General features: G+C 53.0%; 4 protein-coding genes and 1 long non-coding RNA gene across 9 annotated transcripts; 1 reads left to right on the top strand and 4 right to left on the bottom strand.

The window, feature by feature from the left end:
- Window positions 1–1763: 1763 nt before the first annotated feature.
- Window positions 1764–9898, bottom strand: ASPHD2 (aspartate beta-hydroxylase domain containing 2). Of its 2 annotated transcripts, none has more exons than XM_021544715.3 (4): window positions 9760–9898; window positions 6337–7408; window positions 4013–4126; window positions 1764–3225 (listed from the first exon to the last, which is right to left on the bottom strand). In XM_021544715.3, the coding sequence occupies exons 2-4, from the start codon at window positions 7214–7216 to the stop codon at window positions 3116–3118; spliced, it is 1104 nt and encodes a 367-aa protein (XP_021400390.2). In that variant the 5' UTR covers window positions 7217–7408; window positions 9760–9898; the 3' UTR covers window positions 1764–3115. The 2 variants fall into 2 exon arrangements, with proteins under 2 accessions (XP_021400390.2, XP_021400392.2); XM_021544717.3 differs by lacking the exon at window positions 9760–9898 and adding an exon at window positions 9481–9641.
- A 3733-nt stretch (window positions 9899–13631) lies between these two features.
- SEZ6L (seizure related 6 homolog like) lies at window positions 13632–52887 on the bottom strand. Of its 2 annotated transcripts, none has more exons than XM_021544713.4 (17): window positions 52665–52887; window positions 28336–29037; window positions 27650–27783; window positions 24086–24278; window positions 23393–23578; window positions 22887–23052; window positions 22064–22230; window positions 21094–21288; window positions 20207–20345; window positions 18444–18640; window positions 17231–17425; window positions 16756–16947; window positions 16339–16533; window positions 15973–16005; window positions 15744–15858; window positions 15452–15554; window positions 13632–15189 (listed from the first exon to the last, which is right to left on the bottom strand). In XM_021544713.4, exons 1-17 carry the CDS (start codon window positions 52732–52734, stop codon window positions 15160–15162), a joined length of 3012 nt encoding a protein of 1003 aa, XP_021400388.3. In that variant the 5' UTR covers window positions 52735–52887; the 3' UTR covers window positions 13632–15159. The 2 variants fall into 2 exon arrangements, with proteins under 2 accessions (XP_021400388.3, XP_021400389.3); XM_021544714.4 differs by having other exon boundaries at window positions 15744–15855; window positions 52665–52886.
- Window positions 52888–64061: 11174 nt separating this feature from the next.
- LOC116184195 (uncharacterized) lies at window positions 64062–71882 on the top strand. The gene is made up of 2 exons (XR_004148951.3): window positions 64062–71073; window positions 71390–71882. It is a non-coding gene; the product is annotated as an uncharacterized LOC116184195 (long non-coding RNA).
- An 8659-nt stretch (window positions 71883–80541) lies between these two features.
- On the bottom strand, window positions 80542–143175 carry MYO18B (myosin XVIIIB). 3 transcript variants are annotated; one of them, XM_085593190.1, is made up of 43 exons: window positions 143060–143175; window positions 142082–142143; window positions 141326–141481; window positions 140211–141236; window positions 139930–139996; window positions 139683–139795; window positions 139381–139557; window positions 138208–138406; window positions 137132–137274; window positions 136076–136176; window positions 134703–134766; window positions 133016–133160; window positions 129090–129248; window positions 126974–127064; window positions 125953–126145; window positions 125277–125357; window positions 124825–124972; window positions 124539–124698; window positions 123682–123865; window positions 122477–122657; window positions 121811–121920; window positions 120134–120199; window positions 118182–118310; window positions 117804–117947; window positions 116590–116679; window positions 115282–115401; window positions 115066–115174; window positions 114445–114569; window positions 112928–113082; window positions 112130–112253; window positions 111376–111570; window positions 111183–111293; window positions 110436–110540; window positions 108239–108385; window positions 104991–105104; window positions 104492–104608; window positions 103182–103265; window positions 102011–102148; window positions 101609–101794; window positions 93312–93442; window positions 91057–91218; window positions 84609–85873; window positions 80542–83864 (listed from the first exon to the last, which is right to left on the bottom strand). In XM_085593190.1, the coding sequence occupies exons 2-42, from the start codon at window positions 142118–142120 to the stop codon at window positions 84610–84612; spliced, it is 7353 nt and encodes a 2450-aa protein (XP_085449316.1). In that variant the 5' UTR covers window positions 142121–142143; window positions 143060–143175; the 3' UTR covers window positions 80542–83864; window position 84609. The 3 variants fall into 3 exon arrangements, with proteins under 3 accessions (XP_085449316.1, XP_021400266.1, XP_085449315.1); XM_021544591.4 differs by lacking the exon at window positions 143060–143175 and adding an exon at window positions 142265–142498; XM_085593189.1 differs by lacking the exon at window positions 143060–143175 and adding an exon at window positions 142265–142498 and having other exon boundaries at window positions 80542–83903.
- A 969-nt stretch (window positions 143176–144144) lies between these two features.
- On the bottom strand, window positions 144145–205252 carry GRK3 (G protein-coupled receptor kinase 3). The gene is made up of 21 exons (XM_021544712.4): window positions 204960–205252; window positions 191305–191381; window positions 176727–176800; window positions 174209–174310; window positions 173314–173388; window positions 172309–172370; window positions 171256–171307; window positions 170547–170638; window positions 167505–167604; window positions 161491–161569; window positions 160949–161079; window positions 160104–160198; window positions 159168–159275; window positions 157115–157181; window positions 156826–156926; window positions 155432–155498; window positions 154888–154983; window positions 152597–152759; window positions 151762–151898; window positions 150743–150856; window positions 144145–150253 (listed from the first exon to the last, which is right to left on the bottom strand). Exons 1-21 carry the CDS (start codon window positions 205070–205072, stop codon window positions 150092–150094), a joined length of 2067 nt encoding a protein of 688 aa, XP_021400387.2. The 5' UTR covers window positions 205073–205252; the 3' UTR covers window positions 144145–150091.
- Window positions 205253–217805: the final 12553 nt, after the last annotated feature.

Below are 217805 nucleotides of genomic sequence, written 5' to 3' on the forward strand. Positions count from 1 at the left end.
CTCCTGTGGCACCACACCAGCACAGACAGTTCCCAGAGTTGCTCTGTCATCCCAGGGCTGCTCCACAGACATTGCTGGGAATTTCAGAGGACTCCAGAGGACGAGCCAGCTGCTTGCTCAGGGGTGGCTGGGCACAGATGCCACCCGGCTGCCAGCCCTGGCAGCTGAGGAGGTGTTTCAGCAGGAGCTGCTCCCATCCTGGGCATGGAAGGACTGTCAGGATCCTGTTGGCAGTGTAGGAGGGGAAACTCCATGGGAATCCTGAGCTGGAGCCACCCTGGTGACTTCCTGTTTCAGTGGCATCCATGTGGAAGGTGGCACAAGGTAAGGTGCTGCTTCCCTGCTGACTTCCCTGCACAAATCCACTGGGTGATGGACAAACTGCTCTGCTTCTGCAGGGAGCACAGGGAACATCGTGAGGAAGAACATCAGGGAGGCTTCGTGGGGTGGGAGAAGGCAGAAGGGATGAGGGTTGTGTGCTCTGGGATCCCTGCTCAGCTGAGCCAAGTGACCCCTCTGGGAGATGCTGCTCTGCCTGTTCCTTCTGTGCCCTCAGCAGATCTGGGTTCCCTCTGCAATTCCCAGGAAAGGAAGCCTTGGAGCACCAGGAGCAGCTCCAGCCTGCTCTGCTCCTCAGGGAGATCCACTTAGATCGTGCCTGGGTGCTTGGGAAGCCGTTGTTTGCTCTAGCAGGAAACACAGAGAAGTGGAAGGAAAAGCCTGAGAGGGACAGGAGGGAGATTTGGCACAGCAGCAAAGCACAAACCGGATGGATGCTCCTGCCTGCTGCCGTCAGGGATGCTGCTCTGCAATCTGCTGAGCCTTCTGCCAGCCAGGAACAGCTGGGCTGGCTCTGCTCCTTCAGCTGCTGGGGCTGAATCTGCCCCCCCAGCCCATGTCTGCCCACCCAGCCCACGCCTGTCCTGTGCTGCTCGGGAGGGAACAGCACACAGAGAGCTCCCGGCCTGTGCTGGAGAGGATGCTTAAAAATGGGGCATTTTAGCATCAGGGGATGAGGAGCAGCTGGGCCTGTCTGAGTGCTGCCAGGGGGGCTCATGGGGAGCAATTCCTGCCCTGCCAAGCTGGCTTTGTGCTTAAGGGGGTGAGGCATTGGTTTGCAGGCAGGTGGGTGGGGTTTGAGCAGCACCCTCTGCCCTGGAGCCGCTCCTGGGAAGCTGCTGCCTTTGATGAATCAGTGCAGGCAGCTGGAAGCAATTCCTGAAATGGTTTATGGATGCTCTGGCAAGGCTGATGGCTTCTGTGAGGAGCTTTGGGCATGCAGCTGCTCCTGGGGATGGCTGGGGACAGTGTCTGCTGCTCTGGGCCAGGCAGCAGGGCTGGAACCCACAGCTGTCCCCTACCAGCAGGCTGTGGGAGATGCTCCCTGTGCTCCTTGGCAGCCTGGGCTCCACTGACATCACAATCCCAGGATGGTTTGGGTTGGAAAGAACCTCAAATATCCATTTCCAAGTCCCTGCCATGGCCAAGGATTCACCCACTAGACCAGGTTGCTCAGGGGCCCATCTAACTGGCCAAATGCAGGCCTGGGAGGCTGTAACTGGTCAGGACAGTTTCCATGGGCTGGGTGTTTTTGAACAATAGCCACGCTCACTGTATCCCTGGCAAACAGGCCCGTGCCCCCTCCCACCCTGCAGCTCCTGCTCTTTCCAGGCCACTTCTCACCATCAGCAGCCAGATAAGCAGGACCCAACCCCTCGGTGTTTGCTTCACCCTGGACTTATTAGAGCAGCAGGCAAAGCCCATTCTGTTTTCAGCACAACAGTTTATTGATAATCTTTGCTTATCCACTGTATGAATGTTACCAACCTTTGGACAGAGCCAGCCTGCTTCCCCAGGGCCTGTGTCCAGGTAGCCAATGCGTGTAGAAATCATGCACTTCAGGTAGTCTGTAACAAGGCGGGTGTAAAAAATATCTCAGATGTATTTGAAATCTCTGCCTTCTCTTGCAATCGACTCACTGAAAAGTCTGTAAAGAAGTTGTTGGGGGACAGGGCTGGTCCCTCCCGGGCAGGACACAGAGGCAAAGGGTCCTCAGCCAGAGCTGTGAGCATCCACCACACACTGTGCTTTGGGGGGTGTTATAAACCAGCCCCCAGCCCCCAAACAGACCCTGGTGCTGGGGGGCTTCAGGAAAAGCATGGTGGTCCCTGGCTGGGCAGGACCTCAGGGTGGGGCCTCGTTGCTCAGGCTGCAGAATTAACCCCCCTTGAGAACCTGTCCTGTGGCCTCAGGTCCATGGGAGCTGCTGCTGTGTGTGCCTGCCCTGGCTTGAGGAAAGGAGAAGATGGAGCAGCAGAAGGAATGGTAACCTCCTTTCTTCCTACAGACAGACAAAACCCCCATTTCTCTGTTTCTAAACAGCATTAGTGCCCCTGCAGGGCCTCCCAGCTGGGAGCTGGAAAAACTGAGGGTTGCAGATAGAGCTAGGAAGGGATTTGGGCAATTGCTAATGCCCTTGGCCAGACTGAAGAGCACGACTGTGTGTGCTGTCCCCTCAGTAGGGTGGAGGTCGGGGCTCCTGCCTTGCTGGGCTGGCGATGGACTCTGCTCCCTGCCTGGGTGACAAAAGTGGTTTCTGAGGGCAGGAGGGCTGGGGAGCCCTGGCTGGCACATGGAGGAGGAAGCAGGAGCCCCAGGAGGGCTCTTTCTGCCCATCAGACCCAGCCTGGGGGGAGCACGGCGCCCATGGCAGCCCCCAGTGTCCATCTGTCCATCCATCCAGGACCGCAGCCGGGCAGGACAGGCCGGTTGGCTGTTATGGCGTGTGTGTGTGTGTGTGTTGTTCCTTTGATGACCACGAGAAAAATTTTACATTACATTCAAACGAGCACCCTTGGGTTTGTTACTCTACTTCTGAACACTGCAAAACACAGTAGCAACAGAACACGAAGGAGCAGGGGGGCGGCGAGCCCCGGCGGGGCCGAGGCGCCGGCGCTTGGAAAAGAATCCCTGAAGCCAACGATGGAGGAAGGAGATGGGCGCGGATACACGTCACAGTTTCCATTTACAAGACCCCCGGGAGGGAGCACCAAGGCCGTGCGCCGGGAGAGGCCCCGGCCGAGCTGCCCTGAAGCCACCGGGCCGGGCAGTGCCATCATCGTCCCGGCGCGAAGATGAAGTCGAGGGCTTGGCGCTCGGCCGCAGCCACGTTGGGGTGCCACAGGTCCACCATGAACACCACGCGGGGACCTTCCTCCGGGGCACCTGCGGGGATGGAAGCGCGCCGTGAGGGCGGGGAGGCACCTCCCCAGTGCAGCCCCAGTGAACGGCTGCTCACTGGGATGTGGGGCAGGCTCAGGATGCTCTGGGAGGATTCCCGAGGCAGGGCCACTGCGGCCTGCATGGAGCTGTGCTTCCCAATCCCACAGCAGGTTTGATGTGGAAGCAGCAGCTTTTGTTCTCCCACTCTCTCCGCACGCTCCCCTGTGTGGAACAGCTCTGCCTGATGCTTTTATGCCACGGGGCGATTAATGCCGGGTAATCCAGGAGAGCTGGAGCGGAACAGCCTCCGTCAGCTGAGGAGGGAGGAACAATCCCTCAGCACTGAGGAGGGAGGAACAATCCCTCAGCACCGAGCTGCAACAGGGCCAGGGGAGCCGAGGCCGCGGCACCGCAGCCGGAGCTGCCCTGCAGATCTCGGTGATGGAGGAAGATCTGAGCTGCTGTGGCAGGAGGGGATCAAGCAGGCCCTGTGCTGGGCTGGCACGGCTGCAACAGCACCGCCAGCAAGTCAGGATCCAGCGAGCCGTGGGCTGGCTGGGGGCTCCAGGGGTGTGCCAGGATCCCCCAGCACCCTGAGGCAGAGGGAGCGAGTTATGGGGAGCCTGCCATGCCAGGGACAGCGCTGCTCCCACCGGGGCCAGGCCAGCCCCTGAGCCCCACAGAGGCTCCAGCCCTGCTGGGGCAGGAGAAGGACTGGGTGTGGGTGCCTCCCTGACTCGTCCCCAGCACCAGAGGGGACACCATGAGGCCCCCCACACGCTGAACTCACCTTCGTGGAACGCCGTGTGCAGGAAGGAGTCGTCAAAGAGCAGGCACCGGCCCTCAGCCCAGCACTGGGGCTCACCCCCCACCACCAGTTCACAGTTGCTGGGCGTCTTCAGACCTTCAGGCACAAAGAGAGAGGACAGGGAGGGTCAGGCCGTGCCAAGTTCCCTGTGGTGGGGCAGCAGGGAGCAAACAATGAGCTCTGTGTGAGCCCCACGCTGCTGCTGAGGGGCTGCTCCCCTGCAGGGAGTGACCTGAGCCCCAAGCCTGGAGCAGCTCAGCCCCTGCCCCACTCCCTGCCTGCTCCCTCCTGCCTTTTCTCAGTCCCCAGCAAGCTCAGCACCACAGGCACGACTTTCATATCTGGAACAGCTTCCCAGTCCCCAGAGTCCATGGCCCTGAGGTGTGCACAGGGAGCCAGGCTCCTGGGAGAGTTTCCAACTTCAGGACCAAAGGCAGATCCTGCCTGCTCCTTCCTCCAGCCCTGCAGCGATGACCCTGCCCCAGGCAAGGCTGGGGGAGCAGGAATTGTGCTGGGGCTGGAAAATGGGCTCAGCTGTGGCTTTGCCACGATCTCCTCAGGGACCTGCCCCATCCCTCGGTCCCCAGCCAAGGTGCTGCCTCAGGGTGACCCATGGAGCTGCAAGGACAGAAATCTGGGGGAGTCACAAAATGCTCATAGGCAAGCAACTCTGTGAGGGCCACATGAAGGACATTCTTAGAGATAAAATGGGTCTTTTCTTAAAATATCAGCACAAACCAAGGCAGTTTGACAGGGGTTGATCCCATCACCACCATCACCAGGACTGTCACCCCACACAGTGCTGGGGACACTGGAGCTGCTGCAGAGCCATCCTGCCCTGAAGATGCGGCCGTGCTGGAGAAAGGGGTCAGGGCTCACATGGCTCCCGAAGGTAACGATGCAGCAAACGAGCAGGACAGATCCAAGAGCGATGCTAAACCCAGCAAGCACAGCAGGGACTCCCAGCTGCCCGGCAAAGCTGGGACTACAAAGCTGCTGTTTCAAAGGCTGCAAAACCCAAAGCCATTTCCCTGCACAACAGCCTCAGCTGGAGATGCTGGAACGGGGAAGCTGAGCTGCTAGGAGGATGCAGGGAGGGAGCAGCCTGCAGCCCTTCCATCCCACCCACACCCTCAGGATGCTGCCCTGGCCCATGGAAGCTGCCTGTGCCTGGAGTAAATCCTCAGGAGTGATTTGCTCCACTGATGGTTGTGCTGGCTTTGCAGATCCAGCTGCCTGAAAGGGCAGGATGTGTCTTAAACACATCCATGCCCTGGGCACAGCAAGAGCTGCGTTCCCAGCACCAAGGTGGGGGTGCCAGTGTACCCCCGGCCCAGTGCAGAGTCCCAGCACAAGGACAAACAAATGACCCATGTCATTCCTCTGCCCAGGGCATGTGTGCTCCAGGTGAGCCCACCTGAGCCCACTCAGACATCACTGGTTCCTCCCAGGAACCTCTCCCAGCCCCTCATGAGGGGAGCACATCCCCCAGTGCCCCAGAGAGAGGGCTCAGGGACAGGCTTCCTCCTGGCACCAGCAAGGGCAGGTCCCAACTGCACAGCAGCTCCTGGGATCAGCTCTGAAAACAATTGCCATTCCAAACAAATGGCCAGCACTGCCTGGGTGTGTTTACCCGAGCTGTTGGCTGAACAGGCGCGGTTGGTGTTTGCCAGCCGGGCCCGTGCGGTGCCTCCCCCGGCACGGTCGGTGCTGTGCCAGCCCAGCCATCTGTGCCGTGTGGGCTCTCCCCGTCCCTGCCCGCCGAGCAGGGAGCACTGTGCCACCAACCCAGCGCCTGACCCACCACAGGGGACACCCCAGGACCCCCCTGCCCTTGCTTACAGCTTTGCAAACCCCAGAGCAGCATTTCTGCTCCCATCCACCCATGTTCCATGCAGAGCACCCCAGATTCCAGGAGAGGGGAGCTGCCAGTGGCACACACAGCCCTGGAGCAGTGCCCCAGGCTGCCCCACATCCCGGGACGGGAGAGGGACCTGCCTGCAGAGAAGGGGATGTTCAGAGACCCCTATGTAAAATCAGCCCTTTATCACACACTAGCAAGAGTCCACAGCCCTGGGTCAGCAGGAGGAGGAGGTGAAACCCTCCTGCTGCTGATCTGGAGACCGTGGGCATGTCAGGTACCCAGGGACTGTCACCACCAAGGCCCCCAGAACCTCCAAAGCGGAAGAGGTGTCTGAGCCCCAAGAGCACGGGGTGACAGAGACTTTTTTGGGGTTCCTGCACCCAGGCACAGCCGCCACCCTCCGCACCCTCCCCACACACGAACCACGGCGCCGAACACTCACCGAGGTGGCAGCGGATGCGGATGTTGGTGGGCCCGTAGTGCTCGGCGATGACGGTGCCCGGGCTCAGCACAGAGATGCAGGCGTTCCCAAAGACATTGTTGCCAATGCAGGTACGCAGGCTCCCGAGCAAGCGGTACGTCCGTGGGCATCTCCGGCAGTTCCTGGGCACACACATGCCCTGGTTCACCAGGTAGAAGGTGAACCACTCCCCGCTGGGCGTGCTGTTCATTTTCCATCCTTGTGGGAGGCTGCAGTTTGAGAAGGCCTTGTACAGGGTCTCAAACTCGCACAGGATGGTCTGGAAGTTGCGCTCCAGCAACTCCACGTCGTGCTTTTGAGCGTCCCGGGAGAAGTAGGGCGTGGTGGGCAAGTCGGGCAGGAAGAAGACTTCTGGCTTCTGGATGGAGGGCCGGCTGTTGAGGTAGCGGCCCTGCTCGCGGATGCCCTTGTGGATCCTGCCCATGCCGGACCAGGAGTAGCGCTTGGCGTACTCCTGCAGGTTGTGGTAGAGTTTCTGGTTGAGGCCGTCGTGGTGCGAGCAGCGCACGCACTCGGGCGACTGGCAGTACACGAAGCCGTTCTGCACCCCGTTGGCCTCGGCGCTCTGCATCAGCGCGTTCACCGTGGCGTAGGCGCGGGGCTGCTCCCGCCCCACGTGGTAGCAGTACCACACGAACAGGACCAGCAGGCAGGCGACGGCCACCAGGGCCGTGGCGTCGCAGTCGCGGAAAGACTGGATGCCCGTGGCGATGAAATCCCGGAGTCCGTCCAGGGAGCAGCTCCAGTCCATCAGCCACTCCAAAGACATGGTGGTGGTGCTGGGAGCGTGCAGCGGGGCCCGGCGGTCACTGCTCGTGGGGCTCAGGGGCACCCACACCATGCAGCCGGGCCGGGGCGCGGCGGGAAGGGGCTGCCATGGGCGAGCGGAGCGGCGGCTCTGCCCTGCGCTCCCGGGAGCTCTGCATTGGCAGCGGGGCCCGGCAGCACCCCTGGGTCAGCAGCCACGTGGACAGAGAGTCCCTGCCGGTGCTCCTGGGCTCATCATCCTGAAAGGCAGTGCTGGAGGGAGGTTCTGAGGAGAGAAACCCAGAGGTGTTAGGAGAGGGCTGCCCCGCGGGGTCCCTGCTGGGGTCAGTGCACAGGATACAGCTGGAGCTGTGCATTAGGGCTGTGTGGGGCACTGGCTCCTTAGGGAGGGGATTGTGGATAAGGAGCCCAAATCAGCTCATGCTGAGTAAATCCCTCAGTGCTCTCAACAGCATCTTCCACAAATACCCAAATAAAAGGCAATGGGGAGACCCAGACCCAGACCTCATTTCCCACTGACCCAGTGACCACGTCCCCTCCTGCTCGTCCTCCAGTTTCTCTCCTAAGCTGCTGCCTTATCCTGTCTGAAATCTGGCTGCTAAGTGAATATACACTGAGAGTACACACCTCACTGCCCTATCTGGCAGCACATCAGCTTATCCCCTCCATCTCATGGCTCTGAAGTGACTGTCCCTCCAGAGACTGAGCTGTGGGAGAGCCCTGAGCTCAGCCAGCACATGGCCACAGGGCCAGTACATGGCCACAGGAGCAGGTTGGGGTGGTGGCAACAGGGGCAGCTCAAGTCTGATTTCACCAGCTCACTGGTAAGAGCACTGACTCTAAGTAGCAGGATGGGCTTATGAGCCAGGGAAGCCATCCAAACCCTCCCCAGCCCTTCCTGCCAAGGTCCTGCAGCCTCTCAACGTGCATTTCCTTATCAATGGTGATGGAGACGGGCTGCAGATGGGATCTGACCCTACAGCAGAGACGTGCTGCAGGGCTGGAGACCTGGGATTCAGGCAGGGTTACACCCCAGGGAGGAACATCCACACACCCGACTTCCCTCCACCCTACTTCCTTGTAGCATGCTGCCTGCGTGCCCCAACCCAGGATCTGCAGTCCACGTGGCATGCCACAGCCTCCGGGGAATCTCAAGATAACTTTCCTCCATCTCCACGGCTGGCATCCCTCCAGACACTCCCGCTTCTCCCGCCCAGGCCTTGGTTTCCGGGGTGCAACCAACAGAGTCGGTGCCAGGGATGTCCCCTGAGGCCAGCACAGCCCCCGTGCAGGGCTGGAGCACGTTTGGGAAGGAGCAGAGCCCTGGGTGATGTGTATTCAGGGTGGCTCCTGCCCTGCAAAGGGAACTGCTCAGGCACAGCAGCCACGCTGGGTCAGAGCTGAAGGGGAACAGAGCTGGGGGGTCCGACAGCCTCGGGGTCCCCAGGTCAGAGTCACACCCTGCAAGGGCAGCACAGCACAAACACGGCCCCAGTGCTGCCCCAGGGATGCAGGCAACACCTCAGATCCGGGGGAAACCATCAGAGCAACAAGAAATCCAAGCCCCCGTGCCCACACACTGCCAACCTGACCCCAGAGAGCCCGAGAGCCTCGGGCTGCAGAGCCCTGGGGTTCTCTGGGCACAGTTTCCATGGGACCAGCCCAGGAGCTGCCTCCTGTGCCAGCACGGCCACCCCACTGCACACCTGACCAAACCCACCTCCACAGGGGCTGTGCCAGCGCTGGGGCAGGGCCCCAAACATGGGCACAGCTCCCAACACACACCGTGTGACTGGGGCTGCACGGGGCACCCAGTGGGTGCTGTCACCTCCCAGCCACGGCCCTGCACCCAGACAGGTCACACCCAGCACCTCTGGCCTGAGACCCCAGAAAAGGCTGCTCAGCTAAGGATAACGGCAGAGCCATTCCAGGGATCAATTCCACGTTGCACCGAAGTTGTGCAGGACGTGGAGGCGAGCACCGTGCCAGCAGCAGCCGTGTTACATAAGGAAGGCAGAGGCTTCGATGCAGCACAAAGTTGCATCTCGGTGACTCCGTGGTGGCCGCGGCACCTCCTGGAGGCAGCGGGTTCGCTCAGCCCAGCCAGGGGCCCCGGGCCGTGGGCCTGCGGTGACAGGGACGCGTGGCGGGGATGTCCTCGGCTCGGCACGGCTGGTGTCGCCTCTGGGAGCAGCATGAGGAGCGGGAGCCTTGGGATGAGGCGGGATGCCCGCTGCCACTCCGGAACAGGAGCGCTGTGTGCATCCTTCACCCTCTCCCGAGCATGCCACCCCGCCGGCGCCACCAGAGTAAGTGTCACCCGCGCGCCGCTCTCACCCAGTGTGACGGTGTCACCCGGCGTGGCGGCGTCAGCGGGTGTCACCGCTGTGCCCGCATCACCCGGCGTGGCAATGGCACGGCCGTGCCGGTGTCCCATCACCCGCCGGCACCTGCCGCCGCGCCGGCACCCGGCGACGCCGAGCCCCTGCCCCGGCCGCGGGTGGTGGCGGTGGCGGTGGTGAGGGGGGCTCCGTGCCGCGCCCCCGCCGAGCCCCGCCGCCGCCCCTCGCCCCCGCGGCCCCCCCGCGATGCGCTGCGGAGCGCTGCGGTACCGACCTGCCGCCCGCGCCGGGCCGTGCGGGGCCGCGCGGGGCCGCGCTCCCTCCGCGCCGCTCCGCCGCCGCCGCGGACCACAACTCCCAGCAGCCCGGGCAGGAGGGGCCGCGCCGCCCCCGCCGGGACCGCGCCGGGCGGCAGCTGCGGCCCCGGCCCCGCACAGCCCGCCCGCCCCCGCGCCCGCCCCCGCGCCGCGCTCCCGCCCCGCGCCGCCGGGAGGGGCCCGGAGGGGCGGGGGAGCCGCGGGGTTGCGGCACTCGGGAGGGGTCCCCGGCGTGGAGGGGCGGGAGGAGGCGGAGATGGTCCCCGAGGGAGCGCCCATCCCGGCCGCGGGCAGCCCGGGACGCGGGGGCCGGGTGGCGGCGGCGCGGGAGGTGCGGGGGCACCGGGGGTGCAGCGGGACGCGCAGGGACGGTGGCTGCAAGGATTCAGGCACTGGGGGCTGCAGCAGTCTGGGGATGCCGGTCCCAGGGGTGGGAGCACGCAGGGATGCGGCTGCCAAGGGAATGGGGACTGGCTCCAGGGACACAGGCTATTAGGGATGCAGCAGTCGGGATGTGCGGGATTGTGGCTCCAGGGATGCAGGAACACACCCATTCGGGGAGTACTGGCTCCGGAGATCCCGGCCCCTTGTGCTGCAGCCCTCGGGCTGCAGGGGTTGCTTGTCTCCAAGAATAAACGCATCTGGCATGCAGGGGACAGGAGCTCCTAGCGAGGCAATGCCCAAGATGCAGGCAGCCAGGGGATGCCTCAGCGAGGATGTGAGGGTGTGCTGCGGCACCAGGGATGGGGGGGAGACTGTTCCCAGCTTGGAGCGTCCCTTCACAACTCTCAAGTGCTGGTGGAGAAACTGTCGTGAGTCCTCCAGCTTGCCTTTTTCCTCCCCAACCCATTTCCTGTCCCCCTAAACCAATGCTGGGAGCCCCAGGGCACCCAGCGCTCCGATTCTCCCTCCTCCGGCTGAGCTGAGCTGCCCGCGGGCAGACCCCGGGTCCGGGCAGAGCCCTGGCAGTGCTGCCCTGCCCTGCCCTGTGGCAGTGCCAGTGGAGCCGCGTGGGACATGTGTCACCGCCACAGGGCACAAGGAGAGCCCTGCCTTGCTCTGCAGCGCGCATCCTCCCCTGGCACTGCTCAGGGCTCTGGAAGTGGAAGCAGAGCTTCCTGCACAGCCCCTCAGGTGTGCGTGTGCTTCCTCTGAGCAGCTTCACCTCTGGCAGTCCTAAAATGCACTTTGTTTTCCATCCTGGCACTTTTTTTTTTTTTTTTTTTTTTTTTTTTTTTTTTTTTTTTTCCTCCTGTTTGCTCCTGCCACTTCCCCGTGCTCCCAGCAGCCCATTCCCCAGCGCGGTGTGCTGCTGCAGGGCGCTGGCAGCGTTGTGTGCTGCAGGGCGAAAGGAACGGGAGTTTTTTCCGCCCTGCTCCTCCCCAGACCCCCCAGGCTCAGGCACAGCTCCTGCTCCTGGCAAACAGCGCATCCTTCTGTCGGCACTCGCTGGCTCCGCGGCTCTGGGCTCTCCCCTCCTTTCTCCCCTGCTGCTTCTGAGCTCTCTGCTGCCTTCTGAGCTCTCTGCTGCCTCTGGACCAGCCCCCCGTTCCCAGCTCTACCACTCATCTCTCCCCTGCAGATCAACCTGGCTTTCAACCTGGAAAGAGACTTTGGAGTGACAGGCCAAGGGGGACTGGCTTGAAATTGAGGTTTAGATGGCACATTGAAAAGAAATTCTTCCCTGGTGAGTGGTGAGGCCATGGCACAGGTTGCCCAGGGAGCTGTTCCATCCCTGGAAGTGAACAAGGGTAGGTTAGATGGGGCTTGGAGCAACGTGGGATAGTGCAAGTGTCCCTGCCCATGGCAGGGGGTTGGAACAAGGTGTGCTTTAAAGGTCCTTTCTAACCCAAACCAATGATTCTGTGATTCCTCAGCACAGGGAAGGCCCCTCCAGGAGCACTGTCCCAGCTCCAGCCAAAACATTCCAGGAAATCCCAGCCCTGGCAGAACACAAGCCCAGTTTTGGCAACAGCTGCAGGAGGACACTGGCAGTGTCTGCCCCAGGAGGACATCTCAGGAAAAAGGAGAAGGAACCACTGGAGCCAGGAGGCTGCCCACAGACTGGGCTCCTGCCAGGGTGTCACTGGCAGAGCTGTGCCAAGTGCATCCCAGGGCTTTTCCCAGGCTTCTGGGCTGGGCAGGGACGCTGTGCCTGACCAAACTGGGCAGGGACGCTGTGCCTGACCAAACTGGGCAGGGATGCTGAGCCTGACCAAACTGGGCAGGGATGCTGAGCCTGACCAAACTGAGCAGGGATGCTGAGCCTGACCAAACTGAGCAGGGATGCTGAGCCTGACCAAACTGAGCAGGGATGCTGAGCCTGACCCGGGATGCTGTTGCCTCACCAGCCTCCAATGCAGCTTGCAAGGCCCTGCTGCTCCATGCCTGACCTCGGGGGCCCCTCAGCCGTGTGGCTGCCGTGGCACGGCCGCGCTGTGCCCCTCACCCGGCCCCAGGCAGGGGGAGGGCGTTGTGGCCGAGGCTGCTGGGCCCAGACAAAGCTCCAAAGCTCCATCCGCAGCACATCGCCTGAGGCCAGAGATTGGCTCCGGCTTTACGTCACCGAGGAGGAACGGCAGCATGAAGGGCTTTCTTTTTTTTTTTTTTCCCTTCATTTTAATTCTCTTGCAATCTCTGTCCAAAAATAACCCAATCTCCCTCCCCCAGGAATGCTCTGCATCAGAGCCTTGGCTCCCTCGCCCCCTGTGCATTAGCCTGGCAGCTGCTGAGCAAAGCCATTATCGATGTCACAGCGTAACCTTGGCTAAAAGCAGGCTTGGGGAGGGCAGCGCTGTTGCATCGTTTTGGGTGAGGAGGGGCAGGGACGGATGGGAGGCTCCAGGTTTTTCCCGGGGCGTGTGTGGGGCGGGGTGGGCTGAGCATCCCCCATCCCTCCGCGCTGCCGGGGACACTGGGGGCTGGGGTATCCCGGCGGGCTGCGCCTTGGCGAGGTGACAGCCACCGTGCTCAGGGTGTCCCCCGCGGGACCTTGGCCTGCCCACAGCTGATGCTGGAGGAAAACCTCGTAGGGGCTCGTTTCTTCCCCCACCGGAGCAGCTCAGCCCGGAGAGGCTCCCAGGGGACACGGGGAGACTCTTCCCACCCAGCCCCGGGATCCTCCCAAGCTGTGCCTGCCTGCTCCGTGTAGGATGCAGCCGCCGTGGAGCCACCTGGGGACAGGGGAGGCAGCCCCCTCTTGTCCCCACGGTGTCCCTCCTGTCCCTGTGATTTTGGAGAGCTGCCAGGTGACAGCCACAGGTTGTTGGGCAGCCGATGGGTGAGCAGGGCACAGGCAGGATGGGTCCCCACAGACCCCCTGCCCAATGGGGTCGGGCTTCCAGGGCTCCCCAAAACTTTCTGTATGTCCTTTGTGACAGGACCAAGGGTCTCCAGTGGGGTCCCAGTGCCTCAGGGCAGCACCCAGACCCCCACCCACTCTGTGAGACATCACTGGGCTGGGCTGGCATGGGAAGGGGCAATGCTGAGTTCAGGGGTACAGGGGGAGCCAGCACTGGCTCCTGTGGGGTGACCCACAGAGGGGTGATGTCCCCAGGGACGTGCCAGGTCACCTCATGTCCCAGCAGGGCTCAGGTGCCTCCACCCACGGCAGCAGGAGGCACTTTGGGGCTGCACCAGGGCAGGACCTGGCACTCAGAGCCAAGCCAGTGGCTTTGGGCCACCATCCCACAGCAGCGTGCCCGGCCCTCACCCTGCCCTGCATGGCTGCAGCCTGCGGCCAGAGTGCCTGCAAACCGATTTCAGACATTTAAAAATACAGAACAATTGTTATCAAGGTTATACTGAACACTAGAGCTTCCCACGGAACTACTTTATCATGTTCAAAAATATTTAATCCCAGCAATTTTCACATTGTTCTTATAAAAACAGACATGTATGAAGGGAAATGAAATGCTTCGTACATTTTTTTTGGCACATTTTTTTTTCTCTTTTTTTTTTCTCCTCTTTTTTTTTTTTTTAACCGTTACAAATTACAAACACACATTCGTTGTTTTGAAAGGAAAACCCCTAAATCCCAGCTGTACACCGCAGAGCTGCACCAACCACCCCGAGCTCACCCAGCCTCCCGCGCTTGCGATTGCTCTACAAGGACAAAAGAAGGACACCAGCAGCCAAGGACGTGGCGGTGGCTTCGCTGCCCTCCCCAGGGGCTGGCTGGGACACAATGGGGACAGTGGTGGCCCTTTGGGGTCCGTGTCCCCACCGCTGTGCGGCTCTGGCAGGGCTGATGCAGTGAAGGAGTGCAGGGGATGGCAAAGGCGGGGCTGAGGGGCCGATTCCTGCCTGTTCTGCTCCCCACGGATCTCCTGTGCTGAAGCCTCCACACATCCCACCTGCCTCTGCTTCCCAACACCTCCACCTTCATCCCCTGCCCGCCTGGGGGACCCAGCCAGGTGTGGATCCGGGACGTGAGGGGTGGGCAGCACAGCCCAGCCCGCCGAGACCCCTGGTGCAGCAGGAGCCAGGGAGCCCAGCCCATCCTGCTTACCCTGAGATGCTGCCGGGGGGCAGAGAGCGACCCTCGGGGTGCTCCTGGCAGGGTGATGGGAAATGCTGCTGGAGAGGAGCAACGGGCAGAGGGCAGAGAGCCACCAGGGTGGCTTCCAGGGCTCCCAGCTGCGCTGGGCTGACGGCTCGGTGGCACTGGGTTGGTGCTTCTCCACTGAGCATCACCCCGGAGTTCTGCCTCTCCACATCCAAAGCCAAGTGGGAAAAGAAAGCAGCACGTACCTCGTGTGTGCCAGGCTGTCCCCGCTCTCCTGAGCCCTGCAGCGAGGACAGTCCCTGTGCCAGTGCCCCCCGAGCCCCCCGGGGCAGGGTCTCGCTCTGGGAGCCGGGAGCTGCAGGGTGGGAGCCTGTGGGGGACCCTCAGCTCCCAGCAATCAACCGCAGGCTCTTGCAATGGAGACATCTTTAATTTTTAACAACATCAGAACCGCAAAAATCCCCCTGCGTCCGTGTGGGCAGCGCCGAGGGATGCACCGCCATGGAGGGGGACATTCTGCCATGGAGGGGGACGTTCTGCCACGGAGGGGGACGTTCTGCCACGGAGGGGGACACAGCAGTGTCCCCGTGCCCCCCTGGCCTCACCAGGACCCAGCTCTGCCCCGGCTCCAGCTGCTGCCTGTGCCCAGGGCTGAGCAGCACACCTATCGCAGTTTAAATAGAATAAATACAGTGAAGAAAACAGTAAAATCTTCAAAAGAGAGGCAAAAGGAAAGACAACAGCAGGTCCGGGGGTCCAACCAAACTCCACGTGGTCTCTGGATTAGTTACTGAGGAAGTTCTATGAGAGCACATTAAGTTCGCTGCTGGAGACTCTCTTACCGCTGTCCTTATATCGAAACCTCGTATTCTCGTGTTTCCTGCAAGCAAGGGAAAGCCAGTTGAGGGCAGCAGCTGCATTTCAGGATCATCTCCCCATTCGCAGGCAGCGAGAGAGATCCTGGGTGTTGTTTTGTTCCCCGGGGAGTGCTGCCCTCGCATCCAGGACGCCTCAGCCCCCTGTGCCTCCCAACGCACACGGATGGACTCGTGTCCCAGCCTGGGTTGGCTCATCCCGTGGCTGCCCAACCAGCCAAGCCCCTCAAGAGTGTCCCTAGGGAGGACAGGCACGGCTGGACTCACCCCTGTCTCATAAATCGGGTTGTCAAACTCCGTTTCTACCGTGATCTGGCTGTAGGGGTGGGAGTACATGAGGGGCAGGCGGAGACTGGAGTAGTACCGACACCTGCGGGAGAGGCGGAGCCACGGATGATTCCAGAAATTCCAGAACCGCATCCCTCCGCTCCAGCTCCTCCCAGCGCCCCGGGCACCCCGGAGCATCCCCGGCACCGTGCCCGGGGCGTGTGGCTGCCGAGGGCGATGCCAGCCGGCCCTGGCCGTGCCCCCCGCTCTGTGCCAGCCCCTGCAGCCCCACCTGGTGAGATAGATGTACGCTCCTCCCAGCAGCAGGGAGATGATCAGCACCGGGATGAAGATGGCCAAGGCCATATTTCCCCCCTCGAGCGACGTCTCTGCAGCAGCTTCTGCTACTGAAAGGACAAGATCTGTTATGTTGGCATTTGCAGGCACCGTGTGATCCCCCTCTCTGCTTCTCCCCCTCCTCCCAGGCTCCACCACACATCCAGGAAACCCACGTCACTCACCTTCGAGAGCATGTTCAAAGCTGTCTTGGTTCACTGGAAGAGAGATGGAGAGTTACTGCTCTGCAGCTGGGTTTGACTGGGTGCTGGCAGCTGTTGCCTGCTGGGAATCCCAAACCTGGGATCTCCTGCCCAATTTGGTCCCAAACCATGCTCTGAACTCCCAGTTTTTAATAAGCTCTTGGTGTCTGTAAGCATGTGATCAGGACTGAGCAGGCTGGGCTGAGCAGAGCCCAGATCCAGAGAAACTCCAGCTCTCAGCTGAATTCAGCTCCCAGCCAGGGCTACAGCCAGACCAAGGTCCCTGGGCTGTCCAGGTTGGGGACAGAGGTGTTGGCTGTCCCCTTGCCCCCCTCCCTTCCCTGTTACCTTTGCAGATGGGCAGGGGGCCACTCCAGTGGGATGGCTGGCCCAGGATGCATTTGATGGTCACCTCCCCCATGAGTTCAAAGCCTTCATAGCACATGAAGGTCAGGGACTCTCCTGGCAGGTAGAGGCGCTTATAAAGAATTTGGTACCCATTTTCTGGCAGCCCTGGGTTGTCACAGGCCAGTGACTCCTCAGCTGAAAGGGAATGAAACACATCCAGGGTAAGCCTGGGGGAGAGAAGGAGCCTAGGGGCAGTGAGGAAGCACCCAAGCTCTCACCCCACTCTGCTTCCAGATAGCTCAAAGATCTGCACCACCCCCCACAGCTGGGCAGGGTCCTGGCTGCAGGAAAGTGCTGCCCAGAACCCCCAGAGAGGAGCTGGTCTGCAGGGGAGCAGGAGAGACCACCCAGACTTACAGACGCAGTGCGGGAGGCGCGAGGTCCAGATGGGGGTCCCGGTCTCGCGGCTGTAGCAGGTGAGCAGGGAGCTGCCCTCCAGCACGAAGCCGGGGTTGCAGGTGTACTGGATGGTGGTGCCCACCAGCAGCACCGGGTCCGAGATGAGGCGTGTGGAGTGCTCCACCTCCCCCGGGTCCGTGCAGTACATAACTGGGGAGAGAGCATGGCTGAGGGGAGCCCCTCGAAGCAGGAGCACCTTGGAGCAGGAGCCCCTTGGAGCTGGGAGCCCCTTGGAGCAGGAGCACCTTGGATCTGGGAGCCCCTTGGAGCTGGGAGCCCCTCAGAGCTGGGAGCCCCTTGGAACTGGAGCCCCTAGGAGCTGGGAGCCCCTCAGATTTGGGAGCCCCTCGGAGCTGGGAGCCCCTTGGAGCAGGACCAGCGCTGTTACAGGGAGTGGGACAGGGTCAGCAGCACCTTCCTGCAGGGCACTCACTCTTTTCACAGAAAGGGGGGTCGCTGCTCCAGCTGAGGTCCCACTGGCAGGTGAGGGTGTCGCTGCCCACGATGTCGTAGCCCGGGTCACACTGGTAGGTGATCTTGGCCCCCCTCACCAGCTCTGTGTGTGACGTGGTCTTCCAGCCGTTCTGGATCTCGGGCAGGTCAGAGCAGGAGTCGTTGCGGGACACCTCTGCAGCCAAGAGGGATTCTGGCTGTCACCCACCCAGCAGGACCCACGGCACAGCCCTCCCCAGAGCCACCCCGGCTGGACACACGGCTCTTCCTGAGGGCATGTCCCTCCCCACAGCTCTCCATATGGCACAGCTGGTCTGCCCTGGGCACAGGGAAAGGGCAGCAGTGGGGGAGAGGAGCTCTTTGAGGCCTGCCCAGCCCTGACCCTACAGAGCTGGTGAAAATGGGGCAGTGTCTGTGCTGGGGTCGGGATAACCTGGGAGCACCAGGCTCAGCTCCAGGAGAGGTGCCAGCGCCAGGGTCACAGCACAGCTGGTTTGCTCACGGGAGGATTTGCTCCCTGCTTCCCCCAGGCTGGTTTGCTCAGGTGGGGGGTTGTGCCCTGCCCTCCCCAGCCCCGTGTGCTGCAGAGCACCGAGGAGGGCCCTGCAGCCTCCCAGGTGCTCTGCATTGCAGCTCGCTCTGTTTGTCGTAGCCAGGGCTGTCAGCAGTGCCAGGAAAACATGCCTGGAAGGAGTCAGGCACGGGAAGCAGCGGGGGGAGAGGCAGCCGTGGGGATGGAACGCCTCTGTCAGTCCTTGTCCCTGCCGTGGGCACCCACAGCCCCAGGCTGGCAGGCACAGCTGCCCCGAAGGATGGTGGAACAGATGTTCTGCAGGAGCTGCTCTGGAGCACAGAGATGGGAACATCCATCCCACCCAGGGAACGGCTGCAGTGACCACCCGTGCCTGACAGGGTGTCTGTAAGGATCCTGCATCCCTGTTTCCAGCAATTTCTTTCCCTCTGGGCCAGACCAGGGCTAGCAGGGACCAAACCCACCTTGCTGCCAGCCTGAAGGAGGGGACATATACAGGGACACCCCAGAAATGACTGATCCAGAGACCTGCAGCTGGGCTGGGGGTTCTGCAGGAGGTTCAGGGTGGGATGAGAAGGGGGTGCTGGTGCCACAGTGACTCTCCCTACTTCTGGACCCTGCACCTGGACACGTCCTGACACCAGCACCCTGCTCCCCGTACCTATATAGTTCATGATGAATCCTTGCCCCTTGCCAAAGATGAGCCCAGCAGGGTCCGAGTGGAACTGGATGGCGAGGTCGGGGCTGGAGGAGTAGAGCTTCTGGGGGCCGCTGCTGCCCACGTACTGCCCCAGGATGCGGGAGGAGAGCTCGTCCCCGTCGTAGATGGTGAGGATGTCGCTGTTGGTGATGTTCAGGCTGAGAGGAGAGTTTGGTTAAAGAGCAGCGTGTTCCGGTAGCCCAGGCAGGACACAGAATGTCCCCTCAGGGGGCAGCCAGGTGTCCTCCCTCCGGGTCAGCTCCCTCCGGCGGTTCCCGGCACCCCGCGCTTGGAAGTGCCGGTCCCGGCGGAGCCGCGCTCGTCCCCGCGGCCACCAGAGCGCAGTGGCGGCCCGCGGATGGCGGGGACAGCCGGGGACACCGGGCAGGGATGGCTGCAGCCTCTCTCCACCCCGGGAATGCGGCTGCGGAGCCGAAGGGGATGGAGGGACTCGCTGCTCTCCCCCCGCTCCAAGGCCAAGGGCAGGGGATGGAGGCACACGCCGGGGGACGCACAGCTCTGGTGTCGGGAGGATTCTCTGCGTGCCCGGGGCTGGCAGCGTGGGAGAACGATCACATCGACCCCAAGGGTGGGCATTGACACCCCTGTCCACGCCCCAGCCAGGCTCCCCAGGGCTGCGAGCACAGCCAGCACCAGCGCCGGGTGGCACAGGAGGGACTGGGGCAGGGACAGCCCTTCCCTGGGAGAGGAGAGCACCGGGATGCTCCTAGCCACACAGGAGATGCCTGAGCTGATCCCCAAACGTTTTATTAGGAATGTTCTTGGAGGGAGCCCAGCTAATCCCCGTGGCAAGCTGACATTTGTAGTAAATCTCTGCTTTCTGTCAAACACGATTTTCTCAGTGACATTTATGCCTGATGACTTCAAATCACTTGGCCTCCAGTTCTGCTCAGCCCCAGCACCCACAGAGCTGGGAGAGGTGTGCTGGGAGCTCCGACTTGGGATTTTATGGGGAGCTTTAATATCTTTATGACTCTAAGCCTCTGCTTGAAACATGTCCTCCTCTTGAAAACCCAAAATAGCATCAAAGGATGCTCCCGCTGCAGCAGCAGCATTACCATGCCAAGAACTCTCAGCCTGGCACTGGATCCCATTCCCCTCTGACCCCAGCACATTCAGCCTGGGCTTGCTGAGTGGCTCTGCTCCCTTAGTGCCTGTATTTCACATTCAGCCCAAAGACTGAGCTCTTTCCATCCCATGGATGCCTCTGGGCTCTCCTAACCCTGGATGACCCAGCTCCTGACTGTGCCACCCCACTAGTGCATGGCCATGTGCTGCTGAGGCACTGCTCCCTGTGGAGAATTCCAAAGCCATTGGAGCAGCAATTCACTGCTGCTGTGAACTCAGAGAGCACCACTCAGTCCTGCCCAGGGTGCCAAGTGCATCAAAGGGGATTATGGAGGCTCTGAGAGGGAGAACAGGGCATGGCAAGGCTCTTCCCTGTGAGGGTGGTGAGGGCCTAGCACAGGTTGCCTGGAGAAGCTGTGGCTGCCCCATCATTAGAAGTGTCCAAGGCCAGGCTGGAAGGGGTTTGGATGACCCTTGGATAGTGGAAGGTGTCCCTGCCCATGGGAGATCAACTCTAAGGTCCCTCCCACCCAAACTCATCTGGAATCCTGCGATTCCACAGCGGATGCGAGGATACTGCAGCAAAATGAGCACTGCTGGGGCAGAGACAGACACTGAGCTCCTGGGCTACTCACAGCTGGATGTCCAGGAAGAGCCGCTTCTCCTCGCCCACGTGGATCCTCCAGATGCAATCCTCCCCCTCCGTGTAGGGCTCCGGCCAGTTGGGGGACAGGATCACCCCGGCCACGGCACTCAGCTCCCCTCCACACGTGGCTGTGGGGGCAAGGGGCAGGCAGGGCTCAGCGGGGAGCCAGGGGTGAAACGTAAATTTTATTAAAGAATTTAGAGGTTTTAGAGGAGCTAAGATTTTAGTTAGAGAGAAGCCTTACTAGAGTTAATTGAAATAAATGAGTGGGCCTTGATGAAGTTAAGAGTTAGTAGTTAACTAATAATTGATTGCTTGTCAGCACAATGTTTAGTTAGCTGGGTTTATAATGAAGAATACACAAACTGACAAATAGCTTTTAGGAACATGAGACAATTGTGGGCCTCCTCTGTTCTGAAACCAATTGAAGACAAGGAATGAGAGTTCTACCAAGAGTTCATTTGTCATATTTGCATTGAAAAGATAGAAAGGTCAGAAGGAGGAAGACTTCATTGACTTCCTCATTTTGGGACCCCTCCCCATGAAAGGGACACTGACCCATTTCAAGGAACAAACTACACATGCTTAATGGCTTTTGGAGTGATTAGCATAGGAAGTGGGGAATGGGAGGTACCAAAATTTTGAATATTTTGGGTATTCAATACTTGTATGGATAAAAGGACTCTGTAATCACCTGGAAGCTGCGGTGTGGATTTGGGAGCGATCCCACACACAATAAACGCACACTTTCTAACTTTAAACTGTTAGAGAGTTTTTGTCCATCACAGTTGGATATCGGCACTAGATCAATATCCGTATTTTTTACTAAATCAGGGTGTCACCCCACAGCCAGCAGCACCCACGGGCAGGACTGACCTCGGCACAGCGGCTCTGTGTCGTTCCAGTAGGGGTCCCTCATGTTGATGCACTCGATGACGGCAGGGCCCTGCTCCAGGGAGTGCCCGGGGTCACAGGTGAACTCCACGGTGGTGCCCAGGTTGTAGGTGGGGTCGGAGGTGGTGAAATTCCCATTCTGGATGTAGGGCTCGTAGCAGTGGCCCCGCTCAAAGGCTGGAAGAGATCCCTGTTAGCTGTAGGGACACGGAGCTCCTCCCTTCTCACTGAGCTTCCCCAGGCCCTGCTGGTGTCCCCATGAGAACCCAACCCCTGCATCCCCACCTGCGTGGATGGCCTCTGCCACGGGGTGTTTTACAGGCAATTAGGATTTACAACAATTTATCTGTTCTGAGCCACGCCGGCCTAACCAAACCCCACTCCCATGGTGGTTCAGCACTAGGGATGTGCTCAGGGCACTGTGCTTCCCAAGCCATGCACCCTGGGGCTGCTCAGGGCTCCTGGGGGAACGATCCTGCAGTGGGACCCACTTCAGTGACAAGGGGAGCTACAGAGGTGTTACAGTGCGCTCAGGCCATGTTTCCCCCATTCCCTGGGACCCCTGTGACTCTGATCAGATGAGCCTGGTCTCCTTCATGCCCCAATGGGGTTGGTGGAGAGCCAGAGAAGCCCTCCCTGTCCAGAGCCTAGAAAAGGCAATGCCCCTTCCTGTTCATCCTCTTTGCCCTGCTCTTCCCCTCCAACCATACATTAAAGAGCTGGACAACTACATCGGGGTGAGAGCCTCTCTTGGAAATCTTGCCCATCTCCTGATGTTCCTCCCCTCAAGGCCTCATATCTCTGAGCTAGCCTGATAATTTAGGATCTGAGAGAGAGGAGAAACATCACAGAGGGGCTCCAGGCCTGCCTGGAGGGGACCCACGTGCCCGTAGCTGCCCCTGGGGGCTGGGTGTCCTGGCTGAGCTCTGCTCCCAGCACGGGGACACGGCACCTTCGAAGCGGATGTTGAAGGCGGTGGCGGCCGCGGGCTCCTCGGCGAGGAAGTCGATCCTGATGGAGGAGCCGTCGCTGATGACGCCCTCGAAGGGGACGCTGTCGGCGCGCAGGGAGTCGTAGAGCACGGCCGAGCGGTTGGTGTCCCCGCTGTACACCACCATCCTGCGGGGACACGGGGCGTGGCACAGGGACAGCGCCCCGAGTCCCACCCGCACACGGCCGCGGTGAGGTGAGCGGCTGGGACAAGCTGGGAGCTTACAGGTTTTGGTATATTCTGGGGTTTTCCTCTCCAAGATAGACATGGAGGGGCTGGAGCGTGTCCAGGGATGGGAGATGGAGCTGGGAAAGGGGCTAGAGCACCAGGAGCAGCTAAAGGGGCTCAGCCTGGAGAAAAGGAGGCTCAGGAGGGACCTTCTGGCTGTGTACAAATCCCTGAGAGGAGGGGACAGCCAGCGGGAGTCAGGCTGTGCTCCCAGGGAACAAGGAATAGGATGAGAGGAAATGGCTTGTGTCAAGGAAGGTTTAGATATCAAGGATATCAAGGAAAAATTCTTTCCCAAAAGGGCTGACAAGCATTGAAACAGGCAGCCAGGGGCAGTGGTGGAGTTCCTATCCCTGGAGGGGTTTAACAGCCGTGTAAATGTGGAGATATGGTTTAGTGGTGGCCTTGGCAGTGCTGGGGGACAGTTGAACTCAGAGGGTTTTCCCAACCCAAATAATTCCATTTTTCTATATTTAGTGCCCAGAAAAAGGCCCTGTTCCTCACCCTGCGCAGAAGAAGCCCCTGGGCTGTGAGGAAACAGCTCCTGGAGCCTCACCTGTCCTTCTCGGTCAGCAGGAGCTTCTCGAAGTGCAGGTGCAGCTTCTGGCCCGGGGGGGCCCCGATGGCCCACACGCAGTACACGCTGCCAGACTGGTTCCCGCTGTAGCTGGGGGACAGCACGCGGCCGATGGTGGCATTGTGGACTGTCCCTCCACAGGGAGCTGCAACACAGAGCACAGCCCCGCTGCCATGGGCACAGCAGCATGTGTGCTCCCCTCTGCCCAGCTCTCCTCAGAGTGCCCAGCGCACAAACCTCTTGCCTGGCTCTGCTTTGCTCTGTCAGTACGTATTTATACTCATAAATTCATATTCATACTCACACATAAAATCTAAATTTCCTTTCCCTTTGCTGCCTAACGAAGGGGCAGATTCTGCTGTCACTGCCTGACCGCCTGAGGCATTGCTCCACACCTCGCCAAGCCCACATTCATCTCATGGGGCAAAGAAAGGGACTCATGTTTTCCTCAGTTTCCCCACCACGGGGCTGGGACGTGCAGGTACCTGAGCAGATGGGCTCGGGGCTGCTCCAGTGCGGCCGGGAGGCGTTGATGCAGGTCAGCATGCGGGGGCCCTGCAGCTCGTAGCCCAGGTGGCAGTGGAAGTGAGCGATGCCACCCGAGTGCAGATCCATCACCGTCACGTCTCCGAAGTCGGGTCTCCGTGGGAAGTTGCAGCTCAGCATAAACACTGGAACGGGCGCACACTGGGAGCTCAGGGCTCAGCTGCTGCCAGCCACCCCATGGGGACATGCTGGATGTGCCCACGTGTCACACGGAGCAGCAGCAGAGCACCACCAACCCCCCCAGTGCCGCCGCTTCCCCACCTGTTACCGCTCCTGCCCAGACCCAGTTTCTATTTTAAAAATAATTTGCTGGAACTCATTTATTTTTTAAAAGCTCTTCGAGGTAAAAAAATACACTGGCAGTGTGAGTGTGTGCAGGAAGAGCTGCTGCACGGGGACAGAAATGGGGCAAGGCAGGTGTGAGAGGCACATCCAGCACTGGGGCTGGGGATATCAGGGCACACTGAACCCTCTACCCTGGGCACAACACCTCGACCCACCCCTGCTCTGAGCATGGGCAGGCAGTGAAACAGGAGTGTGGCTGCTCTGTGGGGGCACAGCCCACTGGTTGGACCCTGCAGCCAAGCAGGACTGACCCCAAACCCCCCTACCCACGTTGGGGACACACCCACCTTGGTAGTGGAGCTGGAATGTCCCCACCACGTCATCCTGGAAGGTGCGGAAGTAGACGGAGATGGTGTTGGTGGGGCTGCGGATCACCTGGCCTTCCACCAGAAGGGTCTGGTTGGCCAAGACCACCAGGGCATCGCCGTCCACGCCACGGATGGACAGCACCTCCCCGTCTGACAGGTTCACACTCTTCACCTGCGGGGAGCAGAGATCTGTGAGCTGTGGGGGCAGAGCTGGGGACTCCAGTGCTCACATCCCAGCCCAGCACACACACAGCAGAGCATTGCACTGGCCCAGCAACAAAACCAGGGCAATCCTCAGGGTTTGGTGCTCACCCCGTGCACCAGGAAACCTCCCCAGGATCCCTCACCTCACCGGGGAACGCTTGGGGATCCACACAGCAAGTGCATCTAATGAGTAGTTCCAAAAGGCTTTAATTATTATTTGGAAATAGCTGAGCAGTAACCTCACATTTACATTTCACGTCCATTTAGCTTAATAAATGGGCTCATATTTCAGCAGAAAGATGCTCATCAGACTGTTTGTTTCCCTGAGTGTACAAGGCCCGGGGCTCTATATTTAGCAGCAGCCCAGCCGTGATTGGGAGCGCTCCCGACGATGTTGTGACTGCAGGGATTTGTGGCTGCTGTCACCGCCGTGCCCACCTCCCCTTGGCACACGGGGCTGGGGTGTGCCCTGCTCCAAGGGCACTGCAAGGAGCCACCCCCAGCCCTCAGCATCCTGAGCCAGCTCCTGAAGGAAGATCCCTGGAAAAGCTCATTCCTCGCTGCAAAGCTGGATTAACATCCCCAGGCTGGTTCAGAGCGCACCTGGTTCACCCCAGCCCATGTTTCAGTCCAAATAAGCTGATTTTGCCTTATTTTTCCAGCTGGGTCCTGGCAGGGAAAAGCATTTTCTGGAGCATGGGCCACATGCAACTCTGACCCCCAGTGTGCTCTGGGTCATTTCTCCTTTTCCAGATATTGTCCCAAAAAGTGTCCACCCAGCATGGCCAGCACACACTGTGTGCTCTGGGTAATTTCTCCTTTTCCAGATATTGTCCCAAAAAGTGTCCCCCCAGCATGGCCAGCACACACTGTGTCTGGTGGGATGGCACAGATCTGATTATTAACAAATGGGATTAATTAAGTGTTATTTGGGTGAATTATTTGGAGTCCAGGGATCCAAGTGGGCTCCATAAACACCAACAATTTCCCCAAGCTCCTACTGGGACAGAGCTTTGCTTCTCCAGCTGGATCTGGATCCCTGCAAAGATTTTTCCAAGGTGTTTCTAACAGATTTTGTGCTGCAATCGCTTGAAGCCAAACCTGTTCCCCAGCTGGCTCCCTCCAGTGCTGGTGGCACCACGCACATGACACAGAGCCAAACCACCCTGGGAAATTGGGAAGGGGATTTAGGGGAGCAGCTGGAGCAGGCAGAGCTCTGCAGAAGGGAGCAAGCTGGGGATCAGTGCTGGGTGTCATGGGACACACACACACACACTCGGTTCCACCGTCAGCCTCCCCTCGGCGGAGCCAGGGGAGCAGGGTGTCACCACAAGTGCCATTCCCTGTGCCAGCATCAGGCTGGCATTCCCAGAGGAGCCTGGAGGAAGCAGGGAGTGCAGACGCTGCCGTGGCCCCGTGCCAGGGAGCGTCAGCCCTGCGAGAGGGACCATATGTGCGAGCTCCTGCCAGGGGCTGGGAGCACGGGCTCTGACTTCAGTCACAGCCTGCACCCACAGCAGCTCCTCCAGAGCCTTGGGAAGGAAGGCAGGAGGGATCCTCGAGTCAGCCTGCCAGCCTCGCTCACCCACTGGAAAAACCTCTTTAGGGAAATTTGATTTCCTGCCAAGAAGATTCAAGAATTTTAAAAATAAATATAATTTCACGAAGCATTCGGAGAGCTGGCTGCCATGGCACAGGCAGGGCCACAGCTCTCCCTGGAATGCTGAGAGGGGTGCAGGGAGGGGCAGTGAGCTGAGCAGGGACCCCGAGCTCTCACACAGCCCAGGGCAGCTCCCAGCCTTTCCCAGGACCATGCCTGACATCCAGGCTTTGCGCCCACTCCTCCCCAAAGGCAGATTTCCCCACAGTGAATGAGGGTCGAGCTCCAAAGGGAGTGAAGTGTCCCTGTGTCCTCCTGCGTGGCTCCCAGTGCCTGCAGGAGCAGTTTTTGGGCTCCTGGAACATCACAGGCATTCCTGCCACCACCAGGCTGTCCCACAGCCCCTGCAGGTCCTGTCCCAGGGGCTTCTCTTTGCTCCTGCAGATGCCTTTAATGAGATCCCCAGGGTACGAGGCAGCACCTCCCCTCTGCAGGAGCTGGGAATCAAATCCAAACCCCTCTCTGGGACCCCACACCCTGGATAATCCAGTGCCTTCCCTTTGGAATTCACCTCGGAGCCCCGAGCCCGCGGTGCTGCAGCACAGGGCACTGCCAGCTGCAGATGAGGCCATGCTCCACCAGCACCGACCTGCTGTTGTGATTTAATTTGTCTGCAACGCTCCAAAGCATCAGCAAAGCAAAATGCAAAGCTTGGGGGGGTGGAGAGGCCAATTTTATGCTCCATTAAAACCTCAGCTCGCAACGGAGTGAGGTCAGGAGCAGTGTCACCTGATGGATTATGGACAGAGGCGAATTTCCAGCAGAGCAGCCTGCCTTTAGCACCCTGTGGATCTGAGGAGACAGCTGCTGTGTCCAGTTACTTTTCCACTGCCATGGAGAAGTGGCTGAGCTGCTCAGACTCTCCTGTGCTCAATCTGCACCACTGTTGCTCCCAGGGAATCTCCCCACCAGGGCTGGCAGCCACGGTGGCATCGTGGCCTGGGGGCCAGCCCCTGCCTGTGCCCACCAAGGGGACAGCAGGGACAACCCCGCTGGAACTCCAGCTCGTTTTAATGCACACTTTTAATCACACAAATTCAAAGCAAAGGGATTTCAATTGGGTGCAAATGGTGACCTGGAGAAAACACAAGAAGAAAGGATTGCAGGCAGCATGGAGACCCTGGGCTGGTTTCATCTGGAGAGGGTTTGGAATGTGCAGAGCTCCCTGCCCTGCTTGCAGCCTCACCGGGCTGAGGGATGCTCATTTTTGGGGGGAGCTGGTGGTGCAATGGTGCACATCAGCTTGGGTGGGACCCCCTGCTCTGACAGGTGGGCATTTGCTGGGCACCTGCAGCGGCCAGAGAAGGAACCTGGGCTGCCCTCCTGGGCTTTCTGCACCCTCAGAGCCTCCCAAAACATTCCCAGCCAATGTGGGGTGCAGAGGGCAGGGAGCTGCTGCCCCCATCCCACCAAATGCCTTTTTAACAACCTTCTGCCAGCGCCTCTTGGTTAAATTAATTGCGTGACATTTAAGGAGTTTGATCATCGCTGACATTCAGGATGTTCCAGCTCCCTCATAGAGTTCATTTATTACAAAGCCTCAGGAAAAAAAAAAAAAATCTATTTTTTCCTTGGAAAGGGCTATTTTATCAAGTGAAGGTGCCATGCCCAAGGCTTGGCATCGTGTGCTGCAGTGAGCAGTGGGTCTGGCTGTGGGGACACCCCAAGGCAGGGCTCACCTGGAGCTCGACGCCGTAGCCGGTGTAGACGGTGACGTTGTAGGTGCACTGCAGGTACCCATGCAGGGGCAGAGGGGGGTAATCCGTGGAGTCGATGTAGCCCTCAGGGTCGTGGAAGCTCATGCTGCAGAGCACTGAGGGGACACACAGCGGGGTCACACCGAGGACACGTCACTCCCACAGCCCAAAACCCAGCACTGCAGTCCCTGCCCCACTGGTGATCCCACAGAATCCCAGAGTGGTTTGGGTTGGAAGGGACACTACAGCCCAAGCCCTGCCATGGGCAGGGACACCTTCCACTAGGCCAGGTTGCTCTAAGGTCCATCCAGCCTGGCCTTGGATACTTCCAGGGATCCAGGGACAGTCAGAGCTTCTCTTGGCAACCTCTGCCAGGGCCTCCCCACCCTTACAGGGAAGAATTTCTTCCCAATATCCCATCTAATCCTGCCCTCTGGCAGTGGGAAGCCATTCCTCCTTTCCTGACACTCCATGCCCTCATCTAAATTCCCTCTCTTGAAGCCCCTTTAGGAACTGGAAGGAGCTCTAAGCTCTTCCTGGAGCCTTCTCCCAGTTCTCCCAGCCAACCACAAAGTCCATGAAGAGCAGAAGATTTTAGGGTGGTGGCCTGATTTTGGGGGGGCTGTGCTCCCCAGCAGTGCCACAGCCCCGTGCCCAGCCCAGCTCACCCGGGGTGGGCTCGGTGGTGGTGACGGTGGTGGTGATGATGGTGGACGTGGTGGTTTCCTGGCTCTCCTCCAGCGCGGAGCCGTGCACGTCCCTCTCCGTGCCGTGTGTTGGGATAACGGGAGCCGCGGTCGGAGCCTCTCCAGCATCCCCCGTGCTGCCAGGGAAGGGCTGGGGGAGGGCTGGGGGCAGGGTGGAAGGGGAGATCTGCAGCGTGGGGTGGCTGGTGGTGGCCTGCTCCAGCCAGGGCAGCTCTGGGGCGCTCTGCTCCGTGTCCTCTGCTGGCCCTGGGGTGGCCGTGGGGAGCCTGGAGCTCCGTGGGCTGGGTGGGGAGGCAGTCCCAGGGGGTCCTGCCAGGGTGGGCTTCAGCCTTGGGTGCTTCCTTCCCGTGTTGACTTGCTTTGGAGTCACTGGCTTTTTCTTGACAGGGGAAGTTTGTTTGGCATCAGGTCTGGGGGCAGCGGTGGCCATAGGCAGGAGCGGCGTGGTGTCCTCCGGGGCCGGCAGGAGGTTGAGGGCAGTGCCCTGCCCCAGCTCCCCAGCTCCAGGGTCTGAACCCACAGCATGCCCAAAATCCTCAGCTCCAGCAGTCAAACCCGTGCCGTGCCCAAACTCTGCAGCTCCACCACCCATCTTCTCCAGGGATTCATCCACAGCCAGAGGGTCTGGGCTGGCCGGCACCAGCGCTGCCCCCGATCCGCCGTCTGCAAGAAACAGGGAAAAGAAGGATTTAGGCAAAGCTGGGTGTGAAATTAGGTATGTCGTGTGCTGCTGGTGTGAAATCAGCCCCCTGGGAAGCTGTGGGAACACCCACCACTTCCCAAAGAAGGAACAACCGGCCCCCACAGCACAACACACCCGCCTCAGCACAGCCCCCTCAGCACCACCGTGCTGGGCAAACCCAACCCAGCATTTGTCGGGAACAGGGATGGGCAGGAAAGAGCCAGTGACCAAAGCCACCAGCACCACTCTGGCCAGGGGGTAATTGCATAAATACAGATTTATCCCCCACTGTGGAGTGACCAGGCTGTGATCCATGGGCTGGGATTCCCCGTGAGCTCTGGGAGATGCCACAAAGAGCTCCGAGAGTCGACACTTTCCATGGAAACAGCAGTTGCCAGGGAAAGCACTTAATGCACAGCACTTAAAGACCATAATTCCAGCCTCCTCGTGTCCCCTGGAGCCAGCAGAATGCAGGGTCTCTGTCCCTCTGTGGGCACAGGGTGTCTGCAATCCCCCAGCCCCACTGCTGGCCTGACTTGTCGGAGCCCCAGCCTGGTTCAGGGGCTCCGTGTGGTGGAAAAGTCTCTCCTCCAAGCCGTGCTTCCAGAGAAAAACTCTGTAGCCTCTTGTTGTCCGGTCTCAAGGCAGTTTATTGCAAGTTATCTAAAAGATTTTCTTCTGGGGCTGCTGTGGTTTGCTCACAGCTCAGGCAGAGGCACACACACACCCTGACATCCTCTCTGACCCCGACTGCTTCTTCTCTCCCCGCCAGGGCTGCTGCTGTCTTTTATATGGTACATTACGTATTACATGGTTACAGTTTTCCCCCAATACCTACTACCTATGTTAAAAGATGCTTTTCTACTCTAAACCAATCCGTGAGTGCCAACATCACCAAGAACATGGAGGTAAGGAAGAAGAAAGAGGAGGAACAGGACTGACCCCATTCCTCCATCTTAAAACTTCTGACCCCCATGTACAAAGAAAAAACCCCCCTGTACACGTACTAAAACCCCCCTGTACAATACTAAAAAATTCTCCCCTCTACTTTGTAACTACTTCTACTGTAATATCTAAACTCAAAGTTGGTAAACCATTCCATGGCTCAAACTGAAAATCACAGCTATTTCCAGCTGCCTGCCAGGGTCTCAAATGCTTCTGACCAGGGCCTGGAACCTCCAAAAATGTCTGAGGGACATTTTGAGCTCCAACATGACTGAGCCCAAAAGCAGCTGGAGCTGCTGTGTCGTGCCCGTGGTGGCAGCCAGGACGTGTGGCCACCACAGCAGCAGCTTTCCACGGGATGGGGCTGGAGCAGCACTCAGGGTTTCCTTCCCCAGCAGGCTCCAGGTAAACCTTGGCTCAGCTCGGTAGTGCAGGTGCTTTAAACAAAAGCACAACTCTTGTTGTGTTTAACTTGTGTTTTTTGTTTCAAATTCTGCTAATTAAGGTAGGACTGGAATGAAAAGGGGGAGAAAAAACGAAGCTGTTGCATGTGAATCCTGAAACACAGGGACACTGTGGGTGACACTGCCCGGGGGGCCCGAGGGAGGGCACAAGCAGCCTGTGCAGAGGGACTGAGCAGCGCTGAAAACTGACTTTGCTCCTTCTTCTGGAAAATAGAATCAGTTTCTGGCAAGAACCAAAGATAAGGAACACAACAGGGAAAGGCAAAAAGCTGGTGAATTAGCCTGAAGGATGGAGCTGCCAAAACTCTGGCAGTCCCTGTGCTGCTCCTCGGTGCAGGAGAGTCCTTGGACACTCTGCTGGTGCCTGGGCTGGTCCTTTGCCCCTGGGACAGAGCTGTGCCTGCCCCAAGCCACTTCACCCTGTGCCATCACCCTGCTGCAGCCACCAGCAAACCTGGCCCGGCCCCGAGGGCTCCCTGGCCTCTCCTGCTGTTTGCCACAAGTTAAAGCATTAATTCCTTCATTAGCAAGTGGCTCAGCAAATCCATCACCGATTCCCTGAGCGCATCAGGAGACATTTCACACACATCATCTGCAACCATCAGCTTGTGTCAGCTCTGAATGATCTCCCGTCAGTGCCTCAGTGTCCCCACACTTCTGGGGGGGGGCAGACCAGGAGCTTCCACACCCTCTGCTTGTTCTAGGTGCCTCTGCTTCCCTCTCCATCCCACCCTGGGCTGATCTTGGCCTCTGTGTGCACCCTGCCATGGGCTGATGGTGGGGAATGTCCCCAGGGCCATGCCAGTGGCAGATCTCCTTCCCTGAGAAGTTTTGTAGGGCTCTCCAGGGCTCTTCTCTTCTTCTCCCACCCCAAGCTCAGGAGGAGCAGTTGGTGGCTGCTCTCCCACGGCCCAGGTGACAGTTCTAGGGCTCTGCAGAAAAAGGTTTTGTCCATGGTGGGAGAAGATGGGGCTCTCAGACAGAGGGGAGGAAGCACAGCCCTAGGAAGGAGGAGGCTCGCTGGTTGGTAGGACACAATGGGACAATCTGGGACATTCTGGGACACTGGCTCACAGCATGACAGTCAAGGATCCCGAATCCTTAAAGCCAACACATTCCCAAAAACACCAACCCTGGATCCCGGGGTTATTTGTCATGTGAACCCTAATTCCTAATGGATTGTGCCTTTAAACCATATGTTATGCTTTTGGAAAGCTGTCTAATTCCTTATTAGATCCTTCGCCAGGATGCATTTACTCGATTCTGTCCCTAACAAAGCATGAAATAAAACACTCTGTAAAGCGACTCCTTAATGAGACACTAAACACGCCGCAGTTTGTACAGGGCAAACGCGTTCCAGGGAGGTGGAGAGGGCGGAGCAGAGCCGGGCTGGAGCCGGGGAGGGGCAGGCACAGGGCATCCGGGATCGATAAGGGCTTATTCCGCATTATCAGAAAGGGAATTGATCGTCCATCTCAGCTCCTGATTGATCGCCACCCCCGGTCCTGAGCTGTGCTCCAGCAGCTCCCTGGGCTGCCGGGCCCTGCTCCCTCCCCATGGACCTCGGTGCTGCCCCACATCCCCACAGCCCCCAAAACCCCCACGGACCCCAAAGACACCACAACCCCTACAGCCCCACAGCCTCTACATCCCCCAAAAACCCCACAGACCCCAAAGACACCACATCCCCTACAGCCCCACAGCCTCTACATCCCCCAAAAACCCCACATCCCCTACATCCCCCACATCCCCTACATCCCCCAAAAACCCCACAGACCCTACATCCCCCACAGCCCCTACATCCCCCAAAAACCCGGCATCCCCCAAAGACCCCACATCCCCTACAGCCCCGACATCCCCCAAAACCCCCACAGCTCCCACATCCCCCACAGCGCCACAGTCCCCACAGCCCCTACATCCCCCCACATCCCCCACATCCCCCACAGTCCCCACAGCCCCCACAGCCCCACAGCCCCCTGCCCACCCATTCCTGCCTGGAGGAAGCAGAGCTGAGTATCCCCATCCCTGAGGAAGGGCTGCAGTGGGTTTGTTTCCATGTTTGCAGGGCCAGGGTGGGATTCAGTGGGATCCTTTCCACACTGATCTGAGTCCCAACAGCCCTTCCACCACCTCCAAGGCCCATGGGGTGATCATGGCCACACAGGACCCTCCCCAGCTGCCAAAACCCATCCTGCTCTGCACAGGTGATGAGTCCGGAGCTGCTGGGAGAGAAATGGCCACGTCTGACCTTGATCTACCCTGGAGGAAATAAACCCTATTGAGATGCACAAGGGGTTTATCTTGTACCTCGATCAGGACCTCTCTGAGGATACTTTGGCACTGGAAAACCTTCCCTGAATCCATGGAAACCTCCGTGGTGGCCCTGCAACCTTTGCTACCCCCGAGTGTGGCACGGGGGGCTCTGTGCTCTGCAGGCTGGGCCAGGCAGGGCCGGGACAGTTTGGAGCACAAAGTGACCTTAACACAGCAGGACAGCTCCTCTCCAGGACTATTCCGAGCCGTGCCTGGGTGTGTGCAAACACTGCAGGAAGCTGCACGCCAGGGAGGATGTCTCCAACCAGCCTCAGCCCCCACAGTTTATACTTAGCCACGGCGGAAGCGCCGGTGCCGAGCCTGGGCTGCGTGTGGGAGCTGCACAGCCCCATCCCAGGGCTGGGGAGGCAGCAGAACAGGAGGGGTGGCAGCTCCCAGAGTGTTGGAATCTGTGCTATTGATGATTCCAGATTGTAGAAAGTCTCTGTCTTTCTGCCCCGCTGCCAAAGCAGAAGCCATCATTGGTCTGTGCTGGTTTCCAGGTTGTTTATTCTGTTTATCTCTCACATGTTCTGCTGCCCTGCCCAGCTCTGTCCTGCAGGGCAGCGTGTGGGGCTCTGCCCTCAGTGGGATGTGACAAACATTAAATACCAGAAACTCCCTGGGCTGCATTTACAATAACGTGCCAATATCTGTCACCTACGTTGGACAGTGTGTCCCCAGCCTGAACCAACAGAAAAATGCCAACACCACAGTGAGACATGGAGGGCATGAAGAAGGAGAAAAAGGACAAGGCACACCCAATTTCCTCCATCTTGTCCCCTTTGAACCCCTCATCTAGAATCCTAAAATTTTACTTTTGCACCCGTGCCACACTTAATTATTACTTCTATCAAACACTCAGAGCTTGTAATTCATCCTGTAAGATTTAAAACTCTTTTCCATGGCCAGAGATCACAGCCAGTGTCTCTGGGGGCTCTGTCCAGGGGGGTTCCTGACCCCTGCCAGGGTCCCAGACCTGCCAGGGCAGCCAGAGGGAAGCTCTGGATTCCCACACCAGAGCATCTCCTCTCACCCAGACACGGTGCTGGGTGTTGGCAGGGCACCAACACCCGCCCACCCAAGCAGCAATGGCACAGAGGCACCAAAATCCTCCTCCCCAGCCCCAAAGCTTCATCCCTATGCAAGAGGGTCCCCAAAATCCTCCTCCCCAGCCCCAAAGCTTCATCCCCATGTGAGAGGATCCCCAGGACCCCCATCCAGGCCCATGGGCAGCCATGGCCAGCACGCAGCTGCTGCTCCAGAGGTGACTGGCACCAGAACCTGATTGCCAAAATACCTCAGCCAGAGGGGTTTAGAGGAATTAGAGAGCTGCAAATGCCTGATAAAAGGATGCTGGAATAATCACACAGGCCTCGTTTCGCTGCTGTGCTCCTGAAAGAGCCAAGGCGGGAGTAGCCCTATCACAGCTCCCATTACTAATGCCGATGGTATCGCCGGGAGCACTCGCTCCAGGGAGGGCAGCAGGATTGCTGCAGCTCAGGAATCACTGTCCAGAAGGGTTTAGGATCTGATTGTAGCAGAAATGAATAAAGCTGATCCAGGCACTATTCGTGGTGGTGGTGTTCAGCTCTGCCTGTGTGACAGGCTCAGGCGCATTCAGGGGTGCTGGGCTGGGCTGATCCTGCCCAGAGATGCTGCTGGCATCATATCCAAGCCCTCGTGGGGAGCTGGGATTTATCCTGCACTGCTCAGCACCCTCTGCCCACAGGCTGAGCCCCTGGAGTTCCCCGTTCCCACATGGTTGATGCAGGAGGGTTGGCAGGAGCTGCTGTGCACCTCTGTGCTGGGGAGTTCATCCAGATCCTGGATAATGCAGGGAGGTTGAGGCCATGTCCTGGTGCAATCCTTCATCACCAGGGGGCTGGGGGGAGGGAAGGGGCACCCCGGGCACCTTCTGCCCTCCCACCTCTTCCCATGCAAGTGCAACACACATTTCATCTTCAGGCAGGAAAACAGAGGGTTTGGGTGGGAAAGGGCATCTGAGAAAAAGCAGGTTGTGTCCATGAAAACACTTGGCTGTGATTGGTTTGGTTTCAGATTTTAAAAGCTTTTGGCCTTGAATCTCGAAGAGCAGAAAAACCTTAATTGAAACAATCTTTCATTCCCCAAATGTCCCCGCAGGCGGATGCAGCCTCTGCCTGCACGCAGGAGATGCGAATCCCAGCTTTTCCTGCAGTTACGCTTTCAGCAGATCGAGTTTTTCCAACAGGAAAGAAAAAAAAAACAACCAAAAAAAACCCAAAAAACATTTTCCTCAAGAGCATCCTGTCGGCTCCCCCTCTGAGCAAATAAACCCGTGGCAATCCGATCTGGGTGAGTCACGCCCGTGGGAGCTCCGGGAAGCGCAGCCGGAGCCGGGGCTGAATTTCGGAGCTGCTCTCCCGGCCGAGGTGAGACTGGGACTGGAGGGATGTGCACGGATTGCAGCCCGGCATTCCCAACATTCCTGTTGCTGCAGGAGAACACAGACAGTTGCTCTCCTCTCCAGGATGAAGGAGGGGTGCCTGTCCCAGCCTGGAAATGCTGGGGGCCTCCAGATCCCAATGGGAAACCCTGGATTGTTCCATGGAGTAATTAATGGGAGATAATCCAGAAGAAAAAGAGATGCCCAGGTTTTGCTCAGGGAGACAGTGCAGCAGAGGCCAAGAAAGTTTGGAGCTGCTTTTCTCCCATTCCAGGGGACACCTGGCTGTCCCTCCTGGGCTGTCCCTTTGTGCCTCTGCAGGGCAGGGGTGACCAACACCTTGCTGATTTGATGCTGCTGCTCTGGACTCAGGCTGGGATGCAGCTGGGATTTCCTGGGGCAGAAAGAGGTCAGGACGCTTTTCATTCCATTCCCGTGAATTTTCCAAAGCCACAGAGACTCCGCTGGCCCTAGGGAGTTTCGGATCCACTTTAAAATGCTGCTAAATTGCCCATGTGCAGGGGTTTATTTATGCTCATAGGGCTGTGGTCTGAATATTTCATTTTAAAATTTACATCTGTGTCACTCGAGATGCTCAAATAAGGTTGCCATGGAAACCCCTCATTACTGGGTGAGGATGTTGGCAGCGGTGCCCAGCCCGAGGAGCCCTGGCCGGGAAGGACCAGGCTCTGCTCCTGCTGCCCACCCTGCTCCCCCTCCCAGCAGCCAACCCATCTCTGCTAGGGAAGGCAGAGAGGAGACAATCATGGAATCACTGAATCCTGGAATTCTGAGCTGGAAGAGACCTCAAACATCACCTCATCCACCCCCTGTGCCATGGCACGGATGCCAAGCGCTAAACTGAGTTGCTCCAAGTCCCATCCAGCTTGGCTAGGGATGGAAGGGAGGCTTTTCACCAGCTCCTGAAGGAGCTGAGGGGATCAGGGACCTGCTGTGCTGGCAGGGGACACAGAGCTGGGACATGGTCCAGGGGACACATGACACCCACACTTGGTCCCAGCCCTGGGATGAGACAAGCGGAAATCCCCCTGGTCTGGCCATGGGTGAGAAGGTTCCTGGTCCAGGTAGGAGCAGAGGGTTTGGGCTCCACATGGGGACTGCTGCAGCTGGGGGCAATATTCCAACAGCAAACCCCTCCTGGAAACCTGCTGCAGTGACAAATCCACCCTCTCTGTGCCTGACTGGAGAATCCCCGCTGCCCGTGCCTGGCGCGCTGGGCTCGGGAGCAAGGACACCACAAAGAATGCGAGAATTAAACTCACAAAGCTCTGCTCCCTCTCCCGCTGCTCCCGAGGAGCTGTAGCTGCTCTAACGATCCACGCAGCCCTGACAGATGCCTGGAAATTACACACTTCTCCGAGCTAGGAGGAAAATGGATTTTCCTCTCCACTGGAATCAATGAGACTTTGACTCCCGGGCGTCTGTTCTGGCCATGCCAGCTCTGCATGGCACCTGAGGGTTTGGGGGACCTGCCCGTGGTGCCCTGGCTCCACAGACTGTGTGCCCCCAGCCCTGGCACCCTTCACTGCAGCATACCCCCAGCATGGCCCAAATCCCCAGGGATGAGCCCAGCTCTGGTGGGAATTGCCCAGCTCCTTCCCGGAGGAATGTGGGAGGAGCAGCGGCAGCTGAGGAGGAAGAGGAATTGAGGAGGCTCCTGCAGTTATGGAGGATTCAGGAGATTTGCAGTGTGGAAGTGATACAGCCTGTCCAGTGCTGGCTGGATCCCAGCTCCTGGGGGCAGGAATTATCCTGATATTCCTGACTGGTAAGGAGCAGGGAGCAGGCGAGCAAAGCCATTAGAAAGAGAGGAACTTTGATGCAGGTGATAATTTGAGTTTATCACAGGGTTTTATGGTACCAAGTGTCAGAAAGGCACATTTGTGCCTTGTGGCAGGCAGACAGACTTGGCTGAAAGGAATTAGCAGGCTGGGTTCAAAGGGGAATTAATTTTTTGGGAAGTTCATTGGGAAAGAACTTTAAAGATCATCCAGTCCCATCTGCAGGAACACCTTCCAGTGTCCCAGGTTGCTCCAAGCCCTGTCCAGCCTGGCCTGAGACACTTCCAGGGATGGGGCAGCCAGAGGAATGAAAAAGCAGAACAAGATTCCTCCTGTGCCTCTCCTGGGCTCCCCAGCTGGAGTGTTCACTCCTCGGGGCCCACCTGGGGAGAGGAAATCGAGTGTTTTGGCAGCTTTTCAGGCTAAAAAATTGAAGAGGGGGAAGAGAAGCTCCTTCTTTCTTCGCCAATCATCCAGCCCAGCCGTCTACATCAGGGCATAAAATTAAATGGGTTCCTAAAGAGAGAGTATATTTAGCTACAAAACCCCGTTCTAGTCAGCTCTCTGCAGCTAAAATAATTAATCTCCCATCACTGTTAAGATGCAGCGGAGCAGATCTGGAGGAGCGAGTGCTGGGATTAACTCTTTGGGAGCAGGTCAGCCCTGTGAGAGCAGCTCCTGCTGCCACGCCAAGGGAGATCCTGGGGGCTCCTGGGGGTCCTGCCTGGCTGCCTGTGCCCAGCTGTGTCCCCTGCCCTGCCAGCTCCTCCCAATGCCTGAGCCAAGGGCTTGGCAGGGGTGCTGTGCCCTGGCACTGCCTCTGCGGTGATGCAGGCGACCCAGGAGGGATGCAGGAGCTCTGGAAAGGATGCAGGAGTAGGTTCAGCCAAACTCCCTGCTCCTGGGGATGCTGGGGAACTCTTTCTGGATACACAGCCCTGAAACATCTGCAGAGACAAAGTTTAGCCTGGTTACAATCGCTGGCTGTTCCTGTGTCTGGCCACAAAAGATTCTCACTCCCAGGCAGTCACATTCATGGAATATGTGGCTACTCCCAGCCTCCTCTATTGGGTTTGATTGGATTTCCACTCCAGCACTGGAAATAGGAGGTGACAATGTGACATTTGAGGTGCAGGTGAGCAGAGCAGCATCACAGCCCGACTCTCCCTGGCTGGGGCACCGCAGGATTCAGCTCTGCCTGAGCTGCCCCTGCAGCAGCTGGGGGAGAGCTGAGCTGCCTCTGCTAAATCTCTTTGGCAGCTCTTTCTATTTCTTTCACAGGATGGAGCAGGAATCAGCGTGGCTCCAGCCCAGACTGCTGAGAGAGGAGCAGGGACTGGCAGCACCTCGGGGGTGTCACTTGTCCCCCGTGGCCTCGTGGCTGCTCTCCTCTGTGGGTTTGTCCAGGAAGACCCCCAAAGATTTTTATTTCTTTTTTTGAGTGTCATAAAAGCTGCCCTGAGGCATCTCAAGTCAGGATTTGAAGCCCATCAGGTCCTGGCCACCTTGCCAAGGTGGAGAGGTGCCTCAGAGCAATGAGGGTGGCACAGGTGACACCTGGCACAGGGCACACACAGAGTTTTCTGCTCTCCCCATGGACTCCTCCGGCATGCTCCCACCAAAGGATGCAGCTGCTGGCATCACACAGAGGCAGCTGAGCTGGAGCTGCTCAGGATGAGGGAATGGAGCAATTTGGGGATTCCCCAGGCTGTGCCTCAGTCCCCTGCACCTCCCAGCTGAGCCCATTTCTCCCTCCTGGTGACCAAGTGGAGTCAGGACAGGCACTGGGATTAGTGTGTCCCAGCTTGCAGGGGGAACCTTCATTCCAGGCAATGATTGTCTGTGCATTTCCTCCCTTCAGATTTCAAATTTGCTCACTACTGATGGTGCCATATCAGTCATTCCCTTTCCTATTACTACCTTTTTTACTACCTTTTTTAGGTGTTTTGGAAGATTTTCAACCCCAAAATGTGTGTTTTCATGTTCCCTCTGTATTGTAAAAAAAGGTGGCCCCCAACAGGAAGAAAATTGTTATGTCTGGCTCCAGATCAGGAGGCTGAAGGACAGCTTTATTAAAACTATACTGTATTACATTAATATACTATTTAAAGAGATACTATCCTATTCTACATGCTTACTTCTTACTCAGCTAACTCACTCAAACTCATGACTGTGCTGAGAACCCAAGCCACAGCTGGATCCACTGGTCACTGACCCCAAACAACCTTCACCAGAACCCAACCCAGCAATCACTGCAGGTAAACAATCTCCACACCACATCCCACATGGGGAAAACAAAGGAGCAGAGATTAAGGTTGTTTTCTCTTTCTCCCTGTGCTTCTCCAGAGAATGGGAATGTCACATACTCTGGGCCAGCTCCTGAAGGATCAGGGGTGAGGCTACAACCTGCTCTGCTGGCGTGACAGCCCATCCACTTTCTGTGATCTCAGCCTTAAGCAACTTAGTTTGTGGTCTGCTTGGTGATATTTTGGGGTGAACTCTGACAAATCAACCTTTTTTTGTGGAATTGCTGCAAGAATCCCTTTTTTTTATGCAATCCCTCCTGCTGCTTTATCAGCAAAGCGATTTCCCAGTTCCCTTTCGTGGTTTTCCCTTTTTTTGGCCGCGTAGGAGCCGTGCAGGAGCTGGTGCTGCCTGGTGCCCTTGAAAAGACCCTGCTGCCTGCTCGGGAAGGATGCAGCTCCGGTGCCTAATGACTCCTGACAGCTCGGGAAGGGCCCTGCTGCTGGCAATGGGGGAGGCAGGGCCAGGGAGGGTTACTGATGGCTGTGGTGATTGCAGTTATTGGGCTCCATCGATCAGGGCTGGGCACCGAGGCTGGCAGGAGCTGGGGCACAGCCCAGCGCTCCCCGTTCCCCTTCCCATTCCTGCTGCCAACCCCACGGGCCCTGGCACAGCTGGGATGGCTGAGAGATGGGGCACACTGAGCTCCCAAATGCTCCTCCACAGCCTGGAGTGGTGCCAGATGTCAGCAGAGAACAGAATCTGGGGTGGTTTGGGTTGGATGGATCCTAAATCCACCCAGGTCCTGCCCGTGCCGTGGGCAGGGACACCTTGCACACACACCAAGCCCCATCCATCCCTGGTGCAGGTTGTTACCCCACTCAATTCCTTGGTTTTTCCTTCTAAAAAAGCAATATCCTGCGTTTCTTACGCATTTCAATATCCTGCATGCTGGATCCTTTTCAGGTCAGGGCAGATTGGGGAGTGGCAGCAGAGGAGCTCCACTGGCACATCCTGCCAGCAGCTCCAAATGGGAACTGCAACCCCCAGCACATCCCCATTTCCAGCCCTCAATGTGCCCCTGCACTGGCTCACTCCTTCAGAAACAAACCCCTTTTCAGACAAGATATGGCTGAAATTCAATTTTTAACCATTTAAAATTTTTCTCACTAAAGCCAGAGTCGTTCTGGGAGGCAGAGCAGCACTTTGGGGCTGGCACAGGCTTCACCCCTCTCCGTGTCCCAGACCCTGAGACCACCCAGCCCACCCTGAGCCCACCCCTGGGCTGCTGCTGGTGCTGCTCAGCCCTCACCTCATTCCCAGTGACTCTGGTTTTTATATAATTAATTGCCAGCTCTATCAGCCATCAGTGATTTGTGTTTTAAAGATGGCCTGGCAGAACTAATTCCATTGCTGCACGATGCTGTGCTGGATGATGATAACCCATGTACAGCTTCTCCCATGGAGCTTCATGATGAGCTGCTGCACTTTATTTTAATTAATACAGATAGCAAATATATTTTCATTAGCCATCAGGATGTCAGGAGAGGAGCAGGGGCCTCCTGCATGGTGAGCAGCAACTTTGGTCCTGGGTGCAGTGCCCAGCCCCGCTGGGTCTGCTGCTCCAGCCACTCTTCATCCATCTGCATCCCTCCTCATCCTCCTGCATCCCTCCTCATCCATTTCCATCCCTTCTCATCCAACTACATCCCTCCTCATCCAACTGCTTCCCTCCCCATCCGTGTACTCCCACACAGCACCAGCTGGGCAGGCACAGGGCAGAGTTTCCTCCCGGTCCAGTATGGGTGGCACCATCAACCCCTGGAAACCATTCTTCTTTTTTAAAAGCTGATTCAGCCCCGCTGCTCCATGCTCTCATGCAAAGCTCTCCTCCCTCTCCAGCACAGGAGGACACACAATTATCAGGCACGTTCGTAATTTCTCAGATTTAGAACAATTAAGCTGGCTCCCTGGCACTTCTGACGAAAGCAGCTCCTTGTTCCCCGGGGAAGGAACAGCCTTCCTTGACCTCTGCTCTGTTCTTCTGTTTGATTGATCTGGGTTCTATCAGAAAGGATAATGACAGCCTGTGGTGGGGGGTGCAGGAACACTGGGACCAGAGAGGACAACACTTTGCTGAGGGCTGCTGTGCCCAGCTGATGGTTCTGAGGGGCCGTGGGACACCCAGACCCCTCTCTGTGCCCAGTGCAGCGCCCACAAAATCCTTGGATTCCCCAAAACCGAGGAAGAGAAGGCTAAAAGGATATCATAAACAAGCAAAGAGGACTTGCTGGCCAGCAGATGGGACCTGCTCTGTAGGAAATGTCCCTCCTGTGTCACCTGCCCCTGTGCCCATGGGGCGTTGTTGGCACTGCCTTCAGCTTGGGAACAGCTCCAAGGATGCTGATGGAAAAGCATCTCCCTTGTAAGGCACCAGGCAATGTCACCCTCCTCTACCCCCAAAAATTCCCTAAACATCAAAATCAGAAACCCATGGAAGGGATGGGCTGGTTGTTCCTGAAGCACAGCCGGGCTGAGTTAGGAGAAAGTCCTTAAAGTCACCCCTGGAGGGTGGTTTGTACCCCCAGCTCTGCCTCAGGGGGTGTTCTGGGGAGGAGCTGGACTTTGCAGAGCATTGCACTTCCTCGTGGGCAGCTCTTGGGTCTCCTGTCGCTGCTGGTTGGGCAGATTTCCTCCTGATGTTATTTTTGACCCACCCTGGTGACGGGGAAATGTGGTGAGGAAGGACCTGGCTCTTCTCCCCAGCAGGTAATGAACTGGCCAATTACACAAACCCGAGTGTCACCCGCCTGGGACGAGGGCTTTGTCACTGCTGCCGCTGTTTATGTTCCTGGAGGGTAATCGGAATTTTTAATGTCCTTTTGATAGCAGTGTAGTGTGATTAAAACAGGCACATCCCAGACATAAATCTGGGTTTAAGCGCTGCCTTTTTGACACACAAATGTTGAGCACTCAGGGATCAGGCTGAAGGGTTCCTGGGCTGTGCCACCACCACCCCGGGTATCCCCATGAAGGGACAGTCACATCCTGCCCCAGGTGCTGGGCAGGAGCCCCGAGGGGCAGCAGAGCCTGGAGCAGCAGCTGGATGGAGGCAGGAGGACCAGGCTGGGGCTGTTGGCTCAGGATGAACACAACAGCTGAATTCCTGGGAGCAGCAGGAGCTCAAGATAAACTTGTAACAGGGATTTTCCACGAGAGAAATCTGTGGATGGTGCTGGGGGACTGAGGAAGGAATTTTCAGAGTTGACCCCCTGTTTGAGGTGAGTGACTCTGGGCAGGATCCTCGGGCTTCTTGTTTGGAGCAGAATGATTTAAATGCAATTTAAATTTAAATTTGGAGAGGTAACACTGCAGAATTTAAGAAGGACTTTGCTCCTGAGGCCAGCTTGGTGCATGTGGAGTGGAAATGTGGAAAAATCCCACCCTCTCCATGGAAGCTTGAGCCACTGAAGGAGATGATGATGGTGTGACTTAATTCAGGTTGTGCCCTTGGGGGACAATGTCCTCATGGGGACAATGGGTCAGGATCCCCCTGTGGATGCAAGGCTGGAGTTCCTCTGCCAAGGAGCCAGGCTGGGGGAGCTGGGGGGGCTCACCTGGAGAGGAGAAGGCTCCAGGGAGAGCTCAGAGCCCTTCCAGTGCCTAAAGGAGCTCCAGGAGAGCTGGAGAGGGACTTTGGACAAGGGATGGAGGGACAGGACACAGGGAATGGCTTCCCACTGCCAGAGGGCAGGGCTGGGTGGGATTTTGGGAAGGAATTCCTGTCTGTGAGGGTAAAGAAGCCCTGGCACAGGGTGCCCAGAGAAGCTGTGGCTGCCCCTGGATCCCTGGAAGTGCCCAAGGCCCGGTTGGACAGGGCTTGGGGCAGCCTGGGATAGTGGAAGGTGTCCCTGCCTGGGGACACAGGGTGGAAAAAAATTATCTTTAATGAACCCTCCAACCCAAACTATTCCATGATTCCGTGCTGCAGGTGAGCCCGCTGGAGGAACGGAACCACGTTGGAATTCAGATGTTGTTTGCAGTGGGAAAAGTGAAAAGCTCTTCCCCTGGGGAGCGGCCTGCAGCAGCAAGGACTCTTGTTTTGCTGCACCCTTCCCTTCCTACCTGTCCTAATGAATTCCAAGAAAGCCTCAACGCATTCCTAAATGGGAACACAGCCTGTGTCCTTCACAGTCATCTCCCACAACAAAGCCAGCCATCGCGCCGCTGGCAGCCACCGGCTCCGCTGCGAGCTGCAAACAAAAGCTGAAAAGGAGCCTTTCTAGTTGTGATTAGAAAGCTTGAGAAGTTTGGCTTTTACTGCTTATTGCCTCACTGATTTCATCTCCGTGGCAGCTCTGAACCCCTCAAGGGACAGCAGAGCAGCCCCAGTGCCTCACCAGGTGACAGCACCCATCCCGCTGTGGGAGCCAGAGCCTGGGAGAAGAGGAATTGGGGATCTCTGTGATTTGAGGAATTGGGGATCTCTGTGCCTTGAGGAATTGGAGATTTCTAAGCCTTGAGGAATTTGGGATCACTGTGATTTGAGGAATTTGGGATCTCTGTGCCTTGAGGAATTGGAGATTTCTGAGCCTTGAGGAATTTGGGATCACTGTGATTTGAGGAATTTGGGATCTCTGTGCCTTGAGGAATTGGAGATTTCTGAGCCTTGAGGAATTGGGGATCCCTGTGCCTTGAGGAATTGGGGATCTCTGTGATTTGAGGAACTGGGGATGTCTGTGATTTGAGGAATTGGGGATCTCTGTGCCTGAACTGGGTTTGGCACAGGTTTGTGTTCGGTGCCGTGGCCCAGCAGGTGCCAAAGCTCGGCTTCCCCAGGAGAGGACCGTGGCCCCAGCAGCATCCCCCTGTTCCTGAGGACATCCCTGATCCCTGCGCCCAAACGGCCCCAAAAGTGCTGGTTATTATCCCAAATCCATCCCTCGGCCATCCAACCCGGGGGGACACATCCCCCCCAGGACACGCAGCCTTCCGGGGCTCCTCCAGCCACCGAGGGGTGCGGAGGAACAGAATTTTTTTTTTTTTTTTTTTTTCTAGCAAGGAATAGATGAGGAAGAGTGATTATCGGGGAGATTTTCTTCGGGGGAAATTCTGGCACAAAGACAAACTGCAATATCTCAGCGCAGGCTGGGCGCTGAGGCTTGGATAAAAATAAAGCAGGAGGCGGCAGCACCTTCCCGATGACATTAACTCCATTCATCTCCCGCTGCCGCCGCCGCCAGCGTGCTCAGGCATTAGGAGTTACGCTTCCCTCCACTATTTCTCAAATATATTTATGCTGGGAGATGTTTGTGGAGGTACATCCTGTGCCTGGGGCAGAGGATTAATTCCAGACTGTCACCTCGCTTTTTTGATGGGTTTGTAAATTCTGTTCTGTTGATTTGCACTCGCAGTAAATTGATAAAATCCTCTTTCCAAAAAACCTAATTCACCGTTTAGGGCTCACCAGGGTTTTAGACCTCATTGGCTCACATATTTATGTAAATGCAGTGTCCAGCAGCAATTTAAAAACTGCTGCGTGGATAATGTGGATGGATAAGGAGTGAAGGGAGACACATTGTCTGGTGGGGGCTGTGTGCCCTGGAAAGGAGCCTTTCCTTGCCTTGGGGCCCCAGATTTTGGGATGGCTTTGCTGTGGGTGGCTGCTTTGATCCAGAATCTGGTCCCTGCACCAGAACAGATTAACCCTGACAATGCTGGGAATAGTCTGAGCTCTCCAAAAATGGCATTGGATGTGTCCAAGAGGACTTTGCCAAGAGCTCCTGCAGTGGGCAGGGATGTGCTGGCGTACTGGGAGCACTGGGAGCTCTGAGGGCTCTGCCAGAGTGGTCTGTCAAATTAGGAGCTTGGTATCTTTGCAAATGGAAGTTCAGGACTGTCAGGAAAAGCCTGGGTTTTTTTACTGGAATTGCATTTAAATCAGCATCAGGAGATGCAAGCCCCGTTCCTGTGCAGCCCCATCATCATGGAAGAGATGCAGGGTGGCAGAGGGGACATCAGCAGTGATGTCCTCAGTATCGTCCCCCAGCCACCACTCTACCCGAGATGAAGCATCTCATCCACAAAATGTTGCCATGCTCCATTAATCCACCCAAAAACGTCAGATGGAGATTCTCTCTTGAATTTTAAATATTTCCAGCCGTTCTGACTAGCTCAGAAATTGCCCCGAAATGACCGCTTGCCAGAACATTCCCTCGCTCCCCCACGCTGTTCCTGAGCCCGGCCGCTCCTGCCTGCTGTGCCCCAGCCCACAGGGCAGTGCCAGCTCCCTGCAGCAGGCTGGAGCACATCCCTGAGTGTCCCCTGGAGGCCCTGGGCACCACGTTTGGGGTGGTCCCCCTGCAGAGTCACCCTCCCTGGGGTGCTCCTGGCCCCTCAGCTCCTGCCTTTGGCACATGCCACCGCAGTGTGCAAGACAGAGAGACGGGCCGAGACGCGAGAATCCTCCTTGCCGAGCAGATGACGCCGCGCCGGGATCCATCCCACAGTTATCCCTTCTGTCGTGCTCGAGTTTTTGGATGCCTTTGCACTTGGCACCGAATTTCCTTCCTAGACTAAAGCTTTGCACTTGGAATGATGCCTTGGGAGCCAGGCTGAGTGGCCAGGCTGCTCATCCCATCCCTCTGCACCGCCAGCAGCTTGGATTGCGCTGCCATGAAGTCTCCTTGCACCTTCCTGCTGCAGCCATCTGTCCCGGGGTGCCAATGCCTTGTCCTCACCCCCATGGAGCAGACACAGAGCCAGGCCCCTGCCCAGCCCATCCTGGGCTCCCTGGGGGTTGAGGATTTACTGCAGTCCATGGGTTCCTGGGGCTAGGAAAAGGGAGGAAGGTCTGGACAAACCCGTGCTTGCCCCTGCTCGAGGCAGACCTGGGAATCCAGGCAGAGCCTCCTCGCTGTGCATCAGGAAAGCTCCAGGCTCAGCCAGTGCTCGGGCTGGTCAGCTGCTGCTCTGGCCTCTTCCCAGAGAAAGCAAAAGGAGGAAAAAGGAATAAAAGAGAGATGTCTGAGTCGGGGCTGTGCCCTGGGAGCGGGCCAGCTGCAGCTGCGCTACTGGTGGGAGCTCCAGCAAACAAAAAGATGGAACAGAGGAGAAATCAGCTCCTCTGCACCCTGGGAACACTGACTGGGGACAGCCCTGAGCCACCATGGCACAGAGCACTGCAGGGGGCTGGATCCAGGTGCTCCTGCTGGCTCCCCAGGAGCAGGAGCCGGGGCTGGATCCCTGATTTTGAGCTGTGGCAGTGTGACCCTCACTCCCAGCAGCACACTTCAAAGGGCTCCTTATCCCACATCAGTGACATCCAATGAGGACACAGGACATGGGGGCAGGAATGGTGTCTTCTCCCCAGTGCCAGAGGAACGCTCCCCACCAGGCACAGCCTCCACTTTTGCAGATCCTCCCTGACGTCCCCAGTTTTTTGGGGGGTCCTGGGGCTGCCCCAGGTCACATGTACAGATTGTGGCTGCCCAAGAATTGTGGGAATCCAGAGCTTCCCTCTGGCTGCCCTGGCAGGTCTGGGACCCTGGCAGGGGTCAGGAACCCCCCTGGACAGAGCCCCCAGAGACACTGTCTGTGATCTCTGTCCATGGAAAAGAGTTTTCAGTCTTACAGGATTAATTACCAGCTCTGAGTGTTTGATAGAAGTAATAATTAAGTGTGGCACAGGTGCAAAAGTAAAATTTTAGGTTTCTAGATTAGGGGTTCAAAGGGGACAAGATGGAGGAAATTGGGTGTGCCTTGTCCTTTTTCTCCTTCTTCTTCATGCCCTCCATGTTTCACTGTGGTGTTGGCATTTTTCTGTTGGTTCAGGCTGGGGACACACTGTCCAACGTAGGTGACAGATATTGGCACGTTATTGTAAATCCAGCCCAGGGAGTTTCTGGTATTTAATGTTTGTAACATCCCACTGAGGGCAGAGCCCCACACGCTGCCCTGCAGGACAGAGCTGGGCAGGGCAGCAGAACATGTGAGAGATAAACAGAATAAACAACCTGGAAACCAGCACAGACCAATTATGGCTTCTGCTTTGGCAGCGGGGCTGAGAACAGAGACTTTCTACAATCTCAGGATCATCCATACCTCAGATTTTGACAAAGAATCCCCCAACCTCAGGGACCATGTGTGTAGATCCAAGTCAGAGATAACCAACACTTGCACTTGGTTCTGAGCCAATGCCACGGGCTCTGCTGGAAACCCACAGCTCGTCCCTCTCGGATATGGAAGATGAGCCTCCCCTGCTCCCAGCTTTGCCCTTCAATCCTCCAACAGCCCAGCTCCATGGTTCTCCTCTGATTCTGGAAACCCTTAGGGATGAAATCCAAGACATAACAGAGCTGAGCAGCAGAGGTTCATTTGTTCCCCCTTTTTGTCTTCCCAGCAGCACAGCTGACCCTGTGGACGTGCTGGGTTGACACTGGATGGGTGCTGAGTACCCACCAGAGCTGCTCCATCACTCCCACGGGAGACATTCCTCCATGAACTTCCTACCCTGAGTCCTTCCCACAGGCTGCTGTCCTCCATGGACTTCTCCAGTGTGGGTGCTTTCCACAGGGTCAGTCCTTCAGGCTTGGGATGCTCCAGCCTGGATCCTTTCCACGGGGCCATGAGTCCTGCCAGCAAACGTGCTCCGGTGTGGGTTCCTCTGTGCATGGACACAAATCCTGCCAGGATCCTGCTCCAGCACGGGCTCCTCCACGGACTGCAGGTGGATCTCTGCTTCCCTGTGGATCCCCATGGGCTGCAGGGGCACAGCTCCTCACCCTGGGCTGTGCCACGGGCACCTGCAGCACCTCCTCCTCCTCCTCCTTCACTGACCTTGGTGTCTGCAGGGCTGATCTCACAGATTCTCACTCCTCTCTCTGCTGCCATTTACATTGTGCAGGTATTTTTATCCGTGGAGAGAGCAGGATGTGGAGAGAGCAGGATGTGGAGAGAGCAGGATGCGGCTAGAGCGGGACCGGCCCCGTGGGACAGAGCAAGAACATCCGTAACAACTTGTCGGTTAACAAGCTGTGAAAGGAGACAGACAGCCAGGAGCTGGCAGCCTGCGCCCTGGAATGAAGGACACCTTCCCTCCCTGAGCAGCTCGGCAGGAAGGGCTCCTCTGCAGAGTCCTGCTCCTTCCCTTCCTCCCGGCTCCTGCAGGCTGAGCTCCCTGCCACTGCGTCGGGGCTGCAGGGAGAGCAGCTGAGGCAGATCCGCCCCCTGCACCCCATCAGCCCGGCCCCACTCACTCGTGCAGCAGCAGGGAAAGAGATCTGGTGAAGCAGATCCTTGTGGGAAGGGCTCCAGACAGCCGTGGGACACAGCTCCGAGCAGCAGCTGAAGGGCGGCAGCCTGAGCCAGGGTGATGCCAAACCTTCTCTCACCCCACGAGCCTTCCTCGCTCTGCCTTTGCCCCCTGGATTGGGGTGCAGCAGCTGGGGGGTGGCAGGTCCCCTTCCCCACGGGCACCAGCTGCACCCCGAGGTTTCTGCTGGCAGCGTTGGCTTTACCCCACATCCTGCCTGCAGAAGGGCCTGTCCAGGTGCTGCCCTTGGTGCCCAGGCTCCAGTGAGGCTCATCCCAGCCCATCCTGCTGAAGCCCTGACAAGGACAGAGAACAAGGGGATGACACTGTTGGGGTGCCAGTGTCATCCCCCTGCCCCTCCTGTGACAGGGACGGGCACACCCCCACCCTGCAGAACACCCTGTGCCTGGCAAGTCAAGTGGTTAAAGACACACAACTCTCACCAGCACATCCAGCAGTTTCATACCCCTGACAAGAGTGTAAATCCATCCTGATGGACTGGAAAATTGGAAAGCCAGTGCTCATGCCGTGTTTCCTACAGACAGCTCCGAGCTCCTGAAAGATGCACTCGGTGGCAGCCCCGGTTCCAGCCGTGTCGCTCACGTCATGCTAATTAAAATAGAGCCTGTGTTTTGTAACAGGATTTCCTTGGAGCCTATTTTACTGCTCAGTAACCACTTTCAAATATTTGGAAAATAAAATTGCATCAAGTAAATAACTTTCGGATTGCTCACAGAAGGTTACTCTGGTTTCGGGTTTTTTTGTTCCCAAAGCCCACTGGAAGCAGCTGTGCTCATCGCAGTGACAGAGGATGGAAACTACACAGATTTCTGAGGCTGCTTGTAGTCTACATCAAAAGCTGTGCGTTATTTAATCAGACAAAGCCTATTTCATTAAAAAAAAACAACTGTCTGTACAAAATGGGATAACAAAGCACCCCAGCACTTGGCACTGACCTGGAATACCCAGGGAACATCCCTGCCTGCTGGCAGGATGGCCGTGATCACACCAGCCTGTTTTGATGCCCACATTACCTTTCCAGAAATGCCCTGGCACTCCTCTGCCTCATCCATCACTTATTATCCATTAACTTCTGAACCCAGCACCACCTGACTTCCAAGGGATGGATCACACACTTCCCTTTTCCCATGGTTTGCTATTCCAAGATCTCTGCTGCCGCTCTGGATGCCAAGGGAGCACATTCAGCTGACTCGGTGCAGCCTGGCTCCTCAGCCCTAAATCCTGCTACCAGATTCCTCAGCGAAGGAGAAGTTAAAAATGTACAGAAGGAAATGTCTGTGACACTGTGACATCCACAAAACTGCGCTTGAAATGGCATCTTTGTATATTCATAATGGCAAAAAATACCAGAGAAGCAGAGGGCTGAGAGAGACTAATTTCATTTACTCCTGATCCAGGCTCTCCTCATCCTTTCTGCCAAGGAGGAGAGAAGGAAGAGGAGCCATTTGCCATGGCCTTTGATAGCTCTCCATCAGACAATTCCCATTGCTGTTATCTGTGCTGGCAGCCTGGCTCTGTGCTGTTATCTCGTTGCTCGGGGTGCTGCTCGAGAGCTCACCACGCACTTGTTGCAGCCCTCACTGAGTTCACGCTCACTTTTCCTTCCTGCTGGACACACCTGATCCTCTGGAAACAGCCCCCGTGGTGCTGTGCTCACCACAGAGCCAGGGGCACCTCTGTCCTTGCTATTGGGCTGTGACAGCCACCCCAGGAGTGCCCCAACACCTCGAAGAAGAGAAGGGAAGGTACAGAATTTGGGGGTGCAGAGGACCCCAAAGTTCAGCACCCCCAGCTGTATTTCTGCTCCTGGCACTGCAGCCTTGGCAGGGTTTGCTGGTCTCATCACAGCCTGTATTGGACACCCCAAATATATTTAGAAAGCCTGGATCTCCCAGGGGTTCAGCTGTGTCCGTGCCATCCCCAGTGCCAGGGGCTGAGCCTGCATGGGCAGCACGGGCAGCGCTGCCCTGTCTGCACTCAGCTGCCCACACCCCCCGTGTTTGCCCAGCGCATCATTCCAGGGTACAAATAGATGCCCCAGTTGGTGCCCACATCCCCGGGATGCTGCTGCTCCGGCACAGGCTGCCCGGAGCCTCCTGGCACCAGTCCCTGTGCAGGGACGTGCCTCTGCTGCCTGCTCTGCGCCGGTGGGTGGGTGTGAGCGGATGCCGAGAGCACAGGAGAGGCTTTCACACCTCCTCTCTGGTGATCTACACAGCTTCACCAGTGCAGAGCACCCAAAGCCACCAGCCAAGCACCCGATGGGTGCAAGTCATGTGAAAATGTTTTTTTCTTGAACAGAAAGAGCAGCAGATGGAGCAGAGCAATCTGTCTCTGCGGGGTCTGATCCTGCTCCTCCCCAGCTGGAGAACAGCAGGATTCACTGCTCTGGGCCCCTGGCTGTGTCCCCCTCCACACAGATGGACAAAACTCCCCCCCAGGCACGGGCAGAGCTGCCACGTTGCCACCGGCTCCAGGCTGCGTAGGCAGGAGTTGGGATTTTACTGCAATAATTCACCAAACCTTGTAAAGGGTCAACAATTTATCAGCTCCCTCTCTCTGCCAAGGAAAGAGGAGTTCAGCACACTGTGTTCTTCCACCATGAGATTTATGGCAGATCGTGCCAAATCCTGTTCCCGGGAGCTGGACTGCCTGCTGATGCTCCCAGCGGGACTGGGGCAGCCCTCCTGCCTCAGCACACGAGGCAGTGAGGGAGCTGAGAGCCCTGCCTGGGCCTGTGCTTTGCTGGCTTTGCTTCCCAGCCCCCCAGGCCCCCGGGGAGCCCGGGATGGTCGCTGCTCTCGCACAGAGCACCGGCAGCCCGGAGCAGAGCGTTTGTGTAACACACCAGAGGACCGTGCCTCTCTCTGCGTCCCCTGGCTGGAACAGGATGCCAGAACTGGCAGGGACTTCACATCTGATTCCTCCACACGTACACAGAACACAAACCCATGCAGGTGAGGGAGAAATGCCACCGTCTACATCCACTGCTGGTTTGCTGCCCAGAAAGGAAGGATTCTGTAATACAGTTCCTGTCTGGAGAGCCAGGTTTCAGACGGAAAAGTCAAAGTCATTTAATGCAATCTGACCACGAGAGCAGGGGCTGGAGTGAGCAGACAGCACCGCACAGCACTCCTGACACCAGGAGCTGCTGGTGTTTGCTACAAACACCCTGCCAGCCCCGGAGGGCAGCCTCAGGCCCCGAGCACACTGCAGCACACACCGGCCTCTCCCTTCTCCCACCGAACAATCCACGCTGGGAACCCCACCCAGGCGCACACCCGAGCCCGACTGCCTCGTCCTGACATCCCAGCGGTGCCGAGGGACTGGGCACAGGCAGCGCTTGAGTCGCCTCCGAGCCCCACACGAGTTTGTGGTGACTTTGCCAAGTCACCCGCGAGCACATCCCGAAGCCTATTCTTAGGTCTGGCATCGCGGCAGTGAGAGAGGGAGCGGGTCTGCGTGGGGATGGGGGACACGTGGAACGAGCAGACAGCCCCTGGGTAAACACTCAGCCCCCACGGCCACCCCCTGGCCGAGACGATGGGGCGGGAACACCAGTGGGGACATGGAAGTGGGGGCTGGAGGGACACCGGGGGCTGGGGACGCACGGAGGGCTGGGGACACACGGAGGGCTGGGGACGCACGGAGGGCTGGCGACACACGGAGGGCTGGGGACACACGGAGCTGCTCTCCCTGCGGGAGGGAGGCGGAGGGTCCGGCACGGCTCCCGGGAGGCCGCGGCCCCGTCGGCGCGGGGCTCCCGGTGAGGACGCGGCTCCCGGAGCGCTCCCGGGCGGCGGGAGCTGTCCGCCCCGCGGTGCTGAGCTCCGCGTTCCGCCGGGCCCCGCTCCCGCAGCGCCAGAAGTTTCATCCCGGCCCGGGGAGCAGCGGAAGGGGGCATCCCCGATCGGGGATGGCACAGCCGGTTCCAGCAGCCCTTCCCTCTCCGATCCCCCCCTCTCCCCGGTCCCGGCTGCATCCCCCCCGCGCCGGGCGGCGCCCCGTCCGCGGAGCCGGGAGGCGGCGGGCCCCGGGAGCCGCGCAGCCCCGCTCCGCCCCGCTCCGCCCCGCTTACCTGGGCGCGGGGCCGCGGGGGTGCCCAGCAGCAGCAGGGCGAGCAGGCAGAGCCCGCGGGGCCCCGGCATCCTGCGGCCGGGGCGAGCCCAGCGGAGCCGAGCGGAGCCGATGCGATGCGAGCCGCTCCGCGCCGAGCGGGGCCGGGCCGGGCGGGGGCGGGCGCTGCCGGCGGAGCGGGGGCGCGGCGGAGGGCGGACCGGAGCGGAGCGGAGCGCGGGCAGCGAGCGGCGGGGGAGGGCGCCGGCCGCCGCTCCGGCCCCGCCCGCAGCTCCCCCCGGCTCGGCCCGGCCCCACCGCCCAGCTCCCGCAGCAGCCCCCCGGCCGCACGGTTGCCCGTGGTTTCCTCCGTGCTCCCCGGCTTCTTGCCGCTCCGCGAGTTCCCGGTGCCCTCCCACTGCAGGCCCCTCAGCACCCTGTCTCTTGTCCCGTCTCACTGCCCCTTGTCACCAAGCCCCCTACAGCATCCAAGGCCGCTCTCAGCATCGCAAGTCTGCTCGGCATCCCACCCCCTACACCCAAAGCCCCCCTCAGCATTCCAAGCCATTCTCACTCCCTCCTCAAGCCCAGATGTACCCCCCTTCCCTCTCCTCTGGCTCCCCCAAAGCAGGCTGTGAATAGGGCAGAGGTGCAGTGGGGAGTCTCCCATGGCTCCCTTGGGATCAGGGATGCTCTGGGGCTTCTGACCCAGCAAAGCCTGGCTCGGAGGGAGCTGCAGCTGTGACCTGCCTGACCTCGGTGGGACGGAGGCACTGAGCACACAGTAGTCCACACTTTGTGGGTGCTGCTTAGGGCCCCCCGTAATGTTGGGCTGGCACTGTGGCCATGGGTGAGCACTGGGGTACCCTCAGTCCAGTGGCAGAACAAGAAGCACACAGGCGGTCTCTGCTCAGGACCTGCCCCACAACTCCTCAGCTTCCTTGCCTGCAGGGGAACCGTGCCTGGATACCTCCCAGGAACCCTCTGCCCATCCCACCAGCAGGAACAGCGAGCCCAGTGCTCCCAGCAGGCCCCTCCTGAGCCAGTAGAGCACACGGTGTAATTACAGTGACTTTGAGAAGAATAGAAACAGAGGCTTTGTTCTCTTGAAATCTCAAATCCTGCCCTGAAATGTTTACTGTGAATCACCTCCCGGTGAGAGCGCCCGGTGCTCCCGGCCGCTCCGCCTGTCAAGTCAAATAGCCAGAGCGATGTCACGAGTGCACAACACCCGTGTCAAACAGCACAAGACGCAGCCCGGCCTCTTCCCTAAAGAGCCAGTTTGTTGATGCTGCCATCTGAGAAGTCCCCCGCTACCTTTGCGGGAGCAATTACACTGATCCCGTTACCTCAGCAACAACCATCACGCTCCGGTGTCACCGCCGGTGCCACCACGCACAACACACCGAGGCAAGGAACTGTCCAAACACGGGGACTGATCCTGCTGCGTTTTCCCCGCCGGGCTCTGCTGAGCTCCCTCCTTCCCCGGCGCCGCTGGAAGCAGAGGAACAGCCCGGGGATGCTGAGGAGAGGCCGGCAGGTCATTTGCATTCCCAGCGTCGCTCCCAGCCGCGGCCAGCTGGGAGCAGTTGGGCAGCAGGCTCGAGAAGAACAAAATAAGAAAGAGAGAGAAAGCGGGCGAGAGGTGCAGCATGTCATTTAACGCTGTTACACTCGTACCCAATTGGGACTCACCTGCTCAGAGGTTTAATTTGGTTGAACAAAGCTTGTGGCACAGCGAGTGCAGCCTGCACTGCTCCCCCTCTGCTCCAGCCTCGCCTCCCTCCCGACCTGCCGGTGCTAAAGATAAGAGTTGTCCCTCATTTAGCAGTTCTCCTTGAGTGATTTTTATTGTGCTCATCTGCATTGTAGTAAACTCCTAAGATAGCCAGATAATAACAGCAGTGCCATGGAAACAGGCAGGAAAAGAGACCAAACACCGTATTTGTGATGCAGAAATGCCCACAAAGTGGCAAAAGTTGTTAGTGACGGAGAGGGAATGGTGAGGCTCAAGCTGCTCAGCCAGGCTTAGGGGGTGCAGGTGGGCCCAGCTCCCATGAGATGCACCCCATGGGCATCACGTCACAGACTCCAGGACATCTCACCTGGGGAAGGACCTGCTGCTGGGAATTCTGCTGCCTGGGGTCCTCCTGTCCCTTTGCTGGGGGCTCAGGTGGGCTGGGAGGCTGGAGTGTGTGCAGGGACACGGGCTGGTGATGTTCCCCCCCTCGCACAGCCCCCTGAATATCAGGCTAGCCCAGAGTCCGAGGCTGTGAGGGGAGGAATATCAGGAGATGGCAAAGATTTCCAAAAGAGGCTCTTACCCCGATATGTTGGTTCAGCTCTCTTTATTCTGTGATGTCCATGTGGAGAGCGGAGCAAAGAGAATGAACAGGAAATGTCAGGGGTCTGTACAGACTTTGGACAGGGTGGGCTTCCCTGGCTCTCCACCAACCTGTCGGGGCAGGAAGGAGGGTCCAGGGTTATCTGATCAGAGTCACAGGGTCCCGGGGAAGGGGCACAGAGTGCCCAGGAGCTCACTGTAACAGGCTGGGATGAAGCACAGGATGCACCATGGGATGTGATTGGGATCATTTCCCTCCCGCAGCCGGCGCTGAGGCCTCATGGGCTGTGAAATCTCATCTCACCCGGAGAAACAGCGGGATGTGTGTGGAGGGAGAGCAGCAGCTCCCGGGATTTCTGTGCTCCTGCTGCTCCCCGAATCGCCAGGGCCCTTCTGCCTGCAGCTGGGACCTGGCACCCTGAAAGCCCTGCAGCTGGAGCAGCTCCTGCAGCCCTGGCATGGCTGGGCATGGCTGGGCATGGCTGGGCATGGCACAGCTCAGCTCCACAGCAGCAACAGCGCCGACAGGAGCAGACAGAACGTGGCCCCTTGAGCTCCTTCAGCAGCTCTCAGGGCCAGAGATGTTTGCGTGGTGAGAAACCTGAGGTATTCCAAGAAATAAGACAAACATCTCCCGAGGCCACTTTATGGGCATTGCTCTAATTAGCACCGTGTTCATCGGCCATTACCTCAGACCTTTGATTAACAGTGGAGAAAATCAATAACTGCTCTAAAAACTCAGATAAGTTTCACAGCTAATTTTAATTTCACATTTTAATCTTGTATTAATGTCAATCTTAATTACCATAATTAAGTCAGATGTGACTTAGCAAGAGCAGCTTGGAGATAAGATGTTAAAGGCAGACGGTGCCTTTCTGCTCACTGCAGTTTGGGAAGGGGCTGACGACAGGGAGCAGAGTGGGAGTCTCACAGGGCACCCATTTTCCTGTCCTTCCCAATGTCCCCAGCCTTGCCAGCCCCCTGCCTGGAGAGCTGCATTGCCTTTTGGCAAAGAGCAGCTTTTATTTCGAGTTCCTGATCCCCCAATCCCTCAGCACCGGGGAGCACAGGGAGGTGACAGCCCCACGGCACCAGCCATGCCTGTGACTCTCCTTGTCACAGCAGCTGAGATCCACGGGATCCGAGAAAATCAATCTCTCATTTACTCTGGCGCCGCTGCCGCAGCCGCCGCCGCTGCCGCGTTTGCTCCGCGGTCGTGCCCATCGATCGCTGCCCACTCGCAGCTCCCCGTGCCCGCTGAGGGCAGGGGCAGTGCTGCCAGGGGCTCCAACCAGCCTGGGCACTGCCTGGGGAGCCATGGACACATCCACCAGAGCCCTGGATGCATCCACCTGGTGGGATCCTGCAGCATCTGCCCTGCAGTGGGGTGGGACAGACCGCACAGGCAGCTCCTGTCCCCCCACACTGGTGGGAGATGGGGACACAGGAGCTTTGGGGACAGAGGTGCTTTGGGGACAGACCCCACCAGTACAAACCCCATTCCCCTGACTCCATGTGAGCATTCCCAAATACTCTAAGGAATCCTGCTGAGGATGCAGCTGCTCCATGGGGCTCCCCTGAGGTGTGCACGGGTGCCAGGCTGCCCCTCCTGCCCTCTGCTCACACAGGGTGTGGGAATACAGACCTTTCCTCTGGCTGCCCTGGCAGGCCTGGGACCCTGGCAGGGGTCAGGAACCCCCCTGGACAGAGCCCCCAGAGACACTGGCTGTGATCTCTGGCCATGGAAAAGAGTTTTCAATCCTACAGGATGAATTACCAGCTCTGAGTGTTTGATATGAGTAATAATTAAGTGTGGCACGGGTGCAAAAGTAAAATTTTAGGATTCTAGCTGAGGGGTTCAAAGGGGACAAGATGGAGGAAATTGGGTGTGCCTTGTCCTTTTTCTCCTTCTTCTTCATGGCCTCCATGTTTCACTGTGGTGTTGGCATTTTTCTGTTGGTTCAGGCTGGGGACACACTGTCCAACGTAGGTGACAGATATTGGCACGTTCTTGTAAATGCAGCCCAGGGAGTTTCTGGTATTTAATGTTTGTCACATCCCACTGAGGGCAGAGCCCCACACGCTGCCCTGCAGGACAGAGCTGGGCAGGGCAGCAGAACATGGTAGAGATAAACAGAATAAACAACCTGGAAACCAGCACAGATGAATTATGACTTCTTTGGCAGCGGAGCAGAAAGACAGAGACTTTCTACAATCTCAGGATCATCAATACCTCAGATTCCAACACAGGGGAGCAGCCTCCTCCCTGCAGCTTCCTTGGGAAGTTTTCACCCCTCTTCCACAGTGCCCCGGCTGGGGGGGCTTCAATGGCACAAGGAAGTGGAAAAATAACCTCAGCTTTGGAGTGGGAAGCAGAGGTGCCCCGTGGTGCAGCTGAAAGGCGGCTCTGAGGAGCCGTCCCCAGGCTGGGGACACTGCTGCTGAGTGGCAATATTGTCCCAGGGCAGAAAAGGCCTTTGTCCCTCCGAGATGGCAGAGCCACTCCAGCCTTTGGCTTTGGGAACGGGGCTGATTCCCTGCTTTGCCTTCCAAACACGCTGCTGAATGGGGGGTTTGAGCTGGAGGCCAGGCTGGCATCCAGCCCCTCCGAGCCAGTGCCAGCGGGCACAGCTGGGGGCCCGCTCAGGAGGGAAGTCCTTGTTCCTTGTCAACAGAAGAAGACTTTGCACAGCTTGAAAATAGGCTCCCTGTTGCCCACTGGGGTTTGGAGGGGGCTGAGGGGGGAAAAAACCCCCTGAGGGGATGGCAGGCAGCAGCATCCCTGTGGGGCTGGAGGGAAGGGACAGGGTGCTGTGTCCCCAGGGTCACCTCTGCACCCCTCAGTGTCCCTGTGTGGGGCATCCCAGCACGGCTCCACAGTCCCTGTGTCACATCCCAGTGAGCCATCCCCCCATGGAGCAAAAGCTCTCCTTGTACCCTGGGACTGAAGCCTGGCAGCACCTACCTGAGCCCACAGCTCCTTAATTCCCCAGCCAGGAACCAGGACATTGTTTTATGCTCTATGCATAATTCACAATTCAGAGCTTAATTAACTCAAGCTCCTCATGGCAATGCCTGGAGAGGCTCCCACCAGCTCCAGGCACTTGCAGCCACTCCAGTCCATGGCTGCCAGGCTCCTTCCCAAGGCAATGGTGCTGCTCTGGTTGCTGCATCCACATCTCACTGCTGTGCTGTGATGTCCCAGAAATTTTTCAAGACTTTTCCGCTGTGATTTTCAGTTCTTTGCTCCAGCAGGATTTGCATCAGTCACAGAACAGCCAGTGGCTCCATGGTTGCCCCATCCTGACCATACCCACAAATCCTGGAGAAATATGCCTTCGACAAATCTGCCTTTGAACTGCTCTGGGGAGGATTTCTTACCTTGTCCTCCATTCCAGAGTCAGTATTCCTGCCAGGCCTGCTGGTGTTTACTCATTGCATCCCATATAAATTGCAAGAGAGATTACACTGATACATAAAACAGCATTTGTAAATCCAGGAGAGCACAGAAGTGTTGTCCTCTCTTGCAATTCCTCCTTGAGGAATAACAAGAAGTTTTTATGAAGTGAGGCAGTGTGCAGCATGATTTTAGTGCTATCCCACTGCCTCTGGAGAGAGGGATTTCTTTGCCTCTGCATTACTCTACACTCACTGTAGTCCATTAATTGTCTTCAGGAAAATGCTCTGGCTCTGTCCCTCACACCAGTGTCTCTCTGTGCATTTCAGAGTCTCCTGATCCAGGCTGGAGGGCTCAGCACCAGTGCTCAGCACCCTGATCCAGGCAGGAGTGCCCGGGAAGACTGGAGGTGTCTGCAGGACAGGATGAGCTGGATGCAGACCTTGGCCCTCAGGTAAATATTTTTCATTTGTCTGGCTCAAATAATTTCCCCATGGGAATCAGGAAAGCATATTGTGAGGAACTGATGCAATCAGCATTCCTCAGTGATGCTGATTGGGAATAATCCCTGAGTTGTTGGAGACACTGGAGAGAGGGGGTGAGCACCAGTGGGTGGGAGGGAAAGGAACAGGAAATAAAGGAAAAGAAGGAAATCACAGATTACACTCGGCACCAGTAACCATGGCAGTGTGAAAGCCAGGCTTTGTCCAACAGCTGATTGTGATCTTTGAGGGGATGATGCATTTGAGGGGGGAGGGAGGGAGGTATCTGCCGTGGGTTGCTGTGATGGATTGGATGTGGCATCAGGCACATTCTCCTGGAACCAGCGTGATGCAGGATCAGCACAGCGCATCCTAAGTGGGAATGAACTGGCTCATTGACAGATCCCGGGAACAGACAGATGAGGAGAATCATCCTCACAAGGAGGAATTACTAATGAGCCCGCTCAGACCTGGCGTTTGCTCTGTCGCTGCTTGGGTTCCCACGGCCTGCAGGCAAACACCAAAAATCCCTGGGGATGCTGCACGAGCCGGGATCAGTGACTGGTTACGGCAGTGAGGTCCGGCAGGCACACAGCACAGAGCCAATTATTCTGCCAAAGCAGTCCAGCCACTCATTTCTGTGCCATGAAACAGGGGTTGGAGGCTCCCAGGGACTGCAGGGTCCCTCTGCAGTGGCTAAAGCAGGTGGCATCGTTCAGGTCCCAGAAACCTCCTGCAGCCAGAGCAGGGAGTGCTGCTTTGCTCGCCCCCAGCTCTGCAGAGGCAGTGGCAGCCCCACAAAGCCCCTCCTGATGGTGTCTGTGGCCTGGGCAGCAAAGCCTTGGGCCAGCAGGGCCACACCTGCACCACCCAGGCACCAGAATCCCTGAAGTGGGTGGCACAAGGAGCAGGACAGTGGCACTACCTGTGGCTGTGCCTCCCAGGGGAGGTGACAGCCCCCTCCCAGCCCACCCCTGTGTCCTTCCTGGTGCCCCAGGCTTGGCTTTCTCTGCAGAGGCTGCTTGCACTCTTTGTGGGGGGGAAAAAAAGGGGATTTGCACTAAAGCTCTTTGCATGAAAAAATAAAATCCATACTGTGCTGCTTTGCTCTGCCCCGGCTCCCAAGCTGTGATGTTTCATTGATTAGCTTGTAAGAGCTTGGAGCAGAGCCCGTGCTTTGCTGGGAGCGTTTCCGCAGCTCCCGCAGGTGGAGAGCCATTAACCGCCTCCAGCCTCGTCCCTCCGCCTCCCGGGAGGCTTCGGCTGGAGGATCTGGGGTTGTTTAAAGAGGAAAAGCCCTAAAACACAGTCCCCACACTGTGCTGGTGTCCTCACACTCTACCCCGGGCTGGGGACTTGGAGGAGGGGTCCCCATGCGCGGTGTCACCCCCCGGGGCAGAGCCACTGCCCATCCTGCAGCTCCGTGAGCTCACAGGGATAACAACTCTAACCGAGGAACAACATTTCACTTGTGCAGAGCTGTTATGGAGCTCGCTGGACCTCCTGCGTGTCTCGCCGTGATGAGAGGCCGGCAATAAACCCCCGGCACGCCCTGGATCATCTCCTCCTCCGGGGCAGCCGTGCCCCGGCTCCCGGCACCTCTCAGGGCTTTGTGGCCATGGGAGGGATAACGTGGCTCCCGATGCTCCATCCAGCCGGGATTTCCTGCAGGGACTCATCCCTGGGTGTCCCCTGAGCTCCAGGCCATGGAGCAACCCAGGGGGTTGCTCTGAATATTTTGGGAGGGTTGGGCAGAGATCCCGGCACGGTGCCACAGCAGCCCCAAAGGATCCACAGGGAGCTGGGCAGGATTCGGAGAGGGGAGGAAGGCTGGGGAGGAGGAGGAGGAGGAGGAGGAGGAAGAGGAGGAGGAGCAGCCATCAGCATGTGTGGGGTGCTGGCAGAGCTGCAGCGTGGCAGCGGCGCGGTGGGAAATGCAGCACAAGCTGCCGCGGGATTTTTAGGGAATGCATCCCAAACGCGAGCCAGCCGCCAGGGAACACCGACCTCGCTGCCCAGGGCTGTGGCTGCTGCTGCCCGTCCCCCTGCAGGGGTTTTGGTGAGAGAAGGCACGGATTCCTGCAGCTGCAGCACGCTGGGAGCAGAGCCTGTGCCCCCCGGGAAGGTCCATGGCACGGGACACAGAGCTGCCACCCATCCTCTGCCCACTTGTCCCACCTGGCACAGGCTGAGGAACCACCCCAGGATGGTTCTGAGCACGGTTCCTATCCCATCCCATCCCATCCCATCCCATCCCATCCCATCCCATCCCATCCCATCCCATCCCATCCCATCCCACCCCAATTCCAGCCCTGTGGGAGACATTTCCAGCTGCAGGTAACGCGTGTGTGAGGCCCTGAGTCACTGTGTGTGTGTCAGCTGAGTGACACGGGCGTGTCCCACGGCAGCTCAGCTCTCTGTGACCCCCGGGAGATGCCCCTGTCCCCATCCTGTCACCCGGAGATGGCTCCAGAGCTCAGAGCTGCTCAGGCTGTGGCTGGGAGAGTGGGAAGGATGCTGCAGGTTAGAGGAGGTCACTTCATTGCAGCCAGCACTGCCGAGATCCCTGAGCAGCCACGGGGTTAATGGAATAAACCAGGGAAATTTGTAAACATCTCCCCAGCACCCGGGAGATCAGCTTTTGCTTTGTGTTTGGCAGTGGAAGCAAATCCTGCTCCACTCTCCCTGAGCTGGCCATTGGGATGACACAGTGAGGACTGGTTTTGATTCCCACCTGGAAAAAGCTCCTTGGGAAAGGTGCTGCACCCAGATTTTTGGTGGCCCTGAGGGCTGAGGGGCTGGGGCTGGAGGGACATGGGACACATGGCCCAGCTGAGCGCAGGGAGGACACAACATTGTGGGGGATTTAATAGGAAGAAGCCTCCTGACAGCCCACATGCAGGTCTAATAATTTACTATAACTGCTTTTATGGCAGAGCGTAAAAATCTAAAATAAGGCTGGGAATTGTCAGAGAATACCACAAGGAGCTGAATTTCTGTGTAATCAGAAATTCTGGAGCCACGGTTTTTAGGTTCCAGTGTCTTCCTCTGGAAATTCTGAGGTGTTCATCAGGCTCCCACAGTCCTGGTGATCTTCTCCGATGAAATCTCCAGTGGTCCTGGCCAACCTCAGTGATTTTGGGAGCCAGAGATCCTTTCTCTGCTCTGACTCTGGAGAGCAGCCCCCCAGCCCTGCACCCTCCTGGCCACCCTCCAGCATCTCCACAGGGCCCAGCATCCCAGGGGATGCACAGAGGGGTTTTGTTTCTCTCCAGTCCCCTCCACACCTTGTGGATCTGTAAGAATTATACTAGCAAGATTTTTTTTACAGTCATTTGGTGTGAGTGCATGTCCTTCTAGGGTAGTGGCAGGGGGAGGACAGGTCTGTCCCTGGAGGGTGACATTAAGCACCAAGGTAATTCTGCCTCCCAGTGCAAACCCTGAGCCGTTATCACAATTACTGCCAGGGCAACTGGATGATACTTGGTAATTACGTGGCTCTTTCATCTGGGATCTCAGAGCACTTACTGATCAATTCATTACACTTTCAGCAGGCTTTGGCCCTGGTGCCAGATGCAGATCAATAATCCCTCTCCTGAGATTGTGGGAATCCAGAGCTTCCCTCTGGCTGCCCTGGCAGGCCTGGCACCCTGGCAGGGGTCAGGAACCCCCCTGGACAGAGCCCCCAGAGACACTGTCTGTGATCTCTGTCAATGGAAAGGAGTTTTCAATCCTACAGGATGAATTACAAGCTCTGAGTGTTTGATATGAGTCATAATTAAGTGTGGCACGGGTGCAAAAGTAAAATTTTAGGATTCTAGATGAGGGGTCCAAAGAGGACAAGATGGAGGAAATTGGGTGTGCCTTGTCCTTTTTCTCCTTCTTCATGCCCTCCATGTCTCACTGTGGTGTTGGCATTTTCCTGTTGGTTCAGGCTGGGGACACACTGTCCAATGTAGGTGACAGATATTGGCACGTTATTGTAAATCCAGCCCAGGGAGTTTCTGGTATTTAATGTTTGTCACATCCCACTGAGGGCAGAGCCCCACACGCTGCCCTGCAGGACAGAGCTGGGCAGGGCAGCAGAACATGTGAGAGATAAACAGAATAAACAACCTGGAAACCAGCACAGACCAATGATGGCTTCTGCTTTGGCAGCAGGGCAGAAAGACAGATTTTCTACAATCTCGGGATCATCAATACCTCAGATTCCGACAGAGATGAGGCTGGCTCTGCATGGCATGGCCCTGCCAGCACAGGGCTCACCCAGCAGGATCCTGCCCAGGCTCTGGGGTGCCCAGGCTGCCCAGGGAAGGTGGAGGGTGAGGGCACGGGAAGCTCATGGGTGTCAATCACAGAATTTTGGTTGGATAAAACCTCTAAGATCTTTGAGCCCAAGCTTTAACCAAGCTCAGGAGGGTCCTGAGCACTGCCAGCTCTTCCCCACCCTCCACAGGCTTTGTTTCCCTGCTGTTGGAGACAGATGGGAGGAGGGAAGTGCCAAGCAGCTCCTCCTGATCCTCACAGCCCCAGGACAAGCTGGTGACTTGCTGGACACAGCACCACTGGGAGGAGTCCTGGCAGGAGCCACATGAGCACAGGTAATAAATCTCCCCCCAGAGGGGAGCCTGGCTACACCCAAGTCTGGATTATGAACATCAATAAAATGGAAAGCAGGAATTCCCCTCAGGACATGCAGAGGTGGAAAATACATGGTCTCCTGCTGAAAACTCTCCAGGTTTTCCTTTGGTTGCTGCAGGAGGAGAAAATTCACAGGGCTGGGGAGGTGCTGGAGGAGGGAAGGATCTGCAGGAGGCTTTGGTGGGAGACTGGGAGGGCAGAAAGCTGCCAAAAGCTGTGGGTCCATGGCAGCCCCATCCCTCCTGGCAGCAGGGGAAGGATGGGGTCAGGTGAGGACGGTGGCAGGGTCCAGGATGAAGCCCAGCTGGATCTGGGGGTTTCTGGGGTGTCAGAGCCAGCCAAGGGCCAGCCATGCTGACATCCCATGGAGCTTCCCACCTCTCATTACAACGACCTTTTCCTCACAGACCTGCCTTGCGTTGATCTAAATGACACAACTGGGGAGAGTTATCGCCCTTACAAAAGATTTTCCATTGCATTTCCCCACTCTCAACTGTCCAGAGATGCAAGAGTGGAAATCAAAGCTGTGGGGGCTGTCCCTGGGCAGGGTGTCAGAGCCACCTCACAGCTTGGAGGAAAGCTGCAGCGTTTGCAGCCCCTCCCTGCCAGAGATCCACAGGCTGCAGCCTCCCCATGCCAGCTCAGGGCTGAAAATCGCCAGCCAAAGGCAGAGAAACTCTTCCCCACCTCCCCCAGAGCCCCAGGGTGACATTTCCCCCTCTCTCAGCCCCTAAATCATCAGACTAGCCCAGAGATCTGAGGCCTTGAGAGGAGGAACATCAGGAGAATGGGCAAAGATTTCCAAAAGAGGCTCTCACCCCGATAGATGTTATCCAGCTCTCTTTATTCTGTGATGTCCAAGGGAAAGAGCGGAGCAAAGAGAACAAACAGGAAATGTCAGGGGTGTATCCAGGCTTTGGACAGGGAGGGCTTCTTGGCTCTCCACCAACCCCGTCAGGGCAGGAAGGAGGGGTCCAGGGTTATCTGATCAGAGTCACAGAGTCCTGCAGAATGGGGAAAAGGCATGTGTGCGACTCAGATTCAGTCAAAGAAAGAAACTGAGAGTTTCTAGCCAGGCAAAAAGCCTGGGAAAGAGCTGGAGAATAATGTAAATAATTCTTTATCTTTCTTGTTTTTGTTTATAGTTAAGTTTTATCACTGTGCGTCAAGCACTCTGCACCAATGCTGTGAGTTGTTTTCACTTCAAAGCCAACAAATTTGGTCCTCACAAAGCTCTATATAAAAGAGCAGCATATTTTGAATAAAGGGGAGTTTTACTCTCAACAGCCTTCTAATCTGGTCAGATTCTCTTCATTCCCATCCTGCCCCAACAGCGACAGGCATGTCCTGAGCAGAGTGGAACACCAGGGCTCAGCCGAGCTGCTCCCAGTCCTCCCCTGCTCGGCCAAAGAGCTGCAGAGCTGCATCACTGCAGCCCCACATCCCTCCCTGTCACAGTGAGCCCATGGGCACTCTATTTCCCCTTCCCCGGGACCCTGTGACTCTGATCAGATAACCCTGGACCCTCCTTCCTGCCCCAACGGGGTTGGTGGAGAGCCAGGGAAGCCCACCCTGTCCAAAGTCTGTACAGACCCCTGACATTCCCTGTTCGTTCTCTTTGCTCCGCTCTCCACATGGACACCACAGAATAAAGAGAGCTGAACCAACATATCGGGGTAAGAGCCTCTTTTGGAAATCTTTGCCATCTCCTCATATTCCTCCCCTCACAGCCTCGGACCTCTGAGCTAGCCTGATATTCAGGGGGCTGTACAAGGAGGGGAACATCACCTCCCTCCTTTCCTGGCTGCCCTCCGCGGTCCCTCCTCCCCGTGTCACCCGGCTGTCACAACCGGGGCTCCCAGCCCCTCTCCCCGACCCTGGTGGGGGCAGTGGCACACGGAAGTAGGGGCTGGGTGGGAAGCCAGAGCAGGTTTTGTCACCCTGGGACAGTGGTCTGCACTCTTGGCTGTCCTTCCTTCCTTCCAGGCAACCTTTCAGCCCAGATGGAGAGCGCCATACGGAGTTTTGGTTCCTTCCCAAAACACGCGGCACATTCCCCGCCTGTCGAACAAGGTGCCCGTGCCAGGCTGTGTGACACAGTGACAGGCACAACCGGGGAGCATCCACGTCCCTGAGCACAGAGGGAGGGGGACACAGGACAGCCCTGTCCCCTCCACGCCCCACATCCACCACTGGGCAGCACCGAGGAGGTTTGGGAGCCCAGGGCAGGTGTGGATCACAGCCAGGGGGGAGATTCTCGATTCCAGCTCAGTCTTGGTACTGAGAGCTGCTAAAAATGCAGGGTTACCCCTTCCAGAGCTGCTGCTGTGCAGGAGGCTTAGGATGGGGAGGGCTTTTACAAGGGTGTGCAGTGCTGGGGTAAGTGAGAACAGGTTTTAGCTGAAGGAGGGTATGTTTAGATTTAATATTAGGAAGAAATTATTATCTGTGACTGCCCAGGGCTGTGGCTGCTGCCCGTCCCCCTGCAGGGGTTTTGGTGAGAGAAGGCACGGATTCCTGCAGCTGCAGCACGCTGGGAGCAGTGCCTGTGCCCCCGGGAAGGTCCTGCCTCTCCATGGCACGGGACACAGAGCTGCCACCCATCCTCTGCCCACTTGTCCCACCTGGCACAGGCTGAGGAACCACCCCAGGATCGTTCTGAGTCTTGCTTCCACCTGGAACTTGATACTGAGCTGCTAAAAAAGCAGGGTTACCCCTTCCAGAGCTGCTGCTGTGCAGGAGGCTGAGGATGGGGAGGGCTTTTACAAGGGTGTGCAGTGCTGGGGTAAGTGAGAACAGGTTTTAGCTGAAGGAGTGTATGTTTAGATTAAATATTAGGAAGAAATTATTATCTGTGGATGCTCTAAAAGCTGTGGGTGAGGGGGTGGCTGCGGGGATGTCCGGACATTGAGATGAAGCGGAGCCAGCAGAGGGATAGAGGGATGAGCCATCAGCTGGGATTTCTCCAGCACTTAAAAGCCTCCTTCACATTCTGTGCCATGAAACACAGCCGTGATTTTTGCTTTACAAGTGTGATTGCTTATAACAGCATGAAATTACAGCCAGAGCTGGTCAGCCTGGCAGCAGATAAGCAGAGCTGGGAGTGTGGCATTGTGTTGGTACTTGGGGAGGGAGGGTGGGTGGGTGGCAGCCCCAGGTGAGCCACATCTCTGGGCTATCCCAGTGGGGAGCCCAGAGGAGATGGATGGGCAGAAAGGATGAGTCGAGGGGCTCAAATTGGGAATAAACACATGGGTGTCCTGTCCAGGGCATCCTCACCCTCTCATTTGGGGACTCCAGTTCTGAGCGCCCTGGGTGCTGCTTCAACACTGCTCTGTCCCTCCCTAAACCCCTGTCATTTTCCTCACTTTCATAAGCTTTTTTGCCTCTCTGAGGAAAAATGTCTCCATTTACTCATCACTGCTCTAATTCCATTTGCGAGCTGTGGGTGTCAGCCAGAGGTGGGCCAGCGAGACCCGGGAAGGATTCCTGGCAGAAGGAGCCTGTGTGTGCTGGGTGGGATTGATTTCACGGTGCAGAAGCCACTCAGCAGCAGCCCTGCCTGCCCTGCCTGCCCTCCTGCCGTGCACAGCACTGTGGAAAATGCACTTATTCGCATATTAGACCCATTCTCTGAAGTTCAAACCTTCCAGGTATTTCTGGTCCCTCCCAGTCTTGCCATCCCCTTTCATCCCCTTTCATCCCACTGCCCCTGCACCTCCCTGGTTCTGCTCTGCTTCCCGTGCTTGTCAGAGGGCAAATAAATCAGCTGGGGGCTGGCCCAGGGCTGGGGGCTGGGAGATTTTCCTGGCCACTGCGCTCTGCCAGCCTGACCTTTGCAGGGAGCAGCCCAGGAGTGCTGCACATGGCATTCCCTGTGCCACAGCAGCAGCACGGCCAGGAAAAGGCCATTCCCAGTGCCTGGATCAGTGCTCTGTGCCCAGAAAGCCTCGAGCATCCTGGCCTGGCAGCAGAGGCCTTTGTGGGATGGGCAGGGCTGGTGGGACAGGGCTCAGGGCTGCTCTGGGAAGCACCGGGTGCCTCTGCCCCTTCCTCAGACCCTGCCAGATCCCTGTGGCTGATGCTGAGTCTTCCACCCTGAACCAAGCTGACAGCCTCCAAAAATCCTGTTGATGGATGAGCTCATTAAGCAGGGGTGCACTGTGAGGGAAGGAGGGGAGCAGATGACTTATTGCCTTCACTGGGGGCTTTGCTGGCAGTGTGAGGAACGTTCATTCCTGTCACCCTGTTCTTTCGAGAGTCCTAAAGGGTTTTTAAAAGCTCTTATGTCTTCTAATATTTAGGTATTTCAACTGAGTTTTCTCATGCATGTTCATGTAAATAATGATTGTTTTAAAAGTCCTTATGTCTTCTAATATTTACGTATTTCAACTGAGTTTTCTCACGCATGTTCATGTAAATAATGATTGCTTTGCATTCTTCTTTGTGAGTAGGGAGAATTGATGAACTGTTGGTTTGACCAGTGTAACTGGAGAGGTGGCAGTTTCACCCTCCAACCCACTGTCACTTTTGCTATTCTATATATATAGTAGAGTCAAAAAATAACGTTTGCTTTTTTAGGTTCTTTTTCTTTCCTTTTACATCTAACCTGCTTCTGTGAGTGATTTATTTCCTCTTCCCCAAGGCCAGGGAAGCAGCAGGTGTGTTCATCACTGCAGCGTGGCCTGAGGCACTGGGAGCCAGACAGAGCTTGGGGTGCTCCTTGCTGGTCTCTATCCAGCTCCAACGATCCATTTCCAGCTCTCAGAAGGAGCCCCTGAGATGATCCAAAGCAGCCAAGGGCTAGAAATGTGTCTGCAGCCAGGGGAGACACCTCAGTGTGCTGGAGAGCCTTTTCCACGCTCAGCACTCATGGTTAGCTCATCCCCGTGTGCTCACAGCGTGGATATCCAAAGGGGGATGATCCAGCACAGGAGTGGGAGGGATTTGGATTTTTCTTTCAGGGACCATGTTTATTTTCTTGGCACGCTTCAAGGAGTTCTGTGCAGCAGTGTAGAGGATGAGCAGGCTCTTCTCAGGGGTGCCTGGGTACACTTTTGGCAAGGGATCAGGGATCCAGGGGCTGAGTGGAGCTGGACTCTGCCCTCCAGCACTGCTGAAGATGCTGAGATGCTCTGGGGTTCATGGCCCAGGGGGGACACAAATTGGTTTACCCAAGTTTGTGTGCTCCTGAAGGGAGAATGAGAGTTTGAGCAGGGGAAGGCTCCTGGCTGTATCAGAGAGAAGATTTGCAGTGCTGGCTGCAGGATCAAGGGCTGCATTAGCGTTGAGCTCAGGCGTGGTGAGATTTCCTAACTCAGCACAAGGCTGTGCTGGCCTCTAAACCTCACAGAGCATGGGGCAGAGACAGCCCCTGCCTTGCAGGACTATTTGGGGTCTTGATTCATCAGTGTCTCCTCAACACCCCCATTCCCAGAGGGGAAGGATGCCCTGGCAGTGCAACCCCCAGTCCTGGCTGCTGGCTGTGCATCAACGTGGCACCTGAAACCAGCAGGAGCCCAGCTCCAGTCTCAGGGACAGAGGAAGATGATTGAGGAAGGCTGGGGGAATAAAACCCCCCTCTCCCCTCATCCTTCTGCTGCAGCTCTGCCCTGGCACAGGGGAAAGGCCTCATGCTGGGCTTCAGGCAGAAAGAGCAGGTGATGGTTGTAAAGGCTGGTGTTGGTCGCAGGAATGAGTTATCCCAGGAAAAATGCAGATTCTCTGCCCCTGTGAGCTCCTGGAGCTTTGATATGCTCCCTCTGTACGTGAGAGAGCCAAAGTGAGCATGGAATCAGCACCATCTTCCCCCCGGAGCTCTTCTTCAGGCTTCACTTGGTGTCATAATGATCCAATCAATCCCAGGAGGCTCCAAATAATTATTAATTAAGGCAATGATTGGGTGATTTGGCCGTCATTGCAGCTGTCTTTCACGGGGAGAGAGAAAAGCTTGTTCCTTTCTTATTTTTCCCTAAAGCCTGACTCTGATGGCACGCGGCTGCTCTGCAGAACACAATGTAATAGCAGGGTGAGTCACAGCCAAGGATTTGTATTCAATATCGGTTCGGATTACATTAGCTTTGCCTAATGCCTGAGCAATAAAGTGCCTCTTCATTGTATAGCTGCAATTTATTTCGGCTCCTGGGTTGGTACAGAGCAAACATCCATCACGCAGCAACACGTGTGCCCTGCAAGGGGAGCAGGCTGGGGGATGCCAGCTCTGCCTCTGTTCCTGCCCTCTCCCACCAGGAGCTCCCATTCTTGTGGAATCCCAAAAGGTTTGGGTTGGAAGGGACATCAAAGCCCATCTTATCCCATTCCCTGCCGTGGATAGGGGCACTTTCTGCCAGAGCACATTGCTCCAAGGCCTGTCCAACCTGGGATGGGGAATCAAACCTGCCCGGGTGTCCCACCAGAGCCCAGCTGGACACAGTGGCCTGTTCCCCCAGTGGGGTGTTGTCCTGGGTGCTCCACTCCAGGAGCAGATCCCTGAATCCCTGTAGGAATCCAGAGGTCCTGGAGGAGCATCCCAGCCCCCTGCCATGCTCCCTGCAGGGTACAGGCTGCATCTGCTGCTTCTCAGCGCTGAGCAAGGGCTCAGCCCGGGATGTGGATCCTCCTGTTATAAATGAGAATTTATTCAGCCAGATTAAAAATAAAAAATAATTTTATTAGCGGTCAAATTCTATCTAGCCAGCCACGGAAAAAGACAGAGCCGAGCCCGGGGTCAGCCCTGGGTGTGCAACAAGAATTCAGCCTCAGGAGAGGTTTCCCCTATGCCCACACACCTCCATCCTGGCCCAAGCGGTTTTTATAGGGAAAATTCCGCCTGAGGCCAAGATTTCAGCAATCAGTCTTTTCTTCTATTCAGAGTCTATAGGTTAATAAGATTTTCTTTTTTTGGTGATGAGGAGAAATAATTCAATGTCCGGAGTAGGTGAATCCCTGATGAGAGTTTACGGGAAGGCTGCATTCACATGGATCTGTCTGAGGATTTCCACGAGATCCATCTTGGGCCATTTATGCGATGATCAGCACCGATGACAGCCACATCCTTTTATTTGTAAATCAGTTTCCAATATACACCCGGACTCACCTGCAAAGGGGGGGAACTAATACAACGGGCATAATCTAACAAGTATCCAATATTCCATATTTCATACAAGGGATGGCGTGAATTATATTCACTACACATAACACTCCTGAGCCCCTGTGGACCCGGCAGGGGCCGAGCTGGTGGCGTTCTGCTCCATCCCCTCTCTGCCAGCCTCTCCTCGCTGCCTTCCCCACTCGTGCCGTTCCCCTGCGTGCGGATGCTTTGGCAGAGGAGGAGAGATGCAGAAAAGCAGCCAAGGCTGCGAGAGCACAGCCCGGGCTCTGCTCTGCTGCAGCTGCTTGGCAAAGATTCCCGTGCCGGGCTCTGGCAGCTCAGCGCCGCCGGCACAGCCCAGAGCAAGGGCGAGGGGACAGCCAGCATTGCTTTTTTTAGTTGGCAGAGGGCTGGGAAAAACGGAGCGTTTTCCTTTGGCTGCCCTAAGGGACCCAGCGCTGATTCACGTGGGCAGCGGTGAGTAAGAGCCTTATCTTTATTTACTCGGTGGTTTCGTGCCGGAGCTGTGGAACACCTCGGAGGAGGATGGGCAGGTCCAGAAGGAGCCTCCGTGAGCGCTTCCAGCCTGGTGCTGCTGAGAGCAGAGCTGAGCTAGTCACTGATGCTTTCTGAGCAGGGCAGAGGTCCCTTTTTGCCTGGCACAGAGGCACTGGGCTTGCTGAAGGAGCTGTTATGTGTAGTAAATATAATTCACGCCATCCCTTGTATGAAATATGGAATATTGGATACTTGTTAGATTATGCCCGTTTGTATTAGTTCCCCCCCTTTGCAGGTGAGTCCGGGTGTATATTGGAAACTGATTTACAAGTAAAAGGATGTGGCTGGGCCAGGAGATGGGCCAAGGCTGGACTCCATGGGACTCCAGGTATTGATCATCGGGTGCTGATCATCGCATAAATGGCCCAAGATGGATCTCGTGGAAATCCTCAGACAGATCCATGTGAATGCAGCCTTCCTGTAAATCTCATCAGGGATTCACCTACTCTGGACATTGAATTATTCCTCCTCATCACCAAAAAGGAAAATCTTATTAACCTGTGGACTCTGAATAGAAGAAAAGACTGATTGCTGAAATCTTGGCCTCAGGCGGAATTTTCCTATAAAAACCGCTTGGGCCAGGATGGAGGTGTGTGGGCATAGGGGAAACCTCTGCTGAGGCTGAATTCTTGTTGCACACCCAGGGCTGACCCCGGGCTCGGCTCTGTCTTTTTCCATGGCTGGCTAGATAGAATTTGACCGCTAATAAAATTATTTTTTATTTTTAACCTGGCTGAATAAATTCTCATTTATAACAGAGGGAACCGGCCACAGCTTTGCTGGGAGAAGCTGCCAGGGATTTTTTTATTGCCGAGGGAGCACCCCTGCATCTCCTCCTGGTCCCGTCCTGTTTGTCACCCGGCCAGGAGGGACCCATGGGTGTCCCCAGGGAGCTCTCCACAGTGTCCCCAGCGGGGATGGACACATCAAAAAAGCCACCACCACACAGCGACCCGGCTCTGCACCGCTCGCCAGGCGGTGACACAAAGTCCTGCGGGATGTGGGAACGAAGGAAGCGGCGCCAGGGCTGTGCTGGCAGAGAGGAATGTCCCTGGGATGGGCTCCTTAGGGCTGAGTGATACCATCACCATTTATTAGCTCACGGTGTTCTCGGGGCCCTGCCACTGCCAGTGTCACTGCCCGGGGACAAGGAGAGCTGTCCTGCAGAACTGCCGCCGGGTGGAGAGGTGTTAGAGGTGACATCTGATTGCTGAGAACACCTCAGCCAGGGGCTGCCAGCAGAGCTGGGCCAGTGCCAGCTCTGAGCTCCACAGCCACCTGCAGGACACCAGCAGCACCCTCTGCTTCCCTGACAGAACCCCGGGCTGGTTCAGGGGCTCCGTGTGCTGGAAAAGTCTCTCCTCCAGCCCGTGCTTCCAAAGAAAGGCTCAGCAGCCTCTGTTGTTCTGTCTCAAGGCAGTTTATTGCAAGTTATCTAAAAGATTTTTTTCTGGGGCTTCTGTGGTTTGCTCACAGCTCAGGCAGAGGCACACACACACCCTGACATCCTCTCTGACCCCGACTGCTTCTTCTCTCCCCGCCAGGGCTGCTGCTGTTTTTTATATGGGACATTACGTTACATGGTTAGTTTTTCCCCAATGCCTATTACCTATATTAAATGGTGCCTTTCTCTTCTAAACCAATCTGTGAGTGCAAACATCACCAAGAACATGGAGGTAAGGAAGAAGAAAGAGGGAGGACAGGGCAGGCCCAAATCCCTCCATCTGAAAACCTCTGACCCCCATGTACAAAGTAAAAACTCCCCTGTACAGGTGTTAAAAACCGCCTGTACAGCACTAAAAAATTCTCCCCTCTACTTTGTAACTACTTCTACTGTAATATCTAAACTTTTGTGACTTCTTATTCTTGCTGCAAGGTTGGTAACTCATTCCATGGCTCAAATCCAAAATCACAGCTGTTTCCAGCTGCCTGCTAAGGTCTCAAATGCTTCTGACCAGGGCCTGGAACCTCCAAAAATGTCTCAGGGACATTTTGATTTCTGACACTTCCCCACCCGCATTTCCCAGGAGCCAAGAGCTCTCCCGGGGCCTCTCTGGGAGTGTTTGCTGCTGGATAACCCAGGAGCAGCCCCGTGTGTGGCACAGCACCACCTCACCTGTGGTCTGGTGGCCAAGCCAGAGCCCTGCAGGGTGCATTGTCACCCTCTTGTTCCCTCACGTGTGCTGGTGGCACGGCTGTGGCAGCAGCTGTGGGAGAGAGCCACAAGGACTGAGCAGGGCAGGGGATTCCCTCAGTGCTTCCCAGGCTGCTGGGATGAGATTGGGAATCCCTGAGCCCTGATCATCCCACAAAGCCAGCACTGCTCCCACTGAGGAGCCTAATCCCTGGGGCTGATGCTAAACCTGTTAGTGCTGACAGGAGCTGATGGCTCCATGCCCAGGGTGCTCCTCTGGCATTAAGAAAGAGTCCCCATCCCACAAAGCTGGGGTAAAAAGCCCTGTTTGCTGGGTCTGCTGTGTCCCATGGGAGTGGGGGAATCTGGATTCCTTGGTAAATCTGCTGCCATCCAAGAAAAAAAACACATTTGAATCAAATCCAAGGCAACGCTGCGATCTAGACACAGGAAATATAGGCCATGCTCACAAACTGGGAGGTTGTGTCCCAGAAAACATCAAATGTGAAAATACTTTAGAGGCTGGAGGAGCAAAAGCAGCTCCACAGGCATTCTTAGAGCTCTGGCACCCTCCAAGGCTGGAGCCAGTGACCCCAGCACGCTGGGGAGCTCCAGGGGGTTGCTGTGCTCCTGGTGCACCTGTGGGAGCAAGGGAAATATTCCATGCAGGGCTGGGAATGTGGCTCATTAAAGAGAGGTTTGGCAAACAGGAGAGGGCGAACAAAAGAGGGAGGAAAATTCTTTGAGGACTGAAAAAACACCGCTGAAAGGCAAGGAGGCAGTGAGGTCCCTGGGATTTAGCCAAAGGAGGATCCAGAGGTGCCTTGAATCCGCTCTGCAAAAATGTTCCTGGGATACAGCAAGCTCTGAAAGGGCCTTTTAATCCAGCAGGGAAAGCACAAGAGAGCCAACAACTGGAAGCTGGAGCCAGACACATTTAAATTAGAACAAAAGACACATTTCTAATAGTGAAGTAATTAACCACTGGAACGAATTATCAAGGGGAAGTGCTGCTTTCTGAGTCTCTTGAAGTTTTCAAATTAAGCCGGGATGTTTTTTTTCTGAGGAAAGGTTTCAGTTGAGGAAAAACAACTGAAGGAATTCGAGCCTGTGCTTGAGTGTCAGCCCAGACCCTGCAGAACATTCTGGCCTCAAAATCAGTTTTTTTGATAAAACTGGTGGAATTTTTAAGGCAAACCCAGAGTCAGGTAATCGCCATGTAATGGGAAGAAGAGACATTTCCCAGCATTTTCCTATTCCCAGTGGAGCTGGTCCTGCCACAAGCTGTGCTCTTACACTTGTCTCCCTTGGGGCAATTCTTTTGCCCTCTGGTAAATGGTATCTGTACAAAATTTGGAATTTGGAGAGCGGTCTGCATGCATCCCCAGAGACCTGCTCTGGACCATGGGGCTGCAGCTCCCTGGTGCAAAACCACCCTGGAAGCAGAGCCCTGTCTGAGCTGGGGTTCTCCTTGCAGGACACTATAAATACATGCACAGATAAATATATTTATATTTGTCTGTTGACATTTCTGTGGCCCATGGAGCAGCAGCAGCACTGCAGTGGCCGTGCCTGGGGTGAGGTGGTCCCTGTGTGTTTGGTGTCAGACAGCTTGGCCCTTCCTGTGAGCTGGGGCTGAGCTGGGAAGTCAATCACAGCTGCTCCGTGGAGCTCTGGTCCTGTAATTACTCTGTGATTAAATAAAAACGTAATTCCTTCAACACCTCCGCACTCCTGCTTTATTGCAGGAGAACCCACACAAGGAATTAATGTTTAAATAATGGCTTTCCTCCCCAGGAGCAGGCTCTGAGAGAGGCAGGAGTATATTAATGCTCTGTCCCACGGATGGAAGGAGCAGCACTTTGCTGGGGCCATGGAGCGCAGCATCCACTGGGATTTTCCCAGTGATCTCTGTCCCCACATCTTTTGGGCACAGCCCAGGGCATCCCCTGGGCAGAGTGCAGAGTCCCTTTGCGGGGTGCAGCACCCCAAATCCCCACCGCAGCTGGCACGAGCAGCCTTCCTTGGCAGGGCCTGGAAATTTCCTGGTGATTCCTACAGCTGGGGTGGAAATTTGGTGCCTGGAGGAGTGCAGAGAATCCCAGCTGCTGGCTGCACTGATTTCTGAGCTGTCCATCTCTCCCTTTCAGCAGATGCCAGCTGGGGTGGCGATTCTTCAGGTTCTGGTGAAGAATTGTCTCTCCCTGCAAAGGGCGACGCAGCTTCAACCTCTTTATTAAACCAAGCACAATCCTGTGCGCCAGCAGAGATGAAGAAAAGCTCCTGATAAGTGGGACTGGCCATTCCCTGGGTTTCCAGTCTCCTTGGTTACAGTACACCCCACAAATGCTTTTCTCGGAGAGCAGGCAGTGAGCAGAGCTGGAATCCCAGATTGGAGGGGTTCTCCATCTCCCTGCCTCGTACCTGGAGCTGCTGGGAGGATGCTCAGCGCAGGAGGGGCTGGGGAAGGGGCTCCTGCTGGTTCTGCAGAGGTGTCTGAGTGATGCAGCTGGAGCAGATCCAAGGGGCTCTGGGCAACCCCAAACCCTGAAGCCCAGACAAGCTGCTCCCAGCTATTAACAAGACTGAATGGAAAATGTGCTGCCTGTTGTAACTGGTGTGAGGATATGGGGACCAGTGTGGGGCTCAGAGAGCCTAAGCCTGAACCCAGCACCTCCAAGGAAGCCCAGCAGGGTGCTGGTCCCATATTTAATGCACAGCAGGGTGCTGATCCCATCTTTAATGCACAGCAGGGTGTTGGTCCCATATCCAAGGCACAGAAGGGTGCTGGTCCCATATTTAATGCACAGGAGGGTGCTGGTCACATATTTAATGTACAGGAGGGTGCTGGTCCCATATCCAGTGACAGGAGGGTGCTGGTCCCATATTTAATGTACAGGAGGGTGCTGGTCCCATATCCAGAGACAGCAGGGTGCTGGTCCCATATTTAATGCACAGGAGGGTGCTGATCCCACATTTAATGCACAGGAGAGTGCTGGTCCCATATCCAGAGACAGCAGGGTGCTGATCCCATATTTAATGCACAGGAGGGTGCTGGTCCCTATCCAGTGAAAGAAGGGTGCTGGTCTCAGCTCTAGAGCACAAGCAGGAGTGGCTTCAACACAAATTTGCCACACTGACCCCACACCCGTGCAGTGCCCACGGTGCCACGTGCTGCCATGTCACCTCTGCAGTGTCACCCAGGGCATGGCAGTCCCAAGGGATCGCTGTCACCACAGCCAAGCTGTGACAGCCATTAGTAACGTGATCCCCTGGCTGGTCAGAGCCTCCTGTAGCTATGGTAATGGACTACCATAATTCACAATTATAATGTCAGATTTAAACCCCGGGCTTGTGCAAAAGGATAAAAATATCTCTTTGCTCGTGGGATCTCAGTATTATTTGCTTTGCTATATTGGAAGCTAAATGCTCTCATGAACATCAAGTGATTGTGCCGAGATTAAACACTTTTCTTCTGTTTATGCACGTTTCACCCTTTTATAGTTTTATTAAAATGCTGGCTGCACTCTCAATTAAGCGAAATCCTTCTGCAGTTGTAAGCACATTTCACAGGAATAAATAATGTAATCTGAAGGGTGTTTTGGGCTCAAAATCACAATGCAAAGACATTGGGGGGTGCAGAGCTGGGGCAGGGGAGCGGGCAATGCCATCTCACTGTGCTCCAGCAGGGATCGGGGAGCACGGAGCCCTCCAGGTGTGCCCTGCGTGTGCCCCCCTCACACACCTGGTTTGCACCGCCAGGGGCTCATGGCAGAGATCCCATTCTGCACCCCATCCCTCCTGCCTTGTCCTCAGCCACCCATCACAGCAATGCCACTGACACCTTTCATCTTAGGAGCCCAAAGCCCCCTGCATATATTATAAATACTAATGAATTAATCACGCAAACTGCACAGCTTGGGCTCCGCCAAACTCGCAGTCGGCGTTTCTCCGAATTTCGCATGGAAAAATCTGTCTGTTTTCTGCCATCTCTTAACCTCCAAATGTTGCTTTCTTGGCACTTTCCAGAAAGCACATGTTCAGGTTTCCAGCACAGAGTCCTGTTTCCCTGGATCCCTGCCCACGCTCCCCGTGCTCGGCTGAGCTTCCACGTCCTGGTGCTGGTCCCGGTGCCTGCCCGGGGCACCCCGGCACCAAACCCTGCTCCCCCTCCCTGGCACCTCTCCTGCCTGTGTTTGTACAGCACCAGGCAGACCAAATCCCTGTGAAATCCCACCCACCACTGCTGGGAAACTCTGGCAAAGCAGGATGGCTTTATCCTGCAGGATGGCAGCTGACAAAGGCTGTGCTGTTGGAGAGTAATTAAAATGGACAGGTACCAAACCTTTGTCTTAAAGCCCCCGAGACCTTGAGCTATTTCTGACACATCAGCAGAAAGTGGCAGCAGTGTGACGAGCTCAGGGCCACGGCTGGCTCTGGGGGACCCTTCTGCCAAGGCCACGCTGCCCTGGCTGCTCCAGCCAGCAGAGGAGAACATGAATATTCCTTAGGAAAAGCGTTTTCAGCGGCACCGCTTTGCCCCAGTTTTGGATTTTTGCTGTGGGTGATGCCTGGGTGGGTTGGAGTCAGTGCCAGCCCAGAGCTCTGCAGTTGGAATGCAAATGAGCCTCAGATCTGGGATTTGCTTTGCTGGGTGGGTTTTATTCCCTTTCAAACCCTCCCTCTGCTCCAGGTACCCCAGAGCCAGCAGCAGGCTCCTGCTGCAGGAGCTCTCTGCCCAGCTGCTTTGCAATGTGCCACACGAGCACAAAGGCCTTGCACTGGAATTAAGCTCTCGCTGTTCTTTCAGAACATCGATTCAGAGAATTTCATCACTCAGAAAGAGCAGCTTGGCTGGGGGTTGAGAGGGAAAACAACACTTTTCCCCCAAAACCACAGCCAATGTGTGGAAGGTTTATGCCCAGCAGTGGAGTTGCTCCTTCTTCATCACCCAGGTGAGCAAATAAGGACCCATCTCCTGCCCTCAGACCTCTTATGAATTATTTAGCATGATCCAAATTACTGGAAATATTCACTGGCTGTCCAGCTAAATCTAATTTGTATTAAGTTCATTTGGCAGCAATTCTCCTTAATGGCCAGAGTGGCCTTCTGTGGGTGTGTGGTAAGAGTGATCTCTTGGATATAGGTGGGAAAGGCCTGTGTGGGCCTGCACTCCAAAATAACAACGAAAAATTAATTATAGCCATTATAACAGCTCAAAAGTACATTTAGTGAAAGTGGAAAATAGAATGTGGATAATTATAGTGGTTTTCCCCTACTGTATCAATCATTTGATGACATAACAAGCTCCTCTATAAATATAGAATGCATCAATAAAATACCTCACACAGAACACAGAATATATAATATATAATGTATTATATAATATACAATGTAATTATAAGATGCATCAATGTATAATATGTATCAACCATATATTTATATGTAATAGTTTCTTTATAATATATATGCAAAATATACAATTTTGGATATATGATAAATAATATATTTAATCTATTTATAATGCATATTCTGCATTATATGCATTATAAATGCATTATATTCTGCATTATATTCATGATAAATTCTCCATTATTTTGAATTTAGAGAGGCCAGGAGCCACCCAGGGGTCCAGAGCAGGGCCAGCCCTGTCCCTGCTGCTCCCGGGCAGATCCCAGCCCAGGGAAGTCACTGACCAACCCCACCACATCCCCCTTTGCCTTTTGGATCTCAGCTTTTCCAAACCCCCGGAGCAGCAGGATCAGTGTCAGCCTAAACCGAGCCTAGCAGCGCCTCAGCCCAGAGCCCCCAGCTCCTTCCCCTGACTCTTGTCCTGACTTCAGGGATACTTTCCCCCGGGAAGTGGGAGGTGCTGGCAGGAGCGGCTGTGGGGTGGGTGATGCTGCCCGGGTGATCCGGGATGCTCTGGGATGCTCTGGGATGCTCCGAGATACTCCAGGATGCTCCAGGATGCTCCAGGATGCTCCGGGATGCTCCGAGATGCTCCAGGATGCTCCGGGATGCTCCGGGCTGTGCCGGGATTGTCGGGAGGGAGCCGGGCTGGAGCGCAGCACGCTCCTGTCAGGAGCTCAGCAGGAGGTGTGGGCTGCCTGGCACCGAGGCAGGAATCTCAGTGGGACTTCCAGGAGGATAAAGCTCAGCCTGATAAAAACCAGCCCCAGGCTGACAGGCGGCCCTGAGCGAGGGGGAAAGGCAGGAGCTGGGCAGGGAGCACATCCTGCCCTCCTCCTGGCAGGCCCCACGCTGGGATGGGCAGTGGGACAACCTGGGCAGGGGTAAGATCCTGATTGGGATGGAGACAGGGGATTCAGGGTCACCCTCAATGTCCCTGCAGAGCACAGGGACACAATTCCTGCTCTCCATCCACACAGGGATGAGGAAGGTGGCTAAAGCAGCACTGCTATGGCAAATCCAGTCCATTTTCATTTCCCACCCATCCCTGCAGTGCCACGCCATGCCAAAGACTTGGCTCATCTCTTCACAGACCCATTTCCCTGTCACCCTGATTCCTAAGATTTTCTAAAGCCTCCTGAGTTTACATTCTGTTAGAAAATTTCCTCACACAATTTCTATAAACAACACATTGTTTTGCATTCCTTCATAGGCGTAGAGAAACTCAATGTACTGGTGGTTTGTCCAATGTCTTTGGAGAGGTGGCCCATTCACTCTCCAATCCACTGTCACCTTTGGAAAAGTATAAATGCTGGAGTCAGAAAATAAACCCTCTCTTTTTTCACCTTGCAATAGCAGTGGTTCTCGTTGTGCTTTCAGGTGTCCTACAGCGACATTTCCCCATTCCAAACCCATCTGGAAGTCCCAGTGCTGGGGGTGGGCTTGGCCACTGCTGGAGCACGAGCCCAGCCACAGCAGCAAGCAGTGAGCAGGGCAGGGGAGGCTGCACACCTGCTGAGCCAGCCAAGGAAGAATAATTTCAATTCTGTCTCCCTTTTGGAAGGGACACATTTAATGGCAGAGAGGCTCCGTGCATGGCAGCAATCGGGAATGAACTCACTGCGTCCAAGTGCCGTGAAATTGAATCTTGTCAGCGTGGGCAGGAGCTGAACACGGTGCAGGAGAGCTGGGGGTCCCACGTCCCCATCCTTCTGCCAGAGCCACCAACCCATCAGGACATCCCTGGCTGCTCTAGCAGCTGAGGATGTGCAGCTCTTGCTGCTTCCCATCCCCCTGAGCAGAGTTAGGAGTCAAAGCCAAGCGTTCACAGATACAGGTGCTGGGAAAAACAGTTTATTTGTTGGAAAAGAGGCTCACAGACCCAGCTAATCGTTTGAAAGTGCAGTAAATGGAGTCCCCTGATTGCTCTGAGAGCTTTGGAGAAGGCCACAGAGCACTTCAGGCACGTGGTGGGATTCTCAGGGTGGTCTGGTGCAGGACCAGGAGTTGGATCCATGATCCCTGTGGGTCCCTTCCAACTCAGGAATTCTGTGATCTCCTTGATGCCCAGCTCCTGCAAAGTGCTGTGGTTCAGGGGGGTGATGGGGAGACCAGGGAGGTCTCCAGCCCTGGTACCCACCTCAGCAGGGACTGGGAATCACAGCTGAGCCTGCCCAGCTCACCTGCACTGCTGCTGGATTCTCCATGAGGGACAGATGTGATGGGCCAGAGGAAGATCTGCCAGCAGGAAAGCTCCAGGGGTGCTGCAGGATGGCCCTGGACACAGTCCTGGGCGATGGGCATGGTGCAAAGAAGGAGCTCTCACAGAGATCACTCCTCTGAGGAAGGCTTTCCACAGGCACAGCCAGTGGGAGAAAAGAGCACCCTTTAATTATGCTAATTAGAGCCTTGGCAGTCTCGTTGCTTGGTGCTTTTGCAGACATTTCCCTGTGCCAGGGTCTGCCCCTCCTGGAGAGGGAGGGATGTGGGCACAGGGGTGCAGGGCTCCAGGGGTGTTACCCTCCCATTCCTGCCGACCCCAGCTCCCAGCTGCACTCGGGTGAAGCATCCCAGCCGACTGGCAGCCCTCTCCCTTCTCCAGAGCTGACATGGAGCCTCCACACTTCCCTCCCCACAGCCTCCATCCCTGCCAGCAGCACAGGGCAAAGCTCCTGTGCTGAAAGCAGGCGAATGTGCTAAAGCACAGGAGCAATGGGAATAACTCCTGTCCTCCCACTCCAGGCTATAAATGGCCGTGGTCCTGCTCCTGGCTGGCTCAGCCATCAGTTTTGTGTCTCCTGAGCACCCCGGGGGGAGCAGGAACCAGAGCTTTCCCTCCTGTGCTGTGCACACGTTGTATTTTCCACCGGCCAGAGCTGATGGATGGCTCGGTCTCACCATCCATGAGCTTTGCTCTCTGGCTGCTCCAAGGGCAAACAATTCTCTGGACTCAGCCTGAAACGCTCCAGGCCAAGCATCGTTTTGTCCTGGTTTGTCATTAAAGGATGTGCACAGCCATTCCAAGTGACAGAGCAATTTCCTTTGTGTCCTGCAAAGCAAAAGGAAAAGAAAGAAGTCAGCGTATTACACACAAATCTGCTTTTCTCCCACAAGTTGAAATAGGAACGGCTTAATTTCCAGCCAGCCCAACACTGTAGTAATTCCAAATCAAAGGCTTTGTGTCAAAAGAATAATTTTGCTACAGCCACAAATAATGGGCAATTTATGTCACGTTTGGAGATGAGATTAAAAACGAGTTGTGAAGTGACACCTCAGCCTTCAGAAGGCAAAGGTGGGGCAGCACTGAATTCCTGCTCCTGAATGTCCTTTCTTCAGGTGCCACTGCTGTCCCTCCCCTCAATGCCACCAGCTGGCTTGGGGCAGACCAGGGTCCCGATGCTGGAGCCCCTCTGCTCTGGAGCCAGGCTGGGGGAGCTGGGGGGGCTCACCTGGAGAGGAGAAGCTCCAGGGAGAGCTCAGAGCCCTTCCAGTGCCTAAAGGAGCTCCAGGAGAGCTGGAGAGGGACTGGGGACAAGGCATGGAGGGACAGGACCCAGGGAATGGCTTCCCACTGCCAGAGGGCAGGGCTGGATGGGATATGGGGAGCAAATCCTTCCCTGTGAGGGTGGTGGTGCCCTGGCACAGGTGCCCAGAGAAGCTGTGGCTGCCCCTGGATCCCTGGAAGTGCCCAAGGCCAGGTTGGACAGGGCTTGCAGCACCCTGGACTAGTGGAGGCTATCCCTGCCCATGTCATGGGGAGGAACTGGATGATTTTTAAGGCCCCTTCCCACCCAAACCCTTCTGTGATTCCCTGGTTCTGTGAAATCCCTCTGGGGAGCAATACTCACTGCGAAGAGAAAAGCACTTGCTTTTTTTCCTCCCAGAAATAGCCGAATCATTAAAAAAGACCAATTTAAAACTAATTAGAGGCAATTTCTTCATCTGCTGCCTTCTTGCATGAGGCACTCATCCTGAAAGGGACACGTGGGAGCAGAGGGAATGTCACCCTGAGCAGAGCTGCCTCCTGCCAGGCTCTGGCCCCGCGGAGCTGCCGGGAATGTCTGGGAATTGCTGAGCAAAGCGCTGCTGGGAGCCCTCATTCCCCATCCATCGCTGACAAGGGAAAAGCTGCTTGCTGCAAGGCTTTGCTTTAAATGAGAAGCGAAGGTGAAGAATACAACAGGCAAAACAAAATGCTGAACAGTGCCCAATTGGCCTTTCAAGCTGCCATTGCCCTGTGGCTGTCCCGGGGGATCCCAGGAGAATGTGTAAATTGGTGGAAGTATCCTAGCCAAGGAAATGACTTGGAAATCCCTGATAGAGAAGAGAGATTTGTGCATGGACCTTTATCTTTTTGCCCCAAATCTCTGATCAAGGAATAAGTTTGGATCTCTTCTAGGCAAGAAGGGTAAGGCTGAGAAAAGAGGTTTTTGTGGAAGGAGGTGTTCAGTTCTGCACTGCACAACTTCCACAGACCTGCCCCCACCGTGGGGAAAGGAATAACAAGAAGGGACCTGTGTGTCAAAGAAGCAAATTTTTTATTGTGTAAAAACCAAGCAGACATTAAATAGAACTCCCCATTGCCCATGTGCCTTGCATGCCACTGGGATGTGCCCAGGTGTCCCCCACAGGCTGGAGCAATGGAAACACAGATGGATCCATCAAATACCTGTGGAATTATAAAAATTTCAGAGCTCTGCTGTTGCTGGGTGTCACACTGAGACCCAAGAGCATCCTGGAAGATCAGCTGAATTTTGAGCAGTGCAATGTGGGATGAGATACCTGGGCTGCAGCTCTGGGTGACAAAGGAGGGGTTTGGTGTCCCCCCAGTTCCCCTCAGAGCAGCTTTCCCAGTCCATGGCACATCCTCAGCACCTGTGGCAGCCGCTGGGTTTTAATTTAAGCACCAACTCCCAAGTCATCAACTGCAGGAGAACAGGAAAGTCCTTATCCCCGCGGCTGGCCCTGAGCAAAGCTGCGGCGCTGGGAAACGGGGCAGGAGCATGAGGAAACCAAGACCAAGACAAGTTTGTAGAACCATCCCGTGAGTTTTGTGGAGCCATTTGCAGTCTCTGCTCAGGTGAGGGGGTTCTGCCAGGAGCAGGGGAGCTGTGTGCCCGACTGGCTCCTCGTCACAAGCTGCTGCGCTCGATGGAAACGAATCCTGCAGAAAGTGGGACGTTGCATTATGCAAATTTGCTTCCTGGAAAGAAATGTTTTATTAACACACACTCCCTTCGTGTGTTGGCTTAGTCAATTTGGTCACAGCTTGACATCCAATAAGTTACTCTAAAGGCAATGGTTTTACAAAATGTTTTTTTAATCTATTTTAAACACTTAATTACAGTTGTGGCGCATTCATTAGGGACTCCACTTTCAAACCTGGATTGCAGCAATAAATCTTAATTCTCCAAGTGTCAGTTGCAATCCAAGACATGGCATCCAAGTGGGTGTCAGAGGCTGTTGAGGACTGGGGGAAGGATGTCTGGGCCAGGTGGGAGCCCCATCCTCCAGAGAGGGAACCCCCAGCATCCAGCCTGAGCTGGTTTCTAATCACCACAAGAAACTTGTGCCCCTGAGGAGGGAGCACTTGGAGGGATGAGTCTGCCAGGTGCTGGGGTGGGATCTGAGGAATGCTGGTTTTGGGAAGCCCCAGTGAATTTCGAGCGAGTGCTGTGGAGGGCTCTGGGGCTGTCCCTGGCACCAGCAGCGTCCCCACTGCAGCTCTGAAGGTACATAGGGGGACCAGACCCAGTGCCACACACCCCAAGGGACACCCTGGGATGCTCTGACACACCAGGAGGAGCATGGTGACTCCTGCTCTCCTGAGATATCCTCTCCCCAACATCAGCACCCCAAACGTGCCCCCACACTCTGAGCCCGTACCATCGGTGGCTAGCACAGTTACCTTAGTCTTTGCCCAGATACTTCTTCATGATGCTGCTGACATCGTCCTCCTTGCCCTCGGCCTCGGCTCGGCGGCTCAGCCCGCTGCCCTGGGCGCCGGCTCTGCCGCTGGAGCCCTCCCCGGCCCCTCTCGGCGGCTGCGGCCGGCGCTTGATGCTGTCGGCGCTGCGGGAGGACCGCCGGGATCCGGAGGATGAGGAGGAGTCGGAGAGGTCCCCGGGCTCTTCCCGGCTGCACTTGGCCGTGCCCTTGGGCTCCGGGCTGCCCGCTACGGCCTCGTCCTCGAAGCGCACGGTGAGGGGCCGGTGGCCGTCCCTCCTGTCCCTGCGGGCCCTGGCCAGGCTGCTGGCGGAGCGCGACTTGCGGATGGCCGGCACGAAGTCATCGAAGTCAACCTTGGTTCTCCTCTCGTAGTTGAGGGTGGGTATCCGCCAGCTGAAGGGGTCGCTCCCCTTCCCCTCTCCCAGCCCATCGCCGCACAGGGAGCTCAGAAATGCCCCCGGCTCCTTGCCCAGCTCCACATCCTCCAGCGAGGGCTCCAGGCAGCTCCTCCAGGAGCTCAGCCGCGGCAGCTCCATCCCGGCAGCCGGGGAGCTGGGCCGGCGGCCGGAGCCGTCGAGGGCCGGCAGGAGGGAGTCGTAGGAGCCGAATCTCGATGCCTTTTTCAGCGCTGGGGAGCGCGGCGGCTCGGCCGGCTCCGAGGCCATACTCCGCAGGCTGGAGGAGCGGGTGAGGCTGGCACCTTCCCCTTCCCCTTCCCCTGCCTGATCCCCCTGCAGCCTCCCCGGGGGCTCCTCGGCCGCTGGGGCAGCCCTGGAGCGCCGCAGGGTCGCGGCGCCGGTGGTGCGGTAAATGGGCAGGGGAGAAGCATCCCCCGGCCCCGGCTCCGCTGCCCGCTGCCGCCGCAGCTCCTCCACGTACTCCGAGAGGGCGGCAGAGCTGGGCACCGGCCCCGAGGCCACCGATGCCACCGATGCCACCGAGAGCCTCCTCCGGCTGGGCACCGGCGGGGACGCCGCGCCGGGGAACCGCCCGTCCGCAGCCGGGGAGCCGCCCCGCCGCGGCACCGATGGGGATGTCTCTCCTGTCCTATCCACGGGCTTCTTTGGGCTCTCCACCTCCTCTTCTTCTGCCTGAGGTTTGCCATATTCCCGTCTTCTGGCTCCCAGCAGGGGACTCGCTGTCCTCCCCGGGTCCGCAGGCTCGGCGGGCCGGGCAGCGCTCCGGGAGGAGAGAGGCTGGCTCACCTTGGCGTCTCTGCTCAGCCTGGACAACAGAAACTGGGGTTAGTTTAGACTCTGGGATTCCCAGTGACCGGGATGTCATCCAGCAAGGACAAGGCTGAGCAGTGAAAAGCTGGCATTGCCATGGGAGTCTCGGGATAAACTCACTGCTGCATCCAGCAGCTGGGCGATGCCCAAGGATTTTATCTCAAATAAGCCCAGGTCAGCCAGCCCGGATAATTCCTGGTGTAGAGTGTGAAGTGTGACCAGCTTCAGCTCTGCCAAGCCAGCACTTACCTCCAAATATCCTTTTTCTTGACAGATTACAGCAATATGTAGGATTTATTTTATTTCTGTCAAAGCCAAAGATTATTCACTAAAATTTTATGAAGCCAGCTCGCAGCGCACCCCCGACACATCTCAATGTTATTGCTGGGCATGTTTCACCTAGGCTGCTGCTCAACCAGGAGCCCTGCAGCAAATGAATTTGGTATTCCTGCACAGCGAGGGGGGATGGCCAGACAGGGCCACGTCCCAAAGAGGGGCTGGAGCAGGAATCACATGGGATCAACCTCTGCTCAGCCCGAGGATCAACACCCAGGCCCCAGCCAGGCTGTCCCTGTCCCAGAGATGGGAGTCCCCAGCGGGCTTGGGGTCGCTGGTGTCACTAAGCCCCTGATGGGACACTTTATGATCCCCTCCAAGCACCTGCATTTGCTTGCTGGCAGTGTCCCCGCTCCCAGGGACCCCATCAGTGCTCAGCCGAGGGAAGCAAGGTCTGGCCTTACCGGGATGTGAATTTGGGAAAGGAAGGAGGAGGGAAAAAGAAGGAACAGGGCAGAGCAAAGCAGCAGGACCCAAACAACAAACGCATCTCTGCGAGGGAGCAGTGCTCCAGTTGCTCGTGGCCCTAATGAGGTTTCCTGCCCTGGGAATGCCGCTGTTGCCATGGGAATGGGGCGGGATAATCCCGGGACGCTCGGACCAGGCTCTGCTGACCCGTGAAATAATTTACAAGCCGAGATGGGCCGAAGACAAACTCCAGAGCTGGGAAATGTGTGATTGCAAAAGGGAAGGGGCAATGGGGCAGCTCCAGCTGCCTGGAGCCCGCTGGCACAGCCCAGGGCACGGAGGTGCCCCCTGAACTGGTACCCACCACCTCTCCCTGCTCATTTAACCAGCCTAAATCATTTGATTATCCAACACAAAAGGAATTAACCAGAGATTTCATCTCCCAGAATCACTGCACCCTTCAGGGCCGTCCCGTGCTGACGCTGCCAAAGCACCACAGCTGATTAATAGTTTGAGACACTTCAATAGTGCTGGATTTTAGGATCCTAAATTGTGTCTTACTTAAATGGCCGGTGTAATCCTTTGGTGAGGTTTTGTACAGAAATTGCTCCATTCATTCTGCACGTTTCCAAATAATATTGTAACCTGTGCGCTGCATGAATGGCTTCCATAAATTAAACACCGGCATCAAGGTTTTTATTTGGGTTTTAAGGCTGAGATAAAAGTGAGTGGAGATGTGAGAACCACTAATGGGCTGTGAACAAGGGCTGAACACGCTGTATTTACTGTCCTGTTCAACATAACGGACAGGTACTGCTTTTCTGAAAATCTTCAGAGTCTGAAATGGAGTGAAAGCTGCAAATTGGGATTGTTCCAGCTTCCATGGCTGGCAAGAGCCACAGAGCCCTGGAGTCCAAGCAGGAACCTCACACTCTCCATGCCCTGGTTTCCAGCCAAAGGCCAAGACTGCCCCATCCATCCTTGTCTCTCCCAATATTTCCTATTTTCTGTGCCCATTAAACTGCCAGAGGCAGGGTTGGATGGGATATTGGGAAGAAATTCTTCCCTGGGAAGGTGGTGAGGTCTTGGCAGAGGCTGCCCAGAGGAACTGTGGCTACCCCACCCCTGGAATTGCCCCAAGACCAGGTTGGACTCAGAGCTCAGAACAACCTGGGATAGTGGAAGGGGTCCTTGCCCATGGCAGGGGTGAGACTGGATGATTTTGAAGGCTCCTCCCATCCCAACCATTCCATAATTTGTTTCTTTAACTGTTCCCTTATGCCTACCAAAATTCCCTCCAAATTCATGGCTCCTCATCCTCATCCTCACGCTCATCCTCATCCTCCTCACAAGGCAGGACACAAGAGTGAGAGATTCACGCCCCATCCTTTGGCATCTTCTGCCCACCCATAAATCCCTGTGTGATTCCCAGAACGAATTCCCAGGGCTCAGAATCACCCCAGGAAGTCACAGGCAGCCCCAAAGGAAGGCGACACCACAGGAGGCAGGAGCATGAGCCCCTCCAGCCCTGAGCAGAGCCCTGCTCCTGCTTCCTCCTCAGGGAAGATGATTTTCCCAGCAAAAGATGCCCGGGAGGCACCTGGAAGCCAACAGAGCTCTGCAATCTGCCATTCACACCAAATCAAATGACATACAACAATAATTAGTGAAGATTACATAGCAATTAGCATGATTACAATTATACCAGTTGAAATCATTTATACAATAAAATCTACACATGCTTTGCAACACATGACCAGGGCCAAAAGTGTGGCTGGGATGCTGTTCCTGGGAGCTCATAAATAAAGCCAAGACAGCTCCATTTCAGGGAGGGAAGAGAAACTGGCCTCATTTCTGTCAGAAGAGGATTTTCTTGTCACACCGTCATCTACACAAGAGCTCCCAGTTTCCCATGTAATGATTTGCTTCTGACACAATCGTGGTTAAAAATAAATGTGTCGGATCCCCAGCAGCCTCGGGACCAGGGCTCCTGGTTTTGTGAACTAAAGTAGGAGGGGAATTGCTGTCAGGGTGATCCTGGGGAGATGCCAAGGCTGTGTGTGCCCCAATCCTGTGGGATGCAGGATGGAGAGGCAGATCCTGGGTTGTGCATCCACTCCCTGACTGCACCTCTGGACAACCTCCCATCACAGCACAACCCTGACCTGCCTGGAAAGGGGCACAGTAAATACATAAACTTTTAAATTGGCTTCTTCATAAAAAAAAAAAAAATCATATTTATTCCAACCCTGTGCTGTGTCATATTTATGGAGGCTTAGCTCTGCTGGCCAGCCTTTTGTACAGGCATTTAAATAGCAAAGAATTAAAGGAAACGTTAATCAAAGCTCTCCCTCCTGTAAGCACGGGGTGATAAGAGCTCCTCGCTCTCCTCTGGCTCTTGGCAGCTGTTTGTTCAGCAAACACCCCAGATGTGGCACTGAGCAGCCAACACGAGCAGGACTCGTTTTTCATTACTGGGAGCTTGTGTAAGACAAAGGAATCTTAATAAGGAAGAGCTCGTTTCCCTGATCTCATTTTTATTACCTCCAGTCTCGTCTGCTGTTTGTTTGCATTTCATCCCCTCCTCGCTCCATTTCCATCTTGGATGAGCTGCAGCCAAACCCAGCTCCCACACCAGCACCTGCAATTTGCCCCTTCCCATCCCCAGGACAGAGGGTGCTGGTCACACAGTGGCCAGGGCTCAGGATAATTTGCTTTTTACAAGGGCCACGGGCAGCCCAGCAAACCCCAAAATTCCAGAATCACTGAGGTTGGAAAGGAATCCTGAACCATTGAGTCCAACCTGTGACCAATCCCCACCTTGTCACCTAGCCCAGAGCACTGAGTGCCACCTTCCTTAGGGATGGGCACTCCAAACCTCCCTGGGCAGCCCCTTCCAAGGCCTGACCACCCTTTCCATGAGGAAATTCCTCCCAATGTCGAATCTGAAAGCCTGCATATCTTCTACTATAAACCCATGGTGTTTCGGCTCAGAAATAAAATATTAGCCACAATGCCTGTTCTTCTGTCATTCATTGATGATCAGAGTTGGGGCATTTGGACCAAAGGCTCCTCAGCAGCACTTAGGAAGAGTTTTATTTATTGTGCAGCTCCCAGTGAGCTCAGCCCGCTGCTCTCAGGGCTCCTACTCATCTCTGGTCTATAGAAGGTGTCCCTGTCCATGGCAGGGAGTTGGAATGAGAGGATGTTTAAGGTCCCTTCTAACCCAAACCATTCCAAAATTCTGTAATCTCCCCACAGGTCTCTGCCCTGTGCCTCCCCAAAGTGCTGCAGCTCCCCCAGGGTGTTTCCTGCAGGGGAAGTGCTCTTCAGAACATCAGTTCTGACAACAGTGATTCTCCTGCACAAGGTAGGTGGGGGCCGTGGGGATGGAGCTCTCCAGAACCAGAGCAGGGAGATTAACACTAATGTCTGCAGTGAAGCTGTGCTCCACAGCTCTGACAAGTCCTGTCACCTTGGAGCATCTCCCCGCACACCTGCAGGGAGCAGGAGGGAGCTGCAGTGAGCTGTGCCCAGCCTCAGCCTGGCACCTGCCCTGGTTATGGGGAGAAAAACTCTAAAATAAGTGATGCATGTCCTGAGACACCATCCCTGGGGAAGCAGCGGGGTGGGAAGGATCCCAAATCACAGGGGCTGCAAGCAGGGGCACTGCCAGCCCTGCCCACCCTGAGTTTGGATGGTTGGCACCTTTTCCACCTTTCCTCCAGGGTGAGGATGCTCTCTGGAGCCCACCCTGCTCCCTGCCCCAGGACTCCATCCCCGCTCCATCTCTGCCCTCACAAACCTCCAAGGGGACCTGACACCCTCCTCCATCCTCATCACCTCCCTCCACAGACCCTGATTTACAGAGCTTTCCCAAACTCAAGCCACGTGATTGTTTCACACGTGAAACACAAATTTCTCTTTGACACAGAAATGGGGTTTTTCTCTGGACTGGGTGGTCCCTCTGATGGGCACTAATTCAGGACAGGCACCTGAGCACCCACAGAGCAAAGCAGGGACATTTGGGCTGCGCAGGTGCTTGGACCCCTCTTCAACTCTCTCCCAGCCCATCAGCATCACCATCAAAAATTAACATATTTGATATTAGAACAGCAAAAACACATCCCTCTCCCCCAGCAGCGAGCATATGGCATACAAATCCTCAAATAGGCTGCATCGCCTCTTTAAATTATCTCCAGAGAATACATCAAGGGATATTTTCCTGCTTGAAGCATGTTTTTGATGTAGCGACTTTCATCTGGTGTTTCACTGATCCTGGCGTGGCAGTGACTGCCTCCCTTGATTTGATGTTTTGACCCTAAACACCACGGGTCCCTCTGAGCTCCGTTCTGCACGTCCCAAGAGATCCCAGAGGAAGCCCCCCCATCTCAGCACCCCCCAAGATGCCCGGGATGGGTGGGGGTCCCTCACCTGAGGCTCTGGGCGCCGCGGCTGCCGACGGACGCTGCTGAAACGCTGCCGGCCATGCTGGCACCCGCCAGGGACGTCCAGCCCGAGGAGGAGCTCGGCCAGGACTTGAGGCTCTCCGTGGGCTCCAGGCTGAGCACGGAGCCAGCAGTGGAGCAGGCATCCCTGGGGGGACAGGAGAGACCTGTCAGCTCTGCAGGCACAGGCAGGAGGGCTTGTGGCTCACTCTGATGGCGAGTGGGTGGTCTTCACACCTCCACCACAGCAGCTCCAGCTGGTGGGCTCTGCTCGGGCTGGTCTGTGGCACCAGCACAGGGAAAAGGAAAAGGAACTTTTCCAGGCAGCCTGGTCCTTGCACCATTGTTGCTGCCATTCATTATTTCCTCGAGCTTTTTTGCAAGTGCCCTGTAGACCATGGGCAGGAAAACCCTGCACTGCCTGGGGCTGGAGCTGCAGTGACAGAGCTGGTGTGACCCCAGGCACCCCACAGAGCCCCACACACCCTGGGACTTCCCCAGGGCTGGAACTGCGCTCACCCTGGGTACCCCACTGGGCCCTGTGCACCCCTGGGCTCCCCCAGAGCCGGAGCTACCCCAGCCCACCCACCAGGAGCCCCCAGACCAGGTGTGGTGGATGAAATACTTAATGATCTCAGTTTTCCTTCAAAGCCACAAGTCATCTTGAGAGCCCAGAGGAGTGGAAGTATCCCTTGGGATAAGAGCCAGAGCTCCCAGGGAACAGGAGTGGGTCGATGGGCATGGGGCACACAGCACCAGCACATCTGGATGCCAGTGGGAGCCCTGCCCGTGCAGCTGCAGCAGACACAGGCTCATGACCCCTCGGTGCAGCAGCTGGTGCCCATGAGCCGTGGCAGAAGCAGGCACAGGCTCTGTCCTTTGGCAGCATCATCCTGGCATCACTTGTGAGTATTCTCAGTTCAGTCAGAGAGAAAAAGGAAGGTTTCTAACCAGGCAGAAGCCTGGGAAACTGTTGGAAAAGAATGTAAATAATTCTTTCTCTCTCTTGTTGTTCACATTGTTTATAGATAAGTTCTTCCACTGTCATTCACTGCACAGCAATGGTGTGAGTTGTTTTCACTCTAGGTCCAATAGAATTGGTTTAGACGAAGATCTCTATAAAAAGAGCAGTGTATTTTAAATAAATCAGAGCTCTGCTCTCTCTCCTTCTGATCTGGAGTAATTTCATACCATCCTGCCCCAACAGCGTCAATCACTCCCGTGTCTCTCCTGGAGCACAGCAACTCCTGCACGCTGCAAGGACCAGGGGAGAGGGGCAGCAATGGCCCTGGGGACCCCAAAGCCACCTCCAGGTGCCAAACTTCCCAGCCCAACTGCAGCAGAGCCGGTGTGGCCGGGGCAGGGGTTGGGCTGAGCCGGGAACATTCCCAAAACAGCCACAGGGAGCGGGGCTGGAGAGCCCTCCCTGCTCCCAGCTCGGGTCAGGGAGCTCCAAACGGGAGCCCGGGGCAAAAGGAGGGAGCAGAACGGGGAGTGATGCTCGGGGCTGCCGTTCCTGCCAGGAAGCATTTCTCACCTCCACCGATGCATCTCTCACCTCCACCGATGCATCTCTCACCTCCACTGATGCATCGGCTGCATTGGAAATCACCCTTTTTTTGGGAAGCAGTGAGTGTCTAAGCTCGCGGTTTCTCTCTCACCCTTCCCTGGTTTAATCAGCACACAGAGCAAGAGCAAGTGGTGACAAGTACACCTCGGCTTTTTCTTTTTTTTTTTTTTCCTTTTAAACTCATTTCTCTGTTTTGCCTCCATTTGTCATGATGCCCCTTTAGCTGTGTGGCAGAGGGGAAAATTGAAGGACTTGAGAAATAACACCTGAAAAATGCACTGGAACTCTTTCTTCATATTTTTCCTCCTAAAACCCTCTACTCAATCACCCAGTTTCACTGCCTCCTCCATCTCCTGGCCATGATCAAAGCAGGATTTTCACTCAATGAAACCCAGCACTGGGGCACCAACAAACTGCTGCCAGGGGCTGCTGTACGAATGGGGCTATTCCCATCCTTTTTGCTCACTTCAAGCTGGGCCACCCAGAATGATTTCATGAGTGGCACTTTCCATGAAACCTTCAAAAACGCCAAGTTCGTTGCTCACGCGGGCAGCGCAAACACGTGAGGATGAGGACATGAAAGGACCCTGGCACTGCCCAGTGCTGCCCCTTCCCCAGCCAGAGTAGCTGAGCCCCCCAACTCCCCCCAGCTCCCCCCAGCCCCTCCTCACCTGTCCTCGCTGTCGTCGCTGTCGCGCAGCCCCTCCAGGGCCACCTGCAGGTCTGCGATGCGGCGGATGGAGGTGCCCAGGTCAGCCTGCAGCACCTGCCTCACCTCTGCCAGCTCTGCCAACTGCTGCTCCTGCACAGGGGACACCAGGTGAGGCTCTGCACCTCCGCTGAGACTGCTAAACCATCCCACCCCCACCCCAGTGCTCCCAGCAACCGTCGGGGCTGGTTAGCTGCACCGTGCCCTTGGGGTCTGTGGATATAAAGTGCATCTTCCAGCACCTTTCAGTGCTTAAAGAGGCTCCAAGAGAGCTGGAGAGGAATTTTGGATAAGGGCATGGAGTGACAGGACACAGGGAATGACTGCCCACTGCCAGAGGACAGGGACAGATGGGATATTGGGAAGAAATCCTTCTTTGTGAGGGTGCTGAGGCCCTGGCATAGGGTGCCCAGAGAAGCTGTGGCTACTCCATCCCTGGAAGTATCCCAGACCAGGTTGGATGGGTTTTGGAGCAACCTGAGCTAGTGGAAGGTGTCCCTGCCCATGACAGTGTGGGACAGGATGAGCTTTGAGGTCCCTGCAGCCCAAACCATTCCAGGATTCACAATCTGACACGACCCACACGGCTCCACGCACCAACATCGCCCACCTTGCACACCAAGCCTGGCCCTGCACCCATGCTCATCACATTCCAAATCCCTCCAGCTGGGAAGGAACCCTTCCTGCTGCTCCCAACCATCACAGGGCAGAGAGGAGGGAGCAGCAGGCCCACAGAGATTGAAGCTGCCAGCTGTGAAATCGCCGTGGCAGCGGCGACAAGGTGAGGGATGCCTTGCGACAGGCCAGGGCACAGGAGCTGGCACACTGTCACAGTAAATAATGGAAGGGCTGGAATCACCAGGCACACAGGCCCTGGGGGGAGAGCATCTCAGTTCATCAAAACACAAAAAAACCAGCCCTGTTTGGGTCACTTGGCGTCACAGCAGCTCCCAGGAACATGCTGGCACTGGGGAAAAGCGCCGTGCTGATGAGAAGTTTTCTGAAATTTGGTGTTTCCAAGCCCTCCACTTCCATCCTGGCTCAGGCAGAAGGTGAAAGGAGCTGTTTCATCAAGGGAAGTGTTTCATCAAGAACCTGCCGGGCTCAGAACAGGGCACACCAACCCTGAGAGGAGAAAAGAGCCCCCAGCTCCGGGTGCCCACGTGCCTGGGGTCAGTATTTGGGATTGCAGGAGCAGGGAGTGGAGCTGCTGCCTGATAAAGAGCTGAGCCCTTCCACAGGCTGGTAATGACCCAGCTCCTCATCTGCAGGCTATGGCACAAATTCAATATAGTTCAGTGGCTGCATTGCATTCCACTCCTCTGTTCTGCCCTTGTTAACAGGGATGGGCAGGGAGGCACGGAGCAGTATCCCCCTACCAGCACCCCAAACCCACTTCCTCTGGCCATGGACAGAGAAATCCCCTGGCATGGCTGTGGGAGCAGCAAAAAGAATGTCCTGGGGGCTGGAGGGGTCCCCCTGGCTGGTGGGGTCCCCCCTGACCTCGCTACCTTCTGCATGACCCTGGGAATGCTGAGAGGAAAGGGACCTGGGGCTCCACCTGCCACCCCCAGGACATCCCTGGCACCCACATTTTGTGCCACCCACGCTGGTGGCCTTGGCAGAGGAACCTGCAGGGCACTGGGGTGACCCTCAGGTCACCAGAGGGGTGGTTTGAATGTGAGGCAGAAAATCGAGCTGACACTGCTGAGCCCCACGTCCCAGCTGTCCCAAATCTCATCCACAGAGACGCCTCATGTTTTTCTCTATACCCTACAATTTCCTCAAGGAAAGGAATAATTTTGCCAAAATGATTCCATTTCAGAGGGAAAAATACTGTCTGCATAACACAAATTGACAAGGCCCATCCCAGCACCAGGCCCCTGGCACCCAGGGAGCTGCTGGGCACCTTTGACACAAGTTGTTTCTATCTAAATGTAAATCCAAGAAGCTTTTCTCTTTTCACACAGTTCCTGGGCTGAGAACTGACACCCTCACACTGGGAAGAGCTGGCTTTTTGTTTCCTCTGAGCAGAAAAAAGGAGAGAAATAAAGGGGAAAACTCATATTATTGGGCAATCTGCACCATGGACCTGAGGGGGTAAAAGGAATATCCTCTGTCCTTAAACCCCTTTTGGCACCAGCATCTCTGGCTGCTTCCACCAAACCAGTCAGACACACACAGCAGGACCAGCCTGACCAGCTCAGAGCCCCTGGCTGATGTATATTTTATCACCAATAAATAAAATATACATTCTGCCTGGTTCTGAATACATTTCCAAACCATTCTCCCATTCACACCAGGGAAGATATGTCCCCAGAGCAAAGGACTGGCTGTGCTGGTGGGTCAGAAATCATGATTTTAGAAGGCTGAGGTTGATTCCTGCTGACAGGGAGCCTGGATTAAAGGTTTCCCCAAGACAAGGGGGCAGGAGCTCACTCAGTGATGCCTGGCACTCATCAAACCCACAGGGAGCCACTCTCAGCTGGACTCCTGAAAAGACTCTGCACATCCCTCATGGAAAGGGATTTCTAAACCATCTTCTCCTTTACTCCTGAAAAGACTCTGCACATCCCCCATGGAAAGGGATTTCTAAACCATCTTCTCCTTTAGAGGCTTTTTTTTCCCCCCAACTAATTTTGTCTCAGAATTATTTGAAGGGAAGTTAAAAGGAGATAAACGACCCGAGCCGTGAGACTCCAAAGGATTCCCAGGCCAGCACCACGTCCTTGTCACCACCTCGCATTTTTGTTTGTGGTTCTGCTGTGACAACACCACCTTTCCATCCACCTCGAGTCAGGTGTAATCTAATTAGCCCAACTTGGATCGCTTTTCTTCTCATAACTGAGCGCGCACCTGCGGAATTCATCCATCATTATTATTTTTAATTAAGCCGTTAACTCGCGGGGCTCTCGGAAAGTTTGAAGTGACAAAATTTGCGGAGTTGAAGGCTGGAGTGAGATGGGGCGAGCACCGTGTAATTGGTGTGTGAGGAGCTGATGGATTCTTGAGGAATTTGCTCTTTTCATGGCAAAGGGAATTACAGCAGCCCTAATTAGCGCATTCGCAGCCGAGCTTTCACTCGTGGCTCCTCCATCACCCGCCCTCACCTCTAAGGACCTTTGATGATAATTGTCCTTACACTGCCTCAAAGACTTGGCTTCTCAAGTTCATTGGAAGCGTCAAAAAAAAAAAAAAAACAAAAAAACAAAAACAACAAAAAACCAAACAAACAAAAAAAACCACAAAAAAACTACAAAAACACACACAAAAAATAAACAAACAAAAAAACCCAAAACAAAACGCCCCCACAAAAAGAAAAAAACCACCACAAAAATCCCAAAATTTCCACCAAAGAAACATTAAAAAAATGAAAAACCCTCCAAAAAACACACCAAAAAATACCAAAAAGACCAAACAGAACAAAAATCAGAGAAAAACAAAAAAGCCCACCAAAAAAACTAAAAACCCAGAAAACTCAAAAACAAACCCAAAAAACACAAAAAAACTACAAAAAAATTAAAAACTCAAAATTAAAAAAAAAAACCACAAAAAACCCATCAAAAAACCAACCCAAACAAAAACAAAACAAAAATGTCCCCCAAAAAAACCACTAAAAACTCAGAAAACTAAAAATACCACCAAAACCACAAAAAATGCATAAAAAAAAACCCAATAAAAAAACAACACCCACAAAAAAACCCCAAAACCTACAAAAGCACACCAAAAATAAAACCAAAAAATCCACAAAAAAAAAAACCTTTGAAGTTTGCAAACAAGCAAAAACCCTTAATCCTGGAGTTCCAGCTCTGTTGTGTTACACAACGTGGCCATAGTGGGGCCAGGGCAGAAAGATCTGCCAGCAAAAGAAGCAGAAAAATAAAACTATTTATACTGAGGGTCTCACAAAAAAAAAACAAACACACAAACAAACAAAAAATCCAAAACAACAAAAAAAACCCACAAAAAACCCCAAAAAACCCAAAAAAATACCCCCCAAAAAACCCCAAAACACCAAAAAAAAAAAAACCCAACCAACTTGTGAAAAGTATCTTCACACCTGTACTTCAGTTTTCTGTAAAATCAGTTAATTATTGTGCTGATGAGTTTCACAGCTTCATTAAAGGAGGCTGATATTAGGATAGCACCCAGCAGCCCCCCTGGTGTGCTCAGTGGAGCTGTGCTGGGTACAGAAAATCCCTGGATTGTGCCTCCACCAGCCAGGGCTGTGGTGAGCACATTTCTCTCGCTCTTCAGATTTTTTATAGAGGTGCACAGAGAGAAATGAAAGAAAAAAACATTTTTTTGTTTTTTGTTTTTCCTATGTAGAATATGTTTAGAGAATTGTTTACCTAGAGTGAGTGCTTGACTAGATTCTAGTAAGAATTATTTAAGCCTGATGGCCAATCCAACCTACCTGGATTGGATTGGAGAGTCCCTCTGGACTTTTGAGAGAGGGTCACAAGTTATGTTGGAGTTACAGAGTCAAAGCAAGTAGTATGTAGTACTAGTATCCTCCTTTTATATAATATATTAATGCATTTTAACATAGTTATAATAATTAAAAAATAATTCAGCCTTCTGAATTGAGTTAGACATCGTCATTTCTTCCCCTTAAGTTCACCTACATTTACAATACAGGGTTTCATCCCAGCTGGGTCAGCCTCTGCTTTTCCCCAGGAATTGCATCCAGAAGGCACCTGGCTCTCCAGGAGAAGAGACCCGAGAGGCTCCTGCCCATGGCTGGAGCCCATTCCAGAGTTTTCACCCCAGAGCCCTCATCCAAATCCTTGAATTCTGCCAAGAAATCCAAGCTGTGCAGGCAGGTCAGTCAGCAGCCAGCACCATCCTTCCCCAGGAGCAGCCTCAGCAGGGAAATCCCAGCCTCTGCCTTGTCACACACACCGTGACAGCCACTCCTTGTCCCACGTCCCTGCTCCACGCCTGTCGGAGCCCAGCACATCCCTCTGGCTGCCCTGGCTGCCTCCAGACCCTGGCAGGGAGCTCAGAGAAGTCAAAAACAGCCGTGGCTTCAATTTTAGCCCGTGGAGAAAGCTGCCAACTCTGGATGAGGAATTACAAACCACAAGGGTTTGAGTCGTGTGGTATTGGAATTAACACAGGGTGGAAAAATAGAAATTTGGGGGTTTTAGAATATAATTCAGGGGGTCAAGATGGAGGGATTTGGGCGTGTCCTACCCTTCTTCTCCTTCATCTTGTCCTCCATGTCTTGGTGTGATGGTGGCACTTTATTATTGGTTTAAGGTAGAGATTCACTGTCTAACATAGATGATGGGAATTGGTAATAAATTGTAAACACAGACATAGTTTTGAGTATATAAGGTGGGAGCCAGGCTCGAGGGCAGGTGTCCATGGCTTCCTTTCTAGGCAGAACTTGGCAGGTCAGAGAAAGAATGTTTAGATAAGAAGAAATAAATAACCTTGAAAGCACAATTGGACTCATTCCAGGCTCCTTCTTTGGCTGCGTCGGGCTAGGGAAGCGAAGACCCTTTGTGATCTCGGGGTCACCCTGACCATCAGAACCCTGAGACATTGACACACGCCTGCTGCCAGCCCTTCTCCACCCTTCCCAGACCCTTCTCCACCCTTCCCAGCCCCTGTTCCACCCTTCCCAGCCTCTGTTCCCTCCCTCCCTGCACTGCAGCCTCACCAGGGGACACACGCAGGGGACAAGCATGAGTGTTTGCACACGCATGATGAACACAGAGAGCTGGGCTTGGGTTTAAGCTCCCCAAGGTGGAAATCCATCCCTCCCTCCTCACCATGACTCTGCTATGGTCTGAGGACACCAAGGGGGCTGGGGCTGGCCTGTCAGGCTCTGGGTGTCAACACAGCAGCTGAGAAACGAGGAGCTGCTGCAGGCTGGGATCCGGATTTTATTGGAAGAGGAGCTCCAGCTCCAGGGAGGAAACCCAGGATGTGCAGCCAGAGCAAAGAGAGTCCAGCAGGGCCAAGTCCTACCCCCATCATTACCAAACATGCTTGGAAAGTGTACAAAACCCATCCTTCTTACAAAATTCATGAGGCAGAGCCATCTGCATGGCAGCCAGCTCTCATCCCTGCTCCTCACTGGGTGTTCCCTGCTGAATGGCACAAGGCTGCCTCCCAACTGCCCTAAACTGGGTGGGAAAAGAAGGAGGGATGGGATAGATGTTCTAAGCCTGGCTGGGGGTGATTTTCCACTGGGGATGATTTTCCACTGTGAGAACAAAATACCTTCTATTCTGTATATTGTGTATATATATATGCTATATATATCTACATATACAGGCAGGCAGCTCTGAAACAAAACAGGATTTTTAACCCAGTCTCTGCCAGGAATTTGTCTTCAAACCTCAGCAGTGTGTGGTAAGTCCACAACCTCACCACCGTGTATTTAAATAAGTTTTCTAAAAATTGTTAGGAGCAGAGCATGACTTAAGTAATGTCAAGTGAATAATTCAGGCTGGATTTATAATTGATGGGGGATTTAGCAGGAGCAGAGCCATAAGTGGCTTTCTATTAACTATTGATGCTCCCCATCAGGCTCCCAACAAGCTGGGCTGGGCTCCTCCATCACAGCTCTGCCCCATGTTTTATTTAAGTGCTCTTAAGAGGACACACAGTCTGGGGGATGCCTCTGCTCCCAGGAATGTCACAGCAGTCCCTGGAGCCAGTTCCCATGGAGCAATCGCCATGGGAAAGCTGGGATGGGGAGGTGTGTCCGGGGGAGCCCAGCTGCTCCTCTCTCCAGAGATGACCCCAAACATCTGAGTGCCTGGATAACCCCAGAGCCCTCAGTTCTGCCTCACAAGTTCAGCTGTTTACGGGGGTTTGTGGCTTATTTGAGGGAGGTGCCTCAAAATTCCCTTCAAGACATCTTTGCACACTTCATCTGGGAGAACGCAAGAGTGCAAAGAGATTCCTGTACCTTCCTTCACCCATCGGTCACATCCCCATAGGAAACATTCAGAAAGCTTCTAAAAATACAGGCACAACACCAAAAATACAGCGAAAAGAACCCAACCCCATCCCAACAGCCAGAGCATCCACGCTCCAAACGCTGCCCTTCCAGCAGAGCTGCAGCAAACACCCAATGTCACAGCACCCACAGCCTCAGGGACCCACAGGGACCCACAGGGATCAGGGAGCCCAGAATGCCCATGGCACCTCAGCAGAGCCTCTCACTCCACCTCTCATGGCTCTGCAGAGCATCAGAGAGATCCCATGCCCAGGGGAGGCTGCTCTGGCAGCCAGAGCAGGCAGGGCAAAGCCTGACCCTGGTGCAGCAAGAGGATTTGGAATCATTCACACCATTCCCCTCAGGAAGGCTGGCAGCCTCGGGGCAGAATAAATCCCGAGATCTCCTTGATTGCTAACTAAAAGATTATTGATAAAATAACTGCTCCTAACTCAGCCCTGCTGCCAGCAGAAGTGCAATATCTTTCAATTACCACCCGGGAGTGAGGCTTTCCCCTGGATTACTGGAAGAAACAACATGAAAAGAGACTCTGGGAATGGCTGGGAAGTGAAGGTGAATCTATTTTTGCTGCTCTCCAAAGCCAGCTGGGGCTCTGCTCGCTCGGAGTGGGTTTAGCTGCTGGTTGGCACTGTCTGAGCTGCAGCCACGGGGGTGGTTTGGCAAAGCCAGGAGCTCCAGCAGGATCTGGTGCTTGGGCTGAGGCTGGCATACCCAGCCCTGGCACACCCAGCCCTGTGGCCAGCACTCAGCACTCAGGGGCTGCTGCAGAGCCAGGGCATTTCTCACCCACCGTGGTCCTGCCTGACATGAGGAGAACCAGCATGAGGAGCTGCAGGAATGACCTGAGCAACTTGGAATCATGGATTCATCTAGGATGGAAATGCCTCCAAGATCATCCAGTCCAACTGTTACCTCAGCATTGCCAAATCCAGCACTAAACCACGTCCCCAAGTGCCACGTGCACACGTGAACTGCATTTCTATGAGCAGGGCAGGCAAAGCCACCTCCTTCCCACAAAAAAAACCATGAAGCAGAGTGACAGTCCAGGCTCCCAGACCAACCATGGAGAAAGGGAATGTGAGGGTCCCCAAGGACAGATTTGTTTCAATGCTTTGGGGCTGCAGAGAGATGCAAAGCAATTCCCTGCCCTCCTAGAGGAGCAGCCCAGGACCACAAAGGACCACACAAAAATGACTTTTCTGGAGCCCTCAGACCAGCCCAGGGGTTATGAGGGGTCACCTCCATCTGCCCAAACCCCGGGAGGGGCACCCCCTCACCAGCTCCATGCGCCGGCGGCTGGACTCCAGCTCCCTCTGCACCAGCTCGTCCATGTCAGCCTTCATCTCCTCCATCCTCCTCTGGTAGTACCTGGTGTTCTCCCTCTCCCGTGCCTCCGACTCGGCCGCCTTCTCCAGCTCCTCTCCCATCTGGATGATGCTGTCCCGCAGGCGCAGCACCAGCACCTGGCGTGTGAGGGAAGGCGAGCTGTTGGCAATGTCCCTGCCAGCACCAAGCTGTCAGAAACCCCCACCCAGCGAGAGCAGCGGTGCCACGAACCACCCGGGCTGCCCCAGTGCCCACCTGTCCCTCCCAGCCCTTCCCAGGTGCTCCTGTCCCCACAGGGGAGGCGGTGGCACTGCCAGGCCTGCCTGGCATCAGTGCAGGTGAGGAGGGGGTACCTCGAAGCGCTTCATCTGCACGGCCTGGAAGTCCAGCTGGCTCTCCAAATCCCGGATCCGAGCTTCCTGCCGGCTGACGATGGCGCGCTCGGCCGGGCACTGCTCCAGCTGTGCTGCCCTGGCCTCAGCTGCCTGCAGCTGGGAGAGCAGGGGCTGTGTCAGAATCCCCCAGCCCCTCTGCTGGACCCTCTGCTGGACCCTCTGCTGAGCCCCTCTGATGGACCCCTCTGCTGGACCCTCTGCTGAGCCCCTCTGATGGACCCCTCTGCTGGACCCTCTGCTGACCCCTCTGCTGAACCCCTCTGCTGATCCCCTCTGCTGACCCCTCTGCTGAACCCCTCTGCTGATCCCCTCTGCTGACCCCTCTCCTGGACCCCTCCCCAGTCCCTCCCATGCACTGGGGGTCTCTGCTGGCCCCTGAGGTGATGAGGCCAAGCATTTCCTTCCCTTCCCAAAGAATCCCCTGCTGTTAAAGGCACACAGAACAGGCCTGACACCCATGTGTGGCTTTGAGGAGAACCAGGGACACGTGGCTGGGGCTCCTTTGCTTTTCCCTTCTCACAGACTCTTTGAGGACAGCAGGTGTAAAAATTCACAGTCTTTGTGGAAAGCTGCCTGGACCAAGCTGTTTCCTCAGTTCTTACACTGAGATCTCCAAAGGACACTGCCCTTTTAGTGATCCCGGTACAGCTCGGGTTCACATTTTGAATTTGACCTAAAACTGGGGGAATTTGTCTCCTTTTATCCGGCCTATCTCCAAAGCACCACCCGCTCCGCCTCGGAGGGAGCGAGTCCTGCTTCTGATTCCTGGGCAGCTTAGCCACGCTCCAGTAAAGCACTTAACTTAATGGGATTACTCATGTGTTTCAAATTAAATCCCTCACTCCAAGAGGGTTGGCACAGCCACAGAGGCAAGGGGGTGCAGCCCCTGCTGGTGCCCACCCCAGGGCAGCCCCGGGGTCAGCCCATGGCAGTTCAGCCAGGGAGAGGGAGAAGCCAGGCTGTGAATCCCAAGAACTCTGCCAGGAAAAGATTTCTCCAGCCTAAAGAGGTCCCACTCCTCAGCAGGGATGCCACAGGCTGGGCAGGAATTACCCTCTCCTGCAGGAATTACCTTCTCCTGCAGGAATTACCTTCTCCTGCAGGAATTACCCTCTCCTGCAGGAATTACCTTCTCCTGCAGGCTCTGCTTTTCTTTCTTCACATCCTCCACCTGCGTCTGCAGCTCCCGGATCTGAGCGATGTCTGTGGCCGACTGCAGAAACAGAAAATTTGGAGTGGGAGCAGCAGGGCTCAGAGCAGAGGGTTGGTTCCTGCCTGAACCTCCTGCCACTGGGACAGTGAGCTGCTCCTGATTGCTGCTTCCCTTAATTTTAAAACAAATATTTGTGGATCGGGACAGAAACCAGGTTGTCCTGGATCTCTATCACCTCTTCAAGGCATGGATTGTCAGCCTGGCCAGCCTGCCCCTCTCCCATGGGAGTTTTGGGGTCCCTCAGCTCCCAGGACAATCCTTTGGGAGAGCCTGACATAGTTTGGATATGGCACTGGAAGCCCCAGGGCTGTCTGGCAGCACTTTTAAACCTCTGCAGGAGAAAATGGTGAAAGAAAGAATAAAAGTAATGCAGAGGGACAGCTGTAAGATTCCCCAAGTGTTAAAACTAAAGGCAAAACACCTCTGGAAAGAAGATCAGAAATTGCAGGTGAGAGGAGCTGGTGCTGTGAGCCTTCCCTTCCTCCTCGCAGCATCTTTGTCCTGGGGTCCTCACCCCTCTGTGCACCCCCAGGTGTGGGAACCCAGAGCTTCCCTCTGGCTGCCCTGGGACCCTGGCAGGGGTCAGGAACCCCCCTGGACAGAGCCCCCAGAGACACTGTCTGTGATCTCTGTCCATGGAAAAGAGTTTTCAATCCTACAGGATGAATTACCAGCTCTGAGTGTTTGATATCAGTAATAATTAAGTGTGGCACGGGTGCAAAAGTAAAATTTTAGGATTCTAGATGAGGGGTCCAAAGAGGACAAGATGGAGGAAATTGGGTGTGTCTTGTCCTTTTTCTCCTTCTTCATGCCCTCCATGTCTCACTGTGGTGTTGGCATTTTTCTGTTGGTTCAGGCTGGGGACACACTGTCCAACGTAGGTGACAGATATTGGCACGTTCTTGTAAATGCAGCCCAGGGAGTTTCTGGTATTTAATGTTTGTAACATCCCACTGAGGGCAGAGCCCCACACGCTGCCCTGCAGGACAGAGCTGGGCAGGGCAGCAGAACATGTGAGAGATAAACAGAATAAACAACCTGGAAACCAGCACAGACCAATTATGGCTTCTTCTTTGGCAGTGGGGCAGAAAGACAGACACTTTTTGCAATTTTGGGATCATCAATACCTCAGATTCCAACACCCAGGGGCCACCACCTGCCCTGTGCCAGCCTGCAGGTCTTTCTGAGAGCCCTCACAGGGTTGGAGACGCTGCCCCAGCTCCTACCTGGGCGATCAGAGCCTTGTGCTTCTCCATGAGCTCGTTGAGGTCTTCCTGGTCCTCATCGATGCGTTTCAGCAGGTCGGCTCTCTCGTGCTGCAGCTGGAACAGCTGCTCGTCCACCTGCAGGAGAATCCACAGCACCACGGGTTCATGGAGCCCCCAAACCCCCTCTGGGATGTGCTGCCAACAGCCTCCAGCCCACCCGAGAGGCACGGCAGGACTATGGGATGCTGCTCCCTTGCAGGAATTTTGTCCACCCATTAAACCAGCCGGGGGGCTGCTGTTTGCAAACAGTCCAGGTGGTTTTGTGAGGAATATCCTTGGAGACTTAACAAATACGCTGGGACATATTGTAAATATCCTCCAGGGTGTGATGAACACTGCGAGGTGATTTATTAAACACTCTGGCAGCGGCTGATTTAGCAAAGCAGCTGCTGATTGCTGCCAAGCCCCCTCCCCGAGGTGGGACTGTGCCCTCCCTGGGACAGCTCCAGGAACCCACCAGGGTTTTGCTTCTGCTGAGGGTCTCCAGCTCGGTGTGCAGGTTCTCCAGCTCCAGGGCTGCTGTCTGCTGGCATCTCTGGGCCTCTGCACACTTGGCTTCACTCTCTTCCAGCTGGGAAAAGTTGCACAGGATCATCATTAAATGAGCAGGAACCACATGCTGATGGTGCTTGCCACCGTGCCACAGAGCCACGTTTGTTTCCACCTCCACAGAGCGTTTTTCCCTTCTTCAGCAGGGAAATCTCCACCTTTTATAACCCATTCTGCTCCTCAGCTTGCCTGCTCCTGCTTTACAGGGCAAGCAAAGCTTCCTTGGCACCTCCCAGGACAGATCCCAACACCACTGGGTGAGTCCAGCAGCCACATCCTCCCTCTTCCTCGGCGAGGCAGAGCTGAGATCATTAATTTGCAAAATTATGTGATTTACACGTAATTCCTGATTAGAGCAATTCATGATTCGGGGGTTTGCAAATGGGCTTTTCACGTGGCGTAAATTGCATTTGCAAATACACGTGGAAGATCCCATTTATAAACGCTAATTTGCTCTCGGGTTTTACAGCTCAGCCATTAAGATCACAACGATTTTCAATGGGCTGCAAACATCTGGAAGCTGCAGCATCATCCCAAAATCTCCCCCCTTGCCTGGGCGGAGGAGTTGCCATAGGCTGTACCTGAACATCCAGTTCCTTTCCCTCCCTGCTCGTTGGGGTTTCTTTCTTTTCTCTACAAAAAAAGAAGAATAAACCCCTCTGCTCACTGCTCATTTCCTGTGCCTGGTCCTGGTTTCCCTGTGGAATTCCAGGCAGCAACCATGGCGAGAGTTTGAGAATTATTTTTTTTCTTTTTTTTATCTCTTGCCCTCAAAAAAAAAAAAAAAAAAAAAAAAAAAGGTGGGGGAAATAATGGAATTCTATAATTCTATAACTGGAGCAATCCTCATCTCACTTCCCTCCACTGTTTGGGGAGATTGAGAACTCACATTAGAGAAGGAAGAACTTTCTTCCATCAGCTGTAAAAAAGTCTCTGTGCTTTGCTGGGATGAGTTGAAGGTGCCACTCAGGTCAGCTCCTGGTTTTATGGCCTTTCCCACCTGTCCAGCTGCATCCCCAGTCATGGACTGGCCTCTTCCCTGCCACAATTCCCACCAAACCCCTGATAGTTCCATCAGGCAGAAAAGCATCTCCAGGACCCCTCATTAAACATCAGCTTCCAATTCACTTCGTGTAATGGAATTTTCCCACTTGGGAAGAATAAATTGAAATTCCCCCCAAAAAAATGCATAATGTATGAAGTGTGGAACAACATTAGTTTGCTGTGAACACCATCTGTTAAATACCTGCATAAAATGGATGCCTCAGCCTTATTAAGAAACAATGCTGCACTTCCAGCCATATGGATTTTGATTAACGGAAATGTAGCATTTTAGCAAAGTTTTTCTTCTCGTGCAGGTCTGTGGGCTGGTGGTAGGATGCATTGGCTTTTGAGAAAGTCGTCATGAATGCCATTAGAAATTGTTTCAGTTTAAAGGACAGAATAATCATGTGGCATTTTAAACACACGCAGAGTCTCAGTGTTGGTGGCACAGCAAAAATTCCACATTCCCAAAATCCAGGCTGCTTGCTTCTCTCCAAACACAAGGGAGGCGAGCACAGGCCGTGGAGTGAGGGAGCCAGGGATGGACTGAATGGAACCTCAGGGACAGAGAGTGACCTTGCTGTGAGAACTGGGGTGTGCAGGGAGCAAGAATTCCAGAGTCATAAGGGTTGGGAAAGACTTCCAAGGTCATCAAGCCCAGCCTATGCCTGATCCCCACCTTGTCACCAGCCCAGAGCATTGAGTGCCACATCCAGGAATTGCTTGGACACCTCCAGGGATGGCATCTCCAAACCTTCCTGGGCAGCTCCCTGACCACTCTTTCCATGAGGGAATTCCTCCTGCTGTCCAACCTGACCCTCCCCTGGACCGGTTTGATGAAGTTTTTTTTCCTCCTGTCCCTTCCCTGGGAGCAGAGCCTGACCCCTCAGGCTGTCCCCTCCTGTCAGGGAGTTGAGCAGAGCCAGAAGGTCCCTCCTGAGCCTCCTTTTCCCCAGCTCCTTCAGCTGCTCTCTCCATGACTTTACTCTCTGGAGGAAAGATTTACTTCCCCAGCGCTGCTCCCCAAGTGAACTGGGCATTATTCCCCAGAGAGATGGGGCTGGGCATGAAGGGATGGGCACGGGATGGGCAGAGGAAGCACCTCAGCATCAGTGTAGGTCCCTCAGATCAGCACATGAAGGGCCCTGAGGGCAGGGCCCTGCCACATTTCCCTCCCACCAGGGACTGGGAAAAAAAACAGGGGCAGTGCAACCTCTCCAGCCCCAAAGTGGGATTTGGGAAATATTGAGGGATTAGGAAACACTGAGGGATTAATGAAGCCCAGCACTACACCACTGGGTCAATAATATTTAACAACACAAGAGTGAAAAAATGGCCATTCCCCACTGTGGCCTGTCCCAGCCACGGCCATCTCCTGCCCTGGACATCCAGGTAAGGACCTGGACACACCTCCAGCTCCATCGGGCCCAGCTCACCTTCCCCTTCCCCCTCAGCACAGGTGGGAGCAGCTGCTGCTCACAGCTGTTATTTATGCACAACGACCCTCCCAATTATATTTGGATGTTGCTGGGATTGCTCGTGCCTCTGTATTCATTCATTTCCAGGGGAAATGTGCAGAACAGATCCATTCCTGAGTGGTTTCAGAGGTCCAGCGGCTTTAGCTGACCCCCTGCTTGGCACTTGGGAATACACGGCCCACAGGGGGATGGACACCCCGTGGTGCCCCTGTCCCATGGCAGGGCATCCCACTGGGCAAGGAGCTCACGCTGGGGTCGGGGATGTCCCCAGTGTGGTGGCACAGAGCTGGCACAGAGCTGGAGTTGCTGCCCGGGTCGCTCAACACCTCTGAGCTCAAATCCCCCCCATCCCTCTCCCGCTTCCAGCATCCCTATGGCAACGCCGCCCCAGCCCGGCCGTAGGAGAGGCGCAGAAACGCGCCAAACAGAAGGTAATTAACGGGGAAAAAAGGCAAAAACACTTCACCAGCGTTGGCTTAATTACAGGGAAGCGCTCCTTTCCCAAGGAGACTCTGGCGGCGCGTCAGCGCTCAGTCAAGCCGGGGGAGCCGGGCGCGCTCCCCGCATCATCTCCCCGCATCATCTCCCCGCATCATCTCCCCGCATCTCCCCGCCGCCCCCGCTCCCTCCCCACCTGCTTGCGCAGCTGCTGCAGCTCCTGGCCGCTGCCCCCGGGCTCTGCCGGGGCCGCCAGCACCAGCTGAACATCGGCCAGCAGGGCTCGGCTCCTCCGCAGGTCCCGCCGCAGCCGCTTCTCCACGTCGAAGTCGCGGTGGCCGATCTGCGGAGGGGACAGGGGGTGTCAGAGCCCTGCTGCCCCCCAGAACCTCCGTCAGGCTTTTCTGCCGCACCCCAAGGCGTTCACCACTCACTTTAGGGATGTTTTGGTCAACTACGCCAAAGCATTGAGTGCTACGATGCTCCTTGAGCAACTCCAAGTTGTTCCATATTGTTCCTCTGAAAACATTTAAACATTTGCCCACCCCTGGTCTCCACGAGTCACATCCTCCCTCCCAAAGGGACAGCCTGGCCACACAGCCACATGGAGTACCTTAAAAAACCCACCCTCTACCCTCCCCTCCAGAGAGAGGGAGAGAGCAACCATGGTTACAGGGATAAAGGAATTAGAAAGCCACCAAATAAACAAGGACATGGTTTCAGTGCTTGATTTCAGCGTAACTGAGGTATAAGAACATTTTCCATTTAGGTTGTTTTCCACGGCTCTTGTTTCAAACCCCTTCCTTCTCCTATTTTCCATTCGCTGGCTGAAATCAACTGTGTGGATTTGACCTTGTAGCCTGGTTTAGAGCTGGCTGGAATTTGCTGGAACAAGAAATCATTGGCATCTCCATTTCCTTAATTAGTTTCCTGGGTTGGCTGTTTTCTTCCCATTTTTTAATGAACTGTCCTCTGCAAGCCAGAGGGTGTTTGCAGCACCACCACTGCTGCCCCCCTGCCATCCCTCCAGCTGGATCCTGGACACTGCTCACATCATTTTCCTGTTGCTCAGGGTCTGGCCACAACCACAGGGGATAAATTTGGTGCCACGGCTGGAACCAGCTGCCCCCTCCCACCACTGCAGCCCAGGAGTTTTAAGTGACAAAGCCAGGATTTGATTTAGTAGCTGCTGCCAAGCTGTGGTTGTGTCTCACAGCAATCCCACCTACACGGCCTCATCTCCCCTTCCCTTACACCAGGACTGCCCGTGGGGGGCTGGGGGCTGCCAGGACAACACCTGGGGACTGTCCTGGAGGGAGAAGTGGCCGTTCCTCCTGTCCCCCTCCATCTCAGCTCCCCTCCACCGAACAAGCAGATCATGTTGGACTGCTGTGATAATCCCCTGCTTTGATACAGCATTATTTATTGTGACAGTTCCCTAAACATTTTCTAAGCCAGGAGCAGGAGGGTTGTGCTGGATAAGCCTCATCAGAACATTTTGTGTCTGCCTGAAATACTCCCCCCGTTCCAGTGCTGCAAAGATCCCAGATTCATCCCGTTTGATGAACCCACAGGACTGCCAGGGCTGGTGAAATGGTGAAATCCGGCTTGTGCCAACAGCCAGAGGACACAGGGCTTGGTTTCTGTGCCAGGGTGAGTGGCACTGGGGCAGGCAGGGTGGGGGTGGGCAGGAGGCAGGGGGACATGTGGCAGATCCTGCGGGCTGAGCTCTGGGGAGTCCTGGAGTGCAGCACCACGGAGACAGTGACACTGAGCTGGTGCCATCCTCAGCCCTGGGCAAAGGGCCAGGTGGGACCTCTCTCAGCCCCCAGAGCTCTGGGATGGCCTCCAGGTGATGCCAAGGGATGCTCAAGGAGGCTGAGTCCAGCCCCTCACCTGCTGACTGAACGGGAGCAGAACTGGGTGTGCTTTTTTCCAGTTGCTGCCACAGACTCAGCAGAGAGGGGAAAATGATTTGTTCACCAAATGTGCTTGGGATATAATTCCTCTGCAACGAGCAGGATTGGATAAACTGCTTTTCGAGGCACTTGGATGCACTCCAGTGCTTGTTTGACTCTCATGAAGCACCAGGGAAAAGCAGACACCTTTTCCTGCTTGGATTAATTCTCCCATACAAAAGGGAACAATTCCCCTCTGCGGGTCCTTAGTGGGACCATGCAGCTCCTGTGTGATCCCTGCAGTCCCAACACCTCAGATCCCAGTGCCTGCTGTGGGTATGTGGCATTTGGGAGGGAGGAGGAGCAGAGCACCACGAGCAGCTGCACGTGCACCAGCACCAGGCTGCTGCTCCAGCTGCTCCTGTTTATCCCATCCTGTTTTTAGGGCAGGGCATGGCCCACGAAGCAGCCCCTGGGAGGGCACTGCCCCCTTACCTGCTCACACAAGGTGCCAATGAGCCCCTCCAGGTCCTGCTTCTCGTGCAGCACCATCTGCTTCTGCTCGTGCTCCTGCTCCAGCTGCATCTCCAGCTGCCGGAGCTGCGTGGGAGGAAAACCCAACCACGCTCAGTGCCCGGCCACCCCTCAAGGTGCCAGCAGGGCACAGCCACTGCCACGGTGGGGGTTTGGCATTCCCCAGGAGAGGGAGTGCACCAAGGTCTCTGCAGCCAGCCCTGGGGACCAGGAATGAGCCATGTCCCCTGGAGCACCTCCTACCCCCGGCAGTGCCAGTGAGGAGGAGAGGAAGCGCTCCAGGGACTTGCAGGACACTGGGGACAGGATGGGCTGTTTGAAGCACACCCAGACATGCCCCTGCAGCTCTGGAATTCCTGTTTGCACCCACCGACCTCATGGCCCTGGAGAAAGGCTATTTTCTGTAAATCATCCCCAAACATGATACCCTGGGGTTGGCTCTGGTGTTACTGGGAGCAGCGGGTCCATGTGCTGCACCACGTGTGGCTCTCACACATGTCCCCAACAGCTTCTCCAGCGTGGCAGGGGCTCACCCCTGACCCAAAGCCTGATCTGCACCCCCAGGCTGTGACTGGGGCTCATGCCAGGTGATGCTGGGAAATCAGCACCCCAACACTTCCCTGGGAACACAGACAAAAGGAGCCTTTCCAGGGGACATGGAGAGGTTTGGGGAGCACCCAGCATCAAACTCACCGAGCGAGGACCTACCCTCTTCTGGCAGGACTTCTGCATGTCCTCCAGCTCCTCATCCTTGTCCTCCAGCTCCTTCTGGTGGATCTGCTTCATCCTCTCGATCTCCAGCTCCAGCCTCTCGTGGGCCTGAAACACCTGGAGATGATGCACAACCCCGAGGGGACGAGGATGGTGGGACAGACACCCCAGCCCCCCAGCCCCACGTTACCTGCTCCAGGTGATCCACGGCAGCCGTTTGCCTCTCCAGCTCCTTCTTCTGCTCGGCAGCGCTGCCCTCCAGCTCCCAGAGCTTCTTCTTGAGCGCAGGCACCGTGTCCGTGGCCCCGGGGGTGCTGAGCTCCTGCACTCGGCTGGCCAGCACGGCCACCTGCTGCTCCAGCCTGGCCACCTCGGCCTCCTTGTGCTGGGCAGAGCGGGGCTCAGAGCCCAGACACTCACACCACACCCCCAGAGCTTTCCCAAAGGCATCATCCCAACCCCCCGGAGCAGCAGCAGGGGTTGGGCAGGGCATCCCCACCTTTTCCCTCTTGATCCTGACCTCACCTTCCCACTCCCCAGGGTGCTCCCCGTGGGTTTCCTGCAGCCCCAGCTGCCTGAGGGTGCTGGCAGCAGCCTTGGGGGTTACCCCCACCCCAACAGCCATGCCCCTGCCAGCACGGTGGCATTTTTGGTGCAGCAGCATCCCACAGGGCACAGAGCAGCACCTTCCCCAAGGTGGGGCTGGGGGTAGGCATGTGAGGAAGAGCACAAGTGACCCCAGTGAAAATGGTGGTGGCCCTGATTAGCTGAATTGTGGGATGGGGACCACTCATCGTAGCAACACCCCTTCTGGAAGGGGAAAGTTATTTAAACCCACTGAACTGTGCTGAGAGAAATTGGAATCAAGTTTCCTGATTGCCTCTGCTCTAATTGCAGAGGTAATGAGTGCTGTCCCAAAACAGCAAAGTGGGGTCTCCTCTTACCTCCAGGCTCTGCTGCAGCTTGCCCATCTCCCAGCGGATGCTGGTGTTCTCCTGGGACAGCTTTTCACGGAGGCTCTTCTCGAAGGCAGACTGCCCCAGGGCCTGGGCTAACTGCAGGTCAAACCTGGAGGGAGCACAGCAAGGTCAGGCTGGATGGGGCTTGGAGCAGCCTGGGCTAGTGGGAGGAGGATATTCCTGGGGCTTGGAGCAGCCTGGGCTAGTGGAAGGAGGATATTCCCAGGGCTTGGAGCAATCACAGAATCACAGAATAATGAGGTTGGAAGAGACCTCTGAGATCATCAAGTCCAACCTGTGCCCTAACACCACAACTAGACTATAGCACCAAGTGCCAAGTCCAGTCTTTTTTTAAACATATCCAGAGATGGTGATTCCACCACCTCCCTAGGAAGGCAATTCCAGTATTTTATTATTCTTTCAGTGAAAATTTTTTTCCTAATATCCAACCTAAACCTTCCCTGATGTATCTTGAGACTGGGCTAGTGGAAGGAGGATATTTCTGGGGCTTGGAGCAATCTGGGCTAGTGGAAGGAGGATATTCCCCCTCCATGGCAAGGGATGGAACTGGATAAGCTTTAAGGCCCCTTCCAAGCCAAACCAGTCTGGGATCAGACCACGTGCCAGTCACACAGCAGTGGGATGGAAAAATAACTCCCAGCAGCTAAAACTGATGGAAACAGCTCCACCCTTGCAGCAGCTCCTCACCCACCCCGACCCTCCCCATTCCCTGGCTCCTGCTCCAGCACCCCCAGCCCTCCCCATGCTCCACGCCAGCCTTACTTCTTCTGCCTCTTCTCCAGCTCGTGGCTGCGGCTCTGCTGGTTCTCAGCCAGCACCCGGGCGTCCTCCAGCTCGCAGGCCAGGCGCTGGCACCGCCGCCGCAGCCGCTGCGCCCCGTCCCGCGCCGCCCGGCACGCCGCCTGCGCCTCGCCCAGCTGCGGGGGCACGGGGCTGTGGCACCCAGGGGGGGACACACGGACACCACGGACCCCGCAGAGCATGGACACGGACCCCACGGACCCCGCAGAAGAGGACACGGACACCACGGACCCCGCAGAACATGGGCACAGACACTACAGACCCCACAGAACATGGACACAGACACCACAGACCCTGCAGAACATGGGCACGGACCTCACAAACCCTACAGAACATGGACACAGACCTCACGGACCCCACAGAAGAGGACACAGACCCCACAGACCCTGCAGAACATGGGCACGGACCTCACAGACCCCACAGAAGAGGACACAGACCCCACAGACCCCACAAAACATGGACACAGACCCCACTGTCAGAGAGACACATGGACCCCATGCAGGAGGAACCCCATAGACTCCATGGCACACTCAATTCACAGAGGAGGGACCCCAAAGCACACACACCCCATTCAGAGGAAGGAGCCTTGGACCCCACACACCCCACAGTGGAGGAACCCCACTGACCCCACAGCACGCACCCCCTGGATAAAATCCCCACCAGGACTCGGCCTCACTTCACTCCCCAGGTTCACCCAGAGGTTTTTCACTACACAGGACAGCCGGTGTCCCCTCCAGCTCCAGGCACCCTCCGAGTGCCTGCAGCATCCCAGCCCCTCCTGCTGAGTCAGCAGCGCTGCCCCGGGGCCGTGCCTGGTCCCATCTCTCTGCAAAAAGCAGCGTCAGGGCTGGAATCCCCAAGGACTCCCGTGGTGCTTGGGACAGACACGCAGAGCTCTCCCACGCCAGGGAATGAAGTCGTTAAGGAATGACTTTAAATAAGCAAAATCTTGCATTAATGAAGCCTGTAATTCCAAACTAACGGAGAGCAAATGGGCTGCTCCGCTTTACCCAAGCTCCTAAGACTCAGCTTCTTTCTTATTACTATTTAATGTACCATGAGAAATCTTCATTTCTTTGTTTTATCCTTATGGGAAGTGACCTGGCTCCCAGGCACTGCTCAGGGAAGCACGTTGGCTTTTTCCCTCCTCAGGGCAGAGCTCAGGAGCTGCCAGCTCTTTGTGTGACAGATGGGCACAGCCCTGTGCAGCTCCTAGAGCCAGAGCAGCACCTAGACCCACCACTGAAAACCCCCTGCCCACAGCTCCCCACCCTCTGCCCACGCTCACACTTGACCAAGGTGGAATTTTGCTATTTCTGAGGCTCAAACCAGTAGCAAATATCCAATTTTCCCTGGTCAGTGGGAGCAGCAACAAGAAGCAGATGCAATGCTGAGCCTCAGCCCTGCAAAGCTCCTGAGAGCAGGGAGAGGAACAGCCCTTGTGTGTCCCTGTCCCCTCCTGGGCTGGCAGCACTTGCCTTTTGCTCGAGCCCTGTCCTGGTGCCCAGCTCTGCCTCCAGCCGCTCCTCCAGCTGTGCCAGCCGCTTGCGCAGGAAAACGATCTCGGTCTGGGCACAGTCAAACCTCACCTGCCACTCGTCCTCTGCCAACGAGAGACACCCGGGGGTGCACGGTGGGTGCTGGGGCCTGACCAGCCCCTGTGGCCCTGCTGGGGGCAGGGGAGGGGATGCAGCACAGAGCTTACAGGGAACAGCTCTGCTCTGTGTGCCCAGGGCTGCCCCACTCTCATAGAACATGTGTCCTGCCTTGGGCACAGAATGTGTGCCCATCCCATCCCATCCCATCCCATCCCATCCCATCCCATCCCATCCCATCCCATCCCACCCCACCCCAGCAGTGCCAGCAGCACCCTGGGGCACAGCACCACCAGCCCCATGCCACAGCCAGAGCTGTGTCACCGAGCTGTCACTGCCAGCCCCCAGTGGATGGGCAATGCAGGGTGACAGAACGCTCTGGAGGATCCAGGGGCTGGAGAGTGCCACTGACTTGGGGGAACAAACCTCTGCCCTCTTCCCTGTGTCCCCACAGGTCAGGCTGGATGCCCAGAGCAGGCACTGCCTCTGGAGGGACATCCCTACCTCCTCCAGAGCCGCTGATCTTCATCTCACGCAGCTGCACCAGCTGCTGGGCCTCTTCCAGCTGCTTCTCCACCGACTCCAGCTTCTTCTGCACTTGGTCGTGTTTGCTCTGGGGAAGGGAGGAAGGGAGCAGCTCTACCCTGCTCTGGGGCACTCGGGAGGGCTGTGCCAGGGGGATGGCATGGCCACTGTCACAGAGGCTCAGGGCTCAGGTACCTGCAGCTCCTGCAGCTCGCGGGTGCCCCGCAGCCGCTCCGCCCGCTCCCCGTCCAGGGCCTGGCAGGTGACATCGCCCTTGTAGCGCTCATCCGACAGCTCCGTGGTCAGGTCGATGATCTGGGGGAGCAGAGGGTCAGTCTGGGCATGGCTGGGGGGGGTTCTGCCATGCCACAGCCTTGCAGAGTCCTGGCAGCTCTGCCTGGTCTCAGGAGTGCTGAGCAGCGCTGAGCAGTGTCACCAGTGGGAGCCCGGGCTCCTGCCTGGCAGCTGCCTGTGCCACGCTGCCTGCACTGCAGGGCTCCTCACAGCTCTCCATTGTCCTGCTTTGTTGCATTAAATTTCCTTTGAAACCAGGAGCAGAAGGGGAGAACTATTAATCCAGAAAATCAATTCCATTTTCTGCAGAGCAGACGGGCGCTTGGCCCTCCCTCCTCAGCCAGTCCAGCGAGGGGCTGCAGAGCCACAGCTGGAAAACCCAGCATTCCAACACTCCTCTCCTGACAGCATTTTAAGGCACCTCACATTGTGCAGGCACAAGCTCCTTAGGGAGTCCCACAAGCTTAACCCAGTAAGAAAATCCCACAGGATTTCTCTCCCTGGTGCTTTCCTAGGTCTGCCCTGAGGCAGTTTTCCTGTTCAGCATTCCCAAAGAGCTCAAACTAAACCATCTTAACCCCCTTTCCCAGTGATGAGGAGGGTCCTGGCCTTGGGGGCTGTTGGCTCCATTAGGCAGAGCTGCAGCCTAGACCCAGCTCAGCCCTCCTGCAACCAAAGGAGCTGGGAAAACCCAGGGTATTTATAGAAACCTTGGGAGATCCTTCTCCTCTTGATGCTTGGCAAAATCCCAGGCACAATCACAAGGAGCTGCGCATCCGAGAGCAGAATCCACAGAGGCCCAGCAGCCAGTGGAATCCCAGAATGGTTTGGGTTGGAAATGACCTTAAAGCTCATCCAGTTCCACCCCATAGGCAGGGACACCTTCCACTAGCCCAGGTTGCTCTCAGCCCCATCCAAGCTGGCCTTGGATACTTTCAAGGATGGGGCAACAACAGCTTCTCTGGGCAGCCTGGAGTGATGCCAGCCTGGAATTCTGCAGCTGGACACTGCAGCCTGTCCAGAATCCTGTCCAGAGCTCCATCCCTGGCAGCTGTCCCTGCCCATGGCTCCTCCTGCTCTGCTGGAACTGCTGCTCCTGTTCATCCCCATCAGCTCCTTTCCCAGCCTTGCCAGACAGGGCTGTGGCACAGGTTTTGGGGTCTGTATCCAATGTTTTGGGGTCTGTACCAGAGGTTCTTGGGGCTGTACCTTGCTCTCCAGACTCTCTGTAGTCTGTCTGAGCTCGCTGCATGCCTGCTCGGATTTTTCCAGCTTCTTTCTCAGCGCCGCCAGCTCCTCCTAGGGAAGATTGGAAAAAAACACACAGAGAGAGTTCCAGCATCCTCGGTTTATTTATGAAAACCTTGTTTTCTGTTCAAAATAAGTGGAAGAGACACAGCTGCCTTATTAATAAAATTTACCAGGCAACTTTGAAGGCTGCTCACTGCAAATTGCCGGGACTACAGCTCCTGACATGAATTCCATTGGAGGGAATGTCAGCTTTGGTGTGTGTGGAGCATGTTTTATGAGAGAGCAGCAAACCTCAAAAGCCTGGGATGAACAGCCAGGGGCCTGGATCATGCCCAGGGAGTGTCCCAAGGCCCTGGCAGGTATCAGAGCACGGTGCAAAGGCACGGTGTTGGCTGTGATTCCTTCCCAGGCAGCAGAAAAAGCTCCATGCAGCCTTGTCCTGCTTTGATGTCCAGCACTGAGCAGGAGCAGAACGTGCAGAGCCGTGATAAAAACAGAGGTTAACAGATGATGGGGTCTGATGGATCCCAGGTGGGTTTGGAGACAAAAACAGAGGCTTAGGCAGCTTTTATTTCATCTGAGCCAGCCTGAAAACACCTTGTTAAAAACCTCACTAAGGCAAGAGGAGGAGTGGGACTCCAGGGAAGACAGGAATTTAGCACAGGTCTCAGAGGCTGCAGAGGGTGAAAGGAGCCTTTCCTGGGACAAAAAATGTCCATCAGCATCTCCCATCACCCTGGGCAACACAGGTGGGTGCCAGCACAGCACTGGGGACAGTGCAGAGGGGAGTCTCCTCTGTCACAGGGGTGTTTGAATGCTCATCCTCCAGCACTCCACTGGCTGACCAGCCCATCCCCAGGGGTTTGGCTCAGGGGACACAGCCCCTGGAGCTTGCAGAGGGCACGAGGAGGGCAGTGGGGGAGCCCTGGGGTGGGGTTTGACTGCGGGGACACGGTGTGTTTGCTGCTGTCCCTCTAAGCAGGAGTCACTTCTCCCTCCACAGCTCTGCAGAACGTGTGGCACTGGGCTAAGAACAGATGGCAACTCCTAGATGGTAGGAAAAACATCTTTGCCTGGGCAGAAGTGACTTCCAACTTGACCGACCCACCAGGCAGAGCCCCTAAAGCAGCGTGTCCTGTCCCACCCATCCCACCCCAGCCCTTGGCACTCACTTCCTTAGCTCGGAGCTGCTCCTCGGCGAGGTTAACGCTGAGCAGGGGCCGCACGTGGCCCAGCAGCTGCCACCAGGGCCAGTGCCTGACTGCCTGGAACACCAGCAGGTTCTTCTGGATGCAGCGGATGGCCAGGCGCTGGATCTGTGGGGACACAGCAGCAGTGACCCTCACACCCAGCCAGGACTGCCAGGAAGGACCAGGCTGGGACACCAGGCTGGAGAGGGAAAGGTGGCAGAGGAGCTGAGGGATGGCAGCACAGCATCTCATGGCTGCAGGGAAAAGCTTCAAAGGAGCACAAAAGAGACGTTTGGGTGCTGTGGGCCAGCAGCAGTGACCTGGGTGGGCTCAGGTGTCCCCAGGCCACAGGATGGGTACCTTCAATCTCTTGAATTTCTGGCGGCTGAGGAAGCCCTTGCATGCAGCCTGGAGCAGAGTCATCTTCTGGGCTATCAGCTTGTCCCGCTGCTTCTCCAGCCTGGAGATGACCCCCGGCTTCAGGAACACCTGGCAGCAAGGAACAGGTTAATTACACACCCCAGGTCGGGGCTGAGAGCTCTCCCTCCTCCCTGACAGAGGCGAGGTGAAATTCCTCAGAACCTTTCCTGTGGGGTGCTGCCCATTCCCTTCTCTGTGGGGATGGGATGGGATGGGATGGGATGGGATGGGATGGGATGGGATGGGATGGGATGGGATGGGATGGGATGGGATGGGATGGGATGGGATGGGATGGGATGGATGGATGATGAATGGATGGATGGATGGATGGATGGTTTATGGATGGTTTATGGATGGATGGATGGATGGATGGATGGATGGATGGATGGATGATGGGTGGATGGATGATGGATGGATGGATGGATGGATGATGGGTGGATGGATGATGGATGGATGGATGGATGATGAATGGATGGATGGATGGATGGATGATGGGTGGATGGATGATGAATGGATGGATGGATGGATGGATGGATGGATGATGGGTGGATGGATGATGAATGGATGGATGGATGGATGGTTTATGGATGGATGGATGGATGATGAATGGATGGATGGATGATGGGTGGATGGATGATGGATGGATGGATGGATGGATGGATGGATGGATGGATGGATGATGGATGGATGGATGGATGGATGGATGGATGGATGATGGGTGGATGGATGATGAATGGATGGATGGATGGATGGATGGATGGATGGATGATGGATGGTTTATGGATGGATGGATGGATGGATGGATGGATGGATGGATGGATGGATACCTCCACTGGCAGTGGGTTCTGACCAGTGACACACAGATGCACACAGGGAACAGCAGTGATGTGTTACAATAGCAAAACCCAAAAAACCCAGATGGTTTTCTTTCTCTGAACTGGTCAGAACCGCCTCAGAAATTACTCAGATTTGCTGATGCCATCAGACCCAGGCCGGTATCGATCTCTGAGTGTCTCAGGTGTCTCTGGGTCATTACTGGGAGAAGCTCTTGGAGTCCAGGATCAGGAGCTCCCAGCCATTTGCATGGCCCAGCTTTAATAACCCCTGAGTGACACGGGCGAGGCCGGGGCTGTGCTGAGAGCGCTGCATTTTAGCCGTGCCAAATTGAATCAAAGCACAGTCCCGTGGAAAGTGGCTCTCCCGAGCTGATACCACGATTGCTCCACCACCCATTCGATTGCCTCATTAATGTCTGAATTAACTCCCCAGCCCTGAAAGCTTCACAGCTGGTACAAAATCAATGCTCAAAGCGACGGCAAAGCGAACTCGTCCCTAACAAAATGTGACCGGGGCTGCCACCGTGCTATTGATTAAGAGCGAGGGTTCCAGAGAGGAGATAATTACAAACTGCACAGTGCAGGATAAAAGAAAGTCATTTTCCTCCACAGAACCATTCCATGAATTCTTTCTTCACAAACTCCTGAGCTGAAGGCAAGCACGCACATGAAATTAATTTTTCTTTCAAACCTTCACATTGAAGTTCAAATGTGGTTGCTGTGACAGTTCCTGCTCTGCAGCAAACCCACGAGTTGCCCAAGTCCCCTTCACTCCCAGGAGACATCAGTGGTAATTAGGAACTTAAATACCACCAGGGGCTGGCTGGATTTTGGTAATTAGGTACAGGATTTACCATGGGTACTGCTTTCAGATGAGAATTAGGAGGCTTTTGGTCTGATATTTAGCGAGTCTCAGTTTCCCAGCCCACATGGTGCCACATGCAGCAGTGGAGGAGAGCTTTTGTCCCCAGTTTGGGGAACTTGGGGCTGCTGGGGAGCCTGGAATGGGGCTGTGCCCACACAGAGCAACAGGGAAGCAGGGCACAGTCATGGTACCTGGGTGCGTCCTATGGCAACACTCTTCTTCTCCAGATCCAGCGCCTGGAACAGCTCCTCGATAGCCTGCAGAGAAGGGGCACATCATGGCACTGCTCAGGAAACACCCACACCCTGCTGTGAGCTGCTGAGATGGGGTGCAGAGACCCCCAGTCCCCATGGGCACTCAGTGAGGTTCATCCAGCTCTGCCCTCCTCTCCTCCTCCCCTTGCCAAAGCCCCATCCCAAATCCCAGTGCAAGGACTTTCCTCCCTCGAGGTTTTCAGCAGGATGGGGAGTAGAGGTCTGCAGCTGCAGGCAGGATTTGTCCCCTTTTGCTGCCATCCCTGCTCTGGCAGAGCCTTGGTGCAGGGGCAGGAGGTGACACGGGGGACAGCGCCTGTCCCAACACCATCCAACAGCACTCAGTGCTCCCCTCCTGCCCACCTCTCCATCAGCTCATCCCATGGAGCCAAAAACAGGGGGAAGGGCTGAGCTGTCCCCTGAGCCCACAGCACAGCACAGGGCTCAGGGGAGAACTCCTGAAAGATTCCAGAGCTCCTGGAGGATTTGAGTGGGAGATTATCCCAAGGAGAAGCCTGAACTCAATTACTCCAAGCTTTGGACCAGAACATGAGCACAACAGCAGCATCACCACCCATCTCTCTGGATGGATGGGTGGTTTGAAAGCCCCAGGGCTACAGAAATTGTAACAAAAATCCTCTGCTAATACCTCACTCCACACAACACCATCTCATCTCCTCCCCAAAGGACAAACCCACAGGAGGAATATTCCACATTGGCCCCAGGAGCAGCAGGATTGCAGCCCTGGCCTCACCAGTAGCCGTGCAAGGAGGGGATGGAGCACAGCAGGGAATGAGGATATGGATCACAGAGCCTGAAACACCCTGCCAGGAAGCACCAGTGCTGTGCCTGTTCTGGTGGCACTGCTGGGACTGGCACTGGTGTAAGGCTGTGCAGGACAGTCCCATCCCATCCCAGCACAAGCACAGGGCCAGCTCTCGCTGCCCTGTCCCCTCACAGCTGACAAAGCTCTCTCCTGCTCCAGCAGCCAGGTTAATGCCACGTCCCAGGAAGCATTTCCCAGCTGACAGTGGCAGCAAGCTCTGGGGAGGATGGGATTTTCCAAATCCCCTGCTTACACGCTGCTGACAAGTCACCCTCTGCCTCTGACAGCATTTCATAGCAATATTGACCTTTCCCAATTGTCAGACTTGTCTTATTAAATCCCGAGGACTTAACTGCCTTTGCACATGCTGGCTGCAGTTTGCACAACACAGCATGTGCCCAGCTTTAATTCAGCTCCTCTCAGCTCTTTGGGGCTCATCCATAGCCTTATTCCAGGCATGGCTTTGCGCTGGTTTTGCTACAAATTTACTCGGAAACAAATAAAACTGGCAAACGTCCAGATTCCTTCCTGAGCTCTTTTGGCTTTCAGCATCACGGGGTGAGGTGAGGTTAGGTGAGGAGCCCAGAAGATTCCACAGTCCCTGCTCTCTTGGGTCCCTGGGAATGTTGCCTGGCTTTTCCTCAGTCCCAGGTTTTTTGGGGAGCCAGGGAGAGGGACTGGGACACAGCAGCGCCCACATCCTGCGCTCAGGTTGTGCCCTGTCCTGCTGGATCAGCTCTGGCATCATCCCAGCCCCACTGGGCTGTGCCCCCCAGCCCAGCACACACCTTGCTCTCATCTGGCACCTCGTAGGCAGAGCTGTGCTTCCTCATCACCTCCGGGGCCAGCACCTGGAAGCGCCTGCGGAACTGGGTGAGGGGCAGCCGATCCGAATACCCTGGGGGCACACAGGGCTGTTGGGGGCTGCACCAGGCTCAGGGCACCAACACTGGCACTGGCACGCTGGGGAGGGACCTGCTGGGACATCCTGTGCACAGCAAAGGGCATCGGGGGCGGAGGGGACATGGGGAGCTGCCATGAGAGAGAAACCCCTGCAGTGAGGGCAGGGAGAGGGCACCGAGATGAGGTTGAGGTGGCCAGATGCCACCTCAGCACCTCGTGTCACCCAGGACATGCCCCTGGACCTCCTCCTGCACAGCTCCCTCTCCCCAGGGCTGTGCTGGTGGTCAGTGCAGGTCAGCCTGATGCATGGATGTTCCAAGGGGAGCTCCACTGGAGCAGCAGCTGCAAAGCTGAGGCATGAGAGGGGCTCAGAACCCCTGCAAAGAGCAGGAATAAAAACGGAGGAGAATTTCCGAATGGGGAACTTCTGAAGGAAGGGAATTCCTTGCCTGCTGGTGAGAAGCAGGTGATGAGCAAAGGCTGGGAGGGCTGAGCCAGGGGCAGGGAGCAGCAGGTGGGATGGGCACGGGCCAGGCAAGGTCTGGACATACCCACACGGTGCAGGCGCAGGGCATCCAGGAGCTGGGTCCCCTCCAGCTGTGTCCTCAGGGCCACCACATCCAGCTCTGGAGGCACCGGGGGCCGAGGGACCGGCCCTTCCCCGCCTGTCCCTGCGAGGAGGCAGTGGACAAAGTGCAGCTGGCACCGTCGGAGAAGGTTGGTGAGGGCATCCTGGAGGGCAGCAGAGTCAGTGGGGATGGAGGGGACAAAGGGTTAGCACGGGCTGGCAGAGGGAAATGCTCCCCGTGCACCTGCAGGGTGTCTGGGCAGGTGGAGGTGGAGCTGCAGTGTCAGGCAGAGGGTGAACACGAGTGGTGAGCAGGACCCTTCCTCCCGACGCCCCACGTGCTCAGGAGATGGCCAGAAAATGTACCAGGATTTGTAGAATCATGGAATGGTTTGGATTGGAACATTAAAATCATCGTGGTGGAGGGATGCTGAGGAGGGGGTTGCCAGGGACAGGCAAGACCCCAAAATGGGCTGGTCAGGGAATCAGCAGAGCCTGAGCCTCATCTCCTGGGAGAGTTGGGACACTCAATCAGGTGTGAGAGCAGCGGGAGCCTGGCACATGCCCAGCGCCGAGGGTTGGTTGTTGTCTGAGCTCTTAAAAGGATTAAAGCAGCGAGGTGTAATCTGTGTGAGATCTGTGTGTAATCTGTGTGAGACCTGTGAGTAAACTGCATGTAATCTGTGTGAGATCTGTGTGTAATCTGTGTGAGACCTGTGAGTAAACTGCGTGTGATCTGTGTTTGATCTGTGTGAGATCTGTCTAAACTGTGTGTAATCTGTGTGAGATCTGTGTGTAATCTGTGTGAGATCTGTGAGTAAACTGTGTGAGATCTGTGTGAGATCTGTGTGTAAACTGTGTGAGATCTGAGTGTCAGCTGTGTGTGATCTGTGTGTAAACTGTGTGTGATCCCTGCAGATCTGTGTGTGATCAGTGCCTGATCCCTGCAGAGCTGTGCCTGTTCTCCCTGCCTGGGGGCTCTCCCTGCGTGCCAGCAGCGCCGCACGGGCCAGCGCAGCATCCCCGGTGACCGCAGCCACACCGGGGACGGGCAGCATCTCACTGCCGGCCCTGTGAGCTCCCCGATAATTTCAGAACCGTGTCCAAGGCAAGGTCCCCGCTGTGGATCACCATCCTCTGTGCCACAACCCCCCCCCCGACCCGCATCCTCAGCATCCCGGCACTCACCGCCTGCAGCTTGACCTGGGCGCACACAGACCTCTTCCTGACGGCGGCGAAGCTGCTGGCGAAGGTTTTCCTCAGGCAGGCGTTGCGGTGCAGGGCGGCCTGGGAGCGGCCCTCCAGCCCGGCCAGGGCTCGGCAGCACAGCGGAGCGCTCGCCCGCGGCCGCAGCAGCTCCCGGAGCGCGGCTCTGCCGGGACACGCACCGCCCGCTCGGCATCCTGCTCCTTCCTCAGGGATGCAGCACCCAGGGCCCCCAGACCCCGAACTGGTGATGCTCTGAGGGGTGGGCCAGGGTGCTGGGACATCCCCACCCGCTCCATCATCCCTGGTCTGAGCATGGAGCTGTTGGGTGCTGTTAAAGCTTCCCCGGGTTGGAGCCCAAGCCAACTGAGCCAGGAGTATGCAAGCAGAAGGTTAATATCCCCCTGTGTGCACAGACACCTGCAGCACTTCAGCTCCCTTTCGATTCCAATTTCGTTTGCAAGGCTGCTCAAAGCAGAGGGAAAACCTGGTGAAGCCTCACAGCTCTGACTTGTGATGGACCCCTGCAGGCAGGGACACCTTCCACTAGCCCAGGTTGCTCCAAGCCCTGTGCAACCTGGCTTTGGACACTTCCAGAGGTGGTTCACCCAAAGATTCTCTGTGCCACGGCTTTACCACCCTCACAGCCAGGAAATTCTCCCCAGCATCCCACCTAACAGTGCCCTCTGCAGTGGGAAACCATTCCCCCCTGCTCACACAAGGGATGACCCACACCTCTCTGTCTCCAGAGCTGGGGCAGGTTTGCAGCTCAGGGCAGGGGCATCCCCCACCCCCTCCCACGGGCACAGGGTTCCGCTGTGGCACCTCCTGGCACTTACACCGTGGAGTTCTGCAGCACCTGGATGGCATTCTGGGCCGAGAGGTTGAACTTGGCCTTGCTGACCCAGCCCGTGAGGTCGTAGCGCACGGGGGCCGTGCCCAGCTGGTGGCAGATCTCGAAGTGCAGCGTCTGCTCACACCTGCGCAGGTGCCCCTCACCTGTGGCAGCGACAGCACCCCAGAGGAAAGAAAACACAGCGAGGGGTTTAATGGCCCACATCTCTCAAAATCCCAAAGCCAAACGGTGATGCCAGAGGCTGGGCAGCCAAGCCCAGCCCAACTCACCATCTTGGTCGGGCGCCTTGGTGGCGAAGTAGGAGCAGAGGCGCTCGAAGGCAGAGCCATCCCCGGAGCCTGGGGTCAGCACCTCCTCGTCCAGGATCCACAGCAGCCCCCGGCGAGCGGCCCCGGGGCTGCCCGGCAGCACCTGCGCCTGCCAGGGGACACGAGGGCTCTGCTCTGCTCCCTCCTGCCTGCTCCCACTGCCCAGCTCTGGCCCCTAACCCAGAGCAGCCCCTCCCGACATTGCCCTCAGCACTGAGAGTGACCCCGAGCAGCCCAGGCTGGATGGGGGGATGGAGCGCAGAGCCTGGTCAGGGAGGGTGCTTGTATTTTAAAAAGCCAAAAATATCCTGCTGGACGCTGTGCCCCCTCTCCCTGCAACACCTCAGGGATCCCACTCTGCCTCTGGAGCCCTCACAGCTTGGAGCAGCCAGGATGCAGAGGGGACAGGGTACCTGGGGGCAGCTCAGGTCGACGATGGACAGCGTGGCCAGTGGAGAGCGCTCTGGAAGATCAAAAGACACCTCAACGTTTTCCTGGAAAACATCATTTAAAGGCTTGTTTCAGTCGTGGGATGGCATCTGGAAGGCTTCACCACAAGGGAAGGGCACATCTATCCTTACTCGATGATGTGTGTGTTAAACCATAGGAATTCAGCTATTTTCCCACAGCTAGAGGCATTATGGTAACTCCTTCAAGCCTATAATAAGTTCATCTCTGCCTGTAGGTTTCTCAGCAGCTTATTTCTGCAATAATTTATCATTTTCCTTTCTATTCTCTATTATTCATCATCTGAGGGAAAAAGTCAGCTGTGCCAAGAGAAGGCACAAAGTCTCCTGAGCTGGAGCAAGTATATAATAGAATTCCAAAATGGTTTGGGTTGGGGAAAATCATCTCATTCCAACCTCTCTTCCACAAAGATGCCACGAGAGCATCTCTGGCACTCCAGAAATAGCCAAGAGGATTCAGAACTGAGGCAGGGGTGGAGAGAGAGGCTTCTGCTCCATGCAGATCTCCCCCAGTTCTGCTGCAGCCCTCCCAGTAAAGCCCCTGAGTTATTCACTCACACCACAGCGGGACACGCTGGCCACAAAGGCAGCCCCACTCCAAGTTCTGGGAGCTGCTCCTCACCTCTCTGTACCTCTCCATCTCCCTCAGGAAGGTTTTCTCGTAGAAGAGCCCCTGCAGCCTCTCCTGGACGTAGTTGTGGCACAGCTCCTCGAAGGTGGCCACTCGCTCGCTCCGCCGCTGCCGCGGGCTCTGGAAGCCAGGGGTGTCCACCACGGAGATGGAGGCCATGGAGAGGTGCTGGGAGGAGAAGGACCTGGGGAGAGCCACACACACCACCAGTGTTGGAATCTGAGGTATTGATGATCCTGAGACTGTAGAAAGTCTCTGTCTTTCTGCCCCGCTGCCAAAGCAGAAGCCATCATTGGTCTGTGCTGGTTTCCAGGTTGTTTATTCTGTTTATCTCTCACATGTTCTGCTGCCCTGCCCAGCTCTGTCCTGCAGGGCAGCGTGTGGGGCTCTGCCCTCAGTGGGATGTGACAAACATTAAATACCAGAAACTCCCTGGGCTGCATTTACAATAACGTGCCAATATCTGTCACCTACGTTGGACAGTGTGTCCCCAGCCTGAACCAACAGAAAAATGCCAACACCACAGTGAAACATGGAGGGCATGAAGAAGGAGAAAAAGGACAAGGCACACCCAATTTCCTCCATCTTGTCCCCTTTGGACCCCTCATCTAGAATCCTAAAATTTTATTTTTGCACCCGTGCCACACTTAATTATTACTTTTATCAAACACTCAGAGCTGGCAATTCATCCTGTAAGATTGAAAACTCTTTTCCATGGCCAGAGATCACAGCCAGTGTCTCTGGGGGCTCTGTCCAGGGGGGTTCCTGACCCCTGCCAGGGTCCCAGGGCAGACAGAGGGAAGCCCTGGATTCCCACACTCCAGGATTTACCGCAGGCAGCAGAGCGGTGCCAGCCAGAGCCCCCTGCACAGGAGCACCCGGCAGTCCCGAGAGCCAGCGCCACTCTCACCAAGGATTTCCACACAGCTCCCAGCTTTCCCAGCAGGAATCGGCCCCTGGAGAAGGGGCTGCCACCCACCCCCAGCCCCAGTGCCCAGCAGCTCTTTGGTACCTGTTGATGAGTGAAACCAGGGCAGCAAAGAGCTCCTCGTAGAGCCCCGAGGCCATTCCCTCCACACACTCCACGCCCGTCATCTTCGGCCCTGGCACAAAGAAGGGAAGAACAGACCTTTTATTTATTTATTTCCAGCCACAATTTATTCCTTTCAGAGCTGAGCTGGGAGCTGGGATTCCCTGGGTTGTGGTGCAGGAGAAGCCACCCAGCTCCACAGCCCATCCTTCAGCTCCTCTCCTGCCTCACATGGATTTAAGGAATATTATTGCCCTGTCAAAGGCTTCTTCCTCAAGTTCGTGCTTTTATCAGGATAACTGGCAAGGCCCAGCTGGAATCCTGCTGCTCTCATGGAATCATCAAGGTTGGAAAAGACCTCTGAGATCATCAAGTCCAACGTTTCAGGAGTGTGGGAAGGCTGACCTGAAATCCAGGCAATATCTCAGCCTCCCACCTCACACATGCTGGGTGTGCCTCCATGAATTCGAGCCAAACAATAATTTAGGGTTTCTGGTGGCTCAGCAGCACAATCCCTGATCCAGATCTCCTTGGGGGACACAGGTGCTCAGCTAATCTGTGGAGTTTGGGGATTTCCCCCGTTTTTTTTAGGTAGAGCTCTCGCTGCATTTAAGCCACATCACTTATCTGAATTCACCTGATTTCACCTGTCCCTAGGCAGGGGCAGCTGCAGAGCTGAGGGCAGCGACGTGACACAGCACAGTTAATGATTTTATTAATTTTAAGGCCTACCTTGGCCTGGGAAGAACAGAACAATTTGCCTCACCATTCCCTCTCCCCCAGAAATAAAGGGAAAAGGTGATATGGGAAACATTTATGTATATGAAAATTCAGAATTTTGGAAGCATAGAATGTACTTAGGTGGGTGGAAGAAAACAGAAATATATATCTATATATATAAAACATATATTATATATATATATATATATATATAATATATATATAATATATATAAAGAGAAATATATATTTTATATATATAATATATATTACATAGAGAGAGAGAGAGAATTATATAATAATATATAGCTTAATTAACAAATATGCAAAATTACAGAGCACAGTTTGTAACGGGAGTGTAACTTGCTGGGTAGAGACAAGCTGTGACACAAAAAGAATTCAGCTGCTAGGTAAGGCCACAAAGATAACTCAGCAGAGCAAATCTCAGGTACTGTTGAGCAGAACCTTTCCCTTAAGGAGCCAGCAAGAGCCAAGCTCCTGATTTTGGCCAGGACAAACTGGCCTGAGAGAAAGCCAAACCTGAACTGCACCTGCCCAGAGGAAATTCCAGCAGTGAACATGGAGGAAGATGATGTTACAGAGGAAATTCCAGCAGTGAACGTGGAGGAAGATGATGTTACAGAGGAAATTCCAGCAGTGAATGTGGAGGAAAATGATGTTACAGAGGAAATTCCAGCAGTGATTGTGGAGGAAGATGATGTTACTTCATCAAGACGCCCACCCAGGAGCAGTGGGAGGTGCGGCACCACCAACGGGCGGGCAGGGAGCTGCGGGTCTGGGGGCCCAGTGTGGGTTTAAACCTGAAATTTGTCTCAGCATGGCTTAGGTGGAAATATCCCCCATGTGTCCCAGCTGGAATAAAACATTCCCAGTTTATAGCATTGAATTGTAAATCCTTGTTCCAAATAATGCAAGGGATTATTTGGCAAATAAACATTATTTGCCAAATAAAATAAAAATTAAACTAAAACTAAAACTAAAACTAAAAAAAAAAAATAAAACTACAAATAAAAGTAAAAATAAATAAAAATTAAATATAAATAAATTTAAAATAAAATAAAATAAAATAAATTAAATTAAATTAAATTAAATTAAAATAAAATAAAATAAAATAAAATAAAATAAAATAAAATAAAAATAAAAAAATAAAAAATAAAAAATAAAAAATAAAAAATAAAAAATAAAAAATAAAAATAAAAAAAATAAAAAATAAAATAAAATAAAATAAAATAAAATAAAATAAAATAAAATAAAATAAAATAAAATAAAATAAAATAAAATAAAATAAAATAAAATAAAATAAATAAAAATATTATTTGGTGAACAAGGCAAATCCAAGGGATGGGGCACCCCGGTACCTGGCGGGTTCTCCTCTGCTTGGCCCCGCGCTGTCACCTGCGCCAGGATGTGCCTCAGGTGGTGCTTGAAGACGGCGCTGCCGAGCTCCTCCACGTCGCAGCCCAGCACGTCGGCAGCGCGGCTGGCGCTCTCGAACCGCAGGAACTGCTTCCTGCCCACTGCGGAGGGGGCACGGGGCGCTCAGCCGGGCCCAGCTCTGCCTCGGCATCCCCAAAACGCTCCCACGCCCTCCCAAAATCCAAATGGTGCACCCCCAAAACCAAAATGGTCCAAATGATGCACCCCCAAAACCAAAATGGTCCAAATGATGCACCCCCAAAACCAAAATGGTCCAAAGGCAAGCCGGACCAGATGAAGTGAGTGTCTCAGGAGTTTCAGCGGAGCGAAGAGCAGATGTGCCGGTGGGAGCTGATGGGATTAGGAACAATCCCTCGAAATCCGGGATCACCTTTCAGGCTCCCAGCAGAGTTTGCTGTCCCCACAGCCGGGAGCAGCAGTTCCTCCCCTCCGGCAGGCATCACTCACAGCCGGGGATAACGATTGCAGCTTCACGATTAAAATCAATAGGGGAGTAATCTGCAGGGTTAATCCTCTTACAAATGCAGAGCAGAAAGGTGCAGTGGAGGAAGCTGGGCAGCACAGCTCAGAATCGCGGGGGGATGAGCAAAACTGGGAGCAGCCAAAGTCACCCAGAGACATCGGGGTGGCACTTTTGGGTGCTGGATGAGGAGCTCGGGGGGCTCGCAGCTAAAATGGGCCCCTAAAACACATCTGGTGGCTGGTGGCACGGGACAGGGGTGGGATGGAGAGTGAGAGGTGCCACATCCTGGGAAGCTCCATGGGGGAGCCACTCCTGGCTGAGGGGATGCACAAAGCAGGGCTGGAGGGTTGGGGGTGCTTCCCAGCTCCCTTCTCCCTTCCCCTTTGATCCTTTCCCAGTATTTTCTGTGCTGACTGAAGGACTCCAACATCAAGGGCTGTGCTGGAGCAGGCAGGGGAATTGCCTCAACACTCAGGGCTTTGATTTATTCTGTTTTCACTTGTTCTTGTCTGAGCTGGCTGGACAGACGCTGATTCCTGTCAGACACAAAAGCTCTGCCTGATGGGGAGTTGGAGGGACTGGGGGGCCAGGGCTGCACAGAGCTGGCTGGCATCTCACACTGCCCACTGCAGCACCCCACACTGCTCCAGCATCCCACACTGCCCACTCCAGCACCCCACACTACCCATTCCAGTATCCCACACTGCCCACTGCAGCACCCCACACTACCCATTCCAGTATCCCACACTGCTCATTCCAGCACCCCTGGGACAAACAAGAGTGTCCACTCATCCCTGGCATCCCCAGGCAACATTTCAGCCTCCAAGAACAATAACCAGCAGCTCCTCATGGCTCTCCTGAGTGTGATGTGAGCACGGAAAACTCACTGACTTTAACACCTGAAGGGAATTACTTCGGCCCAGGTAATATTTAAGAGAAGCAGAAGGAAAACACAGGGTCAGCACTCATGGGGACAGCTCAGCCTCTCTTGCAGCCCATTTCCAAACTGCTCAATGCCCAATTTCCTGGGTTCCCAGGCCATGATGCCACAGGAGTGGGCCTGGGCAGGACCCCCTGGGCCACAGCAGCTCAAGCACTCACCCTAAAATTCACTGGCCCTAAAACTCCCCCCTGGCTGCCTGGGTGCTCCTGTCCCTCCTGCTGCCCCTGACCTCTGCAGGGCTTGGGGCAGCTCAGTGTCCCCCACCCGAGCAGCAGGTTCCAGCCCTCCTTCCCTGTGGTTTTCCTCCATCCATAGGAGCTCTGGGGGATGGATTTGCAGCAGCCTCGCCGTGCCAGGAGGGTGTTTGGAGAGACTCCTGACACACCTGCAGCAGCACCAGGAGGGCTGGAATGGCAGCCACCTCCACAACAGGTGGGTGGTGGGAAGGCCACAGGGAGCCACAAAGCTTTATTCTGATATTCTGATACTTACTCTGATATTCTGATATTCTGATATTCTGATGATATTTTGATTATATTCTGATATTCTGATATTCTGATACATTCTGATATTCTGATATATTCTGATATTCTGATATATTCTGATAGCAGGCAGCAAAAGGACAGCATGAGAGCGAGCTGAACGCTGCCCCCGCTGCGTCCCAAACCTCCCTTCTGCTTACAGGGACAGCAAACAAATCAAACCAGGGGATTTTCTGCAGCCCACAAAGGGCCTGGAGCACTCAGGTGAATGGTGCCCGGGGTGCCCTGCTGGCCTCCAGCTGCCAGGCTGCTTTCCTAATAAAAGAGCTGCTCTAATAGGATTCAAAGGCTGGCGCTGGGATAGAGCAGAAGGAGCTTTTGAAACTCAACCTTTTCTTCTCCTCAGCGTTTTTGTAGCTGCAAATGCATTTTCCACCCCCAGCCAGGGAGAGATGGTGCTGTTCCCTCCTGGTTTATTCCTGCACTAACTGAAGGGGTGAGGAGAGAAGGGGGAAAGGTGCCTTTAGCCCTCACTGGGACCCGTTTAACACGGGCTGGGGATGGGGATGGGGATGGAGGAGGTGACTGCCTGAGCTCCTGAATGCCCTGGAAAAGCAGTTCCGAGGCTCCCCTCAGTGAGATTTCAAGGAGAGGATTTGGAATACACAACATCAAAGGGCATGAAAGGGGAAGGGAAGAGATGGCTATCGGGAGACAGGTTTAACCACATTAAAAGAGTCGTCGCCCCCTCTGAGACTTTTGCTCCACCCGGCTTTGATCCATTTTTTATCCATATTTCCTTTCATTTCTCCCCTTTTGTTGACACGCGGTGGGGGAATCGATACCAGAGTGAGCGACACTGAGACATGATCTGCTTGTTAATCCCACAGCAGAGTGCTCAGAGCTGCAGCCCTGCCTGCATCCTCTGCTCCATCCCTGCTCCTGCTCAAAGAATGGAACAGGTTTTGTTTGATACAGCTTTCCATTCCCTCCCAGACTGATTTACAGAGGGGCTGAGGACAGAATGTGCAGGAGGTCTGAGCAAAGCAAACACCCCGTGACCACCCCTCCACCTGCCATTGAGCTGGGCACTCACAAAATGAGACACATCTCCAAAATCTGCTCTCCTGAAAACTCACAGGGCTGAAAGACTTTCAATTTTTTTTTTTTGGCCAAGAGCCTTCTGATACTCATCAGCCTGAGAGCACAGGGTCAGCTATAAAAGCTGGAAGGGCACTAAAGTAGATGGAGATGAGGAAAGAGAACCCCAGAAAGAAGGAGAAAAGAACTCACTGTAAGTCATGACAGCATCTATCCTTTTAAAATAATTAATAAATGATTAATGGCATAAATTACCATAAGATGTGTTATGACATGTTGCAGAGACATTTATAAATGTCTGTGCCTTAGTTTATGGCAGCCTTTATGCAGCCCTCATAAATTGAAGTGTGTAAATCAATGTGGCTGCCTCTAAAATGGGTTAAGGCACGTCCAGAAATAATTTGTAAGGGATAAGGCAATTTCTGCTCGTCCGTATTAACAAAGTCCCTATAAATACAATCTTCATCCAGACTCAGCCTATTATAATTCAGTTACTGTGGAAGACACTCAGGAGATGATGGAATTAGTGCAACCTGAAGCTGTCCCTTCGTGTGTCACTGGGGACAACGTGCCAACAAAAGGAGTCACCCACCCCAGTCCTTCCCAAGGAGCTGGCATGAGGTGACACCCAGCAGCCACATGCCCTGTCCACATGTGGCAAGGACAGATGTTCTCCAGATGAGGACAGGACACCAGCATCCCACCTCCCACCATGGAAGAAGAGCAAGGAAGGACTCAGCGCCACCAGAAACGGAGCAGCCTTGGGCTGAGCATCACCCCCGAGCACTGATCCCTGCCAGGACACGCTCCAAGCACACACCCGAGGTGTGAGGGAAGCAGAGGCGGGGCTGCCCTCACCTTTGCAGGCTCCAGCAGCTCCCAGGTGGAAGATGCCAGCCAGGATGCGCCACACGGCCGCCTGCTCCTCCGCGGCGATGCCCAGCGTGCCCATGGCAGCCCGGAGCTGCGAGAAGGCCACCGAGGCTCTCTGCTTGTCCTCGGGCTGCAGGGGGACAGAGCCAGGGGGTGTCACTGCCTCTCTGCTGGGCACCAACAGAAGGGACAGCAAAACCACCAGGACAGCAAGGAAACGCAGCGAGGGAACCTCAGAGAATTTGGAGCAAGCAGAGAAGCGCCCGGCAGGTTCCTCGGGTGCCTGGTGTTAGGAGCAAGGTGGGGGCGTCACCTTGTCATCCAAAATTGCCACTTGGTGAGTGTCTACAGAGCAGCAGCTGGAGGTGGGTGTCTGATATCATGGAATCTGCGAGTGCTTTGGGTTGGAAGGGACTTTAAACTCATCTCCTTCCCAGCTGTGGCAGGGACACCACCCAGAGCCCAGGCTGCCCATCCAGCCCTGTCCCCTCGCTCCTCACCCAACACCCAACAACCTGCCCAGAGCCGAGCAGCTCCTGGCCCCCAGCAGGACCTCTCCTGCCACCCCCCACCCCGACACCACTCCTGCAGTCCCTGAGCTGGGGCTGCTCCCCGGGGCCAGGAGAATCCCACCTTGGCAGGGAGCAGGGCAAACTCTCCCTGCTGGCACAGCAAACGCCCAGAAACCAGAGCTGTGAAAGGAGGACAAAGCCCCACCTCTGAACCTGGGCCTTGCTGTGCCCTCCCCGGAGCTGCTGCTCCAGCAGCCGCTTCCTTTGGCTGCCAAAGTGGAGCAGGAGCTCCCTAATGAAGATGGAATATTGGATTCATCAGTAGAGGATGTAACTCCAAATTGCTGCGATTCATCCTGGCCCTTTGGCTGGTGGACAATCTGCTGGGGCTCTGCAGACAGCTTAGACCCATGAGGGGCTGGAGGTGGGAGTCAGCTGTGGAGCTTTAACCCCTAAAATTCACATTCTGGGCTGCCCAAAGGATGTTCTTGCTCCTGGGAGTTGCTGCTGCAGGGGAACAACAGGGGGAGGTTGCTGCTCTGATTTTAAAAGTATTAAGTTTTCTTTTATAGTTCTTTTGAAAGTTTTAAAGTTCTCATAAAACTTCTTTAGCCTTCTGATAATGTTTACATATTTGAGAGTTGCAGTTCCCACACAATTTAATGTATAAATAGAATAGTTTACATATTTCTCTGTGAGCAGAGAGAAATGATTGGACCAGTGTGGTTGGAGAGGTGGGAATTCCATCCTCCAATCCACAATCACCTTTAGAATTTTATAAATACCAGATTTTTAAATAAAACTAAGTCTTTTTGTCTTTTAAACTTACCAAGCTTCTGTGTACTCATTTTGTGTCCAACAGCAGCAGTAGGTGACCCTGGAGCAGCAGGATCTGCTCCCGGGGTGGCTGTGGCATCCCAAGCAGACACCCCAGGGAGAGCAGCCCCATGCCCAGCAGAGGGGTGCTGGGGGGGCTGTTTGGGCAGACCCTTCCTCACATCCCAACACCCCCTCCCTGCCCTGCAGCCTCCTGGTCCAGCAGCATCACCACGAGTCACCCAGGGGCTCCAAATCATCCCCTGGCTGGCGGTGACAAAGGGGGTGCCCTGCTCCATCCCACCTCAGGTGGGCACAGGGCTGCAGCACTCCCCTCTCCCTACCTTTGTGAACGGCTTGATCCCAAAGGAATTGCCCTCAGCCACCTGGTGCAGGTGCAGCATCGTCCTGGTCACCAAAAAAATGAGAGTCAAACTCCCTCCTCGCCTGCCCTCAGCACCCCCAGCCACCTTCACAGCACCAACCTGAGGGACCTGGGTGGGACAGGCCACCCCAGCACTGGTGACACTGTCCCTGGGTGGGACAGGCCACCACAGCACTGGTGACACTGTCCCTGGGTGGGACAGGTTACCCCAGCACTGGTGACACTGTCCCTGGGTGGGACAGGCCACCCCAGCACTGGTGACACTGTCCCTGGGTGGGACAGGTTACCCCAGCACTGGTGACACTGTCCCTGGGTGGGACAGGCCACCCCAGCACTGGTGACACTGTCCCTGGGTGGGACAGGCCACCCCAGCACTGCCCCACACAGGGACATCAGTATGCACCAGTTCTCCTGGGGACACAGCCTGGGTGGAGCCAGAAGGGAGAGGGAAAGGGTTTTCTGTCTCATTTATCACCCCAATTTCAGCTTTAGTGGAGGAGCAAAAAAGCACCAGGAAATTCCCTCCTTTCACAGAAAATCTCTCTACGTGCAGAAAAATCCCATTAATGCAATTGCTCTCACAATCTCTTACAGGGGCTCTCAAAACCCCACTGATGGTGAAATGTAAACTTTAAGGAATTTAGAGATTTTAGAGGAGTTAAGATTTTAGTTAGAAATAAGCCTTACTAGAGTTAATTAAAATAAAAATAATAATAAATGAGTAGGCCTTGATGAAGTTAGGAGTTAGTAGCTAACTAATAATTGATTGCTTGTCAGCACAATGTTTAGCTAGCTGGGTTTATAATGAAGAATACACAAACTGACAAATAGCTTTTAGGAACATGAGACAATTGTGGGCCTCCTCTGTTCTGAAACCAATTGAAGACAAGGAATGGGAGTTCTACCAAGAGTTCATTTGTCATATTTGCATTGAAAAGATAGAAAGGTCAGAACAAGGAAGACTTCATTGACTTCCTCATTTTGGGACCCCTCCCCATGAAAGGGACACCGACCCATTTCAAGGGACAAACCACACATGCTGAATGGGGAATGGGATGTGCCAAAATTATGAATATTTAGGGTATTCAATACTTGGATGGATAAAACTACTCTCTAATCACCTGGAAGCTGCAGTGTGGATTCAGGAGCGATCCCACACACAATAAACACACACTTTCTAACTTTAAACTGTTAGAGAGTTTTTGTCTGTCACAGCTGGATATCGGCACTAGATCAATATCCATATTTTTTAAATAAACCGATGGAGGGAATTTGGGTGCACAGGATGGGGAATCCCTGGGCAGCCCGGGGCTGTTGGAGCCTCACACCCACCTCTCTGCCACATCCAGCCCTGCCAGCAGCAGTGGGAAGATGTTGAAGTTGCTCTCTCCTTCGGGCTGCTGAGCAACACGGGCCCTCTCCAGCAGCAAGGTCTGGGGAGGGAGAAGGGGACAGGGAGATGGGGACATGCTCCTGGCAGCTGCCAAGTAGGGGCTGGATTTCTCCTTGCAAGGACTCAGCTGGGTTTGGGGGCTGCTCCTCCCACCCAAAGCTGTGCAAGCAAGAGCTGAATCATGATCCAGGTGTTGAGGAGCAACTTCAGAGCATGAAAGCAACACCCACGGTCCCTCTGAGCTTCCAGGGGTCTGGGCAGTGCCATGGCCCCAGCAGAGATTGGGAGAAGTCATTCTCTGGGCTCCAGACGAGCCCAGCTCAGCCCCAGCCTTGCCAAAGGTGCTCAGTGCCAGCACTGGGGCCAGCAATGAGTCTGTAGAGCTGGGGGTCCCAGCCCAGACTGTCCCACAGACAGGCCAGGGTGGCTCTGGTGGCACTATTGGGGACATTCCTGCACAAGGACAGCTCCACCAGCTCCCCGTGGGTGCCCAGGGCAGAGCAGGGCCAGCAGTGGGAAGCCCTGGTGCTCCCCTGGAGCAGACAAGGCTCCAGCCCTCCCCTCCCTCAGACAAGGCCTAGGGACACGGGCAGCTCTGATTAAAGAGCTTTTGATAAGAGCCCTGATGTGATAAAAGCCCTCCGAGGCTCAGCTCCAGGCGGCCTGAGGTGCTGCTAATGAAACACTGAATTATACATTTCCTCATCAACATTTCATCCCAGCACTGCTCCCAGCTCCCTGCCAGGGACAGGCACAGGCTGGGGGACCCTGGCACGCTGCTGCCAGAGCTTCTTCTCAGGGGTTATTTGGGCACCTCTGGTTTAGGAGGAGCAGGGAGCAGAGCAGGGAGCAGAGCAGGGAGCAGAGCAGGGAGCAGAGCAGGGAGCAGAGCATCGCTCCTCGTGCTGGGAAGTGCAGCACAGGGGTGGCTCATCCCCACCCCAAGGACCCCCATTTTCAGCCACAGCCCTCCCATCTCAGCAGGTGACAGGTACCTGGAGGTGAGCAGCAGTGACCTGCCCAGTGGCACTGAAATCCAGCGACAGGACCATGGAGAAGCGCGTGGAGCTGCTGCTGTGGCTGGTGGTCACCGACCCAAAGGCTCCCAGGACTGTGAACATGGCCTGGATCTTCTCCACTGCAAAACCACCAGCAGAACCCCCTGAGCCTCCCTGCAGCTCTGCAGGACGTGGCTCCTCCTGCCTCACCTCTGCCTGCTCCTCCCGGGGTCTGTCCCAGCCCTGGGCGTGGGGTCAGCATCCCACACCGGGTGTCCAGTGACAGAAGGGGACCTGCCAGCTTTCCCAGCCTGTTCAGGCCATCCCTCAGCCCTTTGCAAGAGCACAGTGTACCCGAGAGAGCTCCGAAATCCAACCCTGCCCTCTGAAACCACTGCCTGCCCAGCAGAGCAGCGTCACCAGCAACCCGAGCAGGTGGGAAAGTGCTGGCCCAAGCACTGGAGTGATTCCAGTGATTCCCTGCCGCTGCTCACGCTGGTGTTGGTCAAAGCAGCAAATCCTTTGAGTCTGGGATGGGGACAATGGCACTGGCAGCCACACTGGCTGCTCAGGAGCCACCCCAGGCGGCAGAGATCGGGTCAGGATTTGTGGGGCTGTGTGCCCCCAGCCTGCCCTGGCTCTGTGTGCTGCCTCCGGCCAGCACGGAGCACCCAGTGCCACCCCTGACCATACCTGAGACCCTGCAGCACCTGAGACCTGCAGCACCTGAGACCCTGCCCACACCTGAGACCCTGACCATACCTGAGACCCTGCAGTACCTGAGACCTGCAGTGCCTGAGACCTTGCCCACACCTGAGACCCTGCCCACACCTGAGACCTGCAGCACCTGAGACCCTGCAGAACCCGAGACCCTGCCCACACCTGAGACCTGCAGCACCTGAGACCCTGCCCACACCTGAGACCCTGCAACAACTGAGACCCTGCCCATACCTGAGACCCTGCAGTGTCTGAGACCTGCAGCACCTGAGACCCTGCCCACACCTGAGCCCCTGCCCATACCTGAGACCCCGCAGTGTCTGAGACCCTGCCCACACCTGAGACCCTGCCCATACCTGAGACCCTGCCGTCCAGGCTGCCTGCCATGCCCACCAGGTACTCCAGGGCGCTCTGGCAGCACCGGGTCCTGCCGGCCCCGCTGTGCCCCAGGGGGACGATGGCCTGGTCCTGCCGCTGCATCAGCAGGTTCCTGTAGGCTCGGTGTGCCAGCGAGCAGATGTTCGGGGGAAGGTTGTCCCGCCTCCCCCTGGGAGCCTGCGGGCAGGGAGAGGGTGACCGAGCGCATCCCAAACAGGCTTCTCATGGAGAAAATCCTGAAGGTGCTCACACTCGGGGTTATGGTTTCTCCAGCGTGCAGAACCTCCCGAGTCTGAGTCCTCAGAGCACCCCCAGCCCCAAGAGCAAGTACTCCCAGAGCATTCCTGGCCATCAGTATCTTCAGAGCATCCCCCTCCCAAAATATCCCCGGTCCCGAGTGTTCCCAGAGCATCCCAAGTCCCAAATGTCCCCAGAGTATTCCCAGTCCCGAATTTCCCCAGAGCAACCCTGATCTGGAATGTCCCCAGAGCAACCATAATCCTGAATATCCCCAGAGCATCCCCGGTCCCAAACGTCCCCAGAGCATCCCTAGTCCCAAATATCCCCAGAGCATCCCCGGTCCCAAATGTCCCCAGAGCATCCTCGGTCCCAAATATCCCCTGAGTATCCCCGGTTCCAAATGTCCCCAGAGCATCCCTGCCCCAAATGTCCTCTGAGCATCCCCGGTCCCAAATGTCCCCTGAGTATCCCCGGTTCCAAATGTCCCCAGAGCATCCCTGGTCCCAAATGTCCTCTGAGCATCCCCGGTCCCAAATGTCCCCAGAGCATCCTCGGTCCCAAACGTCCCCAGAGCATCCCTAGTCCCAAATATCCCCTGAGTATCCCCGGTTCCAAATGTCCCCAGAGCATCCCTGGTCCCAAATGTCCTCTGAGCATCCCCGGTCCCAAATGTCCCCAGAGCATCTTCGGTCCCAAATATCCCCAGAGCATCCTCGGTCCCAAATATACCCAGAGCATCCCCGGTCCCAAATGTCCCCAGAGAATCCTCTGTCCCGACTGTCCCCGCACTGTGACGGTCTCACGGTGCCACCTGCCGGCCCCGCCGCGCCCGGCGCCCTCCGCCACTGTCCCCGGGAGGGTTGGTGGCCGCTTCCCACGGGGGATCCCGTGCCCCGGGTCCCTTCTCTCACCTTCCCGGCGCCGTCGGCGGGCGCGGGGCCGGGGGCGATGGCCACCAGGCTGGGCCCCGCGTAGGTGCAGGGCAGGCGGGCACGGAAGCGCTGCCGCAGCGTGTTCATGACACTGCACTCGTTGAGGCTGATGAGGGTGGCCAGATCCTCGGCCTGGTCCAGGCTGGGGGGGTTGGTCTGCGGGAAGAGACCCGGAAACCCCTCGAGCTCTGCTGTCGCGGCAGGGCTGTGCCACCTTGGGCACGGCCAGCCCGGGGCAGCGGCTGGAGATGCCATCGTTGTGCCCCGGGCAAGGGGCTCACCCTCTGCACGCTGTCCTCATCCACCTCCGTGACGGTGCCATCCTCGTCCCGGCGCACCCTCACCCTCCCCGCCGGCAGCTCCGGTGTCCCCACGTCCGGCTTCAGCTGCGTGGCTGCAGGAGAGGCTGGTGAGTGTCCCTGGCGTGGGACAGCCGGGGCAGAGCCGGGGGGCCAAGCCCAGCGGGGACAGCAGCCGGAGCTCTGTGCCCCCGGCACGTCTCAGCCGGGGCAGGGCAGGGAGAGTTACCCAGCGTGAACCCATCCGGCTGGACCAGCCACACCTTCTCTGCCTCGTACCAAACGTCCCCCGGAGCCTGGCGGGAGCAGAGAGGGCAATTGGGCAGCAGCGGGAGGAAAGCTGAGCTGAACAAACCGCCTTTGCCCCGCGGAAAAGGATATTTCCACACTCCTGCCCATCCAAACCTGGGGTCGCCTTCCCCCAGCACAGCCCACGGGAACAGGAGGAGCTGCATGAAACCACAAAACTGCACCAGTGCCCCAAAACCCGGCTAACACCCAACACATTACCTGCTCCTTGTCCGTGCTCTCTTTATCCTGGTCCTTTTCCATGCTCTTGCTCATCCCCTTGCTCCTTCCCGATGTTTCTTCAGCCTGGTCCTTGTCCGTGCTCTTGCCAATCCCTTTGCTCTCTTTCAGCATCTCTTTACCCTTTCCCAGCTCTTCCTTCACCTTCCCCACCTCTTTTCCCACATCTGTGGACTTCTCTTGGATTCCTCCCGGCTCTGCCTTGAGACCCTCCGACTTGTTTGTGGTTTTTTCAGGCGTTTTGATCTCCCTTGGCTCCTTCTTGCCACCTCCAACATCTTTCTTCATCTTCTCTGGCTCTTTCCTGGCTGACAGCAGCTCCCTCTGGGCTTTCACCTTGGCTGGGGGCTCCTCGTGCCTCAGGGGTGTCCCCTTCTCCTTGGTGCTCTCAGAGACTGTCCCTTTCTCCTTCTTGGTGCTCTCAGGGACTGTCCCCTTCCCCTTGGTGCTCTCAGGGACTGTCCCCTTGGATGTGTCCCCTTCCTTCCCTGGGATTTTGCTGCTGCGCTGGGGGCCCTGGCTGGGTGCAGGGGCTGGAGCTGGGGGGCTGCTCCCCAAGAAGGAATCCTTGGGGCTCTTCCTGGGCCACAATGGCTTTCCCACCTTGGGAGCTCCGGGGTGAGGGGTCTCTGCTGGTTTGGGGGTGTTCTCTGCTGGTTTGTGGGGTGTTTCTGCTGGTTTTGAGGATGTCTCCACTGGTTTGCGGGGAATCTCTGCTCTTTTTGGGGGTGTCTCTGCCAATCTGGGGGCAGGTGCTGTTGTTTTGGGGGATATTTCTGCTTTTTTGAGGGGTGTCTCTGCTGGTTTGGGGGCAGGTGCTGCTGCACCAGGTGCAGGGGCCGGGGTTTTGCTGGGGACAGTCCCCAGCACAGGGGGCAGCTCCTTGTGTGGGGGGGCTGTGACCTCCTTGTCCCCCTGCCCCTCTGCCTTCAGCCCGTTCCTCAGTGTCCCCTCGCTGGCCCTCCCTCCTCGGGCAGCGGGGCCGTCCCCGGCTCGGGCCTCACCGGGCTGCAAGCAAAGGAGAGGAGCCTGCTGTGACACCCGGGGACACCTGGGGACACCCCCAGCTCCCCGGTGTGAGGTCCCTCAGTGCTCACCTCCTCCTTGGTGCCCACCCTGCTCTCCTTCCTGCGCCGCGCCGCCTTGGCCTCCTGCTCGGTCTCCCGCACCAGCTGCTTGATGAACCCCCCGGGGATGACCGACAGGAGCAGGGGGGGGGCAGACGGGGGTGGCCCCCGGTCCTCGTCACGAATCTGGGGTTGGGAGAGCAGAGGTGGGTCACAGGGCAGGCACGGGGACAGGAGCCAGCACTGTTAGTGACAGCAGGGCACCCTGCTCAGGCTGGGGCACTGCCCATCCTCCTGCTGGGCACCAGGCTGGGTCGGGGATGCTGTGGGAGCAGAAGCACCGAGAAGAAAAGCCCAGAGAGAAGCGCCCAGATCCCCCGAGGGCTGGCACGGCAGGAGCCCACGTGCACTCCTCTGTGCCAGCAGCCCTGGCGTGGCAACCAGAGGAACCATCCTGGCTGCAACCAGGCAAGAAGCAGCTCCAGCATCACCGCAGCCACATGCAGCCCTGCAGGTCCCAGGGCAAAACCAGCCCCACTTCCCACAGCTTTTCCAGCAGCAGCGCCAGCATCAAACCCTGCCTGCCAGGCTCAGCAGGCAGGTGAAAACCACTCAAACCAGAACACTCAGGCTGAACGGAGCCCGGAGCCAGGAGGCCGGACAGAGCACGAGGAAGTGCACAGGGAGCCGGGGGGATGCTGCAGTGACACCCCAGCACTGAGCTCCCAGGCAGGAAGAGCACCCAGCCCAAAAGCACCGGCAGTGCCAGCCGGGACCGAGACTTTCCTTCTGCTCCCAGAGCGCCAGGCGCGAGGAGATGGCCATGGTGGCGGCGAGGCCGGACGGTGCTGTGCAGAGACACGCGGGGACACACGGGCAGAGAGAGAGGAGACAGTTAGCCAGGGGCTGCTGCCGGCCCCAGGGCTGTGCCAGGCCGGGAGCACCCTGAGCTCGCCAGGCATTGCCCACCTGGGCTCGCAGCACCAGCCGGAGCGCGGCAGGGCACGGGTGGCAGTGACCAGGGCAGCGTGGGGAGGTGCGGCACAGAGGGTTGGTGGCACGGGGGTGATGCTGAGACCCCTCGGCCCGGGCTGGGTGGCCGCAGGAGCCCATCCGTGCCCCACTTGGGGCTGACCGCGGCTTCACCTGTTGGCATCATTCATGCACCGAGCGCGTCGGGGCTCGCCGGGCGCTGCTGTGCCTCCCCGGCAGCCGCATCTCCTTGTACAGTAAAGGGCAGGAGCGGCCGGGAGCGGGCTGGGAATGTCACTTGCCTTCCCGGGCGGCTGCCCCGAGCGCCACGTGCCTCGGGGACCGGCTGTCCCCCCAGCCAGGACTGGCCCCGATGGCACCGCAGAACCCGGAGCGGGCGAGCGACGGGGCATTGTCACCCCCGGCCGGACAGGGACCGTCCTCGGGGAAACTGAGGCGCGGAGAGGACGTGCCTTGACCAAGCACCCAGGGTGCCACCAGCACCGCGCTGCCCCCGCTCAGGACACAGCCCCGGGCGGGCCGAGGGCGTTTGGATCTGGTCCTTACTTGGGCACCCGTGCTGCCACCCTGGTGCGAGGCCATCGAGGGGTCCCCAGCCACAGGGCGGGGCGCAGCGTCCCCGTCCCCATGCCCGCTCCCATCGCTGCTCCCTCCGCGGCTGCAAGCCGCCCCCGGAGCCGGGGCTGCCGCTGTCGCCATCCATTCCCAACTTAAAAATACCCCTCCCGGCCCGGGGGCACCCGCAGACCCCGCTGCCCACCCCGGGGGTACCTGGTGGGGGCGGTGGGTGCCGGTGTCCCACACCAGCACCGGGATCCCGGCGAGCCGAGAGCGGCGGCGGCAGCGCGGGGAGCGCCGAGCGGGGCGGCAGCGCCGGCCCCCGCCCCCGCCGCGGTGGCAGCTGAGGTGACACATGTCACTGCTAAAAATACCCCGGCCGTGGCACCGGGGCCTCGCTGGGGAGAGGCACCGCGGGGCCCTCCTGCTCCTCGGTTCCACACCGGCTGGCACACGCGTGCCACCCGCGCCCTCCTTGGCGCTCGCCTCCTGCACCCCAAAGAAATGGGGGAACTGCTCCGCTTGGGTGTGAGCCCCCCCAGAGCACTCTGGTGGTGCCCGAGGGGGACACCCTGGGCTGGGGGCTCAGCACCGGGGTCCCCAAAGCACCCCGGCTCCCCCCACCAGCCCCAGCCCTGAGATGGGGCTGAGCTGGAGGAGGAGAGCTCAAAATAGCCCCTGGCACCGACGGCAGCATGGTCAGCACCCGGCCAGGGCAGGAGGCAGGGGAGCAGCACAGGGGACACGTGGTGACCACATGGGGACAAGGGTGACACCCCGGGGCACAGCAGGACCTGTGTCCCACATGGCCCAGCACCCAACAGCCAGTCAGGGTGCATGTCACCTGCTCGGGACAAGTGCAGCTGCACAGGGGCAATGTCCCCACCTCGGCCACGCTGACCCAAAAGTTCCACGGGCTCACCCAAGGCTCTGGTAGTAAGAAAGGAAACAGGATTGTCAGTCTGGAGTCCCCCACAGCAAGAGACCAAGCGTTGGCTGAGCATCCCACCAAGCCCAATCCCACCTGGGAACAGCATGAGGACACGAGGTTTCCATCATCCTTCCCTGGTGGCACTGCAGCCATGGGGCCACTGCTGGTGGGAAGCCACCCTTGGTCACCTACCACACCACGTCTCTCCTGCAGGACACAGACGGCGTGTCCCTCAGAAAAACCAGGACAAACACCATGGGGAGAGGGCAGGGACTTAGCTGGGCATGGGGCAGTGGGGTCCATGCAGTGCATCCCAGTACAGCCTGACGGGAAGGGACAGTGCCACGGAAAGAACGAGACGCCGGCACACACGCAAAGGACGGTTTTTATTGGGGTCTGGTCGTAGGAGAGCAGTTGTACTGACCAACACACAGAAGCAGCTTAGCTGTGCCAAAATAATCCCTTAAAAAAATACTGGCGGCAAGAACCGAGTGTGGCACACCCGCCACCACGGGGCTGTAAACTCCGGGACAGTCCGTGAGGAGCGAGGCCACAGCTCACAGGCACCGGGACCCCCCTCCCCACAATAAATATGGAAAGAGCCAAGTACATAAAACAAGGAATGATCTCATCGATACAATATCTAAAGTTATTTACAGATCCTGGCTTTGCTTACCATTAATTACACATTTTGGACAGGTTCTCTTTCGATCGTTTCCTTCATGGCGAGTAGCTGTTCGTGTGAATCTGCTCCTTTTTGCTTTAAAGGACCTAGTGAGGCACTAGAAGCGCTCACAAATCCCCTCTCCGAGGATGCTCCTGCTTTATTCTGTTTTTCACACACGTTTTTTTTTGTGCCATCTCACCCACTGCCTGCTCTCTCCCTTTCCCTGAGGAGAAGATGCCTGCTACCAACAGGAAAGCCTCTTCCCAGCCCATCTCCTTTTCCAGCCTGGAAACACAGCGTGTCACACAAAACCCAGACCAACCTGGCCCTGGACAAAGCCACCTTCCTGCAGCTGTCCCCAGGTTCTCTGCCAAATCCCTGCCTGGACACCCCAGGCCAGCTGCCCTGGTCTCAGCACTGTCCCCACCACGGCACTTTTCCAGGGGTCACTAGGGAGTCACAATGCCACCAGCACAGTGTCACCCACTGCCAGCTCCCCCCTCCCTCCAGGCACAGCTTGGACTACAGCTCATCCCAAAATCCAGTGGGATCAGAGCAGGAAATGGGAAAGAAGGCAGAGATTGCTCTAAGGAGCACAGCAGGGATCCCTCCCTGCCCCAGGCAGCTCCTCAGCAAGGAGAGAATTCCAGCACAGTGTGGCAATGGAAAATACCACATTTCACCCAGCAGTGCCACGGGGATCAGCCCTGACCAGCACAGACCCCCAGCACCATGAGAGCACACAATCTCACACCTCGAGTACTCCTCAAACTGCACAGCCCATGCTCACAACTGGAATTATTTTTAGGAACTGAGAGACCTGATAAATTTAGGGCTATTTCTGTACCTCACTGAGGACAGAGGCACTGGGGTTGGCTCTGCAGATGTGCCCAGATGTGCCCAGCAGAGGCAGCTCCTGGTCCTGCCGGGGTGTCACCTGGGTGTCACCTGGGTGTCACCGTCCCCACACCCCAGGGACGGTCCCTGCAGGGTCCCTGGTGGCCTCTCCTCCCCTGGGATGTGACACCAAGCAGGGTCCTGCCCTGGCTCTAGGACAGGCACTGCTCCTGCCTCAGGATCCTGTTCTGAGGGATCAGGGGATGCCCTGAAACACCAAACCCATCTCCAGTGGGGACATTTTGGGTCCTGCAGCCCAGCCCCGTGTCCAGACTCTCCTTCCACTCACTCCTTCCCAGAGCTCTGCAATTCCCTGATGGCTGAGCTGGATCAAACCCCACGCTGACTCCTTGGCCCACTTTAGGTCATTAATTCTCTTTAACTCAGCACAGACTCCTGTGAATAAACACTTATTCTGGGAATTCTGAGGGATAAAGGAGAAATTTGGAAATATCCCATGGAGGGGTGGATTTGCAGGAGTTTTCCAGGTGATTCTGCATTCAGGAGCAGAGAGCCTGGAGTACCTGTGCAGGGAGTGAAGGGCTGCACAGGCTCAGGGAATCTATCCCTACTTCGTCATGAAAAACAGAATAAAGCTGGCTGATCCTGCTTGAAAGGAGCTGCCACTTCCATACATATACGGAGCAGAAATTCTGTGGAATGTCAGAAGTTGGAGAAACATGTATTTAATAAATAATATAAAATGCTTTTTCTGTTAAAATAGAATTCTCGGGTTTATACCTACAGAGCATAGCAACCTTTACATAAACAAAATAAAGCTGAGTCTGTGATGATTAGTTTAACACAAAATAAAAATACAATTTAACAATAGAATTAAAACAGCCGATGTTCCATCCACACAATATGTACACCATAGAATAGAAACCAACAGAAAACAAAAGTAGATTATCTTGAAACTCCTCAGACATTTGGATATACATATTTTCTCTGTATATTTTAGATATTTTCCTTTTTTTTTTTTTACAATATTAAAATTAATACTATGCTTTGTCAAAATACACTTTTCAGAATTTTTTTTTCCTTTCATTTATAGAACTGACTCATTCCTTATATTAATCAACACGACTAGAATTATTTATTGTCTACTGTACACTTCAAAGAGTCCTTCCTCTGGGGATATTTTGGGTGCAAACACCTCTGAGGCAGAGGAGCCACGTCAGTGCCACGTGCTGGGCGGTGACACCGCTGTGCCAAGGGCTGCAGGACACGGATATGGACACGGGATCAAGGAACCTGGTCCTAAAGCTGACCAGCTGCCAGGGAAAGAGCAACTCAGAGCTCCAGGGATTTCACTCCTCACGAGCTGATTCCCTGTGACCCAAGGGATGACGATGCCAGGGCTGGTCCTGCTCAGGGAACATCAACCCCCAGAGCTCCTCTGGGCACCAGTGGCCACTATGGGCAGGATCACAACCAAAACCAGCCTTTTTTAGCACAAACCAGTGTTTCCACCACCTCCACGTTGGGCTGCAAACATCTGATTTATCTCAAAGCCAAACCCGACCTCACAATTCCATTTTTAGGTTTTGCCCCCCTTGAGGGAAGTGGGAGAGGAAAATCTTCCACTGGGTTTCTAAAGGGGAGGTGTTGAATCACAGAATATCCTGAGCTGGAAGGGACCCAAAAGGATCACCAGGGTCCAACTCCTGTCTCTGCTCAGGGCAGCCCCAAGAAATTGAGGAAAACTCGAATGTGACTAAGCCGAGCTCTGTCCCCAAAGCTGCTCTCTCCCTACCTGCCAGGCTTCCCTTCCAGACACACTTCCAGCTATTATTAGCCTGCTCCAAGAGTTTTTGAAGCCTGCTGGGGGGTGGGGGAACATACCAGGAATGTCAATCCCAGCTGGATGCACTCCAGCATTACTCCAGCTTCTCTCACAGCAGCACTTTGGGAAGGACCCGTGAGCCTGCAGCCTGCTGGCTCTGCTGGACCAGGGACAAGAACACAAAAAGCTCAGACACAACAAAGAGGAAGAAGATTTACGCTTGGAGAAGTGGATGGCCAACACTTGGATGAAGGATTGGAAAAAAAACCAAAACAAACAAACAAAAAAAAACCACAAAAAACACCCCACAGTAAACGCTCCTTTAACGGTTTCATGAATTTGCAAAATAATTAGCAAATAAACAAGGGATCCTAATCACACAGCCAAAAACCTTCCTGCAAATTAACACTACCAGGAATCTTTGTCCAATACAAAAACTTCAGAGACTCTGGTTCCTAAACCAAGAAGGAACAGACTGGGGCAGTATCTAGGACTTTTTGGTTTGGAGAGTGCAATTCCAGCTCTCCCTCCACACATCCAGTCACTTTTCCACACAGAGCCCCATTTATTACAGGGAACCCACCTTCATTCAGGAGTTTGTCACTGTGATAACCTCTCCTCTCCTAGCTGCACAGTTAGATACAAGTCACAAAAATAAAGCTATTTTCAATTGTCAATAAATCACAGCTGGCTGAAGAAATCCAAATCTTTTCCTGCCCCTCCCACTGGAGGTTGGATGGGGCACCATAATGAGGATATTCCAGGGCCACTCTAAATCCTTCACATTTCAAAATAAATTTATTTCCCTAAGACAATATACAGCCTTCATTTCATATAAAATCTCTGGGTTTGAGGCACAATTTCCCAGCTGATGACCTGCTCCTCCCTCACTGACATCGGCACCGCAATCTGCTGACACGGAGTGAGAGTGAAATCCAGCCATGGAAAATAACTGAAGGAGAAGAATGGGACTGAGCAGGGACTCAGAAAGTAAAAACAAGTTACACAAGAACTGTGAGAAGGTTTTAACACAATCCAAGGGCTTTTTTCTAAATCAAGGAGAAAAACACGAGCATTGCATGGTATTGTAGGGAAAGCTGAACCACCACCAGCGGGATGAGACATTTTTATCCCGAACACATTATAAATACCACACAAAGAATCATGGAATTATTTTAGGTCAGAAAAGACCTCCAAGATCATCAAGTCCAACCTCTGACCAACCACCTCTGACACTGCTCCTTACAGAGGAGCTGAGATGCTCTGAGGAATAACAGAGAGGCTGGTGCTGTTTACACAGAATAATTGGGAAAATAAATAGGGGTGGAGGGGGGGGGAAATCATGGAAAGAAACCACTTTCTCAGGGGTATTTTCCAGAATGCATTTTCCCTTTGGTGCAGCCCCAGGTGGTCAGCCAGGGTTTGTACAAGCTGTGCAGCAAACCCAGCTCCCATGCAGAAGCAAACAGAGCCACTTTTACTACTTTTCTCCAAGGAACTCTGACAGCCACACACGCTCGACAAACCACGCACGATTTCTACTCCCACTTACACAGGCACAGCTCCACTATCTTCAGGGACTGTGAGAGTTGTACCTCTGTAGCTGGGAAGAAAAATCTTCTCTAAGCCGTTCACTGAATTGGGAAAACAGCTGAAGTTCAGCCCTGACCTCTCTCTTACAAACCACCACAACACCCAGGGCAAGGCCCAGCTTGAAGCTGTGGGACAGCTCAGGATGAGATCTTTCCTTCAAGCAAGGCTTTCCACCCAGCACACTTGATGCCTCAGGTAGAATTAACAGAAACCATTTGATCAGCTCATTCTGTCAGCTCCACGCTCAGTTTTATCACACTGCCTTCACTGTGGGCAGTTTGAACTCTTCAGAACAGAAAATGAGAGATCCTTTCCCAAGCCAAGCTGTGATATGTGCATGAACCTCCTGGGCCTGGCTCCAGGGGGAACTGGGGATTTTTGGGGATTTCTATGCTACGGGAACACACCTGTGTACAGCAGAGGAGGATCCCGAGTCCCAGGGCTGAGGAGTGATCTGGGATACGTACCGAGGTACCCACACACACCAGAACCCAGCACATGCTCTACAATGCACTGGATTTGAATAATTTCTTTTTAATTTTTTTTTTAAAAAGTGCAGTTGACCTGAAATGGAAAAGAACTGTCTTTTATGTTCACTGTAAACTTGTCAAAAGGAATCTGCTCTTTAAAAACTGTGCTAAAATAGTCGATTTATACAACAGAGCACTAGATGAAGCTACCATAAATTCCTCTTCACCAATTATTACTCTATTGTGTCAGTTATAGTACTGCATATACGTAGAAGAAGCAAAACGGTGGTAGCTACTATTAGTGAGTACAACAAACCCAGGGAATAATTCGAGTTCAACGCTCCCATGAAGTAGCAATAACACTTAAACCACAGGACAGTTAAGAATTCAGTACTTTGAAGTGCATCAGAGTCACACTGTTGATCATCAGCAGTATGGAGCAAGGTTATCAGAGAGTCAGCAGTAATGGTCGGGAAGGACACGGCAACACGACAGAGCGAGGGGCAGGCACCCACCACGGCCGGGCGGCAGCTCCGGCTCCCTCGGTGTCACCGCGGGAGTGTCACCCAGCCAGCAGCACCCGCGCCACCCCCGCGGCGGGGACACAAAGCCTCTTCCTTCCATCAGTAGTTCCAGAGGGACGGAGCTCAGCCGGGCCCCGCCGGGGTTGGGGACGCGTGGGACAAGGAGCAGCCTCTCCGCCCGGTGACCCGCTTGGGGCAGGGTCCCCCCGCCGCCGGAGACAGAGTCCTGACGTGGCCCCACGCTGTAAACATCGAATTCCTCCTCCCGCCAGCGCATCCCGCCTCCAGGGCTGCACAAAGTCATTCGTTCACAAGGATTCGGGACACTCTGCAGGTTCACCAAGCAGCTCTCCCCGTGGGAACGTGGTCGGTGTCTCCTACAGCCCGTTGCTGTTCCTGTGGCTGAGCGGGGGCTTCGAGAGCTCTACGACTGTGGAGCGGGATTTATTGAGGAACTTCGGAGCCCGGCGCAGCAACCTCTGCGCCTCGGTGAAAGCCTCTGTCAGCTCTTTCTTCCACTGAACAAACTCGGGGTCGCTCTGCAAGAGACACAGAAGCAGTTTGGCACTTCGTGCTACGTGGCCAACAGCGTCTTCTCTCTCAGACAGCACTTTAGGGAAGATATTTTAATTTTCTGAAGGAATGAGCAAATTTGGCTGTAGCCCATGTGCAGCCCTTAGCTTCTCCATCACCCCAACGGAAGCTGGTACAAGGTTTTGACAACTTGAACACTTCCCCTTCCACAGCGAGCTCCAGCAGCTCCCCACAGTGAGACATGAGCCAACAGAACCCTTGGAGCTTGAGAAGTTTGGGAGTTTTTAGCTGTTTAATAAACCCAACTCGTTTTGTCCCAAATACCGCTGAAATCCAGAACAGCCTGCAGGTTTCCTGCTTTCAAAACTCGAGTGTGATAAACACTTCAGCTCTGCTTCACCAAGTGCCTTAGTTAACGTGCAACAGGATGAGCAGAAAAACTTGTTTGTCATATGCAAAACAATCTGATCAAGTTATCGAAAATCAAGGCTTACCTCACACTGTAGGACAAACTGTTTTCCTCCTTTAATTCTCAGTAAGATGCATTTCTTATCTTTAATTTGTGTTTCTTCAACAGATACTATTTGTTCCATTGTCAGCAGGTTTTGCTGCAGCAGTTGCAAAAGAGCAGAGAATTAATTGAAAAGAATACTGTTGCCCATCAAATAAAGCCACTATCTCATTTTCCTGGACTATCCACATGAATTAAATAATGAACATGAAGAGTCATCACACAAACATTTATTTCTGAAGGCTGGGTCATGAACTAAAGATAGACAGTAAGGTAAGAGAGAGATTTACAAGGGGCTTGGTTGCTTCAATAGTGACAACAAAATATCAGCTCTAAAAGCCAGTAATGACAGCATGAAATAAGAATCTACAAATAGGTGTGTCTGCAAACAGAATATTCACTATTTTCCCTCAAGAGTTGCATATAATTTGATACATTTTTCAAGCATTACTGTTATATGCCAAAAAAAAAAGGCAATTTTACTACTTCAAAGAGCTGAAAGGGAATATTTCAGCTCTCAGTACTTACAAAGAGAACATACACAGCAGTGTGCAGGAAACTCTCCCTATGGACTGCAGAGTACACAATGTCTTAAATTCCAAACGCTTCCTTAATTTAAATATACAAATTATCTGCCCTGCACATCAGCACAGCTGGGCTACACTACAGCCACTATAGCATTTTCTTGGAAATAAAATGCTATAGCATTTGTCACCTTACCAGTTTGTGTTTTTTTGTATAAATAGTCCAGAGGTCCTAAATGAAAAACAACACCATCAACTACCAAAATCCTTTAAAAACACAACAAAACAAACAGGTTTCTCAAGTCAACTTTACGTCTCCTCTGTGCAGCGTAAGCTATGCATTAACTACAGTGAGACAGAAGATGCTCAAATGGGCTTTTTACTCGGAGAAAAGTCGTTCCCCAGGAGAACTGCTGGGCACTCCAGGTGTGTCCCACCTCCACCTGCCTTCCAGCACAGCTCGGGGCCCCTCACTCACCCGGGACTCTCCTTCTCCTCGCCACTCCAGCCGGTTGGGGAAGAGGTAAAAGTAACGCCGCTGCCACTGAGTCAGGAAGGGGTTCCCCAGCTTCAGCATGTAGCCATGCATGATACAGTCCTTGCCCAGGGCATAATCTAAACCAAGAGGAGATGTTAGCAAAGCACCAGGAGGAGCAGCTGAAAGCATTCTGAGCCAGCTCCGTGCCCAGGGGACGGAGCCCTGGAGCTGCCCTGCTCAGCAGGTTCAGATCTCACACGCACAGCCCCAGCTCTGCCCTAACTACACAGGGCAGGGAACAAGGACAGCACTCGGCTCTGAAAGAAGGATCTTGCTGGAGGAAGTGTTAAAAGCACTGAGTGCTGCCCTCCAGAGTTTGGGGGTTTGATGTAATGCCCCAGTGCAAGCTGCAGTTTGCTGTGCAAAACCTCCTGGGAAAATCAAACCCCACAGACTGGGCAGCTGGGGAGGCCCTGGCACAGGGTGCCCAGAGAAGCTGGGGCTGCCCCACCCCTGGAAGTGTCCCAGGCCAGGCTGGATGAGATTTGGAGCAACCTGGGATAGTAGAAGGTGTCCCCATGGCAGTGGGGTGGAACTGGATGGGCTTTAAGATCCTTTGCAACCAAACCATTCCAGGAGTCTGTGGTTCCATGAATCTCTTTCCAAAGCCTGATGTCATCATTCAGCATTTCAAAACATTTAGAAACATCTTAAGCAACACGACAGCGATTAAACAAATCCTAACAATTCCTGGGAATGACAGCAATAGGAGAACTCCAAACCCAGGAATTACTACCTAGCAGCAAAAGATGAGAGAAGTGTAAGGACAGATTACCTTCCTCGTGGCCAAGCTGCTTATTTTTAGCCCTTTTTCTGGCCTCAATTTTATCTGTGTCTGCATTTACTGCATCATAAACAGTTTCTGCTACTTCTTGCTGCCAACGCTCCGATATTACCAGAGGGAAGTTCTTATATAACTCCTGGTCACTATCAAGCAACTTGCAAGAGAAAAACAACAAAAAACCCAACATTTTAATAACTTTCACTACTCTTATCCCCAACAGTTAATAGTTACCCATGCAACAGTATTATTTTACACGATGGATTGAACTCAAACCTTCACAAAACAAACAGATGCAAGCAAGAGAAGCACAGACACTAATTTAAGCAAAGATATTAATTTATGTGCAAAGAACAGGCCACCTGCTCAAAACTTGTTTGGTTTGATAGCTCCAAAATCCTCACTCAAGACTGACCCATAATGCTCTCTAGACATTTAAATAACTACTCCAGTGTAAGCAACAGTATTCTTAACTTTGCTGCACAAAAACTTCCTCAGCCCAAGAACTCCATTGATAAGTGAAGATACTTTTTCCACAGTAATACCTTCCATGCTTCCACATCTTGGCTATATAGTCTTAATAATTAACCCTCAGAATTCATCAGCATGTGCTGCAGATCTCAATTTTACTGGTAGAAGGATCCTTTTCTCCACTAATCCTTTGAGTACTTAAATTGAATTACACTGAAGAAAACTAGGAAAAAAATTCCTTCACCAAAAGGGTTTTCCAGCACTGAAAAGGGCAGGGGTGGAGTGCCCATCCCTGGAGGAGCTTAAAGCTGCAGAAGCAGCTTAATTCTCTTACTGCAGTCAGGCCAGACACTCCTGGAATAGATATTCTCCTCGTTTTCAGAGATCCATGCTGTATCCCAGCAGGAAAATACACACCCAGAAAATCTCTGTGATTGCAGGGACTCCCTGAGGCACCTGAGGAAGAGGGAACAGCCACAAGCATCCCCTGAGGGCTCCCCTCTCATAACCTCAAAGCTCTTCTGGGGGCAGCAGGACTCTCTGGAGGATAAATCCAACCCCAGGGGACAGGGAGGAGAGCAAGGGGTTCAAACTGTGGTGCCCAGGGCAGAGAGGGCTCCTGGCACCTCGCTGGCAGCTGACTCAGGCAGGAATCCTCCTGTGACACCCATGGGGGCTGTGCTGTCCCTCCCTGACTCACCCCCAAGGGTAAATTTATCCCATGGGCAGCCTGAGCTGTGAGATTGTGAGATCAAACTGGAGATGACACAGCACTGACCTGCTGCAGATTCCCATTCCGTGACAGGAATCGTGTTATCGAGGATCTCTGAGCCCCTCAAGAAATAAAAAACTGCCTGGTTCTTCCTTGCAAAATGTTCCTCTGAATCCTGGCATTGCAGAACTACAGGAGACTGGAATCCTGCCAGGCTAACATTGGTGCTGAAAGATGTGGAATTTTCTGGGATAAAGAACATCCTGGGCTCTCTGCACTTTTCTGTGCCAACTTCTGTCACCACAGCAGGTGACACTGACAGATGAGCTCCCTTTTAGGCTCGGTGAGAATTTAATGGGGCTTTTTCCTTATAAAGTTTAGAACAATTAGTTTCCCTCCTGACTCACTTCTGTAAGAACAAGAACAAGGTCTGTTCTACTGCAGAAACAGGTGATGAAAACACTGAAGGGCACTGACCCAAGCCCTGCTGCCCCAAAGTCCCAGGGAAATTTCAGAGAGTGGAGGAATTCACAGGGGGTCGCTCTCTTCATGTGAGTCCCAAAGGGGCCAGCAGCTCTAACTTCTCTCCTTTTTTGTATAATTTATATTATTTTCATTACATTTTGGATAATGTCAGAACCTGAAAATTTCTTTTACGACTTTTCTAACTCATGACATTGCTACTATTAACACAGTTTGTCAATTTTAAGAGTTTTCCCTAGAACTCTCTGACCACTCTACTATTAAAACAAGGTTTAGCTCCATTTCTGCAAGCTACCAGAAATAAATCCCAAATTTTAAACACACAAACCATAAGGTATTGTTGAAAATCTGAGACTTTCTTTCCTGACCATTTGAAACAATTCCTTTATCATATAAAACTTTTGGTAAGAAAGTAGATTTCAGTTAACCTAAAATCTTAAGGAGTTGGCAAGCAACAACAAACAGGGGAACCAGCCCAAGGTACCAGCATGGATTGATTTTCCCAGCCAGAAGGAATTCCTTGCACATCCAGAGCCCTGAAGCAAAGGAATGCCACACACACACAGAAAGCCAAGCAGAGCAGTCCCAGTGCCACCCTCCACCACTGAGAGTTGGGTACCTTAATGCCTTTAGTGTCCTCTTCATCAAACGAGCCAATATCAAAAGCATCTGCTGCATTGACTTCTCCCCGGGGAGGAATCAGGGGAGGAGGGTACTAGAAATGGAAATCAGCATCATTAAAGACAATTTAATGGGCATTATTTAACTCCACTCTGTAGTCATGCACAACCTTTGTATTTTTTGCACACATTACACTTGACTGTGCCAGAGTGTCCCCCTTGGAACTAAACTTCAGTTCAGAATTGTTGGCATTTCTTTTAATTAGAGCTCCTTCAAAAATCTGGGGATAAAACTCCCCAGTTTAGAGACAGCAAAGGAAATGAAACATGCAGTCATTTGAGCCTGGAAATTTAATTATTTACTCATAGCAATCAGGAGGATCTGCAGTAATGAATATTCATCAACAACCCTCCCCTTATTTGTGTGAGTGAGCACTTGTGCTGGGCACAGTGACCCTCAAGTTTTCTGTTCAGTACCTGTTTGGGTTTATTTTCCTTTTACTGCTATACCAAGTCAGTTAAATTACTGCCTTTATCCTTTACCTTCTGTAAATAGACTTGTTGCCAATCAATGCCTTTGAAGAAAGGATGTTCCTTTACTTCTTGTGCGCTGCAAAACAGAAGTGACTGAAGTCAACAAATGAAGGGGCTTTTCAAGTGTATTCAAGGAATACAAAGCCCTCAAAGGTCACATTTCTATCACTTGAGAACATTGGGGAAATGCTGTTTTTCAAAATAAAAGAACTCCTCAGTAAACAACAGGAGAGAAGATTTTCATGTGGAAGCACTTGGCATAGAGCTCTAGGGCTGGCAGGCAAGAAATCCTGATGGCACTCCATCATTTCCAACAGGAAACTATGTTCCTCTGTTGTCAGATCCCAAACACAGATCCAGGTCAGATCCTAAAGACAGATCTGAGTCAGATCTCAAACACTGCTCTGGGTCAGATCCCAAACATGGATCCAGGTCAGATCCCAAACACAGATCCAGGGATCTAGGTCAGATCCCAAACACGGATCCAGGTCAGATCCCAAACACAGATCCAGGTCAGATCCCAAACACTGCTCTGGGTCAGATCCCCATCACTGCTTGTAAATAACCAGATTGCTCTACACTATTTCACATTATACAAATTCCATGGGAAAATAATAAATTATTTTTGTTATCTCCCAGGAAAAAGCAATCTCAGGTCATTGTCAAAGAGGGCTCCAAGACAAAAACTCTTTGAATCTCCCACTGGAACTGGAGTCAGTCCCAGGTTCAGGTGTGACCATCTACCTGTTATCACACATCCCAGTGATTTCTCAATAGTTGTTTACTCCTCTCATTTTCTCTCTCAGTCTCACAGTGGCTTTTTAAGCAGGAGATAACAATTTCATGAACAGCTACAAGCAAGGTGAGCCCGGCAGGAGCAAGGAGTGTTTTGTGGTCAAGAAACAAAACAAAAGCTCTTTTCCTCAGAATAATCAGGTGACACAGGCAGCACCAAGCAATACTCACAGCTTTTGCTTGGTGGTTTGGGATTCTTTTTTGGTTTATTTTTTAGTTTTTGTAATATGGTCCTATCATTACAGATACAATATAAACAATGAATTTTCCCTATCAGTATGTCTGAGTCAAATCATATGATTTCATGCCAAAACAGATCAGGCAAAACCAGAAAAACAACCAAGGGATGAGAAGTAGGAACACCACCCAATGCAAGCATGACTGCAGGGAACTCAGGGAAAGGCTTTAAGGACAGAAATTGCCCAAAAAGCATGTCCAAACCGAAGGAATCTGAAATGTAATTCCATGCAGCAGCACTTTGTAATGTTCTCTTTCCAAAATTAAAATCCTCACAACAGGAAGCAGATTTTTACTTGAAATGAATTCACTCATTGACAGAGAAGTGGAAATTTTTCAAGGCAGAGGTCCAAGGAGAAGACAACACCTACCTTCTTCCTTGGCATCCAAGCCTCTTGCTCACATCCCGCTGCAGGAGCCCTTCCAGAAGGGACTTCAGCTCAGGAGAAAAGGAATCCGGGAGCTCCACGTTCTGTGGGGAAAGGAAAGAGATACTCCATGATGGAAGTGCTGTGTTCTGCTTTCTTGCCTCTGATGGTGTTTGGAAACAGCTCTCCCACGTGCAGATACGGCTCTCTGGGAGAGCAGGGGGTGCAGTTCCAGTTTTAGGGGAGATGGGAGCTCAGGGAACATGGGGATGTCACTGAGGCCAGGCCTTACCACCGTGAGCGTCATCCGGTCGATCTCGTGCTTATCTTTGGTTTTGTGCTGCCTGAAAGGGCTGTGCCTGTGGAAAGAAGAAAAAGAATGCTAATAAATAAATGTAAAGCCTCAGCATGTCAGGGTATTTCAGCTGTGGCAATGCCAGGAAAGAGTGGAGCATCCTGTTAGTCCCATCCTTCCTCCTCATCATTCCTGTCCTGCAGAGCAATCTGATACGCAGGAAGGGGAGGAGAAAATTGGGTAATCATTAAACACTGATCTGGAGTTAAAGATGTGCTTCAAATGCCTCAGAAATTACATCTATCTCCCCAAAACCTGAACAGCTTTCAGCTAACAAGGAAATCCCAAGCAGCCATCAACCACAGGGATTTAAATCCAAGGATTTCTATAGGGAAGGTGAGCACGACCCACTGAACTCACCATTCCCCATCATGGAGAGCAAGGAGATAAGAAATCACAGATCCCACAGCATCAGCCACCGGGAAGATATCTGATAGCATCTTATAAATTATCAGCTTCACCCCTTTCCTGCTTTATAATTCTGGCTTGAATCTGAATTTTCCTCTAAGCTATGGAAGACTGTGACCCATTAGAGATTTATCACACAGTCCTTCATGAAAGAAAGAAGCAGTATTGTAGTAAGAGATATTTTGATTAGATTTAGGATATATTCTCTGATTCTTTTCTTTAAAACCTTGAGGGGATTATGTTTTTCACAATCAAAATGTTACTCACTTTTCAATTCCATTAATTAGCTATTCTAAAGCATTCTGGCTTACCACATGGCAGAGTGTACCAGCATGTTTCAACTGGAGACCTGCTACTCCCAAGTTATTTTCCTTTTACTCTCAAAAATGTTCTGATTGATGAATGCAATGGATGGACCAGGACTTCAATTTTTCTCTATTTAGCATGACAGGTAAATGGTTCCCACACAGCCTCATGTACTCTGACAAGGAGGCTCTGAGTAGATCAGGCAAGAAAATGATTCACTGGCGACTTATGGGCAGATTCTGTGCCAGACTAAATCTACCAAATACCAAGAAATGGCACCATGTGCCCTAGCTCTTGTTTTGGGATGTGTTTAATTGCCTTCACAACAGATGAGGAATGAGAGTTCACCATGAATAATGCTCTGGCTTCTGGCTGAGCACTGATACCACCCTGAACATCTCTGCCAGGTACAATCACAGCCCAAAGACTGGCAATTTAAACACCACTTCTTTCTTTATTTGTACCCTTACATAGTCTGCTTTGTGCACAATTAATGTTAAATTGATACAGCTCTAAAGTTCAGTTCACAAGTCACACACTGACCTTCCTTTGTACAGTGTCTGCACGGAGATAAAAGCTCATAATTAATTACGTGTGAGGACACAGGATGACCTAATGATCAATGTTTACAGAGAAGCACTGTGAAAAGCCTCAGAGTTCTTCTGGTTTGCCATGAACAGTGAGGATGCCATTTTCATCAAGCACTTGCTCGTCAGTGCAAGTACACAGATAAATCCCATGGCATTAATCTATCCTAGACACGTAAGTTTAATGAGGAGATAACTGCTGACAAAGCTGTAATTATCATGTACCTTTGGACACTGATAAAGTAACAGGACAGATTCAGCAAATAGAAGGATCCACACCTTTTACCTGGCCCAAACCCTGCAGGAGGGAAGGCTGAGTAGCACCCAAAAAGGGACCAGTGCAGCCAAGAGCTCCTCCACAACACCAGATCTCAACACAAAGCCCGCAATTTAAAGGGCTGCTGAGAGCACTCCAAGGAGCAACATCTCAGCATCTAAAACACTGCCAGAGAGGAGCAAACTGCTGTCTGCAGCACTTCCAAGAGCAGACAGAGGACCTGCCTTCCTCATGTCCCACACCTGTAGCTACTGCAGGACGCAGGGTTTGGTTTGGAAGAAAAAGCCTGGTTTTGTCACACATGGGGACATGGAATGAGGGATCTCTTCAGAGAATCTGTGACACACAACATCCTGCTATTGCAAGGGACACCCCCAGAGGCTTCCAAAGGTGAAGCAGGAGCCCCACTCACCCCCTCAGCAGCTTGAAGAGCATGCAGCCCAGGGAGAACCAGTCGGCGCTGCTGTCGTAGGCTGTGCCCTTCTGCAGCACCTCGGGGGCCATGTACCCGTGGGTTCCTCTGCAGAGTACAACAGCACAAAACATTCATTACATCCAACATTATTACCACTGGGAGAAAAATCATTAAAAAGCAGTATTCTCTCAGTAACACAGCCCAGTTTGGACAGAATTCATTTTAACCATTTTATTTTGCTTCCAATTGGGTTTTGTGTGTCACCTGTGTGAGCACAGGACACTCCTGAACTCACCCCTGGGCACCATTAGAAGCAGCCCCCAGGTATTACTTTTACCCTTGACATACTCAAAACATGTGGACTTTTTTCAAGAAGCTACTGAATTGCAAATATCTTAAGGTGTGACAGGCTGGAGTTTCCCTTTTCGCATAAATTCTGAGACTAAATCAGGGCAATTGAGGACCTAAGAATGAAATGTGCCAGGTAAGATGTGAATCCACACCCAACTCCAGGAAATTCAGATCCCAGTTAAATCCTGATGGTGAGAGGCAGAATGGAACATAATTTGCCTCCAGTTCCATGAAGATCCAGAAAGAGAAAGACACAATAAATCCAGGATTTTAGTCAGTTTTGGAATATTTAATTACTAGGTTGGGACAATTAAAGCAATCTGGTACTTTAACTCAGTCAGGTTCTTCTCTGAGCAGTGAATCATCCCGAAATAATGTGTCATCTCCCAGCCATGCCTACACATCAGCTGCTACAACTGTGCAGGAAAACAGGGAGAGGAGCCCAAAAAACCTCATTAGAGCCTCCAGCTCAGCAAGCCTGGGCCACACAAGTGTCATTCCTCCCTTTCAGACAAAGTTAAGTTATAAAGACAAATTCAGGATGGATTTAGCAGCACCAGAGCTCCCAGACATAATACTTACACACTGGCATGTGGCTTCTTTTTGGAAAAGTCACAAGCCAGCCCAAGGTCTGATATCCTCACGTGCCCATGTTCATCCAGCAAGATATTTGCAGGCTAGAAACCAAGAGAGGGGGGTGAGTGCTTGGTATTCCCCAGCTGACAACTGCAAACTCTCACAGCACAGCAACTCAAACATCAATACTCCCTGGTAATTGGTAATTGCCTTCATTTATTTAATATCTATATACCAGGCACTTCCTAGATAAAAATCCATGTTCTCACAGAGCACTACCATCAACTCCACAGGTTATGAAATGCTGAATAACAGAAGGGAATAACCAGGCAAGGTTTGAACACAAAGCAGGTAATAAATGAAAAATCCATTCTGGCCTCAAGTTGCTTTTGGTTTCTTCACAGCAGGGTCTGTGTGTGGCTCTTACACCTTTTTTCCTCAGTCTCTGGGCAGACTTTCATCCCCTTGTGCTGTCACTTGGTTCAGGGACTCTTCTCTGGGGCCTGTCCTCAATTTCCCAAGTGTCAGTGAAACCCCCCAGCACCTTTCCTGCTGGTGCCTCCCATCACACACATAAATGCCTCTTTCAGGGCTCCCAGAAATACAGTATATCCTCTAAATTACTCCCATCAGGGAGATAAGTAACACTTCACAGGATTTACTGTGACCCCCAGGAAGCCTCTCCCAGGCTGATTAAACTGGATAATGGCACAGATTAGGACGACTTTGAAAACTCATTACAAAAACCAGGCAGATAAAGAAATAATCCTGCCAAGGAAAGGTTTTAGGAAAGGAAATCCATGGCAGTTATCTGAGGGCCTGTGTGGATGCAGGCACCCACCAACCATTACCTTCAGGTCTCTGTACACCACGAAGCGATTGTGCATGTGCTCTAACCCCAGGATGATTTCAGTAGCATAAAACCTCATCTCTTTTTCAGAAAACACTCCATGCTGGGAGAGGTGGTAGTGCAAATCTCCTCCTGAAATGAGAATTGAGATGCAATAATGAAGTGAACAGTAAAACCTTACCCTGCAGGCAGACAGGGTGACACTCTGGGGGAACAGCACAGCTTTTGTAGGTTCTTATTACCTGAAGAGCACACAGCCCCACCCTCTGCAAATCTGTGTGGTGACAAAATAGCTGAGAAAGTTCATACAGAGATCTGACCAGTCTGAAACTCCATTTTAAAATGCATTTATTTCATAATCATTTGCATCCAGTGACTAATCCAGCAGAGGATTTCCACATAAGCAAAGGCTGTACCACACATTGGCTTGTGGAGAGCAGAATAAATCAGCTCATAGAGCAGCCAGGCTTGAGGGACCAACCATCTCAGCAAACCTCCTGCCAAAATTTCTGTAACATCATCATCTGAACAAGCCTTGCTTACCATTCATGAGGTCCAGAATGAAGCAGAGCTTGTCAGGGGTGTGGAAGGCATAGGTCATACAGACTATAAAAGGACAGTCCTGCAAGGGAAGAGCAAAGAGGTTCACCTCAGGCAAAAAGCAAAGTGGGACTTAGGGAAGCTAAAAATACATCTGATATTTTTCCTGTGCTATTTGCCAGTATTCCCAAGTTCTCTCCTCACTCCTGAAATGCAGCTTCACTTGGTAACCCCATCCACCCCGTGAGGCCCTGCCCAGCTGACAGTGAAGGTGTTTGGCCCTCCAGCAGCAGTTCCAACAGAGGATTGAAGGAATGTGAGCACACCAGGCAGGAGTTGGGATTCTGGAGCTTTACAATGTTCAGGAAGCAGCTACAGCAACTTCCACATCCTGCAAACTCACAACACAAGGGGGGTGGGAGCAGCTTCAGGAGGTCAGAGCAGAGCAGCCAGGGCAGGGATGGGTTTCACCTCACTTCCTGATGCACCTGAACCTCAGTTCACCCCATGTTTAAGACAAGCAGCCATAAAAAAATTCACTGGAAACCCACATCTTTGTTCCCAAGGGCTGCTCGTGTGCTGGTACCTCCATGGCACACATTAAAAACCCCATGGCAGCAGCTGGCAGACCTTCCTCTGCACCAGGCCTGTGCTGGATATGAGGGCTAATTCATAATTATGGAATTGCTGAGGTTGGAAAACCTCTCTGAGACTGAGGGATTCAGCCAAGGCCACCACTAACCCATGGTCCATGTGCCACATCCACACCTCTGTTAAATCCTTCCTGGGATGTGACTCCACCACTGCCCTGGGCAGCTGTGCCAGGGCTGGAGAATCCTTTCCATGAAGAATGGACCACACTACTGCTGATACAAGCCAGGAGGCCCTTGGCTAATGACCAGAGGGTGGCTGTCACCTCATCAACATCTCCAAAGCCGTATGGGATGGAACCAGGGATGCTCTGGATTGGGAGGGATCTTAAAGCTCATCTTGTCCCAACCCCAAAGCCATATGGGATGGAACCAGGGATGCTTTGGGTTGGGAGGGACCTTAAAGCTCATTTTGTTCCAACCCCCTGCCGTGGGCAGGGACACCTTGCTGGGAGGCTGTGGAACAAAAGCAGGGCTGTTTGGGGGGTCTGCAGTGATCCCTTTGGGAATGGTTGTGCTGCCCCATCCCACACCTGATCCCAAAGGCAGAAGGAGCCCAGGACACCCTGCAGGGAGCAGAGCTTCACGTGACTCCAACAGCGTGCCTGGAGCTGCAGGATGGAGCAGGGAAAGCTCTGGGAATCTCTGACAGGAACTTGCTCCCTTCCCAATTTAGAAACAGCAAAACACGGCGGCCTTGGGCAGCCTGGGGCCACCTCCAGAGAGAGGAAAGGGAGGGACAGGGACACTTCAGAGCCCTTTCATCCTTCCATGAGGTTCAAACATAAAGGTTTCTGTATATTTCTAAATCTTTATAAATTTATAAATCTTCTAAATATTTATAAAGATTTTTATATCTTCGTATCTATTATTTATATATCTTTATATATATAATTTATATTTTGGGGATCCCCCACAGTGCCTGGGTACATCCTGCCCCTCTCCAACCCAACTGCACTTTTATGTTTTGCTCCACCCAAACAGGAGGGATGGGTGTGAAACACCTGCACAACATCCAGAAAAAAAAGCCAAATGGCCCTAAAAATAAGGAGCCTGATGTGGTGTCTAACACAAGATATCACCTCTGGTTATGAACTCTGTGCTGGGGACTATTGTAGCTGCCACTTAACTTCACAACAACAGCTTTAGCAGAATTATTAACTTAATTTCCTGTATCGACTGGGTAATTCAGAACTGTCCCCAAGCAGGGCTCCTAAAATTTCAGAGCAATCTAATTACCCAGAAGGATTTAGTGGTAGAATTTAAACACCACACATAGACAAATAAAAAGGTTTTTCTGCACCAGAACATAGCTTGCTTATATTTTTATGGATTTTAAAAATAGAAGTTATCTGGAAGTGTAAATGTGATGCGTAACTCATTTTTGTGCAAGCATTCTTAATTTTATCACTACCCTCTCCATGCTTAACAGAGAGAAAAACTGTACTGCAGTATTTTCCTGACACAAAAATCACAGCAAGAGTATTATACAGCATAAAAATTAAAAAAAAAAAAACCTCCCTACAGTTATTTTTTTAAACAACACACAAAGCAATAAAACCAATTTCCCAGGAGAGCAATTCTTCATTGCAATCAACTTTCTGCTCTGATGAAAATAAGCAACATTATGACATTAATGTGTGAATTAAGACCAGTTTGGAAAGAGTTCCTTACATGCAAACAATCCTGGATTGAGTCCAAAGAACTGCTGAAGTCAAATTTGTGGCAATAAATCATGTGGAAGGAAAAAAAAAAATAGAGCAACCATAAAAAAAAAAATGGAAATGTGATATTTTAAAGCTATTAGAACGCTAAGAAGTGCTCTAGGAGGAAATCTTTGGTTTTGATTCTTCCCTGAAAGCCAAGCACTTGACTTTGGGGTACAAAGTGACAGCAAACAGGGGACAAAGGTGTTCAGAGCACACAGCAGCTCTGTCCTGACATGTCACCCAAAGATGTGACAGTGCTTGAAACACATGAAAACCAGCCAAGTACCTGTTCTGCTCCGAAAAACCAGATTATTGCTCTCCTGGGGTGTCCTGGGCAGGGCCCTCCAGCTGAGGATATTCTGGGATTATATTTATCATCCCTTGGAGGAAATCTTGAATCCAGCCATCAGTAAAATCAGATCTGGGTAAGGCAGCTGAAGTGCTGAGGTTTTTTTAGAAAGAAAAAACTGGGAGCCACAACAGAGAGGAGCCAAATCCCTGCACAGCCCCTGGTCTTGCAACAGACAGATGGAATGATCCCCTCCTACCCTCAGGAAAAGATTCATGGAATAGCAGCTTTCTTCCACAAGCCCTTTGGGACTGCCTGGTTTCACAGGGTCCATCACTGCCTTGGTGATTTCCACGTTTCAGTTTTTGAACAGAAATCAGGCAAATATTGGCTACTACAGAAATGAAATCTATTCTTCTTTTTAACAGAAAGTAAAATCTTTTCCCTACTCGATGACCTTCCAAGGATTTCACAATGTCTTTCCTGACAGAGGCTCTGTGGGGGGGGGGGAAGATGGGGCCCGTGTCTTGCAGAAGAGGAAACCCAAAGCTCTGTGACAGTTTGTCCCCGTTACACCACGGTGACACAGCAAAGGCACCAAGGGAGACTGAGCCCTGCAGGTCCCAGTTTGGTGCCACCAGGCCCATGCAGGAGGCTCCAGATGCTCTGCAGAGGTGCCTCTTGTACTCCTGAGCCCACTGGAAACGTGGCCATGGAAAGCTGCTGTCACCACGCAGCCACCACCAACTCCAGCATGGGAGCTCCCTGCTCCAGGAGTGCTGGGGAATGCCAGAGCTTGAGGTGGATTAACAGAGCTGATTACACAACCAGCTGTATCATCTGCACAGCTCTTATGATGCATTTTGCAGAGACATCTGGATTCCCAGTTAAATGATTAACTGTACTGTGATGGATTTCCCAGTTCCATTCTGCTTTGGGCAGTGCAGAGCTGTCCCTGGGCACACCATGAGCCACTCCCAGCTTCTGTTGAGGGATTGAAGGAATTCTCTTATTCCATCACCTTCAAACCCATCTCATCCTGCATATTCCAAGTGCTCCAGCCTCTCCTGGCCCAGGTGTACTTGACCTGAATGAGCAGCACTTTGTACAAAACCTCTCTTCAAAGTCCTTCAGATTTCTGGGAATCTGAGAGAAATGTCACTCTAATCAGCTGATAATCATTAACAGAAGAAACAAATGGTTCCTCCTGCTGCTGCTCCTGCTTAAAGCCTCACTGTGATGGCCTGTGAGAAAATTGCCCCCACCACCAGCTTCTGAACTATTTACTCTTGGAATCTCTAGACATTAAAATTTACATTCAGTGGTGGAGCCACAGAATCACAAATTAAAGTTAATGGGACATTTATTACTCATTTGCCTCAATTTCATATCCAGTCCCTACTACAGACCTACTCCCCACTGGTTGTCAGGAATCCTGACACACAAGGACAAGCCACCACTTATCTCTGGTGAAAACAGGTAACTTGATTAAAAAGCCTGAAGGGATAAATCACAGATCCCAGAATGGTTTGGATTGGAAGAGACCTCCAAGTTCATCCAGCTGTACACACCTGCAAGGCAGGGACAGTTTCCACTATCCCAAGTTGCTCCAAGCCCTGTCCAACTTAGCCTTGGGCATTTCCAGGGACCCAGGGGCAGCCACAGCTGCTCTGAGCACTTGTGCCAGGGCCTCAGCAGCCTCATTCCTTCCCAATACCCCATCAAACCTGCTCTCTGGCAGTGGGAAGCCAATCCCCCTTGTCCCAAGCTCCTCTCCAGCTCTCCTGGAGCCCCTTGAGGCACTGGAAGCTCTCCTTTGCTTAGTGGTGGCCATGGCAGTGTGGGGATAACACCTGGATTTGAGGATCTTCAAGGTGTGTCCCACAGAGAAGCTCCCCTGATCTCTGGGGACACAGCCCTGGTGTCTGAGAACAAAGGCCACCGTTTGCCATGCAGGGAATCCTGCTCTTTGCACAGCTCTGCACAAAACCACACACACAAAACCCCTCCTCATCCTCGTGCCTCCCACACTGAGTGCTTAATTCATGTACCACAAGGTGAGGGGAGTGAACCTTCCTGCCAGCATCACCCGGAGCCATGGCAACCACGGTGTCACTGCAAGGGGGGCAGAGCCACCTCTGTGGGACTCTTCAAAATCCGAGGATTTTGGGCAAGCTTCAGAGATAGTAGGATGGTGATTTAGAGCTAAGTAGTAGCTAAAATATTTGTTAGCAGAAAAATTATATAAGTGGAAAGAAAGGACAAAGAGAACAATGGTTTGTGTATTAACACTTAGGTAGGATAACTCCTAAAGTTGTAGAAAAGTGTATCTGGTGAGATATTAAGAAGTTTTAAGTTTAAGAATGGAGTTCTGTGTATTGTATCTTAAGGTTTATAAGCAAGTATTGTATTTAAAATAAGTAAGCATTGTTTTAACTAAAGGTATGTATATTTATAGTGATTAGATGAAACTATTGTCAATATGCTTTTGCTTTGTGTAATTGGTCAAAAAGCTTTTAAAGTAAGTTGTAACATTAAATTCTTAGTCTGCTACTTGAGATGTGAGCTACTAGCATCTTCTCATTGTCATAACCATGTAATGAGACTGATGCTAAAAAATTAACAGCTCAAGACGTGTTCCACAGCAGTCCCATCCCATTCATAATTCATACATAACCCCCAGCCAGCAATAACCTCCAATCCTGCCTGGAATTTCTCTGAGCCCAACACACCCTTGGCCACCACCCAGTGGCCCCCAGGGCTGGGGAGCCAACAGCAGGCAGGTGCTGGCTTTTTGCACACACCAGTGATAGTTTTGACTTTAGATCTTAATTAATCTAATTTTAATCCAATTGATAAATAGAACAGATGGCTTGGTACACCTTGACCCAGCTACAGCACATAGAAAACAAAAAGGGAAAAATTTTATATCAGAGTAACAGGAAAGAGAAGTTTCTGGAGTTTTGACTGCAGTAGCACTTTAGATCCCACCAAAGTACTATCTAACTATGCAAAAAAAACCCCAAAAACCTGAATCTTTTTTACAAGACCAAATCATGTTTTGGAAAAGTTTCAAACAGAAATACTTAAAAAAGGATATTTAAAACATCAGGAGGGTGGGAGGATGAATTACCTCAGAAATGGGCACCCCCTCAAGCCTCTGCAGCAGAGATGTTCATTCTGCAGGACCCAAACTGATCAAGCAAGTTTGGTTTTCCCTTCTCATTTCAGACACATTGCAAGAATCAGGGGGAGGCTCCATGGGGGTTAATTTTTGCATGTCACACAACGGAATTGATGGAATATGCATTATATGTAACAGCTTTTATATTATATGGAAGAAAGAAAGAATAACAAAGTGATACTTACTCCTGTACTGACAAGAGACAGCATAATTCTTTCATTTAAGGCTAATGTTTCTCCTTGCTTCATCTTAATTCTCTTCTTATCTAAACATTTCATTGCATACCTGCAAAATTAAAAATAACCATTCAGAAAAAGCACCAAAAATCTCCTCTGTCAGGACTATTCACTGGCAGTCAGGCCATGCACATTTACAGGATCCTTTAAGCAAGCTCTTGAAAGACTTAAACCCAGGACTAAAAATATAATTTCAGGCTAAACCTCCAAAATCTCCCAGAATTAACACATTTCCAGCAGAAGCCTCCTGACAGAGAAATGTGCTTTAACAAATAATTCCATGTCCAAACCATCACAGTGAAATAGGAATTACACAACATAGATTCATTTTCTCATACCTACAAGCAAGGCTCTGCCTTAGGAATTAAATAACAGAAACTCTGTTATGGTACCATTTAATTCCAACAATTTCAACCCTACCAGGAAAGCAATATCTTGAACACACGCTGAGTTTTATATTTTTTTTTTCCCCTCTAATTTTCTTTCTACTCAGAAAAAGTCAGATACACACAAGAAAGCTTTTTTAGTCTTCTACCATCTGTGCTACACAAATTAATAAAATTTTGCTCACAAAGGATGTTACCCTAACAACCACCAACCACAGGAGGATACGATCCAGGCTGGGTATTTTTCCAAGATGTTGGGTGAGTTCATTAATAGACATCGGTGAGAAGGACACGTGTGTTCCTCCACACCAGACTCCCAGACATGGGTGCTCATGGATTTTTAGGAACTCCCCACATTACAGCAGTGCTTCAATGCTCATCTCCATCCAGCCCCAGATTGTCACCTTGGCTCCAGCTCCCAAAAACAGCCACGTCATTCTGACATCAATGTGTTGGGAGCGGGGGAGTGAGGTTTGCATTTTAAGTTTCCAGACTGGGAATATATTCACGTGTTACTGCTGAGGAGTCTGTGAAGGGTGAGTAAAAATAACCCCTGACCCTGCCCTGATCAGAGAGAGGCACTGGGGATGTTCAAGGCTGATGGAAACCACAGAATGGTTTGGGGTGGGAAGAGACCTTAAATTCATGGGCATAAATTCCACTATCCCAGGCTGCTCCAAGCCCCATCCAACCTGGCCTGGGACACTTCCAGGGTTGCTTGGACAGCTGCCCTGGGAACCTGTCCCAAATCAAGCCTGTCACTGTGCTGCTGTCCCTCTCCCTGCAGTGCTGCATCCTGTCTGTGGCCCCTCTCTAGAGCTCCTTGCAGGTGTGGGGGTGCTCAGTGGCCACTGCTGGTGGTCCCTGGCAGGGAGGGGAGCCCTCCCAAACTCCCTGCTGTGGCAAGCACATTTCTCTCACTCTCAGGATTTTTCACAGAGAGAAATGAAAGAGAAAACAATTTCTATTTCTGCTCCTTGTTTTCCCATGTGGAATGTGTTTGGAGAATTGTTTACCTGAGGTGAGTGCTTGGTTGGATTCGAATGAGGATTGTTTAAGCTGATGGCCAATCCAACCCACCTGGGGCTGGACTATAGGGAGAGGGTCACGAGTTGTGATAGAGAAAGTAGTATGTAGTTTTAGTATCTTCCTTTTTATATAGTATATGAATGTATTTTAGCATAGTTATAATAAAGAAATCATTCAGCCTTTTAATTGAGTCAGACATCATAATTTTTTCCCATTGGGTTGGTCTGCATTTACAACACCCTGCAGCCTCAGCATCTAGAGGGGATGGGAGCTGGGTTAGGGATGAGCACACAGCTTTGGATCAAGAAAGAACTAAACCAAACCTCTACCCAGAAGCTGAACCTTAAGTTTTGCTTCAAATTTGAAAAAGAAGGTTGGTTTTGCCACGTTTTGCTTCCCTTTGTCCTATTTGTATCTACTAAAACCTGTCCTTTGCTTCACTTTTCCTGTCCTTCTCACTTCCCAAGGGTTTATCCACCTCCTGCCAGAGCCCTACTCAGACACGGAGATGGCTGGGACTCTGAGAACTGCCTGCTGTTTATTTTTGTATGTGGACAAATGAATGAACTGTACATGGACAAAAAGTACCAAAGCAAGAATAAAGCCAGCATTGTTAGTAAGCGTATTAATACAAATACTTGAAGTCACTGCAAAAATACTGAATATAATAATATCAACATTAAGATGTCTTCCACTTGTTAAGAGTCAGAAGTTTATTATCATCAAGGATGTCAGGCACACATAAATGCCACAGGAGCCAGACACAGGGCACTTCACACATGAAAGGGAAATGTTTAAGGATGGGCTGTGGACTAAAATTGTTAGGAGAAAAGCAAGATGAAAGGCTGGGGTGCAAATAAAAAAACTGATTGATATTGAGAACAACTGGTTATCCATGCCCAGATGTTCACAACAGAACACAATGGGACAATGATGCCTAGAAATAGAAATCTGATGATTGGGGAGGTGTTTGAATGATAAGATCACAAGAAGAATAAAAACTACCCAGAACTGACCCTGGAGCTCCCACAGAGAGCTCTGGGAAGCACAGTCCAGCAGTGCAAAAGGCAGCAGGGATCACTGCTTTCACCACACATGGGGCAGGCACTGATGCAAATCCCCAAACTGGGAGCAGCACACTGGGAGCGGGTTCTGGCACAGCCCTGACTGCCCAGATTTGGGAGCAGGTTCCTGCAGCTCCACCTGGAGCAGGTGACACCTGAGCAGCCACCATGGGTTCCACAGGAACATCCCTCTGCCCTGGCAGCCTCTGATGCAGGGAATTGCTGGAGCATGCACCTGATTTGAACACTTGTGCATTTTCCACTGGTTTTGACAGGACATTTCCATGTGCCCAGGAGCTGTGTGAGACTGAGCCCCTGCTTGGCATGGAACAGGATCCAAGAGCAAACTGAGCCTGCAGTGAGCCAGGAATCAGAATTCTGGGGATAAAACTTCATCACAAAGAACTTTACAGCAACGTGATGCTGCTTTCCAGTGATTTCCTAAGAAATGATTGGAAGGATTTCCTCCCTAGTCCAGAGTTTATGATCACCACAGAGTGTGTGATACTCACATTTTTCCAGTATCTGCTTTTCTGCAGCCGTACACTTCACCAAATCCCCCTCTTCCTATTATTCTATGTACACTAAAATCATTCATGGTCAGCTGCAAATGGAAACACAAGCAACAAAACAAAACCTTCATTTTTCCAGCATTAAAAAACTTACAGTGAAAACATCTAAATGATCCATGAATGCGTTAAGATCCTCAGCTGTAATTCAACAGCATTTACTGTGTTGGAAAAGGAGCCCCTCATTGTTGGTATTTTCAAGTACTTGGAAGCACTACAGTGTGAAGTAGCACCAAGGGGAATGAAGCTGTTGTTCCCAAAATCTGCCAGTCTCACTCAGGGCTATTTTTGCAGCCCAAGTTGTCACACAGAAGTGCAGAAGGACAAAAGCTGAGGCCAAGGGAAGGGGCTCAGAGGGTGCTGGGATTATGGACTGGAGCGGCAAAGGGAGGTGGACAGGGATTGGGGCTGATAAAAGAGCAGCAATTCTGGCACTTCAGCTGTTTCAGCCATTAAAAAAATCAAAATTCTATTAGCTGAGGAAGGCAGCGGGGACGTCCAGACAGGAATCATCAGGGCTGTGCCTAAGAATAGCAGAGCAGTGACATCCACCACCCTCCTTAATGAGGCCTTTGCAGAGCAGGATTCAAAACTGAACATTCTCTTTCCTGTATCAGCCTCTGACAAGATAAATATACTTGTAAGTACTTACATGAATATTTAGCTCTACATTTTTCCATTGACAAAATCTAGTAAACTTGTCACTGCAAAAGGAAAAAAAAAAAAGTTTAAAAGTTGTCTGAGACTATTGTGTAGAGTATTACAGGAAATGTCAAGACTCTGATATTTAAAATCTAGTCTGAGCTAGGGCGTGGGGTGGTATTTAATAAATGACAGCCTTCCTTTCACCAACTGTAATCTTACCCCCACCAAGAAAAACAATTCCTAGGCAGAGCACACTCCATGTTCTACATCCTTGGGAGAGAAAGACAGCAGATAACCTTATCCCTGGAAGTGCTCAGTGTGTCCCCACAGCTCTCTTGCATGGTTTTCAAGCATTCAAAGATGGTTTTCAATTTTTAAACAACCATGTTTGGAACTAACAAACATTTAAATTACATCAAGAGAAAGATAATTATAAAAAACACAGCTCGATTTATGTTTATGAACCTCCCTATACTCCAAGGAATATTTTCAACTCATTTTATCTTAAAATAGGGAAGACATCAGCAACACCACATGCTTTGGGGAAAAAATAATAAAATAGTTGCTTATTCCTACATGAATAATTAAGAATTTATTTTCAAAGTAAGAAACAACAGCTTTATGGAGGAATTTTATAATTATCACAGAATGGCACCAAACCAGTTTAGAAAATGGATTTGGTGTTGCTGGGTGGCAGCTGAGCTTTGCAGAGCCAGCCACAGGAGCAGGAAAGGGCTGCTCTGCTGAGCCAGACTCATACCTTCAATTCTTTATTACACCTTTATTATATTTGGAATATCCCCAAAATCCCAGTTCTGCCTTTTCTCAGCCCAACCTCCAACCTCTCTGTGCCCTGACTGAGAAACCCCTGAGCTTTCCAGCTGTTCCACTCACACATCCTGACACTGCTCAGGATATCCCACAAGCTGGCTATTTACAAAGCTTGCTGATAAATCCCATTTGATTAATCATATTTTCAGCCTTATTTCCAGCAGTACTGAAAAAGCCTGGCTTCCCACTACATTAGGCAGATAATTCAGGTAATATTCCATGTTCATACCTTTCCATAAATTTTTGAAATATTTTTCCTCGGAGACTATCACAAATTTCTTCTATATATGGCTAAAAAGGGTGAGGAAACACAATTAGTATTTAAGCAGATAATAAATAGCTTTTTTCAATCCCATTCAATACACAGAACTCCCTTTGGCCTCACACAGCTCCTGGATTGTCCTAAAGAAGCCTCAACAAAGCATTTTAGCTTTATTTGGCTTTTGGAATCTGAGCAGGTGACCTGAAGTCAAACACAAAATATTCTTATAAGCTAGAAAACTTTAAGGGGTGTGGGGGAAAAACGTTCTTCTTTCAAATGTCTTTAACCAATAAATTGTCACCCCTGTGGAATCCAAACTTCCCAGAGCTGCTCCCTCATCTCTGTGGTGCTCCTCTCCTCCCTGTCCTTGCTGAGACATCAGCACCTTGAAATCACAGGTGACTTTTTCCAGGGAAATCCCTCCCCTGGGTGTGTCATGGCCCAACCTCCCCCCACTTAGTGCTGAGCCATCCCCCAGAACTGCAATCACCAATTTCCAGCCCATGGCAACAGCCAGAACAGCTCAGGAGCACAACACACTTCAGGCAAGGGCAACCTCCACATTTTTTCAGCATATAAAAATACATCAGATTTAGATAAAAGACACTTAAGCTTACAAACACCCCCGTGATGGATAAGACTATTTCTCCATTGTTGCAGCTCAGTTCACCCTGACAGGATGAGCATCTTCTTGATGGAAAGTGATTTACTCTAAGTCATTTAATGGCTTAAAATTACACATCTATAAAAACTCTTCTGTTCACACACCAAGGTATAGTTTGCTTTTCTAAATGTGCTTGAAAATATTACAGATAAGAAGAATAAATTGTAATTTTGACTTGGAAAAGCACTTAAATCCCACTTACAGCACAGAATATGTACTTGTCCCATTTATTCTGTCTCTTTAAACAGTATCTAAAATAAAGTCACTTTCTGTCAAAGAAGCTGAATGTTCAGACTGTGAAAGCTCACCTGGAAAAGGCTGGCTGGCACTTGTTTCTTGGCTAAATGTGTTTGTACATGATCTACAGCTTGTTTTGAGAAAGGCTTTTGGAAAAGAAAAAGGAAGATTTCAAACAGTTGGAACTGTCAGGAGTTTCATTTCGGGTCAGAGCACTGTTGTTCTTTTCCCCACATGGAAACACCGACCCCAAGGGGAATCAATAGGGCCTCCCACAGGTACATTACAGTGACTATTGTGTGAAACCTGCAGAATGAGCCAGTGACAGGATTATTCTGAAGCAGAAAGGCAGGAGAGGGGAAGATGAGGAGGAGGAGGAAGGTAAAAATCAAAGGAAGTGATGATCCTCCTTTAACAAATCCACGAAAAATCCCATTTACAGGCACAGCTCCAGAGCCAGAAGCAGACAGGAACTTTTTACTAATAAAATAATGCATTTTGGGGGAAGGGGGGGAAAAAAAAAAAAAGAAAAGCTTAAGCCCTCCACCCAAAGCAAGATAGAACACCCTGCAAATCCTTCTTTCAAATAAGAGCAAATGAAAGTGTTAAGAACAGATCAGTGGGCCCAAACTTCAGCTAGAGGAAATGTGTATTTTCAGTGACTTTAGCCACATCTCTATACACACACCCTGCATTTATTTCATCCTTTTGTACACAGGTATTTAGTCTAAAAAAACAAAAAACAGAAAAATCTCCTGATACTTCTTTTGTGTGCCACTAAGTTTAATGCAAATTGCAGCACGCCACCAACATTTACACCCCAAAAAATCAATAAAAATAAAAAAACCAACATTCTGAATTTGGCCAAACCCTGATCTTGGATTTCAAAGGGAAATCTAGAGCATCCTGGGGATGGAAGAGCAGATTTTCCTGCTGCCAGGGAGGGAAAAAAGGCAGGATACCCACGTGGGAACAGGAGAGCAGCTCCTTCATGATGTAGGTGTCGTAGATCTGCCGGCTCCGCGACAGCCGCTCCTCCTCCGAGTCCAGCTTCTCGTACTCCTTGATCTGCAGCACAAGCACACACCCCACATTTCCTAGTCATTCCTCACTCATGGGGTCAAAAAAAAAGGATTTTGGCTGAAGTTTTATTTTATTGTTTTCTTTCTTGAGGAAAAATCACCTGCAACAGCACAGCGATAGCTGGGATTTCTTTTAATATTGGAATTTTCCAGCCCTGGCACAGCTGCCCAGGGCACCGGTGGAGTCTCCATCCCTGCAGGGGTTTAACAGCATGTGGCACTTGGGGACGTGCTCAGTGGTGGCCGTGGCAGTGCTGAGTGAACAGTGGGACTCGATGGGCTGAGAGGGCTCTTCCAACCCAAAAATTCCCTGATCACAGCACATCTGGTACAGATGTCCAAGAAAGCATATACAGCACATTTCAAAATGTTCACATAGTTTAGCTACACTGTGGATTTGAACCCTAAAAGTGGCTAAAAGACAGTTTTACAACATACATCATGTTTCCTCAGGTGTGCTGTAGGAGATCAGTGTGCTCCAGGTGAAACAACAGCAATTCCAGATAGTTCATTTACAGAACAAAACCTGACAAGCAGCTCCAGAACAAAAAGTTCACTGAGTCCAAGGGTCCTCTGGAGCATATTCAGGGAAAGAGTTCTTCCAGAAGTGACAAAATGTAAAAAAATATGCAAGGAGAAAGGCTCAGCTCTGATTTCCTGGACCTTCCCAGCACCAGCCAGTGAAGCCCTGGGATCCAGATCAGCAGTGAGCTGATCTGCTCTGTGCCACAGAATCCCAGGATTGCTTAGGTTGGGAAAAAACCTCCAAGATCATCAAGTCCAATTATCAAGAGACAAACTAGAACCAGCCTACCTCTGGAGGTGGAACATTAATTAAACTCAGTATCTTTCTAGCTGTACTCCTCTTGTTTGCTGACATGATAAGGCACCAGTCCCACCCCAATGTGCCATCTGTGCTGCTTCCCCCTTGATACCAATTTATAATTAAAATGACTCAAAACGTCTTTGCCCAAGAAACACTTTTAATTAATGCAATGACACAAAATAATTAGCAGTACAGGAGGAAGCCTGATGGATATCTGACTGTCTTATTTGAGCACAACCTCCTATCCCTCAATGTTTGGTTGTTGAAGGACACAACTCCCCAGTCAGTGTTGAGGGGTTTCAGCAGAGCCCCCTCAGAGATCAAAAGGATCTCCTGAAAGACTGGAATCAGAATGCATTTGTTTTCAAGTATTTAGAAGCTTTTTCACCCCCCATTTTCCCCCATTTTTCTTTTTAATTTCTTTTTTTTTTCTTCTGAAACCGATCGGGATGAATCACTCATCCTGCTAAATGCCTGATCGTGACTCCAGCTGCAGTGATATGAAATCCCTGGAGTACAGAGCTCTTCTACATCAAGCAATTTTTAATGTAGCAATGTACTCAGATTATTCTATGTGTAATAAATGCAGCAAGTAAATCAAATATATAAAAAAAGGAAAAGCTCCTGGATCCGGTATGTCACAGAGGAAAACACAATGAACCTCTCTTTAAATATCTTTAATGGGATTTTTCCAGAAGTACATGACAAAGCACTGAAATTCTTTTGAGGCAACATTTTGCTAATAACCTAAAAATACAATTTTGAATTGTTTCAGAGATAAAGAGGCAGCCAAGAATATCTTGCTAAATAATCTGGTACAAGAGGCCTTTTCGGATTACTTATGACAGTGATATCTGAAGTGTATAAAGAGATGGGAATGATAGAAAAAGATTCTTTATTGACAGCAGGTATCTGATCTGAGTGGGGGAATGGAGTCTTGCTGAGGACTGATCTCCAAATTGATACCAGCTGTTCGTGCTGATAGCAAGAAAACCAGTTAAATTTTCAGCTCATGAGTGAAGCAGCCATGGCTATCCCAGCTCTAATTAACCCTGAGCATCAGGCATGGGCATGTCTGCCCTGAAATCAGCACCTGGGACAGGATTCACTGGGGGTTTATTCTGTGTCACAAATGAATGAATGGAGCCATGGAGCTCAGACCCTGCAGCAGCTGGGGAAGGCCAGGGCATTCCTTGGAATTAGTGCTCCTTTGGGATGTGCCCTGCACAGTGCCTGGCAGCTCCTCCACTGGGTTTGTCCTGACAAGGGACACAACTCATCCATCTGAAGCCACCTCTCGTGTCCCCTCTGCCACAGGGGCTCCTGAACCATCTGAGCAGCTCCCACCCCACATCCCTCCACAATCCCCCCCTACTGCCTTTCCTACAGCTGAAGAACTGCTGGGAAAGACCTGAAGGGTTTCAGTGTCACCCCAACACCAAGTTCCAGATCCTTTTCTACCAGTCCACACTGCTTCACATCTCCCTGTGCTTCCCCCTCAGCATTCCCTGATGGAGCAGGAGCAGGACAGCCTCCCCCAGCCTCACAGCCCCAAACCTCCACCACCAGCACTTACCTCCTCATAGAACTTCAGCTGAGGGACAGCTTCATCGATCTCATTCATGCAATAGTCTTTAAAGAGCAAAAATCCTGGAAAGAAAAACAGAAACATCAGAAAAACTTGTCTCATTATGCTGATGACTTGTAAAAAGGCTCATGAAACCACCCGAGTTCCACCATGGGCTGTATAAACCTGTGTCAGCATCTCCATTTGCCAAGGTTTAGGATTCTGATTCCAGCTCTTCATTACCAGCACAAAAGGATCCCAAGCATGCCTCACCTCCCACAGGTGTATTAAGCCCATTACTGCTTCCACACGCTGAGAATTTTATGAGGCATTTCCATAATGCACCAAAATATCCTGTTCCTCTTCACAAACCACATTTTCTTCTTTTTTTTCCCCCAGTAAAAACTAGACACTACTCACGTTTTGGGGTGGGTTTTTTTTTTTGGGGTTTTTTTTTGCAAGAGATTTACCTACATTTCACTGATGAAGCACAACCTCTTATGCACTGTCATTTCAGAATTACGGGTTCATGTTACCTCTAATGGGTTTTATTGCTCGATAAATTACATCAGGGTCTTTACAGTTTCTTTGCAAGTAATTTAGAGCATGACCCTGGCAGGCTGCAGATGAGAATCTTCCATTAGGAGCATTTTAATGCACTGTCACAAACCTCATCCCATGGAAGCTCTGTCTTTCCCTGCTTCTGAGCTGGCACCTGCTACACCCTGGAATTTCACACAGCAATCTGTGTCACAAATGTCCCCATGGGTTCCAAACCCACCCAAAGTCCCCCAGCCAGACCGTGCACCTCCACCTCTCCTTGCCAGCCTGGCTTTTGGACAAAAAGTGAAATTTTGGGAGCTGATTCAAATTCCTTATTCCCCACATGACGGAACCAGCAGTGGCACGGAGCAGAATCCTGCTGAATGGACTGAACTTTTCTAGGACAATGAACCAAAGATTGGGTAATTAAGAGACTGAAGAGTGGCACAAACAGCTCTGAATGCAGTGAAAGAAAAATCCCTGGCCTGGTCCCAGTTCCTGGCTGGTGCCCAAAAAAACCCACAAACAACAAAAAAACACAACAATAAACCACAAAGACAACTGTGGGAGGAGTGTGAAAATATACCAACACACATTTCCAGCAAGGCCACGCCAAACATTCCAGCCCTGCTTAGTATTTTCCAAACTTTTTAAATTTAATTATGGCAGAGAAAGAAGAGGTTCCCAAGCCCATGGCACAGGGAACAATCAGAGGCTTATGCAGCCACAGGACATGGGCTGCTCCTCGCCGAGGCCCCTTGGCACTGCACTGCAAAAACTCAGATATCCCCAAAATGTACAGACTGAGAGCTGAGGCTGCTCAGCCTGGGGAAGAAAAGGTTGGGTAGGGACCTCACAGCACCTTCCAGGATCTGAAGGGGCTATAAAGAAGCTGAAGAGGGATTTTTCATCAGAAACTGGAGTGGCAGGACAAGGGGGAATGGCTTCAGACTGATGAGATACATGGAAGAAATCATTCCCTATGAGGGTGCTGAGGCCCTGGCACAGGTTGTCCAGAGAAGTTGTGGTTGTCCCATCCCTGGAAGTGTCCAAGGCCACATTGGACCAGGCTTGGAGCAACCTGGGATACTAGAAAGTGTTCCTGCCCATGGGACTGGATGATCTTTAAGGTCCCCTCCAACCCAAACCACTCTGTGATTCTATGATTCAGACAAATTCAATCACAGCCTACATTCCCCAGACTGGAATTGTTTCTGTTTCGACCTCCCATTCTATCAACAGACCCTGCACTTCCCCTGCAGCACAAAGGAAATCTCCTCCTTTACTGCTGCTCTTGGATTGAGTGAAAAATGATCAGCCAGAAACTGCAGCTCTCACATAATGGCACAACGAAGTGACAGATGCAGCATTGAGTAAGTGACAGGAGTTTGAAGAAGTTCAGGGGGAGCTGACGAGGAGCACAATAAGCACAGTTAACAGCACACAGAAAAATAAGCCCAGGAACAGAAAGCAGGAATTAATAAAATGATAGCGTTAAGTAACAGCTAAAAAGAACCAGCAATTATTTATGAAATAAAGATGCTGACAGCTTTAGCTTTAAAGATTCCTTCTGCTATAACTATATAATTTCTGCAACAACCAGATCACTGGTTGTTAAGGGAAAGGAAAAATATTTTTTAAGAGCTTCTTCTGGCAACACCAAAGTGATGGATGATATCAACAATACACACAGAGTGTGAGACAGCACCCAGCTCCTCTGGGCTCCCAGCCCCTGGACAACCATTTCCCCCACAAAGACAAATTTGCCAAGTGCCATGATTGCACTGACTAATTACCAAGGCAAAATGTCTTTCAAGGAGGAATGAAGGCCACCTTTGAGGTTTGCAGTGTTCACCAGAGGTTCACAAGCAGGAAGGGATGGGCTGGTGGGGAGAGCAGATTCAGGTCAGGCACCTCACCCCTAACCAGGGACTCACAGAGCTCATCCAAAACTGGCCAAGTCACAAGCTTGGAGGGTACAAGGAGGGGAACTAAGTTAACCCATCTCTTTAAAACTGAAAACAAATGTTTACTTCAGTATTTATTTCAAATAATTATGTTTTTCCAGCATGAGCACAGGAATTTCGTATGAAATCCTGACTCTAATCAATGGCATCCCTCCACCCCTGGTTTTTGTCTCCAGAATTCAGCCCTTCCCACAGTCAAAGAACAAAAATGCTGCTAGTGACCAGCCACACACTCCAGACCTCTCATCGTGTTTGTGGCTTCCACTGGACCCTGTCCAGGAGCTCCTTGTCTTTCTTGAACAGTGGAGACCAGAACTGAACACCACAGCCCAGATGTGGCCTCACTAGGGCCACTCAGCAGGATTAAAGCTATCTTCTCATTTTCCACTTCCGTGGCATTTTCCTGCCTGTGGCTCTGCCAACATCCCCCCAGGGCAGCAGCCACAGGGGCCAGCACTGGCCTCTGCCTCCTCCAGCAGTCTAAAGGTCACCTGCAGCCACACCACCACCTCTTCATCCCTGTCAATTAGCTGAGAGCACAGAATAATAAATAAAATAGAACAACAACGAGGAACTCCATCATAAAACACTCGGAGAAAATGACTTATCTGATTCTAACTGGAATTTTATGAGCATCTGATTCAAGTAACCTTTTAACAGGAGTAAATAAAAATCTTACTAAAGCAAACAGGAGTGACTAGGTGAGAGAGCAGAGCTAAAAATAGCCATGTTTAGCCCCGATACAAGCGTTCACAATGTCACTGATTGAAAGGAAGCTGCATCTATTTACAGCAGGCCTGAACGTGGTCCAAAAACGCTGATGTAGCCTCTTTCTAGTAGGCAAAATAGCAAATTAGAGAACAAAAATATCAAGCTGTTTCCAAATCCTCCCGAAACGTGCTGTGTATAAATACAGAATCCTGACAAACAAAGCAGCAGTGACATCTGCACCAGACACGGGCTCCCTTCCCAGCGCTCCGGCCAGCGGCTCCCGGGCAAAAGGAAAAGCTTTGGGAATGTGGGATGCTGCTCAAGTCTGCAGCACAGGCTCTGTCCCTGCTCAGGGCACTTAAAGCTCTCCAATCTCAGTCATTCCAACATGTCTCTCATGATCTTTCTTACTTGGTGAACTTGGATAACAACAAGAAGCCGTGGTTGGAGGGACAGCTCACATCCTGCTGTCTGCACCTCCCTGGCAGGACACTGAACCAAGGTGGTCCAAGGAAAGGTCAGGCTGGACATCAGAAGTAATTTCTTCCCAGAAAGGGTGGGCAGGCATTGGAAGGGGCTGCCCAGGTGTCAGAATCTGTGTATTGATGATCCCTAGATTGTAGAAAGTCTCTGCCAAAGAAGGAGCCATAATTGGTCTGTGCTGGTTTCCAGGTTGTTTATTCTGTTTATCTCTCACATGTTCTGCTGCCCTGCCCAGCTCTGTCCTGCAGGGCAGCGTGTGGGGCTCTGCCCTCAGTGGGATGTTACAAACATTAAATACCAGAAACTCCCTGGGCTGGATTTACAATAACGTGCCAATATCTGTCACCTACGTTGGACAGTGTGTCCCCAGCCTGAACCAACAGAAAAATGCCAACACCACAGTGAGACATGGAGGGCATGAAGAAGGAGAAAAAGGACAAGGCACACCCAATTTCCTCCAGCTTGTCCCCTTTGGACCCCTCATCTAGAATCCTAAAATTTTACTTTTGCACCCGTGCCACACTTAATTATTACTCATATCAAACACTCAGAGCTGGTAATTCATGCTGTAAGATTGAAAACTCTTTTCCATGGGCAGAGATCACAGGCAGTGTCTCTGGGGGCTCTGTCCAGGGGGGTTCCTGACCCCTGCCAGGGTCCCAGACCTGCCAGGGCAGCCAGAGGGAAGCTCTGGATTCCCACACCCAGGGGGGTTTGGAGTGCCCATCCCTGGAGGTGTCCAAGGAAGGCCTGGCTGTGGCACTCTGGGCTGGTGACACGGTGGTGATTGAGCACAGGTTGGACTCGACGGTTCTGGGAAAAATTTCCTGACCCAAATGATTTTGGGATTCTGGGGCATCTCCTCCCCAGAAATGTCTCTTATGTAGAAATGCCACAGGACAGCAAAGCTCAGCCACCACACCACAGTGACATTACAGCATAGCTGTGTTTAAATCCAGCTGTGGGTGTGTTCAACCTCCTGAAATAGCCCTCAGTGACCTTCAGATCCATCAGTACCAGGAACAGATCTGGGTCTTAGAAACAAACACTGGGACAAAGTCTCAAAAAAACCACAGAAAAATTGTGATTCCCACCAGCCTGCAATTGTCAGAGAACACCAGGCCAGGCTCAGACTCCTGTTCTGTGCAGTGCCCACACAGAGCTGCCACAGCACAGAATAATTCAGGCCACCTAAGAGCTCAGGAACTGAGAGAACCACCAATTTCCCTCTCCAAGAACAAAGATCACCAGGGAAAACTGTGTAGGAATTGTGCTCTGGCAAGGTCCAAAGCCACAAGAATCCTCCCAGCCCAGAAAGCATCACACTACTTTTCTTTCCCTAACCTATTCTTTTCTAATTGAGCCTAATGTTCATTCCCTTTGCATTAAAAATAATACATTATAACAGACTGAAACATATTCCTGTGCATAGAAAGCAGGGGAAAGAACAAACTGTATTTCATGAGGACGTGCATCCAATGGTGAGGAGTACAGAACAATTTCCCTAGAACAGAACCAAACTGAGCTCAAAATTAGGCTGCAAGTTGCCAGGTAGCTTGTTTAATGATGTCTAGAAATCATTATATGAAAATAAGCTTTGGCTAAAAGGTTTTAAATGTTGTCAAAGAAAAACTTTTTTATTTCCAGGCTTATTTTCCAATAGCTTTTCACCCAGGGAAATCATTGTCCAAGCTTGGTCAGCCCCTCTTTCTAAACATCAGATTTGTGCATGCCTGGAATTCCTGCAGGGAGAGGAGCAGGAGAGCTGAGCTGCTCCTCCAGCACTGACACTGGGGACATAATGGAGGAGTATTCACAAATTCTGTGTCAAACCTCAAAAGCTTGAGCCTGACACAGGTAGAGCATCTCAAGCAGTGAATATACAGACTTACTGAAAGCACTCAATTATCCTAATTTAGGTTGCCCAGAGCAGCTGTGGCTGCCCCATCCCTGGAAGTGTCCAAGGCCAGGTTGGATGGAGCTCTGAGCAACCTGGGATAGTGGAACTGGATTGAGCTTTAAAGTCCTTTCCAACCCAAAGCACTCAGGGATTCTCTGAATATGCTCATGAAATAGTAGTTCTGAATACTGAATATGTGATAAATCATTTTTAAAGACATGCAGAGAAAATAATGGGGAAAACTTATCTCTGAACCATATTTACTACCAATCTTTCATATTATCCCTTAACATGCAGATTACAGCTGACTGAAGTTGAGAATCAAAGGCATTCAACATATCAAAGGTGAAAGAAAAAAGTAGGTTTTACACAAGAAAAAACTCCTCTGTAAGATGGAGAAGTAAAAACACTAAATAGAAATGCACAAAAATATTCTAATTTTTAAAAGTACCACTAAACACAGAATAGAAGCATTTCATTTCAATCAGTTATTACAAAGAATGTGATTAAATTCCTTCACTAAATCCCATCAAGGAATACATAGCACTTGAGGTTTTCTTTTTTTCTTCACTTGTAAACAGAAGAAACTCACAGCCCTTTGCAACTGGCCATAGAAGGTACCAGCAAGCTAACAACCAGGAGCAGCTTAAAGACCTCATGGGTGTTGGACTGGATTTTGTTGTCTCTGTTCCTTCCCCATATCACAATTCAGGCCCTACCAAGGATGTGAAAATTGTTATTTTCCTGACCAGTGTTTTTCCGTTATAAACATTTTTAAATTAATTACATCATACAAGCCAATACCCCTTTATTATTGAGAAACACACTTTTCCTTCTGCCCTGCTCCAAGCTAGGAACTTCACTGTTCCCAATAACTGAACACACAAACTCCACTGGGAGCTGCAGCTCTGCTCCTCAGGTAGGGCCTAGATCTAGGTGTGGTTTTTAGTGGCAGCAAGGTGAAAGGATCATTTGATGGATACATGGAGTAATTCCACAACAGAAGGGTGTTCTCAAGCCCCTGGTGCCAGTATTTGCCTCAGCAGCTCTGCTTGATATCTGAACCACTGTGAAGAGCCAAATTGTTCAGCCAGAGCATCGAGGAACTGTTGTGCTGTGGTCAGAATCGAAACACAAAGCCAGCAGTATTCAGTTAGTAAATACACACAGCACTTAGGTAAAGAGCAGCAAAACCACTAAAACAACAGTGACAGAGCCCAGCTGATTCTCCTACAGGAATTTCTGAGTCTTCCTCTGGTTCATTCTGGCACTCTGAGAAAGCTGCTGTGAGTTGGAGGCTCAGACACAGATGGTTCTGGTGCTCTTCCTCTTTTAATCACAGAAATCATGGGCAGAAGTATCTAGAAGCACTAAGAAACTGGTTTGCATGTTTTTTGACCCCCACCTATCCAACCTCCATGGACACAGGTGACAGCAGGATATCACAGAGGCGCTGGCTGGACAGCACACTGTCAGGGAAGGGGGTTTGTCAGGTGTATTGCCCACGTTCTTTTATAGGAGAAATGTTGTATGGACCAATAAAAGCATCTAGAAATGGGGTAATTGATAGCCAGAGCTCTCCAGATCCTCTGCTCAGCACCTCTGACCTCTCTATCCCTTTAAATGCACTGCTGAAAGTGAGAACACTTAATAACTCCAGTAATTTAGATTCTACTGACTGATGCTGGTTCTGAGCTGTTACTGCTGAGTGAGCTCACTGATGGGAATGAGCAGCACTTGCAGGCCCAGAGAATCTGCTTTATTAACAATATTAATAATGGTTTACAGCTATGCAGGTAAAGCTCATTAAAGCTGTTCCTGTGCCACCTTACAGACATGGCAAACTAACACTGCCCTACTTCACAGTGGTGTTCACAGGCTTAATTAGCCTGTGAACTGTTTGAAGACACATTGATACAAACTCCACGGGAGTGCAACTGTTTCAGATTGACTGAGGAATTGCTGGGTGGGAAGAAGAGGAAATCAGGACTGTGTGTGAACAGTGGTGGAGCACAAGGAGGAGATTCCAGCAGGAACAGGCAAAGAAAGCCCAAGTGAGACCAAGCAGAGAGGAAACACCACCATTGGGATGGATGCCACTTTGCACAGTGTTAATCAGAGATTATCCAGAGCTGGCAGGGACCCAGAGGATCATCATCCACTCCTGGCCCTGCACAGACACCCCAACAATCCCAGCCTGTCCCTGAGAGCATTGTCCAACCACTCCTGGAGCTCTGGCAGCCTCAGGGATGTGCCCAATCCCTGGGGAACCTGTTCAGCACCCAGCACTCTCTGGGGGAAGAACCTTTTCCTAAAATCCAGCCTAAACCTCCCTCACACAGTTTTGAGCCATGGCAAAAAGAGCTCAAGAAGCTGGACAGGGCTGAACCAACCACCCAGGGCCCCTCTGATTCAAAAAGAACAAATTTTCCTCCAAGTTTCCAGGGCAAACCAAACACACCTCTGGTAGCAGGGCAGGTGCTTGTGTTTGTGTGTGTTCTCTGGAAGCTTCCCTGGAAACATCCAAGGGAAATGTCATGCAAATAATTTCTAATTTGCTCTCTCTATTATACAGTGATATTCCTTAACACTCTCTTCTTCTCTCCTTTGATACTACTTCAGTTCAAAATTGCCACTTTGCCTGGAATTCTTGATAATTTAACCCAAAAACCATGTAATTGCACTGCTCTGCTGAGATAAAGACTTTCTCCCCATGCCTTATATCTTCCAACAACTGCACTGCATATAAATGCTAATCTACCAGGATGTGTACATTATCCATCATGGGACGTTCCTGATGATAGGGTATATATTTTTCCCGTTTTAAAGCTCAGATTTAATCTGCAGCTCCCCTGGGAAATCACACAACTCAGCATCTTCAGCCCCCCACAAAAGGGAGATCAGGCTGCAGTCCAACAAAGAAATGCTCAATTATTTATTATCAAAAGAAAATCCAAAATGAATATATGCATTTTGATAGTGCCTTTGGATACTCTTTATCCCTGACACCAAGACAGACAACTCCAATGCACATAAAATCTACAGCAGGGGCTTCAGCAACACCCCTCGAAATGATCTTCGATGTAATTCATGCCAACTATCACTTTATTTTGCCACAAAATAAGAGGGTGTTGAAAGAAATACAGCTTCCAGTAACACTGAAATTATAACATAATAAAGAGATCTTAAATCTAACACTCATTTGGTGAAAAGCACTGCAAACAGAAAACCAGACCAACTTTTAGAAGGCTCAGAGCAGGGATTTTCTCTTTCACTGTCCCCCACTACCCCCACCTTGTTTGGTAGAAGCAAAGAATCGTGTGAGGAGCAGATCCCCTGTGAAATATCTCACATTAACGGTTTCTGTTTCAGTTTACAGCCACACAGTTTCCTTGTCTTCTTGTGGTTCGGGTTCTGTGTTGTTTTTTATCTGATCACAGAACTGTGCAAGGACAGAAGGGCTTCCACAGCCCCTGAGAACCTCCTGCAGCCTGTCCACAGCCCCACATCCCAGGCTGATCTTGTACTGAAAATTAGAAATACCATGAGAAAGAAAAAGATCAGTCTTCAAACAGCATTCTAAATATCATTCTTGTTCGGAAGGCAACTTCCTAATTTTGGTGGTGACTCCTTCTGTGTGGTGGCTGCCAGGTCAGAACCAGAACCTCAGAATAAAACCACTTTGCAGAAACAACCTGCTTTTACAGAAAATCCGCCAAGTAATGATGTCCCTGCTACTTGGCTGCACATTATTGAACATCAAGGTACAAGAACAGAGCAAATTTATCACAGTGCTCACGATACAGTTCAGAAAAATCATCCCTGCTCACTTCACAGCCAAAAACTCAGGTGCTTTTCTTTATTCCCAACCAAGTTTTATAGCCTTCATTGTTATTTCCTCAGAGGACTATTTAATTAGTCCAGAATGCCAACAGTACATAGATCTTCTGCTTAAATTAAACAATAGCTTAAATAATGCTCTAGGGAGTCACTTTTCCCAGCCTGTTATTTTTAGGCAGTTCAGGGAGCACGGTGCCAGCAGAAAGAGGAAGAGCAAGAATGTTTTTCTCAACAGATTCTAACTCCTATCTAATGATTAGCACCAAAGCTCTGAAATAATGAAATATGAGTCCATAACTAGAGAAAGAAACAACAAAAAACATAATTCACTGCCCCCCAAAACAAACCTCACTGTAGCTGTTCTCACCCCAGTTTTGGTTGGGGCTTTTTTTAACAGAAAATTGTCCCTGACCAAGCTGGAGGAAACAGCAGCCAGCAGGGTCAGTCTGAGCACATTTCCCTGAAAATGAGAAGGGCAGGCACAAAAGTCCTTGTGCAGAAGGAGCTACAAAACAGACCAAATGCTCTGGAAGCTGAGCTGAGGAGCTACAGAACAAACACGATCCATGCTGAGCTGGATCAGGACAAGGGGAGCAGGGAAGGGGCTGACAGCCCCCACAAGCCCCCGTGGGTTGGAACCAGCCCTGATGCAGATGGTAAAATGCTTCCCCCCTGCTGGGAAAACCTCCAGCTTGGATCTGGTTGAGGAGGATATGGAAGACAGTGGAATGAATCACCTCAGAAAGATCATCCCTCACTCTGCAAAAGTGGATGGTAAATAAGGAGAAAAAAAAAAAAGTTTGTAACTTCTTACGTCAACTAGAAGTTGTTTTAATTAGCTCTATTTCACAAAGGGAAAAAAAAAAAAAACACCAAAAAACTGAGCTACCTTTGGGGGGAAAAAAAAGGCAAGTTACTTCCCAGGAAAGGTGAAAAACTTAGACTGCAGCAAAAGCAGCTGCTGAAACAGCTAAAACACGTCCTGTTCTCATCCTTCCCCCAGCCGGGACCCAACGGCTCTGCAAGAGATGAGAAACTGAGAAGGGTGTGAAGAACTGCCACGTCCCCCCAGCTCCAGAGATGACAGCAGCCTGCTTGCCTTCATGAGGGGCTCAAACAGCCACCAGAGAACACAAGGCTGAGCCAAGCCAGGCATGGAGCTGTAGGATGCTTTAAGATCACATCCCAGGATTTCTACCCCAACTCCACTCCCTGCCTCGCAGCATGGTTTGTCTGGAAGCCCAGGGTGAGACCCGAGAGTCACGGAATTGTAACTGGCAGCAAGTTTGCTCCAAAGCATTTAATAACCAGGATAATCCTGTTCTAAAGCAATATTATGATCTCACAGATTCCCTTGAAGGCCTTGGCTGCAGCAGCCCCTGATCTGCAGGGACAGGGTCTCTCCAAGTGTCCCCATCCCACAGGGCAGGGCAACATGACAAGGACTCCACGTTCAATTTTAACAGTTGTGAAGAAGAGTGGATTCCAATTATGGATCTTGGGATACCACAGTCATAGAATGGTTTGGTTTGACCTTACAGACCATCTCATTCTACCCCTGCCATGGGCAGGGACACCTTCCACTAGCCCAGGTTGCTCCTAGCCCTGCCCAACCTGGCTTTGAACACTTCCAACACCTCTCAAAACGTCTCTTTTTCTAAAGAAACTCCTGATCTGGTGTTGTAGCAAACAGGATGTGGTAAAAGAAAACCAGCTAAGGTGGTTACGCACTCGGCTTTGAGACAGGCTGTACTTCCCCAAGAGGCTTCTGCTGTGGAGGAAGCAGCTTCTGAAGGAACAGCCGGCTGGGCTGGGCTGCCAGAGCACTCTTCTGGGTGCTTCTATGAGCTCCATGTCCTCTGACTCACCAGGACATTCTTAGAGAGCTCCAGATCGTTCTGGAGCATCACTCAGGGGGCAAACAGCAGTGCCAGCACCAAGGGATGAGAGCAGCCTGTTTGCCTTCCCCAGGGAAGAGATGCAAATAGGGGACAGATTTGTTTATGCAAATCTGATGGAGCCTCTGGGCCATTTTCATCCCTGATGAGCTTCCTGCTCTTATCCTTATCCTAAAGGTTTTGGTTTCCAAGCCAGAGCTGTCCCTGTGACTCCCTGCAGCTGCACACCTGGCAGGAAGAGAATTTGGGCCAACCTTTGGCAGTGGGACCAGGAAAGTACTGACCCTAAAACGATTTTAGGGCTCACTAAGAATAAACACTTGCAGGTGATGAGACCAGCACCATAATTAGACATATTCACATGGAAACATCCACACTGACATCACAGCCCTTGTATCAGACAGCTGATCAAAGCCTGGGTTTACATCTGAAAGGATTCTGAAAAATAGGAAAAAAAAAAAAAGAAAAAGAACAGTGGCCTGGAGCTGAGAGGAAAAATTTAGATCTGGGAAAAAAAAAAAAAAAAAAAAAAAAGAAAGAAAGAAAGAAAACAGTTCTCATCTAGAGCAGTTGCCAAGGAAAGACTGGGGAGCCTGGTGCAGTTTTATAGTCGGTGTGTAAGGATAAAGCAGAGAGTGCTGGATGGCTCCTCAGCAAGATTATCACAGGAAAAACCAGGGATGATCCAGCAGAACTACTGGAGATCCAGGATGATGGAGACTCCTCCCAACACCGGCACACCCAGGTCCTGCCCCACCTGTGGTCTCACCACATCCCCCCAGCCAAAGAGACAAGGGGAGAATAAAAAGGTGATTAGAGTTTTAATTACCTCCCCACGCTTCTTCTCACAGCCCTTTGCATAACGCTTGCCTAAAACTGCAGGTACTTTACCACAAGCAATTATGCTAATGTCTGGAAACAGAGCTAATTGAGTGGCAAAGAACACGCTAGAAAACGCAATCAAATTTAAATGAACCACAGTAAAGGAAATACTGTATTTTCCAGCGTGATGCAAAGTCTGCTGTTAAAAACAGTCGTGTTTAGCTTTAATCTTTTTTTTTTAATTCCATTCTAAATCCTATTTTAGCTTCAAAATTAACTGAAACTCCTGCACAGCATTCACAGAACTGCTCCTTATTTCCAGGTAATCCAGGGCAAGTCCTGCTCTGACTGTACCCAGAGAGAGCAGGAGGAAACCTCTCCTCTGTGCACAGAAACGAAAATGTTAATGAAACTGGGCTCTAAAATTCCAGGTTTAATGGCTACTACCAACATGGGGAAAGAAAGAGAAAGATCTAATCCTTCCAAGGTTCCAGTTACCTAACTGTAATTGCTGTAACTAATCAAAATAACTGCAACAGTCCTCGCTGTAACAGGTAATGAAAAGTATTCAATTACATAAATAGAAATATCCATTACATAGAAGATGGTCTGTTTGACTTCTCTTTTTATAGAGAAAAAAAAACTAAAAAAAGGACTTCTTCATTTCACTGCACCCAAAGAGACTCAGTTGAAGTCAGACTGTGTTTGGTTGCTTAAAATTCTGCTTATTTTGCAACTGCCAGGCTACAGCAAAATATTAATGATTCAGCACAGGCATTGGAGCTGAAGCACAACTGAGGTGTCAGTACAAGCAAAATACAAGCAAACAAGGTATCTGTATTTGCATGGCAAAAGTTTTGGCCACAATAAAAAGTCATAGTTTTAAAAACAAGTACAGACCACACTCCAATTTCTGAAACACGTGAAAAATTCCCCAAGACTTCCAACAGCTCTGAGACTCATTAATGACACTCTGAGACACAGGAACACCAATTATTTTAATCTGGCAATGCCTAAAACTCCCATTCCAGTGAGCTGCACACTGCCAGGCAAGCAGGAAGGTTTTGGGGTACTTCTGCTCCAGCCAGAAGGGATGCCAGTGAAAACTCAACCAGCCCAAAGATGCCCCCTTTGCACCACTTTTCCTGGGAAAACAGGTACTTTGTTCACTACAGCCTCATTTCAGACAGGAATAAAACCACTGACCTCCTCAAGACTTCCCAGCCCATTCACCATTTCTAGGACAGGAGCAGCTGTGCTATCCCAGCCAACTCCCTCCTCAAATCTGCCAAAGATCCCAAGAGCCCCTCACAAAATCCACTCCCTGCTTCATTACCCATGCTACCACTAAAATTTTAAATTTTATTCATATCCAATTTTTTTTTTCATTGAAACATTAAAGCTGTAGAAAATCGACTAACCTCATCATTTCTGCAACAGCTTTTCTGGTTTTGAATCATGTTCAACCTCACTTCTCCCTTCCCATATCACACCCTATTTCAATACTTCCCTGTAGGTCAGATTTAACAGACTGTTCATTCCCACTGCTCTTTCCTGGACTTTTCCCAGCAGGTCCATGTATATTTTTTTAATCCACTGCCAGGATGGACATAACATTCTGCCAGAAGAGGATTATTTCACATGCCTCACTGGCTACAACACTGATTTTATATTTAGTTGTGTGATCCAGCTGAGCCAACACAGCTCAGGGCTGGCTGTCACAGCCAAGTCCCTGCCCCAGGGTCCCCAGGGTCCCCAGGCTGTGTCTGTGTGATTGCTCTGGCACAGGTGGAAGGAAGGACACTGCTGGATTTCCCTGCATTTCCCCCCTCCCCTGCTTTATGGAGTTTTTGTCCTTGTCACAGCAGAACACAGGGGCTCTTCACTGCAGCATTCACTGAACTGAACACTGATCTCTGATGTTCCCACTCCCCAGATCCACCTTTCCATGGAATACTGATTAACTGCTCCACCAGGCCATTTCCCAGCACTTTCACCCAGGCTACATCCCCCTGTGCTATGAGCAAGAACACCATGTCAGAGGGTCAAGACAACACATCTGGGATCTTTTCTCCTGCTCCCTTATCAACAGGCTCATTACCTCTGCAAAGAAAAAAAAAGTTTAACTGATGTGACACATTACATTGTTGACAAGCCCATACCAAGTAATATCATTTTCTCCTCGATGTTTCCAAATAATTTAATTATTTTCCCTGTAGTTTTCCAGAACCTGAAGTTGACAGATTGTCTTGCTTCGTCTTCTTCCCTTTGACAACATTTCATCTTCTTTGTTTCACTAAGTCCTGTCCAGTGTTTTTCAATCTACAGCACTGACTTCTCGGCAGGCACCACAGAGATATGTAAAAACCAAACAGATCTTGAAAATATCTACACAAATAACATTTTATTGAGACATAACTTACCAATTTTCTGATTAAAGATCTTGTCGAAGGTTAATTCACCCCTTTCCTCGAGGTATTTCTGCATAACACTGCGGATACTGAAACAAAAAAGGGACAAAAAATAAAGAGGGATTACTTGAAATTGTTTTTTTAAAACCTTTGAAGAAAAGTCAGGTGGAGCCCTGCCTGGCCTTGGGTGAGCTGATCCCTGGGGTGACCTCCCAGGGGACACCCTGGTCACCACTTTATTCCTGCCTCAGGTTTAGCTTGCACAGTAAAATAACTGCACAAGTCACCCCGAGCTAGCCACACAAGGAGCCAACAGCAGCTCCATTAGGCCTTGCTTGGCTGCAATGCACTTAACATCTACTTTGCCTAATTTATAATGTCACAATCACTCACTGAAACTACATTAACAAAGATTTCCTTTATTTGTCAAGTAACCTCAATATTCATTGTAATATAATGACCATAAAAATTTCATATGGGCAACAATACAAGAACATAAATCTTAAAATTAATGCAGGCCAGCAGTGCTGGGCCTTGGTAAAGCTACTCTCTTGTCACGGTATCGAGCCAAAATTCCACCAGTCTTTCTCTGTTTCCGATTTTAAAATCAATAATTTCCATACATGCTATTTATTACTATAATTGCACTACTTATTATTTTAATTATACTATTTATTATTATAAAAATAACCTTGAACAAAGCACTCGTGCTCCAAACAAGTCCATTAAATATCACTCATATTTCTGCAGCAGCAAGACTGAGCAGCTAAGCCTTGCTGACCTCAGGGACGTCCCCTCTCGTGTGCTCACAGGGACCCCGTTGTTAAAATTCTGAGAAGCCTCCCAAATACTGACAAACATCTCCCCCACGGAGGGAGGAAAGTATCCACACTCCTCCTCAGAGGAGCTGAGGCACAAAGCCTGAATGACTTGACCAGAAAAAAGTCTATAATAAAGCCAAGGACTCTGCTGGAAGGCCCTAAACTCCCATGTAGGAAAATATCCTATTAATAGTTTTCTGTGTATCTCCAAGTCCCACATGGAACACGGATCTCTGAACAGTGTGATCCAAAGCGAGAGCTCTGGAGGCCAACCACCACATCAAGTCAGACAAGAACAGGGAGGGCTGAACACTGTTAATCAGGTTTGAGATGATAAATTATTCAGTGACGAACTTGCTGTTTATTTGTTCATTAAGAACTGGGTCTGCCCTCTGTGTATTTTAACAATCTAAACAAAATGCTGATTTTAAATGAAGAGGGAGCAGCAAATAAGAGATCATGGAATGACAGAATGGTTTGGATTGGAAGGGATCTTAAAGAATATCTTGTTCCAGCCCCTGCCATGGGCAGGGACACCTTCCACCATCTCAGGTTGCTCCAAGCCCCATCCAACCTGGTCTTGGACACTTCCAGGGATGGGACAGCCACAGCTGCTCTGTGGCAGAGCTTCATCATCCTCTCAATTACTTCCTAAAACCCAAGTCTTTTGCCAACCAGACCTTCCTCTCTTCCCTCTGTGCTTACAGAGGAGCCACTGGAGATGAACAAACCTGGTAGGAGTTCCCAGAGCCCACAGCTCCCCCTCCTCCCCGAGCCCCTCGGCACCGTCCCGTTCCCACTGACCACCAGACCAGCAGTAACAGAATAAGCCTTTTTCATAATAATGCCATCAAGAAAGCTTTCCTCTGCTCCAATGAGTGCACTGCAAGAAATTACATCAACAGATCTTCAGTCTAGACAATGGGAGAAGATAATGAAAATTTAACGTGTGACTGAGGCGCCCAGGAAAACAGTGATTGTGTAAGGAGCAAACCTCTCCAGCACCTCCTCCTCTGCTGACATCCCGTACTTCTGCTCTGATGGATAACGTCAAAGGAACAAAATGTCTTTTGCAGCCACAGAAACTGAACAAATCTGTAAAATGATCGCAGGCTACAGGAGTCCACGCTACATTCCAGCTCCTCAACACTTGCACTCCTTTAAAATCATTGCTACTTATCCAAATAAATAAATAGGAATAAATGAAATTGAGTGGATTATGACTATCCAGAATAATAATCTCCTAATTCTCACAGGGAAGTTCCAGGTAGAAATCCTCTGGAGTTCAAAGAATTGAGGCATGGGCAGAGTCCATGTATCCTTCAGAAGGATGGAAAATTTTAAAATGGAGCTTAGCACATTCCACTATCAGGAAGAAAGGTTCCCTCTCTGCTTTAGTCTATTGACTCATTAGTTGCCCTACACGTAAACAATCTGGGATTAAAAGCTGCATTTCACAGAAACACAGCCATTTCTGAAAAGCTTTCCCTGGCCAGAGATGCCATCAGCACAAACCACGCACTAATGCAAGAAGTGGCCGTTTCTGCACGAGTTCATCTCAGTTCACAGCATGATCCACCTTAATAGCCGCACTCACAAGGAGCAGAAACAAAAGTTGGCTAAAAACAAAACCCAGGGAGACTTCAGAAACAAAAGCACATCCAACTGGACTGCAGCAAAAACCTTTTGTTCATGTATTCTTTTCATTTCAAAGAGGAAGAAAACAGCAAAAACCAAAAAATTCAGAAACAATCCATTTACTACCCACATACCACAAGTCAACCGAAGTATGTTTAGAGGAAGTCAAAGTCAGGCCTAAAATTTGGTGAGAAATGCAGCTTGGATCCTAGGTACCTCTTTCTGGACATCTTTATCTTCACTGGAAGGGTGGTCAAGCACTGGAAGAGACTGCCCAGGTAAAGTCTGCATCCCTGGAAGTGTCCAAGGAACATCTGGACATGGCACTCAGTGCTCTGGGCTGGTGACAAGGTGGAGACCAGGCACAGCTTGGACTCGATGGTCCTGGAGGGCTTTTCCAACCTCATTGATTGTGATTCTGTAATTGCTGGTTTAACTGGGAGCACAGGGAAGCCCTTTGCCACTGGCCCCAGGGAGATGCCCAGCAGTGCCTGGGCATGGACAGCTGGGTGCTCTTGCATTTCTGAGAGCCCCTGGGTGAAGCTGCTCCCAAAGGAGCTGAACAAACACCCCAGGCCTGCAGAGCAGGTTGAAGCACACTGCCAGCCCCAAGCAGACAGAAGATGACTTATCTGCATCCTTATCAAACCATAAACTCTGCGAGCAGCACAGGTCGCTCTAACCTGGTCAGCTCCTCCACCTGCCCAGAAAAGGGATTTATTTCAAGCATGAGCTGAACAGTCTGTTGAAAGGAGCTTCAAGATGCATCTTGGAGCTCTAGTTATTCCAGCCTTGATCAAAGAAACCTGCTGAAAAGCAGCCTTCAAGGTTAAACTCCATTCTGGAATTAAATAGCTCTCCCTGTCTATGAGCAGCCTGGCACAGGCAGCAGCAGCCGCAGTGCCAAGGTCGGCACAGGAGGAAAACGTCTACTTGAAAACACGTCTGAAGAGCTCCGGAGAAAACACATCATGTCCTTTCTAACACAGAAAAGGCCATGTAAGGCAAGAGCATCTACAATCCTCCTGCTCAGACGAGTTCCAGCAGGAGCAGCAAAGCAGAAGGAGCCTTGGAGAGGAGCTCAGCCAAAGCCAGGACTTGTCCTTGGCTGCAGCACTGGACAACAACAGCCACTCCTGCTGTTCCCCCGGAACAGAGCAGTGACAGCCTGGGACTCCAAGGAGAAGCATGCCAAGCAGGAGAAATCAAACTTCTGCTGGTGTCTGAGTGTGTGTGTGCCCAAGGATGGACACTGGAACTGAGGAACTGACCATAGGGCAGCCAGAGCACAACCCCAATGGATGTGGGAATATGCCCAAACCAGGATTTAGAGAGGAGAGGAAAACAATCAGCACTCGTTCTGATAATTCTGAGAAAGATAGAGAGGGAATTCTTCCAAGAGCATGTAGCAACAGGACAAGGGGGAATGATTTTAAACTGGCAAAGAGGAGGTTTAAATTAGATATTAGGAAATATTTCTTCTCTGTGAGAGTGGCGAGGCCCTGGCAGAGGGTGCCCAAGAAGCAGGGGCTTCCCCATGCCTGGAAGTGTCCCAGGCCACGTTGAACAGGGCTTGGAGCAACCTGGGATAGTGGAAGGTGTCCCGGCCCATGGCAAGTGGTGGAACTGGATGGACTTTAAAGTCCTTTCCACCCAAACTATTCCATGATTGTATAAAAGTTCTGCTATTCATTTCATGCAGATTTTGTCCATGAAGTTCTTCTGAAAGTAACTCACACCTCAGAAAAGGAAAGGGCACAGAATGAGGCAATGGGGAGCATCCATATGTACAATACTCCTACTACTGGAATTAGGTCAAGAAGGTCCTTACTACTGGCCTTCCTACTACTGGATCTTAAAGGAGCTTTGAATTATTTATCATCAAGAGCAGATGATTTTTTCTTGTAAATCAATAAGATTTTGGATTTGTGGGATGCTATCTGGTGTACACCACAGCTTGGTAAAGCAACAGCCAGCATTGAAGAACCACACCTGCATTAAAAATGAGCAGTTCCAGTCATTAATATATTCTCCAATAGGCTGAAACGGAAACAGAAGAACAGAAAATAAAAATAAGAATGAAACAGCAGCTTCACAGAGACTGAAAAGAGCTTAGTTCAGGATTTAACTCTACCAACATTTCCTGTATCATCAAGAGCAGGTCACAAACTTCATCTGCTCAGATCTCTAGTCTGTAAAATAAAGCTGGATTTATTTCTTCCCTCCTCTTTGTCATTAGAACAGGTACCATCCCTCTGCCACATGTGGCTCCTGAATCCAACAGCACACTAAGTTCCTGATGCCTCCTGGCATGTCCAAATTAATAATTATTTCAAGAAAATGCTGATATTCATCAACTCCATGGCCAGTGCTTTGACTGCCAAGGTTTAGCAGTGCCTGTCCACTCTCTGCACTCCCAACATCTCATCTCCACATCACAGCCACCTTCATTTATTCCTGTGTCAGGGATAATAAACACTGAACACTCACAAACCACTGAACCCATTTCATTCTGCTTCCTCTCAGACTGCACTCAGCTCAAAGTTCAGCAGAAGTCAATACTTCTCCAAATGACTGGGCTCTCAGTGCTGTAAAAGCTGCTGCACACGTGGTCACTGTGGTTCCAGCAGTTCGTGGGGCAAATTCCCAGCACAGAAAGGCAAAAAAGATCATTACAACACCATTTAAACTGATATACATATGTATTGCTTGTAATCTCACAGAATCACATTCAATCTTGAAGGTCTTTCCCAATGCAAATCTTTCTGTGAGTCAGTTATTAATCAGTGCACATGCTTGGACTCATCAACTGACAAAGCAACCAGTGACCCCAAACTTTGATTTCTCTCCATAAACACATCACACCACACACACACCCCACCTCCACGGGACTCTGCCATTTTCTGGCACAACTTCACCATTTCTGCCCCATTTTGTGCCCTCACACCCAGCCACTGCCAAGTCATTACACTGCAGCAAAATAATGCTCTTAGAGCTGTCGTGGGTGATTAACAACATATTTCACCCCAGAGCCCTGTGGGATGGAAGGGATTAGAGCTCAGCAACACCTGCCCACACCCCCTCCCGTCCTTGCATCAGCAGCTTCACTTATGCAAATTATTTTAATGAAGAAAGTTTACGAGGAGGGAGCCAGAAGCAGGAGTTTTGCAGCTCCAACTTCACAAAACACCAGCCCCAAGATCCTTGAGGCATTATCAGCGCTGAAATCTGAAACTAATATAAAAGCTTCTAAGTACATGAATTTTGCAGGAATAATTACACCAAATTGCAGTGTCAAGGACTTGCCCTTCCACCAGATTGCTGCTGCTGAGAAATTACAAGAAAGGGAAATCAGAGCAAAATCACATCTCCTCACTCTGACTGCAATTAAGGCATTTGCCAATCATAAATTACTTTTTTTTTTTAAACAAACACAAGATTACTGAAGACGTGCCAATTTTTTCTAATCTTTCTCAATCTCAAATGTTTAGAACTTTCTTTGCAAGTAGCAAGTATAAACCTTGACTGAGAGACCAAGAACTATGGCCAACACTGACAGACGCCTCTGATTTATTTATTCATTTATAGGCTCGGGATGCAATTTTACAGAGATTTTAAATGTTTACTTCCACTGTCCAAATCCATCATAAAGTTGCTAAAATTGGACCAAAGATCCTGCCCCAAAGGCCTCTGAACTGAAAGCATGACAGGGTCAACAAGAGCAATTCAAAGCACTGGCAGAATGGCTCAGAGCCACCACAGCCTAAAGTGAGTTGTTTTTTTCTCTTTGTATAAGTGCATTTAAAAGGTTTAGCAATGCAAGATTGATCAAAAGTGAAAACTGGGATGAAATATTTGGCCTAAGAATCAGATCTTTCAAAGCTCTTTGAAACAATAAGTTAAAACTACAGGGATGTTCCTTTATTTTTGAACAATTAGAAAAGTCTTGGGTAAAAATAAACAAATAAAAAAAAAACATAGAGGACTGATGCACAACACAGAATGGCTTCAAACATGAAAATGAACAGAAGAGGATAGAGAAGAAATGGAGAAGCCAGACTGGAGACTGGAAAACAACAGCAAATGATGAGAAGGTTCAAAAAGGAATGGCACTCTCAAAGCTGTGTCCCACTCCCATGGCTGTCCCAGCCATCCCTACTTGAGACATCAGGAGTAAAACACCCACACACGATTTCTCTCCTTTTAATTGAGTTATGGGATTTTTTAGATTGGAAAAGCCCTCAGAGACTATCAAGATCAACTCGTCCCGCAGCAATGCCAAGGCCACCACTGACCCATGTCCTCAAGTGTCACATCCACACAGCTTTTAAATCCTTGCAGGGATGGAGACTCCACCAATTTTTAGGATCCTGAAAGTCCAGGAATTTTGTTCCCTATTCTCAAATTTTGTGGCTCCAGGGTGGATTTTTGGGTGATTTAGGGTTTTTTTTCCGTTTAACTTTCACCATTGTTGTGCCATTTTTGCCCTGATTTTTGCCATTTTCCCACCTTTTCCCTCGAAATTTCTTCAGGAATTTTTAGGATCCTGAAATTCCAGGAATTTTGGGTCCCTTTTCCTAAATTTCATGACCCCAGGGTGGATTTTTCTGTGGATTTTGGGTCCTTTTCCCTCCAAACTTCACCATTTTGGTCCCAAAATCCACCTAAACCTCCCCTGATGGAACTTAAAGGCATTTCCTCTGGGTGTCAGCTGGATCCAACTCCATTCACCAGCACCCCTCTTCTCCACCTAAAGCCCAGTCTCACAGAGCTCGTTTTCCCTGCTGAAATTGAGGCAGAAACACAACAAACAGCAGCCAAGGCACATCCCAGCGCTGTCACACGGAGGGGCCCTTGGGACAGGGATGTCTTTCTCCAAGGTCTGAAGCACTGAGTGTTTCACTGGCTTCCCTGGAGCTTTTTCATTTCCCGGGAGCTCTTTGCTCATGTGCACCTTGAGCAGAGGTAGAAGTCCCCCGAGCACCCAGCAATTCCCAGCTCTCATGCTGAGATCCCGGCGAGGCTGCAGGAGGTGGGAGTGCAGCTGGTGCCTGTCTGCTCTCACACATCCCAGACTCGATCCCTAATGATGGCTTTGATCTGCACAGCTCCACCAGATCCCAAAAAAATCTGCCCTTTCTGCAGCTACCTCCTCAACAGGACACGACACATACTGACAGGACGAATTCCTGGCATGCTGGAATGGGGCTGAGGGGCTCTATGATCCTTCAAATGCTTTCAAAAATTGTTATTTATTTCTGCAAGGCGGATTTATATAGGTGTTTAGTCAGTATTGGAATGATTTTTTTTTTGTAAGTATGGGGTGAAGGCTCCTGTGGAAAACAGCTGTATTTTCTAAGCTAGAAACTGCTGGTTTTGCACCAATTTAGTTCAATTAAATTCTGTTATTTGGTTTATGCACCTGGACCTGACGGCTCCTGATAGACTTTCTACTAATTTTACTAATTACCAACAAAATAAAGCTATTATTGATAAGAAGATTAAACCAGGCCATTCCACATGATTTCACCAGAACAGAAACCAAGGGCTGCACACGCTGGTGTCCTGATGTTATAGTTCCACTGTTGGCTGAAACCATTTCACACAGGAAGATCTAGGCACTGAAAAGTCACCAGGTATAAAAGGATTAAGAGCTATAAAATTCATTAATTTTACTGAAAAAAAACATCTGGCAGGTCCACAGCCCCTGCAGCCCACCTGCACCAGATCAAATGAGCACTTCACACCTGTAACACAACATCGCATTTCGGAAGCTTTCCCCAAAAACACATCAAGAATCATCCCTCTGTTTTTAGCACAGGAACAGAAGGCTGCATACTGATCTCCCTCCCAGTTCACTGCTGATTTACCTTTTTTCTTACTTAAGGTAATGACACCCGAGGGGAGGTCTGTGCTGCAAAACATACGCTGCAATCCTACAGCATCCCCGGGGAGAAGTAATTGGAGCATCTCTCTGAAGGCCAGATCTCTCCTTCCTGTGCCCAGAGATGCTCCAAGCACCAGATGCTCAGCAGCTGAGACAGTTGAGCCTCCACTGAGGTTCAGAAAATTCAGCTTCAGCTCCTGCACCTGCCCAAGGTGCTACGTGTGAACAAAGCTACATCAGGTATTTCCTAACTGGCTCCTGATCTGTGCAATACAGATAATAACGAGCTGTCCTTCATCCAGACTCGCATTCCTTGTCTCTTAAAGCTCTGCAAAGGACTTTCATCCTCCTGTGCTCTCCTGTAGAGACCTGTCTGTTATCAGGGTAAGGGACACTGCAGGTACAGTAAAAAGTGAACTCCCAGCAGGGAGAGTGAGCACCCAAACAGAGCCACCAGCAGCACCCACAGCAAGCAGGAGCCCTCCCATGCAACCTCCTACACTGACAAGCCATAATCCATCCCCAGGCATGCATTCTTCCCAACAAAGTGCTGGAGTACAAAGCTGACTTGAGATAAAACGCAAGTACACGTCGTCAGCAGTGCCAGCATTCTGCATGCACACCCAATTATTCTGAGAGAGCCATTTCTTATTGCCTTCACAACCACACACTTCTGCTGATGGCAAAGCAGGAAGGCTGAATTTCCAATCAAAATTTCACTACTCTATCTCACCCTGAGCTAATCCACCAAAAATCACAAGTGTTCTGCCTTTCTTGTACTGTTAGTTCAAAAAAAAAAGCAAGTTTTTCCCCTTCCTCAAGCAGCTTCCAATGAACCCTCACATGGGCCTTTTCACACTAGCAGTGCTAGACAGCAAGATAAACTTCAGTTTACTGATTTAAGCTTCAAATTTTGGATATCAGGAAGAATTTCATCATGGAAAGGGTTGTCAGGTGTTGACTGGGACTGCCCAGGAAGGTGCCCAAAACTGAACAGTCTTCTTGCAGCAACAAAGAAGCACCTAGAGAGACACAAAGGGCTGACACGGGCAGAACAGCAACAAAAATGAAAATTACACAAGCAATTGTCAGGAAAATGTTCCCAGAGACAGCACGGTAAATGAATAAACACAACACGGAGGCGTTAAACAATGCCAGGGAAAACACCACCAAAGTCACCCAGGCTGACAGCACAGACAGGGGAACGTGAGCCTGCAACTTGGAGATTCACAGAAGTTTCACAAGGTGCAAGAACTCTCTGAAGGCCATCTCAAAGAATGAAATAAAATCCACAGAAAGAGCGAAGTAAGGCCAAGAGCACAGAAATACAAAATCAGAAACAAGAGAGAACAGCTTAATGATGCTTAACCCTGAGCAGGAGATGTCGCCTGGATTTCAATATTCAGCACCATAAGAAATCACAAACAGCTCAGGACAGAAGTGGGAAGGCAAATTAACCTCTGTGTTTTCAACTAGCCTCAATCAGTGTTTTAACAAGGCAGTTTGAATACTGGGTGAGAAAGCAAAGGGCACATCAACCACCCTATGAGAAGCAGCTGGGTACCAGGGGCCAGAATTCACCCCTACAAGTAAAGAGAAGATGCAATGATAACTGAGGGAAAATATCATGTTAAAAGTATGATTTTAAGAAAAAAATGTGACTGCAATATGCTCCCCTTTCCCCCAGCAGAACAAGATTCAGAAGAACACAGGAGACCAAGGAAAAATATTGGGAGAAAAATCAGAATTGACTTGAAACAGAGGTAATTAATGAAAGCAGGTTAGAAAATGAGAGATGGGATAAGAAATATCTACAGCCTCAGGGAGAGAAGCCTGGACAGATGGATGCTGTGTTTTGTTACCATGCCCGTGGTATTTGTATACCAAAAGCACCCAAAGCTTACGTGATGTTTATAGCAAGAAAGGTTTAATGTCAACTTTCCAGAGGTGCACACAAGAGGCTTCTGCAAACCCTGAACCCTCTCCCATTTGTTACCTGATTTCTTGGACCATTTTTCTCAGCTTCACATTACACAAATCCTTTACTCAAACCAGAACAAGCTGCTGGCAAATAAAAACATCTGTTCTATAGTGCTCTTCCACTCTCTCTGACCAAAATAAGGGAAATGTAAAATCTACAAGGAAAAGTAAAAACCCTCAGCAGTCTGCTGAATAGCCAAAAAAAAAATCAGAATGCAGTTAATTTACTCCTTTCCCACCAAAACTTAAGATATTTGAGAGCAATGCTGTAAAATAAGATTTAGGTTTCATATTTGCTTGTATTTCCACAGAGCTGACTTCCTTCCATCCAGGCCTGATTTCAGCAGGATATTCTGCCTCTGACAGCCTTTCTGCCCACCCATGCGAATCTCCCTGAAAAACAGGCTTTTAGGAAACAATGTACAACAGAAAGATACCACAGCTCTCACAGCTCTTGGCAAGGCTTTTAGGAACGAAAGGAGGAAATGCAGACGGGAAGGAAAAGCAGATGACAGAGGATGGAAGAAGGGTTGTTTTGTTTTGGCACTTAAAAAAAAACAAAACAAAAACAAAAACACACTAATCCTCTTCCTTAGGCACTCCCGGCTCATTAGTGTTTTCTGTGCTTCCTCCCCAAACTGTGATGTTTAAGGATTTCAGGACAAAACCAGTCTGAGGATAATTCAGGAAAACTCAGCAATAATCAGCCCTACGGCCAATAAACTCTTCACCCTCATAGTTTATTTGCTGCTAAGCCTTGGCCTGCAGCCTTGGAATTCATTCTGCCGGCACTACAGCTATTTCCTTGTAAACAGGAAGCCCCCTCAAATTTGCATTACAGTAAACTCATTTGCTTAATTTAGCCTCAGCCCTATCTGGGAAAGATAAAAGGGTGCCGACAGGTGTACTGGGCTCCAGCAGGGAGACAAGGGGTAAAACCTTTGTCATATTTCAAGAGGAAATAACGCCAGCACACAGGACCCATCCTTGGGCTGTGGTTGCCCACCAGAGATAAACCAACACCTTCCTGTGAGCAGAGCACTGCAATAATGCAGGGACATTGAATCTCAAGCATGGATGTGATATTCCAGTGACCTTCCTGCTCTCTGTCCCAGTGACAGCCAGGACTGACAGCAGGCATGGCTGCACACCCAACGTCACAGAGCCGGGCTCGTGCTCCTCCAAGGAGCTGCTCACATACACAGAAATAATGAATATCTGGAAAAATTGTTTGATTTCAAACAAGAGAGGACTCTGTGTGTTGTATTTTTTTACTGTTACTATATCAACCTGCCTTTAACCAGCCGATTTATGTCATTTTAAAATTAATCACTTTGCCAGCGATACAGAATATTTCAGTAAACCCAGCACACCATGTCTGCTCTAATGAGAGGGATCAAAAAAAAACCAGCCAGAAGCCAGCACAAAGATATCTGACACCAGAAAAACGGTCACAGTTTCCTACTGTATGAGGAAACCCCTGGTTTCAGTTAGAAGCTGAGAGGTTCAGTCATTTCGGGCACCCTAGAGCCGTTTGTGGTCCCAGGCTGAGGTAAGTCCCTGTTCTCGGTTATGTCTGTGCTTCCTTCTGCTTGTGTGCCCAGGGCCTGGCGTGTCCCTGTCCCAAAGCACCACGTACAGCCTCAAACCTCTCCTCACTGAAGGCTTCTCACCACCTGCAGAGCATCACAAACCAGGGAGTGTGGCAAGCCATGCTCCTCCTTTAGTATCTCACACCAACAGGCTCTTCCACAGGCAGCCCAAGGAGCGAGGCACTTGGGCCACTGATCCTTTCACCTTCTGCAAACTTCCCCTGGCACCTGGCTGCCTTTCCCACCTTGTGGAGCCAAGCACAGGTGAACCATGTCTCCCAGCTCAGGGAAACCACCAAACACGTAAATCCTGTAGCAGGAGAGCAAAGCACAGCAGGTTCCTCAGGCCTCGTGCTGTGCTTGCTACGAGGCTTCCACCGCGCCAGGCACGAGGGACATCGGTACAGGCAGCAGCTTCCAGCCTCTCCACAAGCACCAACCATGCTGATATTTCTCATGGCATTGGCAGGACTCCTCCTGCCCTGCAACCCTCCACGTCCCACCTTTCACCTGCCCACGAGGGTCACATCCCTGCTGGGAACGGGGAGCAGCAGTGCTGCACATCACCGAGGACAGCACTGACATCACCACAGCACCGAGACACATGAAGACACCAGCACCCTCAGCAAAGCTGCACCTCGGGCTAACAGGGCAGATGAAATGTCACGGATATTGTACGGCTTTTAAAGTGTAAACACCTACCATGAGAAAAGCAGGCACTTTTGTCTGTCCAGCAACACCATCCTCAACCAGACCTTAAACACAACAGCCAAATTTCATCACCTGAGGTCTCACTGCCCCTGCAAGGGGGATAAACATGGGCTGGGCATCCTTCACCTTCCCCCGGCTCTGCAGCCTCCCAGCATTCCAGCAGAAAGGCAGGAAAACGAGTGAAGAAGTGGGAAGAGGGCTCCAGCGATCCCTGGCTCACAGCAGACAGCTAGGCTAGGCCACCAGCAGGCTTCCAAACTGCCTACACATTCTGCAGTAAAATTTGGTTTAGATTTTTCCTGTTGCAGTATTCTGTTTGCTGCCTGAATCTTCATTTAATATATATATATATATACGTACACACACACACACAGAGCCATGAAAAACAGGAAAAGCTTCGTTTTAATTTCAGCAATAAATAAGCGACGCTCAGGTGATTTTATAACAAACACATAACCACGGGGAAAAGCTGTTTTTGCAGAAGAAAAGCTGCTTTTAGCACCAAACCCCAAGCAAACAACCTCGGCTGTGCCAGGGCACCGCTCTGCTGCCGCGGTGGGACCGGGGAAGGTCGGGGCGACGGAGCCCAGAGCTGCACCGGCACCTCTGCTCCGTGAGCCGCCCGCTAAGGGCAAGCTCCAGCCCCGTCCTCCTCCCGCATCCCCTGTCAAACCCCATGAAGCATCACCCAAAAAATCGCTCCGCGGAGCAGCGCGGCCAGAGCGGCTCCGCTCGGTGCTACCGGCTGCTTCGGACGGAATTCCTCACCCGCCGGACGGAGCACCGGGGCTTGCGGATCCATAAACCCCCGAGCTGCTGCGGGGGGGTTCATCCCTGCAGGCAGCGGCGTGCCCCCTTCACCCGCCGAGGGACCCCGCGCAAGTTGTGGCAAATAAACACAAGCGTTCAGCACGGCCAGCACGACCAGCCCGGGTCCAGGCCGGCGCCGGTGCCGGCGGAGGCCGCGGGGGCACGGCCGGACCGTTATGTCCGGCGGCGGCCGCGGCGGGGCCGGGGCCGCGGCGGGGCGGGCGGTACCTGGGCTCGGGCAGGGTGATCTTCTTGCTGGCCCTGGCCGCCGGGGTGCTCTTGCTCTTCTCCATCGCCATCAGGTAGCTGACATCGGCCAGCACCGCCTCCAGGTCCGCCATGTTCCCGCTCCGCCGCCGGGCTGCAGATGGAGGCTCCGCCGGGGCAGCCGCCCCCGGGGCGGGGGTTGGCGGCGGCGGCGGCGGCGGCTCCGCCGGTACGGCCGAGCGGCTCCCGGTGCGCGCGTGCGGAGCGCGGGGGCCGCTCCCGCCTCCCGCCCTGCGCCCCGGGCGGGCGGCAGGAGGGAGGGAGGGACGGACGGACAGACGGACGGCGGAGGGAGGGAGGGAGGAAAGGAGGCAGGGAAGGAAGGAGGGAGCCCCCGCCGCGCTCCCCCTCAACGCCCGCCCGCCCCCGCCGGGCCCATGGCGGCGGCCGGCCCGCCCCCGCCGCTGGCAGCGCGCGCGGCCCCCGCGGCCCCGGGCCCGCCGCTCGCAGCGCGCGCGGCCCCGGGCGGGCGGGCCGGGCTGCCCCGCGGCGCCGCCGAAAACCCGGACATGGATCGCAGCGGGGACGGCACCCGCGGGGTCCGGCGCTGAGGGGCGGCTCTGGCGCAGAGGCTGCGGCTGCCCCCGGAGTCCCCTGGAAGCGCCCACGGACAGGTTGGAGGGGGTTTGGAGCAGGCTGCGGTAGTGGAAGGTGTCCATCCCCGTGGGATGGGAATTTAAGGTTCTTTCGACCCAAACTTCTGCGGGATCCCGCGGTTCCGCGGAGCCGGCTCCAGCCGCGGAGCGCTGAGCTGCCTGCGAGCCTCCGCACGCAGAAATTCAGAATTAATTTCCTCGTCATTTATTAAAACGCGTGCATAACAAAAACAGGATACAAACAAACGCATCTGTGTGACACCCCGTCGTTGCTCGCTGAAGCACTTGCTGGCAAATAATGATGCAAAACAAGGCACCCAGGTGTCCTCAGGCTCTGAGCAGAGAGATCCCTGCTCGTGTTCCTCCTTCAAGTAGTAGTAGCTCCACTGCAGCCAAGCAGATATGCAGATTTTAAGTGCTTTCTTTTCTGAATTTCGTCAAATATGTCATAAATAATTGGCTCAATGAAAGGCTAAGTCAATGACAAGTCTGAAGTTTGAAACTCAGCGTGTTTTGAGTTCTTTTCAAGTGCCGCCACTCCTCCTGCCTACATCTTTATGAAAGTTAATGATCTGATTAAAGCGAGGTAGAGCATACAGCTGGGAGGATTTCACCATGTGCCTCATTATGAGCCGTCTGAGAACGTGCTTTTTGTTGAAAATGTTAATTTAAGCCAACACTTTCCACCGGAACACATCCACTGGGGAAGGTTTCTCCTCCACCAGTGGCCCCAGAGCAAAGCCGAGGCTCAGGGTGTCCAAGCAAGTGTGGAAGGGAGCAGAGGAAGACTTAGGGCACGTCCCTCCTGGAGGTTCGGGGTAAAGTCTCCCACCAGCCCTGTTTAAAGGTTTCACTGATCCAAGCTACAACATGGAAAGGGGTATTTTTATCTCCTGAAAGCCCCTGGGCTGGCAGGACTGCTGGGGCTGGCTGTGCTTCCCGCGGCTCCATCTCCAAAAGTTCTTCCAGAGCCTCCACATGGGCTCTCCATTTGCAGGGAGGTGATGGGAGGGAAATTCCTCTCACATCCTCAGCCTGGTGATGTGACTGGATACATACCTTGTGCTGGCTCTTCCCAGGGGACTCTCCAGTTTTGGCTTCTGCAGCCCCTCTGCCCAAATCCATGGAAAGAGCCGGGTTTCATTCCCTGAAGCAGCAGCAGCAGCACACAGGGAGGATCTTGGCGCTGACCTGAGGGTGTTGCTGAACACCCCAAGCAAACAGAAACCATCACCCGGGTGAGGAGGGCCCTGTGTTTGCTCAGAGGTTGGCATGGCTTTACAGTGGTGGTGACAGCAAACGTGGCCACCAAGATGCCCCTTAGGATTCCTAATGCTCTCCTCTTTACTCCTGTGCCACGTTTTCAGCGTTATTAGCTGGATAATATTGTTGTGTAGACGTCAAAGACATTCCTGGTGACAGTTTCTAGGAAGTGAGGTCTGGTGAGAACAAGTTAAGGAACTTTTTCTCTTCTTTTTGCTCTTGGTGCTGGTGTGGCAGCAGCAGCAGCCGCCAGGGTGCTGGTGGGTGTTTTCAGCAAAGGTGTTTTCTGCTCTGCTGATTTCTCATGTGAGGCTGCAGCGCAGCCAGAGGTGGTGGCATGTCCCCACAGCCACCCTGAGTATTCATGCTCACCTCTAGCAGTGTGTAAAACACATGCATTTCTCGGTGTTAAATTCAGATATTTTAAAGGTCACTGGGACGGGTATTTTTTTAATAACAGAGTAGAATCAAACCTGATTTTTTTCCCCGAAGCCAGCAGAACAGGCAGTTCCAACCTCCTCCTTTTCAGGGAAGTTCAATTCCCCAGGTGCAAGCCCACAGCTTTCATTAGCCTGTGTGGCATCCCAGGCCGAGTGTTTGTGTTGTTCTTGTGTTGTTTTATGCCTCCTGTGTTGTGTTTGGTGTTCGTGAATGTTTATAAACAGTGCTCTGGGGATTCCCCCAGGTAAAGCAAACCCAGAGTTAATCGATGCCAGGGTTAGCAGAGGTCAGAACACGATACACTCTGAATGCATTTAAGTATCTCCTGACATTTCTGTGGATGGGGATGGATACAGCTCAATCAATTTAAGTGTGTCTTGAGGCCTGGCTGGGCTGCAGGCTCCGCATCCACTGCGGAGCCAGGAAGCCAAGCTCCCCTCTGCTGCTCCTTCCTTCCGAGGAGCGAGTTCCTCCCACCATCTGTGTGAGATTTAAATGTTTAATTTTGCCCTGCTCTGCTTCACAGCGTGACAGATGATATTCCAGAGAGCTACGAGGCTGTTGTAGATTTATTAATGCGTCCCACACTGACACCATCCCATCAAGATAATGCTGCAACACATTACCCAGGACGGAACCACATCCGTCCTGTTGCCCTCCAAGCTGTGCCAAATCCCATATCAAATAAGATCTCTGCTCTGTGCTGATGCCAGCAACATCTCTCGAGGGAAATGTTCACATAAAAGATCATTAAATATTATTTTTAATACGATTTTTACTAATATTTCTGATACACTGCCAGAAATGCACATAGGTAGAGATTAAGAGCATTAAGGAGTTGTTTAGCTCTGTTCCCTCCATGGGCTGCTGCTCTCTAGAGAGAGGGCAAATTATTTGCTCCTCTTTGGCAGCATTGGTGGAGGATAATTTATTGGTGAAGGATCTCCATGGGACTCTGACTCTCTGTGGCTTGTTTATAGCGAGGTTATGTTTTGCTGCAGTTCTGGCTGTACCTTTGGGGTGCCTGACTGAAGGGGAGAGGGCAGAACCGCTTTCCCCACGCTCACCTCAGTGTTCCCAAAGAGCTCCCAAGCACAGGGTTATCTGGAGGAGAAGCAACTCCTGCTGATTGAGGTTGTGTGAGCATTCAGCAGTGCTGCAGTGCCTGGAGGCCAGTAGGAAAGGAAGAAACACAAATCATTCCTGGGAAAAGCAGGACAATGCCAGCGCTCCCCATCCCGCAGCCTCACCACTCCCGCGGCTCCAGCCCAGCATCCCAAAGAAACAGCCTCACTCCATCCCCTCTGCCTGTCACATTCTGCACTTTGCCAGGCCCTGGGGTGGCTTTGGCCCCTCTCCCCTACAGTGGCACATCCATGCCAATCCCACAGGCATTCATTCCTCTGCAGCATCCACACCCAGGCTGGGGTTGCATCCCATCTCCTTAGTGCTGCGCTAATAAGTGGTGAGAGGCAATGTGGAAAACAGAGTAATTAATGGCCATGGCTGCTGCTGCTTTTATTCACTTTCTGTTCCAGAAGGAGCAGTTTTACAGAAGGCAGCCTCTGCCCTTGCAGTGCCCTTGCATTTAGCACCCCAAATCCCAGGGTAGGGGCAGCTCCTCAGCTCTGGCCTCCTGGAGAAGCAGAGTGGCTCTTTTGCATCTCTGTGGATTCCTCCTGCTTGCTCCTGAATACTCTTAACAAAGCCACTCCAGCCACCTCAGGCAGGTAGAGCCTCAACGTAGCTTATCATCATCATGTTCCCTTTTGCAAATAGCTGACATGATGAGGAGGTTGGGTTTTAATTAGGAAACAAGTGGCAATTCAGTTCTCAAAAATATTATTCACCATCAAACATTTGTACTGGCATAGTCAGACTAGCAATAATTATGTCCTCTGGGGGCAGAGATAAGAGCAGAGTTGAAAGTCATGCAACATCTATAAAGCCTTGCATGAGAAAACACAGGCACGAGAAGACCGGGGCCCCCCATTTGCAATTGCATCACACCACCCCTCTCACCATGTAATAAAAATACCTTACTGACATTTTCCTCTGCACATTTTCTTCCCCTGACATGGCACACAGCAATGTCCTGCTGCTGCCTCCCACCCCAGGCTGTGCCTTGCCAGCTGCAGCCCAGAGCCCTGGCTGTGACCCCTTGGCAGCAGGGACATAGCTGATGGCACAGCTTCCCTCCCTCGTGCACACAGGTAAATAAGGGAGGATCACCCTCTCACCTGGCCAGGGCAAGCTTTAAAAGGAGCAGCAGGACAGCATCAGGACAAAGCTGGGTCACAGAGCCAGCACTGCCACACCAAAACCATCCTGGGTAACTCGTGGAGGTACAGGGGTGACACTGGAGAGATGAAAAGCCCACTGCAGGAGGGAGAGCCAGGGATCTGCATGAACACCCAGCCCTGGTTCTGCTCCTTAAGCAGCATCACCTGGTACATCTCCCTACACCCACCTGGGCTGCTCTGCAGGAACTCTTACAGGGCAGGGGAATTTGAGCCATTTTCACACCTAAATTTCCACCTGTGGCTGTTCTTACAGCTCAGTCACACATGGACATGGCACCTCGCTCACTCCTTGCTGGAGGAGCTCATTCCAGCCCTGCCCATGGGGGTTAGAGGGGCCTGAGGACCAAGGGCAATGCAGCACTGGCCCTCACAGACACCCCCTTCCTGGGTCACAGGGCACCTTCCCCATGTCCTCCAGCCTGTGACATCCCGTGCCCAGCTCAGAACTGACCCATCTTCAAGAACTCCCTGATTTAAAAACAGTAGAGTGTGTTGTTACAAGCTAAAGCAAATAAGCCCAATGAGAACTGGAACACAAATTGTCTCAAAGCCCCACACAGAGTCAAGGTGTCCCCATTCAGCACTGTGGTGGGATCAGACACTGCAGGAGCATTTTCCCTGCACAGATTGATCAGACAAACTGATGTCAAGAGGGACCCATTGAGCATTTGCTGTTCCACAGGCTGGCTTGAATGTAACTTTATAAAGGGAAAAAAAATCAATAATTGCCTAATTTGGCTATAAATTCTGAGGGACAGGAGGAGAAAAACCAACAACTGTGTAGATATTGAAACGGTAGAAGGTAATTCAGGCCCTGTCACGGCATCTATGAAAAGTAAATTGTGCAGTGCTGGAAATAAGAACCTTTCTCCCCCAGGAGGTTCTGCTGGGTGGATCAGGATCACAGGGCTGGATCAGGACAGGGTCAGTGCTGGAGGTGCTGGGTGGGCTCAGATCCCACTCCAGCCACAGCAATGCTGGACTAGGCACAGTGGGAAGGGGTCTGCAGCCAGAGGATGTGGGGCTGAAATCCCACCAGAGCACTGGAGAGGCTGTCTCTGCTCCTCGGAAACAAGTCTGGTTGTGTGGGAAATGCTTTCTAGTTATTTCTCTTCCCTGGCTCTTTGTGCTCCAAGTCTGTTTACACACAAATTGGCATTTGCTGCCCTGGCTGATCATTCACCCGCATCCGATCTCACCCGTCTGGTCTCAGCACTGGCCCTGAGTGCCTGATGTCACCACAGACAGGGGCAGTGACAGCTGAAAGGGGCACCACAGGCTGCTCCTCCACCTTGGCTGCCTGGCCCCAGAGCTCCCAGGAGCTGCTGGTCCAGCCCTCACCCAGGCAAAGCCAGCAGAAACATGGGAATGCACTGCCGGCTTGGGAGCGAAATGGCACGGGGTTTATTTGTACTTCTGTCACATCAAAGGGGCCCTTGTTTGAATTCTTCTGCCTTTAGCCTGGAGAAGAAGAAGGGGAAAGATTGGGTCCTATTAATAGCCTTGCATCCCACAAGATCCGAGCCTCACAAGAAGCCATGAAAGACTGCGGCATCTGATTCCCTGAATAAATGAGGTAATTTAGGGAGAAGTGCGTGCTCAGCAGCCTTCATTACTGCCTTCTGCAGCTCGGTGGGAGATAACAGTGACAACTCACTTCGGTATCAGAAGCACCCAGGTCCCAGAGGAGCTGTGCTGTGCCCAAAATCATGGCCAAGGGTGCTGGGTGCCAGCTGTCCCACAGAATTCCTGATGCTGCAGCAAAAATCCCCAGGACTGGCACAGAACGAGTGGAAGGAGCACCCCAGCAAGCTGAAGGGCCAGCAAAGAGGGGGCACAGCTTCCTGCATGGATGCCAAGAGACTGGTGCTGATGACAGGGCACAGAGATATTTGGGAATTCACTGCACTGGGAAGGAGCCAGGGCTGTGGGATGGGGCTCCAGTCCTGCATCCCCAGGGAGTGAGGAGGCAAAGCCAGTGGGGACACCCCTGCTGTGGAGAAGGGCTGGGAGCTGTAGATGGGCTGGCATGGCTGGGACATCTGCTGCAGGCCTTGATCATCCCACACTGGGAATTTTCACTCCAGAGCTGTGGGATGTGTGGGACAGAGCTGTGGGTAACACCCACTGGGACACTGGCCTCGGATCAGCCAGAGTGCAGGGAGGGTTCTGACCCTGCTCCACAGCACACGTCCTGGCAGTGCTCAGGTTTGTGCCAGCTGTCCCCTAAGCAGATTTTTGGGCTCTAAGTGTCAGGTTTAATCCCGACACCAAAGGTCCGTGTCGCAGCCGGTGTGCCTCCAGCTGCGTCATCGCCCCACACGCAGGTGCTGGGGACTGAGCTGCCCTTTGCATGTCGGGTCTGAGGTCACCAGAGCCACCGGCCATGCTGTCCCCAGGCTGCTGGATCTGTCCTTGAGCCAGCTCCCAAATCCGTGGCCACCTGGTGCGGAGCGGGGCTGGGGACAGGAGCCCACGATCCCAGCGGAGCCGCGCTCCCGCAGTGCCTTGCAAACAGCAAAACAGAAGGATTCAATGATCAGAACCCATCCCATCTGCAGCCCCACAGGCCAAACAATTAATCTTCCCTCTCGGTGCCCTTGTAAAGCAGAGCAGTAAATTTCACAGCCTTCATTTCACAGCTGAGGGAACGTGGTTCCAGTGAGGCCGTGCCCAGGGGAGTGGCCGCGGGGACTCTCCGGAGTGGGTCAGTGGGCACATCCCCACGGGTGGCTGCAGCCCCCCCAGGACAGCCTTCCCCGAGGGAACAGACACTATTCTCAGAGAGATTTACACGTCAGAGAGCACAGTGAATAAACCCTCAGTGACCTCAAAAGCATCTTTCTGCTGAAATGCATCCCCGTAGCCTCAGCATCTGCAGCTCAGCTTGGCCCTGTGGCTGGGAAGAGGCACCTCCAACGGGAGGGTGTAGCAGGTCTCCTACAGGCAGGGCATGTGTTCCATGAGGGAATTAGGGCAAACTCGGGCACCAAAATTCCATGAATATGGGAAGGGGCCTGCTGCAGTCCTGATGTTGCCATGTCCATGGGGACAGAGCTGCTGTCCTTCAGAGAGCCGGGGAAGTCCAGAGGAATGAGGGTTAAAGCGCCCCACTTCCACACAGCCTCTGTTTTTGCAGCTCAGCTGGGCAGATAATGGACTTTGCCTTCTGACTTAATCTGCTGTAAATCTCTCCCGTAATTGCTCATCATCCGGAAACCTGGAGAGAACCCGGACAGACATTCCATCGTGTCAGACAGCCATCCTCTCCCTCCCTGCCTTCCTCCTGCTGCCAGCCTAGAGCCCCCAGCACATCCAGCACACCAGAGTGCCCAGTATGCCCAGTACAACCAGCACACCAGGACACCCGCACATCCATGCAGGGCAGATCCCCCGATGGGAAATGAGACGGCAGCTCTCCCCACAACCAAAAGGCTCTGTCCCTCCACCCTGCCTCAGCTTCTTCCACCCCTAAAAGAGCCGAGACTCAGCGGGCAGGGGCAGCTCAGGGGCTCGCAGCACCCAAACCCCGTAGAGCACAGGGGCACAAGCCCACCACAGGAGCTGGGTGCTGGTGGGAGCTGAGTTTTGGTGCTCACAGCATCCAAACCCCGCAGAGCACAGGGGCACAATCCCACCACAGCAGCTGGGTGCTGGTGGGAGCTGAGTTTTGGTGCTCACAGCACCCAAACCCCGCACAGCACAGGGGCACAATCCCACCACAGCAGCTGGGTGCTGGTGGGAGCTGAGTTTTGGTGCTCACAGCATCCAAACCCCGTAGAGCACAGGGGCACAAGCCCACCACAGCAGCTGGGTGCTGGTGGGAGCTGAGTTTTGGTGCTCACAGCATCCAAACCCCGTAGAGCACAGGGGCACAATCCCACCTCAGGAGCTGGGTGCTGGTGGGAGCTGAGTTTTGGTGCTCACAGCATCCAAACCCCGCACAGCACAGGGGCACAATCCCACCACAGCAGCTGGGTGCTGGTGGGAGCTGCTCGCAGCCCAAAGCGCCTCTCCCGGCAGCCGCTCGCAGCGTTTCGCTCTGCGGCTGCCGAAGGAGCAATCCCGTCCTGCAGAGGAGCACCAGACGTCACACGCGGGAAGGTTGCTAAGTGAGCTGGTCCCTCCTCATGATGCACGACTTCATTACGCGGCTCCCTAAATGGATCTTACACACAAATGACATTTGCCTTGGAGCATATGAGCTCCCAAAATAGCGGGCGGCTCTCCGCGTTATTGCTTTGGTTTGCCGAAGAATGTCCCCATTGTCTGCAGGGCTGCTGTGCCCATGCCTGGCACGGCCCTCCGGCGTTGGGTACAAAGGGATGGAGACCCCCAAACCAGCCCAGCTGTGCCCGGGTGACGGCCATGGGGGAGCCCGGGGTGGCCCGTGGCCAGGGTGGGCTGTGCCTTTCTAGAGGAGCCGTGGGGAGCGATGAATGCAGGCCCCTCTCTTGCTGCTGCCTCAAACTTCTTTCCTGATGCATCGCTCAGGGTTTTTCTGCAGCCTGGGTGGAGCGACATCCCTGGCTCTTCAACCCTGAAGAGCCCCAGGGATGCTCCAGTCACAGCCCCGCTCCTGCACCAGCCTCCCACCACCCAATGCTCTGCCAAAGGGACCGAATCCAGTTTATGACACACCTCCCAACACTTAGAGAGGTGACAGAGGGGACAGGTCACCGTGTCATACCCCAGGCTCCCAGCTAAAACCACTTCTGGCCTGCGGCCACAGCCGTGGTGGCTGCACCAGGGGCTGGCTGCTCACATGGCCATTTCACCTAAAATTGCTTAAACTCAGCCCCGATTTCCTTTGAGATGAACTGAACAGAGAGAAGGTCTGCCTTCAGCTCTGCACCGAGCTTAAGGTACAAATAAAAAAGAAACATAAAGGTTACGTCCGTGACGAGGAGAGAAATTTACTTTTCCTTTTTTTTTTTCCCCCCTCCCGGTTTCCTAAGAGCATCCACGGCAGCTGATCCGCCAGCACTGCCATAATCCGGTGATACATTTTAATCCCATTACGTTGCCATGCGCTCAGCCCGCCCGGGCTGGGAGGAACAGATGTTCCCTAATTGCCACTTGTGCTGCCCAGGGGTTTCCAGCTCGGACAGCGTTCCTCTGCTCCGCTGGCACGGACAGGGCTCCCTGCCGCTGGATTTGCAGCCTGGGAGGATGTGACAGCGCTGGCTGTGCCACTTCCCCACCTGCAGCTGCTGTTCTGCGGCCGTGGTGTCCCCGTGGAGGGGTCACAGTGCCACTGCTGGCCGTCCCCGCGGGTGAACCCGGAGCAATCGGGGCTGCCCTGGCCGCTGGCCCGGAGGGAAATGTAACATTTGCTTTTTTTTCCCCATATTTTTGGGAAAAGGGGACGCGGAGGGAGCCCCGTCCCACGGTGCCACTGCCCAGCTCCTCACTCCCACCGTTCCCAGCCGCTTCTTCCCAGCACATCTCCTTGGCTCTCGGTGTCAGAAAAGAGTTTTGGGTTGGTCCTGAGGATTTCATCACCGTGGGGCCGCAGCGTGGCTGTCCTGGCCGGCTGCAATCCCCTGAAACCCGGTAATCCCATTATGCCGCCACAAGGCTGCTTCCAATTCTGGCCTCTGAAGAAGTGATGTTTCTTAATTAGCTTTTCAGCCGGACAGGGATTTTACTGGCTGTGAGGAGCTGTAGAGGTTTCATTGCTTCCTTTCTCTGCCTCATCACACTGATGTCAGGAACAAAAACAAGGAGCAGAAAGCAAATGGGAGCCTGGCACTGAGCAAAAGAATGCCCATTCTCGGAGACAGCCAGAGCCAAAGCTCCTCTCTCTCTCCGGGATATTTCACTCCTGCCTCAGCCCTCGCATTAATCAGAGCAGAGATTACTTTTCCACATGCCAAAGCTGAACATTGATAAATCACAAATCTGCCCTGAAAACCACAAGGCTTTAATAATACATGCTGGGTTCCTGCTTGGTTTTCCTTCCTTCCTTAAATCTCCAGTGTTTGTGGCTGGGTCTGTGCGTGGAGGCACAAACATGAGGCTGGAGGCTCCATTTAATGCACAGAAGAAGGGAAAAAAAATTGAACTTAGGAATGTCGTGTAATCGCGTGGCTCCTGAAGATGGAGAATTAAACATAATAATTTTCAGAGGGTGAAACCCTCAGAGCTGGCAATGCACATTAGGTACCCAAAGCATCCAGGCTGCAGGTGCGATTGAGCTCAGCCTGCTGTATCTAAGTATAAAACAATTCATATTTTTCAAGACTGTTGGTTTTTAGCCCATGATTCTCCAACCTGGCGTGTCCCGAGGGGGGATTCACCCGGCTGCCGCTGGCAAAGGCAAAGCAAAGCCAGAGGGAGCCGACGGGCACATCTTCATCTCTTCACCGCTTTTGCCTCCTCCTCCTCACCAGCCCATCCCGCATCACCCACGGTCCTCACGGAGGCACTTCCCGAGGACAGCCAGCGGCTGCTGCTCCGGGTGGAAAACAAAACAGGAAGGAAAAGACACCTCAGTGTCGGATTGAACCAGAATTTGCATAATTCTCACTCTTTCATTAATTACCCCATGGCTAATTGCTGCTGTTCCCCTGCAGGCAGCCCCTCCCCTGTGGGGTTCGCGGGCCGGGGGTCGCGGGGATCCCCCCGCCCACCCCAGCACGCTCCAGCCGCCGTGGGCACGGCAGGAACCGGGGGCTGGAACCAGCAGCACGGCCGGCAGCGGTGGGGTCTGACCCTCCCTGTTCTTTTTGCTGGGTGAAAAAAAAAAAAAAAAAAGAAAGAAATTAAAAACAAAAATCCCTTCCCCAGCCTGGAGAACAGCTTTAGCTCTGCCGGCTGTTGGCACGACGGCAAAACCACCCACCCAGCCGGGCCAGCAGCGCCGTGGGACCGCTGACATCTCCCCGGCACCGGCAGCGGGGGACGATGGCCAGCGGGAGGGAGGGGACAGCGACACTCTGGGGTGGCCAGGGGGCTCCGAGCTGCTGAGGCGACGAGCGCGGTAGCAGCGAGCCAGATGGCAGCTCGGCGGCGGGCGTGGGACGGAGGCGATCTTCTGCTTTTGGATAAAATTTTTTAAAAACAAATTATTCTCTCAGCACATTTCCCCAGAGCCAGCGAGGGGAAAACCCTCCTCGGCAGAGCTGAAGCTGCTTCCAGGTGACCCGAGGGCGCCCACCTGGGTGCACCCAGCCACCAGATGAAGAATTTCCCCCAACGGGTCCCGCAGGAGCCGCTCTGGGCTCGTTCACATTTTCCACTTCTGCTTTCGGTGCTTTTTCCCCCAGAACCCTCCCAGCCCACCCAGATCCGGGCTTCGGTGTCCCCGCGGGAGCTGCTTTGGCCCCCGACTGTCAGGTTGGACAGGGTTTGGGGCAACCTGGGCTAGTGGGAGGTGCCCCTGCCCATGGCAGGGTAGTCGAACGAGATGAGCTTTAAAGTCCCTCCCAACCCGAACCCTTCCAGGGTTCCACGGCTGGGAATCTCTGACTCCGTGAATTGGGGTCTCTGCTCCCCAGCCCGCTGCTGCTTTCAGCAGTTTGCCCCCCAGAAGCCGCCGTTTCCCACCGGCTCTCCCGGCACGCACAGAGCACCGCGGGCACTGCCGCTGCTACCGCTAAAATCCCATTTTCCACAAAAACGTTCAGGTCTGGGATGATCCTGAATCCTCCCTGGGAAAGGAAAGGCGCAGCTTTCCGCAGGGAAGCAGCGCGGTGGCTGCCACAGCCTCGCCGAGGAGCTGGCATCTCGCAGCAGCGTGTGGCGAGTGATGGATCGGGCTGGTCGCCCATGGGCTGGGCTGTGCGGGGCTCCTCTGGAGCACAGGGAAAAGCCTCTGGCACACGGAGGATTCGGGGGCAAACCCCACTCCGCCGCGGCGGAGCCGACGAGGAGGATGTTGAGCATCCCTGACTCCCTGAGATTCCCGGGTTTGCCGGGATTGACACCAAAACACCGCAGCCAGGCAGGTCCCTGCGCGGGCCGGGAGAGCGGCAGGAGCCCGGGGTGCCCGGCCAGGTGCCCCTCACCTGTGCCCCCCGTGCCCACACTGCCGCAGTGACACTGAGCGGCTGCCACGGCCACGTCCTGCTGCCCGAGGGGACCGAGCCCCCGCCACCACGGCTGTCACCGCCACCGCACGGAGCCCCCGGCCCAGCAGGTGCGGCTGCGCTCCTCCTCTTCCTTTGCCCAATTTATGACATGATGATAAAAGCATCCTC

The sequence above is a fragment of the Lonchura striata genome, chromosome 15 (genome assembly GCF_050655825.1).
Source record: "Lonchura striata isolate lonStrDom1 chromosome 15, ASM5065582v1, whole genome shotgun sequence".
In the NCBI taxonomy this organism is placed as follows: domain Eukaryota; kingdom Metazoa; phylum Chordata; class Aves; order Passeriformes; family Estrildidae; genus Lonchura; species Lonchura striata.

Excerpts from the sequence above, each read along its gene's own strand:
- ASPHD2 (XM_021544715.3), bottom strand. The coding sequence starts at position 7,216 with ATGGTGTGGGTGCCCCTGAGCCCCACGAGCAGTGACCGCCGGGCCCCG. Across the intron at positions 4,127-6,336 it reads CCGCATCCGCTGCCACCTCG|GTCTGAAGACGCCCAGCAAC; the intron begins GTGAGTGTTCGG and ends TTGTGCCTGAAG. Across the intron at positions 3,226-4,012 it reads GCACACGGCGTTCCACGAAG|GTGCCCCGGAGGAAGGTCCC; the intron begins GTGAGTTCAGCG and ends CCATCCCCGCAG.
- SEZ6L (XM_021544713.4), bottom strand. The coding sequence starts at position 52,734 with ATGCCGGGGCCCCGCGGGCTCTGCCTGCTCGCCCTGCTGCTGCTGGGC. Across the intron at positions 18,641-20,206 it reads CTCTTCCTGGACATCCAGCT|CCTGAACATCACCAACAGCG; the intron begins GTGAGTAGCCCA and ends CTCTCCTCTCAG. Across the intron at positions 16,534-16,755 it reads GCGCCTCCCGCACTGCGTCT|CTGAGGAGTCACTGGCCTGT; the intron begins GTAAGTCTGGGT and ends ATTCCCTTTCAG.
- MYO18B (XM_021544591.4), bottom strand. The coding sequence starts at position 142,454 with ATGATGCCAACAGGTGAAGCCGCGGTCAGCCCCAAGTGGGGCACGGAT. Across the intron at positions 124,973-125,276 it reads TCGACCTGAGCTGCCCCCAG|GCGCAGGTGCTGCCGGGCAG; the intron begins GTACCCTGTCCC and ends GTCCCCTGGCAG. Across the intron at positions 121,921-122,476 it reads CCTGCGCCTGCACCGTGTGG|GGTATTCGGATCGGCTGCCC; the intron begins GTATGTCCAGAC and ends GTGTGCCCCCAG.
- GRK3 (XM_021544712.4), bottom strand. The coding sequence starts at position 205,072 with ATGGCGGACCTGGAGGCGGTGCTGGCCGATGTCAGCTACCTGATGGCG. Across the intron at positions 191,382-204,959 it reads ATCACCCTGCCCGAGCCCAG|TATCCGCAGTGTTATGCAGA; the intron begins GTACCGCCCGCC and ends TTTTTGTTTCAG. Across the intron at positions 173,389-174,208 it reads AGCTGCTCTCCTGTTCCCAC|CCTTTCTCAAAACAAGCTGT; the intron begins GTGGGTATCCTG and ends CTTTTCCAAAAG.